Genomic DNA, 227,551 nt, shown 5'->3' on the forward strand with positions numbered 1-227,551 from the left:
GAATTCACCACTTCAATGCTGGGAGGGGAGGAAGTAGCTCATTCTTCCCTTCCTGTGGGAACCTGAGTCCTGAGTGGATCTTGGTTGCAGGCCCCATGCTGGGAAGAGCCTCTCTCTTATTTTGGTGTCCTTACCCCCCCCCACCGCCCCCTCCCCCACAACCCAAACACCCACTACAAGTGCAGCAGCAGACTCCACGCATCTCAGGTGCAAAAGTTTCCTGCAGTTCCTTTAGGTGGAGGCTGGGGAAAGGTAGGGATTGTGATTTGTACCTTTTCTCTAATCCTAGAAGAATCTAACACCTACTATTTGGTCAATAAATATTTAATGAATTGAACTCAAAGAGAATACACATCTCGGAATTTTTTCAACCTGCTAACACTATACCGAGATGATCTTTTTCTTTATCTCTTTCCTCAGTTTCTGCCATTCTTTCAAATAGAAAATGACGTATATTGAATTAATTGTCTTTACAGCCTTGGGCAAAACCACTGCCCAACACCCCTCCGAGAGTGCCAGTGTGGGATTCCTACGTACGATCTAGAATAGTCCATCACTTTGTGCCTACCCTGCACCTATGAAGCTGAACCCTGTAGGGCAGTGCCGTAATGGGAGTCTGTGTCCATCCACACTGTCTACACCTAAACAACACATTCCTCTTTCCTCTTCTCTTTACACACGATAGAATAGGGGGCACAATAGCCAAACTCTGCTTTGTGTTTACCTGTGTTCTCGTGATGCTGATGTATTGAGAAGGTGGTGAAGAATACATAGTCAGAAGGACATTGGAGGGCAACCTCATTCACAAAATAACATTTATAGGGGCTTCCCTGGTGGCACAGTGGTTAAGAATCCGCCTGCCAATGCAGGGGACACAGGTCCGATCTTCCCCTGGTCCGGGAAGATCCCACATGCCACGGAGCAGCTAAGCCCGTGCGCCACAACTAGTGAACCTGTGCTCTAGAGCCGCGAGCCACAGCTACTGAGCCCGCATGCTGCAACTACTGAAGCCTGCGTGCCTAGAGCCCGTACTCCACAACAAGAGAAGCCACTGCAATGAGAAGCCCATGCACCACAAGGAAGAGTAGCCCCTGCTGGCCGCAGCTAGAGAAAGCCCACGTGCAGCAACAAAGACCCAATGCAACCAAAAATAAGATAAATAAAATTAAATAAATTAAACAAAATAACATTTATAGAACCAAATATATTCTAGAACCTTCCAAGAGGAAAGGGGGCAAAAGGCATACCACTACCATCCATATCAAAAAAACAAAACAAAACAGGAAAAGGACATTTATGCAGATGTACAATTTCTGATGGCATTATTCCTGAGGTGCCTTATCCATGAGGCAGTACTAAAGTATTTTAAGTGGTAGTAAATGTGTAGTGGCAACATCATGTATTACCAGAGTCTGTTTTCTCCCCCAAAGTGTTTTCTGAAACACACCAACATAAGTCCCCTAAGAGACATTTCAGATATGTTAAGACAAAAAGTCTTCCCAAGGCTGATTTCTCAACTTGCCTCCACCTTGTGTCCCCTTGAATAAACTGGGCCACTAGGTGAGAGGGAGGGGAGAAAGCTGGGACATGGTGGAAAAACAGGAAATGTGCCAGGTCCTCCCAGCCCCTCATGATGGTGCTACCATCTTGCTCTCCTCATGATGGTGCTACCATCTTGCTCTCCAGCACATTCTGTTCTTGTGAATTCTGCACACACAGTATTTCAACCCCAGGCAATTCTGCAGGAGGGTCCATCCAAGACGATTGGTGCCCACCTCTACATTTTGCTGGTTAATTTGTAGAAAGGAATTTCATAGCATGGAGAGAGGAGTGTTTTGAGTTCTTCTTTCACAATTAAAATAGAGCTAATTCCTGAATATTATTGAACACTGATGTAAGAGTTTTAAAGCATGTACTACCTAGTCATTCTAACCTTAAGCCAGGGCAAAGTACAGAATCAACAATTAAAATCAAGACATTCTTTAAACTTAATTTTCCCACTCTTGCTTTATTTCATGAGGATGAGACTATAATGCAATGTGAATTCATTGGGGGAAAAGGTCGACATTTTATAACATCATCTATAATCATGGAAACCATATGAGTCCATTGGACATAAAATTTGATAATAATGAAATATTGTAACTTACATAGTGATTTCTACACTGGTACGATGTGGAGATGTTAATAGTGATGCTACCTAGTCATTCTAACCTTAAGCCAGGGCAAAGTACAGAATCAACAATTAAAATCAAGACATTCTTTAAACTTAATTTTCCCACTCTTGCTTTATTTCATGAGGATGAGACTATAATGCAATGTGAATTCATTGGGGGAAAAGGTCGACATTTTATAACATCATCTATAATCATGGAAACCATATGAGTCCATTGGACATAAAATTTGATAATAATGAAATATTGTAACTTACATAGTGATTTCTACACTGGTACGATGTGGAGATGTTAATAGTGATGCTCTAGCTTAAGTCTGTAACCTGAGGCCAAAAGATTTTGTCCATTGGCTTCATCCCTTGTGAGCTAAGTGACCTTGGGAAAGTTAAACTTTCTCAGCCTGAGTCGCCTCATCTGAAGTGGGGATGAGAATAATATTGTCTGTTTGGAAGGTTGGATGAAACTATGCGGAAGGTCTGGCATAGGAAAGTCCTCAGCAAATGTTAGCTATTGTTATAATTTTTTTTTGCACCCAAAAGAAAGAGAGTGAAAAGAGGGAAGGAAAGAAGAGTAAGTGGGAAAGATGATGGGCTGGGGGCAAGGAGGGAAGCAGGAGGCAGTGTGGGGCAGCCGAGGGGGCGGGCAGTCTCCACCACTTCCCAGCATCTATTGCAGACTCCGCTCTCAAACATTTTGTAAGATCCTCCAGTCAAGGTAATGTTTGAACACTTCAGAGCACAGTGGCAATGGGCCTCCAAGAGAATAATTAACTCCATGTGATTATCTTGTTTGTGGGTGCATTTCCTCTCCTGTAAGTCAATAACATCTTGGAATTGGGACACACTGTTTTCCGTACACTGCTGGCCAGTCCCAAGATGGAACATAAGAAGGTGGTCCTTCTACTTCTTTTATTTCTGAAATCAGGTAAGACATAGAGATTTTTTTCACTTTAATCAATATATTTTTTTCCTAGCAATGTATTAAAAATAGATCCATGATGGCTTCATGTGCAACTTGTTGAATTTAGCTTTTGACTTGTGAGATTCCCAGGTCACAATCTAAGAATGAGGAAATCTTCAAGAAATGTTTCGTTTCCCTCATGGGAATACTGGAGACAAGTGGGCAGAGAAAATAATGAATGACGTTTTCAGTCTAAAAGATGGAGCCCACGTGATGGTTATTTTAGTTAGAAAAAAAATAGCCCAGATAGCTAACAACCCCAAAAGTTGTTAGTCTCTTTGCCTGGTTCTCAGCTTGGTTAATGTAGACCATTTTTGTTAAGGTGTCATATTTTTCTGACTTTCAAATGTAAACAATGAAATATCTCTGACCATATTCTTTGACCAGTCTGTGGTTGTGTTGACCTGTTCTCTGTTTGTTATGACTTAAGGAAGGCTTTCCATACATATAAGTTTGCTTCTTATGCCTGGAGAAATCACAGGCATCGATTTGCAGGATGATGTCCATACAATAATTCAACAAATCTCCACTGAGTACCTGAGGTAGGCCGGGCACATTTTTATTCATACATGCATATGTGTGCGTCCTTTACTAAGTCCAGCTTATTTAGCTGATACCATAGGTATTGTAGTAGATTTATACCCATTTTATAGATGAGGAAATCTGTCCTTAGGAAAATCACGTTATTTGCCTATTGACCAAATTCCCAGAAACCAGGACTTTAGCCAGGGCTTTCCGAGAAGGAATCTGATGCTTCTTCTCACTTTTTCAACTTTGTTTAAACCTTTGTTAAAATATTCTAAGCATGTCTTCGTAGTTCTTTTTTTTTTTTTTGACAGCTTTATTGAGATATAATTCACATACTATAAAATTCATCCATTTAAAGCATACAATCCAAAGGTTTTCAGTATTCAGGGTTATGCAACTATCACAATACCTTTTAGAACATTTTTATTACCCCTCAAATAAACTCCACACCCCTTAGCTGTCACCTCCAACCCCTCTTCTCCCCTCTCCCCAACCTCCATCCCCACCCAGCCCCTGGCGATCACTAATCTACTTTCTGTCTCTGATTTGCCTGTTTTGGACATTTCTTATAAGCGGAATCATACAGTATGTTAGTGGTTCTTCATATAAACAATGCATAGATACTTGAAATTCAATTTATAAGTAGCCAGATAAAATTTTACGAGCTGTACTTTAAATTAGAGTCAAATACATTTGAATTTAGTGGAGCCATCTATGAAATATCAAAGAAAAAACAGCAGAAGGTTGCATAAAGAGGTTTTCATGGGAAATGGTTGTGGGGAGTGGCGCAGGGGTGCACACTCTATTTTATTATTATTTTATTTTTTATTTTTTTGTGCACACTCTATTTTAGTCCATGGGAAGCGGGACCTGGAACTCTGGATACAGTGGGACACACCCAAATGTTAGAACAGACTTCTCTGCAGCAGGATTAACATACGTCTTCCCCAACCTAGGGGGAAGAAGACATGCATAAGCTCTTTTTGAAAGGAAGGCATTTACTCTGTCTTTCCGTGGAAGTGTTTCATCTCTCCAGTGCACTGAAATGACCAGGGAGAGGAAAAAAAAAATCTCCTTTTACAGCCGTTCTCAGTGAGAGGCGGATAAGCAGTTTGCATTTCACAAACCACAAAGTCTTTTCTTTCAAACACACAAGCATGGGTGTACATATACACACTACCATGATTTAAAAAAAAACAAACCCACATTATTAATAAAATATACTTGTTTTGGTACCAATATACATCTACATTCAGCATAGAATATAAAAATACTTTTGTTACTAAAAGAATTTGTCTAATATTTCTTGGTCAGTAAATAAAGTGTATTACACCACATTGTCACATGATCCCTGGAATTAAAGAAAGAAATTATTGGGGGAAAACTTTTCAAAGTAAAAAGAAAAAAATTTATTCTCTTTTGGGATATTTCTTTGGTGTATCAGCTCCTAAGGTGGGTCTCAGCAGCTATATGCTATGAAACATACTAACATAACATAATTAAAGGGTGATAAAAATGGAAATTTTCTTGTTTTGATATCATTTACACCCCGGCCTGCTCTACTTTCTAAGAACTCTTCAAAAGATCTAATTTCAGTCTTTATACGATATACTTTATAGAGTTCTTGTGTTTGTTTTTAAAGTCACATCCTGATCTATAGAATTTACCAAAGCACAACTCTTCCTGGAAATGAGAGCGCAAATTGGGAGATAAATACAGGATGAAAACATGGGTATGGGTCTAACGTATCTATTTCTCTATAATCTCTTGATACATGTATCAGGTGTTTTTTTGGTGTATTAAACTACATCAGTCAACTTCCTATTCAAGGATGGAACCATCCATCCTTCCAGTTTGGAGAATCTCAGGTCGAGGAAGGAAGAGCAGAGGCAGGGCTCTGGAAATAGCTTTGTCTTAATCTAGAAAAGTGCATCACGCCCTTGTGGCGTGTGTGTTTTCAGGTGGTAAGGGATGGCCCTTCTGAGAATGAAGATCTGACCCTTCATGACCCTTCCTACTAGATAATTTTCATCAGTACCCAAACATGCTCTAGAATGTCTCATCTTCAAAAATTTCTGAGAGGACCTAGAGATGATCACACTAAGTAAGTCAGACAGAGACAAATATCCTATGATATCCCTTATATGTGGAATCTAAAAAAATGATACAAATGAACTTATTTACAAAACAGAAATAGACTTACAGACGTAGAAAACAAACCTCTGGTTACCAAAGGGGAAAGAGGGGGGAGGGATAAATTAGGAGGTTGGAAGTAACAAATACACACTACTATATATAAAATACATAACCAACAGGGACCTACTGTATAGCACAGGGAACTCTACTCAATATCTTGTAATAACCTATAATGGAAAAGAATCTAAAAAAGAATATATATGTATAACTGAATCACTTTGCTCTACACCTGAAAGTAACACAACATTGTAAATCAACTATATTTCAATAAAAAATTTTTAAAAATTTCTGAGATTTCATATGGCCTCTAGGAAATGCTCCTTTCACAGCCAGATTTCTGAAAAGACTTGTCTTCCCATGCTGTTCCCACCGCCTCTCTTGGTCACTCTTCAACCCGCTCACCCTGGCTTTGATCGCCACCCCTCCCCTCAAAGTGGTCAAAGTTGCCAGGTTGCCTAATCCCATTTAGGCAAACTTTAGGAAACTTGGCTGTCTCCACTAAATTAACCTCTTTTAGCCCCTCACCCTATGAAAACGGCTGCTGTTCCATCCCAAAAGGATAGAGACTGAGTCTCTAGGCTTGGAATAGAGCTGCCACAGCTGTCTCAGGTGCCACATGTCTCAGGAGTACTCTTTGTAGCCTTGCGGTGGGAACATGGCTGAGGCCCCCCTGGCCACCCTCTGCAGAAGCAAGGGGGCAGAGTGACCTTCAAACAGACTCTTTGCCTCAGATTTTATGTCCGAGGAAAATCAAGGCCATTGTTTGTCTCAGGCTCTGCTGTTGTACAGTTTCCTCAGAAATGCCAGAAAGCTGTCATCATCATGGCAAAAATGATTTCTCTTTAATAAATAGTGAGGTGTCACTCTACCAAGTCCAGTATAAAAATGACCATGTATTGTGGTCAAAATTTAGTCCAGCTCTTATTTATTCTCGACATCATCAACTCACCAAAGTTTTTGTATCTTGTGGTGGAGCCATTCAGAGAATGCTTATCCCATCAGTTTAAGTGACAGTGCCACAACTAAAGTTTGTACTGTAGGAAATCGAATAGTGGCCTCCAGTTTCTATTTATACCCAGGGATGGACAAATCAACATCAAAAGTTGCCCTTGGTTGTCTCTTACTGTTCCATCATGACATGCAATTACTAGCAAACAGATCAAAATTTTTCTTATTTAACGTTTCATACCCATTAACGTAGTAACATGGAAGTTGTTAAATAGTTCTAATCTATTAACCTAACAATCCAGTTGATCTTTTAACATAGTGCCATCTCTTCATGGAACTGTTTTCCTAATTAAACATTTTTATTCACAGCCACCCATTCTGCTTCCAATGGAGCAGCCAGTTTTACTTCGTTGATGCAAAGCGAACAGTTTACAAATTCATGATAATTAAACAATGGTGTTGATGCATTTATCAGTTGTCCCACTTTTATCTTCCATTTGTAGGTCTCGGAGACCCCCTGGATAACTATGTAAATACCCGGGGAGCTTCCCTGTTTAGTTTGACTCGGAAGCACCTGGTGACAGGAAGCATAGACGAATGTGCAGCAAACTGTGAGGAGGAAAGAGACTTCATTTGCAGGTATTTTCTTGGTCACTGAGCCTACACAGAAATCCTGCTGCTTGAGACGCTATTACATTGATCACGAGAAATTTGCTCAGGGATTTATCAACGAAAATAGGATTTAAGAGGAAAGAGGAATTTCGTGGGATTGGAGTTTGGAATCTGTATTTGCTCTCTGTATCTGAAACCATACGGTTTCTTGTTAATTAGTGTCCCCTTTAGAAAAATGCCCCCAAAGGAAGTTATTTATTTTTACACATGACATCGGCAGCTATTGTTCTGAGCTCTAGTTTTTAACATTATCGTCGATAAATATTTATTGAGGATCATGTGACTGGAAGTGTCCTAGACCCTAAGGAGCCACAAAGCATTGATACAATGATCAGTACATAGGGGAGATATATATATATATATATATATATATATATATATATATATATATATATATATATATATATATATATATATATCAGTATATATGATAGATTTTTGTGTAGATACAAAAGCCAGGGCTTGCCCTTTTAAATTTGTGGTGTAGTCACAGAAACTGGATAAAATATAAAAATTAAAAAAAACCCAGCCAATGCAAGACATTGATAAGTGACATAATCAATACGTGCTCTATGAAGATTCAGAGGAAAGAACAATCCTAAGAGTTGAGGTGACCAGGGAAGCCCTGGGGAGGAGGTGGGAACTGAGCTGGGCTTTGAAGGGTGAGATCTTGGTAAATACTGACCACGCGGGAGGGATTCTAGGCAGAGGGCAGCATGGCTGGGCACCTGTGAGAGGGACGATGAAAGGACCAAATCAGCTGAAGCAAAGGTTCACACAGGAGATGGGGCAGGAAAGGAAGCCACGGACGGCTTTGATGCCAGGCTCAACATCCACGCAGGACTGAGGTACAGGGCAGGGAGGTGTGCGGGGGAAGGAGGTAGAATGCAGGGACATAGGCAAGGGGAAGTTACAGGAGTCCACGTGGACCCTCTCAGGAACGGGTTTAAAGCACTCAGTTGCTTCTTTCCAGCACAAAGCAAATATTCTGGCACTTCATTAGGAAAACTAGTGAAGAAAGAATAAAGCAGTTGAAACAGAGGGGGGAAAAAAAAAAGAAAACTTGGAGGGGGAGAAGGTAAAGGTAGAAGAAAACAAGAGTAGCTACCATATTGCTGCATCCTTTGACGATACTTCATTGATACAGTGCCAAGTTGAATTGGAAGTAACAAATTCTGAGCTCCTTGATTCATCGAGAGAGTCATCTTCAGTCTCTTCCTTATTAATAAAACTTTGCTTTCCTTAAATAAAGGAACAGAGTTGTGCTTTCTGTTTCTCTTCCGCAGGGCATTCCAGTATCACAGTAAAGAGCAACAGTGTGTGATAATGGCTGAAAACAGCAAGTTTTCCCCAGTCCTTAGGATGAGGGATGTCGTTTTATTTGAGAAGAGAAGTACGTACAATGTTTTCTTCCTTCTCCCCATTCCCCTCCCCCTTCCCTCCCCCAGCCCGTTTAATATGTGTAATTTATCAGACCAGCGAATGGAGGCGCTATGGTGTAGTGAAATTGAATTTGGAGTCAGAAGATTTGGCCACTAACCCACTACGTCAACCTGCATATATGACTTCACCCTTTAAGTTTCATTTCTCTTGGCTTAAAAACGAAGGGATTGGATTTACAAAATCACTTCCACCTCTATGACCCTGAAAATAAGATACTGAAAATTTTATTTTATTTTTAAGGAGAAGAGGGAGAGTCTACAGGTTTCTTATGATCTTGGTTTTTTGTTCTGCAGGGACCACGGTCCTTGGTCTGAAGCCTGGAGAAATAGCAAAACTGAGGTGTTTTCAATCTGCAGTAACATTTGAATAGAGAAAATATCTTTATTTTTACTCTTACATGTTCCACTTTTTTTCAGTCATGGTCTGTATTTCCCTTAGACTCTGGAATGGTATCTTTTGAAAATGTGCAGAAGTTGCAGTTCCTTTTCCATAGTTTCCTTGAAAACTCTAGATCTTTCGTTGTTTAGGATCACGGGTGGCCTAGATTCCTACGGAAGTTGCATGACTTCTAAGATGTGTAAAAGTTCATTAAGTCTGTACGAAGATTTAAGTGAATAATGATGCTTTCAAAACTATTTCCTATTCTCTGTTGCTGGCGAGGTATTAAGACTATTTTGATAACAATTTTGCTCTCCAAATATTCTGTATCACAGGTATTGAGCTCAACCAGAAACATCCTATTTCACTGATTCTTGACAATGGCTTACAATGTTCTAGTTTCCCCACAAAACTCTAAATAAGATTTTGAGAAGTGTTTTTTTAGGTTAGGATTCTATCTACACGTTGGTTCATCTTCTTAGGTTTAATTATCTGTGCGTCTGCTATACACACTTCCAACCCACTGTTTAGCTCTAATCCTTGAGTCTAAAGTGCAGATTAAATCTAAAGTTTACCTGTTGACGTTACTAGTTCTTACAAATAGTAAAGGAAGAGATATATGGGATTACCCACTGTCCTTCAGATTTTTAAAAAGGCTGGTGGGATACTCTCTGCAAAATGCTAACATTTAAACATGTCCTTTGTAAATTGTTAACCAGAAGGACCATGGGGGTGACCGCTAGGCTTAGTTTGGATAGTTGAAGAGTTGGCTGTTTTCAAGGTGATGGAAAGGAGCAAAAGGTTATATAAACTCTGGCGGGTACATACAGATAAAAGAGAGGTAAAAAGTCAAAAGTCAGTCATTTTTTGGTGCTTGTTTCTTTACTGTGGAATATTGACCCACTGTTAAATTACCTGCCAGGGTTTTTCTGGGAGTGGTCAGTGTCAAATTAGTTACATCTCTACTTTTGCCACCGTGGCCACTGCTGCCACTTGGGTCTAAGCCGCCATCATCACTGGCTGTGCCACCGCAGCGGCTGGTCTGTAACCTCTCTGCTTCAAACCTTTAGTGCCCTAGAAGACAATCGAAATACCAATTGCTGCAGGGCCCTGCATTATTTAAGCCTACCTCATGTGCTGGGCTTATACCTGCCCCTCCTCCAGCAGGGCAAGCACACACCTCTTCGTCCTGGACCCTCCTCTGTTCTTCCGGCTCCTTCTCATCTCCCAAATTTCAGCTCAAGCATCACCTCCTTTGAAAAGTCTCCCCTGACCCCTGGCCTCCAAAGTACCTTGAGTTTACCTTTTTGATAAGTGTAATACATCTACTATAATAATATATCTCAATGAAGATAGATCTGCAATCCTTATATAGAGCGTTGGGTTTAAAGCAGTAGCTGCTATAGGCGTGTTAGAAGTCCTTTCCCCAGACAATTGATTGATTAATTTAAAAACTTGGCTAAAGTGGGAAATCATAAAAGATGACACAAATATACCTTAAATATTTTATATTTTCATCGAAAATGGAAGCTTACATTGGCACCTTTTGATGTAAAGCAGAGGCTTTTTTTCTTTGAACCTGGGGCCGCCAACAGGAGTTATCTGGTGCATTTCTTGCATAAACCACACTCTAGTGACTTGTCTATGATAATTAATGTCCTTCTCTTTGAAGTCGAGCAGGTCTAGAGACATCTACCAATCAATCTGTCTGTAAAATTCTTTTATATTTTTATGATTCCTCTCCCTTCAAACTCATATCAACTATATGAATGGATTGCTCTCAGTGGATTTGATGACAATTTTTAAAACTATTCAACTCGAGTCCTGCTACCTGCAGGACAGGCCAATAAATCAAGAGATGATTTGCTGGGACAAGGAATAGAGACTTTATTCAGAAAGCCAGCCAACCAAGAAGATGGTGGACTAGTGTCCCCAAGAACCATCTTCCCTGATTAGAATTCAGGCTTCTTTTATACTAAAAGGGGAGGGGGTGAGGTTGGTTGCTGCAGACTTCTTGGTATAGGAATCCTTTGCTCTTGCAGCTGGCCACATAAGTCCCGTCACAATGTACCTATAAACCTCCAACGAGATAAGTGTTATTCTCTGTTCTGCAACCTTTGGTCTCTATATGAATGGAAAAGTGTTATACCTTTAGAGGTCAGAGCCTTGAGAATGGGCTATCCTATATATTTCAGGCTATAGGCAACATTCTTAACTTGTAGCAAAAGCAACAGAATACAAAAGTTAAAGAAACAGATCCAAAATGGAGTCAGATTTGTTCTTCCCTACTACACCATGGGTTCCATTTCTCTTTTTTTGCCTGTTCCTCACTGCTCTTTCCTACTGAGAGTTTGTAATAGAACAAGAGGCAACAAAGCATTGTGCAGAGATGGGTGTTGGCCTTATTCCAGCCTTACAGATTTGTTGCAGGGATTATGATGAATAAATGTAAAGAAGCTGGCACCGAGCCCTGCACTTGGCAGGTGCTCAATCAACAATAGCTATTGTTTGGGATTGACATATATACATTAACATGTATGAAATAGATAACTAATAAGAACCTGCTGTATAAAAAAATAAATAAAATTAAATTAAAAAAAAACCTATTCAACTCTTTCAAGTCCTTGAAACCATTCAACTTAATTTTTAAAAAAGCTCCATTTTCCCCCAATTCATTTCTCAGTTTAGATCATCTGTAATCAAATAGAGCCGTATAAAACGTTTTGGAAATAAAAGCAACTGACTCTTGGTAAGCATATAACCCAACTGGTAGGAACAGAGTGGGTGGGCACACCCGAAAGTGGCCTACCAGCCACAGATGCCCACCCTGCCAGGTGGGCACCTGGCAGCGTGTTTTAAAGGCAGGATGGGGCCCACTGGGCAACCGGTGCGTTGGTTAAGTGGAGGCTGGTTGAGAGCATCTTCTGTAAACATTGAAAGTAGACCACAGTCATATCACACTGTTTGGCATTTTTTCATATTTAAAATACTACTGGGACCTTCCAAAAGTAGAAGTGGCTTGGATCGCTTTCAACATCTGAAAACCTGCTGCCCACCTTGTGAAGAAGCCCCCATCCCCTTTCCCATCCACTTTCTCATGATGCTATTAATTTTCTCTGTTACATGTGTCACCACAAGGTTGTCTATTTCACAGTCTGTGTTCTTGATTACTTTCTGTAACTGGCCCCCCTGACTCCACTGGAATGTAAGCTCCACGAGGGCAGAGCCTGTGCGGTTCCTACTCTTGGTGTTTCCAGCATCCCCAGCACCCAGCATCTGCCCGGCACATGGAGGGGCAGTAGTTTTGAGTAAAGGAATCAATGCCCCACATGGCTTAGTTAACTGTAACTCTTACACAGATGTAAAAGACTGTCCTTTTAGATAGTGGGCAATGGTGTCTTTTCTCTCAATGTGTTCAAGTAGTGCAGGACTTCTTCATGATTTTTCTTGTTGTGAAAGTGTTTGACCATTGTTTGGACTTCCTTGCAGTGTATCTTTCAGAGTGCAAGACTGGAAATGGGAAGAACTACAGGGGCACCATGGCCAAAACAAAAAGTGGTGTTGCCTGTCAAAAATGGAGTGACAATTCTCCACACACACCCAAGTAAGACTTTCTCTTTTGTCTCCGTGTTCACCTCTTATACTCAGAATGATTCCATTACTTCTGACTCAAACCATAACATGTGACTAGCAGGTATGGGGAGAACCTTCTTGATGCTGGGGCAGAACCGTTCGATTATTTATGGAATAAAAGCAGAAAATGGCTGCTTTCCATTCATTCTTGCGTATATGCTTTTCTGGAAGACTGAGAACAATAGAAAAGAACTATAAAAACCATGAATTCTAGGCTGATCTGAGAAAAGACCAAAGATGACTATGCTTAGAACTGAATTAGTCTAAATCAAACACACCATGTGTTCACCTCAACATTGTGAAAAACAGATTATCTTGCAACTTGCCTATTATTTATTTTAGTGTCTTCCTTTTTGTGCTTTGCCCAATATGGTATTAGGTGGATTAAGTTCTCATTAACAATGCTTATCAAGTGGGAATTTAGTGTCTATGACCCTTCCCCCTCCCCTACCCAAACAAATTGCCTTTATGCATCCCTATGAGATGGGCAGGTCTCATAATCCCAGCACATTAAGGCTTATTGAGGTTAAAATGATTAAACCAAATGGCCAAATCATGGAATGTCAAGGGCCTTAGAGATAATATAGGCCATCTCTACCCCAGCAGATGAGGAAACTGAGATCCTGGGGGTACCAAATCTACCAAAAACAGGTACATAGAAGAACCAGAAACAAGAGCTACCATTTCAGATTCTAAGTCTTAGGTTTTTGTTTTTGTTTTTTTTTTAAATTTATTTTTGGCTGTGTCGGGTCTTAGTCAAGGCACGCAGGATCTTTGTTGAGGCATGCGGGATCTTTTGTTGAGGTGCACGGGCTTCTCTCTGGTTGTAGCATGTGGGTTTTTTCTCTTCTCTAGTTGTGGCATGCAGGCTCCAGGGCTCTGTAGTTGTGGCACACGGGCTTAGTTGCCCCACAGCATGTGGGATCTTAGTTCCCTGACCAGGGATCGAACCTGCATCCACTGCATTGCAAGGCAGATTCTTTACCACTGGACCACCAGGGAAGTCCCAAGTCTTAGGTTTTTAATCTAATTTCTTATCGCTACATAGCAACTCATCTCTGAAAATGATCTTCACTCCATCCTCCCAGTTTCCCATTAATTCTGGATGCAACTCAGAGAGGATGTGGAATTTGGCATCAGACAGATCTGACTTTAACCCCTTGAGATACTACTTATTAACTGCTCAAACTTAGGCAAGATTTGATTTGTTTCACATGGCTGTGCCTCAGTTTTCTCATCTGTAAAATGGGAATAATAACACCTTCCTGATAGGGATTTTTGTTAAGACTACATTAGAGTATGTATAGACAAATTTCAGTGTAATACCTTGTGCAGAGTTCACACAGACAAAAGGATGTTAACTTCTATTACTTTTACAGAGAGAAGGGCAACTGACAAAAGCAGGTGTTAGGAATGCATCGTGAATTTGGCAGGCTTTTGAGGGCTTTGTACTTCTACTGTGCATAAAGACACTTTGGCTCTACTTCCAGGACTTGGCTGTCCACATAGTAATAATAGTAATAGTAGCTACTCTACTGAAGCAGGCTATCAGCAGAGACACTGAAAATTGGGTGACACAAATGCTATAGAACATAGCCGAAATGCATTTGGATGACACAACCTCGAATCACAGATGGGAAAGAGAGGGTGTCTTATCCTGCCTTGCTGATAACATGCTGATTTTAAAAATATAGTCAAAGGGGTTCTTTTTCATCCTCCACAGCTTTTCACCTGAAAAATATCCTTTCGCGGGATTGGAGGAGAACTACTGCAGGAACCCAGACAATGATAAGATGGGACCTTGGTGCTACACCACAGATCCAGGCACGAGATACGACTACTGCGACATTCCTGAATGTGAAGGTCAGGGGTGGCTCTAGAAAATGCTTTCTTATCTGCCCTTCGTCTGTGGAGTAATTTGCTGTAAATCAATTTTCTACAGGGATATTAATAATCAATCAGTGCTGTGTTTGACAGAATCAAGTAATACATGACCTCTTGGAAAGGACCAGTTTTGCATATTTTCCATTATTGATCTAAATTATTTTTATTAAAATGTACTTCCACAGGGACTAATATAAAACTAGATATAAACTCTAGATGCAAACTTCTTATGCTTAAAGTTCTGACACAGTCTAAAGCCAAAAACATATTTGCAATTAAATCATTAAAATAAAATCACAAAATCAATACAATTCAAATACACAATATTAATTTAACATGGTAGACGTTGTTGTTTCATTGAAACCAAGCAATGAACTAGTTTTTAAATCAGGATTCTATTGTTTTAATGGACCAATCAATTTAATAGTGCACCTCAAAAGTCAATGCTAAAGATTTAAAACATCCTATTGAAAAATGTTCATTTCACATTTCCTGCTACATTTATTGGTGCCATGGGGGAATGAACAAGGGTGAGATATGTGTAACCACATGGATAGTGTATGTACCACGTGAAGGCTCACTTCCCCATCACTTTGTCTATTCCAAACGTGGGGAACCTTTACTTGTACACTATGTTATGAGGTCATTTGGCCTTTCACTGACATGAGAGCATCATTTTTGCATCAAGTCTGCTTCTGTTTTCCTTATTACCCCATAAAAATTAAAGTCTTATATTACTTTGCTGCACCTTGTTCTTTCAAGTATTCCAAAGTTTCCATTTTTAAGTGATGTAAGAAAGCAAAACAGCCAGTCATGCTTCTCAATAATATGAAAACAGAAGCACTGTCCCTTTAGGTGAATATTGTTCCCGCGTGAGGTCATGAACACAAGCAAAAACCCTAGCACTAAAATCCTGAGAGGGTGCTGGCTTATTTGGCAGTTATCCATATGATCAGAATAATTTCATAGAAATTTTTAAAGACCGCTATTGGAATGGGGACCCCAAATATTAAAAAATTCTAGTAGAGAACTTACAGACTCCTGAGATTATGTGCAACCTCTCCCCCGCCCCCTTCCCACCCACCAAGGACCACACATCCCACTTTGAAGACATGGCATTATGGAGTTTCTGGATCTGGTCAAGACTATAATAGTTGAGAAGGTATTAACCAAAATATACTAATTTTACCATTTGAAAAAGAGAATGACGTTTTAGATTGTATTCGAAAATTAAGCCTTTATTGCCAATTTTGTTGCCAAGTGATTGTTGGAAAAGTACATCGAACAAGTGGCAAAGGTATCAGACATTTCTAGTGGGATTCTAGTTTTTACTCCGTTTTGCTTCATCCATTTCAGTTTCTTTCTTCCTTTCCTTCTTGTCCGTTCTGCCCAGATGAATGTATGCATTGCAGTGGAGAAAATTATGAGGGCAAAATTTCCAAGACCGTGTCTGGACTTGATTGCCAGGCCTGGGATTCTCAGAGCCCACATGCTCATGGATACATTCCTGCCAAGTAAGCCTCACTGGGAGTGGAATTAGATGTTTATGACTCTGCAGTGTTATGGGTAATTTAATGTTATTTAGATATTTTAGCATTCCTCAAATAGTGAACATACCTGATGTTTTTGAATTTCAAAGTTTGAATCTTCCCACATGACTGCAAATGAAGGATACATTCTTACTACTCAAAGTGTGGTCCATGGAAGAGAGATATCATCTGAGAGTTTGTTAGAAATGCAGAATCTCAGACCCACTGAATCTGAATTTGCCTTATAACCAGATTCCCGGCTAATTCGTAGGCGCATAAAAATTTAAGAAAAACAGATATATCTCGCTTGTGTATTTTCCAAATATTTCCCTCTTCTCTTTCTTCCTTTCCTTTTCCTTCACACTGATGAGATTCAAGGCTTCCTAGCCTACGATCTGTGGATGGGCTTTAGGGCTTTGTGAACCCCTCAACATTTTATGTGTACTTATATCAGTACATTTTTCTGGGGTTGAGGATTCCTAACTTTCACTAGCTTCTCAAAGGGGATCATGAATCTATAATAGAAATAAGAGTCCCTGATCTAGAAAGTAATGATTAGTTCTAGAGTACAATGTTCTACATCTTCTAATTAATTGTACTTAATTGTACACATTAATTGTACTTAAAACACCTCCCTCTCTGTAGCTGCTTCGGTCTTTCTCTTCTTTCCATGACGACTATAGCATTATAACGGGACTTACAAAAACTTATAGGCAAAGGGACTAAGTCACATATTTCAGTGTAGAAAACAGCTCCACTGAATTTCTGTACCTTCCATTCCAAATAGCTATCTTAAAACACAGCTGTTGCCATTTTCCTTTCCCTATTGTATTCCAAAGAAGAAATACAGTGAAGCCTCAAGGCTCAGAATTGGGTAAATTTACTTTCAGGAAACTGGGTAAATTTACTTTCAGGAAAGCAATCCTGCAAGAGGATTGCTTAAGCCACTGCTGGTTGCTCTGTCCATCCTGACTAAGCATTTACAGTCTCAGGAAGGGACGTGAAATGAGCCCAGAGGGGCACGAGGCGTGGCGTGCATCTCACAGTCTCAGTCACTGGGTCCCTGTTGTTGAGGGGACTCTCTGGCCTGCACACAGGAGCATAGCTTATCCGTCTCAGTTTCTACAAGCTCAAAGGCTAGCAGGACCAGAACCGGGTAGATCAGAAGGACCATTCCTTTAAACTATGAAGACACCAACTTCTAGACTGCACTGTTTACTAGACGACTATCTCTAGCCAGTAAGTACTTTGTGTTTTAAAAATTGCTATTATTTGCAGCTGAATAATTGGAGTTGTCTTACATCGGTTTTCCAGATGGCCAAAATGATAAAGTTGATCCCATTCTATGATTTTTGCACATGTAAACTGTTAGAAAAACAATCCTTAGAATACTCGGCTAATGTTTCTTATGAGGTTGTCATCCCACTGAGAATAACCTTCATCCAGTCACCTCCTTGGGTGCCTGACTGTGCCTAGCACACAGCAGGTGCTCAATATTTGCTCATTTGAAATGATTCTCATCCGTGGATGTAAATGTTCAGTGCTGTTAAAATCCTTCTTGCACATTCAGATTTCCAAACAAGAATCTGAAGATGAATTACTGTCGTAACCCTGATGGGGAGCCCCGCCCATGGTGTTTCACCACCGATCCCAGCAAACGCTGGGAATTCTGTGACATCCCGAGATGTAGTAAGTATGCTCATACCCAGTCCTCAGGGATCTTCACCTGTTCTTCTCTTGGAATCAAGAGTGCTGTGCCTGAGTGCGATGCCTGAAAATTGCCCTATAAATTCCGTGGGATGTGATTACTCTTTTAAAACAATTTATTAGTTACTGTAGGTAATTGATCAGAGTATCTAGTTACTATGGGGTTTTTTTGGTCCTGTGTCAGAGACTTCTGCCTTTTTGAGTACAGATGAATGTAGGCTTTTGGGAACCATCTCTGACCCTTATGGTTCTCTAGTGCTAAAGGCAAATAAGACCCATGCCTTCTGGTACATGGATTTCATTATCAACCAGAGTTCTTTTTAACTGTAAGCAAAGAGGTGTCTCTGGATGTCCAGTTTTTCAGTATGTTCAACTTGGGAGGGAGCAACAGGAGAAGGGAGGTCGGGGAGAAGATGAAATGGTAGACCTAGCAGGAATGAGTTGGAAAAAACAATTTTATAATATTTTCCTTCTATGAGAATCTGAAGCAAGGCACTGAACAAGGGCATCTGAGACCGTTAAATAGGACTTAGCAGGCCGTGAGGGCTGGCTTCCTGTTCTTCGCTCTGATGGTCATCCTTCGGGAGGCTGAAGTGCCTCGGTACTCTCCTTCCTTATGAACATCAGTTTCTCTTTCTGTCATCTTCTTTTATTTCTTGGGACTTTTTTTTTTTAATTGAAGTATAGTTGATTTACAATATTGTGTTAGTTTTGGGTGTACAGCAAAGTGATTTGGTTGTAGATATATATATACATGTATATATATTCTTTTTCACCCGATTCTTTTCCATTATAGTTTATTACAAGATATTGAATATAGTTCCATGTGCTATACAGTAAATTTTTGTTTACCTGTCTTATATATGGCAGTGTGTCTTAAGAATTTCTTGACTTCTCACTGCATACCCTTTTCCTTGGAGACACTATTTTCTTTCTTCCCATGGACTCTCTCTGTTGTTTGGCTTTGTGGAATATTGGGGGTCAGCCAGTTATGTTTACTTAATGAATAATTTATTCTTCATGAAGGAAGTTGGATTGTTGGTACACGTGCAGATTTGGGGTGGGATGTGACACATGTTGATGCTTACTGTGTGTGATGAGCTGAGAATATAGAGAAAACAGAATATAGAAAGAAGCATCTACTCCAAGGGTCTTATCGCTGGAGGAGTTCCTCATGAGATGGTCTTGGAAACATCGATTCTACCACATCAACTTCTTCTGAAAAACGATAAAAAATTTTCAAATGCCAATATCTGGGAGGATGAGTGGAAAAGAAGACAGGCTGATGTTCCCTGCATCTACCCATCCCCCATAATATCCATCTGTGAATCCTTTACTTAAAAAACATTCATTGTCATGTATTTTTCCCATTTAAGCAACACCGCCACCATCTTCTGGGCCAACATATCAGTGTCTGAAGGGAAGAGGCGAAAACTATCGAGGGACAGTGGCTGTCACCGTATCTGGGCACACCTGTCAACGCTGGGGTGATCAGACACCCCACAAGCACAACAGGACCCCAGAAAACTTTCCCTGCAGGTAAGTCTGCTCTGGTCTCTTCCCGGTCAGCTGGATGGAAAGTGAAATCCCATTGACTTTGCCTTGGTGTTAGTGACAATAGAAACCTAGGCTTACAGCATTTGGGAATGAAAACTGGTCAAGTCACATGCAAGGGAAGTGAAATTTAGCGCTGATTTTCCTAGAAGACTGGTTCTCAAAATGTGGTTTCCCAGGCCAGCGGCATCAGCATTATCAGGAAATTTGTTAGAAACGCAAATTCCTGGACCCTATTGTAGATCTACTAAATCAGTAACCTCAGAGTGGGTTTCAGCAACATTTTGACATTTGTACTAAACGTACAGTAAGGCTTGAGAACATTTAAATTCCAGGGCTATGATATACACTTTTGGAGACAAAGCAGTGTAGAAAATACCCATTGTGTTTCCAGCATACAGCACAGTGCCCAAAGCTGTGGGAAAAGACCTATTTTGCTTCATTAGACACAGCCAAGGAATATATTTCAATCATTCACCCAAGAGAAGCATCTGTGCCATAATTCTCTGGAATCCTACTCTGCTTAAGTTCCCACCCATTATTCAGTTTGTATAATTCTAGAGAATTAGCTGGATACATAGCCAACATCACTATTAACAAGCATGTGTGCACTTTGTTATTTCTTTAGCCTTTTTGGAAAACCGAACTCACAGTCACTTCTTTTTCAGAAATTTGGAAGAAAACTATTGTCGTAACCCTGATGGAGAAACAGGTCCATGGTGCTATACAACCAACAGTGAAGTGAGGTGGGAATACTGCACGATACCATCCTGTGAGTCCTCTCCATTATCCGCGGAACATTTGGATGCCCCGGGTAAGCAAGGGCAATGAGAGCTTACTGAGAGCTCCAATGCGCTCTGTATTTTTCTACTCCAGTAGTAGCACAATATACAGTAGCTTTGTTTACAGTTTCATTGTGTTGTGGTCAGAGAACATGCCTTACAATTTCATTTATTTTCAATGTGTTGAGGCTTGTTTTGTGGTTCAGAATAAAGTCCTCTTGGTGACTGTTTCACATGCAGAATCTGGCGTCTGCTATTGTTGGGTAGAGTGTTCTACAAAAGCCAATTAGGTCAAGTTGGTTAGTATTGTTTAGCTCTTCTGAATCCTTACTAATTTTCTGTCTCCTGTTCTATCGCTTACTGAGAAATGAATGGTGACGTTTCCAGCTTCAGCTGTTCATTTCAGTTTTGTGTTTGCTTTATATATTCTGGAGCTCTTTGTCAGGCACAGACACACTTAGGATTGTTGTCTTTTTGAAGAAATGATCCCTTTATCATTATGTAATATCTCTCCTTATCTCTAGAAATAGTCCTTGTTCTAAAGTCTACTTTTGCTGAAATGAATACAGCCATAAGAGCTCTATTTTTACTAGCGTTTAGATGATATATCTGTTTTTATTCCTCAGTCTTTTCATTGAGATGTTTAGACTGTTTGCATTTAATGTAATTGTTAACATGGTTGGTTTTAAATCTACCATCAAATTAGTTATTTCTACTTGTCCTATTTGAATTTTGTTCCTTTTTTTCATCTTTCTCCACCTTTGCATTAATTGAGTATTTTGTATTGCCTCATTACCACTGATTTTAGTATTTTTTAATGTTTACAATATACATCATTAACTTATCATATTCCACCTACAAATAATATTATTTTACTTGATGTATAATGTAAGAACCTTACAACATTGTACTATTTCCTCCCTCCCAAAATATTATGCTATTGTTCTCAAAGAGTTTACTTCTATTATGTTAGAAATCTCACAATAAATTGATACTATTTTTGCCCTGAACAGTCATGTTTTAAAGCAATTATAAATTAAAAAAAATCTTTTATATTTACTTTCATTTATTTATTTCTACCATTTCTGCTGTGCTTCATTTCTTTTTGTTGGTTCTCCAATTTCCATCTGATGTCATGTTCTTCCTGTAAAAAACTTAACCTTTACCATTTCTTGTAATACAAGTCTGTTGATGATGAAGTCTTTCAGCATTTGTATGTCAGAAAGAGTCTTTATATTGCCTTCAATTTTAAAAAATAATTTTTGTTGGGTATAGAATTCTGGGTGGACAATTGTTTTCCCCTTTTGCCACTTTAAAGATGTTACCCCATTACCTTCTGTTCTGAGTAGTTTCTGATGGAAATCTTATCTGTGTTCCTCTGTATCTAATATTTCTTTTTTCTCTGGTTGCCTTTAAGACTTTCTCTCATCTTCAGTTTTCAGCAGTTGATTATGGTGTATCTAAGTGAGTCTATTTGTTTGTTTGCTTATTTATTTATGGTATTTATCCTGCTTGAAGTTCTCTGAGCTTCTGGTGTTTGCTGATTGTTGATTTTCATTACTTTTGTAAAATTCTCAGCCATTACTGCTCAAATATTTCTTTCCCCTGCTCTCTCTCTCTGTGTTTTCCTTTTTGGGACTTCAATCACCCAAATATTAGACCATTTCATATTGCCTCATACCTCTTATATGCTTGTTCTACGTTTTTCCCCCACTGTTTTTTTCTCTTTCTCTTTGTATGTCAGTTGAATATTTATCAATCTATTTTCAAGTTCACTGATTCTTTCCTCAGTTGTGTTTAATCTCTTGATCAGCCCATTGAAGGAATTTTTCATCTCTGATAACATGGTTTTTATTTCTAGTGTTTGCATTTTATTCTTTTTTTTTTTTTAAAAAGAGTTTCCATCTCTGCTGAAATTCTTCACCTATCCATGCATATTGTAGTACAAGATCCTTCAACATATTATCACAGTTACCTTATAATCTCAGTCAGTTAGTCTCCACATCTCTGTCTGGCTCTGAGTCATCACTGGATCTGGAGCTGTTGATTGTTTACCACTCAACAGTGGCTTTTTTTTCCTTTTTTTTTTTTTGGTGTGTCTTGTAATTTTTAATCAAATGCTGGGTATATATGTAGAGGAACAATAACTATTGAAGCAAATATTATTTACACTTTGAAATGGGCACCCTTCTTCTTTTATCAGTATGTTATGTGGATAATTGAATTGATACAATTAGCAGATAAAAGGAATTTGGGTTTTGTTGTTGCTGCTTTTACCTTAAGTGAACCACAGGTTTCAAATCCCTGCAGTGATGGGGTGCAATCACTTTGTGCTTAGAGTAGGGTCTGGGGTGCTGAAGAGTTTTCTCAGTATTCCTAATCCCTTCTCAATTTTTAGCAATCACTGCATGCCTGCACCACAGAGGGAGGCCATGCCACACTTCTAACCTGACCCTTGTGGTAGACTACTGTTTCTTGTTACTCACTGCTAAGATTTTGGTGGAGGTAGGCATTCTCTATCTTCCTGGTTTACCCTCAGCCTTAGATAGACTCTGTGCACCTGGGTTTTGAAGGTAACGTTTCTCAGTATTCTTGTCCCTTCTTCCCATGGAGCTAAACTCTAACTTGTATGTGGGGTGAGTCTTGGGTGGAAGAGTAGCAGACTTCTGTTTTGGGTTGGTGAAGTATCCTGGCACAAGAGAATTTTCTGCCCCTCCTCCAGGGTAATAAGATTTTCGCCCTACACCTCCCCGAGAAGCAGTGGATCTTTGCCTTAGTCCTGGATGCAGGACCATTTCCTGCCCCACTCCCCAACAGCTTGAGGTTTTGGCTTTGTATAAGCAAAGAGTCTCAGGAAATGCCCAGGGTTTTCATGTCTTCCTCACTGTCACCCTGTCATCACCTGCAGCCTACACCAATGAATGTGTCTCTTTCTGGAGACCTGCCCAGTTGTTCTCATGATCTCCCAGTGGAGATCCATAGAAGAGAGCTTGCACACGAGTGCAATGTCCAGTTATAAGCCCTCTGCCCTGCTTATTTTTTTCTGAGTTTTAAATTAAATATTTACCAAAAAGTTAGGTCATTAAAGTTTTAGAATGTTATGGATCTATTGTTTTGTTTGCATGTCCATCTGCCTGCCAATATGTAAAAGAGAAGAGTGTTAGTTCCCAGAGATGAATATTCTGTTTGTTTAATAAATTATTTCACATATTTCTCTGTTCTAGTCATTATTTACTGATTTCTTCTATTTCCATTTCAGTACCACCTGAACAAACTCCTGTAGCCCAGGACTGCTACCAGGGTAATGGGCAGAGCTATCGAGGGACATCATCCACTACTGTCACAGGAAGGAAATGTCAATCTTGGTCATCGATGATACCACACCGGCACCAGAAAACCCCAGCAAACCACCCAAATGCGTACGTCTTTGATTTTTAACCATTAGAGGAGCAACAGCCAACTTAAATTCCTGTTAAAAGGGCCATGCTTTAAACAAACATCTTAGGACCAAATTTCCTTTGGCTCCAGACTATGAGACAAAATGTCTCAGGCAGCTTGCTTTTGAGCAAAATTTCTGAAAGAAGAGAAGCTAGAGGCTGGCTATCTTTCCTGAGTAGTTTTGCAGAAGCAGGGTGGGAGATATAGAGGGGCTGAGGTCATAGTCGTAAAAAGCTCAGAAGAACAAATGATCAAGAGCTTAGAAATAGCATCATTCCACAGCACCTGCTAAAGATCAGTGTGGTCTTTCAACTATGGAATTTTATCATTTCATCCTCCAGCTCCTGAAGGGGTTTTGTGTTTGTCATTGAGTAATAAATATAAATATTTATCACCACCAGGTGATAAATGTAAGTATTTTTCACCTGACCTGTGTAAATACATTGGGTCCTGAGCACTAGTGGTCTAAAGGGATATGAGTTACCAGAACATTAGGAGCAAAAGCAAGAAGGCAGATTAGAGTCAGAAAATATACAGATACTGATAGGCAAAAACTAGGTCTGGTCAGACCAGCTTTTCTGCGATAAATGGCTGTAAAACATATGGAAAAACTGTTTTCACATGACGGACAACAGACAGCACAGGACCGAGACTTTTCAGAAAAGAAAATAAATCAGAAGAAATTTACAAGTACCCTGGTTTTCTTCCTGGAGATACTTCCTGGACTGCGGTGCAAGGAGATGGAACCAAAGCAGACCACAACAGTCTTGCTAAACTGAGGAGGCAGAGATTGGAGTTGGGGATTAGTGAGGCAGCTTGGATTTAGTAGACTAGGTAATAATGAGGAAGGATCTGTGCAGAGAAGGAGCTCCAGAAATATGTATAGAGTTCTCCTTAAGTCTCTGGCTGAATATAAAGCTGCAAATGCACAGGGAGAGATTCCACAATGTTAGTGGGACGAAGAACAACTAACAGGGAACAGTGAGATAAACGGAGATTATAGAACTCACACAGCACTAGGAGATTCTGTGTTTGCAGAGTTGGGATTCTTACTAGCCAGAGAGGAGAGACTTCATGGGACACCTTGGGCATTCAGTAAGGAATCCAGAAAAGTCACACTTTAGGAGTAGGATTAGTGTATTCCTGGAATAAAGGTTACTCTAGAAAAACACCCTAGCAAAGCTTTAAAGCAATCCTAAAATGATCAAAATGATCTCCAAGTAAATTAACTGTCTGCCAGAAGAAAAGTCAACACTCTTGAGAGGAAAATAACAAAACCAAGCCACTCAGTAATGTGGTATCTATAATGTCTGGCAGAAATTTAAAAATTTCTAGACATGCAAAGATCATTAAATGTGATCCATAATGAGGAGAAAAATCAGTCAATAGAGACTCAGAAATGATAGAAATGATGGAATTGGCAGACAAAAAATTCTGAAAGATATTATAATTGTGTTTAAGGATTTAAAGAAGAATAGGAACATAAAAGAATCAAATGGATAATCTAAAGAGAAAGGAAACTATAAAAGAGGCAAATGGAAAAGACAGAACTAAATATATATGTATATTTAAGAACTAAATATACATATATATTTAAATATATATCTTAAATGAAAAATTCACTGGATGGCTTTACCACCAGGTAGACAATACAGAAGACATTACTGTTACAATTACATGACATGACATGACATGACATTACAGTAGACATTACTGTTCTAATTTTCTTACATTACCCATGATGCTGCATAATATTAATACACGTTTGAATGTGGTAAGTTAGAGAGGGATATTGTAAATCCTAGAGTAACCACTGAAAATGAAAACTCAGAGGAATAGATAATAATAAGGATATTCAATTAATCCAAAAGAAAGAAGAAAAGGAGAGAAAAAGAGTAAAGAAGGCATGGTACAAACGGAACATAAATAGAATGATGTTAGACTTAAACCCAGCCATATCAATACGTTTATTAAATATAAAAAGGATAAAACAATGCAATTAGAAGGCAGAGATTGTCAAGTTGAATAAAAACCAAAGCGCAGTTATGGTCTCTTTACAATACATGCTCTTTAAATATAAAGACATAAATAAGTTAAAAATCAAAATATGGAAAATTAATACCATAAAAACACTAATCAAAAGAAAGCTAGAATGGTTTTTAACATCAGACAGACAAAATAAATTTAGGATAAGAAATATACCAGAGATAAAAAGGCCATTTTTGAAGTAAAAAGCGTTAACGATGCTAAAAAGCGTTAACGATGCGTTGACCCGATGTTATTAAGGTCAACGATGTGTTGACCTTAATAACAGGGGTTCAGATGTATGAAGCAAAAACTGACAGAACTAAAGAGAGAAATAGATGCGTCCACAGTTACAGTTGGAGATTTTCTCACTTCTCTCTTGTATAGTTAAAAATTCTCCCAAAACAATACAGTAGGACAAGTAGATGGAAGATTCAGAGAAGATACAGAAGTTTTGGAGGAAAATGTGAACCAATATAACATATGCCCAACTGCAGAATACACATGCAAGTGCACATGGAACATTCACCAAGGTATAGCATATGCTTGGCCTTGAAATAAGTCCCAATAAATTTAAAAGGATTAAAATAATATATAGGTGTCTTCTGAGCCAACAGAATTAAATGAGATATAAATAATGAAAAGTTTAGGAAATTCTCAAATACTTGGAAATTAAAGAACACGTTTCTAAATAACCCATGAGTCAAAAAAGAAATCACAAAGGAATTCAGGAATCAGTGGTACTGGCAAAAAGATATACAAATGTAAAAAGGGAGAGTCCGGAAACAGACCCGCAACAAGTATGGTCAGTTGATTTTCAATATACGTGGTGAAGCAATTCAATAGGAAAAGGAAATTTTCCCCCAAATTGTTCTGGAACAACTGAGTGTCCATAAAGGAAAAAAACCCAAAACCTTGACTCCTACCTGCCATGTCAAATTCACTTGAGAAAACTCTTAGACCTGAAAGTAAAGGTTAAAACTAAAGCTGAAATTTAAAGCTTCTAGAAAAAAACATGAGATTATTTTCACAACCTTGGGGAAGGCAAACCATTTTTGGATAGGATCCAGAAAACTATAAAAAAATTATAATTTGGACTTTAATAAAATGAAAACTTTGCTCATCAAAAGTCATTGTTAAGAAAATAGACAAGTCATGGACTGGGAGAAAAATAGTCTCAATCCATATATCTGACAAACGGCTTGTATCTAGAATGTGTAAAGATCCCTTCCACCCACTACTAAGAAGACAAACAATGTAATAAAAAGGGGCAAAAGACTTTAATAGACATTCCACAGGGAAAGATATACAAATGGTCAATAAGCACCTGAAAAAATGTTCAACATTTTAGCCATTACAGAAATAAGAATTATAACCACAATGAGATACTACTAAATACCAAATGGCAATGGCTGTTATTAAAAAGACAGAAAATAAGAAGTGCGCCCAGGACAGGGAGCCGCTACAGCTCTCACACATGTTGGTAGGAATGTCAAATGGAACAACCACTTTGGAAACCAGTCCAACATTTTCTTATAAAGTTAAACGTGCATCTGCCTACAAACCTGCAATTCTATTTGTGAATACTCACCCAAGCGAAATGAAAACATAAGCCCCCAAAAAGATCTACCAGAAAGTTCTTAGCAGCTTTATTCATAAAATAGCCCCAAACTGGAAACCACTTCAGTGGCCATCAATAAGAACATGAATAATTGGTGGGATATTCATACCATGGAATACTATTCAGAAATAAAAAGGAACAAGCTACTGATACTCTCAAATAACATGGATAAAGCTCAAAAACACTATCCTAAGGAGAGAGTCCATGTATGAGTCCATTCATATGAAGTTCCACAAAAGGCAAAACTAATTTATGGTGAAAGAAATCAATAGTATTTGCGTCTGGGGGGCAGCTAAGACTGATTGAGCAGTGACCCAAGGGAGGTTTCTGGGGCTGATGGAAATATTCTCTAGCGCACTAGGAGTGTGGGTTATACAGGTGTGTGTGTTCATCAAAACTCGTCAAACTACCTTTAAAAAAAAGAGCTGGAGTCTGTTTCACATGACAAGCTTTTGAACACATCCAGGGGCTCAGAAACCTGCTAACGGGCTTCCTCAAATTGTGGGCCTGGGCGTGAGACTGTCCCTTGTCTGTAGTACCCACAGACACAGTGTTGTTGGATCTCCATAATACGTGGTATGTTTCAAACTATCTCATAAGCCTCAGGCCGTGGGTCTAAGCTGCAAAGGGGAGTCTAAGGCTGAGACTTCTGAGAGGCTGGGGCAAAGTTCTGGCCCTGGGGATCCAAGTTGCCCAGTGAGCCCCAGGCTTCTCGTCTGCTATGTCCTTATCCCATTGTTTCTGATTCAGTTCCCACAGACCCCGTGGTCTATCCAGACATCTCCCTTCATCCCTTTGGTCCCACTGTCCTTTAGTCACACCTGCTCCACTCAGTCCCCGAGTGGCTCCAGCTACAGGGGTCTGGGCTTTTTCCCCGTGTGCCCCAGAATGCACCCTCTGGAAACCTCATCCTGCCTGGGAGCTAGTTTTCCAGGAAGGCTTCCACAAGCCTTCCAAACCCCAAACCCACTTGATCTACCTATGATATTTACAGTAATATTACTGTCATGAGTTTTTGTTTCATTGTAAAATACAATATGAGTAAATAGACTAAGAGAGCTGGCCTGGGAATATCAATATCATCTTGTATGTCAATATCATCTTGTATGTCTTTTCTGCCTTGGATAAATATGTTTTGGTTCCAACTTCCGTAGCCCTATGTACTCACATAGAGAGAGAAAGCCAGAGATACAGATATATTTGTATGTGCCTTAAAAAAAATCTGAAATACATAAAAATCCATATTGGTTATCCCTGGGGAATGTATTTAACATTCCCAGGGAAAGGAAGACATTCTGATACTTTCTCTTATACATTTATATATGATCTGTTTTTATATGGAGCATATATTACTTCTGATTTTTTTAAAAACAAATTTATTTATTTATTTATTTTTGGCTGCATTGGTTCTTCACTGCTGCGTGCGGGCTTTCTCTAGTGCATCGAGCAGGGGCTACTGTTCGTTGTGGTGCGCGGGCTTCTCACTGCGGTGGCTTCTCTTGTTGAAGAGCATGGGCTCTAGGCATGTGGGCTTCAGTAGTTGTGGCATGTGGGCTCTAAAGCACAGGCTCAGTAGTTGTGGCGCACGCGCTTAGTTGCTCCACGGCATGTGGGATCTTCCCGGACCAGGGCTCGAACCCGTGTCCCCTGCACTGGCACGCGGATTCTTAACCGCTGCACCACCAGGGAAGTCCCTTGATTTTTTTAAAAATAAAAACTATAACCTATTTTTAAAAACTTACCCACTTTGTTAGAAGTTGAGGACCATCTGTGCTTGTGACATTATAATAATAATTGGTACCTTTGGTACCTTAATGGAAATATTTCAGTCACTTTGTTGTAACAAAATTCAGAGGGTGCTGGGGTGCCCCTGAAGATTCGCTCACCTCTCATGACCTGTACTGTTGTGGAATTTACAGTGGCTTGACAATGAACTACTGCAGAAATCCAGATGCTGATAAAAGCCCTTGGTGTTATACCACTGATCCGAGCGTCAGATGGGAGTTCTGTAACCTGAAGAAATGCTCAGAAACACAAGAGCAGGTCACAAAATTTCCGACTGTTGACCAGGTTCCAAGTATAGAGGATCCTTCTGAAGCAGGTAAGAAGTCTGTGGCCAGACATCTATGTAGTTGGGTATCGGGATGATAAGAGATGGAAAATCTTTGGGATGCAGAGGCTTCATTGCTACAGGGAGCTGGAGTGCTGGCTGAGTCTGCGATATGGAAGGAAGCCTCAGCGTATCACCTGGAGGAGCCAGAGCTGCTCTTGCTGGCATGATGGGGTAGGGCGTTTCTTTAGGATTTGAAAACTAGTTGGTTGTGAGGGATGGATACAATTTTGAGCCTGGGTGGACTGACAGGTTGATGATGGTGGCCGAGATGGGACAGTCTAGAAAAGCAAGTCTCTGCCTTTTGCATGGAGGAATAGAAATGACTGATTTGGTTTTGAATGTACAGAGTTAGGAGGGCTAGGAGGACCGTCAGTGATCATCTCCAACAAACACCTGGCGAAGCAGACATGTAGCTGCAAGGGTTTTGGGGCTTGAGGATAAGAATGCGGTTGTCATCTGAGTAGGGAGACATGAAAATATCACAGTCCTCTCTGTTTCCCTGGCCCTTTGCCTGCGTGTAGCTCTAAGTGCTTAGCCCCTGGTCCTGTGGTTGTCAGGTGGCAGGAAGTGCTCTGTACCCCTGCAGGGTAAGGAAACAGAGGGGGCTGATTCTCCCCCTGCCCCAGAATGAAAACTCAGGGGTCCCATGGCTTGTCTGACCACTTTCAGATAATCCAAAATCAGAGAGAAATGATTAAATGAGAACTTGGTTTCATGTTGAGACCCCCTCTCCTTCCGGAGGTGGACTTGCCTCCTCCAAGATGCTGGAGAAACCTCACCTACCGTACACCTGTACACCTGTACACCTGTACAGCTGCCATACACACAGGGCCAGCTCATCTCTCCCCACTCTTTCTTGGTGAGACTCTGGGTGCCGTGCTCCAGCTGGGGATCCCTCCTGATAAGACCTCTCATGGCCTCACGTGATGCCCCACACTTGGTGCGTGAGTAACTCACACACCCTGGTCCTGGCAGACACTGGAGGCTGCCTAGCCCAGCCCTGCTCTTTGACCGGGAAGCCAGCTGGCCCAGCTTTTGCTTTGTGGATTTTCCAAGTGGCCATCAGAGCACCGGGCACTGGGTCCCCATAGGTAACACACATCAAGTTCTCTGAGGAGTTCTGCCGAATCCCCCAACCCCGAGGCTTGAGGTGAGGGATGAGTTTGGGGAAGGTGTCTCTAGTCATCTCTTTATTACCTCTTTCATCCCAGAAGGTGGGAACTCACAGCACAGCTCTGGCCAAAATAATATTTTTTATAAAATCCTTTTCAATCCGCACTCTTTCTCTCCATCCTTGTTGAGGTGTTCAAGAATCATCTAACAGTTCATGGTGGCATCTGTGTTACCACTCAGCTTGTTATAAAATTGATTATCTTAGTGCCCTGGCCAAAGTTCCCATTCTAACATCTCGGCTTGTGATTATTTCTGAGCCAATAGCGTTTCTGGTAACTTGTCAAAATCAGCAGAGCTCACTGAAGTCTTCAGCGCTCCTGTGTTCTGAAGGATGTGACCACAGTCTGTCCTGAGAGAAACCTAGCACTGCTGCATTCGTTCCTTGTCACCCGGGTCTGTGTAATGACAGGAGACCACCATTCTCTCTTCCCTACAGACTGCATGTTCGGGACTGGTAAAGGATACCGGGGCAAGAAGGCGACCACAGTGGCTGGTGTCCCCTGCCAGGAGTGGGCTGCCCAGGAGCCCCACAAACACAACATTTTCACTCCAGAGGCAAACCCACGGGCAGGTTTGGAAAAAAATGTAAGCCATTTGGATTTGGACTCTATTTTGCCTTTTGTTGACCAGTCTTTGCAAACTGAATTGATCCTCTGTTACAGAAAGTCAGCCTGACTGAGCTTCGGTGTGGGGTGGAGAGGAAGATATGAGAGAGATTCCAGGGGACCAAGCGTAGGATCTGACCGGCCTCAGTGTGGGAGGGAGAGTTAGCACTGGCAAGCCAACCTCCCTGCTTCTTATCACTTCCACGTGTGACATTTCCCATTTGCTTTTGTTACTGGTTTATGGTTTCCAGTGATCAAAGATGACCTTCATGACATTGTAGTTGGATTTTTCTAGAAAAAACTTGGATGCATAATTAGGACTCCACTAGGATTTCCCCTAGTCCCACACATTCTCTGGGGTGGTTTCCTTTGGGGTATAGGTGTGTAGAGGGAAGGAAAAGGAAGACACAGTCTTTCCACAGCTGACCCACAGAGGGTGCCCATGCCAGGGGAATAAGCAACTCTGAAGCAACGGCAAACAGGCGCCATCAAGCAGAAGATTGACATGAGCAAGGGACAAGACGAGTCGTCCACGTCCACAGTTCCCTACTGCTCGGTCCCTACGGTCCCCACGGACACAGGCTGCTGAGGGGGGAGGCCCCTTTATACAGTCGCTACCTCAAGACCCCTCAGGGTCTTCACCCCTTCCCCAGGGGAGTGGCCTCAAGGTTGGAGCTCCTTTTGAACGAGGAAGAGTGACTGATGGCATTCTGTGAGTCAGAGGCTTGATAAGCATCCTGAAATGATAACTTTGCCTGCCTCCCCACCGAAGGAACACTAACCCTTCATCTTCTAAGGACAGCAGTGAAACCAGTGTCTGTGCCTCATGTGACATTCTCTGCCCTCTCCTGCCCCGGTGTGTGCCATCCCCTACATGCCTGCCTCTTTTTCCAGTACTGCCGTAATCCTGATGGGGATATCAATGGTCCCTGGTGCTACACGACAAATCCAAGGAAACTTTTTGACTACTGTGATGTCCCTCAGTGTGGTAAGCTTCTTTCTTTTTTGGAAGGAAATGACTTCTAAATAAATGCAGCATCACCTGGTCTTAGATCTGCAAGACAAGAGTTTGGGTTGAGCGCTTCTGGGCAAGAGAGGGTTCCCTCTCCTTGGGAGCCCTCTTTTCATCCTGGGCTTCTTGAATCTGTCCTACTCGTGGCCCCCTTTGTTAGGCACCGCCCCCTCCTCTGACTCCGTAAATAAAATAAATGCAAAATCCTCCAAAAGAGCAAATTCAGAGGTGATCTAATCAGCCTCCAGACAGCCCACTGAACTCTCCAGTGTCTGGGGTGGGAGGCACGAAGCACAAATTTAGAGTCACCCAGATAGGAAACTCTCTCTTTCAGCAGCTGAGAAGAAAGAAAGAAAGTACAAACAGCAGGAAACTGCTAAACATAAAACATACATTGTAAGCCTATAAACTGTCATCCTAAGAATTCAATGAAAAGTAACACAGCTCTTTACAAAGCCCCAACTTTCTTTACCCTAAGATGACTATGCATTAGCCGTGCATTAGCCAGATAACTTAGAGGAAGCTTGCTGGGTTCTTTCCTCATTTCTCTGAGACTTTTCTAGGGAGTGAGAAGCTTGGATCAGCGAAAGGGGAGTTGAAGTTAGTTCTGAAAAGTCTGGGGTCACAAATCCATAGATAGATAGATAGTTTGAGGTAACAAATCCATAGATAGGTCTGGAGAACAATGTAAACCACTTTGATTTGGACCCTATTTTACTTTCTGCTGACCCATCTTTGCAAACACCATCTGTCCTGGTTCCCGCTAATCAATCAGCCTGGACTTCTCCTTTGCACCGTTTGATGGCATCTGCTTGTGTCAGCCACATAGGGGGCAGGCTGGAGCAGAGAAGTTGCTGCTGCAAAGCCACTTAAGTCCATGTCCGGAGATGGTTTGGGAGGCAGTTTGGGGAAGGGGTTGAGAGCTCCGGAGCCACACTGTCGGGCTTCGCTTTTGGGCCACTGCTGGGTAGAGCAGGGGGAGGAGGGAGAGGTCAGGGTGACAGGAAAGATTCTACTTGGCTGCTGCCCTTGTGCTCTCTGGACTCAGGGGGAATTTGTAGCTGACTCATTCTCCGGTGTGTGTGTGCTCTGCACTAGCTCTCTCGGTGGCCCTCCATCGGAGAGTCCCTGGTGGGGTTAGCGCCTCCCTTTCCGCCCCTCCCTCCCACCCTTCAGCTTTCTGGTACCCCACTGCCTCTACCGCGTGGACTCGCTATCCTGGACAGGCTGCCTACGTGGCACGATTGCCTTTAACTTGTATAGCTTGACAGTCCCGCCCCGGCCTCTACAGCTGTGCCTGGGATTCATGCAACTCTCATTCCCACTGAAGGGAAGTACAGTAACATCCCAGGGGCAGCCCTCAGTCACCACCAGATGCTATGAGCTTCTCAAGTGTGAGGCAGGCCTGGGTATCCTTCCGCAGGAAATATGTCTGAAGATCAGACCTCGTGGTGTGATAACGTGCCCACATCATGAGGAAGCGGGGACCTCACAGGCCACTGGAACAGCCCTCTCTCCATCCTTTCTTCTTTCTTCCATGTCTAAGAACCTGATTCTTTTCCATCCTTGACTTGGGTAAGGGTACCAGCATTGTAGAAGAGGCTATTTGCCTTGAAGTCTGCAGATGGAGGTTTACCGTACACATCCCCGGGCATCTTTGGGACCTCTGTTGAATCTTCCAGTGTAACATCTTTTTACATACCCACACATCAGAAGGTAAAGATTACAAACCTCAGCTGTTTCCTTCTTTCTAGTGCTTAGAGCAATGCCTAGTACATGCCAGGCACTACGTATATATATTTGAATACATATTTGCTAAATGAGTAAATTCAGCAAATATGTATTCAAATAAATGAACAAAATCTCAAATCACAGTTCCTCCAACATGTCAGGTCGGTGCTTAAAAGGGTGACTATCCCAGGTTAAGGGTACTTTCTGTGTGTGTGCTTGTATGGCTTTTGATACATTTATTCAGATTTTTCAGAATATGAAATCTCTTTGAAGTACGACTTTTGTTTTTTTAGGTTATTTTCATTTTCTCTGTTTTTTAAAAAAAATTTCTATTGCTTATTCCTGGGAGATTTTGGATTTCCTTTATTTAAGTGAGAAATTTCCTAATAGCAATTTTCCTTAAAATTTCCAAACTTTACATTGTCTGTAATTCACATGGAAAAAACATCTTTAAAATGAAAAAGTAACACTGATTAACTTTTTAGGCTACACGTAAACTTCTTTAAGCAACTCACCTGAAAAATTTGTGTAAATATTCTGTGTTATTAAAACAATGGCACCATGCAAATTGGACATAAGTAATAGCATAAGTAAAACAATTTGAAATCAGAACTATATTCTATTCAGCCCAGTATTCTGCTTCTCAATTTTATCAAGGAATTGTGTTGTTTTTCTCTTTAATATTAACTTCCAAAATTGAAAGATGCCCATTTTAAACATAATTTTATTTATTTATATTCATTTATTTTAAATTGTAAGTTTTTGTTAATTGGTTTTAACAACTCATTTCAATTCCACCAACACTAACAGTACAAATAATAAGTAATTAAAAATAAATAGAACTTCAGTTTTGTTTTGAATACTAAGACCAGGGTACCATAATATCTGTAGTTATTCTTTTCTTAGTCCATTTCTGTAAGTCTATTCTGTGTAAGACACAGTAAGAGAAATTAAGGTCAGTGTTAGAGAGTAGGATTTCATTATGTTGCATGTTTCTTAAAAAAAAAAAAAAAAAAAGTCTGTATATAGATTCTCAGAATAGGCCAAGACAATTGGAAAGGTATTTGGAAAATTCAGATTCCAGATTCACTAGAGGATAGAATCTCTTGGTTGATTAAGAGCAAAAAATTTCTCCTTGTAATATTATTATTAACAATGATTTATGCTTCTATTTTTGAAGATCTTAAAGGGCTCCAGACAACGGAGAAGCCCTTTATGAATACCTTGTGTAGCCCCTGAACTGTTCTAGACATTAGTAAGTGGCACCAACCAGAGATGGAGCATTAACCCTGATCTCCAGGAACCCTGCAGGCCAGGTGGAGAGAGAAAGCAGGTGGGAGAATGAATAGAGAGAAAGGCAAGTGAGTGGAAGTCATCCCCGTGGCATTGGGTTAGTCTTGGGAGGCTCCCTGGAAGAGCCGTCCTGAAACTGGCTGAGAGAAGGCATTATTTCAGTTTAAGATTGTTAGTTATCCTTGCTACACACACGCACACACATACGTGCACACACAGAGATTCACATTTTAAAACTACTCTTAGTGCCTTTCAATGGGGATGACAATTATGGTTTTCAGTAAACTTTACATGGTTCAGATGATGATGGTGACGATGATTCACTCTCTAGATACATCACATCAAGTCAGAATAACAATTTGTGTCAGTCAATCTCCTCTCCAAAAAGCTCTCACTCTAATGCCTAACTCTTCCCAATTTATTTAATCACTTCCTTAAGAAAGCAGTAAAAAAAAAAAAAAAAAAAGTACTTATATTTTCTTGAAAGGAGAGGGTTCTATGTTGTCCCTTACCACTTTTGAAACTTAGAAAAAATACTCCAAAAGATGTTTATGATTTTACTATTTAGTTTGGGCTTTGGGATGTCAAAAATTCAGTGCTTCGGCCACGAGCCATGAATTTATCATGAGTTGCTCTCTTTCACGTCTTCAAATGCAAATTTTTCCCACTTTGTGCCACAGTTTCCTCTTCATTTGATTGTGGAAAGCCCCAGGTGGAGCCGAAGAAGTGTCCCGGAAGGGTTGTAGGTGGGTGCGTGGCCATCCCACACTCCTGGCCCTGGCAAGTCAGCCTTCGAAAAAGGTAACACCATTTCCAGAAACAGTGTATTCCATCCTCCTGTGTATTCCTTGCAAAACCTTTCTACATTCACACTAAGTCCACATACCCTCAGTATCAGTAACTGCCTCTAAGTTCTGCAAAGGAGTAAGGAAAACTATAAAAATTTTTTCTATGTTTTTTAATTGAGGTATAGTTGCTGTACAATGTAAGTTACAGTTGTACAATACAGTGATTCACCATTTTTAAAGGTTATACTCCATTTATAGTTATTATAAAATATTGACTATATTCCCCATGAAGTACAATATAAGTTACAGTTGTACAATATAGTGATTCACCATTTTTAAAGGTTATACTCCATTTATAGTTATTATAAAATATTGACTATATTCCCCATGTAGTACAATATATTCTTGTAGCTTATTTTATACCTAATAGTTTGAACCTCTTACTCCCCACCCCTATATAACCCCTCCTCCCTTCCTTCTCCCCACTGGTAACCACTAGTTTGTTCTCTGTATCTGTGAGTCTGCTTCTTTTTTTTGTTATATTCTTTCCTATGTTCTTCAGTTTGAAAATAGTCAGAATTAGAACCTTTTTCTTTTGATCTGGGCAGCTATCATCAAAATTGATAAATGTAGCAATTTACACTAAGTTCCAATATTGCTGAAAAAGTATGGAAGATACCTTGAGGGTTTAGATGGATACCCACTGGTACTTTGTAAAATGAAGAGAAAGGGATATTTTTAGAAATGCGACACCTGGAGGGGGAGGGTAAAGATTAAATTATCTATAATATATCACAGATACAGAGTCTCTTTTTTTTTTCTTTCTTTCTTTCCTTCCTTCCTGCCACAGTTTTGTGAACTACTGAATTTAATCAAAAGGTGCTCACCCATTTGCAAAACGCATCTTCTTCAGTGAAGGGTGGCTCGGGATCGCCATAATTTAAGAGTGATCAGTCCCCATCCTACATGACCCAGAAGGTTCAGGTTATCTTTCAGTGGCGCTCGCCTTTAATAAGTCCGTTTTGCTGGGTGTCTCTTCGAAGCACACGCGGGAAACAGGCTGATCTGCTTGTTGATGTTGCACCAGTGCGCATGTGCCCAACGGCTGTGCTCAGTGGTCTTCCTTCTTTTCGCTTGGGAGATGCTATCGATGAATGAAAATGGTCTATTTCATTCCCTGGTTGAGTTGGCTTTTCTTTTATTTGTTTCATCATTTAGTAACTGCTTGAGATACAGAGCCTTCACCTTTCACGTATCTCATATTCCCTCTTTCCCAAGATGCGCTGTGGTCTATTTCCAGATTGATAATTGCCTTGCTGGTTATTCACTTACTATTTGTGTCCCTTTCATTATGATGGGCTTCGGAGCGGCTCACACAAATTTTATGAGCAATCCCGTGCCTAAGCAGTCCTATAAAGTAAATGATTTAGGGGACATTCCCCCCAGAGCGAACTTTCTCAGGTAAAATTAGCAGATGCCCGTGAATCACGGCGACTCAGGATCCCATTTTGGTTCCCTGAAGAATGACTCATCGGGTCTTGCATAGATCTTGTCAAAAAGAAGTGAAAGAGACCTCAAGGAGCTGGAGTCCAGGGCCAAAGGGTCAAAGCCATGGGCGTGGACCTCCCGTTGGGGTCGTGTGGCTTTGCTGGGCCTCACCCGAGCGCCAGCCACTTTCCAGGGTGGTGTAGCGACCTCCTGAGAACCCACCACAGGAGCACAATTCAAAGCTCCCACCATCCTGATGACGGGCTGGTCACCTTGTCCTCTGGGAACGTCAGCGATATCGCAACAGACTGAGCACTACTTCCGGCTTTCTGTAGAATAAATCATCAGGTTTGAACTAAAATCCTGGCACGTTTTCCTTCCAGATTTCCTTCTAGAAACCACTTCTGTGGAGGCACTTTAATATCCCCAGAGTGGGTGTTGACTGCTGCCCACTGCTTGGACAGGTATGTTTAGGGGACCCCTGACCCAAAGCCTTACTTGTCTTAAAGACTTCCGCCTCCCCCTCTCTCCTCTCCTTCCTCTTCTCTCCTCCCCTCGCCCCTCCCCTGTCCCATCCCCTTCCTTCCCTCCTTCCTTTCATGGCAGTGACACTGGGGACCAGGGAGTGGATGAGAAGGGCCTGAGGCAGAATTGCCAGGGCCATTGGATGAGAGAGGAGGAGGTATTTCCAGAGAGAAACGAAGAAGACAGACCCATATCTGCCCTGCGCCGACTTCAGCGTTGGCGTCATTCTTCCTCTGTGGTCAGGCCAAAAGCAGCCCCGAGAACATTCCTTAACAGCCAGGTTCAGATAAACCGTGAACTTGTTTCTTGCCACTCAGAGGTCTCTGAGCGTAGGTAGCCTAGTGGGGAGAAGACGCAGTGTTTGTGGCTCAGGAGGGCACCGGATGAAGGGCTGGCCCAGATTTTGCTCCTAAGGTTGCTGTCTTTTCTAGCTTCTCAGGGCCGGCATCATACAAGGTCGTCCTGGGCGCACACCAAGAGACCGCCGTTGAAGACAGTGTCCAGGAAATACAAGTGGCCAAGCTGTTCCCGGGGCCCACTCGGGCAGACATCGCCTTGCTCAAGCTGAGCAGGTACTGGCTCGCCCGTGACTTTCACCCTGTGAGCAGTGAGAACATCTGCTCACCGCTGGGTTTATGAGCCGTAACAGAGTTGTATGTGGGCAGCCCCGTCTAGGATCCCAAAGGCACGGGGCTTTGGGACAGGCATTGACCTTCGAGTGAGAAAACCTGGGCTCAGCCCCGCCTGCCTCTTACTAGCCGTGGTCATGACAAAGGCACCAGGACTCAGTTTCCTCTTGCGGAAAAAGAGTGAGTTGAAACATGAGGTACAGGTTACCCCTCAAAGTCTCTCACTTACTGTTCCCCAGTCAGCTAATATACATTCATAACCAGAGAATTATTCAATTACTCCAGGTTGACACTCTCTTTTCAACATAATAATATATCTGGGGGATCAAATGGGATTATGTATATTTCGAAGCGATTTATAAAAGGCGATGTAAACACACACACACACTCACAATTCACAAGTGCAAATTCTCCTTCTTCCTATCTCTGGTTTTATGTTTCCTGTTGAAATGGTGTTTTATTAAGTGTGACAAAATGATCAATTTGTTAACGTCATTTAAAGTTAGCAGTATTTGGAAATAGGTCACAAGGGAGACAGCTAAATAAACAGACAGCTATTTTGAGAATAGGCACATTTGGGACAGTCAACAAGGCATGCAGAGCCCATCAGCTATGCATGATGGGTTCCAGATGACAGTGGGACGACGGTGACGGTGACGAGGATGGCCAGGCCAGAGGTCAAGAGTCTGAGTGGGGCTTGCTGGGTCTGGACAGAAACACTTCACAAGTTTTCTGGGTCAGTAAACTGAGGAGTGACTCCCTGGGATATTTGGACACTCTGGAAAGGAAAGAAAGGGCCTCATTGGCTTAGCCTAAAAAAGGAGCTGACTCTCTTTTCTCCATGGTCCCCTGGGGCCATCAGGAAAGCTTTGATCCTCGAACAAGTAATTTAGTAAACTTGGGGTTCTAGATGTGTTCTCTGACAGACTGATACGTTTGAGCTTTCGGGTACCCACTCCCAGGCCCCCCAAACCCCAAGAGTCTCAGGCACTGGCGTTCCACAAGGGGAACCTATACAGTGATGACTGTGGCCCACTCCAGGTGAGACGCTAGGTCTATTCTGGTGACTCTGAGAGGGTGTGTCTGCTTCAAAGTTGCAGGCAATGATGATTCTTAATCGGAATCAGGCACTTCTCATCTTCAATGGGTTTTCCTCTTGAATTTACTAAAATAGAATCAAGTCTAAAAATCAAAGTTCTAATATTTGATTCTCTGGAACTCTAATGTGAAAGTTTTTGGAAAACAGTACTACTTTGCTTATGCAAGGTGCTTACTTCTAATCCTCTTTTATTTGGTACCTTGCATTATATTGGATTCTTACAGCCATGGTGTTGTAACATTTATGGGTGAGGAATCTGAGGACCCCAGAGATGGAGCAGTTTGCTCCTAGTGGCACAAGGTACTTGCTATTATTAAAGCCCTGTGATTGTATTTCAGCTGAATGGTCCACCTACTGACTGAAGCCCTCTTAACTTCATCTAGAAGTGTACACCTGGTATAAAACTCCCATAGTGCAAGAATAGACATTAAAAGTCATTGTCATCTCTATTCCCACCTCTAGTTTCTTGTCCACAACTGGTGCCTTTAAAACAAAATGTTCTATTTTTTTTTTTGACTCATAAGATACTACAGGCAAATGTGAGGATGAAAAGTTGTCTTCTACATTGCGCTGTGTCAGTGAAGCAAGGAAGAAATACCAGCTCAGAGCGTTCTGGGGCTCTGGGGCAGGTGGGATCTTGTGACCAACAGATGAATAGCAGAAGTCTCCTAGCAGGGCAGTCAAATGTAACTTTTGATGTTTTCCTTTCAGCCCTGCCATCATCACCGAAAAGGTAATCCCAGCTTGTCTGCCATCCCCGAATTATGTGGTCGCGGACCGGACAGTATGTTACATCACTGGCTGGGGAGAAACCCAAGGTAAGGCAAATTCTGTGACTCACATGATGAACTGGTTCTGACCTGCAAACTACATGAGAAAATGAGCATGTGTACCGATTTCTATCAGTGAGTGAGGTCCACTCCCTTCCTGACTTTGTCTGGACACCTGCCTCTGTCTCTATAATCAGTCATCAAGGGACATGGATGAGGGGAAGGGTAGTGTTTCCTTGAGACTCTGACCCCAAAAATCCAAGGTTAATATTGTGTCCCCAGGTAAGTAGGGTTTTGACACAAGCTACAAATTAAGCGTGTTAGATTGTCGTTCATGTGAATTAAGCACACAGAGTTCCCAAACACGGTGCAAATCAACAACAAAAATTATAGTTAAGCTAGTCTCCCCAAATACCCACTTCCCTGGGTCTGTGTGGAGACGTTGTTGGAGGTAGGGCAGACTGCCAGCAGGGGAAAGAAAGAAAGGTCCCAATTCTAGGATGGTATTTGGTATTGGTTGACGGGGTGAGGATGAGAGAGGAAACGCTGATGCAGGATCCCGTATCAGCAGCTGTACTATATTTTGCGAATCCCGCCTTCTCTTTGCAGTATGCCCTGCATTACATTATAATAAAAATTATTATTATATCCTTCAGACTCGGGCCTAGGAACATTATAAGAATGTCCTAGGTCTCTGCCTCACTTTCTCAGAAGCATTGGTCGGAGCACCAGAGCGGGAGTCAGGAGCCCTGGAAAATAGTTCTGGTTCTGCCACCAGCTGGGCGAACGGGACAAGTCACCTTACCTCTTTGTACCATTTGGCATCTAAGCCCTCATCCATAAAACCCGTGTTTTCAAATTATGTTCTACATGGTAGCCTTAGTTTCCTCATCTATGCTACCCTATGAGGTCACTGTGAGGATTACGATAATGCATATGAAGAGCTCAGTGCTTTGGAGACGGTGTTTTAGCAGCTCCTGTGCCTATCATACGACCACCACCGCCATCACCACCATCATCATCACCACCATCACCATGGACACCGTCATCACCACCACCATCTTCATCATCACCCTCACCATCTCAGGATCATCATTATCATCACCATCGCCATCGTGGTCGGCCCCCAGCCCTCCCCGCCATCACCACTGTCACTGTCACCAATAAATACCACATAACCTGTGTGTAGCTGAGCCCTGATGGAACCCAGGCCTGCCAGGCGCCCCCCCACCCCAAGCCCATTCACTGTTTCTTCTGTCTCACCCAGCACCCACACTTTTCTAACTATCACCCTGCACTGGGTTCCCCTGTCTCTCCAGGCCTCGTCTGAATGTCTAACTGGAGAAAATGATTCTCAATGTATTCATTGGATCAGGAGTCACAAAACATGAGTCAGGTCTGTTTACCAATTTTCTATATGTCAGTAATGACATCAGATCAATCAGTGCTCTCAGCCTCTCTGTGTGAGGTCAGAATTCTCCCCTTTAGTCTCCAGACTTTCCCTGACTTCCGTATTCCAAAGCAAGGTAACGGTTGATGTCGAGGGGGTCATTCATGTCAGCCCCTCATCAGCAATGGCTGGGTACTTTCAGGGACCAGCTTCGACGTCCCCACTACCCCATCAGGTCCCTAGGTCACCCTCAGTCTCAGGCCCTCAGAAACGCCATCTCTCCTGTGACCACACGATGGCAGCACCTCTGCACAGCCCACAAAGGCGCCTCGTCAATTAGCGGTGGATTTGTCCCTAGCCTCAGGATGTCTGTCTTGCTCAGAAAGCAGATGTAAGAGCGGGACACTCGGTTAAATTAATTTTCAGCAAACATTTTTGAGAAGGCCGCACCCTCTGCATATCCACTCAATTCAGAAAATGCATCCGCTACCCAATGCTTCTGTGGTCAGGACTTTCGTCCTCGGTGGCTCTGCCTGCCCAGGGCTGGGACTCGCCTCTTCTTTCCAAATGGTGGTCCTCGTAGGTGCTCCTGTCAACTCCAGTGTAAGTTTTCTGAACTCAAGACAATTTTCCAATTTTATTAAAAGTCTTTGGAGAAGAAGTAGTACCTTATTTCTTGGCTGTTCCATGATGGCAACGCAAAGATTTTGCAAAACTCATCAAAGCTGGGCTTGCAAAATTGGAAAACTGGATTATTTGTGAAAATGCTGAGACGTACCTGGGTGTGTCCATCTGGAAAACATCATCTCTTCTTGTGATTGTGCACGGGTTCTATTTCCATTTGCCAAAGTAAAAAAAAAGCAGTTTTTCTCACAAAGAAAGAAATACAGTGAGGAAAACAAGCACACCAAAGAATCTTCACTGTCCCTAATTGGAAAAGAAATGTAAATTAGGAAATAAATTAAGACAATGTCCACTCATCACATTAGCAAATATTTGAAAATTATTAGACACCACACACTCAGAAGGGTGTTGTGCAGTGCTTTTTTTCTAGTGACATTTTACACTGTCACACCTGTTTAGAAAATATTTGGCAAAGATATTGGGAACCATAAATATGTCTATATAATCCCTCAGAACTTAGACTTAAGAAAATACTAAGGAATGTGAATAACCTGTAGGAACAAAGAAGTGATACGTTGAGAGCACTTAAGAAAATACTAAGGAATATGAATAACCTGTAGGAACAAAGAAGTGATACGTTGAGAGCAGCTGTTGTAGCCAATGGACGTGGTGGTGAAGAATTTGGGCAATGATACTGCAGACCCAAGTTCAAATCCCAGCTCCACCAGACTTGCTGGGTGATCTTGGGCAAACTACACACCCTTCCTAAGCCTCAGTTTCCTTAACTGTACAATAGGAATGACGAAAGTGCCTAGGTGATCGGACTGTTTTAAGGATTAAATGAGCTACACCACATAATGAGCTTGTGCCTGAAAAAGTTAATTCTCAGTAAATGACAGCTGTTCTTTTTTTAAAATATTGTGGTAAAATATACGTAACGTAAAATTTACTTTTTTAACTATTTTAAAGAGTACAATTCTGTGGCATTTAGCACCTTCACAACATTGTGCAACCATCCCCACTATTTACAGAATACTTGCCTCACCCCAAAAGGAAATCCCCAACCCATTCAGCAGTCACTCCCCACTAAAGTATTAATTATACAGATTGTAGGATTATGAAAGTCCTTATGATATAACTTTTTGTGGAAAAAATGGGCAATATGATATAAGTAGTAAAAGAAGCATATAAAAATCCTGGAAGGGAATATATGAAAATAGTAGCACTAGTATTTCTCAATCTCTCTTTATACATTAAAAGTAAATTTCTTTATAGTTTAAAAAAAAAAAGAAACCAAAAAATAACAACACAAACCAACCTCAAAATCCCATAAAGAAGCCCAGATTAATTAAGTCTAAGTCTTGGGAACATGAAATCTTATATAATGTTTATACTTTCAAGGGTCAAAAAGAAAGAAGAAAGAGTTCTAGTAGTACTGGGAACTGACTTCTTGTTTTATCCAGCCTCACGGATGAACATGAGATCTATCATTGCTGTTCTGTTGTTCTGGAAGCTTCCTTGCGGACATGTTTTCGATCCAGTCACCGTGTGTTTCATCTTTTTAAACACAGGCACTTACGGTGCTGGCTTGCTCAAGGAAGCCCGGCTGCCTGTGATTGAAAACAAGGTGTGCAATCGCTATGAGTATCTGAATGAGAGAGTCAGACCCACCGAGCTGTGTGCGGGGCATCTGGCTGGAGGTGCTGACAGTTGCCAGGTAAAAAAAGACTAAAGAGATCAAAGTTCATCTTGTGTTGGCCTGTTTTGGCCCCTTAGACATTTCAGCCCCAAAGCAGCAAATTTGAGAAGGATTTGTCAATCGAAGGCCACAGTCTAAATGTTGCCCAGAAACCTTTTAAGCGTGTCTCTGAAGGCTGATTCAGGTCATCTAGGGTGATTTCTTGGGCCTTGAGTTCCGCACTGGTTGTAAGGGAATAGTTAAGCACCATCACGGCAACAGCCCCTACGCCTCTGGGAGGGGGCTCTTGGGTGGGACTCGGGACGTGGCCTTTCTAGTAGGGAAGGGAGGTTGGTATAAGACAAAGACCCTCCCACACCTCCTTTAAGATTGTTCTTGGGGTCACCCTCCCTAAGAGAAACCCCAAGGCTTGAAGGGATGAATACAGTTTTCACAAGGGATTTCTTTTCCCCCCGGGAAACACTAAATGGTACGGTTTCGTTAAACGTACCTTGCCTAGTACTGGAGCACAGCAGATGTTCAAATAATATGTTACTACGTTCCTTTCTGATTGGAAAGGGATGTTCAAATACTGGGAAAAGCTTACATTTGGGTAATAGAAGGATAACATCCCATACTAAAAGGATGGAAGCTTCATCTTCTCATGGCTTTTTCCCTTCCTCTGTGTAGGGTGACAGCGGAGGGCCTCTGGTTTGCTTTGAGAAGGACAAATACATTTTACAAGGAGTCACTTCATGGGGTCTTGGCTGTGCACGCCCCAATAAGCCTGGTGTGTATGTTCGTGTTTCAAAGTTTGTTACCTGGATTGAAGAAATAATGAGAAAGAATTAATTAGATGGGAGACAGAGTGAAGCATCAACGGATCTGAAGCTGGAACATGGGTAGGGAATTCAGCACGCTCAGAAATAATTGACAGTAATCAAACTAAGTTTGACACTGTACTTAGCTACCAGCTACTGCCAAACCTCAACACTTTTTTGTATTGTTGTGGATAACTTGTTCCTGTCTGTGGACTGCTGGATTCTGTAATAATGAGGCAATACAGCTATGACATTTGTTGAAAATAAACTCTGTACTTCCTTTAATTTTTTGATTTTCACTGTTTTCATGTCCTTCGTTCATCCTACCAATTGTAAATGATGTAACTCTTACAGACCTGAGTGATTTTGTTCTTTCTCATAAGGAATAGAGGAACGAGAAGCCTGTAAGATCAATAGAGAAGTCCTAGTAAGTCACCTATATATTTACCTTGTCACACACATCTTTAATTTCTTTATTTTTGGCACTGGGATGAATGTTTTCAAAGCTGCAGCATATATGGGGAATCATGAGAGCGAATTCTGTTCTTGGGAATGAAATCTGTTACTGACAACTTGACTCTAGCCCAGCACGGGAGACCCTGGGCAGACAGCTGTATTCTGAGAAGGAAACCGGGCAATGGAAGTGTCATAACACAAGACCAGCTAAGAGTCTGAATGGTATTCTGGGTCACATATGAGTCTAGGAATGGTGCCAAGAGCCTGGAAAGGAGCAACGAACATATATTGAAGGTGGACCATTTAATTTCCATCAGTAATTGGCTGCCTGGATGTGTAGTATATTTTGTCACATGGGAAGAGTGTTTTACAGTGACACATGTTCAGAAGGAAGAGAAAGGATGACAATTGATTTTTCTTGACAATTTACATTTTTTTTATTGTTATCAGAACCCAAATGTCAACTCAAAATACAATTCCAAGGTGATAGTATCAAGGAGCGACAGTCATGTCACAGCAAAGAGAAATGCAAAAGAAACAAAAACGCAAGGGTGTATGAATAAAGGGTAAATGCAGCATTACATCCTTAAAGAACTGTGTTTATTTCATTGAAAAATAAAATGTTCATATTCAATTCTGATGTGCTTTAAGGATTAAAAACTTATTTTACAATTAGCACGTACACCGTACATATCGTCATGTGTTCACATAGAAATTTCCTTCCTCACTGGCAAGATTTCCCTTTGGCTCCCATTTTACCTGTCCACCCAAAATAATTCATTAAACAATTCTGCATAAGATCCATACTGAATCTGAAAATATAACAAACGTACCATATAAAGCAGAACATCATAAAGACAGCATATTTGTATTTAAACTCCACATTTCAAAAAGTCTCAGTAACAAGAAAGAAAGATCAAATCCCTTATTAGTATACCTGTAAAGTCACGTACAATATAAACTTCTGCTAATTGTTTTAAGCATGGATATAACTGACCTTTCTTTCAAACTAAAATGTAAGCTTCTTCCCAAGACAAGTCAAAAGTGTCAAGATTGAATGAGATTTGTCCATCTTTTTCACTCTTGACCATGGGCATCATCATAGAGCTGAACTCACACATATAAGATAAATATCCCTGTATGATTAAAATCTTAAGACCCATGAAATCATAGCCCATGGGTTTCATCAGTAAAAAACTGAATATGTGGCTGTAGGTGTCCACTAAAGGAGGACCACAATTATCCTGAATCATCTCAGGACCGAATCTGATTTTATAAATAATCGAGCCAAATCCTTGAATGGTACAGCAGATTTGTTCTTATTTCTGGAACAAGGCCTAAAAGTGCCTGCGACCCTAGATGCTCCAGGAGCTTAAGGAGCTCAAGGTGGGAAGAGAAAGCAAAGGCTCGGAGCCAGGTGGCCCGAGGTCCCTAGATTCAGTCTCTTCATTAACAAGATTCCCAAATCTTCATCTGCCCTGGAATCTCCAGAACCCTCAGTTCAGAGCCTCAATGTCTTGATCAGATTTGATGAACCCATTTCTGTACACTTTCCCCAGATCCTTGGTTTGCACATCTTGCATTCTTGATGGAACCGTCATGAGAACTGGGTGGGGCTTCTCTTGTCTCTCTGTAACCCAGTGGGTCAGAGGCACTGCCCCAGCGTGAGAAAAAACCTCAGAAGGAGCTGTGCACACAACAGGCTCTTGGCTAAACCGGTCACATATCACACGTTCCCAGAAACTTTGACAGCACGATGAGTCTTGATTCATCCGACGTTGTATAAAAATACTCTGGATAGTCTGAATGTCTTTGTAAAGTATTAAAAACACTTGGAGCTGCACAGCTGAAGTGGACACACACACGTCTCTGCAAGGCACGTCGGTTCCTTGGGGGGACCAGCCTGAATAGCTCTATCCTTGCATCTTTGGCAGGGGCCTCAAAGGTGAGATCTCGAAACTTGAGTTTTCTTTTTTCTGCCACATTTATAGGAATGTGGACTGACAAAACAAAGGAGAAAAGAGAAAGTCCTTGTAAAAGATTATACAACTAGTGAGAAGGAAGTCTTTTTGTTACTACTCAATTTCATAGTTGGTTTTGATCGAATACACTCATGCATAACTGCTCATAAAAACCCAACTCAAAGGGAACAAAATTAACTGTCTCCAGGTCAATTCTTACCTGCTCTCAGGCCCTAGGCAGGGGTTAATTAGCATTACAGGATATATAAATTCTTTATGAATTTCTACTCCGTAACAGATGGTTCGGAAATGAGCTGCTGATGTGAACAAAAGAAAGCAGAAATGAGAAAATGACTAAGTGCTGTTGTAGGAGGGAAAATGCTAAGAGGTTTCCGTAACTTGGGGCTAAGTAGTTTTTGTTCCTGAGTAAGTGATTCTAGAATGCAATCAATGTGCTTAACTTGTAAAACTATAGATCAGACTTTTATTAGATGTTTTTTCAAGGGTAGGGGCTAGGTATAATTAATTAATTTACCCAATTTTTTAATTATGAAAATTTACAAACACAGAAAAAAATTAGAAAAAAAATTCATGTAAGTTGAATTTTTGTTGGACTAATTCTTCTTGTGTATATACTGCCTGGATATTAATTTTCCCTGCACACCATTGAGATGGCCTTCTCACCTCCAAAACTCCATCTCTTCCAATTGTTTAATTCTATTTTTAATATGATTGAATTGGCAAAAGAGTCTTGATCTCAAGTCACTCCCTCTTCCTCCACTTTTTCCTGATGAGTTTGAAAATCTGACCTCTGACTGGTTTGGGGATCAAGAATGAATCTATCGCGCTCACTATGTAAATGAGCAGCAGCAAATAGAGTCGAGTCAAAGAGAAGAATGCAGTCCCTGTCGCTGGAGGGTTGGCACAGGGGCATTCACAAGAGAGGGCAGCAGATGTGCAGGAAAAGAACTCTGTCTGCACCACTGAGAGTTAGACGTCTTAAAACTCCAATGACACATTCCCAGGCTTGTGCCACCAACAGTCAGCACTGAACTTCTTACTTTTGACCCTATAATCCTGGCCGGGATGCTCTCCTGCGTGTCCCAGCCCTGAACAGATCCTGCAGGGCACATCAGCCCATGAGAAGTTGCCCTTAAAGTTTGGATATCTTATTTGAAGATAATCCTATTTCCTTTCCCACCATTTCCCCTGCTTTATCTAACCTTAAATAGTCTTCTTTCCTTTGGTCTTTTAGCATGGCTGCAACTGGGGTGACAGGGTTGGACACAGCCCACCCTGATCTGGCCCCCATACCCTCATACAAACCAAATAATTGTCTGTGATGACACAGCTAGCAGCATGTTTATCCTTTTTGGATGAAGCAAGTCTTTCCATGATGTAACACTCAAGAGGAGTTTTTTTTTTTTCTTTAAAAAGCCATCAGAAAAATTAAAACAAAATTGGAAAGTTTACAAGGGAGACTATACATTGTAGAAAAGACATTAAAGGATATAAAGGACAGATACAAGAAATGCAACCAAGATTAAATGAAATAAAATGGAATTAAAGGGGATTAGAAAGAAAATGATACCTACAACAGGCAAAGGAGATCCAACATATACAAAATCAGAGTCCATAGGGAAGAAAACAGAAAAGATGAAACCGAATAAATAAGACTCGACTCTGCGTATTAGAAGGGTACACCATGGACCAGGGAAAACTGAATGAGAACATCAGCCATGAGACATATCCCACAGGGTTGGAGGGTGAAAGAGAAAGAGGGAGCAGGAGAGACAGGAGGGCAGAAGGGGAAAGTGAGGGAGCAGGAGATGAAGGAAGGGAAAGAGGGAAGGAAACTTCTGGGCGTCCAGGCAAAGAGATCAGCCTTTAAATAGGGGTAAATTCAGGCATGTCTCAGATTTATCCAAAGCAACATTCAAAACAAGAAGATAATGTAGTTAATACATCTACAAGAAAGAGAAAGAGACTTGTGTGCCAAGGATTTTATACCCAGCAAAGAATGTCCTTCCAAAAGCAAACAAAACTAACAGTTTTGAAATTTTCAAACTTATGTAATATTGAAGAGGACAATTTTAATACCTTTTATAAATTTTTTTTTAAAAATATTTATTTATTTATTTATGGCTGCGTCGGGTCTTAGTTGCAGCACTCGAGATCTTTCACTGTGGCGCGTGGGCTTCTCTCTAGTTGTGGCACAGGGGCTCAGTAGTTGTGGCGTGTGGGCTTAGTTGCCCCGTGGCACGTGGGATCTTAGTTCCCCAACCAGGGATCGAACATGAGTCCCCTGCATTGGAAGGCAGATTCATAACTACTGGACCACCAAGGAAGTCCCCCCTTTTATAAATTTCTTAACTTAATTTTGGTTTATAAAATGGCGATGTCTTAAAGAGAATCTCCCACCTCACCTCAGACTTCACGTAGCATTGTTTTAGGGTAAAACATAGGTAGAGCTTTGGTTGAGGGATAAGCCATTACCTATCAGTTTAATTACAAACAAGCACAAGAATCTGATTGGGTTACTTCATGGGACGAATGTCTACCTGTCCTCTGATTGGCCAGTCCTGTTAGAAGTCAGCTGGTGGTTTGGTTTTGAGTACACTGATAAGCCTTTCTTAGGAAAGTTCTGAGATGATTCGTCAATCTTATTTTTCAAAATGGCATCAAGAAATAGGACGATGAAATCACTGTATAAGTTTTAAAGGTCTGGTTAAAATACTTCTGAGCAATGGTTGCCTATTTCTGGGGAGGGGGATGGGACCTCATTAAAAGAGGATATGAAGAGAGAAATTTACAATCCTACCAGGGGATTCTTGCTATTAAAATACTCATAATCAAGTAGGATACAGCATAAGATAATAAAACTACCCAAAACAACAGTCACACCTGTACACTGGACAATATCAATCCCAGTACTAGCACGTAAAAGTTGTGAAGTCTTTCTGAGCATAGATTTCCTAGTATACAAAAAAGTAAGGATAAGAACTTGTATTGCACACAATCACTTTGAGTATTAAATGAAATGACATATGTGAAACCATTGATCACGTATATAAGGACCTAAAAAAGGTCGGTTTCTACTCTCTTCCCAGTCTGTCAAGTGAAGAATAAAACTGCCATGAGGTTACTAACATCTCAGTCTTGTCATAAATACTTTTGATACACTTTTTAAAAATTTAGAGATCCATACTCTTAATTTCTAGGTCACTGTTTAGAAGAAGATTGATTTTTATTTTTAAAATTAGCTGTTAGGAACTTCTCTGGTGGTGCAGTGGTTAAGAATTTGCCTGCCAATGCAGGGGACACAGGTTCGATCCCTGGTCCAGGAACTAAGATCCCACATGCCGTGGAGCAACTAAACCTGTGCACCACAACTACTGAGCCTGTGCTCTAGAGCCTGCGAGCCACAACTACTGAGCCCACGTGCCTAGAGCCCGTGCTCCGCAAAAAGAGAAGCCACCGCAATGAGAAGCCCGGGCACCACAACAAAGAGTAGCCCCGCTCACTACAACTAGAGAAAGCCCTAGCCCAGCAATGAAGACCCAATGCAACCAAAAATAAATTAAAAATAAATAAATAAAATTAGCTGTTAAATTATTTTTTTTTAATTCACAAATGAGGACTTCCCTGGCAGTTCAGTGGTTAAGACTCCATGCTTCCAATGCAGGGGACACAGGTTTGATCCCTGGTCAGGGAACTAAGATCCCACATGCCACGCGGTGCAGCCAGAAAATTTTAAAAATTAAAAAAAAATAAAATTCACAAATGATACAAGACCATGAGGTGTAATTTAAAAAAAAATCAAATAATTCAGAAGTCTATGGGGTATAAAAGTAATGTCCTCCCTTCCACACCCCTCTTCCCGAACCATTTCTATCCCCAGAGGGTATATTTTATCATTTTAGATCTTTTCCTATGCATTCCCATATTCATATTCTCTCTTCCTATCTTATTATTATGAAAGATTTCAGAGGAGATTAGAATATGTGTACTGTGGATTTTTCTTGATATAACAAAAACATATTTCATATTCATATGTTGGTTGGATATTAACTTTCCCTGTACACCATTTAGACACCCTTTTCCCAAATTCAGTCTCTTTCTCACTGTCCTTCTCCTATCTTCTTTCTACCTGTCTATGTATCACTTATCATTCATCTATCTATCGATCGGTCGATCATTCTTCTATCATCATCTGACTATCATTTATTTTCCCATCTAACTATAGAGAGGGATTACTCTTGGTTTTATTTTTTAGTAAATACTATAACACATTGTTCTGTGACTTTTCACTTTGTAATCCATCTTGAAAATCTCTCCATGTCTTTCCATATAGATATATCTCAATTATTTTATAGATATATTATCATTTTCACCATCAGTTGCCTCCTGATGCACATTTAAATTATTTCTACTTTGTCCAATCATCAGTCTCTTTCCTTTAGATTCCTTCTGAGTTTTAACACCTTATTTGGAAATGTTTCCCTCTTCATAACCACATTTAAAAAATAAAACATATTCTTTTAGAGATTTGCTTTACATTAACCTTTTAAATCTACTTTGAATTTTTTGCTTAAGATGTAAGATAGGGATTTAATATTATATTTTCCCCCCTGGATATTCAATTTTCTTAGCACCGTCCTTTCCCAGTGGGTTTGAAATGCTGCTTTTAATTAGGATGTGCTGAATTTTGCACCGTACCTGCCAAGTTTTTCTACGTCATCCACTGTTTCTGGCAAGGCAATGCCCTTGGTTTCAGGCAAAAGCATCACAAGAGCACCACAGACAGATGCCAGGATACCTGTGGAACAGGAGAAAGGCGTTACGGTAACGGGAACGCACAGCCGCCCCCTCATGGCCCCCTGCTCATTCTGGAAGCCGCTGTGCTCACTACCTGGACTCACCCTGCCCCGCAGCAGCCCTCTGGTCACCCTGCCCAGCGTTCCTCTGTCATGATTTCACAGGTTCTCAGCCTTCCTCAAACTCTAGACAGTTCCATCGCTCCTGTGCTCTTGGCATCCATCCATTCATTCACTCGTTTCACAATTTATTGAGGACCTACTAAGTGCCAAACACTCTGAGAAGCCCTCACCTCCTACTTCACGGGGAACATAGACGCCACCAGTGAGAAGCCCCTCAGCATCCTTTCACTGCACCCTGCGCCTCCCCTTCCTCCTTCCATCACGTGACCCCGCAAGACTGGTGCCCACATCTGCCCACCAGCATCTCTTGGAGTCTTTTTGTGCTGCTCACTGTAGTGATTCATCTTCTCCCTCCGGCACCTTTAACCCATCAGTGGACGCCCTGAAACGTATTCAAATCTCTCCTCTTTAAAGAGCCTTCTATCGACCTCACCACCCTCCCTTCCTCCGTTCTTTAGAACTGCAATTCTTGAAACACCACCCTCTCCTATTTTCTACACATCTTCATATCCCAGCGCTGTGCTGGTAAATGTCTAACAACCAGCTCTCCAGAGAATAAAGTCCTGATTTGCAGCAGCATTTGCCTGTTCCCGTGGTGTAAATACGCCCATCGTGGATGCGCGTGATTCAAACCAGCAGCGTGACGTCGCGAGTGAGGCCCTGGGGAGACGGGCGGCAGCATCTCCACCATGGACTACAGTGGACGCGCCAGCCTCAGGGGCGGATGCAGTAAAACCCAGTGGATCAGGAACTGATGAGGCGTGCGTATTTATTACCTCTGTTTTTCATCTATTTTACGTATTCAATTTTTAATGATGGACGTGTTTAAACTGGCTCAACAATTCTTGAAAACTTGACAGTTGGCCTTGGTGGGCCGGAGCCGTCTCCCACCTCCACCTGCTCTAATCTGGTTCTGTTCAGTGTCCCCTCTGGCCTTGCTCCAGCCAGGCCGCCAGCTGCTGCCACCACCAGGTGCAGTGGCCCTGCTTCCCGTCCCTGCTGCCTGGCCTCGTGGCAGCTCTGGCGGCTGCTGACCTCACCCGCTGTCCCCCGGCTTCCCTGCCCCACGCGCTCCCGGCTTCCCTCCTGCTCCTCTTGCATCCCTTCTCATCCCCTGGCTGGCTCCACTCCCTCTGCTTACGCTGGATGCCTTGTCGCTCCTCAGGGCTCCGTCCTGGGCTCCCTTCTTTCCTCTCACTCTCTCCTGTGCCCTGTAGAGGGGGTTTCGGCCACTCCCATGGTTTCAGTGGTTATCTACCTCCAGATGGCTTCCAAACCTTCATCACAAGGCCACACATTGCTCCCGACTCAGCTCACCAAACCTACTGGCCTCTCACCATTTCAACTTGGATTTCTTAGAGGCACCTCATGCTACAAACAGCCCAAACAGTATCCCTCCACGTCCTCCTGTAGATGGGCCCCTCTGACATTCACTAAACTAGGGCTGGTCCCGCCACCTATGGTTCTGCCAGCCCGGAGGCCGGCTGCCCAGCTCCCTGGTCCCTCTGGCCCTCGCCCCGTCAATCACCCCCTTTTGCCAGTTCAACTTCCAATATGCTTTTTTGGATCCATCCACTCCTCAGCATTCTCAGTGCCATCACCCTAGACCCAGTCCTTATGAAATCTCTTACCTGATTACACCAACATTCTTTGAATCGTCTCACCACTAGCATTGTGCCCCTCTAACTCATTGGCATATCTGCCATCAGAGTCATGTCTCTAAAATGCAACCCTGACACTGTTAACCCCGGCTTGAAACTCTGCTCTCTGGATAAAGAGCAGACCCTTTGCACATCGGGGAAGACCCTCCATGGCCCGGCCCCAGCTCCCCCCCCCAGTTTCATCTCTCTTCAGGCCCCAACTTACGCACTGTACTCTGTCCTTTACCTTCCTCTTACTCTAGGCCTTCCCATTGCCTAGAGCACCAGTCCACACCTCTCACGTGGATAATTCCTATTCAACCTCCACATGGCCTCCTTGCTCCCTGACTTTCTCCCCCTGACTCCACGGGGCTAGGGATCCCTGTGATGTGCTCTCATGGCGCCCTTATTTATCACACTCTCTTGTGACGACCTGTTTGGAAAGGCGGCTCCCTCCCCAGCCAGACTCCACGAAGCAAGGGCCTGCCCTGCAGCACCAGCGCCCAGCTCAGCCAGCGCGGCTCGCAGGCAAGCCCCGACCTTGAGGGACTGGGCCGTCAGGAGGCTCTGTCTTGTTTGCACAGTGGCCTCTCTTTGCTCTTTCACGCTGGCCCAGAATCAATGCTGAGCTTGTTTATCGGGTCCCATGAAATAGTTTGAAATGATCTTTTACGGAATCACTGGTGTCAGTGATTAGAAGCCGACTTTATGGTCCCTAGCACAGCTGAAGGACTCCTGCATTCCTCCGGATGTATGCCCTCACGGATGCAATGTTTTCATTGGAGCTTAAACTGCTGAGCAATGGGTGAAAAACCTTCTCTACCGGGAGTAAGGAAGTGGAGGTGGAGGAAAGGTAGGTGAGCAAGGGGCCAGCTGGCATCCTCTCTTGCTGAGGAGGGTAGGAGATCTGGGCAGAAAGGTTGGAACAGCACAGGAGATGCACTGGCCTGAATTACCCTAAGGGCCCTCCCTATGCTATCGTTCTATCCCTTCATGAGTTTCATGAAGATTGAAGGTAGGAAGGAGGGTATGAACTTGAGGGGCATCAAAGAGGTTATGGTACGTGTGTGCAAGGGCTTCTGTGTCCCCTGATCTTTTGGCATGGCGTGCTTAGCATCAAAGCACATGCAGATACAATATTGAGAGACATGGAGCATTTAACAATGCAATTTGTTTTTAGGCTTGTTTTAAACACACAGAAGGTCCTATTATTTGGTCCTATTTGGAAAATTATTGGTTATGTCCCACAATATTATAAAAAAGTTTCATAATCTTTGATTTTAACTCAGAACCTCAACAAAGAAAGCTAAACTGAATACTTTTTTATAGGAACCCTTAATGTAAAGTAAATTTAAATGGTTTAGGGTCCACATTTCATTGTGGTTCCTCAAAACGGAAACAGCTGTTATAAAAAGAGCAAATGGTTATAATTGATATCAAGCCTGATGATCATTTTAGGTTCTATTAATGTGAAAAATGTGGATGAGAGCATTTAAGAATAGGATATAAAGTGAGAACTTACCGAAGATGATAAGAGGTAGTTCTAGCCAAACGGCCGCTAAGCGGAAGAGCAGAAACGGGGCTATGATCCCCCCAAAATCACATAAACCTGAACAGAGTGAAACTCCAAAGTTCCTGTGGAACAAAAAAATTGTTTTAAACAAAAAGTATTTAAATAAATGCAAGATACGTAACATTTTCAGATATCTAAGTAACAGAGAAATTGTAACAATATTTCCCACTTCTGTAGTTTTTAACTTTGAAAATTTCTACTCTCTCATACTCTAAGCAAATCATTTCCAACCTGCACCAGTTCACATCTGGGTAAAAGCTGAGTCACAGTGAGGCTAGTTGGGGGCGGGGGCGGGTCTACAGTATTGGTGGAAATCAATCTTCCAACAGCGGCTCACTACCCAGCCTGCTCTGTGGCACTTATGTGTCTCCTTGGCACCCCAGATTGGCAGTAAGGTGTGCTCATGCATATTCCCCCAAGAAAGCAGGCCAATTTGCACTAGCTATGCACATTGTTTCATTTTGTCCTTCAATAATCGGCTGTGGAGTGTGGTCAGAACAGAGGCTGTAGCCTTTACACAGAGCGCTGCTGATGAAAGAAGATGTAACCTGTGACGCAAGCACGCTACCCAGATTTTCTGATCTCAAGTCTAGTGCCTTTCCACAAACCCCCAACTGTGTATGAAGATATTGATGATAATAATGCAAAAAGCAGCTACCACTCAAAACTTAGCTTTTCCACTGGCTGAATCCAGCCCAGGCTAATATGTCGCCAAGCTAAGAAAACTATTTCATAGTTTTTAAGTCAACTTCAAACATGCGGCTGCAGAATTACTTAGGAGAAACCATGATACGGATGTTGGAATTACCGTAATGTTGTTGGGTACAGTTCTGAATTTACCAAATAAACAATTTCAAAGGCCATGGTTATGCCTAATCTTCCCAGGGTAGCAACAGTGGTCCTCAACCAGGGTACTCCTGCAAAAACAGAACATTTGGAAGGGTCTGCTTTCAATACAATTTTACAAAACAACAAAGGGCATTTGCTCAGTGTTCTCCCAGCCGTAAATCTGCTAATTTTAAGTGCAAATGATAGATACCTTCTAATATTGTAGCCAAAATTCAACAACAACAACAACCAGGAAGACAGCTAGTATTTAGTGCACTAGCTGCCCTCCTGAGCAGGGCTGGATTACAGAAATACAAGCCAAGGCATTTGTTGAGAAGCCACTACCTTGAAAACAATGTTCCAAGCAGTGCCTTCCTAGAGGGCCTGAGTACACTGGCTTTCTGTCTGGAAGGTAGTCTTTGCCTGTGCCCTTGAAAACCATCACAGCAGTCTGACGCCCATTTGTCCTCTTTCTGTTCATACCTCTTAGTGATGACACACAGAATCACTGTTCCCAACAGACCAGGAAAAATCTGGACCTGAAACTGACTTTGGTTTGTAAAGAGCAGCAAGGGTCCGAGGACTGAGATCTCCGGGAGGGGACATCTCGGCCGTGCGTCATCACCAGGGCGTATGTCTTTCCTTATTTCCCTCATCCCAAGTCTTTCTACTTTGCCTAAGAAATCATCCAGAAGGAGCCAGATTCTTTAATACTGGTTTGTTCATTCATTTAAAAATGAACTGTTTTAGGGCTGCTTTGGTTATATGAGGAAACACTCCTTTCCTCCATAGTAACTAGTGGGAAATGCCAAATGTTCTCTACTAAATATTTTCTTTCTTTTGTGCTTCAAGGGAAGAAGTCATAAACCATTTTTGCTCTAAAAAGTAAGTTCTCTAAATTTCTTAAAAGTTGTGCAGTTGATGCTATCCTTTTTTTTTTTAATTGAAGTATAGTTGGTTTACAATGTTGTGTTAGTTTCTTCAGTTATACATATATATACATTCTTTTTCATATTCTTTTCCATTATGGTTTATCACAGGATGTTGAATATAGTTCCCTGTGCTATACAGTAGGACCTTGTTGCTTATCCGTCATCTATATAATAGTTTGCACCTGCTAACCCCCAAATCCCACTCCATCCCTCCCCTTCCAACAAAAGTCTGTTCTCTATGTCTGTCTGTTTCTGTTTCATAGATAAGTTTGTTTGTGTTGTATTTTAGATTATACATATAAGTGATATCATATGGTATTTGTCTTTCTCTGTCTAACTTACTTCACTTAGTATGATAATCTCTAGGTCCATCCATGTTGCTGAAAATGGCATTACTTCATTCTTTTTTTATGTCTGAGTAATAGTCCATTGTATGTATATACCACATCTTTATCCATTCATCTGTTGATGGACATTTAGATTGTTTCCTCATCTTGACTATTGTGAATAGTGCTGCTGTGAACATAGGGGTGCATGTATCTTTTTGAACGAAAGTTTTGTCTGAATATATACCCAGGAGTGGGATTGCAGGATCATATGGCAAGTCTATTTTTATTTTGGGGGGGAACCTCATACTGTTTTCCATAGTGGCTGCATCAACTTACATTCCCACCAATAGTGTAGGAGGGTTCCCTTTTCTCCACACCTACTCCAGCATTTGTTATTTGTAGATGCTTTAATGATGGCCTTTCTGATGGGTGTGAGGTGGTATCTCATTGTATCAATAGTTTTGATTTTATGCCATCCTTTCTTAGTAGACTTGGGTGAGGACATATGACCGCGTGAACAGCAGCTTATCTGCTCTCCAAAGCAAAGCCAAGGGCGTTCAGCATATGCCTGACTTCCATCTTTGAAAAGGAAACCTTCTCCCTTTAGACTAACATTTATTTATGCTTGCTCAGCACTAAACAGTCCTCTTGTCTTCTAGAATTATCACGCTTTCCTGAATATATAATTTTTTAGTAGAAAAGTAGGCATGAATGAGGAGGATGAAAGAAGAGGATGAAACTCGGTAGATTTACGTGTTTTTTTTTTTTTTTTCTGCACCACACAGCATGCGGGATCTTAGTTTCCTAACCAGGGATCGAACCCGTGCCCCCTGCAGTGGAAACGAGGAGCCCTAACCACTGGACCGCCAGGGAATTCCCCTTATGTGTGTTCTCTTTAGAGAATATTCAACCAATAAAAAAGCTAAAACTCATTGAATAAAACAATTGCCTAGGAGGGCAAGCAGAGAAAAAGAGGGTTCCAGAATCCAGATCATTGCTGGGAGGCTCCAGTTTGTTACATGTTGATTGCAAACTGGCCGAGGAGGTCCTGGTGTCCTTGATGTTTTTCCCAGCTGAGGACACCTGCAGCGCTCACATTAACGTCACATCAGGGAGTGAAGAACGGCAGAGTCGCGCTGATGCACTGGGCTGCCGTCTGCCCCGGCCCAGTTGTAAACAAGTGTTTTATTTAGCCTTTACTTTTTCAGGAAGGCCAGGGAGGGGGACTAGGAAATGCATTCCACCCCTTCCTTCAGCGAGCAGGTGGTGCAGTGCCAGATGCTGGGGAACGGAAAGTGGCAACTGGTGCTCAGATTTCCTGGGTCCCGGCCTGGCCAGGCAACCTCTCGCTGCTCTCAGGCTGCTGAGAAGAACGCTGTTGGCTCCCGTGGAGATAACTTGATTATCCAGGTTAGGTTCTTAAGCTATAGTTTTTTCTACTGAATCAAGACAGCTCTACAAGTGAGTCCCACTGACAACGTCAATGACAATTTAAGTTTATAACTGACTGCGGAAAAACAAACATAAACAAAAACCAAGAAACCAAATTAAAACACACACACGCACCCCCTCCCCACTCGATGAGAAATGTATGTGGTTAGCTCAATGAATACAGATAAATAACTAGTCAATTCAGTAAAACGTTAAGAAAATGCTGTCAAGTTTTCTCAAGACTCTCAACTCTTTCTAAGAAGTAAAGGCCAGTATCTAACTGCACTGGACAGAGATTTTGTTGAAATGTGGAACAAAAGAGAAGTCCCAAAGGCACTGCACTGTTCATTTTAACTAAAGGGTAAAATGAAAACAATTTATAGGAGGTGTAAGTTATGTGTGACTATTACGTATGCACATAAAAACTTCTGATTATCCCTGTAATATGCTAAGTTCACCCTGGAGCGGCAATAGACATCTTTCGGTAGCAATGGCAAAAAACAACAAGACAAGTTAAGAATGAAGACTGAAACAGAAACTACCTCCCATGAACTCCTGAGAACACAGAGAAAGAAAGTCCCTCTGATGGGGATTTGGTCAAGCTGGTAGAGACTATTGAGAATAATACCTCAATTTTTGAAGAAAAGGATGCAAAATTTTAAACAAACACAATTTTACATCTCCTCTGAATGCACCAGCTGCTCTGAGTTCTGAAATAAAATGTAGTGAAAATTCCTAGTAAATAAGATAAACAGACTTACTTTTTACTTAGAAAAGTCCAAGACAACTTCGTCATTTCAAAAAGACTTACCCAAACTGTCAGGTTTGTAGCCATCTTGAATAAAGTCAAATTAAAGATGGCAGATGAGTATGGATTTAGAAAGCTCTTTATTTTTCAGGCTTTAATTAGAGTTAAAATATTTGGGTCAGAAACAGTGAGTCTTGGATGAGGATACAGCCTGAAAGACTTTCTTTTCCAGAATCTCATTCTTCAGACCATGAAAAGTCATGCTTAGTGGACGGAAAGTTGGTTAAACCGTTTTCTCTGAGATAATTTTAGAGCTGATTCCCCTAAAAGGCTACTCAGTATTCTCTTCAGGGGCAGTCATCCTGGTGATGATGTCAAGAAAGGCTGAGAGGAAAAGTCTTTCTAATGTTAATTCAACAGCCCAAGTAACCAAGTCCCGAAGTTCCCTTAAGTGGAAGTAAGGATGTCAACTCAAGCAAGGAACCTCTGCTAATATTTGGTATTCACACACAGCATTAGAGATTTGAACTTATTCTTAGCAGTCAATTATGACCAGCATGTGACTATAAAAGCAGCCGAATCTGCAGAATATACAAATAAAAATGCATCCAGAATAAGAGCAATTCATTTTCAATGTTGCTAAAAACAATTCTAAGGCTTAAATTGGGCAATTCTGTCTACAAAATAAAACTGATCGGACCAAACAGAAAAGTCTATCCTTTGCCTTATATTTTCTACTATATGAGAGTGTTCTCTATAAAATAGCTTGATTCTCACCCACTTAGTTACTTCAATATTGGTTTGGACATATGATCTTCAATGATTTCTAGGATCATGCTGAATGCAACACACATTGAAGTCATCCCAGTCAGTCTAGGGCCAGAGAAAATCTTCTGGGGAAAGTTACATGATGGAAAGATGGGCCACACTTAAGTCATTAATCTTTCTCTCCACTTTCCTAACTTCATATACAATGAATACGTAATTAATATTTGATGCCTGTTCCATATGCAGTGAGAACAGATGACGTTGTCTTAGGGAACTACATTTAAAAATTAAACCTAAAACTAAAAAGTGCCAAAGTAAAACAGAAAGAACAGTGAAGTCTCCAATGTTCCTGATTTGTCACCTTCTACTAAATTGTGCATAATTCCCGAGGGCAGAAATTATGTCTGTCTTGTTCACTGCACTATCTCTATTCCTAGTTTACTGGCAGAAATTAATAGACACTAAATAGATGTGCATTGGCCAATATCTTCCCCAGCTCTTATAATGTGTTAACTCAATGTGGTAGGTTGAATAGTGTTACCCAAAGTTCATGTCTACCCAGAACCTTAGAATGTGACCTTATTTCAAAATAGGGTCTTTGCAGATATAATGGTTAAGTTAAGGCACAGAGATGCAGAGAAGGTCATGTGAAGATGGAGGCAGAGATTGGAATGATGTCAAGGAATGCCAAGGATGGCTGGCAACCGCCAGAAGCTAGGAAGAGGCAGGGAAGGATCCTCACCTAGAGCCTTCAGAGAGAGCATGGCCCGGCCCACACCTGGATTTCAGACTTCCAGGCTCCAGGTGTGTGAGAGAATAAATTTCTGTGTTGCAAGCCACCCAGTTTGTGGTACTTTGTTACAGCGGCACTAGGAAACTAATACGCTCAAGAAAAATGAGGTAAATGTAAATAGTCAGTTCTGTTTATCATCAACCATTCCAGTATGACAGGACTTCACATCTTTTTTTCCACCCTTCTGTTCTGAAGATGGGCATTTCTGTAATTTTATTTAAATAGGGTCTATCTGATGTTTTGGGATTTCATAAATCCTTATTTAATTAGTAAACTCATCTGTAAATGTCTGACTGTTTCGACTTCCACAATATTATCAGTTCTTCCCTGATCCGCAGAGGATTCGCAAAAGAAAAGGCAGCTTCTCTTGTGCTGACACAAAGAACTACCAGCAACTCCAGCTCTGCCAGCCACCTCCCACCCCACACCTCCTGAAATGCTGAAATAATAAATCTGCTCTAAAACACACGTTCCCTGGGAGTTTGAAAGGCTTCCTCTGTCCAGTGCCCGCTGTGTTCTGAGGCAGAGATAACCGGCTTTCCATTAACAGTGTATTTGGAGGCACTGACAACCTCTGTACCATACACCGGTCATCAAGCCCCCCCTCCCCCCAATTTAACTCTGAAACATCTCTGAAATCACCGTCTCCCATTCAGGCCCGACTGCCACGACCTTGATTCCTGCTCTCAGCCTCTCTCCTCCCCATTGCCATTGTCCAAACTGCAACAGCCACTGGGAGGGCACCTGTCCTCCACCTGAAGCTCACAAGACCACGCCCAAGCTCTTAGCTTGGCCTTGGCTGTGAGGCCATCTCCACTGGTGACGGATGATCCCTCAGCCTCCTTGCCAGGAGATTCCTGTGATAACAAAGAACGTTTGGTTCCCGAACCATCAAAGGTGGTGCGTACTTCTGAGAACCATGCTTTCCTTTGTAAAATCACTCCTAGCCTTCTCTTCTGTAGGGCACATTTCTTTTCCTTCTTCATACATGCCTAGTTCTCACCTCTGGGAAGCTCCTCCTGACTATCCCCATGGATTAATCACTTCTTGTACCTTTTTTTTCCTATTTCTAAATCTTGTAACTCATTCTATTCGTTCATTTATCACAGTTTGTTGTGAGAGCATTAAAGTGTCTATATTCCTCACTAGGTTGTCAATCTTTTGAAGTCAAGACGTGTTTTCCTTCCCTTTGCAACCTCAGTGTTTCACATGGGATTGGCCACGTGGAAGAAATGTGAAACAGGGTCAATGATATCACAAAATTAAGTTGGATAAAGGTGATCAAAAATAAACTACAGGGCTTCCCTGGTGGCGCAGAGGTTGAGAATCTGCCTGCCAATGCAGGGGACACGGGTTCAAGCCCTGGTCTGGGAGGATCCCACATGCCGCGGAGCGGCTGGGCCCGTGAGCCACAACTACTGAGCCTGCGCGTCTGGAGCCTGTGCTCCCAACAAGAGAGGCCGCGATAGTGAGAGGCCCGTGCACCGCGATGAAGAGTGGCCCCCACTTGCCGCAACTAGAGAAAGCCCTCGCACAGAAACGAAGACCCAACACAGCCAAAAAAAATAAATTAATTAATTAATAAAGACACTAAGCTTCAAAAATTTAAAAAAAAAATAAATAAACTACATTAATTCCACTCCTGGATCTATAGCCAAGAAAAAACCAGAAGCACTGATTTGAAAGGATACATGTACCCCTATGTTCATAGCAGTGTTTTTACAATAGCCAAGAAGCAACCTAAGTGTCCATCAACAGATAAATGGATAAAGATGTGGTATATACATATACAATGGAATACTACTCAGCCATAAAAAAGAATGAAATTTTGCCATTTGCAGCAACATGCATGGACTTGGAGGGCATTATACTAAGTGAAATAAGTCAGACAGAGAAAGACAAATACTGTATGATATCACTTATCTGTGGAATCTAAAAAATACAAAAAACTAGTGAACATAACAAAAAAGAAGCAGACTCACAGATATAGAGAACAAACTAGTGGGTTACCACTGGGGAGAGGAAGCGGGGAGGGGCAACATAGGGGTAGGGGATTAAGAGGTACAAACTATTAGGTATAAAATAATCTACAAGGATATATTGTACAACATGGGGAATACAGCTAGTATTTTATAATAACTATAAATGGAGTATAACCTTTAAAAGTTATGAATCACTATATTGTACACCTGAAACTTATATGTATTGTACATCAACTATACTTCAATGAAAAATTTTTCAAAAAAGTAAACTACATCACTCCAAGCTAGATTTCACACATCTGTTTCATCCATAAATGAACTGAGAAATGGAGAAAACAGAAAAATCTATAGAACCAACCTTTTATACTCAAAGTAGTTAGGCTGGTCTGGCAGAAAATAGAGTGACATCACTAGAGCATGACTGGCACTACGATTTTGATGCTATGGTCCCTTTTCTAAAGATAAGTTCTCCATTCTTGATTATTTTAAGATTTTTTTCAAGTTCTTGGCTGCCAAACAGACTTAGGGGACAATTACCTTCTGGTAAGAATGCAGTGACAAGACATGCCACTCCTGCCACTATATTGCTTGCCGCAAAGGGTAGGCGCCGACCAAAACGCTCAATGGTTAGTAAGATCAAGAGGGCTCCTGGCAGTTCCACAACTCCCGAGATGAAGAAGTCGATATAGAGGTTGCCTCCTGTAATTCCCAGGCGCATGACAAGTCCTTGATAAACCACAGCACTTGTGAACCTGGAGCAACATCGAAAGACAAGGGCGAACAAGTAAGAGATAACTTCAACCTGATTTGAAGAACGGGATGCATTGTAAATTTGACACAAGCTTTTGAATCCGTCACAAGTCAAACTTACCAAGCAAACGTAAGTATAAGTGTGCACTTCCTCATCTGGGGAGTTCTCACCAGATCTAAAAAGGATGGATTACTAACTTCCTCATCTGTAACAGTGATCTATATGAGAGAAGCAGATTTCAGTAGCAATATACAGCAAGAAACATCTGCATATTATAGAGTTGTCATTGACCAGATTCAAAGCTACCATATGATCTTACTGAACAGACCAGGGTCTTTCACTATCACATCTTAAAACCTGAGAATAAGAAGTTTGATTCTCTAGCCTTTGTAATAGGTCAAATTCACAAAGATGTGCTTGCTGCATTGAGAATCTATTCTTAATGGTAATACCAGCAGTACTATATGCTCTGAGTAAACAAGGATAAAAGGTGTGTTCTAAAGTAAAATACATTTGTGCATTTATTAAACTGGAGAAAATAAGCATAAAACTGGTGAAAGCAGTTCCAAACAAGTTCCTTTATCCATTAAATCCTCAAACCTTAAGTTGCCAAATAAGCTAGACTAATGGTAAGTTCCCGAACAAGCATGGCACCAAGGGTATCTTTTTGCTTCTGTCCATTTACTGGAATCCAGCATCTTTTTGATCCAGGAAAATTCAGCTCATCTCTATCTGGCCATCCAAGAAGTTGGTCTTTTCTTTAATTCGATTAAACCAATATTGCTGTTTGCCTCCTATGTCTAAGGCACTGTAAAGGAAACAAAGCTGGACATACCCACTGCTTCTAGCCCTGTGTGCCAAAGAGATCATAACTCGGTCCCCTTGAAGTGACCACTGTTTCACGTTTCCATGCACTTGCATATTCTGTTACTTCTGCTTGAAGAGTCCCTTACACCTCCCCAGTCCGGATTTCCCTGCCACTGGGAGGTCTTCGGAACTGATGATCCCCAGTCTGTGCCTGTACTTACCAGACTTCTATCATAGCCCACACACAACTGCATGCCTTTACGGGTCTACTTATTTTTCTCCCTGCATGAGCTCTGGAGTTCTTGGAGGGCAGGGACTGCATTGTGGCACCAAGCAAAGTGCTTGGTGTTCAGCCAGTGTTTGGGTGATGACTGAACGTTGAGACAGGAAGTCAAGTGCCTTGGCCATGTCTGTTCCGTCAGAGTATAGCCCTCGGTCTTTGTCCTTCTGTTAAGTGAGAACCCTGGCTAGCAAAAACAGGACCCTCACTGTCTGTTTACTCAACCCCAGATCTGGTCCAGGATGAGTGAAAATCTAGGCAAATTTTCCCCAAGACTTTGAGTCAAAAGTCCCTCTACCAGCAGTCATAGGACTTTGACTTAAATTCACGCTGATAGTACAATACCTTGTCAATCACCTGTTCTAAACATTACGCTCAACAGGTCAACCAAAGCTGCATATCTGCTGCCTATGCTTGCTCCAAGGAAAGGCACACACACACATAAGAAGACTGCAAAATGGATGTCTTTAGATCACTTTCTTTTCCTAAGTCTTTCCAGTGCTGTATTTCTTCTATACCAAGACACACATTCTTCACAGTTTAAAAATCTCGAAATTAGGATGTGTCCTACACGCGTCCTTTCTTATCAACTCGGCTGATAAGAAAGCAATGTGCCCAGTTTCAATAGCATGGTTTTTCTTACTGAGTGGTGCATAAAATGATGATGTGTCTCAAAATTAACGGTATCTTGGGGTCAGTGAAACAATATTAGTAGTTACCATAGCAATGCCGGTGGAAAACTGCTAATTGATTCCATCTCCCTTTTGATAACAGAACCCATGGAATTTTAGTTGGGGGCATGGCAGCCTAGCTAAAGTCATATTTTCTAGCCTCTCTTTCAACCACGGGTGGCCCAGTGACTAAGATCTCAGCAGTGAGGTGGGAGCAGAAGCCATGTGTACAAGCTCTGTGTCCCATCCTTTAAAAAGGAAATGGCTTGCTCTTCATTCACTGTCTTCCCTTCCTGAAGGATGGAAGAAGACAATGCTGGTGAAATGGCTTTGATTATACAACCTATTGCAGGCGATGATGGAGAAACAAGGTAAATGGAACCTGGGTCCTAGAGGACCTCATGGAACAGAGCTGCCTTAAGCGCTGGGCTACTCAGCTCTGGGTGGGCATGTTAAAGAAAAAGAAACTTTTCTCCTTTTTGTCACTGTATTTTTGTGGTGTTTCAGCAGCAAGTCGACTTGTACTGTACTAATACAATCCTTATTAAAATGTTCCCTGAGCTAATCCTCGAAATTCCAAGACCCCTACCTTCACCTTTGCTGCTCCAAAAATAAAGCAGAAATACCGTAAGTGAAAGAACTTAGTATATCACAACAATACAGCTGGCTCTTCACATCCACAGGTTTTGCATCTGTGGATTCAACCAACTGTGGGACCTGTGATTGGTTAAAGCTGTGGATGCAGAACCTGTGGATACAGAGCATCAACTGAGACCCACTCTATATAAGGGTCTTGAGCATCCGAGGATTGTGGTATCTGCAGAGGGTTGTGGAACCAGTATTCCGCAGCTACCAAGGGATGACCGTATATTATTACATGGTTAGTTACCAAAATGTTTTTCACAATTAGTTTCTATATATTGCCCACATTAAAATGGCTAACATCTATGGAGTGTGCAATATTTGTTAGATTCTGGGCTAAGTACTTTACATGAATTATTCATTTAATTCTCATCAAGACTCTCTAAAGTTAGTACTTTTATTGATCCTATTTTATAGATAAGAAAAACAAGGCTTAAGACACTAAGGATTCAATAGAAGGAAGGTGGCTAAGCTAGGACTTGAAATCCAGGCAGTTGATGGAGAGCCTCTGTTCTTAATCCTCTCACTGCATTGCTGATTGTATAAAAAGCTTTTTATTCTAGAAAACTTCTTTGCAGTTGACGGTGACTTCTGTATAATTTTAAAGAAGGACATTATGCACTTGACCAAGTATTTAATCTTTAGTTAAAACACTGTTTTATGGAAAAGTTGGCCTTGATTAAAATAATTTAGATTTTGAGGACCTTTAAATTCAAGATTAAAACCACTCATCATATGAGAGCTGTTTTCCTCCATGAATGTATCACTTATTCCAGTGATCCTTATCTTTTCACTTAGGGTTTTTCCACAACTCAGACCCGGGTCATGTTCATCTCAGACTGTTCTCTTCTCTCCAGGGAGAGCTGACAGCTCTGCTCATGTACACATGTACATCACTGTTGACTCAGAGCACACAGATAGGGACAATCCTTTCTTTTCAAAAGCAATATTCAAAACAATTTATTATGGACGCTCTTTTATTTCCTCTTCAATCTTCTTATTTTCTGCCTATAGCCATGACTTGTATCTCTTAGGTAAGACTGAACAAATTACTTTCTTTCTGGTCCATCCAATGTCAACATCCCAGAGTTTAAGGGAAATCATACTTCACATATTTCAAAATCTCTAGTCAATTCAGATAGATAATTTGACGCTTAAACACCTTTGTAGATTTTTCAGCTATTCATGGTTTTTTTTTTTTTTTAAATAATGTTTTTTTTTTTTTAATTAATTAATTAATTTATTTATTTTTGGCTGTGTTGGGTCTTCGTTTCTGTGCAAGGGCTTTCTCTAGTTGCGGCAAGTGGGGGCCACTCTTCATCGCGGTGCGCGGGCCTCTCACTGTCGCAGCCTCTCTTGTTGTGGAGCACAGGCTCCAGACGCGCAGGCTCAGTAGTTGTGGCTCACGGGCCTGAGTTGTGGCTCATGTTGCTGCGCGGCATGTGGGATCTTCCCAGACCAGGGCTCGAACCCATGTCCCCTGCATCGGCAGGCAGATTCTCAACCACTGCGCCACCAAGGAAGCCCAATATTCATGGTTCTTAACTCTTTCTAACTCATAAAATAAATCTCTTGCTCTGCAGATGTCACTTTTTCCTGATCAGGTCTCCAGGCTAGTTAAGTTGCTACATGACCACAGAATTATGACATGTTAAATTTTGACAAGACAATAGAGATCTGATGGTCTAACCCAGCAAACTTTTTCTGCAAAGGGCCAGATAGTAAGTATTTTTGGTTGTGTGAGCTATCAGGTCTCTGCTGGAACTACTTAACTGTGCCACTGCTCTGTGAAAGCAGCCATAAGTGGATATATAAATGGATGGCTGTGGCTGGATTCCAATAAAATTTTATTTACAAAACAGGCAGCAAGCCAGGTCTGGCCTGCAGGCGGTAGACTGCCAACCTCTGAACTAGAGGGTTAGTGCTGGACGAACTTATACAGGCACTATTATTTCCATTATAGAGAGGAAGAAGTTTAGGCACAGGAAAGCTAAGTAGTTAACCCAACAAAGACAGACAAGAAGTAGTTGAACCAGGAAGTTGCTACCTGAGTCTGTGTTGCTCACCATTATGCTGTACTGTGTCTGCAGTGTGCAGAGTATAATATTTATTTTATTATTTAAAAGTATGCTTGTATCATATCATTAATGGTTCTCAGAGGTAGTGGGATTAAGGTGGCTTTTACTTTCTTCTTTTTGGCTATAAATATTCTCTTAAAATTAAAATATAAACCTACATTACTTTTGTAGCAAGAAAAGATAACTCACTTTTAAAGCGATGGATTTAAATTAGATATTATGTACCTTTTTTTTGCCGTTGACTCAGTATCACTCTCCCTTTCTTTTTCTTAGTAGAACCCCCCACTACACCATCCCCCTCTCCCCACACACACACATACTTCATCAATTGTGTTGTCAGGGAAGCTGACTCTGTTTCCAATTGTAGGCGGATGTCTGATCATCTAAGGGTAATTCTATCCTTTATGTCAGTGACTGGGCACATGACCCATTCTGAACCAATGAGGGATAGACATGTGACCGAATCTGAACCAATGAGGGATAGACATGTGACTGAATCTGAACCAATGAGGGATAGACATGTGACTGAATCTGAACCAATGAGGGATAGACATGTGACCGAATCTGAACCAATGAGGGATAGACATGTGACCGAATCTGAACCAATGAGAAAAAGGGCTTCTGGGAAAGTCCTTCATTGCCTTTAAGTCAGAGGCATCCGAGGAATCTTCTCTCTCTCCCCTCAGGGAATTAATGAGGAAAGGGTGGGCTCAAATAGATCTTAGCAGCCATCCTACCGCCAGGAGAGAAGCCCAGTGGAGAGTGGAGAAGGGGAGGAAACCATGGCTCAGTGTGGAGCCCCAGGTCTAAACAACCTTGGATGCTGTTCTATCTCTAGAATCCCAGATCCAGGAGCCTGGAACTGTGCTTACTGTCTAAGCCCATTTAGGCTGGTTTTCTGTTACTTGTTGCCAAAAGCAGAATTATCTGGAGAATTCAGTCCAGAGCAATGCTTTTGCATAATAACGGAATACTTTAGGCAAAATAATTTTGCATTAAAGAATGAAAATAATTGTTTCACTACTCAAATTTACTCCGTAAAAATATTTAGTATTAGTCTTAATTTCAAACTTTTAACATGTATTAGAATCAAGCAGTCACATGATATTTGCTTTTCCTAAGCACAAGTTTAATGCCTAGTATATATCCTACACCAACAGAATATGAAGTGCTGATAGCAACTGAAGGTAATCGAGACCATAAAACCAATTTTCCCCGTTCAGTAAATGGAAGGATTAATAGTGCTTCCAAGCAAGTATTTTGCCAGTTTAAGAACAGATCCAGCTGGTCTTTGATTTACTAACACGCTCTCCACAGTGACGCAGATATTCTGAAAGATGACCCACTTTCTGGGTGTCCAAAGACCTTGAGAGACTAAAAGCCGTATCTTGGATGGAATTCATCCAGGAAAGTCTTGGCAACTCATGTGTAGTGACTGTTGCAGCTCTTATTCTTTTACAACAACTTCTAGCTCTATATTTTTAAATTAAATCATGTTTATTTTCTATTGCCAAAGTGTAACCAGATTTTGCATAGTCTGAGTCAGATACAAAAGAATAGAGATGCTATGTCAGGTTATTATAGATAGATAGATAGATAGATTTTAAAATTTGCTGTATTGAAATATAATTTATGTCCAGTAGAATTCAGCAATCTTAAGTTACATTTCAATGAATTTTGACAAATGTGTAGAGTCATATAACCACCGCTGCCATCATGATGTGGAATATCTCCATCGCCCCCAGAAGTTTCCTCCTGTCTGTCTGCAGTCAATTCCCTGCCCCCAGCTTTGGCCCCTGGCAAACCCTCATCTCCGTTTTGTCATTACAGTTTGCCTTTCTAGAATTTCATATAAATGGAACCATACAGAATGCTATCTTTCGTATCTAACTTGGCATTGTATTTTATCATACATTTATCCATCTAAGTGGTGTCTGCCTGCTTTCATTAGGAGCAAAGGAAGATGGGAAATGCTCCTGGCAACATCTGTCTGTGTAGAGTCTTGTTACCTAGTAATGACACTCGTTGAAAAAGGGGTTGCTCACAGGTAAACTGTACACGCTGGTGTCCTGATACTCATTTACTGAGCTGATGGCTATTTGCTCTATTTGGCTCTTAAGTGTCTTTTAATTCTGCCAAGACTTTTGCTTTACATCAACAATGTTAAAAGCATAGCTTAGTCATCTTTCTTTGATTAAGCCAGCTCTATTTACAATTCTTTCTGGTGCCTTTCTGAAACACTTCTTGAAGTTGACATTTTAATTTAAATTGCCAAGGAAGAGAAAGACATTGTAAATAACAATCTGTTATAAATATGGTGTTCAGAGCTCTCCTGACATGGGATTGGTTTCTGGTCAAGAAACAAACTTCTTGTTACCCAAGGGGAAAGGCAGGGAGGGATAAATTAGGAGATTGGGATTAACATATATACACTACTATGTATAAAATAGATAACCAACAAGGACCTACTGTATAGCACAGGGAACTATACTCAATATTTTGTAATAACTTATAAGAGCAAAGAATCTGAAAAAAATAGGTATATGTGTATGTAAAACTGAATCACTTTGCTGTACACCTGAAACTAACACGACATTGTACATCAACTATACTTCAATACAAAATATTTTTTTAAAAAAAGAGAGAGACAACCAGCCAGGGTCAGGCTAGAGATGCTGTATTTTAGTCAGAACATTTTCTTACCAACGCATTATTTAAACTCTCATCAGTAGCATACGAATAGCACATACACCACACCTCAACTTACATAGCAGAGGAAGAAAGATTTCCACAATCCTCAGTATCAGCAAACTGCCTATCAACGCCACCAAGGTGAAACCGTTACAACCCCAAACTCTCATCCTCCAATGAACTTTTGTTCAAAACGACCCTCCCCAATTTCTTCCCAGAACCTAACAGAAGCTAACCTTCCCTTTGTCTCCTCAGACTGGGCTATGGATTGCCATACTTTGCATGTCCCAAATTGTAATTCCTCTGCTATTCTCGAATAAACTCATTTTTGCTAAATAACAATTGCTGTTAATTTTGTTTAAGGTCAGCAATACACATGCCTGGCACACAGTGAGTGCTCAAAAATGGAGGCAGTTGACATTAATATTATTTTTACAACATTTCAGAGATATTTTACTTCCAGGCAATAATTCACTTGGCACTTTCAAAAATCTTTTCGGTTAGTAAACCGTACCTTGTGCTACAATGCACTAGGTGGGGAGATTCTTTTCAAGGTAGTCCTACATGAATCCCCTTGTAAAGACAACTGTCATTGTGCCTTTTAAAAAAAAGGAATGGATTTCTTTTTTATTAGATTTTCTTAACTTTACCAGGTATATTTAATGTTCGTCTGGCACTGTTGATCTCCCAGGCCTTAGGCAGGGTAATTTTTCACAAATGTGAATACAAGTAAATGACGCTTGGAGAACCTTGTTGCTCAAAGTGTGGTCCATGAGTCCACAGTGTGGTCACCAGGGAGCTTGTTAAAGATGCCCTACCTCGGATCAGAATCTGCATTTTAACAACCTCCCTGGAGACTCGTGTGAGAAGCCCAGATGGTCCACGAAGTCCTGCCTCACCTGCTGACTCCTAGTATTTATTCTTCTTGGCCAAGACGGAACATGAGTCCCCCGGGTTTAGGTGGAAGAACCCAGCTGATCAGCAGGGTCTGGCGCCAGCAGCGGAGGGAATAGTGTCAGGTGGCTGCATTTCCAGCCTTGCAGTTTCACCTGCTTGATCTCAGTGGGTGGATTTTTCAACAGTTGTCATATTTCACAAGGGAAGGTGAAGCCACTGAGGAGAAGGGGAATTCATCTCTTCCTGAATCTAACACTGACTTAGTGTCATCAAAATTCCCAACATGCTCTGTTCTCTAGAACCTTTTACTCTCTAAGAAGTCTGTGTGAACAACATATTACTTGAGGATTCGGGGTTCACTGATTTGGAGGACCAGGAGTCACCCTTAAAGTTCAATGACCTATAGGTCTTTTCTAGAAGCATCAGGAGCTGGAGAGCTTGGGGGAGGCCAGGGGGAAGTACACAGTGACTGCTGCGGTACACCAATCCCCCCCGCCGCCACTGCCTCACGGACACCCCCATCAGTCAGATGAAGGCCAGAACCAGAAGGTCCAGGAGTAAATGTTTAACATCATAGAACACTGGCAGGCTTCTAGGTGGCAATAATGCTGCCTGGCGCCCATAAAAGAGAACTTGCGAAATTACCCACAGTGCTTTGAAAAATTTTAAAAACCTCATTATACTTTAAAACAAGAGTAGATAAAATATTTACCATACAGAGTTCATATGGTAAAGCAATGCTCATAATTAAAATGCTCATCAGTATTTGACGCTTATTAAAATAGTTAAAATCAAATTCCACACACTTAGACCAGCGCTGTCCAATAAAAATATAGGGTCACCCACGTCAGTTTAAATTTTCTAGTAGCAACATTAAAAAGGTAAAAAGAGGGTTTCCCTGGTGGCGCAGTGGTTGAGAATCTGCCTGCTAATGCAGGGGACACGGGTTCGAGCCCTGGTCTGGGAAGATCCCACATGCCGCGGAGCAACTGGGCCCGTGAGCAACAACTACTGAGCCTGCGCGTCTGGAGCCTGTGCTCCGCAACAAGAGAGGCCGCGATAGTGAGAGGCCCGCGCACCGCGATGAAGAGTGGCCCCCGCTTGCCGCAACTAGAGAAAGCCCTCGCACAGAAACGAAGACCCAACATAGCAATCAATCAATCAATCAATAAAAATAAATAAATTAAAAAAATAAAAATAAAAATAAAAAATAAAAAGGTAAAAAGAAACAGGCAAAATTAATTTTAAGACTATGTTGCATTTGATCCGATCTATCCCCAGTACAATCATTTCAACATGTAATCAACGTGAAATTACTGATGAGATAGTTGATGTGTTTACATCACACTAAATCTTTGAAATCCACGGTGCAGCTCTCACATCACGTCTCCGTGTAGACCAGCCACATTTCAGGGCTCCACTGCCACATACGGCTGGTGGTCCCTGTATTGGACCTAAGGCTCAGCCAGCTCTTTTGTGAGGATGCCCTGTAGAGGAGATATTTATTCCGAGAGTTTGCATCTGGCCCGAGAGGGAGTCCCCCTCCCATCCCACGACAGGACTCGCTCCCTGGAACAGCAAAAGTGCATCTTTCTAGAGTTCCCCAGGGATCCAAAGTGCAGCCTTAATATCAGCAAAGGTTGATGGCTTGCAGCTGTGGGTCACGTGGTGGAACACTTCTTCATTTCTTAAAAACAAATCTGCGAGGATTTGAGGGAGGAGAGGTGTTAAAGTACATGACGGAGAGAGGGAAAAACAGATTGCATTCTCAGTTCTAAAACTCTAACCCTAAAGACTCAGAACTTGGCAGGGGTCGGACACCAAAATTTGATGTGAGTGGATGGGATTAAACATGTCATTGAACTCCCCAATGGCACCAATAAATGTCACTGATTGCTGCTGAAACAGAAAAGTTCTAAATATCAAATGATAAAGAATGTCCAAAAAAAATAATCAAGGGGTTGTGATGTATAGTCTGATGACTGTAGTTAATTATACCGTACTGCATATTTGAAAGTTGCTATATGACCAAATCTTCAAAGTTCTCATCACAAGAAAAAAATTTATTAAGCATGTATGGTGATGGATGTTGACTACACTTATTGTGATCACTTTGCAATACACCAAACACCAAATTATTATGTTGTACACCTATAACTAATATTATGTCATTGTATCTCAATAAAAAACTCCAAGACTTATAAATTAAAAAAAAGAATGTCCAGTGTCTTAAACCATAGGAACATGTCTAGATACACAAATTTTTAGTTCTAAATAGGCAAATTGAGTATCTGTAAGTAACTAGTTAGCCAAGGATTTTTCTAGAGAGGAGAAAGCTAGTGTGAAATAAAACAAATCATCCGCTGTGTCACAAATAAAAGCCAGACCACATCTCCACCCATCCGCATTCTTATCATCATTTCTTTTCAGTCTCATGAATGCTTCAGCAACTATTTTAATAAGAACACAGATAATAATAGACTATAAATTCATACGATGGGCTTTCTCCTCACTAGCTGGGGGATATTTTCCACTAGGCTCTGTTAGCTCTTGCACACGCCCAGCTCTAGCTTTTCCAGGGCTTCAGGTGTTTGCAGGATTCCAGCCAAAGTGCAACTTCGCCCAGTAGGATTCCTGGCAGGTGTCTTTCTGCCTGGGCCCGGAGCGTAAGGCACTACCACCCCGTCTCTGGGTTGCCAGCCCTTTCCATACAGGCCAATGACAGCCAGGGCGACATCAGCTCCATCACACAAGTGCTCCCAGCCATGGTGATAGGGCGAGTCCAGGATGGTATTCTCAGAGCGCCCTCGGGTTGGGTCAGCTGCCTCCTGTATTCCTGCGGGTCTTCTTCTCCGGGACTGGCTCCCTCTCTTGTTTTCCTTCGTCCAGCTCTTACCAGCCTCTCAGCAAGCCGGCAGTGGTCCTGGCGTCCTCTCTGGTGTTCCCCATCCGCTAGGTTCACAGGCATCTTTTCAGGGTGTTTTCTCTAAATCCCTGTGCTGAGCTGGCCCTGCCTGCTGGCTGTGACTGACGAGAGGCCTGGCTACCCTGCCTTGTCCTCTATTTAACATGTGCTCCGAGGGTTTTCGCGCCTTGGGTACCATCTTCTTTCTGCTCTCACAATGCCCCGAAGTTGTGGTTCCTCTAAGAAATGGGTCGTCATAGTTCCTATTTTTCAGTAAGAACTCTTGAAATTGTGATTACACTTTGACCAAATTATTTTTTTTAACCAGTTGTGAAGGCGAAAGCTACTTTGTAGTCATCATTTGCATTCAAAAGCATGTATCTTCCTAAGTCAGTGTTTCTCAAACTGCATTCTGTATTCTTAATTTTTTTTTTCTTTTAAAAGAGATCTATGGTGGTACTCATCTCACGAGCGCTGTTTGCCAAAAATGTTTTGGTTTCCTCTCCTCCCTCCCCAGCCCATCACAGGGACGTGACAGGATTGCAGTGCTTGGTCCTGCGTGATTGAGTGGGGCCCCCTCCCCAGATTTGCCAAGGGGTTGTGAGCATTTAATTGCTGAAGCAGGACCCTCTAGAACTCCCCCTTTTCTGCGATGGTCCAGGCAGTGGCTGCTAGGACAGCCTGGATTAAAGGGCGAGGACCCTGTGACAAGGAGGGGAGCCCCCAGTGAATCCACGTGGCACAGACGGGAGTTAATCTTTTGTGGTTTTTATTTATTTTTAAAATTTTATTTCTTTATTAATTTTTTTGGCTGCATCGGGGCTTCATTGCTACCCCGGCTTTCTCTAGTTGCGGCCAGCGGGGGGCTACTCTTTGTTGCGGTGAGCGGGCTTCTCATTGCCGTGGCTTCTCTTGTTGCAGGGCACGGGCTCTAGGCACGTGGGCTTTAGTAGTTGTGGCACGTGGGCTCAGTAGTCGTGGCTCATGGGCTCTAGAGCGCAGGCTCAGTAGTTGTGGTGCCAGGGGTTAGCTGCACCGTGGCACGTGGGATCTTCCCGGACCAGGGCTTGAACCTGTGTCCCCTGCATTGGCAGGCGGATCCTTAACCACTGCGCCACCAGGGAAGTCCCTCTTTTGTGGTTTTAATCTAGAGAGATTTGGGGAGTGTTTGTTACATGCACACCTGGCTTATCCTGAATGATAAAGAGTCCATAGATTTCTCACGTTTACAAAAAAGCCCTCTGGTCTATACCCTCTTCTTCATAGGAATTTATTATGCTAAGTATTAAATTTCTATTTTGAAGTTATTAAACTAAGACTTCAGCTTAAATTTGGGAAAATTGCAATTTTCAGGAAATTTTGTTTGCTTCTTATAAATAATAAGTCCTTTTGATAAAATCACACCTTTAAAACTCCTAAAAAGAAATGAGGATTATTTCTACTGCTTTTTCAATTGACAGGCACTAATTAGTTTATCACTGAAATAAATCATAAAATTGTAACACAGAAGCAGAGGGAGCCCTGGGTAGACCTGCCATACCATTGAGAGCTTGTGACTAGGAGCTTACATTGCTGCCCAGGGAATGGAACAGTTAACACGTCCCATTTGAGCCCCCAAGTACACCTAATGAAGGTGTCGGTGGGTCTGAAAATCATGATCTTGTTCTACACTGATGAAGTACGTTCATACGCTGTCACCTCCTTTTGAGAGGCATGGAGAGCAGGCATTATTCTCCCAGAGACAATCCTCATTTTTTAAAGAAATACTTGAGTATCTTGGGGGGACATTCATATCCCTTCTGCTTTTGCATGACTGATGTTCCGGCTTTGAAGAGTATTTCTCCTTCATTTCGGTGATGGGCGGTTAGATAGCGACGTCCAGAATCAGAAAGTGTGTTTTAGAGGATAAGTATTGATATTTGGGCATTTGCTAACAAACGTGTATTTATCTTTTAAGGCCAAGAGCGTGAACATGATTGTCTGCTAGTTGTATACGAATCTGAGGTCTAAGTGATCTGGTTCATTATCTGGTTCATGTATCTCCAGCCACATGGAGCTTCATAGGTGTGGGACATTCATTGATAACAGTGGCGAGGCGCCTGCATTTTAGTCCCGATCTGAAGCCCAGGAGCACATATGTAAGTTACGAGTTATTGGGTTCCTTAAAAATAGTAGACAGGTTTTAGGTTGTAAACTAATTTAGACTCAGAAATGGGAACTTAAGAAATGATGCATCTGCTTATTAGCTGGTACTCAGAAAACTGGCTCAGTACTGAGACCAATAAAGGTGGATCCCTGCTTCACAGTGGCATCGAGGGAGCAGGGCAGATGGATTCAGGCCTGGATGTGACGGAGCCATAAGCTAATAGGAGAATGTCTGTGGCCTTTGGGTACAGAAGAAGATTTCTTAAACAAAACCCAGAAAACAATCAATAGGTGAAAACATACTGATCTGACCGTATCAAATCAATTAAGGCTTTAAGAATTTTTGGTCAATGAAACAAAAAATAGGCAAAGTTAATGGGTAGCTAAAACATTGAGGGAAACATACTTGCGATGTCCTAAAACCAACAACAGGGTAAAATTTAGAATATAAAAGGCAATCCTATAAATTGAAGGGGACAAATCCAATCCGATAAGTCCAACAAATCCAGAAAATTCAATACACGTGGGCAAGGATGTGGCAAGGCAATCCACAGAGGAGAAACACAAATAGCAAAGCGACACGCACGAAGATGTGCTGAGCCTCACTGGTACCCAGAGACGTGCAACCTAAAACACTCAGGAGGCTGGCCCAAATTAGAAAATTGGAAAGTACCAAATGTGTACATGGGCAAACAGGACATTCAGTGGGTGTACACAGAAAGCAATCTGGCATTATTTAGGGCACTAAACTTGCACGCATCCCGGGACCCGGCAGTTCCACTTCTAGGCATTATATTCCACGGGAAACCTCTCAAATGTGCAAAGGGGACGTGTATGAGGAAAGGGAACCCTCCTACACTGTTGGTGGGAATGTAAATTGATACAGCCACTATGGAGAACAGTATGGAGGTTCCTCAAAAACTAAAAACAGAGTTGCCATAAGATCCAGCAATCCCACTCCTGGATATAGATTCAGAGAAAACTCTAATTCAAAAAGATACATGCACCCCAATGTTCATAACAGCCCTATTTACAATAGCCAAGACATGGAAGCAACCTAAATGTCCATCGACAGATGAATGGATAAAGAAGATGTGGTATATATATGCAATGGAATACTACTCAGCCATAAAAAAAGAATGAAATAATGCCATTTTCAGCAACATGGATGGACCTAGAGATGATCATACTAAGTGAAGTAAGTCAGACAGAGAAAGACAAATACCATATGCTACCATTATATGTGGAATCTAAAATATGACACAAAAATAAACTTATCTACAAAACAGAAACAGACTCACAGACATAGAGAACAGAACTGTGGTTGCCAAGGGGCAGGGGTTAGGGGGGATGGGTTAGGAGTTTGGAACTAGCAGATGCAAACTATTATATAGAGAACGGATAAACAAAGAGGTCATGTATGGAAACATTTATCAGGATGATTGGAGGCAGCCCAGGTTTGGAGGATGGAGATGTGAAATACAGCAGAAGGTACTGACAAAAACCACGCAGCACTCACGTGTGGGCAGCACAGGGAGACCTTTAAAACATTGCTCCATGAAAAAGTAAGAAATGAAACAAGATCTAGAGCAGCACAATGCCATTTATGTCACCTAAACCCACACATACCACAAGCTCTGGTTTATAAGGACACATCAATATCAAAGGGCATAAATCAAGCACATTCAATTGGGGACCTGTTGAGGGCAGAGTGGGGAGAGTGGAGGAAGGGAAAATCAAATCAAACAAACATGAGAGGGGCCTGCACAGCCCAGCGATGGCTGTACCACGCGCAGAGAGACAGGCTTAACTCAACTCTGCGCTCAAAGAAAAATGACAGTCACCCAAACCACCTCCTACAGAGCTACTTAGAGGTCATCTTGGAATTTCCTCTGCTTTCAGTGCTTCCAGACTTGCCAACTATTCAAATTTTGCCTTACTTCTGCACCTCAGAAAGCCCTTAGTTTCATGTTTATTTACATGCATTGGGGAAAGCTGAGAAATTTTCCAAAGAAAGTCAAGTACAGCTGAACAGCTAAAAAGGCAGTTGACACGCACCCCAATAAATATCGTAGTCCTTGGTGAGTTCTGGAATTTGCAAGCTTCTCCCTTCTCTATTTCTTGATTTGCAAGATATTTTTCTGCAAACAGGTACTTATTGTTCATTGGCATGTACTTTATTGTTCAGGCAGAACCATCTTTAGAGAGGGATGAGATGCTTTTAAGTACAAGCCATGAGCGGGTGGTATACACCATCCCTGGAATTCTGACTCTGGAGGTTTTTGATAGTGAAGGCTGTTCAGTCTCATGGCTTCACTCTGGACCACAGTGATGTGTATTAATGTTATACTGCCTTCACTCTCTACTCTAACTTTGAAATGTGACTTGCTTTATTATATTCCAACAGATACATAGGCGAGTTTCCATCCTTAACAGATGTACTAACTGAGATCCAATTAGAATACCTTTCTGTAGACAAATGCCATCAAAATTAAAACACACTGATATGGTTTCCAAACTCTACACTTGAGATTTAAGCTGTTCTTCAGCTTTAAATGAGAGGAGAAATTTATATTTAGTTGTATTAAACTTATCTATATGATGAAACTGAGTATATTTGAATAGGTAAGGAACTATTAGTAGGGGGACCTGAAAACAGCTCAAAAACAAAAAGAAAGAAAACCAACCATACAGAATTAGAGAAAATGTAAGGCACCTTGAATGCATGTTGGGAGGCGTTTTTGAAAGTGACTATTGCACAGAGGTTGTTTAAAACTAGATGTTTTGAACCTAGTGCTCTGTAACTATCTGCTGAATAAATGGGTGAACAAATGAAGATGAATTCCTGCTGCGTTGTGTGTCAGTTTGTGGGACGACCTCATGTCAATTACATTTAAATGGTTTTTCTAAACATGTGGTGACCAAATAAAATATTCCATGATTCAGTGTGCAAGGTGAAAAATATTTTCAATGCAATAATTAATAATCAACTTGAACTTTACAGGCTGGTTGTTTTTAGAGAACCAAGTGTACCATAGAGTTTACAGAACTGTGGGAAGAACATTACATGGAGTGGAGCCCATGTTTCACTCAATTGCCATCAAATCTGTCCCCTGCTAATTTTAGATCAGCCTGTATAAATACAGCATGTTAACGGTTAGGAATTGCAGAGTGAATACTTGAATTGTCTTTGGTAAAATTTGTCAACGTCAGGTTTCAAAGAAGTATTTAAGCCTGGAGACTCCACTAGTGATCAACACATGCGGTAAGTACTTAATCTCTATCGTTCTTGGTGCCATAGAAATAATCGTGCTGAGCATTCATTCAGTAAGCCTTCCTCAGTCTTCCTCAAGATCTAAATTGTTAGTGGTGTGTTGGCTCTGAAACATAAACAGGAAAGAAAACTAGGATCCACCTTTGAGAGACAGTAAGACAATTGTACACCAAGTTGCTCAACTCCTACTACTTCACAGGAAGAACTTGTCCTTAAGGTCAGTGAAAGAGCAGAATATAATGAAGTTGAGTTTATTTTATTGAATTTAAAACAACTGAACGAATCTCTGAAGTTGTCAAGAATTCTGTTTATCAAGACTCTGTGGGGTCCTTCAGCTTTTTCTGAGAACTTCATGTAACTTGAACTCTGAGAGCTCAGGGAACGGTTGTCCAACTGATGGAAACTAATCCTGTTTGTACTTACTGATCAGTGACTCTTGTCCTAATTGAGTATGAGAACTTCTGGTTAATGTCAAAGAATTTAAAGGTTGCCCACATGATAGGAATTGTGCTTTTAATTCTGTTCATTGAGACCACAACATAACACAAATTTACTACGAACTTAACGCCTTTCAATTCATTAGTCATTATTCATCACAACGGCATCTACCTTCATCTGAAATAATAGATACTTATCCAAGATGTATTCATTCATTCTACAGACAAGACTGGCTGCAAATGGTTTGTGGACTTTTGCAGTAACTTGATGGTCCCCAAGGATCAGTGGCCCCCTGGGACAGACTCCCACATGATTCTTCCATCGACTCTGGGGCTGAGGTCACAGGTGCTGCGCGGCAGGAGTGTGTTAGCCAGAACGTTCCTCTTTGGTCACCCTCCATGCCCATTCCTAGGGATGGTAACAAAGGTCTGCTTTTCTAGCATAAGAGTGTCCTTGGTTCAGGCCATTTCCCCCAACGTTCCCTAAGTCCTTTTCCTGGGAAGGATATAAGGACTTCTTCACTCTTTAAAGCTTCCTTTATTCAGCCACCTTAAGAAAGGTACATTCACTATTTGAAGAAGGACGGCTTCCTCTCGATCAGGTCCCCTTTCTGTACATTAAATTATACTTCCCTCCAATAGCGCCAGATTCAAAGAAAAATGAAAACAGCACAGACCCACATTATTTGTTCTAAACCAAGAAATCTAGCCATCCCTGGATTGCATGGGCTTGGTCCCGTTTATATCTGTATCCACATGAAGAAGTGTTGCTATGGCAACACAACCTGGATGTTCTTCACCCAGCCATCTGTTAGATGGATCTTAATTTTTATTTTTTCCAGGGAAGGGAAGATTTAGCCCTTGAAAATCTAGCACCTGATACCTTTTATACCATCTACCTGGGGGGAACCTCTAGGGGTGGAAGCGAATAGATCCCAGTGTGTTTTCTCTGTTACTATTTAGCACAATTTTCTCATGTTTATCTACATCAAAGGAGCATGTCTGTATACTCCAACAATCAACCTAGCCCTGGAGACTTTAAATGATTTCACCCAGGCTGCATCTCTTTTCTTAGGATTATTTCTTGAAAAAAGGCAGTTTTCCTAATGGGTTGAAGATCTAGCAAGCAGCACTGTCATAGCAACAGCAGCTCTGGAGTAGGAATAATGCCCGGGAATTCCTGCCAGGGAGTTGGATGTGCAGGGTTCTGGAAGTTGTACACATCATGGTCTCCACAGCAAGGAACACTTTCACAAAGAGCTAGTATTTTCTCATTTATTCACAGTAAGGAAGCACAGCAATTTGGATTGCAGAGACTGCTTTTGCCAAAAACACAAGAGTGGGCCAAGTGGCACAGGAACAAAACACTGGAAAAAGCTGCCATCTTCCTCTCTCACACGATAGAATATGAAGATTTCAAAGACGGTGTTAGAGGGCCATTCTCTTGGCAAGTGTTCCAAAAAGCAAGAGCAAAAGCAAACTCACTTTTTATTCTATTAGAGAGACCCAGAATTAAAATAACTGAAGTAGGCATTTTCACAATTCTCACAAAAAAGAGCAATCAATATCAACAGAATAAAATAAGCCTGTGTGGCTTATTCATTTTGTTTTATATTTTAATTAGCTTTGTTTGTAATGCCACCGGGGCTTGGGCTAGGCCAGAAAAAGGCAAATGCTTCTCTGCATCACCACAGGGGTGCTGGGGCTCAAACGGGAGGGCTGATGTTCTGAAGGGCAAGGACCAGCCTTTGAGAGGGAAAAAGGGAGGAGTGCATTGTTCCCAGATTCTGTGACTAATGAATGAGGAGTTGACATGCCCCTAAATGTCACTATGTAGAGCTTGGAACTCTTCCCCTTGTGTCATAATCCAACATCATTTGCCTACGGTGTTTGCTGGAATCTCAGCTTTAGGTAGAGCAGGCCAGGTGAATGGAAGTGCTTTGGCTCTGTGTCTGGACCAAGAATGTACACCAAGAGAGGCCAGTGGGGGGAGGCGACACTTGGGTCTCCTGTGGGCCAGCACTGCTGTCCCGTGTGGGACCCACCTGGAGGACGGGTTCTCAGCAGCCGCAGTCTCCAGAAAGAGCAGGCAGCAGTTATCAGGAGGGGCAACATCTAACTCTATGACAACAGATGAGTAAAGACATCAGCAGTGGGACCCCACTTTTGAAAGAAAGAACAGGCAGAAAGTAAGCAGGGGGCCAGGGCCCCAGTCGAACAACTAGGGTTCAAGTCCAGATTAAGAACTATGGTAGAAACAGGGGACTGAGCAAGTTGTGTACATGAAATATGTACAACTTTCTGCATGTCAATCATACATCAGTAAAGTGCGTGTTTTTTTCAAAGGAATATCACTTCATGTTAGACCTTCAAATAAAGGCTGTAAAAGTCTTTTTTTTTTTTTTTTAAGGAATTAGGGATTGAGGAAGAAAGAGGAAGTCTGGCAGGCACCTGGGGGCCCCGGCAGCTTGCATCTGACATCGGGAAATCCCAGGTCCCATCCTCTAGTCACGCCAGGCATCCCACTGTCTTCTCATAGGGATCAGGGTCCGCAGTGGGCTGGGAGGGGCTTGTGAAGCCAGAAAATGTATATCTTTGGTATCCTCCTCTAAGCATAGCTGGGAAGGTGAGGACTGACCTAGTCACAGGGTGACCAGCTCACCCCCATTTGCCTGAGACTTTCTTTAGGTTTAGCTTTGAGACTTCACTATCCTAGAGATCCTCCCAGTCCTGGGCAAACAAGGACAACTGGTCACTCTCCTGGTAACCATCTGAGTCCATTAGTTGTCCTGGGTTCTGTAGATCCAATTACTTGTTAGAAAGATGTCACCAGACACCAGGACTGACTGCTATCACTATATTTACATATATATTTATTTATATTTATATAACACTGATGCTGAGTGCTTTTCTTTCACAGTTCTGATGTATACTTCTCAAGCTTAAGACCGTGGCAAGAGCATACAGCCCAGTTATTTCAAGAGGGACTCTGAAAGGTCAATTTGAAGGCGGGAGAGAGAAGGCCTGTCTCCCAGCGTTCCTCACTCAAAATGCTGCTCTTTGGGGAGCTGCCCTGAAAATCTGCCTTGCCCTCTCCAGGGCTGTAATCTCATTCTTTAAGGGATATGACACTTGGATTTCCAGCTCAATTAAAGTCATATGATGCTCTGGATCATTCTTCCTCAAGATTTGTACAGGTGAAATGAGAGCCCACTGACCTGGAAGGTTTTAGGCCAAATTTCCTTTAGTGGAAGAAACTTACTATTTAATCACCCAGCTTGGGAAAGGAACTCGCTCTGGATTCAACAGTCCTTCACTGCTGTTCTTATGGCTTTTTAAATTGCAGCATAAACATTTTTCTCTATTCATGCAATATTGTCTTATTTTCAAAAAGTTAAAGACATGGGAACTAATTAGAATTGAAATATAGCCCATTTATAGAACTCAGGCTATTTCCAAAAATGGATTTAACTAGAGTACTATTAAATTATTTCTCAGCTCCAAAGATCCATTTTATGTTTAGTATATGAAGTGTCCTGACATTTTTTTATGCAATCAAGAATATTCTAAATTAAAACTAATGTGGTGGCATGCATATTACAGTCATCATTTTAGCATGTCATGTTAAGGATGATGGCTTTGCTGGTAGAATTGGCATCATTTACTCTGCGTGAAGTCAAAGAATGAAGATTTACTTCTGTTAAGGGAAAGTAATGTACAAGTTTCCAGAGACTTTTTCCAACTGTCTTTTACTATTTTCTAAACTCACACCTTTCCCACTCTTGACACGGTCACTGCTTGGGCCTAAATTACTTTCTCTGGATCTTTTGAAATGAATTCTATGGGAGAGTTTTTAAGTTTCAAGTCTGAGAGAATAATTAAACACAAAAACTAACAAAGACAGCACAACTGGATGAAAATACCACACAACTCACATGGACTTCATGACAGCCAGAATCATGGTGTGGTTCCTCTTTTGGAAGAACAAAAATTATGTTTATAAAAATCCCCTTTGGAAAGGAAATGTCAGAAACAGACATTCCCAAAGCTGGAAAGTCCCTGTCTGGAGCAATATTGATACTTCTGTGACGGTTCATTAAAATATAGGAAATATGGCAGCTATTAAGTGTTGGAAGTCTCTCTGGTAACTAAGGTAATCTAAAAATTAGCCTGACACTTTTCAATGAGGTTTTAATATATTCGATTTTGGAAATATATCAGAGTGGGATCATTTATATTGATGATGTTCCTTTTGGGATCAGAAAGCTCAAGTATCAGTTCTTGATGTCACCCAAACATGTCACCATGGGAACTGCCCATGAGTGTGTTTATGCATGAATGATTATCAGTGTAACACCTGCTACTGACATTTCAATAAACTGTGATTAGCTGTGAACAGTGAACTCTACAGACATATCATAAAAGTAAGGAAATTACAATCAAGCCTTATAGGTTTTTGAGTCAACAGAGCATAACAATATCGCCAACAAATACGGACATATTCAGTTCTGTAGTATTAGAGCCTCTTTGTTAACTAGAGTCGTAGCCTACTATTTTCCATGAGCATATCCCACACGAAGACAAGAGGAGGAGGAGGAGGGGGAGAGAGAGATCTTTAGGATAAGGGCCTTTAAAATCCTTTTTTAAAAAAATGAAAGCAAAACTGCTGCCAGAGTTACTACCTATGTAGTTGTATAATCCAGGTCAGTAAGTGACAAGGGCTATTTAATCAGCATATCAGTTGACTTTTGATAAATAATGCTCTGTAACAAGCATAGTGGCATAAAATAATAAGCATTCATTGAGCTCACACATTTGTGGGCTGGCTGGGAGACTGCTGATCTAGGTTTGGGGAGACTTTGCTAGAGCAGCTTTCCTCCAAATGTCTCTTAGCCTTCTATGTGGTCAGTAGGAGAACCAGGAAATATTTTTCTCACAGTGATGGCTGAAGCCCAGAGATCAAGCCCAAGCACACAAGCACATTTCATGACTCTACCGCATCACATCTGGTCGCCTACCATTGGCCAAAGCAACCCGAACGGCCAAGCCTGAAGTCGAAGGGCAGGCCGTACACTTCAGCCATCATAAGGCCAAAGTAGGTTACACTGCTCTGCCCCGCAATCAACGGAGCCAGGAAGTATCTTCATTCATTGGAAACGAGGGGAAAGATGTGACTATTTCAAACAATAATCTAATCTACCACAATCCAGTGTCATCTAGATAGCAAAAAATGTGTTGGATCACCAAACCCTACTTTGGCAACTGAAATAGTACTATTACTATCAGCTACCTTAGCTTTGGCTGCAAAAACAAACACCCTCAAATCTCTGTAGCTTACTGAGACACATTTAGCAGACTGTAGTTTACAGGGGAAACAATGATTTCTTGGCCACGTTCCATGTCTCAGCTGTAGGTCAGCTGCTATAGCTCTGTTCCAAGTTGTAGCTCTTCTCATTCTGGACCCACGCTGAAGGAACGGCTCCAATTTGGGATGTGATGTTGTTGTAGCAGAAGGAAAGAGCAAAAGAGCTGTCAGAAACTCGTGATGCCTTTACAGCTTCTGCTCTGAACTGGTACCCCCCCACCACTTCTGCTTCTCGGGCCTAAAATAGACCAGGACCTCTGGTGTCAGTGATGGAACAGGCTGGTGTTGGGAGGTGGCTGAGGCTCTTGTGACGAGAGGAGGGTACAGCTGCCAGATCTCCTAGGGCTGCTCTGCTACCAAGCAGATTCTTTCTAACTCATTCTAGCTTCACTGCAACCTAGGATGTGCACCCCTAGGATGAGGTGGGAATTGGAGAGGTCTTGGGGGATGAGGTCATTTACATGGTAATAACTTCTTCCAAAAGTCAGGATTTACCAAAGAGAGGTTCCGTGAAAAGTGGAAGGAGAGCATTGGGCAACCAGCCTTGGGCATGGGTGCCTTGATGTTATTATATCCAGAGAGCAGGGATACCAGCTAAGGCAATGGAGGGTTTCTGAAGGTGTGAGGTGACTGTGTAACTGTAAGGTTTCCTGGTGGTCCTACTGTTGACATGGGCAATAGTTCCTTGAGTTGCCAAAATAGGAGTAATTGATAGCATTACCCCCAAAACTATAATAGGCTCCTGCCTTGGTGCTGGTGCTGGAGTTCAAGTCAAATGCCTGCACTACCTACCAGTATTTCTGAGTATTGAAAGAGGGATTTTGCACATTATCATGCTTCGTGGAAACATTAATATCTCTGAAATAGAAAATTATGGTTTGGCCTATAATTTGACTGAATTCAGCTATTAGCAAGGTGTTTTAAACGTCTTTACGTTTTAAAATTCTTTCTCTTTTTAAAGACAATACTTTGCCTTTCTGCTTAGGTTGTACAATTTTTAAAGGCTGGAGATGGACAGGGTCAGTTTGAAGACATTTATTTCAAAAATTGAAGGCCCCTTTGAGAAGCAGGTGATTACAAGCATGAGACTGGAACTTACAAGACAAGCCTGGAAAATCTTGTCATGCTAATGAGCAAGGAAGCATTCAGAAACTACTAGAGGTGTGGCAGAGGGACTCAGGAACCAGCAAAGATGAGCCTCGTCTGTCCAAAGACGGGGGCAATTTGAGCATCAGTAGGATAATAACAATAACTGCAAAAGACTGAAACATACACAGTATGTATAAATCCAGGAGGTCATAATGAGGCTTAAAAAACCATAGCCCACAATGCATTGATCACTTCGAGAATGCAGGCAACCGATTTGCTAATTTGAAAAGAAAGAATTATGCCTATATCCTGCCTTTCCTACAGGAACTGTATCTGAGAGTCATCTGAGTTGATGGGATAAGTTAGTCTTTATATAAGTATTCCAGTAACACATGAAGAAATAATGACAAAATGGGAATATTGTCAATTTGCAATCTCTGATGAATGAATAAATCCAGGCAATGATTATCAGTGGCAGCTAACATCACAAAAGAATAGAGAGGCACAGAGATACTAGGTGTCTCTTAATGGAAATGTACAAAGCCACTTTTGAAGTAGTCTTGCCCAAAATGACAAACCTGAACTTGCTTAACTCTAGATCTAACTACCAATTTAGTTATATTTAGTTGTATTCCATCACAGGGAATACAAGACAGAGGGTCATGTTAAAGGATCCGAAGAGATGTAATCAGTGAAATTTAGACTTCAGAAAACTCAACAGAAAGAAAACCCCGTAGCATTCTCCACCAAAGTTGCTAGAAAAAGAAAACCTATAGATTAAAAAAGACCGAAGAGGCTTATCAACCTATCACAACACCTATCACTAGGATCCTACGCCCACAGTGGTAGCTAAGATCCTAGAGTAACTGAAGTCCTAGAGAAACTGAAGTCTGATCAAACCTGACTTTCAAATGGAGATCATCTAACTGCTAAAAACTAGAGTTCAAGTGTCTTGGAACCCACCGGATCCATAGTTCCCGATCTTTTACAATCACAACCATGTAGAGCATTTAAGTACTTCCCTGCTGAAGTGATCTCTATCCTGCTCATGAATTCGAAGCGGGTTAGTGGATGTTGGACTGGACACTCACAGGATGTGGAATAGCAGCTATTTTGGGAATCATCCTCTGGCCTCTCAGCAACACTCATGATAACACACAACGTGCCCGGTTAATGCAGCATCTTCTTTCATAAGCCATCAGCACACACTATGTTTTCTATACTCTTAAAACCTTGATTTAGATCTCACACATGCTTAGCTCTGGGACTACGTGCAATGTCTTCAGGATACTGGTGAATGAATAGCAAAAATACTCATTTGGCCATTAAAACTGAGTACGAAGTATCATTCATTTGATCCAGCTGTGCAGACCAATGGCTCGTGTGACCAGAGCAAGCTGAGAGGGCAGTAGGATATTATTTTCCCTAGAAGCACAGCTCAAATGTTCTCAGTCAAAGAATGACAAGGATCGATGGGTCTTCATGGTTAGAACAGATCACGTTTTATCTTTACCATATATTTTATGACCTGTAAACCTCAAGGTAAATCATTAAATCTACTTCCAACAGTGACAATTGGTCAGTTGAAACCTTTGTAAACACAGAGCCTACTGCTTGTCGCTTAATGTAAGAGTGAAAGAAGAAGGTAGAAATCCGAATATATCCGACCAGGTTCTGGGGAGCTAGGAAGCTGGGGAGTTGACAATACAACCCACAAACCCATTTTTATCAGAACGTTTCTAGCAAAACAAACTGAATGCTACAAAAGAAAACAATGTTAGCGATATTAATATTAAACATTTAAAAATTCCTCTTATGGACTTCCCTGGTGTTGCTGTGGTTAAGAATCTGCCTGCCAATGCAGGGGACACAGGTTCGATCCCTGGTCTGGGAAGATCCCACAAGTCGCGGAGCAACTAAGCCCGTGCGCCACAACTACTGAGCCTGTGCTCTAGAGACCGCGAGTCACAACTACTGAGCCCACGTGTCACAACTACTGAAGCCTGTGTGCCTAGAGCCCGTGCTCCACAACAAGAGAAGCCACCGCAATGAGAAGCCCGGGCACCGCAACAAAGAGTAGCCCCCGCTCGCCGCAACTAGAGAAAGCCCGTGTGCAGCAATGAAGACCCAATGCAGCCAAAAATAAATAAATTAAATAAATTAAAAAAAAATTATTCTTAAGTATTCCTTTTATAATAATCCTCTGTTATTCTGCATTCACTTAGTCTTTGCAGCTAAAGCAAAAATCATATCTTTTTTATATGTTATTCTCTAATTATTCAGGCATTGCTTCAAATACATGTATATGTCTTCGGCTGCATATCGAATCTTTGAAAAGACAAGAATGAGCTTTTAATATACCACCCCCTTTTCTCTTAATGCAGTGATACAGAGGCACCCAAAAAGCCTTTGCTGGAGGAAGGAAGGAAAGAAGGGAGGAAGGGAGGGAGGAAGGGCAGACTATTCAGCATGTGTAAGTCTAAAGGCTGAAATATTACATTACTGCCCAAGCTCTGGTTGGCATAGATAATACTTCCAAGACTAAATTTAAAGACAAATCTTTAGACTTAAACTGAATGTCAAGAAAAGATTTATAGTTTGTCCAATTAAGATGAATGAATGATTAATTCCTATGGGGCCTATAGTAGGTGATTCAAGTATAGTAATTCAAGTAACTTGGTGCAACTATTAAAATATGGACTAAATGACCAATTCACCTCAATTATAATGCTATTACAACTTCGCAATTATTTCTTCTTTAATACACCTTATGATTCTTCCCAAGGTTTTTTTAAAGTCAAACTAAAAATGATTAGTCATATATTTGATAATATGTGCATAAGTGACAAATTAATACACCCACTTTAACAATACTTGTTACTAGTAATATGTAAGATTACCTCCGAGTAATTTGGCGAGAGATATTTCCCATTGCATTTCGCAACGCTCCTCAGAATTTTTAATGCTTTATCTCCTTTCTTCCGAGTAATCAGCCAGCGGGGAGATTCAGGAACCACCCTGGTGAGAAGAAGTCTTTTTTGAGTTATGCCTGCGAATCTCAAAACTTACAAGTTTATGACTTGAGTTTCTCTATCGAAATGGATCTTGAGATCAGATACATGTTTCGGAGATTCTGAGAGCTTAGAACTGGCTCTCTGAAACATAGATTATATTTGCAAGTTTATAACGGAACGGAAAAAATGCTCACTTGATAATTGAATCATTGCTCATGATAAAAATAATCAATATTACATTGCCCTTGCAAGAAGGCTGTCTTAGAATATACAGTCCTCAATTACAAAGATGAAAAAAACTGGGATTTAATGAACATTTAGGAAAAGGTTAAGAACCCAATTTACATAAACTGGTTTGCTCATATATTAAAATTAAATTAGAGGATGATTAAAATATGTTCATTCAAATAAGAATCAAATGCATACACCTGTAACTTTCCGATAACTTAATTTTCTGATGCTCTTAACATTTTCTTATTCCCCTGAGAATACCTGAGTCACATTAATTTGCTTAATAAAACATACAGAGAAGCAATCTTGTTCATTGCACTTAAACTGCATGTTGAAATACTGGCAGATATGGTTCGTTGCCTTGTAGTTTTCATAAAAATATTACAAAATAATAAAACATAATTAATGCTCTATTTTAAAGGTGTTTTTCAATTTTATTAATTTAATAATAACTATTAGTCAAAAACCAATAAATAATCTCTAGAAATTCGCAAAGCCCATAGCCATTCTGGAGATGTTAGAAAATCTCGCCTTCATTTTCATGTTGGTTTGGAAGCATAGATTCTACATTTCTGTGGAATACGAATAAATGTGATAATGACCAAAACCACATTACCAGTAATAAAGGAGGAAGAGAAAGTTGGGCAGCGTGATGGCTAGCTGGATCCCTTGCCAGTTGGGGATAAAGTAGGCAATTCCAGGGAGAATTATGATTCCAAGGGTGAAGAACATTTGAATCACTATTCCCACAATCCTCCTTTGTTTTGAACCTACTATTTCTGTCACTGAAGGAAAACAAACAGAGAGGTTAGGGAAGCTCAAGATCAGCTCCAAAACAAACAAACAAACAGAGACGTTACACCAGTGACATCCATCCATCAGCATCGCTAGAATACTATACAGGACTCTCAAAGATCCCGAAGCTTCCACAGGCACTGACCTGAGGGGGATGTGTTTCCCAGACAGCTCAGGTCCCTCCCTCTCCCCCTCTTCTCTGTGTTATCAACAAGCATGTGCCATCCTCCTACACACCCAGCCCAGCACCCTTCCGGGTATACAAAGAATATATGTGTTGGTTTTAGGCAAGCTTAGACGATGACTATTTTGAAAAGTAATTGTAATTATCAAAACATAAATATAATAAAGTGGCTAGATTTTATCACAGTCTTTAAAGATTTGCATATTACAGTCTCTTTAGGTGATTCATCATGAACATTAGATTCTACAGATAAATTTTTCACTATCACAAGATAGTTTCTATCAAATGATAATTCTCTCCACAGTGTTGGACCTTTCATTTGTGTGATACTTCTTTTAAAATCACATGAGGAATTTTACTGCTGGCATCCTTTCCTCCCCTCCCCTCCCGCTGATCTGTTTCTATCTGTCCCTAACTCCATTCTGATCATCCTGGCATATGTTACCTTATTGCTGCCCTAAGATCACAACTAGGAAAACTCACCTAGACTGGGGTCTCCCTAAAAACGCTTCATAGTCCAAAGTTATCCCTTCTGCCCCAGCCATCAACCATCAGTCCCCCCAGCTCTCTCTCTCCTTCCTCGCCCACAAAAAGATCTTCAAAGGGTCCCCAAAGTGGGCACCCCAAAGAGGGGCTGTCCAGCAGTAACAGAAGTGAGTGGAAGCCCACAGATCTGGGGTGATAATCAAAGAGGAGGCTTCACATTTCCCTGGTCACAAATCCACCACGACTTTGAGTGGGTGCCTATCCCAGACACTACTGGAAAGGTAGCAGCCAGGACCTTCCCCAGTGATAGGAGCAAAGAGAAGTTTTTCTTTCCTTCACACTCAGACATCCAACTTTCTAGGTATGGAAGATAGCAAAGGGTTACAAATGAACTTCTCATTTTCAGGTCATATCTCCTGCATGGCAAAAAGTTCTCCACTTGTGCGGAAGGAATAGAATTAAAGAAATAATATTTGAGAGCACAGCAATGTTACCTCAAACTGTATCACAGAAATACATGGAAAATGCTTTAAAAATGTTTCAAGGGGGAATTCCCTGGTGGTCCAGTGGTTAGGACTCTGTGCTTTCACTGCTGAGGGCCCGGATTCAATCCCTGTTCAGCGAACTAAGATCCCACAATCCACACGGCACAGCCAAAAAAAAAAAAAAAAAAAAAAGTTTCAAGGAACTACTGAAATTTTTCTAAAGATTAATCTCTAAGGAAACAAAGCAAGAAGCCATGTGATAACAGTATGGCCGTGCTAGAAAGTGGTTCATCACAGTATTTGGTGAGAGTCCACATTTGGTTCCCAAAACAAGATGGAACTTTAATTTCTAAAGAGTCAGCATCTTGCCCCTGCATCCTCCCATTTGCAGAAATAACGTTGCAGCAATGAGGCCTCACCGTACTTGCAGGAGGAAGGCTGACCAGCGGCACTTCTCAGCCGCCTAACCCTGGTTCTCAAACAGACAAGGAGGCGTAGCCAGGTCTTACCAATCACGTAGCAAGTCATCCATGTCCCCTTTCCAAACACGCCCTGTAGGAAGCGGAAGACCACAAACACAGGGAAATTGGGCGCAAATGCCACCACAACACCAGCGACGCCAACACCGAAACAGGATACTAAGTAAATGACTATTCGGCCGTACCTTTTTGAGAAAGAGAAAGGATGAGGTTACCTTAAACGTTTTCTTCAACACAACGAGGAGACTCTCACTGGAAGTGTTGTTAAAGGAGGTTTAAGTGCCGAATTTGTGTCCTGTCTAGGTTCATTATTACCATGTCAAGGATGGCTGAAAATGCTACGCTTTGTTTTATAGCAAAGCCAGGGCAAGTAAAAACCTATGCCTCTGAAATGACATTACAAAATTTAAAGCACGGAATGCATGCTTTGAGATTGCAGTTTCCAAAGAGATGACCCTCTCCATTACAACGTTTTTTTCCCATACAGTCACTCCAGTGGCACAGCTTAGATACTTCCTAGCATTTCTGTGGGTGGGGTCAGAGGAGAAAGGGACAGAAAGAAGCCAAAATGGTCATGACAGCCAGGAGGTCTGGCCTTCTGGCTTACCCATCTACCAGTCATGCGACTTTGGGTGAATTTCTTAAGCAATTCAAGACGCAGGTTTTGTTTGTTTGCTTGTGATTTTTTTTCTTTTACCTTTTCTACAGTGAGATTGTAGAGACCAAACTGAGATGCTAATGTGAAAGCTCTTTACAAACTATCAAGTTCACAATAAATGTGATTTGTTCTTAAGTTTTGTGTTTTACTTTCACCATTTACATAGCCATTATTAAAGCGCTTAGGCAAAAGACACAGGTGACCGCGGGCAATATTCTGAGAGTCTGATGTTAAGTGGTTCAGTATAGCTGTGCCAGATTATTGGCTGGTGAAGCCCTGTCATCAATGACCTTTGAGAGATTTGACTCAAAGACATTTTCCCATAGCAATTTCCATCAAATTCACACAGCATCTTGCTTCAGAGTGGAGACACAAGTAGTCTCGGTTTACCTAGGTTTTTAAATTCACTCTCTGCCCTTCCCACTCTCTTCTCACAGATATATGGCCTACTAAATTGCTTCTTGTCCTTTCCTTCAAGAATATAAGAGATTAAAGGAGCTGAAAGATGGTCAGCCCCGAGGTGAGACAGCATTATTCACGGCTCTGTCTTCCTCCCCGAAGTACCGAGTCACATCTGAGGACAGACGCTCAGCCCCTCCCGGAACACAGGTAGGAAAAGCCCCCTCCTTTAGTCAAGTTACTTCAGTCTGAAGATATGTTGATTGGTTGTGAAAGACAAACATGCCGAAGAAGCAAAACCTAATGCTTAAATTAGGAAGAGTAACAACAAAATGAAAGAAATACATATTGAAAATCTATAACTCAATTCCAAATGGCAGCCAGTTAGGAAAGAGAGGGTTGTGTGGGGAAGATTAAGGAAGGAAAAATGAATTGAAAAGGCTATAAGGAGAAACAGTAGGAAAGACACCGATAAAAGAGAGGGAAAGAGCACCAGACACAGAGGATTAAGGAGAAAGTCACATGCCGAGGAGGGCTGGGGGGACAACACAAGAAAAAGAAGACAGAGGAAGGGAGAGCAACCAAAGGTTCTACCCATTTTGAAGTCCTGGTCTGGTCAAATGCAGACCACCAACTGCCTACGGGATTGGGGGCATTTTGTCTTGAATTCTCCAATTAACTGCTGTTCTCAGCTCTGCAAGAGGCGCTCCCAGCCCTGCCCACTGGGAGCACGGTCATGACGACCCACTGAGGCTGGGCTGGAGTGCTGGGAGCAACAGTGAGCCAGACACGGAGGACAGAGAGAATTGTTAAATCACTGCAAGTATGTTCATCCTTAGAATTGGGATAAAGGAACAGTTAAACAGGAGTACAATAACCTACATCAATAATGTGTGAAACGGGGATATCTGAAGAGAGAGCACGGCTGTCTTGAATATATACACTCACTTTGTGTCTGCCATTAACTGGTGTATTTATGGATGTTCAAGAATAGATCAAATTCTTTTCATGGTTTTTGGAACACTTTTTTTTTTGCAGAGTTTTTAATTTGTAGAATAAATACAAAAATTTGTTTTAATTAAATGAAACAAATTTGTAAGGGGGCGACCTTATGACTAAATTAATCAAGCCGCGACCAGCGAGTTACTGAAGCCCATGGAATCACCTCCACAGCATGCAACCAGCCAGCCATGGGCCCCGCCATGAAGTCACGGCCTTGCTGCTCTGTGTTTCCTCTCAGATGCATTCAGACCCAAGGGGAGCAGCCCCAACCATTTGTACAGTTCAAGGGGTGAGGAGACGAAGTTTTACGAAGGAAGGACTTAGTGCAGCCAAACAGGTATGAATGTCATAAGTGGAGGAATTAAGATTTTTTTCCAAAATTAGCAAGAATAGTTTTCTAATGGTTAACGTGAAACATCTTCCTCTCCATAGGTACACATCATCTTCTAGATGTAAACTGGCTGCCATACCCATGCCTACCTGTCCGCTGCATAGCCCAAGGTGAATGCCCCAGCCAGGAAGCCCAGGTTTAGGATGGCTTGTGTGAAGTCCAGCATCCAAGCATTGACACACACGAGGTCAAACTGGGAAAACAAAGAAAACACATGGGAGACGGAGACATGTGGCAATGTTTACCCTCAAGACACCTGATCATCTGTCCAGACCAGTGATCCTTAAACATTTTTGCTCATATGCTCCTTAAATAAAAATTTTAAGCGTATCACATAGATATTTTTACAGTGATATATAAACTTCTCCTTTATCAGTTTCACTATCTGCCATGGAGGTAATTTTCAGTACACTACAAATGCTGACATTTTTAAATCGTTCTTTCAACTGTATCTGATAGAGTACTCTAGCCACGTGACACCTACCATCATCCAGTGAAAACAAGTTCTTCAATAGCCTAAAATTTGACACTAATCTGTTTTCTCTTTGAATTCTTATTTTCATTCCCACATACATATATCCTAATATTTTATGTAGAAAATATTGTGTTTTGTGTTAATGTGTATTATGTTAATGGACAGGTAAATAAATACTTCTGCATGTAATAAATTATGTACATAAATTAACATTTTTTTTCTGTGACAATGTCTCTAACTATTAGAATCCTTTCTGATTGGGTTATAATTACAGTTACTTTTAGAACACAATTGACAAAAACATAACATATGATGAATCTTGAAAAAGAATTATTTACTCAGGAGTAAAATTTTGTTGGAAATGCACTGCGCCTTTTCTAGAAGAATGTTAAAAAAGCCACTTAGTTCATGTAATCTGTGGTTGAAGATTGTTTATTACTAGAATGAGTTAGGGCTCAACATCAATTCTATTCCTGTTTTTCATTTTTATAAATTTATGTGCCAAGAGAACTTGTCTGTATAAATAAATTAATGGGAATGGAGAGAGTTTTGTTACAGTATTGTTACTCAATTCTTTTGCTTCCTTCTCAACGCCAAGGTTCACAGAACAATCTATCATCAAAATTATTTTTAACTTTTCTATTAACCAACATGCCATTTAAGACTCCTACAGTCTTGCTGTCAGGAAAGAAATGGAAACCACCAGACTTACAAAAAGTTGTTTAATCAAATCATTAGGGTCATTTACTTTCTTTCTTAGTTACTTTCTTACCAATATTCCAAACTGTCCCACTGTTTGGCTCCCCACAGGTTTTAAAACCCCAGGTCAATACATCATAGTAAGATGGAAGAGAGGTGGGAGTCCTTCCACAAAGGGGGAGAAGGATATTAGGAAAAGACCTATATCCTCATCATGTACATATCCTCAGACAGATCCATTTTGGACATATGTGCGTTGAGGCTCTGAAAACTGATTCCTTTCAAAGTAGCCAGGCCCTCTACCTTGTGATTTTCTCTGCACACCTCCAAATGGTATGCTTGCCCCAATGTGAAGACCACTACTCTAGACTGTAGCATGATGAGGAAATTAACGTTGTTGGAAAAGGAATTGTGAGTGGTCTTATAGATACATATTCGTAAGCAAACTGTAATAATATTTATTTATAGAACCTGACTTGTCTTGGTTCTACAGCTAATGACCTGTCGACTAACATAGCTGGAAAAAAAAAAACTGGGGTCAGTAGTAGCTGGCTCACTTCATAGACTTACTGAAAAGATTTATGGAGATTAAAGAAGTAGGAATATACACATATATGCATAGTAGTAGTAACTTAAAAGAGATTTATCGTCAATGTAGGTACTGGTTTTCCAAAGCACAACAATTTCATTTTAAGTAAACTTGCAGATGATTATCTGAAATAATTTCCCATTAGAATTAAACATATAAAGGATGCAGTTAAAGTATATAAAATCTCAGAGGTCAAACAGGTGATTTAACCGCCAGAGAAACCATTTTGACTCAGAAAAGTGTCAGCCAGTATCAAATATAACCTCTCAAAGAGTAGAATTTTCTTCCTCCAGCTGAGCTTCAGATAACTTGGTTAACTAAAGATAAAGGAATGCTTTTCATAGATGACACAGCAAGGCCCAGCAAGAGCTATCCTTTTATGAACGTATTTAGCTGCTTTTGAATTGTGTGAATTAAAATACCCCTAAATACTCTTTAAACACAAAGATATTCTCTAATATAAAACCAGTGATCTTGGATTTCCCTGGTGGCGCAGCAGTTAAGAATCCGCCTGCCAATGCAGGGGACACGAGTTTGATCCCTGGTCCGCAAAGATCCCACATGCCGTGGAGCAACTAAGCCCGTGCGCCACAACTACTGAGCCTGTGCTCTAGAGCCCGCGAGCCACAACTACTGAAGCCCACACGCCTAGGGCCCGTGCTCCGCAACAAGAGAAGCCACCGCAATGAGAAGCCCGCGCACCTCAAGGAGGAGTAGCCCCCGCTCTCCGCAACTAGAGAAAGTCCGCACAGCAACAAAGACCCAATGCAGCCAAAAATAAATAAATAAAAAAGAAAGAAATTTATATAAAAAAAAACCACAGTGATCTTTTTCACTCTCCCATAAAAGAAATTTTCAAAAAGGATTTTTTTGTATTTCGTATCACAATAAAATTAATTTAAAATAAATGTTTAAGTGGTTAAAGGGCTACGATAACTTAGTTTCTAAAGCACTATGATACCATCCAGACCACATATTGTCAGTCCTCTATACTTTGTTTTGCATCTCAGATGCTGGAGGAGTGGAAACTACAATTCTCAGAATCCTTGCCAGCAGGGGTTCTGTTTAGGTTCTGCCAGTAGGGGGCGCTGGTGCAAGATCAGAAGGCAGGAGGGAGGTAGTGGGGATTCTGCTTCTGGCTGTGGCAGCAGCACTGGCTCCAACTGTAGCAGTGACAAAAGTCAGTGCTTTTAACCACTCCCCGGCTACACAGGGCCAAATGGACAGGACCCACAGGCTCTGTAATGCTGTGGAACAGGGCAGGGGTTCTGCAGGAGCTGTCTTTCCTTGCTTTTCTAGCCTTTCCAAAACAGCTCAAATCCAAATCCTTTTATTCAATCCCTTCCCGCTTGAAATACCTAGCCTAGTTTCTCTTTTTATGCCTGGGAGCCTGCCATCTTTCAAAAGCACAAAAGAAATTAATATAAACAAATTACATACCTGTAAAGAAATGCACACACACACACACATTTAGGTTCCCAGTAGGGAACAGACACTGCAGTCACAAGGATGGAAGGGCTTGGTTTTGACTCTTGCGTGTACAGTCAGGAGTCAGAACCCTGCCTCCTGGACTGGTGCTTCCTAATCAGCTCTGAGCTCGCTGCCTGTTGCCAAAACAGCTCTGAGTCTGAGATATGTTTTTGTGTCTAGAGAGAGGTTGGCATGTACCAAAGCCAATGAACGTCATAGGCTGAAGACTTTTTCCTGAAATAAAGTACTAAAAGCTGTTTGTAGTTCCCAGGGAGACCTAAAACCCATCTCTTGTCAAATTTAACTAAGTTTGAATCAAAGACACAAGCATTTACGTCTGTCCTAAGGCAATCTACCAAGAACAAGTGAAGCATCTCCTTTTTTTTTCCTAAGTGTACATATTTAAAGTTATTTTTAAATGCTCATAAATCCAGGTGTACCCATCCTGTTAATTTTCTTTTAAAGTCACTTTTATTTAAATTTCAAGTCATTTTTACACAAAGAGAATTACTCCCCTTGGCATGAGCAGAAAGCCAATCTGATAAAAGATTCAAACAACTGTTCATGGAATGCTGGAAGGGATCACATTGCTTCATTTTGCAGAAAGCACAATCTAGCCTAATTAGATACTTTCGAAGAGCTTCCAACCAAGTGATTTTTTTAGCTTTTCCTAGTCATTAAAATCCAAACAGACATTATGTTAACTTGAGTTGTAATGATAAAATGCTGGAGCAGGTCATTATCAGATCTATGCTCAAGTTTTGATTTCTAAATTATCCTTAGAATCAGAGTAACAGAATATCTTCAATATACAAAGGCCAAAGGTAGGAAATAAGGTAAAAATAATGCAGGGATGCAGGAGACTTAGGACCTCAGGAGGGGGCTTGCCCACTCCTGAAACCACAGGGAATGGCCCCTGATGACCGGCAGCTGGCTTTTCCATAGATGTCTTGTTTAGCCTTCTTGAACAAATTCTCACGTGAGAGATTCTAAGTTTAGAGGACATCACAGTATTTGACTCCAGTGTGCCTTTGGTTTGACCACTGGGTGTAGGGTGCCTTTGGCTACATTTAGCACTGGCCGGACAATCACACGTTGACCCCCATGGATGGATTCCATTTCTAATCAACAAGCCGCCGTCACAGAGCCTAATAATGGTTAAAAATAGTGTACTCATAAAGAAAATCATTTGGGTTGGGTCTCCATGAGGGGGAAGGATGTCATTATTAATTCTAGTTTTAATGAAAATTTCTTTAACATGATCCGATAGCATTATTTGGGTATCTTAATACCAAAAAGTTAATGCTTTTCTGATCTGTATGAACCATCATGATGAGCTGCAGGTATGAAAACTAATCATCAGGTATCTACAGCTTCCAGTGGTGTGCCTGGCATCATGCAGATGAGGCTGGGAGCAATACCAGTGATGAACAGGCTTTGCTTCTGCCTCTGTGACGAGCTTATTACATGGCTTAGAGAGCCAGGATCAGTTCATGGGCAGCAAATGCAGAGGAACTGAGATCTAAATGGAATGGGATTGAGTATAAATGTGTGAGGGCCTCAGGGAAAGAAAGGACTGGTGGGACCCAGAGCAGTCAGATTAGTGAAGAACGTGGGACATAAACAGATCCTTCAACAATGAGTTGCATTTAGAAGGAAAAAAAAGGGGAAAGAAGGGTACTGAGCAGGGCGACGGGCAGCCTAGGCTCAAGGACAGAAGCGTGCGGGCCAATGAGGTTCAGATCTGCCTGCAGCAGTGGAGGTGCCAGGCTCAGGTTTGAAGCTGAAGAACCACTTGTGTCTGTGCCCCCAGTGGGGAAGGGAGCGCAGGTCCCGCAGGGACAGAATTTCTTATTCAGGAAACCAGAGGCATCAAGAGAGCTCACAACAGGGAGGAGGAAGTTCTAAAAGCTAGAGGAAGAGTCTGGAAGGTTGCAAATGGAGAGGTCCAGAGCAGAAGCCCTGGTCCCGGGACAGAACGAGATTCCAAGGAGATGATAGATGATAGATGATAGAGACGAGACAGGAAACCCAAGAGTCTGCAATGATCACCTAGGACAGGTGACTTCACCGGCATAAAGAGGCACCACTGTGTGATGCAAGGTTTATAGAGCATCACCTGTCATGTCAGCTGCTCTCCAAGGTGGATAATAAAAATAATGCCTCATCATTTATTAACTGAAGACCTTCATGACTCACCCTCACATCTTCAAAGTTCAAGCTGTTTTATTTCTTTGTAGTGAAGACAAGCAATTACTCATCTGAAAATGTTTACGATTTCTCTAAACAACTGAGACTATGTGAAGATGAGAGGAAAATGACAGGCTCTGAATCTGGACAGATCTAAGGGCAGAGAGGAGCCACGGCTCTGGAGTCAGCCCAGGTGTTGATCCAACACTCCTAGCTTTGTGTCCCTTGATGATTTTCTTAGTGTCTTTAACCCTCTGTGTCCCTATCTATAAAATGGGGGTAAGAACTGGACTGATGCTGTCACTCAGGTAATATATGTAAAGTACTTAGCCCAATGCCTGAGATATTAAATACCCAATAAACTTTCCCAATTGCATTATGATTACTGATCTAATGTTGATGATAATAAATAGCATAATGAATGGTTTTATTTATTTTTTTATAAATTTATTGTTTATTTATTTTTATTTTTGGCTGCATTGGGTCTTCATTGCTGCGTGCAGGCTTTCTCTAGTTGCGGCGAGTGGGGGCTACTCCTTGTTGTGGTGCGCGGGCTTCTCATTGTGGTGGCTTCTCTTGTTGTGGAGCATGGGCTCTAGGCACACAGGCTTCAGTAGTTGTGGCACTCGGGCTCAGTAGTTGCAGCTCACAGGCTCTACAGTGCAGGCTCAGCAGTTGTGGCACACAGGCTTAGTTGCTCCACCGCATGTGGGATCTTCCCAGACCAAGGATCGAACCCATTTCCCCTGCATTGGCAGGCGGATTCTCAACCACTGCGCCACCAGGGAAGTCCCAACGAGTGGTTTTAAAATGTGGTTTTCAACACTGACTGCTTGTTAAAATTACTTGGAGTAAGTGAAAACAAGCCTAAGCTCCGCTCCAGACCTATTAAATCACAATCTAGTCTAACAAGGTGAGTTTGGGGCTTCCCTGGTGGTGCAGTGGTTGAGAGTCTGCCTGCCAATGCAGGAGACACGGGTTCGAGCCCTGGTCTGGGAAGGTCCCACATGCCACGGAGCAACTGGGCCCGTGCACCACAACTACTGAGCCTGCGCGTCTGGAGCCTGTACTCCGCAACAAGAGAGGCCGCAATAGTGAGAGGCCCGTGCACCGCGATGAAGAGTGGCCCCCGCTTGCCACAACTAGAGAAAGCCTTCGCACAAAGACCCAACACAGCCATAAATAAATAAATTTTTTTAAAAAATGCAAAACCTTTAAAAAAAAAAAAAAAGAAGGTGAGTTTGAAAACCACTCATATGGAGGTTATCAGTGATTTACATGCCTGCTGGCAGGTAGTTAATTTTTGCATATTGTACTGGGTTGAATAGTGTTCTCCCCACCCCTCCCACAATTTATGTCTATCTGGAACCTCAGGAGATGATCTTATTCGGAAATAGGGTTTTTGCAGATATAATTAGTTAAGATGAGGTCACACTGGATCAGGGTGGGCCCTAATCCAGTGACTGGTGTCCTTATAAGAAGAGGAAGCAGAGGCACAGACACACACCTGGGGGGAACACCATGGGAAGACATAGGCAGAGATTGGAATGATGCATCTACAAAGCTAAGGACCACCAAGGATGGCCTGGTATTTGCTTGCTAGGGTTGCCATGATGCAGTGTGGCTTAAGCAACAGAAATTTATTTCCTCACAGTTCTGGAGGCTCGAAGTCTGAGATCAAGGTGTCAACAGAGTTGGTTTCTTCTGAGGCCTCTCTCCTTAGCTTGAAGACAGCTCTCTTCTCCCTCTGTCTTTACCTGGTCTTCCTCTGTGTGTGTCTATGTCCTAATCTCCTTCTAACAAGGTCATTAGCCATTTGGATTAGGGCCCACCTGAACAACCTCATTCCAACTTAATTTCCCCTTTAAAGAATCTGAAAAAGACTGGATATATGTATATGTATAACTGAATCACTTTGCTGTACACCTGAAACTAACACAACATTGTAAATCAACTATACTCCAATATAAAATAAAAATTAAATTAAAAAAATAAGGCTTAGGGAAGCCATTGAAGGATTAAAAAAAAAAGACTATCTCCAAATACAATCACGTTCTGAGGTGCATATGAATTTGGGGGGGTTATATCTTAGCCCATAACAGCCGTTAACCCTGGAAGTTACCAGAGAGGTATGGAGCAGATTCTCCCCTAGAGCCTTCAGAGGGAGCAGGCTTTGCTGACACCTTGCTGGATTTTTGTGTTTTCTAATGCAGGTCCCATATCTTTACTATTAAGACAGAGTGGGCTTTGCTGTTATTCTCTCTTTTTACCTTTTGTCTTTAGTAAATAACTGCAAGCAGGTAACATCTTTATTTTAATGATACTTATTCTGGTTGCAGATAATTGCTATTGATCTCTTAAGCTATATCTCAAAATAACATACCCACACTTTCTGATAAAGCTGATTTCTAAGAAAATAAGAATAATGAATAAGGAGGTTTACAGTCCTCAAAGGGAAAAATGGGTAAATTCAGAAGGACACTGTAGAGAAACAACTAAATGGGGGATTAAGCTCATAATGAAATGCATCTCTATGAGCATTTTACTAGAAAATGTTTTACTAGAAAAGAAGTAGAGATTTAGAAATACATAGGAGTTTGCTAAATCATTCTGTTCATAACGTTAAGCGACTTAACACAGTGCTTCTCAAACGCGCGGACCAGCAGCACAGAATCGTCTGGGAACTTGGGAGAAACGCAAGTTCTTGGGATCCATCTCCAACCCCCTGAATCAGAAACGCTGGGGTGGCACCCAGAAACCCGTGTTTGAACAGATCCTCCAGGGGATTCTGCTGCATGCTCAAGTTTGAGAACCACAGAATCGAACATACTACTTACATTAGTAATTTTTCAAATTGGACACTGCTGTGGACCCCACCTCACTCCCCCTATCCCCCTCCCCACCTGCGGGTTCTCCTCCTGGTAGAGACTGAACACCTAAGTTTTGCTTCTAGATCTGTTTTCTAGGGAATCTAAGCTGGAAAACAAGATATAGGACCACTTCATAAGATTTTGTTAGAAGAAGTAGAACGACTTAAAGAGATACCCTAAACGTAAAGGATTTCACTTGAAGAATGCAGTTGAGAATAAAGCCACAAAGCCCCATTGCGCCTGAGCCTTCTTCCTCCTGCATTCTCTTCTCTCTTTTCCTTTTTCCACAGCCCAGCCCACCCAGATGGAGGGGAAAGCAGAGGCTTCAGAAACAATGCAAAGAGGGATTAGAAAATAGAGAGTGAGATAAAGGGGCTGGACAAAGAGGAAGGCACCGGGAGGTGAAACCAACATGGTAACTGAGACGCATGCCCTGCAGGGCTGCTCTTCCCCACGTGACGGTGCAGCAGCTGCCTTGTAGGCTGGAGACTCTCACGACGCGACCGGTGGGGCTGTGTGTACCACCAAACGGCACAGCCGGCCATGGGTGGGCCGTGTCTATCTAAAGGGGGGGGGCGGTTCAAAGCTGAGAAAACTACGACCTTGGGCTTCCCTGGTGGCACAGTGGTTGAGAATCTGCCTGCCAATGCAGGGACAACGGGTTCGAGCCCTGGTCTGGGAAGATCCCACATGTCGCAGAGCAACTGGGCCCGTGAGCCACAACTACCGAGCCTGCGCGTCTGGAGCTTGTGCTCCACAAGAGAGGCCGCGACAGGGAGAGGCCCGCGCACCGCGATGAAGAGTGGCCCCCACTTGCCGCAACTAGAGAAAGCCCTCGCACAGAAATGAAGAACCCAACACAGCCATAAATAAATAAATAAATAAATAAATAAACAAACAAACAAAAACTACGACCTGCTCAGGAAATAAGACTTAAGAAATCCACATTGGCTTCCAACTCCCAAGGGCCACAGAGATCCACATATTTATGAATTCCTCTCTCTCCCAATTTCCAGCTAAAAGGGCCCAACCAATACAATCCTAAAAACTGCCAACCACAGACAGAAACTAGAGACGTGTCCTGCCCAGAGACCTAAAGCTCTGGGAGCTTCAGCAGAAAGCAAAGCGGGTCTGAGTCCAGCCGGGCGGGCACCACCTGCTGCCATAGAACCTGTCTAAGGGAAGCAAGCCTGTCGGGGAGCTGAGCAAAGAGACTCAACCCTCGTCCCCTCCCCTCTCCATGGCCCTCACTCACAGCTCCTGGGCTGGAGCCAAGCCTTGCGGAAGTGGGAGGATTCTGGGCATCCAGCTGGTGCGGGAGCCTGCGGTGTGGGCTGCCGGCGACCGGTTGGCAGGGCTGGCCCTGAGTTGCATGCGTGTCTAGAGGGGGTTTGCAGGACAGATACTCCAGGGTCAGCTGCTGAATGCCTGGAAGCAGAGGCGGGTCCTTCCTTGCCCGGCTGTCTTGTGCAGCCATGTCAACCCCCCACGAGGAGAAGCTGCTAGAACCCTCTGAACCCATGGAGGTCTCCTCCTGATCCCACGCAAACCAGAGAAAAATCACAGTCAGTGGGAACCGGCAGAACTGAACAGACACCGCGTACTCCTCACCAAGCTCCGAGCCAGCTCCGAGCCGGCCACGTGCCCATCTGCAAACACAAGCAGAGGAAAGCGCCCAGGCTGGGGCCAGACTCCGAAGTTCAACCGAGAACCATCTGAACGTTCGGAGCAAATGGTTCTCGGTAATAAGTGACTGCAAGAAACAGGAGCACTAAAAACCCTAATTCAGAGTTTCGGTGAGACGCCAGAGGCCATCACATTGATAAAGCAAGAGTGGTTAGTCGGGGGAAAAAGAGCAGTCTGCAAAAAGGAATTGTTGGAGATTGAAAGCATAACTGCTGAAATTAAAAACAAACGGAGGCAGCGAGCAGCACTGATGGAACGCTGGGGACGAGCGAGTCAGTGACTTCGAGCATCCGTTTGAAGAAGTTTTCCAGGAACCTGAGAAAAAAGGCAGAGCAGACACCTGAGAGGAAAGAAGAGAAGCACAGAGCAGTCCAAGGTGCTAACGCTGGTTTTTCCATAAATGGGAACCCATAAGGGAGGAGGAGAAGTTATGATAAGGTGCAGAGAGAAATTCTGTGAGTGGAAGGAAGATTTAAGCCCAGTGACCGGCAGGAGAGGTCCCACTGTATTGTAAATAGCTGCACTCCAATCCCCACACCCACCCTCGCTCCAGAGACCCCTGAGTATGAGTAGGGGGCCTGGAGATGAAAGACTTTCAGATGTTTCCTCTGTGCTCAGCACCACAGGCACCTGAGCTTTCTCCCTCCGTCCCTGCCCTTGTCCCATCGCACACCCTCCTGCCCCTAGCTTGGGATTCAGCTTTCTCTGGGGCGGTTAAGTCAGGCATTGGTCTATATTTATTGATATGGAAAGAGACCTACACTTTAGCAGATTTAAAAATCAGGTTACAAAACACAAGGCCTACGATTCCACAGGTGTACAACAATCTGTATTTAAGCACATACGTGGAAATATCAGAAGGGAAGGGCACCCACAAGTTTTTTGAAAAAGTTCTGACTGGATTCTAAGTGATTCTGTTTCCATACTTGTGTGTTTTCTGAATTTTCTTTGCATTGAGTATGTATTATTTTATGTATTTTATTAGAAAAATGTAAAATATCCACTTTGGAAAAACACGGAAATTCTATACTGAATGTAAAGCCATATTAGAAGGATGGGGAAAGAGTTTCATTGAGGGAAATAAGGTGAGGAATGCAAGGGGAAGGGGGAAAGGGCCTCCAGAGTCGGATGGTGAAAGGCTGGTATGTGCTGGAGTGAGGTGGGCCCTCTTCCTGACAATTATGTTTGAAATGATTGTTAGTGGGAAATCAGAGATAAGTGAGGGTGGGGTGGGGAGACTGTCCTCTTAAAAGTCTTTCAAATGACACTTAATTTCACATGAAATTTAGGAATTAATTAAAAAAGCAAAAACACAAATCAAGAACCTCTCTCTCCATGCAGTTAAGCCCTTTAATGTCTAAGGCAAGTCTGCTCTTACTCCTGGCAAATCCAGTTCTGATAAATGAGTTTTCATGGCAGAATGCAGCTCTCAGTCTTTGCCACTGCTGCCTGATCTGAAGTTAGTGCACAGGCAGAACTAAGATTTTGTGTGCTGGACCTCTGATATTGTCCTTCAAGTCTCTGAGGAACTGTTTGTTTTCAGTCTTTTTTTTTTCCCCTCTTCTTCTTTAGACTGGGTCATTTCTACTGATCTACCTTCAAGTTCACTTGTTCTTTCTTCTACCATCTCCAATCTGCTATTGAGACTAGTTAGTGAATTTGTCATCTCAGTTATTGTACTTTTCAGCTCTAGAATTTCTATTTCTTATATCATTTCCATTTCTCTGTTGAGATTCCCTATCTACTCATTCATCATTTTTCCTTTAATTCTTTGAACATCCCTTAATTGGTTGAACATATTTATAATAGCCGCTTTGAAGTCTGTGACTACTGAATCCAAGGTCTGGGCCCACTTGGAGTCCAGTTCTAATGGCAGCCATTCTCCACTGCCTCACTGTCTACCCCCCAGCATGATCACATTTCCTGTTTTTTACATGTCTTACTGGCTTCAGATGTCAAAGGACAGGGCTTAAAGTGGTCACTTCAGTCTCTCTGAGTCCTGCTGTGCTCTTCTAATGATTGTAGGCTTTTTGTTCTGGTAAAAAGTTAACAGACCTGGACTTAAACTACAAAGTCTGACTCCCCTGTGATGTATGGCAGCTGGTAACTCAGCTCAATTGTACAGCTTCTGACAGCTGCTTTTTTGGCCTGGCTCTCTGGTGGTCTGCCCCGGAATTTGGGAAGAGTTTATATTCAGATTTTGGGGTTCAGCTTTCTGTGGTCCTCCTGCTTTTGGGGAATCTCACTCCCCTAATTTCCAGCTGGTCTGTCAGTTTGGGGCTCTGCTCTCTCATGCCTTTAGCCAGTAGGGCTTTAGCTTTTTATTACCCAAGCTGTATATGGGCTGGGGAATGCACTCAGTTTATGGGTGAAAAAGTAAATCTGGGTTTTTATTTTATTTTTCTGAGAAAAATTAAGTTGGACTTTGGTTCTTATAATACCTACAGGACAAGACTGAACGTCCCACATTTAAAAATCGCATGAAATGAACTTTCAGACTATAAAATATTTTTTAAATGAATGTTCTATTTTATCAATAAGACTAAATAGCTTTTACTGGTATGAATATGTCCTTCAGAATTTTCAATTTAAAATTTATTCTCCATTTTACTGGACTCGTTGGAAATATAATTGAGTGAAGTGTTACCGTCATTACCTGTGATGTTGGAATCTCAGAAGTAAGATATTTCTGGTGCTCTCTTTGCTCCAAAACATCTCACTAACTAGCTTTTTGGTTCAGTTTTCCAGATTGGTAGAAAAATGATGTCTGAAAATAAACATCATAAAAATCTCTTTGATAATTTCTACTCTTGATCATTGCAAAACACATTATTTAAGAAAATAAGCAAGTTCACATTAAACTACTTCTTTCTCAAGCCTAATTATTGTAGGATTGCGGTAGGACCCTGTGGGGCCTTCCTCAGCACAGGCTGCCCCCGACATCTCCCACCTCTTGTTTGTAAAAAACCTTTAGCCTCCTAGGCCTTCCCCAAGTTCCAAGAGCAAATTTAATCAGGGAAGTGAGAAAATGAGGAAACAAAGGAAGGCAGTCAAGCGAGACAAAATAATAATAGTTTGGCCATAAAACGAAATCAAGGGCTACAGTTCCTCCTCAAGGGCTATAGATAATATCCTGAGCCATATCCTTGAGTTGTTTTGCAGATACTAAAACCTCCACCTGGTGGAAGAAGTTAACTATATACTGACCACCAGCACGTAGACCCCAGACCAGTTGGAAGCAGAAGGTTGATGATGATGATTCCAGAAATACCACCGTTACCTCACCACCAACCAATCGGAAGAACGTTCATGAGCTGATCACGCACCCTGAGACCCTCTCCCTCGCCTTGCCTTTAAAGACCCTTCTCTAAAAGCCATCAGGGAGTTTGGGTCTTTTGAGCATGAGCTACCTCTCCTGCTTTCTTGGCCCTGCAATAAACACTGTGCTTTCCTTCACCACAACTCCGTGTCAGTAGATTGGCTTTGCTGCACGTCAGGCAAGTGGACTCAAATCTGGTTCAGTAACAGGATAACTTTTAACTATTAGCGTTTGAGATAATATACTCATCTAAGTTCCCTAAAACAGTGTTCCCTAAAACAGTGTTCATTTAAAGTTGCATGTAATATCCGACTCATATTTTCGCCTATATTCTCTATCCCAGAGGCCAAGGTCAGCCTTGAGTGTTGGAGAGGAGTTGCCTTTTGTGGTACCCTGTTCCATGACATTAACCATACATAACACCTAACAGCTGATGTTCAAGCTTCATGGTGGAGACCTCCCAAATGGGTCTGCTAAGCATCTGTCTTTATGAGATATTAGTAAAGTAATAATCCACCTTAGAATAATAACATGTCCTACATGAAAAGCAAACAACTCAATTGAAAAATGGGCAGAAGATCTAAATAGACATTTCTCCAAAGAATACATACAGATGGCCAATAAGCACATGAAAAGATGCTCAGTATCACTAATTATGAGAGAAATGCAAATCAAAACTACAATGAGGTACCACCTCACACAGGTCAGAACGGCCATCATTAAAAAGTCTACAAATAACAAATGCTGGAGAGGGAGTGCCAAAAAGGGAACCCTCCTACACTGTTGGTGGGAATGTAAATTGGTGCAGCCACTATGGAGAACAGTATGGAGGTTCCCCAAAAAACTAAAAATAGAGTTGCCATATGATCCTGCAATCCCACTCCCGGGCATATATCAAGACAAAACTATAATTTGAAAAGATACATGCACCCCAATGTTCACAGCAGCACTATTCACAATAGCCAAGACATGGAGACAACCTAAATGTCCATCAAATGGGTAAAGAAGATGTGGTGTATATATACAATGGGATATTACTCAGCCATAAAAAAAGAATGAAATAACACCATTTGCAGCAACATGGATGGACCTAGATATTATCATACCAAGTGAAGTAAATCAGACAAAGACAAATACCATATGATATCTCTTAGATGTGGAATCTAAAATACGACACAAATGAACATATCTACGAAACAAAAACACGCTCACAGATATAGAGAACAGACTTGTGGTTGCCAAGGGGGAGGGGGGTAGTGGAGGGAAGGACTGGGAGTTCAGGGTTAGCAGATGTAAACTATTACATATAGGATGGATAAACAACAAGGTCCTACTGTATAGCACAGGGAACTATATTCAGTATCCTGTGATAAACCATAATGGAAAAGAATATATATATGTATAACTGAATCACTTTGTGTACAGTAGAAATTAACACCACTTTGTAAATCAATTATACTTCAATAAAATTAAAGTCTTTGTGCCAAAACTAAGCTTTCTCAGCAGCCTCTGCAGATGGCCTCTTCCTCCATTTGTGTCTTGTTTTCACTTTGTTTATTTTTTATTCTCTCGGTGGTTTGTATTTGAAAGCAGGAATAAGTGGGATTTGACAATAGAATTATTTTCATAACATTTCCAATTGATTAGAATCAGGAAAAGAGGCTTGAGAAAACAATCTCAGGAGAGTCTGGGCCAGGATTTTTGGTTAGAGCACTTCAAGAAAGTCTGGGACAATGGGATTATTGACTAAACTCCACCTGGAGAACACTGCTTTGCAAGTGTTTCCCTGTTGTGACTGCTGAGTTTATAATTATAATATTTGACCCGAAGCACAGAACAAACTTTGTAATCTATATTACTCTGAACACTATTTCTAGCACACACACACACACACAACAACAGTGTATTTCCCAAAGTCCTTAAGATGCCCGGAACTGCCCTTGTCCAGGGGTTGGGGGTGTTAGAAGGAAGGCCTGAAAGGCATGTCAGCTCCTTTCCCAGGACTGAGGTGCACTTTGGCTCTGTTGGTTCCAGGGCACAATTAGCGTATCATCCAGGATTGCCACTCTAGTTCCTCGTGGGACCCAAGACCACATTACCATTAGTTGTTCAAGGTCCCACATTGAAAATCTTTGCTTCTTACTACATTTTAAAAACAAATTGTTTTCCTTATGATTACTTGGAGTTATTGAAACAAACGAAAAAAAATGTAGATGGACTTCATGAAGACCCTGTTTTAAGGCTCCTTAAAGCAGATGTCAGCGAGGGTAGTGCCTTGAACACGCATTAACCAAATAAGCAGGACACAGCAATACAGCAGCTCAGCAACCTGGCCATTTGAGTCTACACATCCAGGTGTTCAGGTGAATAAATATAGAGATGATGTCTCATCGTAGGTACTCTGGCAGGCTTCACATCTGGAATCTAGTGGCTGAAACTTATTTTTACTGACCCCTAACATTTACTGAGTACCCTACAGTCAAGCTTTCAATTAGTCGTGTACACCATCTCATTTAATCCTCCCAGCAACCCTGTGAAGTAGACATGATTATTACCCTCATTTTACAGATGAGGAAACTGAGATTAGGAAGATGAGGAAACCAGTTGGAGGTTACATGCTCGTCAGCATGTGGGGAGGAGGCTGACCTGAAACGTCTAACTCCTGACTCTACCCCCTCTGACACTCCATATGCCCCGACCTGCCACCCTTTCAGCCTCATACAAAGAAATGCAGTTTTAAAAAGTTGCTGGAATATACGTCCCTCATATAAGCAGGTGCAAGAGATCATTCTTTAACTACTTTTACTTGGATAGATGTATACTGCCGCAAATATCCAAAACTCTCTTGTTCTGAGATTTTTTTTTAAACCCTTGGCATTTTTCTTTAAACAAATGTTGAATAATTACTTAGACTTCATTAAGCTCTCTCTTTTCAGTAAGTGAGCTATTTCCATCATATTTTTGCCAACTGAGTGTTGCGTCATGCTTGCAGTAAAATTTTCTGCTACTGGTATAACGGTAAAAAAAGGTTGGTATCACACCATACTTTTGCTTTCTCTTCAAGCATTACTCTAGCAGTTTTATATTGCTCTTAGAACCAATTGCTTGGCGGGGGGCAGGGTGGGGGGAGTACAAGCTCTTGAGTACAAGAGGTATGCATCTTGGTCCTAAAATTATGTTTGTTTTGCAAAGGAAGGAAGGTTCTAGAATAGAGTGTCACCTTGACTGTTTATGTCTTTTTATTGGCTCAGAGTAGGCTAAACAGCAGGAAAATAGATCATTGCTAAGACTGCACTTCTTATGTTGAAATGACAGGGCGTTTCCGAAGGGCGGTGGTACTGATTGGCCGCACTCACGTGGATCTGGCTGTCTGTGAGACCCCGCTTCGTGCCACGTCAAAGGTCCAGGTCTGGTCTGATACGTTTCTGGAGAGAGACGCTGCCACCAAGGTGTAAGGTGACCACGTGGTCTTTCTCACAGTGCTATCCACCTACCCACTTGGGGAAGCATTAGGTGCCAGACTTCCAAAGTGAGCCACTCAGGAAATAACGTGCGCCCACTTGGTCTGTCCCTCCCGGTGTCCCTGGGAGGCAGAGATGCTCCAGCCACTGTCACGGCAGTGCTTACAAGTGAAGCTGGAGACGAGACACACATTCATTTATTTTAATTACTTAATTCTTAAACCGGAGGTTGGCACCCATCCTAGAAAAGGCCTGAACGACCTTGCCGCTGCCAAGTCTTTTTCTCTTTCTTGTGTCTCTTCTTGATCCACATCTGCTCCAAACTGGATAGTGCAGCCCTCACCGACGAGCCCCATGGTCCCGGGACGGTGTGAGTCCCGGGAAACGCCCCTGTCAGAGGCCGGCGTCCTCTCGCTAACCTGGGGGGCTTTGGGTGACTTTGGGTAAGCCAGGGGAGAGTCCTCTGTCCTGTCAGATAAGGCCTCCCTGAAGGCACATCCGGATCTTGTACTCTGCTCAGCACAAGCAGCTAAGCACGGTGAAAAGACTTGTCCAGGAGGCTCCCGGTGCCAGGCATGTTGTTGTGCAGCGAGAAGGGAGCAGGGCTGGGCTCCGGTTTGCTCGAAGCTCCCAGCTGAGCACCGGTGATGCAGTATGTGAAACAGAATACAAGGTGGAATGTGTTGAAATCTCACAAGAGAAACACAGAATGCTACGCAAGCACAAAGCTGAGAGAGATGCGGTCCAGCTGGGAAGTACGTGCCAGGAAAGGCTTTTGGAGGAGACAGTGTTGGAGCTGGGCCGTGAAGATCTGGTTGTATTTTGACACACAGAGATGAGGTGGAAGCCAAGGGAACAGGGTCACCAACGAGATACAGGATTAGGCATGGGGCAGGATTGCAGTACGAAACTAGATCACAGAAAAATTGGACCGTGAGTCTTAATAGCAATGGGCATGTTGATGGCTCTATACGGTTTCTAAAGCATTTTATTATTGAGTATTCTATTTGATTCATACAAAATATGAACTTAAGATTCTTATCAGGTTTTATTTTCATGAAGCTTCAACTGAGGGAATAAATGCGAACGTATTTTGTAAGATGTGACATGAAGTAAGATGTGAGTACTTACTACTAATGATTAGAACGTTATTAGAGAGTATAGTATAACTAAGTCAAATGTACATGCTTTGATTAATTAATGCCAGCTCCCTTCTAACCTAGCTTGATAGATAATAATGTAAGAGCACTGACAACACCTGGTTCTGACGCTGCATCTCCACTGCTTCCTGTGATTAGTTTTTAGAAAGATAGGGTTACAAGGGGACATTCACATGGTTGCCCAGATATAGGACGACTGTGAAGAATGGACTAGAAAGCCTCTGAGCCTTCCTACCCAAGGCCACACATCATGGAGCAGAGACGAGCGCTCCCGCTGTGTGTGCTCTGAACCCCTGCCCCACGGAATCGGTGTAAGACCGAGTCACTTTGTTGTACAGCAGAGATCGGAACCACACTGTAAATCAACTATACTTCAATTGAGAAAAAAAAGTGGTGGTTTTTAAGTCACTAAGTTTTGGAGTAATTTCTTCTATAACAATAGGAAGTGGAATTTCAATTTGATCTGCAATGGTTCCTTTCTTTTTTTAAAAAAAATGAAGGGCTTCCCTGGTGGCGCAGTGGTTAGGAATCTGCCTGCCGGTGCAGGGGACACGGGTTCGAGCCCTGGTCTGGGAAGATTCCACATGCCGCAGAGCAACTAGGCCCGTGCGCCACAACTACTGAGCCTACACCCTAGAGCCCGTGAGCCACAACTACTGAGCCCGCATGCCACAACTACTGAAGTTCAGGCACCTAGAGCCCATGCTCTGCAACAAGAGAAGCCACCGCAATGAGAAGCCCGCGCACCACAACAAAGAGTAGCCCCACTCACTGCAACTAGAGAAAGCCTGTGTGCAGCAACGAAGACTCAACGCAGCCAAAAATAAAATAAAATCAAAAAAAAAAAAATCAAAAGTAACTATGACAAAATGCTAACATTCGTTCGCCTTGGGTGATGAGTGTATGGACATTTGTTATGTTTTTCTTTGAAAAATTTTATATTTTTTAATTGAAACGTTTACATGAAATACATTTGTGTTTCTAACGTAAAACACCATTGTTGAAATTTCCAGTAAATCTCTAAGTGCTAGTGTTAAAAAGAAGAGATAGAGGGAGTTCCCTGGTGGCCTAGTGGTTAGGATTCCGGGCTTTCACTGCCGTGGCCTGGGTTCAATCCCTGGTCGGGGAACTAAGATCCTGTAAGCCATGAGGGCATGGCCAAAAAAAAAGAAAAGAGATAGAAAGCATTCCAAGAGACTCACATGGAAAGCTACTGTATTTTACTTTGTTCATTTAAGGATTCAAAGATGGAGGTGAGAATATCATAAAGTAGTCAATGAACATCACAAGCACATCACGGGAATCGCTCTGATAATGGTCTACGCGGTAGTAAATTCTGATACTGTTTTCCATTACAGGCACACCTCGTCTTATTGCACTTCGCAGATATTGTGTTTTTTTACAGATTGAAGGTTTGTGGCCACCCTGCATCAAGCAAATCTATCGGCGCCATTTTTCCAACAGCATAATTTTTTAGGTAAGGTATGTACATTTTAGGTTTTTTTAGACATAATGCTATCACACACTTAATAAACTACGGTATAGTATAAACATAACTCTTATATGCACTGGGGAACCAAAGAAATTGTGTGACTCGCCTTATTGCAATATTTGCTTTATCGCGGTAGTCGTATGTGTGTACTTACAAATGAGTTAAAATTTTTCGTAATACTCTGGAAAATGTTAGCATGCTACAGCAGCATTATTTACATGATTTTTTTTGAAACATTAATGGATTCTGACCTGACTGGGAAGGTTTAACAAGTAAACACAGGCATTCAGGGGTAATTTATCAATACACTCTGTCATGCTTTGAAGATTGTGTTGTTTACAGATGGAGTGTCACTGCAAGAGTAAAGAACAAAGGCAAAATGAAGTCATCACGATGAAAATCTCCCAAGAGCGTCCGCTTTCCACATAGGCACTGGGTAATCATGGCAACGGTGGAGCTAATGAAATACGTGACAGTTAAGCTAAGTTACTTCAACATTTTACTAAATAGAGTATTTTCTGCAGACCGTCTGCAGATTTGGGATCCAGGGTTCCTGGAAGTGAGCAGGAACGAGCAGACGGGGGAACGCCCAGCAGCGCCCATCTGTCTAAATGTGCTTGGCTTCCGCAGACACTGGACAGGGCAGCTGAAGTGAAACGGGAGACGGATTGGGACGCACAAAACGAGCAGAACAGTGAAATGTGAACTGGCGGCTCTGGCAGCAGGGTCACTAGGGAGTGAGTCATGTTCTTCCCTGGAGCACAGGTGACACTTTGGGGTTCCACGCAAGAGCACGAGCGAGGGCGAGCGAGCAGCAGCCTGGGGTCTCCGGAGACCGTGGCGGGGTGGGGGGGGACCGCACCGGCCGAGGGGGAGAGTGAAAGGTGAGAATGCGGAGGCCGTGAGACTAGATAACCCTTTGAAGAAACGCGCCTATGAGGGGGAAATACGGGTCCTCAGCTGTGGGCAGATAACAGACATCAGGGAGGGGCTGTGTAGACCAGATACACTGAGCGCATTGCAAGGCGGGCAAAAATGCTCGTGGAGGGGACAGAGTGGGGCTGGGGGAGGTAGCACTGGCCTGAGACGTGGGCAGGACCCAGCACAGGGGCGGAGACACACCGTCTGTGGGAAGGGATGCTGTGACTTCCAGCATGATGTGTCGTCAGGAGGAAAGGGTGGGAGCGGGTACGGGTGCCCTTCTTGTTTTGGAGGCAGGACACGGAAGAAGCCTCTCGTCCCGGGTCTTCTGTTGTCGGGAAACGTAAAGGGAGGGGCTTTGCTGAGAGCGAGGGGCAAGGGGCAGGTCGTGGAGAACGAGAGGGAGAGAGGCTGAGGACCCGGCAGGAAGGCCAGGCGGTGCTGAGGTCCCGCGGCCGGGAGGACGGAGCCCCGAGCCGCGGGGTGAGGGTCCCGCACGGCGCCCCGCAGCCCCGGCTGCAGAACGGGACCTGGAATCTAAGCGGGACGGGGCTGGAGAGGAGGAAGGGGCCATAGCGGGGGGCGCAGGGGCCTGCGGAGGCTTGGGGAGGGGCCTGCGCACCTCGCTCACCTGGCGCCCCAGGGCCTACGACCCACCTGGCACACACCGGCCACTCCGTAGCCACCGCCTCTTGAAGGCAGGGCTGGGCATCCCCGGTGATGGCCGTGGCTTTCCGGGGGGACCGGTGGGCGGAGGACGGGGAGTAGCAGGAGGCCTGGTCGGGGCAGAGGAGCCTCCGTGCAGCAGAGGAAGGTTCGATGCCATCCGAACATCAGGCAGGGACGTGCGATCAACGCCGGGTCGAGGCACCTGAACTGTTTCATAGACAAGAGTCTTGATCGCTCTCTGAATAGAAAGTGCTGTGACCAAGATGACGTTTTCCTAAGACCCATTTAGAGCTGCGCAAGCTGGACCGGAAGGGGAAGCACGGCTGTGAAAGAAACGCCGCCAAGGAGCAAGGAACTGAGTTTCTGCGAAGAACCAGACTTCACGGGAACTTGACTTGAAGACGGCCCTGTGTGAGGCGAGCCAGTCGTCATCACAATGGAAAAGTCATTAGCTAAAGCGAACCTCCTTTTGGACCAGGGGCTCCTCACAGTGGGACCCCGGCAGCCCCAGCACCAGCAGCAACGGGGGAACCTGGAAATGCACATTCTCAGGCCTGACCCCAGACCTGTTGATTCAGAAGCACCGGGGTTGGGTCCAGCAAGCTGTTTTCACAAGGCCCCCTGGTGACTCTACACTTTGAGAGCCACTGCTCTGGAGGCAGATGGCAGGGACAGGACACTGGTTTGGGGTGAGGTTGGCCTCAGGACAAAGCCAACTCTCACACTGTCCTGTCCTGGGCACATCACACAGGTGTTCCCAGCCTCAGAGATTCCGTCCTTTGGAAAATGGGAAAATAACACTTCCCTCATAGGCTATTTTGATGCTGATGATAATATATTCAAAGCGCTGGAACATACCTAACTACTATGTTTTTATGATCGAAAATAAATTCGGTAATCAAAATGGCCCCCAAGAGTACATAATCTCAGACAGACACATAAATTAATGGTTCATGAATTAAGTAAATGTATCTTGTCACTTAGTAAAAAAAAAAAAAACCAAAACACTAATATAAAACAATATGAACTGGATAAAGCCAAATATAACGTGGTCACTAAGACATTTAAACAGACGCTAGCTATTAAAAGGGAGGTCAGATGAAATCTTAGTTCCTCTGAATGGAGCAATTGCCTTTTTGACGATTCGGGTCAAGGGAGGCAATTATAGGTTTCAGGAATCCACTTCACCCGCTTCGCTTTCTGATCCTGCGCTGAGCGAAGGGAAGTCCTTTTGTCATCTTATGACAGTTTCCAGGCTGGGTGAGTTTGATGCCAGAGGCTTTTATTCTCCCCCAAGCTGTCTTCTCTGAACAGGCCTCCTCTTTTCTGAGAGTCTTTTCATTCACATAAGCAACTAGTAAACAACTAGTAAAGCAACTTTGGGTAAGAGATCATCAATAAAGTTCTTTCACTAACTAGAAGCTTTCACAGCCTCTGTCTCTAGTGGGCCTTGCTGAGAAGGAATCTGGTGCCTCTTCCTTTGCTGAAAACCCACTGTCATTTGCATGCTTTAATTTCCAGGTTTGACTTGTTTCTCAGCAATCCCATCAAGCTGAACAAAATAACTATAGTTCCTTTGAACGCTCTGTGTGCATTCTCCTCGTCAGTTTTTAATGTAGCACGACCATAAGTTAATTCAGCTTTATTGCTACTTCAGCACCATCTTTGGCAAAAGAATATCTCGATTAGTTAAGAGAAAAGTGTAAGCAGCCGTAACTGCAAGCTCTCTCCTTCAAGACCTCTGTGTAGCAGTCCCTATTTTCAATCATCAATTTGCCATGCAGAGATTTTTAAGTATATGACTGAAATCATGCAATATGCACACACTGTTATCTCAGCCTCTTGTTTTAACTTATAATTGCATCATAAACATTTCTACATTATTATTTGTCAATTCAGTTTTATCATCCCTGTCATATTGTATCAAATGGGTACATTCTGTTTATTTAACCATATTATACATCTGCATTGTTCACAGCTCTTTATTATTATACATCTTGTGAATCATTCTTTCTACTTGTGGAGTGCTCGGGATGACCCACTGTCCTGGTCTACCGGGGTTTCTCCCAGGTTTAGCGTTGAAAGTCCTCAGTCACAGGGAACCCCCTCAATGCCAGGCAATCTGGGACAGCTGGTCACCCTAAGAGAGCCCCAAGCAGAAGAGGAAAGTGGCGGCTGGCAGGCAGAGCACGGTACCATAAGGGGGAAACTCCGCAGACAAAGGGGGGATGCAACGCAGCCCCCTTGCAAGGGCACAGGGAGGGGGTGGGCATAGGGAGTCTGACATAAGGGTGAACCAAAAGTGGGGGCATGCAGATGTCTGGAAACAGGGAGGCAAAAAGCCACTGGGCGTGGCCCTGCTAAGGTTTCGGGACAGAGTCTGTGCAGGAGCTAACGATCTGTTGGCACCACGTCGCACTCTCCCTGCCCCCTCCGGTCTTCTAGGCACCATCTGCCTCCTGAGCTGGCCCACGGGAGCTCTGATCACCTGACGCAGGCCCCTCCCAGCTCCTGGCCTCCTGCGCCTCTGGGCTCCACCTCTGGGCTCCACCTGAAAGCGTGAGGGAGTTAATGCCTGGGAGGGAACATCTGACCCCTAGGAGGCAGAACCCAGGGTACGTTCTTCCTCCCTTTTCCCTCCCCAGCTCTGTCCCCCACCCTCTACTCAGCTTCTCAGGGGTCAGTTGCACAGGGGCTTAGAGGACGCAGCGGTGAGGGGTCCATTCCCTTCTCCCCGACCTCACCTCCCTGCCCCCGCTTCTGCACCCTGGCTGCCCTGAGACGTAAACTAGCACATACGCCCTGTCTCAGGCTCTGCTGCGTGGGGAACTCAGATGAAGACAGTACCTCCCTGGAGAACCAAAGGACAGTGGGAAAAGGGCAAAGTAAAAAAGAAAGTGATGACGGATCAAAGCATCTCGTTTCAGGATGACTTGCAGATTTGTCTAGTCATGACTTCCAGAACCTAGTCCCCCAGAAAATTCTGAACAATATCTGCCACCTCGTCTTCCTAACTAGGAAGATTATGTGATCACTGAAGACAAAAGTGATGCCTGAAATTCTCTATCTGAGAACACATAAAAGCATAATAAAAACTATGGATTAACTAGAAGGCAATATTGGGAATGCACTACTGGACTTGATGATTGAATGATGACATTTTATATGAGACTTCTGAGATGGAAACTGAGAGACATCTTCCATGTGACACGCTCAGGAAAGGCCTCCATCCACGCCCCAGTCAGTGGTCTGCATCCGAGGACACAGCACCCCCAGGTGAAATCATCATGTCTACTGACCTTCAGCAGTGCTGCCTCTGATTCCCGCAGGCAGACAGCTCTGGGGAGGTCTCAGGTTAGCTGTCACAAGAGGAAAAAGAAATCTGCAGGCTCAGTACACATCAGACGCATTCAGTCTATAAAGTGCAAATCTACGCATAATGGTGACTTTCAAAGATGTTTGGTTGTGTACTGAAATTTAACACAAAGAAGCTGAACAAGCCTCAGGAAGGGACGCTCCCAACACCTTCCCAAGAAAATGTCTTATATACCATCATAAGGGAAGCTGACACTCCAACTTCTGAGTTTTAAAACATTTTTGTTGGGCTTCCCTGGTGGTGCAGTGGTTGAGAATCTGCCTGCCAATGCAGGGGACACGGGTTCGAGCCCTGGTCTGGGAAGATCCCACATGGCGCGGAGCAACTAGGCCCGTGAGCCACAACTACTGAGCCTGCGCGTCTGGAGCCTGTGCTCCGCAACAAGAGAGGCCGCGACAGTGAGAGGCCCGCGCACCGCGATGAAGAGTGGCCCCCGCTCGCCGCAACTAGAGAAAGCCCTCGCACAGAAACGAAGACCCAACACAGCCAAAATAAATTAATTAATTAATTAAAAAATATATATATATAGAATTTTGGATCTGGAAGGGATCCTGGGGAATATTGATCCTGTATCTTTTCAAACATTATTTTAGAAGCAGAACTCTATTCCCCCTCTTAAAAACAAAACAGAATCTTAACATCAAAATAAAACTGATAAAAGTAAGATTACTCTCCTGAAGGGGGCAGGTGTTGCAATGTCTAGGGTCACCAAAACAGTCTGAAATCCACTAACCTAGATCCTAACTACATTTCTAGGTTATTGGCCAATTCATTCAATAGGCCAGGGCCTGGGGTGATTTCTAAGGCATCTTACAAGACCCGTAAGTGTCTTGGGTAGAAAAATCCATTTCCTTCTTTTTACCCCTTTGTCTCTTTTGAACCTCAAGGGCAGAAGGTTGAGTTAATTATAATGTATTATAATCATTGGTTATAAAGGACCCCTATCTTATTTTATTTATTTATTCTATTTTGTCCCTATTCCTATTCCCATCCCATCCCCACAAAGGAACCATCCTGATGTGTTAAGGTATATCTTTTGTTTGCATTCTTGCAGAATCTACATATTTTTAATTTCATGTAAATGGCACAACTTTCCTGATGCTTGTTCAGCTTCTTTGTGTTAAATTTCAGTATACAGCGAAACACCTTTGAAAGTCAACGTATGCGTAGGTTTGTCTCCAACTCCTTGTTGCCCAAATAACGCTGCAGTGAACATACCTGCCTCCTGATAGATTTGAGATTTTCCTTTGGGACTCATGCATGGGAGTGGAATTGCTGTGTCACAGTATATGTTTGTGGACACCTAATTTGTATCAGTAGTTTCAGATTGTTCTTGAGAATAGCTCCACCTGCCCTCCAGCAGTAGACCTGAAATCTACCAACAGTTGGCACCACGGTGCTTTTTGGTTTCTAACCAGCCTAACAAGGGTAAAGTGCTATCATGTTGGTATCTGAATTTCTCTGATGATGAGTGAATCTGCATGGCTTCCTATGCTGAATGGCCTTTTGGGTTTCCTTTCATGAAAACTGTCTATATCCTTTGTCAGTTTTGCTACAAGGCTGGCTATCTTTTCCTTGATGATTTATGGAAGTCCCTTTCATATCCTAGAGCGATCAATTAATCTCTTGTTGGTTCCGACATCAAAAATATCTTTTCCAATTCTCCCATCCTGCAACGCCTGACTTGGGGCAAATTACTTAATCTCTCTGCACCTTCCTTTCCTTCTCTACAAAACAGGGATAACAGCCCACGCCTCACAGCGTGTGTGAGGATTAAATGAGTTCACTATGTTTTAAATAGTTTAAATAGTTAAAACATAAAACATTCTGTTTTGGGGCTTCCCTGGTGGCGCAGTGGTTGAGAATCTGCCTGCCACTGCAGGGGACACGGGTTCGAGCCCTGGTCTGGGAAGATCCCACATGCCGCAGAGCAACTAGGCCCGTGAGCCACAACTACTGAGCCTGCGCGTCTGGAGCCTGTGCTCCGCAACAAGAGACGCCGCGATAGTGAGAGGCCCGCGCGGCGCGATGAAGAGTGGCCCCCGCTTGCCGCAACTAGAGAAAGCCCTCGCACAGAAACGAAGACCCCAAACGAAGACCCTAGTCAAAAATTAATTAATTAATTAAAGGAAAAAACACATTATGTTTTAATGTTGTCAGGTAATTAAAGAGAAAATCAGGTTTCTAAGCAGGAAAGGTGTGTCAATAACTATAAAGTTACATGTAGTATATTATAGTATGGCTTTCTGTCCCTATTGGGTATTAAGCTACTTTCATGGATTACACTGTAGTGTCTATTCAGTGTCAGGAGAACTGGGTTGCTTAATGCATAGAACAACTAAGCCCAAATTTATCTCAACCCCAAACTGAATCTCAATATTCATAATTCCTGCCCCACCATCACTGCCCTGTGTTCATTTCATAGATTTCAGGGGCAGAGGGGAGTCTTTCGGTCTTTTCTCTAAGGCCAGATTCTCATGACAGGCCAAGCAAACTGTGACATGATATGGCCATTGCAAACTGCCCAAAAATGTGAAGCAAATTTGTGTAATTGACCCAACTAGAACATAGGCGTGAGCCACACCGGTGGTTTTCTAACCACAGCATCTTTAGAGAAACTTTTGCTGTCCAGATTTACTGAAGGATTTCTTGTGCTTGTGAATAAAACGTGCAATGGAGAGAGCTTCGTGTTAGAATGATGCTTTAGTTCTTTTCACAATCTCTCAATCAAACTGGGGCTGGAGAGGAGGCAGCGGGCAGAGCTGTCGGTCTGCCTCTGAGCGACCGTGGACCCTAACCCCGCCCAGATCCATAGGGGCCCGAGGGAGGTGAAGAAATGGAAGCTCGGGACGTCTTGCCAAAGCTTGTAGCTGTGGGAATCTATTCTGGGTCTTTTCTTAGTCTTTATTCCTGGGCTCCAGCTGTACCAGCTCTAGGGAGGTGATCCCTGCCATGTCTCTTGGAGCTGGAATCTCAGTGTTCTGCCCAACAAAAGCTTCTAGGGCTTTGCCCCTAATTCCCAGACCCAAGCTGCCTCTCTGAGTGGACTTCCACAATATCTAACCAACAACTGCAGTATCACCAGTCACGCAGCACTTAGGTTGGGCAGACACCTGGATGTGCACTTTGCATGTGTTACGTACATAAGCCTCCCATCAGCTCCACCCAGCAGCGATTATTCCCCTTTGGTAAGAACCTGAGCTCGGAACAGTCTCAAACTAAGAAATCTGCCCGTGTTCACACAACTAGTAATCCTGTGTTCTTAGCCACTTCCTTGCCTTACAGATAGGCACAATGAACCAGTTCTGATCTACAAGTTGATCATTTCTTCACAGTATTTTGCAACAATCAATGGTCATTATCTAATTATCTATATAGTGGATAAAGACATAGGTAGTTTTATTTTGTTTTCTAATGCACTTGGTTTGATTTAAAAACCAAAATTCTTCTGGAAGTGCCCTATAGACATACATACTGGATAGGGGAGCGTAGCCGTCTGACAGGATGCTGGCTGGCGGACAAATGGAGGCCTTAGGTAAATGTGTTATTACCATTATTACCAAGTAGCTGAGACACAGAAAGAGCAAGATTCTCTGTGGGAAAGGTTCTTGGAACAATTTCCTTTACAGAAACTCTGAAATTTATCTCTTTATTTGATTTTTTTAAAAGAAGTCGATGCCAAATTAATTTTCATTACTTTCCATTTAATTTTCTCCTCTGCCCTGGATATTTAATACTGTCAATTGTCCACGTGACTTCCCTATGAGGGTTTGCTTTGAAACCCTCATTTGAGGACAATGAAAGGGCACTCATTTCTCAATAAATGTCTCCAAAACATTGCTCTTCAAGAATTATCCATATTAAGGGCTTCCCTGGTGGCGCAGTGGTTGAGAGTCTGCCTGCCAATGCAGGGGACACGGGTTTGAGCCCTGGTCTGGGAAGATCCCACATGCCGCGGAGCAACTGGGCCCGTGAGCCACAACTACTGAGCCTGCGCGTCTGGAGCCTGTGGTCCGCAACAAGTGAGGCCGCGGTGGTGAGAGGCCCGCACGCCACGATGAAGAGTGGCCCCCGCTTGCCACAACTAGAGAAAGCCCTCGCACAGAAACGAAGACCCAACACAGCCATAAATAAATGAATAAAATAAATTTTTAAAAAGCTTGCTTCAATTTAAAAAAAAAACAAGAATTATCCATATTAACAGCCCACACTGCCTTCTCCACGGTCCTTGGATTCCTGTAAACGTGCTACCATCAATCTTCAGAATAGGAGGTTCTGGTGCCTAGGCCCCTCTGTTTATGTCTGAGAGGCATCAGCTTACAGCATCCCTCCCTGGGGGCAGGAGACACACATGTCGTCTTTCATCTTGTGCTGTCGGCGGCCACACGACGCTTCCAGCTGGCAGAAGCCCGTGAAATCAGAGCCACTCTGTGCGTCCGAGGGGCATAAGCCACCTCTGGGAAAGGCATCTGAGACGTGACGCTATCAGGCAGAGAGGATGATGAGAGGGTGTTTGCTGTTCTCCAGGAGGAAGCCTTCATCACACACCTGGGAGTGTGCCCACCCGCTTTACATGAGCGCCGTCCAGACAATGGATGCTCTGCCGTCTCTCAGGAGGGGCGCGGTACCCTCAGCCCCCCGAGGAGGTGGGCTCCAGAGACTTCACAACACCAACAGCGAAAGCTCTCAAAGCCCTCAGAAGTCACCAATGCCAAACTGTCTCACGGGTCCCCCTGTCCTAAGAATCAAGACAATGTTCTTTCCTCTGGGCAGCAGGGCCTGCTGCAGCCCTAGCTCCATCCAACTCTTATAAAGGCCTCACTTGGGTCTCTCACACTGGACACCGCTGTGCTGAAGGCATTTCATAGAAAATCACCATTTTACCAAAGCCGCCCCCGTGTTATACAAGCAGTAATAAAATTAACTTTTCATTCCATAAAAAATAAAATTGCATTCTAGACTATGATACACAAATTTGTCTGACATGTGAAACTCTCATGTCTGCATTATGAAGCCAAGAAAAATTAAACAATTATATTCCAACAACTGCTAAAATAGCTGACATCCACCCAAGAAGAAAAGGTCTCCCGTCATTTGGGGGAGGAGAGAAAGACGGCTGGTTTGCGGTTTCCTGCACAGGAACCGGAATCACCGGTGAGGAGGCACGTGTCTCACTTCTCACCTTATTTGAAGCCTCCAAATTTCATCCCTGAACTATTTTCTAAGAAACAAGAAAACACAGTCTCCCACACTTATCTGTAGGTTTTATGACCAATCAATACAACACAAGTTAACAACAAAACCCATAAAAGAAAGGTTATATACTCCCTAAACAGACACAGTCTTGTCAGAATCACTTTCAAATACTTAAATGTCTTAACACTTCAGTTAAATGTTAAGTTTAATGTTAAAGTGTTAATAATCAGATAACTGAGGCCAAAGCGGGTGAGTGCGGACAGGCTTGTGAAGCTCCGGTTTGTATTTCCTCATGAGTGTCTCAACTTTCTGGTCCCAGTGATGGTCATTAAAATGGAAATCCAGAGCCCCACCTGTCACTTGCTCATCTGTCCTGCTCTGGCCGGTAACTATCCAACAGGGAGGTCCCCTGTCTCAGAAGACTGGGTTTGACAGCAGAATAATCACCTTCGTTTCTGAAGTCCAAGCTTGTCCCCATCCTGCCTCCCTCGGGTGGTTTCCACTGTGTAGGTGGCCCAGGGCGTGTCCCCTCCTCACATTCCCCATGAAGCTCTAGGGTCTACAGCAGATGTTACAGAGGGCAGGACGGGCACCTGCTCCAGGATGTGGCCACACCCGCGCCATCACCCTCGCCTCTGTCCACACGGTTCACGGCACGCCCGCCAGGAAGTAAGGTGCCCTGGGGAAGAATCCATCCTGATTTCCGGAACTGAACACCTCCAGCTTTTAAGTTAGCTTCATCCCAAGCCACTTTCCCACTCTTGTATGGATATGGCAACCCCAAGTTCAGGGTCAGGAATTAAATACCTGAAAATGAAATTGGCTGCAGAATGACAGAGGTAGAGGAAACTTGGAAATCCATTGACAATTGACTACTCCACTCAGATAAGGAAACAGTGGTCCAGGGATGTTACCTGTCACCCCCAGTGACCCCCAGCCACTCACGGTGACCTGTGCCAGGATTCCCACGTCTTGGGTCAGCACCCTTTCCACTACAACGTCTGCTTCACTGATTAATCAGAGACTAGGATCCAAGCTTTTGGAAGATATTCAACAATAATCACCACACTCATTTTCTGACTTTCATTTTTAATTTCCCTGAACACAGTTTTTAAAGTTAAATTCTAAATCAGTCATACACTTTGAGGGACGTGCTTGGCGGGGCCCATACTAGCCATACAATTTAAACGCAGGATTTTTTTTTTTAAATCACATTTATTTATTCACCTTCGTATGAGCCCCTACACTGCATCCCTCATGGTTTTCCTCTACTGTTACACAAGCACCAGCCCCAAAGTTACTTTGTTTTATTACAAGCACAGAAAAGTTAGAGCACAGCAATCCTTTAAAAGCCATGTTACCGATCTCTCACCCAGATAAAAAGGCATTAACTATCATTGGCCATGCTTGTGTCATTGTCATTCTAGAAAGCTACACCAAGAACCTTAAGGAACTTTGCTATTTCCTCACAGAATAGAAATACACTTCCTTTCTTGGTTATAGTTTAAGAAAAAAAGTGAGGAAAAATTGGAGAGGTTTTATTTTGTTTTGAAATGTAGGCAGTGTCTCCCCACCCCGCCCCCAATGGCCTTGGAGGGCTCAGCACTGCACCCTTGAACTGCTGCCAGCCAGGCGCCCGTGTGCCCCTCGCTGACCTGTGCCCTGCACCTGTGCCCTGCTGCTCCTGGAGCCCAGCTCGGCTGATGACACAGACGTGCCCAAAAGTGCCAGGACAGCTGAGAAAGGCCTTTTCTGCACAATGGACGTCAGCACATAAAAATAATGGCCCCAAAGAGCCAGCCGACCTGCTCTCTCCTGTCGCTTTCATGTTCCAGGTCGCATCCCCCAATTAGGGTCTGAGGAGGACAGAGTCCCCGTGTAGACAGGGGTCGGCGGGTGGCGGCTGTTCCCCTGCTCCAGAGGCCTGGAGCCACTTTCTGCAGGGCCGTGGCCCCCCCCACCGCGGTGATTTGTCAGAGCCCGTTGGTGTGAAGGGGAGGAAGACAAGCCCTTGCTGGTTAAGTTATGAAGAAGCAGCTCTGTACAAGGTTATCAATAAAACAGACACCTACGAATAAAACCTGTGAAATTTCTGTAACACCTTCATACTGAAAACTACAAAACGTTGTGAGAGAGACTGAATCACGCCTAAGAAAATGCAGCAACACATCACGTTCAAATTACATCCAATACACCATGTTCAAAAAGTCAAAATTGTTAAAATGGCCATTTTCTCTAAATTAATATACAGAATTAATGCAAAAATAAAGCAGCACTGTTGAGGGGAAAAGAGCTTATTATAGTCTACGAAGGTCAATTTCAGGGTTGGCTGAGCCAAAGTTATAAAAGGGGTCAAATATTTCACTCAATCCCTTTCCCGTTCACTCATTAATTTAATCACGGGATTTATTAAATGCCATGTGATCTCATCACAAATATATGCTAAACAGTCTCTGCCCCCAAGAAAGCTGCAGTCTAGGTCCTGGGTGACCCTGGACGTCCACTCCTGCTCGGCGCGGAGGCTATTTAGTCTCAGGCCTTGCAGGTTTGTTTTTCTCTCCATTTGGACTCAAGGCCTCTGTCGCAACCATGCTCTGCCAGATCATCGGTCAGGCCAAGAAGCATTCTAGTTTGATCCCCCTCTTTGTATTGACTGGAGCAGGAGGTACTGGCACAGCACTGTACGCCTGCGCCTGGCATCGTTCAATCCAGATGTCACTTGGGACAGAAAGAATAACCCAGAACCCTGGAACCCACTGGGTCCCAATGATCAGTACAAGTTCTACTCAGTGAATGTAGATTACAGCAGATTGAAGAAAGAAGGTCCAGACTTCTAAATATAATGTTTCACTATAAAGCTGCTTAGAATGAAGGTCTTCCAGAAGCCATCTGCACAATTTTCCACTTAACCAGGAAACATTTCCCCTCTAAATGCACGAAATCATGTTGGTGTATTTGTGTTGGGGTTTACACTGATGAGTAAAACTTGAAAAAAACAAAAGAAAGCTGCAGTCTGATGAGGAAGGCAATACGTTCAGCACACACAGGGGGTGGCTGGTTAGAGGAAGGAAAGCAGACCCCCAGAGTCGGGGCAGGGAAGGTATTTCTGGAATAGGTAACTCTTAGCTGCATCTCTAGGGAAAAAAATGGAACATCCTCAAGAAGAAAGAGGAAAGGTATTTGGAGAAGAGGAAACAGCACGCTCACAGCCCAGGGAGGACAGCCAGGCGGGCCCTGGAGGGGCTGCAGCAGCGGTGCCTGCAGAGGAGAGGGGCCCGTAGGACCCTCAGGCAAGGTCATGGTGACCTTGTGTGCAGACCAAGGGGAGGACTGTCTCGAAGGAACCAGCTTCCCTACCATTTCATCAGGTGCCTGCAGCCTCCAGGAAATACACCAAAATGTGTATTTGTCAGGGTAGGCTCACAGTGAGAGCTGTAACAAAAACCCCCCAAATCTCAGTGGTTTAACACAAGAAAGTTTATTTTTCATTAACTTCACATTCCCATGCAGAGGAGGTGGAGGGGAGGAAGATGGGGGTCCCCTCCGTGCAGGCTTCAAGCACTGATCTCCTTCCAGCTAAGGGCTTTTCTGTCTTTGGGGTCTTCAGGACTCTCTGCCAGCAGATGAGGGAAGGAAGCAAGCAGGGGGATTGCGAGGAGGAAGGTTATTCTGGCTCCAGGTGTGTTGCTTCTCCCAACATCACTGACCAGAACACATCACAGGACCGCCCCCACCAGCTGCAAGGGACATTGGGAAATACAACCTAGCTGTGTGTCCCAGAGGAAAAGTACAGGTGCATGTGTCTTTTTGAATTATGGTTTTCTCTGGGTATAGGCCCAGTAGTGGGATTGCTGGGTCGTATGGTAGTTCTATTTTTAGTTTTTTAAGGAACCTCCATACTGTTCTCCACAGTGGCTGTATCAATTTACATTCCCACTAACAGGGCAAGAGGGTTCCCTTTTCTCCACACCCTCTCCAGCATTTGATGTTTGTAGATTTTCTGATGATGCCCATTCTAACCGGTGTGAGGTGATACCTCATTGTAGTTTTGATTTGCACTTCTCTAATAATTAGTGATGTTGAGCAGCTTTTCATGTGCCTCTTGGCCATCTGTATGTCTTCTTTGGAGAAATGTCTGTTTAGATCTTCTGCCCATTTTTGGATTGGGTTATTTGTTTTTTTAATATTGAGCTGCATGAGCTGTTTATATATTTTGGAGATTAATCCTTTGTCTGTTGATTCATTTGCAAATATTTTCTTCCATTCTGAGGGCTGTCTTTTCATCTTAAAAAAAAATGTGGGACTCCTGTCTTGGGTAAAGGAACAATGCTTCCATCCCAAGGTCTGCAGGGTGTGTTTGGGGGAGCTGGCACTTGCTTCACCCACACATAGGCTGTTCCACTTGTGATGATCTTGTCACACTCCTCATGTGTAGTCTAGGGACCACCTGCAGGGGCTTTACATGCTTGTGAACAACGAAGATTCCTGAACCCCACCCTGATCTTTTGATTCCATGTCTGTGTGGGTGGGTCAAAGGAACACACATCAACCACTGCTCCAGAGGGCAGTCGATAAATGGCTACAAATAAATGATGCTGAAGATGAGAGAATGTGGGAATAGAACATCCTTTTCCTCATATATTCCTCTTGGACTCCTCCTTCTCCTCTGGGGCTGAGGTCAAGGTCAGTGCACATTCTGCTTTGATTCACCCCCAGTCAATCATAAGAAGGCATCCCTTCACCACACCTGTCACCACTCTCAGTACATTACTGTCTCGGGGCAAGTCTCTCTGCCAGAACTCATCGGGCAATTTTATCTATCTTTGTATTACCAGCCTAGCCCAGCGCCTAGCATATAACAAATGCTAAATAAATTTCAATTGACCTGTAGCTGATAATCTAATAAATCAGTTGCCAGAAAGAAGCAGGAGATGATTTTTCATAGTCTCATTCCTTTTGGCTCTGGGGTTCATACACACATCACTGCGTGTATCTGCTGGTTCATCCTGCTGCCGACACCAAGTAGCAGACACCTACTGGGGTGACTGCTCACTCATTAAGGTCTTGCTTTCACCCCATTAAAAAAAATCTGTGAAACTATTAATACACTTTTGTCATCAGCAGAAAGGACGAGTTATTTTGAGGGACTCTTGTTGAAAAAATGAGATTCAGCATAAAACACAATTTTTGTTGAATTGCTGGTGTTTCAGAAAGTAAGGGGAAATCATACACCTCTAATAAAAACAAACAACAATGACAGATTCAGCAGTTGTAGATGCACCAGGAAGTCTGGAAGGAAGAAAATGATTCCAGATCATGGGTGTCCAAGCTCAGACAGAAGCAAGTGCAAATCCTCTCTGCAGGCAGCCAGGTTTCCCACAGAGACACTCAACCAGCTGGGAACTCACAACCAACACGTGACAAACAAGTGCCAAACACATAACAAATGACAAATGAGAGATTCAAAACACCAAGGGCTTCTATATAAAATATAGAGTAATCATACATAAAGCCCTTAAAGAAACTGAAAAATGGAAACACAAGAATGAGCAAAAAATAAGAGACTACCAATACATGACCAGGGATATCTGAAAGATAACAAATATAACTTTGATAAATGAAAAAGATAATTGCTGAAATAAAAACGTCAATGAATGGATTAAACAGCAGATTTGATACTGCTGAATAGAAACATTGTGATCTGGAAGATAGGTCTGAAAAAATATCTTAACCATCGTATAGATATTGAAATGAGAAATATGAGAGGGAGGTTAAGACTCATGAAGGACAGAAAAAGAAGGTCCAACTTATGTCCAAATCGAATCTCAGAAGGAAAGAATAGAGAGCAGAAAATGAAAAGGTAATGGCTGAGAATTTTCCAGAACCTACCAAAGAACCAAAATTCACAGTTGAAAGGAAACACAACTGGTTCATTCAACAGCTATTTATTGAGTGCCTACTATATGTCAGACACCCTTTAGAGGCAATGCACACCAAGCTGGATAAATAAAAGAAATACCCACAAAAAAAAAAGAAAGAAATACCCACCTAGACACAACCCAAGAGAAAAGGACAGTTAAACTGACAACAGATTTTTCAAAAGTAAAATGAGAGCTACAAGGCAGAACTAACATCTTCAAAGGGTTAAGGAAAAATAATTGGCAACATAGAACTATTTACCTAGCAAAGCTATCTTTCAAGAATAATAGCGGGGACTTCCCTGGCAGGCCAGTGGTTAAGACTTCACCTTCCAATGAAGGGGATGCAGGTTCAATCCCTGGTCAGGGAGCTAGGATCCCACATGCCTCGTGGCCAAAAAACCAAAACATAGAACAGCAGCACTACTGTAACAAATTCAGTAAAGACTTTAAAAATGGTCCACATCAAAAAAAATCTTAAAGAATATGGTGAAATAAAGACATTTCCATATAAACAAAAACTGAGAACATTTACCACCTAGAGATACACGCTAAAGAAAAAATGTTAAAGATCTATATGAAAAGGAAGGGGGGGAAAAGAGATAGGGTATGGAATAATGAGTAGATAAAGGGTAAGTATAAACCCAAGCATACATGATTTACACAAAACCCATAAATTAACAATAAAGGAACAGACCTAGAATATTGGCTATTAATGCCTATAATACAGGAGAAGTGACTGAATGAAAGTGTTTAAGATCTTAAATTGTTTAGGAGGAGGTTGGAGTATTAAATTTAGGTTTTGTTAAGTAAACTTAGCAAAATTTCAGGGGTAACCACTAAAAGAATTGAAATAAAGAATCTAAATTCCACAACAAGGACCTACTATATAGCACAGGGAACTATATTCAATATCTTGTAATAATCTATAATGGAAAAGAATCTGAAAAATATATATATAATGAATCACTTTGCTGTACACCTGAAACTAGCACAACATTGTAAATCGACTATACTTCCAAAAAAAAAAAAAAGTAGAAAAGCTGGGGAAAAAAAATCTAAATTCCAAACAAATAAAGGAAGGAGTAAATAGAATAAGAGAAACAAATTTAAAATCATTTTTTTAAAGGAAGGGAAAAAGCATAAAAGGAACAAGACAAAGAAAACAATGGTATAATAAGCCCCCATATACCAATTACCACAAGAAATGGTGAGTAGACTAAGCATAGTAGTTAAATGCAAAATCAAGTTATATGCATTTTATAAGAAACCCATCTAAATTATTAGAACATAGGAAGTTTGAAAGTAAAGGATAACAAAAGATATAGCAGGCAAATATTAACCAAAAGAAAGTTGGAGTAGCTAAATAGTATTATACAAAGTAGACCTCGGGACAATATATACATCATGGATTTTAGACAGAGTACCAACACTATAATAAAAGGTTCAATTCACTATGTAGATTTTTAAAATTCTAAATTTGTATGTACATGCATCCAATCTCATGTGTATAACTTTTAAAATCTGCTGGAAATATAGGGAGAAAATGACAAACCCCCAACACAATGGTTAATTTTAATACTCTCTATGCTTGCTAGACCAAGCAGATGGAAAGTTAATTAAAATACAGAATATTGTAACAACACAACTGACAAGCTTCAAATATTGGACATCTATAAAACCCTACACCCAGTAGCTAAAGACTGCACACTCTTCTCAAGCATGTATGGAATGTTTATAAAAATTGACCTCCTAGAAGGCCAAAAAGAAAGTTCCAATAAAATTCAAAGAATCAGTATCAGGGACTTCCCTGGTGGTACAGTGGATAAGAATCCACCTGCCAATGCAGGCGACACAGGTTCGATCCCTGGTCCGGGAAGATCCCACACGCCACGGAGCAACTAAGCCCGTGCACCACGACTACTGAGCCTGTGCTCTAGAGTCCGCGTGCCACAACTACTGAAGCCCACGTGCCGCAACTACTGAAGCCTGCACGCCACAACTACTGAAGCCCGCGCGCCTACAGCCCGTGCTCCGCAACGAGAAGCCACTGCAATGAGAGGCCCACGCACCACAACGAAGAGTAGCCCCTGCTCTCCACAACTAGAGAAAGCCTGCGAGCAGCAACGAAGACCCAACACAGCCAAAAATAAAATTAAAAAAAAGAGAGAGACTTAAAAAGTAAATGGTAAAAATAAAAAGGTCAATAGAATACTTAGAAAATAAAGCCAAATAATTATTAAAAAAAAATTAAAAAAGAATCAGTATCATTCAGACCACGTTCTCTTACCACTCCAAGGTTAAATTAGAAGTCAACAATTAAAAGATAAAAAAATCAATGTATGTTTAAAAATATTAAACAAATATCTAAATAAATAATGGGTCAAAGAGGAAATAATGGAGGTTAAAAATACCGAGAATGGAATAATAATTAAAACCTGCATTTCAAAACTTGCTGGGTGTAGTCAAAAAAAAGTACACAGAAGGAAATCTATAGCTTTAAACATTTATACTAGAAAAGAAGAAAGGCAGGAAAGAATTGAGCTAAGCAGCTAACTTAAATAGGAAAAAAAAGCACACCCATAGTAAATCCAAAAAACCAGAACAAATAATAAACAGGAAGATAAACAACAAGGTCCTACTGTATAGCACAGGGAACTATATTCAATATCCTGTGATAAACCATAACAGAAAAGAATATGAAAAAGAATGTATATATGTATAACTGAATCACTTTGTACAGCAGAAATTAACACAACATTGTAAATCAACTATACTTCAATAAAATAAATTTTTAAAAAAATAATGCAAACTAAAAAAAAAAGAGGACAAACTAATGAAATAGAAAATGAACAGTACCATAGTTGGTCCTTTGAAGTAATAATAAAACAGATGTTCTCTTGGTGAGGTTGATTCAGCAAAAACCAGGGAAAGCACAAATAATATTAAAAATAAAAACAATAGAAAAGTAAGATCTTTCTCAAGTGCTCAGAGCAAATCAGAGACTCAGCCCAGAATAAAACCTGGTCCTGGCTAAACTCCTTTCTCCAGTATCCATGGCACTGTGTTTCCACGCTTAGCAAATAGTAAGGACCAGAGGCTGATGACACTAATGTCTGGGGCTGGCCTCATGTTGGGGGCTGGATATGCAGGAAGCAAAGCAGAGACGTGAGAAGCAGTGCGACAGCCCCAGAGATCGAAGCAGCCTCCGTTTTCTTCAATGGGTCAGCCACTTCCCTCAAATGGACTTTCATTTCTTGTGTGTGGGAGAAAAATGATCTAGAAAGGGCAATTCGGTCTATTTTTAATGGTGCTCTGAGGCCTGGTTCCTAGTGAGAGAGGAGCTCTTTTTTCCCCCCATCCATGGTACACAAGCAAGCATTTCCAAGTCTTAACATTAATTTCAGAGTCTCACTCCCTGGGCAATGATTTGAAATATTTGGGTGGTAAGGGCTTGGACTTCTCCGCATCACATCATGCTTTCTTCTGCCCAATGTCTGACAACCAGATAGGGCTGAGATTCAGACGTTAGGAAAGTCTGTGCTGAGGTCATTAAATGTAGGTGAAAAATCCACTGCATCACCTTGAGCAGGAGAAAGCAGAGGGGGAGCTGGACTGAAACGGCCCTGCACTTCGCATTGACTTCTGACTTAACTCCTTGGCGCTGTTTCTCTTTGTAAGATGAAAAAAGGGTGGATGAGGTTTAAGTGCCCGTTCCGCAACACTCACACCGAGAGTACAGACTGCCGTTCCCACCTCCTCATCTGCAGCGGATCGTGTTCCGGACCGTGAAATGAAATAAAATGACACGCTGGCCAGAGGACCAGGATAGTAACTAAGTAAACAGGAAGGTTCAGCTAGATTTCTTGCAGGTTCTAAAGTGTGAGTGATCTGGTATCATGTTGTGTGGACCTGTTTCAAGGACTTAGAGCACTGTCTGGAGGAAAGGAGACGGATTCACAATCAAGACCCCCGGATCTGAACCCACCTTGGCTACATAAAAGGTCTGGGACGCTAGTGGGTCCCTTCACATCTCCTGCCTCAGGTTCCTCTTCTAAAAGCCGGGACAGTGCTGTCTCCCCCGCAATGGCGCAAGGATTAAATATAACAGCTGTATGTTGCCATTCTGGAATCTGGTCTCCCCTTCCGCGTTCTGAACTCTCCCAAGTCACCCCCTTTCCATGATTCATATGTTAGATTTCAAGTCTCTGAAAACACACTGGGTGTACAGTGTGAGCCAGAGATGGGTCACGCTGACAGGATATGAAAGAACAAACACTAATTGGATCATATGCAAAACCAGACAGTAATATGTTAGCTGTGCAGAACTCTGAGCGGGAAGGAGTTGTTCTGGATGCTGAACTTCCTGAACAGATGGAGGGTTTCCTCTCAAGAATCAAAACATTAAAACAACAAACCAGAAGAAGCAAACAATTTAGAACAACAGCAAAAAACTCTCTCTCCAATATACTTCCAAAACTTGTCAGAGGCCTTAAGGGAGCATTCTGAATAGCATTTTACTTTTCCTTGAAGATTTTTGTCATTGTTCTGAGCACACTGAGAACAGCCGTCCAGTGATGACACTGATGGCATTGGTAGGACTGTAAGGGGTTTAATCCAACCCCTGATACTACAGATGAGAAAGCTAAGCCCAGAAGGGTTAAGCTATCCACCCAAGCCACGCAGCTAGATGGAGACCGTGCCAGGACCAGGTCTCCTGAACTCCCACCTTCCACAGTGCCTGTTAGACCTTCATAAGACCAACTGTCCCTCCTTTGAAATAACCCTGGAATGCTTGAAACAACCCTGGAACCCCAGAATGCTTTTAAAGTACCTGTCTGGACACTTAGAGATTTTTATGTCTCCCTTCTCTGATGTCTAGGGGTCATGCCTGCTCATGGAAACCCCACTGGAGTGTGTGTTCATTTGATTCTTCATTTGAGATCTCTATGTCTTCAAAAATCAGGCGTCTACTCTCCGAGAAGCGTCTTCTGGTTTGCCTGGAAAGTAGCACTAAGCAGCCACCTAATGGATACAACTCTAAGGAAGTACCAGTGATAACACCCTCTCCCACCCGAGCCCACACCCTATCCATTTCAAGAGTGAAACCCCTAACAACAAGACCACCACAGTTTATAAAGCAGTCCCGATCATGACCCACGAATTAGGTAGAAATTAAAGTACCCCAAACACACATACACATGGCCTTCCTGGGCTGCCATGGGGTTTGATCTCTAAAGCACTTAGCAGAGGACCACACACCGTGTGCCAACACACAGAACATGCATAACCTCAAAGCCCTACAATCCCAGCTTCAGAGAGACTAGGTCACCACCAGACCAAAGAACACCAGTAACAGGCAGAAGAGGCACTGCGAACCCTGAAGCCAGTGTTTCCCCCATTATTCAAGTAGGTGCTTAAAAGTTCTTTATGACAATAAATTAAAGACAAACATTTTTCCTTCCCAATTTGCCTGAGCACATTCAATCACTTGTTAGAAATTAAATTGATCCATGCTTGCAGCAAAGTTCAGTAAAACTGCTCATACCTTCCCTGCAAGCTCAGTGGAGGCAGTCCCTAAAGTCAGAACTCACCAAGATGAAGATGCAAACTGCCAGCCCAGCGCAGCGCAGGAACAGCTCTGCCGCCAACGGTGAGGGCACCTAACCCCCAAGGCACTGCCAGCTCAAACGTGGCCAAAAAACCGTGGGGACTGTCCCCACCCGACACCAGCAGCTACCCCCCAATAAGTGGGGTGTCCACTATGTATGCCTTACAGCCTCTTCTGCTGCCTTCCTGTCTTTTATTAGCAGGAAAAAAAAATTTTTTTTTTTTTTTAAATTCAAAACCTTGGCTTTCCCAACTTCTCTCAAATGTTGCTCTTTGCCCCAAAGCAGTTTTGCCAAAATCATGCTCCCGGGAAAGCCTCGACCTTTGTCCTTTTGCATTTCAGATAATCATCTGGGCAACTAGAGACAGTTGGCGCTGCCTTCAAACGTTGGTTTCTCCTTTCCTTCGCCCCCTGGGGACCACGAGCCGGCGCGGACCTGCTCAGCGTCGCTCGCCCCAGACGCTGCGGTTCTCTACCCGCGTCCACCCGACATTTCCAACTACTGCGCACACACATCTCAGAGACAACGAGCACCGTGCAGTATGCTTCGATCCCTCAGGAGGCGTGTGCGAAGCATCTTAGCACTTGGCTTCCAGGGCGGTTTTCGTTCACACCTAAACCGAAGCACCACTCCGTTGCTTCACTAGCAGAGCGAGATAAAGCAAAGGCACTGCCCGGGCAGTTAGGACGCAGCACCACGCTTCCAAGCGCGGGATGAACCCGGTCGGTCCCCAGAGGTAACCGACAGCTCCCGGCCTCCGCGGATCTTGCCGGCGGCCGGCTTCACCGACTCCCGGCGTCCGCGGGGGCTCCGCGCGCCGTCCGCTCCCGGCCGGCTTTCGGCGGCGGGGCGGGCGCGCCCGGCGCGGACCCGGGCCCTTACCTCGCTGACGATGGTCGAGTGGGCCTGGGCGTACCGCCAGCCCCCCCGGCACGGCACGAGCGGCGCCGAGCGGTTGGGGAAGGCGGCGAGCGGGTCGGCGCAGCTGAGCGCGCCCGGGGCGGCGGCGCTGGCGTTGGCCGCCTCCAGGAGGTAGCGCTGGCAGCGGCCGTCGCCGCGGCGCTCGGAGGGCGCGGGGCCGAGGCGGGGGGGCGCCGTGCGGTTCCACTCCTCCTCGGGGCTCCAGCCGCAGCGCTCGGCCAGCGCGGCGGCGCTCGGCCCGCGGCACCAGTAGTGGTCGGGCCGGTTGCCCAGGAAGACCACGCCGACGAAGAGGAAGGCGAAGGTGACGCCCGTCAGGCACAGCAGCAGGAACACGCGCCGCTGGAAGCGGCCGAACTCGCCGGCCCGCTGCAGCGCCTCGTCGAAGGAGGGCATGGTGCGCGCCGCCCGCCCGCCCGCCCGACTCCCCGAGCGCGTCCTGCCGCCCGCCGCCCGGGCCTCCGAGTGACCCGCGGGCCGGCCGGCCGCCTCCTCCGCCCCGCCGCCTCCCCCGCGCTCCCGCCTCACGCCCCTGGGCGCCGCGCCAGCGGCCGCCGCTCCTCCGGCCCCGGGGCCCCCGCCCGCCGCACCCGCTTCCGGTCCGGGGGCGCCCGCGGAGGTCGGGGCCGCGCTCCCCGGGGGCGCCGCCGCGGGGTCGGGGTGGGCGCGCGGCGCGGCGCGGGCGGCGCGGCCTGGCGGAGCGCCACCGCGCGCCGCGGACCCGGCCCGGGACTGCGAGTGACGCGCACAGCCTCCGGCCTGGCGCGGAGCTCCATTCGGTCCTTGCCAGCAGCCTGTTCTGCGGGCGGTCCCGGATCGGGCTCCAGAGAAGAAAGTTCCAGGGCCACCCAGCGACTCCCAGGCTCCTGGGACGTGGTCTCTCGGTGGTCCCGGGTGCCGCCTGGGGGACCGACGACGCGCGCGCTCCGGGTCCCGCGCCCGTGCCGCGGGAGCCCCCCCCCCGCCAGTTCTCGTCCGTGGGGTGAGCAGAGCCGCGCGGCGCACCCCTGGGGACGAGCAGCCGGGTCCCAGAGCAGTGGACCGACTGCAGAGTCAGGACCACGCGGGGTTAGATTTTGGCGACATCTCAGAGAGCGTCCAACTTTTTCAGAAGAGCAGCCGGGCAACCCACAGGGGTGTTAGGCGTCTCGTTCAGAGTCCTGGAGTTCAAAGTGAGAACGGACCTCAGCCCCTTACAGGTTTCTTTAGCCAAGACCTTCGCTCTCGGCCTGAAATCGCCCAGAAAGGGTGTTTGTTGGTTGGTTTCCATCGTTGTTTTTAGCTCCCTTATTCGCTCCCAGAGATCCGCAGAGCTGTGTGCGATCTGGCGTCCTGGCCTCTGGTCCGCGTCCGGGCTGCTGTGTCCACGTCCACACTCGGATGCCCTCCCCGGGCCGGGTTAAAAGCCCCTTCGCGGCTGCAGCCTTCAGCTATAAGGTTCACCCTGCACTCCTAACAGCGCCCTCCCTGCCCTGGCCCAGCCTCCCCCTCTCAAGATGTATCTTCTGAGAATTTCTCCAGCTCTTCTCCCCAGAACCCCACCCCAGCCGTCCGAAAAGCGTTCTACCCTTAGCTCGCTTTTCTCGGAGGGTGGAGAGGCCGGTAGAGCGCAGACTGACTTTTCCTCCTTCCAGAGCAAGGACGGGAGCCAGGCTGCCTCGGTTCACCAGCTGTGACCTTGGGCACCTTACTGGGCCAGCCCAGTCTTCTCATCTGTCAAATGAGACTGATACCTTCCTGGGGTTGCTGTGAGGATTGAATGAATTATTACACATAAAGTGCCAGAAAAGTGCCTGACGACGCACAGTATGCCCTTTCACGTGTTAGCTCTTATTACTGTCGTTCTTACTTGTTGCTGAGTTAATACTGTCTTCCGTGCAGGGATGTCCTAAGGATCCCGGGTACTAGGAAGGATAAAACACCTGGTGGCAGGTGGGCACACATTAGGGGCTCACTGAATGAGAGTTCTTACTGTTCTATCATCCTTGTTCCCAGCTACTGAAGCTCATCTGTCACCTGGTGAGCAGCGACTTCTGTGTGTACATGTCTCACGCTCCAGGGTATAGTCCATATTATTGACTGCCCCCCTGGGACCCCAGACTCAATCTGTCCTCCTCCCACCCAGCTCCTCCTCTGCCCTCTCTTCTGGGGTAACCATGGCCCCACCCCAAGACTCAGACTCTCAATATCATCTCAACACCCGGCACTCCTCAGGCCTTTACTCAAAGGTGCCCTCAGCTCATCCCTCCTGGCTATCTCCCCACCACCCCGGCCCCAGTACACACCTACACACACACAGGCAAGCCCCCAGCTCCCTTCCCTGTTTTATCTGTCTCCAAAGTGCTTATCACCCTCTAACATATGCATATTTTTATTCCTTTGTTTACTAAATTTACTTATTTTTCTTACTTGTGCCCCCTCCTCCACTAGAAGGCAGGTTTCACGAGGACAGAAAGTTTCGTTTTGTTCATTTCTATATTGCCACCACCTAGAACAGTGCCTGGTGCATAGTAGGTGCTCCATAAATATTGGTGGAACAACTGGATGCTTCCAGACCCCTCCCTCCTCCCCTGCTCCCCACAGGCACGGCCTCCTCTCCTCCTCCACCAACTTTGTTCGCAGTGACCCTAGGGGCTCCTCACCTGTGGCCGCTGTCCTTCCATCCAGGCTGCACTCCTCCTTGTCTTCCCACAGAGCAGCTCGGAGGTGCTTCCTTCAAGGGCTTGCCTTGGTTTCCAAATTAAATACTCATTTCTCACCCTCCCTTTCAAGATCCCAACCTACGTCCCTCACCAAGTTGTCCCCCCATGTGACAGCCAAACACCACGACTTGCTAATCCTAAATCCTTCTTTAACTTTCCTAAACCTGTGCCTGTCCACACAAAGAAGTTTCCTCTTCCTGGCATTTCACTCTCCTGCCCTCCCAGCCACTGCCCAGCAAGGCCTGGGCCAAAAGTCCGCATCCCCTCCTCCGAGCCCTCCCCAACTGCCGAAACTGCCTTCTTCCCCAAGTCATGTCTGCCGTCCTTGTCTGCTCCTAACACATCTAAGAACCTTCTTAAGGAATTTCACTACATTTTTCTTTGTATTGCAGTTGTCAGGCTATTTTAACTTTAATTCCTTTTTTTTTTTAATTTAAATGAAGTAATCTGAGCATTTGGACAAGTAGACCTAGAGCAGTTGCTAAGATCATGGACTTTGGAGCCAGACCTGCTATGTTCAAATCCCCTTCTACTCTTTATGGTGAGTGACTTGGGCAAGTTATTCAGCCTTTTCCGTAAAACTGAGTAGCAATGACACCTTTTCATTTTTTATGCAAATCGCTTAAAACAGTACTTGAAACATGATTAAGTGCTATATGTAAGTTGGCTATTAATAAAGAGAGTAGTACAAAAATACCACCCTTCCCCAGAATTAGCAAATGTCATGTTATCGTGTTTTAGGTATATTGTTATAAAGAACTAACACTCCTAGACACAGCTGAAGTCTCCTTCATATGCCTTCAGGTCTTGTCCCCTGTCCCCTCCCTTCCTCCCCAGGGCAGCTACCAGGCCCTTTCTTCAGAAGGTGGGCCTGGGGAAAAGGCCACACAGGCTCAGGAAGAGGGCTCAGGACCATTGAGCAGGGAAACCTGGGATCTCAGGTCCCAGCGTGTTGGTGTGGGGCAGGAGGATGGGAAGGGGGATGGGCTTCAGGTGGGTACAAGCCCTTGGCTCTAGGGGAGAGGAAGGCGAAAGTGTGGCCCCCTCTGATGAAGATTCCGGCCGCCTCTTGCCCAGGTGTAGTTATCATGAAGTCGTTACTCATCTCCTCCATGTTTTAATCCTTTTTATACCTAGGTACTACATGCAAACACTATACAGGTGTCCCTTGCTCTTCAAAAGTTTGCCTTATGCCACTTTACTTTTATGAAAGACCTACATTAGCACCTGTTTTTCCTAACCGCAAGAAATCAAAGAGGATTTTCACTTTTATGATAAAAGATGAAATCGAAAATAGTGTTCACCTCTTGTTTTGCGGCAAGTCATTATAGAAGCAGTGCTCACCCCAGCAGCAGGAGTGGCCCTGCCAAGCTCCTTCTCCAGAAACTACATGCAGCATCTCAGCTGCAAGCTGGCATAGCTTTGAACTATCTGTGAGCATCTGTGCTTCATTTCAATTTCTTTTTCTGCATCTGTTAGCAAGGTGTGTCCTAAGGTAACTGCTTCTTCGCCTTTTGCTATTTTGGCTTAGGAAAGCTTTCATAGAAAACCTCTACTTTCGGAGAGCGAGGGAAACCTCTACAGTACTTGGGGTGCTTTGAAGTTTGCACAAATGGTATGATACTATTTTTCTGTCACTTTTCTTTTTTACTCCACATTATATATATATATATATTTTTTTTTAATGAATTTATTTATTTTTGGCTACGTTGGGTCTTTGTTGCAGTGCGCGGGCTTCTCATTGCGGTGGCTTCTCTTGTTGCAGAGCACAGGCTCTAGGCACGCGGGCTTCAGTAGCTGTAGCGTGTGGGCTCAGTAGTTGTGGCTCGCGGGCTCTAGAGCACAGGCTCAGTAGTTGTGGCGCACGAGCTTAGTTGCTCCGCGACATGTGGGATCTTCACGGACCAGGGCTCGAACCCATGTCCCCTGCATTGGCAGGCGGATTCTTAACCACTGCGCCACCAGGGAAGTCCCCACATTATATTTTTGAGACCTATTAGCCTTGATAAATATGGATCTAGCTCATTTCCTGTAACTGAGCACATTTGACATGTATTCATCTTTCAGATTCATCTCTTGCGAATCACCTCTCATATCCTCTGCCTATGTTCTCTTTGTTACTTGTTTTCTCTTACTGAAGTTTTGGGAAGTTATTTGTATATGTGTTTATTCTGCTCCTTTGTCAGCTGTATATGTTCTATCTCCTTAGTCTGTGGCTTGTCTTTTAACTGTATTTATGTTGTCTTGGTGACTACAAAAAGTTTAAATTCTGATAGTTAGTAAAATGTATCATTTTTCTTTATAGCTTCTGCTTTTTGCATCTTGCCAAAAAGAAAAAAAAAAATCCTGCACAAATAGGCTTCTGGACTGTTCGTTCTGTTCTACTGCTTATTTGTCTATCTCCATGACAATATTTTACTATTAATCATGATAGTTCTATGATGATTCTTAGTATTTGGTGGGACAAGTCTCACCTCTTCTCTCCCCTCACCTTCCTCCTGTTCAGAGTTATCTTGGCAATTTGGGGGCTTTTTTCTTCCATATAAATTTTATCTCATTATTAAGTTCCATATAAATTTGATCAGGATTTTTACGTAAAATTATGTATGCATTTTATTTTTCCCATTACTCTGTAGATTTTTGGGAGAAAAGCCAAATCATGTTCATCTTTCTATCTTAAAACATTGATATCTATTCTATATCTGCACTATCCAGTAAGGTACCATTAGCCACATGTGGCTATTTAAATTTAAATTAATTAAAATTAAGTGAAGTGAAAGATTGTGTTCCTCCTGAGCCACGTTTCAAGTGCTCAATAACCCCATGTGGCTGGTGGCTACCATATTGGACTATGTCCATTCAGAACATTTCCATCACCACAGGGATTTCTGTTGGACAGAGCTGGTCCAGACATAGTGACCAATAAATGATTGTTGAATAAGAACAATAAAAATCTATTGGCCTACAACTTTTAGCTTTTGTAAAGCATACTGACTTTAACTGTTTTTGAAAAGGTAATTGTTTGGGTTTATTCATCTAAAATTTTATAGTTAGTATTTTTTTTATCGCATTTAGGAATGGATATACCAGGTATTAGGGTTTATTCACCACAGACTGAGTTACCAAAAGACGTCATAATGACATTTGTGCTGTTTATAAAGCACAAAAAAAGATTAGTTTCCTTGGGAATACTGTAATAAATCTAGAAATAAAACTTCTGAAAACAATCTGCTGAGAGAAAATTTGGCAAGTGAATCGTGGCCTGTGCTCAGGTCTAAGGGGAAAAAGTAGGAATCATATTTTCTTTTTTGTTTTTTAACAAATGGGTAAGAGTATTTGAAACGCTCTCATTCTTACCTTATTAGGCACGGAGTAGCTATTTTTTACCTTAGTATGTGAACGTAGTAAAAAAAAACCATAGAGCACTTCCATTATTATATGGCAGAATGCTGGACCCTAACATTGATTTAGACTGACCAATGTTCATTTCTTTCTCTGACCCACTCTCTCGCTAGTTGATTACAATTTGGACTTCCCTAGAGAAAAGTTTCTGGTTTGGGGGACAAATATTACAGATACTATTATCCTTTGGAAATAGATGCTCTCTATATTTGAAGCATCTAGGATCTTAGACTTAAAGACATCTTCGGAGAAGATGGCAGCCATGAAGGAAAACGCTAAACAGCGCTAAAATATTCCAGAGTTGAATTTTGACAAAGTAGAAAAACCTAGTCAAGCCTAAGAGATTTGAGAGTTTGTATTTTACTCTCTGAACATATACAATAGCAAGTCCTTTGCCACTTTCCTTTCAGTGCTTGTGCCATTATAACAAGTGCAAGGTGAAGCACATTACCTCTCTTGAAAACCTTTTCATCACAAATGGTTTAGGGCAGGAATGGTAAATGGGTTTCTTCTTACGTCCCACTCCTGTCGTCTGTCAGGAGCCATCTAGAGCACCGTGTTGAGGGTAACTTTGAGGTGGAGTGGAAATTAGGCCACGACTGTTTAGGAATGTCAGGTAGAGGAAAGGGGACAGGAGTATAAGGGCAAAACAGTGGTCATCCTTCTATTGTCAATGTAGCCTGGGAAGTGCCAAATTGACACAGTATTCCCCGTGGGTCTCCAAAACTCTTAAAACATCTATTACTTTGGGGATTTGGGAAAGTCTCGGTGAAGAGGCCACTATGCTATTAATTGCTAAAATATTGCCCAGAAGTTTCTGCTGCTGGACCTCATTCTGGATGAAATTGTCTTTTAGTGAGGTACCTTCTATAGTGTGATAGTGGTCCCCCTGGGCAAAGCACTCAACAGCGATCCACTGTTTCTGACTCTTAGTACCATTGCACATAAATCACAGTAATGCCATCTTCAAATGGGAAAAGTCAGTCTTAGGAGATTTGCAGGCACCGATTAAAACTTGAGTGACCTCTCAATTAATCCAACTTAAAAACTGAAGGATAACACATTCGCTAAAAATAAGGTTTATTGACATAGTTACTGAAATGAGTGATACAACATGTTGTGTAAAAGAAACAGGTTTCAAAGACTACGTTTGATATCAACGCCTCTCAACCCATTAGTGGTAAAGGAGACGTTTATTTGTTTGTCTGTTTTGATCCATTGCAGATCAATATATGGTCTTACTGGGCACGAATAGTCTGCAGCTCACGACACGTACAACCCCAAGGTGAATTCAGCAACATCGGAACTGGTCTACATCCTATTCAAGGAGAGCTGTCCACCAGTCACACACTTGGATGTCATGGCGATGCCAGATCGGTATAAAAGTTTCTAAGTGCTTACTCCCGATTTCTGCACTTACCTGATTGCAGACAGGGGACAACAATTCACAGACCGGCTCTAATAGAGCCTTCTGTGCAATCCTGGTTTTTGTAAAATAACATACGTCTCCGTAAGAATTCTTTATTGTACCCCAGGCACAAACAGATGCTGTAACGCTGCCGGCAATGAATGATTTCCAGAGTCTGTCTATGCATGAAAGGTGGTCTGGAGAGATGAGCCCCGGGTTAGCAGAGTAACACCAAGGGGCTTTGAGTCCTTAGCTGATTTCATGGCTTAAAGGCATTCTACTTGTAGATTACTTTCCTTTCGGAATTAATTTTTGTTTGTATTTTTCACATTACAAATGACTACTTTCCCAGTCTATACTGGAGTCAAAGAGTAGTTTCTAGTTCTGGTTGAGCCAATAAATTATTTCTAAAAGTACAATGAAATTAAGATAATTCAGACCATTTCCTGGCTGTAAAATGCAATGAGTTCAAGTTCTCTTTTCCTTTAAATACAAAAATAAAATGTATAAATTACAGTAATCCAGATCAATTTTAGTGCAGTTTGTATATATATGTATATATTAACACTGGTTTTCTAACGCAGGTGGTAGAATGCTGGCAGACAGAATATTCGATGTTGTGAGATTTTAAAGCTATGTCTTAAACATGAAAAGGTGAAAGCTCTTTGAAAAATTCAAAATGAAAACTTTAAAAAATATGGCCCAAAGAAATAATATAAGGAGAACAAGAATACCCACTAGGAAATTTTCATGTACATAGCAATGGTATATGGCTGCTGGACAGCAGTACATACAAATATTTCTGTCTTTTTATTGAATTAATTAATTTTTTTCTATCTTTGTATTGAATTGATTGTGGTCTAGATGATTTTCCCATTTATCTTGAGTATCACAATTGGAAGGCTATGTTTGAGACATGGCTATAAATAGCAGGAGAAAAGGCCAGGCGGAAGAGAAGGCATTTGTAGATAAGAAACTAGTATGAGCAGCAAGATGGAGAGAGAATAATAAATCTTTGTTTCATTTTCATAGTAAGATGTCTTAGACTGAAATCCAGAGTCTAAATTCTAATCCCAAATTTACAGTGAGATACAAAGTATGTGGGACATATCTATTTTTCCTAAAAACAGAATAGAATGCTCTCTAATTAGTGTTCTTCATTTCTGCCGGTTCAGATCCCCCCACTGAGACCAGGGGTCTCTCATCCGCATCACAGGGGAAACCCTGTCCCCCTTCTCAGTTCACAAGTGCCCAGGGTGACAACCACATCTAAGCCCATCTAAGCACATCTAAGCACATCTAAGCACATCTAACTTGTCCTCCGGAAGTGGCGGCTCCCCGCTTAAGCTAAGCACACTGTCAGAGGCAGGCGGACCCGCACTCCATTCATACCATCTAACGCAACATCCGCTCCATTCCCACTCACACCTGACACTCAGGGGCTCTGGGAACGTTCATGGGACAAGACTCTGTCATGCGCTTTACCTGTCATATCCCTTTTCCTCCTCAGAGCCCCACCAACAGGGTCCATCATCCTTTTACAGATGCGGAAACTGAGGCTTGGGATGGTCCGAATGTCACACAAGTTTAAGTGGTTTGTGGGGAATTCAGACCATGTCTGCTCTTCAGGACCACCTGCGGGCAGGTGGCCCTCATCCTCCACAGGGATGCTGCCCTCAAATGTTCTTTTGTACTCTTCCCATAACTTTTAGGTGAATACAAGGTATTTTTCCCTTTTCGCTTTAACTCTAGGGTTTGGTCTTTGTTTTTGTTTTGTCTGTTTTTCATAAAACCATCTTATGCTTTCTATAACAATCTCTATATGATACTTTTGACATGGGGGTCCCATGGGGGTTTTTTTAGCTGAAAAAAATTTCAGAAGTCATGTAGTCTAATTTCCTTATTTTGCAATCAAGTAATTAAGAACCAAAGAGATCACGTAACTCATCTAAAATGAGGTCACTCAGTTTATAGCATCAGTAGGTCCAGGAGCCAGGCCCAAACACTGTTATCAAACAGTGACTCAGATTAATTTTTAAAGTTGTCATTTCATAAATTATTCTCTTGGCTACAAATATTGTATAGCCTAGAAATTTAAAATAAAATCTTTGCCTTTTAATATCAAAATTAAAGTGATTTGTATAAATATAAAACCTACTCAGTCTTCACTCAAATAATACCGTCAGTTAAATATTTTATAGTAAAGAATGGAAGATTTTGTTGCAAAAACTGAGACTTTTTAGCATTGTAACATTGGAAAAATAAAATGATCTAATAATTCCAAAGCATTATATTTGTTTAGGGAGAAAAAAAGATGAGTGGTCAAATCTGAGTAAGCTCTCTGAGTTAAGAGTATCTTGCCAATGTCAGTTTTTCTGGTTTTGACAATATACCATGATTATGTAAGAGATGATTATTAAGGCAACTGGGTGAAGGATACACAGAATCTGTACTATTTTTGCAACTTCTTGTGAGTCTTAAACTGTTTCGCAAAAAAGTTATTTAAGAAATAAAAGTAATGCTATATTGCTACGACAACCAGTCCTGGAAGACTTGTGCCCACAACGACCGTGACTTTGAGCTCTTCCTTTCAAGGGCATGACAGTTCCCGCCCTCCAAGTCCAGCCCCACCCCCCTGGCCCTGCTCTACCCTCAGTCTCACAGTTGCTCTGAGGCAGCTCTTGGAACCAGCTTCGGAACTCAGGGGGTTCAGAGAGTTTTCTGGGCTGGCCTGAGAGTCGACGGGGACGTGCTCCTGTGCTCCAGAGAACCAATTTATAAGTGTCCCCTCAGAGCCCCATCTACTTGCAAATTGGAGATCGTCTGTGTGTGTGCCGTCTTGAGTGTGACCTTGGGTTTAGCACAGAGGACGAGTGAACTGAAGCCATAAGCTATGGATTTCTTCTGCCTCGAAATAAATGTTTATCTTTAGATGGGCAAAAAAGAAGTTTTTGCTAAAACGGTGATCAATCATTTTTCACTGAAGTCTGATAAGAAGGCTATGACCGAAAAAAAAGGATTTGTGTTTCTTCTGCTCTTTTACTGCTTTTGTCATTGGTGTTAGTGATCTTGCTGCAAAATACTTGCTTTCTTTGTTTAATAAATACACATGGCCCATGGGGTTTTGTGTGCACGCTCCATAACACACCTAAAGACATGCTGGAACAGTTTGTATGTGATAACTGGCTCTCCTGGACATCACCCGTTTAAGCTCACAAATGCAGCCACTTCAAGATCCCTGTGTGCATCTCCGCAGCTCTGCCCCGGCTCTGCTCCTGCAGGAAGCCTTGTAACCCTTGCAGGCTTCTCACACCCAAGCTTCTCTGGAAATGCCCAGGACTGTCTTTTATGGGTTCCCCACATCCATTTGGACAGTTTCCTGCACTTCTCCTTCTTGTACCTTCCAAGAACATCTAAGATGATGGTGGGTGGGGCTCTCATGTGCACTGTGGAATCATATCTCATTCAAGGGTTAAGTTCTCAAGTCAGAGCACACAGAGAAAAGAGTATTTGGTCCAAAATCTTACTTAAAAGTCTTTTCAGTGGTCCAGAGCTATTACAGATCATTGTTTCTCTGGGCAGGGACCGGATGAAGTGATGGGCATGAACTGGAGCATCGTCTTGTTTGAAACTGTATGATGAGAATGGTGATGTGTACACGTGGGAGGCTTGCTAATGCCGGGGAAGAGTGGAGTCACCCTCACTGGGAACCTGTGTCTGTTGAGTGGGGGTCAAAGGGGATGGATGTGGCTTCCGTCATCCTCAGCCCTCAGGTTTCCGTTGCTCCACACCTTTGGGTCTGCATGTGTCTGACCCCCAAATATAGTCAGGGTTCAAGCTCTTTCCCATGGGTTTCTTGGGCTACAGTCACATCAGAAGACGTGCCTGGGCATTTGTCCTTAAATATTTTTTCTCTGCACCCAAAGCACAGAGACAAAGTATGGTGGTCAGTATTGGTCATTCAGTCCACACCTGAATCTCAGCTCCAGACCAGCCAGCCTCTCTGTTACATGCTAACCCCGACCTGCCCGCGGAGGTCTTCCATGACCCTCCTGAGGTAGGCGCTTCTTTCCAGATAGTCATGTATCTTCACCAACCCCCTCACATCCATGCCAGATCCTACTTTTATACTTAATCTTTCTCTCATCTCTGAAATGCGGTCCCCTGTGACCATCTTCTGCTTCCACCACATCTAATACATACGTGTACATTTATATCCATATTCATATCTATACCCGTGTCTTTGATGACAACAGAGCTAGCTATTGTAGCAAGGTGGCTAAGTGGTCTGCAAGCTGCTCTGGAATGCCCCCTCTGTCACTTATTTGCTGTGTGTCTTAGACACATCACTTACCCTGTTGCGTCTCAATGTCCACATTAGTAAAATGGGGATAAATAACAGTATTAAACTCACAGGATTGTAGGGGAAAATAAATGAAATACTGTAAGCTGATTGCCTAGCATAGTATTGGACAAAAAGAAGAGTTCAATCAACGTTGACTGTTTGCAAAATTCTTTCCATTTCCAAGTTGCACTCAATCATGCCTCCCCTATGCCTCTTTCCTAAACTCTACTTGCTTCTCTTCACTCCTGAGTACTTATGCCCATGTCAAATCACTCTGTGATCGGTAACACAGCACTTAACAGGAGGTACTCCTTTCCAGTTGTGTCATACAAGTTATTTCTGTCTTCTTAACCTTGTCATTGACGACCAGGACTACATTGTGTATTTCTCTTGTATGTATTTCCCAGTGTAACACTGGGCATTTTCTAGATAGTCTACAATATCTATCAACTCTCGGAGTCATTTTAGGGAAACTCAGTGACTCATGTGGTTATCAGTTTCGAATATTCATATATTCTGAACCTCTTTTTTTCTTAATGCTTTGGTCGAATACCTTACCCCAAATACAAGTGGGAAAACTCATTTAGGTGCTCTGTGGCTTCCAGAAACCATTATTTCCTGTTCATCCAAGAGCAAGAAAGCTATGATCTCTCTCACATTATCAAAATGGGCCCAGGCGCCTGATGCAGTTGCTAATTATTGCTCCACTGACGTTTTCTGATGTGCTCTGATGTGCTTGTCATGAGCTGGTGATACCAACACCACAAGTTTACAAAGGAAACTTGGCAGGGCAATGGGTGACTTATGCCTTCTTGCCCTTGCGGGTATTATATAGACACAATCTAAAAGATCCTCAGGTCGTGTTGTTGGCAGACATTTATTCTGTTTTATGCACCAGATACAGTGAGAGACAAACCGATGTTTTAAAAAGTCTTTCCACTCGGCTATCTTATGACTGAGAAATCTCCATTAGAGAACATCAAACAATGTTTTGCAGATGTGATGTCTGAAACTATTAGCATAATCCTCATCCAGACATGAAATGATGCAAATACCCCAGAATCATAATTCTAAGTACGATTTTTCAAATGGCAAGTCCCTTCTTCAGAGTATTAATTAATCCAAATATTTAGGAAATTTGGCTTGGAAAAAATGTGAAATTGAGCTTTTAAATACCAGCTCTGCAATAGGATTTGAGATTAGTATACATTATCCTTTCAGGAAAAGCAACTCTAATGAACGTGAGTAGCAGAAATTGTTGCAGGTGTCGCATGAATTAACTGCTGGGCGGTGTTCCCTGCTCACGCTACCGTCCCTTAAACTATCCATGCTGTTATAGAAAGAAATATCATTTCACTCTGTACAAGCTGAGCTATAGAAGTCAACTAGACAGATGGATTTTTTTTTCATGAAGTGTCTGTTCACTTTTAAACAAGAAGTTTGGATTTTAGTCTAGGATGTATGTAGAGATACACCCTAAGTTTCTGTCTCTGAAATCTCAAATTTAAAACCATGAAATCTTCAGGTTTGAACCTCACCATCCAGATCATGTTGGAAAATAGTGTTGCTCTCCCTTAAGGACCCTGGAGTGAAGCCTAAAACGAACCAAGACCTCACTCTAACTCACTTACGTTTCAATTAAGGAATCAAAAGAATAACTTTGGTATATCTTATTTTTAATCCTCAGGTGGAACAAAAAGTTTTCTACAAAAAAGCAAAAGCAAAAACAAAACAAAAAAAGTAAACCTCATAAGATACATGGAATCTTTCAGATAGGCATAGAATTTCTTAATTGAGGAAAAATCATTACTCTCTAAAACATGTCATAAACTCAAGATACATTGCTTATTTGGAAAACAGATATCGTTAAAACTGCCATATGCCATTTTGTCGGCAAAAGATGGCACCAAAAGTCACTGATTAGGAACCAAGTAGGATTCCAGTGTCACTTGTTACTAGAAGAACCCCACTGTGAGTAAATCGAAAGACTGCCACAGGCCAACTTTCAGAAATATTAAAGCTTCAAAGTGTGACTTGAAGAAAGAAAAGGTTCAGATAAGTTTGGGAAGCCTTGACAACCAAATTCAACGTTTTTTCTGTCAAACTTCTCAAAGCCCTTAAGCTACATGGTATATCCCCAAAAGGAGAATGTGGTTTGCACTGTGTCCAAAACTTACTGTGACCTTGGAATCCTTCTCTCCCAGAACATCTTGAAGGACTGACATTTCCTGGTGCCGTACTCTGGGAAACAGGTAACACGGCAAATTGCTGTATGAGGCTTGTGACAATATCCTGTGGGTAAATGAGAGGAGTGGGGTGGCCTGAACACGGATAATATGATTTGGTGGCTTATGACTCGTTAGAGGACTGAACCCAAAGAGTGTAATGAGGAATCGGTTCCATGAAATTGCATTTAGCCCTGTCTTTTTCATTGTCATTCATTCATTCAATCGGTTCCTGCAGTGGTACCGGAGACTAGAAGTACAGAGATTAATAAAATACTATCCCTGGCTTTAAAGAGCTTACTGTCTAGGGAGAGACTATGAAAACACATCAGAGGTGTCAGGCTGGAACACTGGAGACATCAGATCTGTCTGAGAGTCAGACAAGCCCTTGAGTTGGGTCTGAGACAAAGGAATAAGTGGCATTCCAGACTGAGGAGGATGAACGTACAAAGGTAAAGGCAAGGAAGCCACATATCACAGTTGGAAGACTGCAAGACTTTTCCTCCAGAATGAAAAGGATTCCTTTGAAGATGAGGTTGCTTAATGAGGAAAGATGCTTCAAAGATATGAGACTAGAGGCAAGGTGGCCATTCGGGAGACTCTCAGTGGTCCAGGGGAGAGAAGGTGGGCAGCTCCACTAAGAAGAGACAGTGGGGATGGAAGAGCCTGACGGATGTGAGGGATGTTGAGGATACAGCAGGACCGCACTGGGTGGGTGACAAGGCGAAGGTAGAATTGATGGTGACCCACAGGTCCCTGACCGGGGTGACTGGGAGGGTGGATGGTGGTGCCTGTCAAGAGGGTAAAAGAAGCAAACACTGGGAGGAAAGAAAGAAAAAGCAGTTGTAGACAATATTGAACTTCAAGCACCCAAGGGACATCCAGATGGAGGCGTTTGATGGGCAATTTATTGGTTCTATGAGAAAGCCATCTGGGCAGTAGATAAGAGTTTTGGAAGTTGTTTGCCTGTAGCTTCCATTTCCTTTTTCATTAGAATTTAAGCATGCTTATGTCTCTCTACTCAATGAAGGAAAAGAAGGGAGGGAGATAGGAAGGAATGAAGGGAATAGAATAAAAGGAAAAAGGAAAGGAGGAAGAAGAAAGAAAGACACCTTCCTGCAACCGCACTTCTCCTCCGGGCACTACCCACCCTGCTCAGAGAGCCCGTGTCCGCCCCCCTCCCTTTCCCTCCTCAACCTCTGCAGGAGAGCTCGTACCCACCACTCCTCTAAGACTATCCGGACAAGATCACTACAGACCTCCTTTGGGCTAAATCCAACTGGTAAGGCAGTTCTTCTTTGACTTTCCCTTCTTCTTGAAGCACTTTCTTCCCTTGGCTTCTGTGAGGCCCCAGCCCACTCTTCAGACCTCTTGGTGGGTTCTTTCCTTCTGACCACTCCCTCAAAGTGGGCATTCGACAAGGTTCTGCCCAAATCACTCTCTTCTTCTCATTCTACAGACTCTCCTTGGGCAACTATGAGAGTAGTTGTGGCTGCAGAAGCAAATGTACCCCAAGTGTATGCAGGCCTCAAAGTTAATAGCAAATGTACCCCCAGTATACACAATACATAATAGCAAATGTACCCCAAGAATATACAATATATGCCTCAAAGTTAATAGCAAATGTACCCCCAGTATGCACAATACATAATAGCAAATGTACCCCAAGAATATATAATATATGCCTCAAAGTTAATAGCAAATGTACCCCCAGTATACACAATACATAATAACAAATGTACCCCAAGAATATACAATATATGCCACCGTTTAGTAATGATTTCATTCTCCAAATGTACCCCCAGTATACACAATACATAATAACAAATGTACCCCAAGAATATACAATATATGCCTCAAAGTTAATAGCAAATGTACCCCCAGTATACACAATACATAGTAGCAAATGTACCCCAAGAATATACAATATATGCAAATAGATCCCAAGTCTATAGATGCCTCCAAGCTAACGGATGCTTGTTTCTGTCATTCAAGGAGCGACCAGAGCCTTCTCACTTCATGGTCCCAAACTTGCCATTGCTATTCTCAGTCCTCCCCACTTCCCTGCCTCTTTCTCCTGCCTCATTGTGGAAGGCAGAATTTCTTTCTAACTTCCTCATCTCTTACCTCTTTCAGTGGAATAGAAACTAGAATGTCCCAGACATTTTAACAGACGTCATCTCATTTAATCTGTCATGCCCATTTTTAATAGAGAAAACCAAGGCTGGGAGAGAGTTAACTCATACAAAATACAGCAAGGACGGAATCCAACTCCAAGTCTGTCAGATTCTAAAGCTGATGGTGTTCTCTTCTGGTCACGCTGCTTTTTTCTCTTTCAGGGAGACTGAAGTTCAGACATGAACAAATAGACCATCAGCAAGAGAATGACTTGGGATTCAGACTCCAGTTTCTGAAAACCAGGATTCTAAGTCCTTTCTGTATTTGCCTGTTCCGTGTCTTTATCAGCATTAGTGATGACTTTCCCAGGTTCCTGACTCTGTATTTGCAAATCAGTTAACATTGGCCCAAGAGACTTGGGCAGAACCCCGAGGAATGTCCGTGGGTCACTGTGGGCACCATCCACACTCCTTTTGGCTCCCACGTCTGTCATGCAAAAGGCCTTCCTTATTGCTCTAGATGGTAAATGGTTACTGCCTGAAATCGACATGGTCCAGATCATAGAAAATAGGATTCCCCCCCAAAACGTGTTGGATGACGGATCGCCCCTTGCATTTCTGAGCACAGGCTTCTCCAGTACCTAGTGAAAAGGCTCGCTAATTTCTGTCTGTGATAAGCACAGCTGCATAGCCCCCAAAGAATTCAAATTGCCTCCAAAATCCACCTTTGAAGTGAATTCTAAATGGAGGTGGGAGAGAGGGAGAGAAAACTGGATGGAACTGGATGGAATTGACTCCTTTATCCTGACTCTTTTCTGAATAAATTTTAAAGCCCTCCCAAGTCCAAAATTCTGGGTGACTTGCAACCCCATGAGTGCTGATAACATGCTCTGTTACTTGCCACAGATATTAGTGCTCATGGTACCCTCCACGTGAAATCAGGAGCACTGATACAACAACAGCATAGCTATTCCCGGAGGAAAAGCATCCCAGATGTGTTCAGTGCTGCTTTCGTCAATCTTTGAATTCCCCTGCTATTCCCTGTCTTCACAGATTTGTGACCCCAGCCCAGGCGTGGCACAGAGGCACCCTGGTGCTGCCAGAGTTGACTTCATGAAATGTGGGTGCTGGGACCTAAGTCCAACCAGGGCCTCCGTGACACTGCGACCTTCCAAGAACTCTGGAGCTCATTACGAGTTGTCCTTTTCTGGGGCACCTGATACCCAGGGTGGGAGAAAGGGCCACAGGGGACCCAACTTCATGATTACCCTGCCTCCTCTGTCCTCCTTTTTCACTGCTCCCAACTTCTACCTTGAAATACACTGCAAAGGGGAGAGAAGGTGGATTACTGGATTATTTTATTTAAAAAATCAATTTAAAATAATACATACACATGAAAAAAAAAAAAGATACAGAAGGGAATGTGGAAAAACAACAATCTCCCTATGAACCTCCCACGTCCCTGGGGCCACTTTCCGGAGTGAACCGTTTAGTAATGATTTCATTCTCAGGACTTCCCAGAGCTAACTGTTCTCCATCTTCAGTCCTACTGGATGTTACTTCCATTTCTCTCTTTTTTTTTTTTCAACTGCCTTTATTTTTTGGCCGTGCCACGCACCTTGCAGGATCTCAGTTCCCAGACCAGGGATCGAACCCAGGCCGTGGCAGTGAAAGCACGGAGTCCCAACCACTAGGCCACCAGGAAACTCCCTCCGTTTCTTGTTTAGCAACTCCTGATAGGGTCTAGTGACTCTTCTACAAAACGTAAGCATTCCTTTCCCATAATCCTCTACGTATTTTATGACTACAGAACAATTTTTAGTTCTTCTTTTTAAAAATGAAGTCATTAATCTTTATTTCTTATTCTAGCAACCTTGGAAAGTGTCTCCTGACTCAATCATAGCAGAATACTGGCATCCCTCATCCCTCATCCCTCATTTTCCACCCTTTTTACCTCCCCTGTCACAGGTGATAAGACCTCCGATGTAGACGATGAAACAGATCATTCCTAAGTCACGTGATAAATCTTGCAGACCCTCAGTGTCTCCCTTACAAGTCCACTGTCAATCAAGTCTTCCTAGCATTGGCTGCTAGCATTCAAAATAGTGAGCATTCTCACATCGTACTCCATACCTTCAGTCACTGCTATTTCAATGTTCAATTGTTGCATTGGTCTGCTTTAGAGGCAGTCACAAATAAAAACATCAGAAAGCTTTTTGCCGCCTCCTGACCAGAACCGAGAGTGACAGAAAAGGAAGGAGTGGAGAGTGTAGGCTAAAACGTAGACTTAATTCCTGTAACTGCATGTATCCGTTTCCTATAGCTACTGTGACAAATGACCACAAATTGAGGGGCTCAGAGCAGCAGAAATTTATTCTCTGGTGGTTCTGGAGACCAGAAGTCCAAAATCAAGATGTGGGCAGGGCTGGGCTCTCTCCTGAGGCTATAGGGGAGAATCCGTTCCTTACCTCTTCCATCTTCGGGGGCTGCAGGCATCCCTTGGCTGGTGGCAGCATCACTCCAATCTCTGTCTCTGTCTTCTCGTGGCCGTGTCCTCTGCTCCCCGTGGTTCGCCTCTGTGTGTCTCTTATAAGGACACTTGTCATCGCATTTAGGGATGACAATGCAGGATGATGTCATCTCGAGACGCTTTCCTTAATTACATCCGTAAAGACCTTTTTTGCACATAAGGTCACATTCACAACGTCCAGGGCTTAGGACATGTCTTTTGCAGGGGGCCACCATTCAACCCACTACCCTGTACCTGGAAAAACACATGTTGATATAAAAATGAAGGACAAGTCCTTCCCCCCACCCCCGCTTTGTGCTCTAAAAATAGGCCAGGGAAGGTAGCCTTCCCCTGGCAAACTCAGGATCTCTTGCCCAAACCAGGGCTCAACTGAGTTGTTGTTCTTGATTTTTTGTGTTTAGAATTTTTTGAGGTTGGGGCTTGGAGGGAGGCTGCGGGCATGGGGATTAGCCCTCATGGAACTCTGCTTTCTATGACCCAGGGGAGATTCCTGGGGCTTTTCAGGGACCGGAGGGAGGGCTGTTTAAAAGAAGCCCCTCTGCTCCACCTTGACACAGGTTTCTTTTGAGGTGCGTTCGGGATTTTTGCTTTTGTTGTTCAATGGAAATAGCTGTCTTCCATCTCGGCACAGACTCTTAAACGAGCCCACACTTGTGTTTTTGGCATGAGGGTACAGACTGAATATTCTTGGCCTCACCAGCCTTTGGGAGCAAATGACGTCACTTGGCATTTCTGCCTAAATGGGGAGGGCTTTGAGGCCATGTACCTTATCTGCTAAGTCAGGCCCCTGGTGCTGCCTGCCGCCCACCCCAGAGGCTGCCCCCACCCTCAGAAACGAGCCTGCGGACTGGTCCTGCTCTGGCTCACCGGGCGTTTCCCCATCACCCTTCTGCCGGCAGCCCCGTGAGCAGGTGTCTCCGCTGGCCGTCCTGCTGCCCGCTCTGTGCAGCTGGCCCTGGGGCTCTGGGGTGGAGGGGGGGCGAGGCTGGCACCCACGTTGCTGCGGGTTTTCTGGGCCGTGAAGCTTCTGCTCAGAGTCTCAGAGGCTTTCCAAGCAGAGGTCCTTCAGCCTTTGGTCTGCCCCTTTCTTCCCAGGGCTCCAAATCTCACGTTTATAGCAGGAGAAACGCCATCCCTAACCCTGGCTTTGGTCTCTTCCTCCTGCCCCTTTTGGAGCCACTAAAATACTGACTTTCTCACACTCCCCCTCTCGCAGCCCCATAAACTCCACAAACATAAATCCAGTCCGGGCTCTGCTGACCCATCAGCTGCAGGGGTGGGGAGCAGGAACGGCCGCGCCCTGATTCTTGGCCACAGCTGGGAGCCTGGGTCTAATATCCAAATCACTCCCCTGAGCCTTTCTCCCTCTTTTTCAAAGTGTTAAGCCTGAGATTGTATCCTCTCTCTCCCTTTCCAGCCCCAGGAAGATCAGCAAATTATTTCCTCTTGATAGCCTTTCCAGTTCCATGTGGGTCTGCATTTCTCATTTCTCACTGGGAATATAACTCCCAAAATATCCTGAGAAAGGTTGTTTTAATAGTATTGCCAACCTGCATGAGAGGAGGGTTAATTATAAGTTCCACGATTGGAGATTCCTAGCCCCGTGAATTAGGATGACCTTGACCTTCAGTTAAGGATATCAGTTACTTTATCATTCATTGTGATTTAAAAAACCTCATTAATGTGCACATACAGCCCACACCTACATGAAGAGGTCCCAAGGATAGACTGCAAGGCTTGACCTAAAGTTCTGTTTTTCCTTTTCTTTTTCCCTTTGTTTGATTTACAAGCAAGAGACCTGAACCAGATGATAGAGAGGATGACCTCTGGCCTTGGAGTGTGTTGGATTCCCGAGGTGGTGCTGATGTACCCCAGACGACAGTCATATTAGTTTTCTCTTCCTGTAGTAATATGTACCACAAACAGGGTAACTTAAAACAAGACCCATCTATTAGGTCACAGGGTCCGTGGGCCAGAAATCTGGGCACAGTGCGGCTCAACTGGGTCCTCTGCTTAGGGTCTCACTGGTGGACATCAAGGAGTCGGCTGGCCTGGCCTCTTATCTGGAGAATCCACTTCTAGGCTCATTTGGGTTGTTGGCCAAATTCAGTCCAATGAGGTTGTAGGACTAAGGTCCTTTCCTTGCTGGCTGTCAGCGGAGAGTCATTCTCACCTGCTGGAGGCTGCCCACATTCCTGGGCTTGTGGCCCCCTCCATCTTCAAAGCCAGAGATGGAGCATTGAGTCCTTCTTCTGCTTGGAATGTCTCTTTCCTTCCCCTACTGCCTTCCTCTTCTTCTTCTAAAGGACTCATGTGATTACACTGGGCCCACCTGGTAATGCAGGATAATCTTATCTACAAGTCAGGTGATGCCTAACCTTAACTGCACCGGCAAAGTTCTTATCTAGATGAGGGTCTGATTGAACAGCCAGGGGATGGGAAGCCTGGGGCATCTTTAGAATTCTGCTGACCAAAGCAACCGTGAACCTGAAGACTTCTTAGATTCCTGGCACAGCGACCTTCCAGCTCTGTCTGCATCACACCAGCTGGGTCTGTTGGTTTGTTTAATTTGTTGTTTTTGATGGGTTACAAGCAATTAAAATTAAGTACACATCATAAAATTGTCGGCTACAAATCTCAGATTATTATTGGTGATAAGTAATGGAAGCCAACTCAGAGATTATTGGTTCTAAGTAATAGATTATTTCATTTATAAAAACAGAAGTTCACTTAAATTAGCTGGAGCTGAAAGGAGACTTTATCAGAAGAAAGAGGAGTAGTTCATGGAGATCAAGGGCAGGTGAAACGCTGGGACCAAATGCAAAACTAGAACTGAACACTGTAAAGCCTGGAGCTGGACTCCGTAAAGCCATCAGCAACCAAAGCACCTCTTCATTCTGTCTCCCTTCCTGGAAGATGCAGAGTTTCTTGTGTGTCTGACCATTCTTCTCTCACTTTCTATAGACCTGGTTTGTTCCTTCTTTATCCGCACAGCAAATGTGTCTGCCTAAACTCTAAGGCCTACTAAACCAAGAAATCAAAGAAAGCTTGATAGCTCTAATTTCAAATTTGCAGAAAAGAGAATCTGTGAATCATGAGTCAAGTATCCACGCCTGGTCCAGTTAGCTGTGGCCAAGCGGGCAGGGCACCGTGAGGAGGTATGTAACCTCTAACTGGAGAGGGAAGATGGCAAGGTCAGTAACAAAAGCATTCTCCTGGCTGGATGTGCTCTTTGACCCCTGTCATCCTCTGGAGGAAGGTCAGGGTGTGTGCTTCTGCCTGAGACCAAGGCACGGGAGTGGGGCGGGGCAAGGCCAGTCTAGCACCCGTGTGGGTTGCCAAGAGTGTTCAGTCATTCCTTACTTTGGCCCAGAGACAATTATAGAAATTCAGGATTGGATTCTCTACACCATGCACCATCCTCTGCACTTGCCCTCAGTGCACAGACCACTCATGGAGGGAGAGATGCCTTAATTCTGGATTTGGGGGGACCCTCCCTCTTATACCGTCTTCCCTCAGCCCCTTGGATCTTTTTTTTTTTTTTTTGGAATTTTTGAATTTTATTTTATTTATTTTTTTATACAGCAGGTTCTTATTAGTTATCCATTTTATACATATTAGTGTATATATGTCAAAGCCCTCGGATCTTTAAGTCACTTCATTCTTTCCTGGTCCCCAAAGCCTCCCCTCTTTTTGTGTGGCCTCCAGCGTGGGTGGGCACTTGTTACTTCTCCATCACGCTCTGCTGCCGGGAGTGGGTGTGAGGTGCAGACCCCCGAGGCTGAGACACAGGAGAAAGCCCTCCCCCACACTGGCTCCACCTCCAGGAGGGACATCTACAAACCAGTCAGATTCCCAGCACTGTGGAGGTCAGCCTGCCGCCAGCATATCTCCTGTACTTTCACCAGGTGAAAAGATTGTCCATCTCCTTTCTGGCTTGGAGTTGTAAAAAGGCCCTTCTCTTATTTTAAATCTACAAGGTGCCAGGCTTCAGGAAGAAGAGAGAGAGGAAGGTAAACTCGTCTTTTCACAGGTATAATGATGAAACCCGGCCCAAGCAGACAGGCAGGAAAGAACTTGGAAGGAAATGCCCTGGGAGCTGAGAGCTCAGAGACGGATGAGCGGTGGGGGAGGAGGCAGGGCTGCTCCCTGGGGAGGGGAAGCTGAGCAACGTCTCTCCCACTGGGAGGCACACAGGCTTGAAGGAGCTGAAAGGAGCTGGTGAGGCTGGACTCTGGAGCATGAGGGGAGATTTCTCGGTTCAGCACGAGACTGAAGAGGCAGTGGGGTGCAGGGACCACCTAGGGCTTTGTAGCCTTTGCCTTGAGGACAGTGGGAAACCATCAGATGCTTTTAATCGGGGGAGTAAGAGGATCCAATTTTCTTTTGGAAAAGATGACAGCGGCTGCCATGTACTGCATGGATTGGAGAGGGCCAATCACGAAAGGAGGAAAAACAATTAATTAGGAGGGTATTCCAGGAGTCCTGGTGAGACAGGTGTTCTAGCTGGATAGACTAAGAGATGGATATGGAAAAAATGGATGACACCAGAGATACTTAGGAGGTTACAATCAACAGTAGTTGGTGATGGTAGGTAAGTGGGGGAAAGAGAGGAAAGCATAAAGATGGCTCCTGGGTCTCCGATTTGTTAAGCCCTGTACGACACATTCGGTCACAGCCCTAGAAGGAAGACAAACAAATGCTGAGGAACTGATCCACCGTAAAGGAGACCAGAGACGTGACAACTAAGGGAAGGGCATGGTCCTGGACCAATCCTGGACTGGAAAAAGTAGCTATGAAGGACATTATCGGGACAATTGATGACACTGGAATACGGACTTTGGGTTAGATAATAGTATTGCATCAATGCTGAACTTTCAGATTTTCATAATTGCACTGTGGTTGTATAAGAAAATATCCTTGTTATTAGGAAATACATGCAGAAGTATTTAAGGGATAGGAAGCACCATGTCTCCAACTTCCTTTCTGTGTGTGTGTGTGTGTGTGTGTGTGTGTGTGTGTGTGTGTGTACGGAGGGGGAGAGAAAATAGTGCAAAATATAAGTAGTTAGTAACTGTGAGAAATGGTACACAGACTTGTTTATTACTCTTGCAACTTTTCTATATGTCTGAAACTACATCAAAATTTAAAAATCCACAAAATTATTAAAGTGTTGAGTGGAAGAAGTCCAGTTTTCAAGTTGGGGACTTGATAGGAAGAGTGCAGTTTTACTGGGTGACATTTGGGCTCTCTGAGGAGAGGAAAAGTGCAGGGAGAAGCGTCAGTGAGACTGTGGAGGTTGGAAGTTACAGGGGTGAATTTAGAAAACGGAGCGTATTTTAACTGAAGTAGAGAAAGCAGAGGTGAAAAGAGATCAGCTCCAGAGCAAGAAGGGCTTGAATGCCAGGTTCATGGTGGAAGATTTCTCCTGCAGGCCACCGGCATCTGAAGAGCACGGTTCAGTTAGGACGGAGGAGGGCAGGGGTGGGGAGTCCAGTTAGGGGCCAGGGCAAGAGCACAGAGGAAAGTAACGAAGAGCCGAGCAAAGGGGGCTCTGGGCATGGGAGACGGCTCAGGTTTGGGTGATGTTGGGAGGTTAATACGGCAGGATGCGGAGCTGCCTGCATCTCTAAGGCAGGAGGAAATTCCACTGCAGCACTGTCCTTCTGTCCCTCTTTTCTTCGGCTATATCAGTGATTTGTGCCTTCTTTTATTCTTCTTCATTAATCTAACCCAAGTTTTGTCCATTTGTATTAGATTCTTCAAAGAATTTGTTTTAGCTTGGTTGATCATCTCTATATTATATGCATGTTTTATATCTAATTAATATTAATATCTTTTAAGTTTATTGAAGAATTACAATTTTATATTAATCTATCAATAGCTCCTAATAAATGAGGTGAATGAATGAAAAATTAAAATTCACAGTGAGTTCTAACAACTGGAGTAGTGACTGCATCCCTCAGCCTCCTCTGCAGGGATGTGCGGTCATGGACCCAGTTCCATCCAAGGAGATGCTAGTAGATTGGGTAGAACCTTGGGAAGTCTCCTTGAAAGAGAGTTGATGTTGATGTGCCTTTCTTCCTTGCTTTTCTTCTTCTTGCTGTCTGGAGTGCAGACATGGTGGCAGCAGCTGGGACAATGGAGTGACCATCTATGGTCAATTGATTTTTGTCAAGGGTGCCAACATGATTCAGTGGAGGATAGAATAGTCTTTCAGCAAATGGTGTGGGAACAACTGAATAGCCACTCGCAAAAAATAACTTTGGCTCCCTATTTCACACCATATACAAAATTTAACTCACAATGAATCAAAGACCTAAACATGAGAGCTAGGCTATAAAACTCTCAGAAGAAACAAAGGTGTAAGGCTTAGTGACCTGACACATGGATGACCTGGCATGGATGAACCTGTAAAACTTTATGTTACGTGACAGAAGCCAGATACAAAACACCACACTTTGTAAGATTCCATGTATATGAAATGTCCAGAATAGGCACACTGGTAGAGGCAGAAAGTAAATTAGTGATTTCCAGGGCATGGGAGGAAGAGGAAATTGGGAGGTACATGGTTTCTTTGGGGGATGATGGCAATATTCTGGAATTAGACAATGGTAATGGTTGCACGTTATTTTGAATATACTAAAAACCACTGAATTTCAGACTTTAAAATCATTGTGATGGTGAAATTTATCTTGAACATATTAAATATATATATATATTTGGAGGACCACTGACCCTGTTGACCCCATTGCATGAGTCCTGGTCATATTCTTTTCCATAAGGGCCCCAACTCTGGCATTACAACCTGCCTTCATTGGCATTTAACCTTCTTTGGAGCTTGACTACTCTGACCAATAAGTTTGGGTCATCCTCAGCTTTATTTTTCTTCCTGCTGTTGGAAAGGAGAGCATCTTTGTATGCTACCAAGGAGGCCTTCACTTGCTCGATCATCAATCTCAGGCTCTATTTTTCTCTTAAACACCTGATATATCACATCAGCTTTATCACATTACATCTCTTGGCCCTGTTAGGCCATCCCAGTTCACCATCAGAGAAAGTTTAAGCCATTAGGCTACTGCCTTGCACCAGGAGCTATCTCCACCTGTCACCAGTGGTGGGGTCCTCGTCACCAGCTAGACAAGTGCGTGTGCTGGCTCCCAAACTCCATCTTTTCACCTGCTTTCTCAGCACAGTCTTGCCACCAAGTGCTGCAGATTGGGTTCCCTAGGGAAGTCTCTGAGGTGGAATCAAGCATGCACAGTGCTAGGTCAGGACGTGGCCCTGAGAGCAAAGCTTGGGGAAGGGAGGAGAAAGGAGAATGGGGCAGGGGGAGAAGTTGACCTGCACTGTAGGTTCAACAATAGTCCCAGAAGACCCCACAGAAACCCCACAGGCCCCCTACAATGGTCCTTCAGGGTTGCCCTGAGTTGCCCAAGGAGGGATGGGCAAGATAGTTCTCTGCACCTGGCATAACCCGTGAAGGGTCTGCCAGTGGGAGACTGTCTGCCAAGGGCACTCCAGCAGCTGTGACAACCAGTCTTTTTTTGAAGGGGGATCTAAGAGGCACAACTCGGTGTCCATCAGTCTGAAAGACTGGCTTTTCAGCTCATCTCATTTCACTATTCTAATTGTTCCTATAGGGATTACAATACGAATCCTTAACTTAACACAATCTACGCAGAGTTAATGTGGTATCACTTCTCAGAAAATGTAAGGACCTTGTAACAATAGAGTTCTACTCCTCACGATACTTAGTTTTGTTGTTGTCATACATATTACATCTGCATACTTTATAAACCCCCAATACGGTGTTACACAGAATTGTGTCTTTTAAATAAATTAAGAGAACAAAAAAATATGTCATCTTTTATATTCGCCCACATATTTACTACTCCTGGTGCTCTTTTTTTTTTTTTTTTTCTTTTTTCCTTGTACGTCTAATTTTCCATTTGGAGTCAATTCTCTTCCACTTGAGGAACATCTTTTATTTCTTATAATGTGGATCTGCTGGTAATCGATTCTCCCAATTTTAAGACATCTGAAAAGGTCTTTCCCTTCATTTTTGAAGGATATTTTTGCTGGGTATAGAATTCTGGGTTTCCTCAATTTAAATTTTTTTAAATAAATAAATAAGAATTGGGTTGGCAGGCATTCTCTTTCTGTACGTTAAAGATGTTACTCCACTGCATTCTCACCTATTTATTTATTTATTTTCTGATATGAAGTCAGTTATTATTCTTCTTGTTGCTTCTCTATAGTCATTGTGGCGTTTTTGTTTTTGTTTTCCTGTTCCCAAGATTTTCTCTTTATCTTTGATTTTCAGCAGTTGAATTATGACATGCCAAGGTGTGGGTTTCTTTGTATTTGTCCTGCATATGTTTTCTGAACTATTTGGATCTATAAGGTTATGGTTTTTCATCAAATTTGGGAAGTCTTCTATCATTATTTTTTTAAGTAATACTTTTTGCCACATTTTCCTCTTTTTATTTCTTCTGGGACTCCAGTTACACATTTTTAGATTGCTTGATCTTGTCTTACCAGTCAATATCTTTTCATTCTGTTTCTCTTTGTTTTTCAGAATTTATCATTTTTATTAGTCAATCTGCAAGTTCACTGATCTTTTATTTTGTCATATGTAATCTGTATTGGCTCACTGTGGAGGTCAAATAAGAAGGCAGATGTGATGGTGTTTGGTATAGCGGAGGTACTTTCCAGGCATGAGGCATGACTGCTCTTTTTAAGCTTTCCTGTTTTAAAGGCAGGACTTCCTTTAGCAGCATGTGATGTGAGTCAGGATCGCCTGTCCGCGGAGCCCTGGAAAGATTGCTCCTGTGTCCTGTCTTAGTAGAAGCTGAACAGACCCAGCCTGGGGGCCTGGTGGAGCTGCCCTGCCTGCCACCCCTGCCTTTGCCCCTCTCCCCTCCGCAGGAACACACAGAGCAGGCAAGCCCCACCGAGGAGAGTCCAGGCTTCCCCACACGTCTCACCTTAATCCTCCGCCAACCCCGTTAGAAAGTGAGCACAGCATGTTGCTATTTCAGGAAGTTTTAGAGTTTCTTCCACAGATATCAATGTGCTTTGTCAACAATTTTAAATTCCGGGGGCGGGTTGGGGGGGGATGAACTGAGAGATTGGGGTTGACATATATGCACTAACATGTATAAAATAGATAACTAATAAGAACCTGCTGTATAGCACAGGAAACTCCACTTCGCTGTACAGTAGAAACTAACACAGCATTGTAAAACAACAATACCCCAATAAAAAAATAAAAATTTAAATTAAAAAGCTAGATAAACAACAAGGACTACTGTATAGCAGAGGGAACTATACTCAATATCTTGTAATAACCTATAATGGAAAAGAATCTGAAAAAAGAATATATATATATGTATGTATGTATATAAATGAATCATTTTGCTGTATACCTGAAACTAACACAACATTGTAAATCAACTAAACTTCAATAAAAAGTTGTTTGTTTGGGGAAAAAAATTTTAAATTATCCCCTATTTAACATGTTCCTGTTACCCTAAAACTCGAAAACTGGGTTTGCCTCTTGGTGGGTGTTCAGCCAAAAGACGCAAGCAAGCCAAACATCAGGAGAAGGAAGGATTTATTACTTGCAGCAAGTAAGGAGAACACGGGGGCTCTTTCCCGAAGTAGTGGGAAAGACAGCAAGATGGGGGAAATTTTAAGTGAAGGGCACATGCATATTCATGAGGGGGCTTGAGGAGGAGAATTCAGCATAGAATTGGAACCTAGGTCGACAGAGTCCAAGCTCTAGTTGATTGAAATCACGAAGATCAACATCATCATCCTTTAGATTCCAGTTGCTCTGGTAGGTGAGTGCTTGATGGTGGGGGGGGGCGGGTGTCGGGGGGGTTGGGGGTTGAATTCTGCAAAACAGCTGAAGATAGTGCTGCAGGCTAATCTTTACCATTAATACAGGACTGGGAGTTACAACTGATTTATTATCTTTGCTGTTGTTACTTCTCTTGCCTGATAACAGTCATTTGTTCCCTTGTTCGCTTAAGATCATTATTACTGAGACCTGTTCAAGGGCGAGGAGTGTGGCCTGCCTTAGACCACAAAATGGCCTAGATGGAATGTCTTCTCTTATGTCAAAAGTTTTATCTGATTCTTTTCCTCTGGGGATCCCCTACCTTATCTGCTTACATTTCTACAACAAATATTTATATAGAAAAGTTCCAATCAGATATGTGTCCCCTCCCCACAGTTATTAATGATAGTCCCACAATTTTTCAGCCTGACCACTTTAATGCCATCCTTCAACCTTGGTGGTCAACACATGGCTTCAGAGTTTCATTGTGGGCATACGTGTCCAGCTGCCTGTTAGGCACCAAGCTGAATCAGTCATATGTGGATCTCCATGGCTTCAGTTGACTCACCTGTTAAATGAGGAGACAGACTGTAGGGTAGGGGGGGTCCCCAGAGAAAGAGAACCAGGCATTGTTATAAAGCAGAAACTAACACACCATTGTAAAGCAATTATACTCCAATAAAGATGTCAAAAAAAAAAAAAAGAGAGAACCAGGCGTGGCTTTCTTGACATAAGAGAAGCCATTTTTGGCCTAAGCCATTTTGGGATCTAAGCTTGGCCACAATGCCTGCCCTTGAACAGGTCTCACTAATCAGTGATCTTAAGGGAAGTTAAGGAAGTGCAGGAACAAAGGAAAAGCAGTCAAGAAACAATCGTTCAGTGATAAAAGAGTCCTAGTTCCTTCTCAAGGGAAATACATAACAATCTGATACAGTTTTTGAGCTCTGCACCCAGGAGGAGGATAGAGAGACAATGTTGACCCTCGTGACTTCAATCAACTAAAGCTAGGACTCTGTCGACCTTGGCCCCAGTTCTATGCTGAATTCTGCTCTGCTCAAGCCCCTTCATGAATATGCTTGTACCCTTAGCTTAAAAATTCCCCAATATTGCTGTTCGGGGAGACCCTGCTTTGGGGAAGATCCCTGGGGTTCTCCTTACTTGCTGCAAGTATCAATAATAAATCCTTCCGTCTCCCAAACTTTGGCTTAGTTGTGTCTTTTGGCTTGACACCCACCAAGAGGCGAACCCAGTTTTCGGGGAACAAGACTAGATCTGTGAAGACTTCATATTTCCGTAATTCTACAATTTTAATTCTAAAGGTTCTAGAGCTTAGAGTATACTTCAGGAGTTAAATCTAGCAAGAAAGTATAAAACAAAGGTCTCCTGCTACCACCTCCCCCAACCCCAAAGCTCCCCCTGCAAATAAGAGCAAGACACGTTACCCGAAAAACTGGTTTGCCTCTTGGTGGGTGTCGAGCTGAAACCCAGCAGGACCCTGTTGGGCTCCTGGGCACAGAAGCCAGAAGCCTTTCTGTCCCCTGTTTCTTGACTCCAGCCTCCATGACCTTCCCTGAGTTCCAAAGGGCAGATTCAAACAGTTGCTAATCCCGGAAGGGAAAGGTGCAAAGACAAGGGAGGGGCAGCCAAGAAACAATAGTGCAGCCTTGGGGCAGAGTCCTGGTTCCACCTCAAGGGATACACATAACAATGTCTATAAGCTCTTTAAAATGTCAGCATTCTTCATACCAGAGAAAGACCACCTGAGGCTACATTAAAGTAACCAGAGAAGCTCATCAAGAAGATTACCTGAGGGACTTCCCTGGTGGTGCAGTGGTTAAGAATCCACCTGCCAATGCAGAGGACACGGGTTCGAGCCCTGGTCTGAGAAGATCCCACATGCCGTGAAGCAACTAAGCGCGGGTGCCACAACTACTGAGCCTGCGCTCTAGAGCTTGTGAGCCACGACTACTGAGCCCACGCGCCACGACTACTAAAGCCCAAGCACCTAGAACCCATGCTCCGCAACAAGAGAAGCCACTGCAATGAGAAGCCCGCGCACCGCAACGAAGAGCAGTCCCCACTCACCGCAACTAGAGAAAGCCTGTGTGCAGCAGTGAAGACCCAACACAGCCAAAAGTAAATAAAATAAATTTTTTAAAAAATCTATAAAAAAGAAGATTACCTGAGACCAGATTAGAGGAGTGCAGGCCCTGCACACACTCTAATCCTATCAGCCACCCCACCCTTGAACCATTGCTATAAAACTCCTCATCAAATCCTCCCCAGTTGGGACACATAGTTTTTCGAGGGCAGGAGCCAGCTGTGTCCCCCTTTGCCTGGCAAAGCAATAAAGCTATTCTTTTCTACTTCACCCAAAACTCTGTCTCTGAGACCTGATTCGGCACTGGTGCACAGAGGCTGAGCTTTTGGCATCAGAGCCAAGACACAACCAAGCTAAAGAGGAGGAGGAGGAGATGGAAGGATTTATTACTTGCAACAACTAAGGAGAACCCCAGGATCTTTCCCAAAGCAGTGTTTCTCTGAACAGCAAAACTGGGGGAGCTTTAAGCTAAGGGTACACGCATATTCATGAAGGAGCTTGGGTGGCTGACAAAGTCCAGGCTTCAGTTGATTGAAGTCATGAGTGTCAGAAAAGGTCAACATCACCATCCACTAGGTTCTAGTTGATCTGGTGGTTGAGTGCTTCAGGCTAATCTGTATCATTGAAGCAGAACTGGGAGCCTTTACAACTGATATGTTATCTTTGCTATTGTTACTTCTCTTGCCTGATGACAGTCGTACATTTCTGCATTCTTTTGTTCCCTCAAGATCACTGATAACTGAGACCTGTTCAAGGACAAGCATTGTGGCCATGCTTAGACCCCAAAATGGCTTGGGCCAAAAATGTCTTCTCTTATGTCAAGAAAGCCATGCTTGGTTCTCTTTCTCCAGAGACTCCGTACCCTATCTGCTTACACACAAATCATTTTATTTTCATAGATCTTGCTAAAGTGATCTGTTTACTGAAGAACCCGTGGAAGTTAACATATGTTGTGATTCTAGATTCTATCTCCCAGGGCTCAGTCTCTCTGTCTGTAAAATGGGTCAGTTAAATCATGGTGCAGGTACATGACAGCTTTTGCTGATTTGCGTCAAAATGGGGAAGGGATATGAGAACAATGCTATTCGATTCTTTTAAAGCTACCTTTGTTCTATGTCTAAATCCTGAGATGATTCCAACAATTTCTGGTAGCCATATCTTCCTTTTTTAAATCAGACTAATAGGAGATAATTTTGTTCTTGTTTCTTTGGTTTGTTTTTTGCTTTTGAGTATCTTGCTAGCTACACTATGTCAATCATCATAGTTCCAAAATTTATTTTCTTGGTCCATGAAGTACAACCAACTGGAACTGATAGGCAAGCAGATTTCTTGTTCAAGTCCACAGTTCTTGTTTCTGAAAAGTTTGCATGTGTCTATTTTAGCAAGTAAAGCATTTTTACCATGACCTTAGCTTCTTAGTCTTTCTCTGGTCACCCAAACCCCAGCACCCGCTCTTCATCCCACCCACCACTCCTCCAAGGCACCAGATAAGCTAATCCCTGCCTAGAACATCCCTCCCATTCCAGGTCAGGCTCCTCCTTTCCCTCTAAATTCAGGACTTGCCTATTTTACAAACATTTCCTGAATTGTTTACCCTGTTCCAGTCACTGTAATCTAAGTGATTACAGCCTGATAGCATGAACACAGAGAAATGATTCCAATGCATGTTAGAAAGCATGGACTGTTGAACATGCGTTTCTCTTTTTCTCACCAGCAAAGCCTCGCTCCACCTAATACCCTGTAACTACCTCCCCAAAGTTAATAAATCAGAGCATTTAGGACTGGAAGAAGTCTTGTCAGCTAAGTGACTTGCCCAAGGTCACAAAGCTGGTTCCAGGAAGAACAGCCTCCTGCCTCTTCCTGTCAGTGTCGGTGACATCGACCACACCACCATCCCATCAGGAATTCCTGGGAGAACCTCCGCTGGCTTTAATATCAACTTAACGCTTACTGGCTGATTTCAGAATCTAACCAGGAGACACTTGGCACTCAGATAAAGAGTTCTCTTAGAGATTGGCTACCGCAGTTTCCTAGAAATCGCTCTGCCCAGAATTAATCATATCTCTCTGAACTAGCTGTTTCCAAGGCATGGTCTTGGCTAGGACCTTGAAATCACCACCCTCCTGACTCCACAGCTGTTAATGGTCTGCCTTATAGATAGAACTTTGATGTCTAGTCATTTCAGAAAGCCATTAATCCATTTCAGCACACTTATTTTGAACCACAGTGCCTCAGGTGCACACACTTCTCACCGTAAACATCTTATTCCTTTATATGCTCTGACTTCCACCACCAAACATGGATTTTATTTTAGTTACTTCAATTTGAGATAAAGTGCAACTTTGTTTAGACTGTAAAATACACCAAAAAATGGCCTTTAGAGATTAGCTTTTTTTTTTTAACATCTTTATTGGAGTATAACTGCTTTACAATGGTGTGTTAGTTCCTGCTTTATAACAAACTGAATCAACTATACATATACATATATCCCCATACCTCCTCCCTCTTTCGTTTCTCTCCCACCCTCCCTATCCCACCCCTCTAGGTGGTCACAAAGCACCGAGCTGATCCAATAGAGATTAGCTTTAATGATGAATTTAGTAACTCTTTCAAAGAGAAGACCTCAAAAATGCCAGTGTGACTCTGTCTCTGCAGGGTGAGTGGGTCTCAGCTGTCCCCATCCATCGCTGGCTGGGGGGCGGGGGCGGAGTGTGGTGGTCAGCAGCTGGTCAGTTGCTGGAAGCTCGGCCACTGCCCTCACAGCACAGGGAAGGGGCTAGAACCCACAGGACCCCGGCAGTGAGGTTGCTCAGGACCCCTCTTTCCTCCAGTCACACGTCCGCACTCTGTGCGATTCCACCAGCAGTGTTTATTGCATGTCCCAGCTCCACCTGAGGGCTCCCTGAGCCACCTGCTTAAGCTAAATCCTTAGGAGCCCATGAGACATGGGGGTTACTCAGCTGGCCAACATTTAGTCACCCTCTGCCTTGATGGGAAGAGAAAACATGAAGAAAATCTCCTCCCCTCTTCCCATGGGTGCAATATTGCTCACCCCACCCCCTTGATGGGAAAGCTGGACACTGGATCACTTTGCAAATAACTGAAAATAGGAGGATTTTGCCTGTGCACCTAGATTCCCAGCAGAGCCCCCAGGATGGTGAGAAGGATTTTCAGGGAATGAGGCCTCTGTGATGTCTAAAGACAATGGAACAAAGCTACTCCTCTCTGTGCCCACCGGCTAAGCCCCATCTGCGTACAGCACACCTGACCCCTAGGGAGCTTCTCTCCAGCAGGGGGAGCGGGAAACTCCAAACCCACTTCCCAGGCTAAGATCAATTGCTGAGACACGCGCTAAGTTTCCGGCGCTCAGTGCTGCAGGGGTTTGACAAACACGAGGTGCCAGGCGCTAGGCACCTGGTTGTACCCAGGGCACGAGATAAGTGTGGCTGCAGCGGCCAGGGAACGCTGCACACACCAGGCATTTGGAAGGTGGCTTTTGCTCGGGAGAAGGGCGAGGGTGGTGCCGGCGGGAAAGCACGAGGCTGGAAGGCGCCTGCTGCGTTTGGGGGGCGGTGAGGAGCCGGGCGGGCGGAGTGAGCTGCTGGAGGAGGTGGGGTCCCTGCATCCCCGGTGGAGGGCGTGCGCTCTGACTGCCCATACGGGCCACACTCCCTGTCACCTGTTTCCTTTGTGGGACACGCCCTGCCTTTCCTTTGCCCGGCTGGGATCTACCTGATCTCTGAGACCAGGGTCATAGGTCACCCCTCTGGGAAGCCCTTGCCTCCCTCCCTGCCCACCCCCGCGTCTGAGCTGCCCCTGCCTGTGTCCCCAGGGCTCTCAGCATACGCGATGACAAGGACTGGCTTGCTGGTCGACCTCCCTACTAGGTCGTGAGCGCTGCCGGACGGCACCCCGGGGCCAGCAGAGAGTCAGCATTCAAGTCCGCTGAACATGGAGCCCGGTGAGGAGGGAGGAGGGGATGAATTCTGAAAGCTGAGGGGACGGGGTTCGCTCCGCCCCCTTATGGTGACCCACAGGGATTGAAAGGGACTTTCTTGGCTGGTATGGTTACTCGAGAAGAATACGCCTGCATTCCCTGGGTTCAGCTGAAACCCGCCAGGGCTCCAGGGCTACCAGGGATGTCACATGCCTCTCAGCACCTCGGTTTCCTCGTGTCAAGAAACAGTTTCTCAGAGATTGTCACGGGATTGCCGGACATTGTTAAAATCTTTACCTTTGACCCAGCCATCCCACCCCTGGGACTCTGTCCCATAGAAATAAACGTAAAACCCAGTCCACAGGCGTATACAAGGATGCTTGTTGCAGCTTCGTTTGTGACGGTAAAACACCGAAACAAAGGGACGCCAACGAGGGGCACATGGGCTGTTATGACTCACCTGTGCCGTGCAACGGGGAACGCCCACCTCCACGAAGTGACATGGAGTGATTTGCCCGGGATCCTGCCCAGTGAGGGTAGCAGACATGGCCCTCCCTTCCCTTGCCCTTCCCTTCCTTTCCAGAAGAACTCATCCGCCTTGTGTGTGCAGGGCAGGCAGCAACACCCGGGCTGCTGGGGCCAGTCAGGGTGAGAGCGCAGCTCGCAGGACAAGTCAGATCCTGAGCAGGGCGTGGAGGGGGGAGCCTAGAGGGAGGCTGGCCCAGGGGGAGTGTCAGGGCCTGGGTGAGTGAGGAGAGCATCTGCTGAGAGGGGCTGCCCGGTGAGGGGTATCAGAGGCCCAGCAGAGAGGAGGGTCCTATGGGGGCCTGGGCTGGGGCTCAGAGCCCTGGCAGGGTGAGGCGAGAAGTCCAGGAGGGCTGAGGGGGATTCTGCCTGGGGGAACAGCCCAGATGCCTCACTGTCAGAGGTGGGAGGTACAGATAAGGACAACTCGGAACTTGGATAAACCCTTTGGTGTTCAATGGGAAGGGGAGGTATCAGTGTGAATTCATGGCTGTCAATATACATAATAAGTATAGATTCAGATGTGTGTATGTATAGATGCATGTGTACACATATATACGTATGTGTGTGAATATATATACATAGGTGTAGCTACATATGTGTGTGCGTATGTGGGTACAGATGTGAGTGTGTGTATATGTCTGTATAATCTGTAACTCTGTTGACTGGGAACAGCCACCTTCTGCCCTTGCCATGCCCCGTAGCCATGAGTGCATCTAATGCCCGAATCTTGGCTTTTAAATACCATTCTCTGCAAAAGGAAGAGAAGCTCCTTAGAGAAATGGCCAATTCCAGTGCTGGGGCAGGGAAAGCACAGGTGAGCCTGTAACACCTGGTATCAGAAAGCAAGAAAGTGTTCAAATAATGAGGGGGACATGTCCAAAGGACACAGAAATGGACATCAAAGTAAATCATGATAGTTAACAAATTATAACCCATTACATACAAAAGGAATCTATGAGTCCGTCTAATATAAATAAATGAGTGAATTGAAAGTTTGATGAAGAACAAGATATTTACATAGTGTCAACTATTTATTAACTACAAAGAGAAAAAGAGAGACTGTGCTAAAACAGATACTGGCAGCACCACCTTAACCGGTCATCAAACTGCGTGTCATCAGCAATGATGAGTAGAGCCTGAGTACCACCGATAGGATCCCACGGGAAGAGCCCATCATTTCTGTACTATTCCTGCCAAAGATGACAAGGAAGCACTCTCCAAGGTGTTCAGAGCCGATGGCACGTCATGTTGGCAACTTTGTCTCAAATGGATCAAAGTTTCAAAAAAAAAAAAAAAATGAACAGGTATTTTGTATCGTACTTGCAACTTTTCCATAAGTTTTAACAAATAATGCAAAGCAAGATGTTGAAAACCCGTGAAATATGATCCTAATTGTGTAAAGCAATGATAGCCCCTCACCTCTGTACGTGTGTGTCTCTCTCTGACTACACGAGTACAGAGAGAAATAAGAACTCCCACGAGGTACGTTGTACACGGTGACCTTGGGTGGAGCCAGGGGCAGAGAGAGGGAGCCAAGCATAAGGAGAATAAGGAGAAGACTAACTTAAAAATTAAAAAAAACTTGCAATCACACACTTAATGTAAAATAATGTGTGTATTAATCTGCTGGGGCGGCCAAAGCAAAATTCCACAGACCGGGTGGCTTAAACCACAGACTTATTTTCTCACAATTCTGGGGGTCAGAAGTCCAAGGTCAAGGTGTGGGCAGGGTTGGTTTCACTCTGAGGCCTCTGCTGGACGTGCAGACGGCCGCCTTCTCGCTGGGTCCTCCCCCATATGGTCTTCCCTCGATGTGCACACATCCGCGTCCCTGGAGTCTCTTTAAGTGCCCAAATTTCCTCTTCTTCTGAGAACACCAGTCACACTGGATTAGGGACCACACTAACAGCCTCATTTTAACTTAATTGCTTTCTTAAAGGCTCCATCTCCAAGTATAGTCCCATCCTGAGCTACTAAGGGTTAGCAATTTGGGAGGGACTTGATCCAGCCCATGTCAGTGTGAACATATACGTGTGCACACATATGTATACGTATGTGTATGTGTGTATATGTTTGTGGACGTATATGTAAAAGCCTAGACTGATCGTCCTGTGTGTTCCCAGTCGTAGCAAACATCCACTGTGACTTGTTCTGGACTTCTTGTTGAAGGACATTTGGTGACTCTTGCTCTTTAAAAAAATATTTTTATAGGGTTGTGTGTTTCCTGAGTTTTCTTAATTCCAGTCAAAAGCAACAGCAATTCTGTTGCTTCGTTTTAGGTTAACCCAGTCTTGGGAAATGACATGGGTTCGGGTAATCCTCTCTGATAACAGGATGTTTATGAAAAGCTACCCAGAGTCCTCTTCTCTTTGGGGTCAAATGATCAGAGATCAAACTGTCTTTTCACGACAGCTCCACTTCTCATGAAGTATATATGTTTGTCCCTATCATTTCTTTGTCTCATATATTGTTCTGTGGCTTCATCAAGACATTTCATCTCCCCAACCCCAGTGAGGAAGTTCCCCACTTCCTTTTCTTTCCCTTACACTTTCTGGTTTCAGCTAATTCAGTCTATGCATTTGGAATTGTCTTCTCTCATAACGAAGTCCCACATACCCATATTGAATGAACAGTCCAACACCACCTCAAGAAGGAAAAGACACACCATCTCCAAAGCCTGATTTCGAAAAAGAACAACCTGCATTTTCTTTGGAACATCCATTGCACATTTGGTGCTGTGGCTTCTCAATTCCCGTGTTGTCAGGCCTACGGAGATGTGGGAAGTGTTTTGCTTGCTCTAGAAATGCCTCGAATAAACCTTCAGGTCTCTTCTTTTTCTTTTTTCCAATCAGACTAGATAGGCTGTCAAACCACAAAGTGGACAGAAATAAGCTCCCCTGCATGGTCTGCTAGATGGAGCGAGCTGTACCAGTCACACGTGATGTCATTCCTCAAATCAAACACTGGGGTTGCAAGGACATAGAACAGCAGGAACCGCTGGATTCTGGGTGTTCAGCCCCCATGCAGGGCGCAGAGCGTGCTGGCCTTGGGCTAGTGCCACTCCGCTGTTCACTCGCTAGTGACCTCACCTGTCTGCCTTCTCACCTGTGTCATGGACAAGGGCACTCCTCTTCCGTACTCACTGGACAGCCAGTTAGGTTCTAGGTCACATATGACTGAGCTCCGTAATGGCAGAGCCCCGTGTACGTGGGAGGTAAGAGGCAGCGTGCGTGTAGCAGAGATGAGAGGTTGGCTGGGAGGTGGGAGATCTGGGTGACATGTCTCCCTCAGAAGCTTCCTCTGAACCTCAGATGACTCGCTGGGAAAACGGGGGTTCACGAGCCAAACTCACAGCTGTCTGTTCCACAGTTGGACCATCCAGGGGCATTCAGACAGCATTTTCCCAGAACACTTTATTATCCTGTTTCAGGGAGTAATAAGGCCATCTGCCTAGGGATGTTGCTGTCTGGGGTGGGATCAGGGGAGCAGAGCCCACCGTGCCTGGAAGGTTCGGAGCCCAGCTTTTGGAGCCCACGGATGCTCTCTGGGGCTCATTCAAGCCCCAGCCCCTCCCTCCTTGGGAGTCTTCCTGCTCACGGGGTCCGAACCTGAATGGCCGGCGCTGGGCTGCCGGCTCCTCCCTGCTCCGCATCAGGTAGGTGAGTACTCTGCAGACACCACCAGGTGGAGTCAACGACTCAGTCTCCCTCAGGGAGCGGATCTTCGGGACCTCCGCCCCTAAGCTGAGTGCAATCTCCCTGCCAAGTGTGATTGTCTCGTTCAAGCACACTCCAGAAAGTGGGGGGCAGGGAGTCCTGTCCCACTGGCCCATCAGCCCAGATCAAGTTTGCAAAGCTATGGTAGCCAGCAGTGCATTGTCTTCACCGGCTCACAGTGGACGGTGCATGTGCTATGAATTTCTTCAATGTTCTTCTCATGCTAGGGATTCGCTCTCTCAATCATTCAAACTTTTACTGAAACCTACCCTACACCCAGCTCAGTGCTGGGGACTGAGCTCCCACAGACAAATAAGACACCGTCCTTGCCCTTAGAGAGTCCATGTTCTAGTGAGAGCTGAGCACACAGAAGGCATGGGTATCCAATAAATGCTTGATTGATGTGCAGATATAAGAGCACAGCCCACACTTTGCATGCCCCTTCCTGTTAATGTGGAATACTGACCTATTCATTAAAAAAAGTTACATTCTGTAACCTTTTAGAGATTACAGAATGTAGCTATGGAATAATCCAGTCCAACGGACCTAAATGAGGAGCCAATCCTTGACCTTGATCCCTTGAAGCCAGGTTTCTGATCCTCCATGAGACAAGTCACTAAAGTTTTAAAACTTGTAGGTAGAAGGGCTGAATACTGGCTGTGACTGAAAATCACATTTTGGGTTCTTTTTTCTCATTGGAAAATACTTTCTTTCCCCTCTGCTCAACAAGTGAAGCCAGTGATGGCACAGATGACCATATACCTATGTATCTTTCTGCAGCAGCTGTGTGCCTGAGCCTGATGCCTATGTAATAAATCCATCACCAGGACACCAACTTCACCTTGGAGGGCTGAGGGCTTGCTTCGCTACCCAAAAAGGAAACAGAAAGGCACCTGGTGAGAGTCTATGTCTCAGGGTTCCTACTGGCTCTGTCCCCTTTCAGCTACCCCTGAAACCACCTCTTCCAGCAAGTCTTCCTGGGTCTCCTTACATAACCCGTCAGGGCCTCTTGGATTGCATGAGCATGGTTTGTATGTGCCATGAGCGTTCAAAATCATATGCGTGGTAAGAGCAGAGATTCCAGCCTTGGTGTTCTGATATATCCCATTATTTTTTGCCTCTTTATAACTTCACGATATATATAAGGGCCCCTGTACTCATTACAATATACTCCCTTCAAACTATTCTACGTGCTTCGTATCCAGTGTGGTGCTTGACTCTTGTGGGTGAAAATAGCAAAGACTGTCTTGGACATGGGGGTCTCTCCCTACTTGCTACCCACACTTAGGTGATACTCTCCCTGATGCTGAGACCAGGTCTTCTGCAGCCTTTGTAACTCAAAGTCTTGGGCACACAACAAACTCCCTCTGTATTTGTTGTCTAAATTCATGAATGTTTTCTATGAAGCTGGAGATTTGGTTCCCATCCCCTTTGAAGTGAGCTTTGGAGGTGATGCTGCAAAAATGTGTTGTCCTCAGCTGCCTAGGGAACTTGGCTGCACATGACCTTGGCGTCAAGCTCATTTCTCCCCCCGGGGAATTGCTCTCAGAGGGCTTTCCAGCCACAACAGAAGCAGAGATGGCAGGAGGCAGGGCAGGATTATTCCAGACTGGTGACAAATGATGAGAAAGGTCTGTGTTGTCTCTGATCTCAGGGTTGCATCAGCCTCTTTGCAAGGCTGGCTCCCTCCAGGGGATTTGGATAATGGCCCATCTTCCAAGGCAAATAAGTGGTATGTGCTTGCAGAGCTCCTTAAAGCATTTTTTGGTGGCTTTAAGCACGCAAGTTCCCACCAGGGTCTATCTCCGTGGAGCTGCCCTGAGTTCCAGGCACCCCTGCGTCTCCCCAGACACACATGACTCTAAACTAGTGAGTTTCCACTTGGAGGTTCACAGTTGGTTTGCATTGGCCATTCACACTTCCTGAGATGCGGCCAGTGCACGCATCTTCCCACAACTTGCTGTGTGCTTAGAAACCAATTTAGAAAGACAGCCTGGGGGAGTGGGTGGAACCTTCTTTTCTGCCTCTGCTATGATATAAAATGTGCCATTTTGAGGCAAAAGGGGGCGATGCTGATACCACTTATGGGGAGAATGACAGGTAATGAAAGTGTAAAATTACCAGAATATTGAAATTGATGACTGCTCATTATAACATGGTCACTAATATTTCTTTCCCCTCTCCAACAGCATCTAACCTTACAACAGCGACATAGCAGAGACGGTTTTATTCTCTGTAAATGAAAGAATTAGATTTGTTATACCTAAAGTTCTACTCATCTCTAAGGAATTCTAGAATTTTATAGCAAAATACATTATATAGTAAGGATATTTTAGAAGTTTGGGGTTAGTATTCTTTCCTAGCCAACTCAGCATTTCATAGTGCTTCCTGGTATTCATTAAACAGAAGCATAATCAAGAGAATATTAAGAGTTTCAAGTGAAACTCTTTCTATTGATTTAAAAAAAGAAACCGTACAAACCAACTGAAAACTACAGGAAACATTTAAAGGAGACCAATAGAAAGTGTAGAGACATCAATATCTTTTCTATCAACTAACAAAACTCGGTTATAAAGTCCGGTGTTCCCACCACAACGTCAGTAACAACAAAAACAAATAACTTGGGGAAAAACTTATTAAAAATGCACAGGGAATATATGTCTATCTCAGTAAATATGTAGATATTTACATATTTACTGAGTGACATAATTGAGTTGCATAAATTGAGAGAGAAAATATTTCTGGATGGTAAGATTGAAGAGATTAAAGTACTGTAAAAATGGCAGTTCTTCTCCCAAAGAATTGAGATGTTCTATTTGATCTCAAAGGAAATTTTAATGGTGGTTTGTTTGTTTTTTTGAACTTGAAAAAGTTAACATAAAGTTTATCTGGAACATGGATTAAATAAATAAGGACAGTCAGTGAATAAGAATAATGTAGGTCTTATCTACAGAAGACCCTTTCTATGATTTAGAGTAGGCTTATAGAAGTCTAAACAGAAAAAATAAACAGAAGAGAGCTAAGAAGCCATCAACAGCTCTTAGTACACATAAGAACTATATATTTTATAAAAGTGGCATCACAAATCAATGGTGATGGATATTTTTTCAAGTAATGGTGCTGGCAAAATTTCTTGACATTTTGGAAAAAATAATGTTGGCTTCTTATCTCACATCCCTAATAAATTCCACATGAATTAAATAATAATACAGGGAAGATAACCCCATAAAAATCATATATGTTAAAACTTTATACCCTCTCAGTAATGAGAGTCAAGGCATAAAAGCAATGGAAGAAGTAAAAGAAAAAAATCTATTTGAGTTTTGAACACCTTTGTAGGTTAAAACTCCTTAAAATAAAAAGGCCAAAAATAAACTGGGAAAAAATTGTTGGCACAAATTTCCACCTTCCTAAAATGCACTGGCTTTGCCTTGGCTCTCCATTCCAAGAGAGAACAGGCTATTTCTGTGTTGGTGTGCGCTGTTCTGTTCTTATTTCTGCTTTCAAGACCTCTATGTCCATCCATCAGAGACGTGGGAACACCTCACGTGGAAATTCCACCATTTGCTTTCCGAACATCTATATAAAATAGCTAAATACTTCCATGCTTAAGAAACTCATCATGATAAGTGTATTCTTATAAGTGTATTACTTTAGATTTAGATTTTAAAACTAGAAATGTGATATGGTCCCTTTAAGAAAAGTTGGTTCATAAAATTCTCAGGAGGCAAAAACTGGGTTTTGAAGGAGTGAACTTCACCAAACTTCAAGTGGATACTTGATGGGAGCAAAGGACTTCACTGGGAAGGGGCTATGACTCCCTTGATAGGACAAGAGGTCCCTGAATGCACATCAGTGACAGGAAGATAAGTGAGGGCAGGATTCTCTTACTTCGTCAGTACCTGGCAGATATGACTTACTTAGCAAACAAAATCCATGGGTTATTCATCTGCTCAGCTCCAACATAAAACCAGGATCAATTTTACTTACAGCAAATACTTATTGCATGTATGCAATGTAAAATCATAGCCACACGCATACATGCTTGCTAAAAGGAAATAAAATCTAGTTAATTTGTAACTTCTGCTTCTGATCAAGATGGAGTAAGAGATTTACCCTCCTGCCTGAAACAATCATTAAAAACCCAATAAAACACATCAAACCGCCATTTTCAAGGTACTGGACATCAGGCAGTGAAGAACAGCAATCCTAAGAGATGGGAAATAGGCAATGTGTGCCCTCTGATGACCCCACCTTACTGCCATGAGAGGGTTTTCAGGCCATGGTGCAGGGACAGGGAATCCAGGTGGTGCCCAGTGGACTTCCTTAATCAACAGAGCTCTATTGAATCAACAGAGCTGAGAGTATGGGAGAACAGGGTGCCTAGAGTTTGCAGAATAAAATACTAGAGAGAAAAGTCGCATGGAGAGAGAATTCTTGAGGTCTATGGAAGGTCCTCTCAAGAATGCAGCAGAGTACTGCTAGGCGCATGCACATGAGGAAACTGTGAGGCTGGGTAAAGACCTGTCTGAAAGGATGAGTGGGAAGGGTGCCTGCTACTCACACAGGGCCAGAAAGAGTGCCTGCCCCCACAACAAGACAGGAAAGCATCATAATTAATGGGTCATTCTGTAGGGCACTCAAAGTCATATTTTGTCAGTAATGTGGAATAATTAGCCTGAGACTAAATGCTGCTCTGTTTCAACTAAATTCTTAAAGCAAGACCCAAAAGAATGAAACTTTTTCCAAGTAATTTAACTGCATCCCAAAACAAAGCTCAAGAATACTTAGATATGGAAAAATATTCAGCACCAAACAAAGTAAAATTCACCAAGCATGCAAAGAAACAGGAAAATATCTATGAGGAGAAAAATCAACCAATCAAAACCAACCCAGAACTGATTAAATGTTAGAATTAGCAAACAAGGACATAAAACAGTTATAACTGTACAATTGTACTTTATATGTTCAAGAAATATTATAACTGTATTCTAGATGTCCAAATCAAACATTTAGAGACAAAACTACAAATTATTAGATAGAAATATACTGGATGTGATTAACAACAGATTAGACATTGCAGAATAAAAGATAGTGACTTTGAAAACAGCGATAAAAGCTATCCAAAATAAAATACAAAAAAAAAAAACCTTAAAAAGATGACAAAATCACCAGCAAAATATAGGACAACTTCAAATGACTGAATATATGTATATTTAGAGTCTTGGAAGAAAAGTATAAAGGGGGACACCAGAAAAACTATTTTAAAGAAATAATGAATGATATTTTTCCAAATTTGGTGAAGAGTATAAACCCATAGATCCAAAATGCTTGATCGAAAATGCCTGAGCACAAAAAAATGAAAAAGATCACACCAGGTTACTTCATAATCAAATTTCACAAGCCACTGATAAAGAAAAAATCAGAAAAGCAGCTGAAGAAAAAAGACATGGTGTATATAGAGGGGAACAAAGATAAGGATGACAGCAGATTTCTTTTTGGAAACAGTGCAAGCAAGAAGATAGTGGAGCAACATCTTCAAAGTACAGGCACATCTAGGAGATGTTGCAGATTCTGTTCCAAACCACCACAATAAAGCAAATCACACGAATTTTTCCATTTCCTGATGCATATAAATGTTATGTTTACACTACATTGTAATCTCTTAAGTGAGCAATAGTCTAAAAGAACAATGTATATACCTTAGTTAAAAAACACTTTATTGCCAAAAAATGCTAACTGTCATCTAAGGCTTCAGCAAGTTGTAATCTTTTTTCAATAGCAACATTAAAGATCACTCATCACAGATCACTCTAAGAAATATAATAATAACGAAAATATTTAAAATATTGTGAGAATTACCAAAATATGACACACAGACATGAAGTGAGCAAAAGCTGTTGGAAAAATGGTGCCAATAGACTTGCTTGACATAGGATTGCCACAAACCTTCTATTTGTAGAAAACAGAAAACCAAAAACAAACAAACAACAACAACAACAAAAACCCTGCAGTATCTGCAAAGTACAATAAAGCAATAAAACGAGATATGCCTGGACTGAAAGAAAAAAAAAAGAAAACTCAAGGTAAAATTCTATTTCCCAAAAAATGCCTTTCAAAAATGAAGGCAAAATTAAAACAAAAACTCTAAATTCTAAGTTGAAAAAATTCACCTTCAGAGCCACACTACAAGAAATTTTAATGAAATCTCTTCAGGCAAAAGGAAAGTGAAAGCAAATGGAAATACAGATTCACACCAGTGTTTTTTCAAGCTTGGCCCTGTTGGCATTTAGAGCTGGATAATTCTTTGTTGTGGGGAAGCTGTCCTGTGCACTGTAGGATGTTTGTCAACATCACTGGCCTGTACCCTCTAGGTGCTTAATAGTAGCCTCCCTCAGTGATGATAACCAAAAAATGTGTCCAGACATTGCCAAATGTCCCAAGAGGCAAAAATCACACCCAGTAGAGAAAGGAATAAAGGGTACCAAGAATAATATTACATTGGTAAATATGTAAAACTGTTATTATTTAAATCTGTGTAAAATATTATTGACATTTTAAGCAAAAATAATTTATTCTTTAACTTTTAAAATAAAAAAACTTTTTAACTTTTAAAACTTTTAAACAAACAAACAAACAAAAAAATTGTTGATTTTACAAGATGTGGGGTTTAAGTAAAAATGTGTATTAACAATAGCAATGAAAGCAAGGGGTTCTAATATTGTGCATGCTTATGCCATATGGAAGTCATATAATAACACTTGACATATGTATACTATAAACCCTAAAGCAACCACCAAGTAGCAAAACAAAAAGTTTTAGCTAATAAGTCAACAAAAGAGACTAAATGGAATAATAGCAAGCAATTAATCCAAGAGAAGGGAGAACACAGGAAAAAGGGAATAAAAAACAGATGGGATAAACAGCAAAGTGACAGACTTAAATCTAGTCATATAAATTATCACATTAAATGTAAATTATCTAAAGATCTCAGTTAAAAGAGTTAAAAGGCACAAATTGCCAGGGTGCATAAATAAAGCAAAATCCAATTAAATGTTGCTTATAAGAAACACACCCTATATATAAAGAAACAAATAGGTTAAAAGGAAAAGTATGGGTGATTTGCTAACCCTAGTCAAAAAAAAGCTGGAGTGGATATTAATATCAAACAAAGTAAGTTATAGAGCATATATATTACCAGAGGTAAAAGGGTAATTTCAATAAGGTAAAGAGTTAACTTATCAAGAGAACGATCCTAAAAGTTTATGTACCTAACAATAGAACTTCAAAAAAAAAAATGAAGAAAAATGATAGATGTGGAAGGAGAAATACACAAATCTACAATAATAGAGATTTAAGTAGTACTTTCTCAATAATTGAACAAGTAAACAGAAACAAAATGATATTATTTAGGAACTATAGCCTTTCTTTATGAACATTATCAATGAAACTGACCTAATTGTCATTTATAGAACACGCTGCCCAACAATAGCAGACTACACATTCCTGTGTATACAAAGTGTATACAAAGCATTTACCAAGATAGTCACATTCTGTGCCATAAAATATGTCTTGATAAATTTAAAAGAATTCAAGTCAAAGTATTTTCTCTGATCACAATGAAATTAAATTAGAAATCAATAACAAAAAGATCACTGGAAAATACCCAAATATTTGGAAATTAAATAACACATTTCTAAGTATTCCATGATTCAATGAAGAAGAAACTGAAAGGAAAGTTAGGAATTATTTTGAACTGAATGAAAATGAAAGCATAATAGTCCAAATTCTGTGGAGTGCCACTAAAGCTGTATTTCTAGGAAAATTTGTAGCACTAAACACCTATATTTAAACGGACATAAGGTCTCAAATCAATAACCTCAGATTTCATCTCAAGAAACCAGAAAAACGGGCTTCCCTGGTGGCACAGTGGTTGAGAATCTGCCTGCCAATGCAGGGGACACGGGTTCGAGCCCTGGTCTGGGAAGATCCCACATGCCGCAGAGCAGCTGGGCCCGTGAGCCACAATTACTGAGCCTGCGCATCTGGAGCCTGTGCTCTGCAACAAGAGAGGCCGCGATAGTGAGAGGCCCATGCACTGCGATGAAGAGTGGCCCCCACTTGCCACAACTAGAGAAAGCCCTTGCACAGAAACGAAGACTCAATACAGAGAAAAATAAATAAAATACACACTTTAAAAAAAAAGAAATAAGAAACCAGAAAAAGAAGAGCAAATTAAACCCAAAGTAAGCAGTAAATAGAAAATAATTTAAAAATCAGAGCAAAATCAATGAAATAGAAAACAGTAAAAGAATAGAGAAAATTAATGAAAACAAAAGCTGATTCTCAGAGAAAATTAATAAAACTGATAAACCTCTAGCCAGACTGATAAACTGATAAACCTCTAGCCAGGCAAAAATAAAAGAAAAAACACAAAGTCCAATATCAGCAGTGAGAGAGGTGACAGCACTACAGAGTCAACAGGTATTAAAAAGATAATAAAAGACTACAGTATTATGAACAACTTCATGCTTATAAATTCTGCAACTTAGATGAAATGGACAAATTCTTTGAAAGACATATAAAACCAAAACTCATTCAAGAAGAAATAGATAACCTGAATAGCCTTATATCTGTTTTTTTTAAGGATTAAGCTATAGGTACAGACTCTTTTAATTTATTTTTTTTTTAATTTATTTTTGGCTGTGTTGGGGCTTCGTTGCTGTGCATGGGCTTTCTCTAGTTGCAGCAAGCGGGGGCCACTCTTCATTGCAATGTGTGGGCCTCTCACTATTGCGGCCTCTCTTGTTGCAGAACATAGGCTCCAGACGCGCAGGCTCAGTAGTTGTGGCTCACGGGCCTAGTTGCTCTGCGGCATGTGGGATCTTCCCAGACCAGGGCTCGAACCCGTGTTCCCTGCATTGGCAGGCAGATTCTCAACCACTGCGCACCAGGGAAGCCCTTCAGTGATCGCTTGGTTATTTAGTAGTGTGTTGTTTAGCCTACATGTGTTTGTAGTTTTTACAGACTTTTTCCTGTAATTGATATCTAGTCTCATAGCATTGTGGTCGGAAAAGATACTTGATACAATTTCAATTTTCTTAAATTTACCAAGGCTTGATTTGTGACCCAAGATATGATCTATCCTGGAGAATGTTCCATGAGCACTTGAGAAGAAAGTGTATTCTGTTGTTTTTGGATGGAATGTCCTATAAATATCAATTAAGTCCCTCTGGTCTAATGTGTCATTTAAAGCTTGTGTTTCCTTATTTATTTTCATTTTGGATGATCTGTCCATTGGTGAAAGTGGGGTGTTAAAGTCCCCTCCTACTATTGTGTTACTGTCGTTTTCCCCTTTTATGGCTGTTAGCATTTGCCTTATGTATTGAGGTGCTCCTATGTTTGGTGCATACATATTTACAATTGTTATATCTTCTTCTTGGATTGATCCCTTGATCATAATGTAGTGTCCTTCTTTGTCTCTTGTAATAGTCTTTATTTTAAAGTCTATTTTGTCTGGTATGAGAATTGCTACTCCAGCTTTCTTTTGATTTCCATTTGCATGGAATATCTTTTTCCATCCCCTCACTTTCAGTCTATATGTGTCCCTAGGTCTGAAGTGGGTCACTTGTAGACAGCATATATACGGGTCATGTTTTTGTATCCATTCAGCCAGTCTGTGTCTTTTGGTTGGAGCATTTAATCCATTTACATTTAAGGTAGTTATCGATATGTATGTTCCTATTACCATTTTCTTAATTGTTTTGGGTTTGTTATCGTAGGTCTTTTCCTTCTCTTGTGTTTCCTGCCTAGAGAAGTTCCTTTAGCATTTGTTGTAAAGCTGGTTTGGTGGTGCTGAATTCTCTTAACTTTTGCTCCTCTGTAAAGGTTTTAATTTCTCCATCAAATCTGAATGAGATTCTTGCTGGGTAGAGTAATCTTGGTTGTAGGTTTTTCCCTTTCATCACTTTAAATATGTCCTGCCACTCGCTTCTGGCTTGCAGAGTGTCTGCTGAAAGATCAGCTGTTAACTTTATGAGGATTCCCTTGTATGTTATTTGTTACTTTTCCCTTGCTGCTTTTAATATTTTTTCTTTGTATGTAATTTTTGATAGTGATTAATATGTGCCTTGGTGTGTTTCTCCTTGGATTTATCCTGTAAGGGACTTTCTGTGCTTCCTGGACTTGTTTGACTATTTCCTTTCCCATGTTAGGGAAGTTTTCAACTATAATCTCTTCAAATATTTTCTCAGACCCTTCCTTTTTCTCTTCTTCTTCTGGGACCCCTATTATTTGAACGTTGGTGCATTTAATATTGTCCCAGAGGTCTCTGAGACTGTCCTCAATTCTTTTCATTCTTTTATCTTTTTTCTGCTCTGTGGCAGTTATTTCCACTATTTTGTCTTCCAACTCACTTATTCTTTCTTTTGCCTAAGTTATTCTGCTATTGATTCCTGCTAGAGAATTTTTAATTTCATTTATTGTGTTGTTCATCATTGTTTGTTTGCTCTTTAGTTCTTTTAGGTCCTTGTTAAACATTTGTTGTATTTTCTCCATTCTATTTCCAAGATTTTGGATCATCTTTACTATCATTACTCTGAATTCTTTTTCAGGTAGACCACCTATTTCCTCTTCATTTGTTTGGTCTGGTGGAGTTTTACCTTGCTCTTCATCTGCTGCATATTTCTCTGTTTTTTCATTTTGTTTAACTTACTGTGTTTGGGGTCTCCTTTTTGCAGGCTGCAGGTTCATAGTTCCTGTTGTTTTTGGTGTCTGCCCCCAGAGGGTGAGTTTGGTTCAGTGGCTTGTGTAGGCTTCCTGGTGGAGGGGACTGGTGCCCATGTTCTGGTGGGTGGAGTTGGATCTTGTCCTTCTTGTGGGCAGGGCCACATCTGGTGGTGTGTTTTGGGGTTTCTGTGAACTTAGTATGACTTTAGGCAGCCTCTCTGGTAATGGGTGGGGTTGTATTCCTGTCTTGCTAGTTCTTTAGCATGAGAAGTCCAGCACTGGAGATTGCCGGCTGTTGGGTGGAGCTGGGTCTTAGCGTTCAGACAGAGATCTCTGGGAGAGCTCTCACTGATTGATATTACATGGGGCCAGGAGGTCTCTGGTGGTCTAATGTCCTGAACTCGGCTCTCCCACCTCAGAGACTCAGGCCTGACACCCGGCCAGAGCACCAAGACCCTGCCAGACACATGGCTCAGAAGAAAAGGAAGAAAAAAAAAGAAAAGGAAAAGAAATACTGAACAATTAGAGCCACATACCAAATGGTAAAAGCAAAACTAAACAGACAAAAATCACACAAAGAAACATACACATACACACTCACAAAAAGGAAAAAAGTAAAATAAATTTTAAAAATATATTAAAAAATAACAAAAATTTTAAAAAACAATAAAAAAATAAAAAGAGAAGAGAGCAACCAAACCAATAAACAAATCCACCAATGATAACAAGCACTAAAAACTAAACTAAGATAAACATAAAAACCAGAAACAAATCAGGTGCAGAAAGCAAACCCCCAAGTCAACAGTTGCTCCCAAAGTCCACTGCCTCAATTTTGGGAACGTTCGTTGTCTATTCAGGTATTCCACAGATGCAGGGTTCATCAAGTTGCTTGTGGGGATTTAATCTTCTGCTTCTGAGGCTGCTGGGAGAGATCTCCCTTTCTCTTCTTTGTTCGCACAGCTCCTGGGGTTCAGCTTTGGATTTGGTCCCGCCTCTGCATGTAGGTCGCCCTCAGGCATCTGTTCCCCACCCAGGCAGGAGGAGGTTAAAGCAGCGGCTGATTAGGGCTCTCTTGCTCACTCGGGCCGGGGAGAGGGAGGGGTACAGTAGTCAGAATTGGAATGCGGGGCGAGCCTGCGGCGGCAGGGGCTGGCTTGACGTTGCAACAGCCTGAGGCGCACCATGTGTCCTCCCGGGGAAGCTTTCCCTGGATCTCGGGACCCCGGCAGTGGGGGGCTGCACAGGCTCCTGGTGGGGGGGGGGTGGGTAGTGACCTGTGCTTGCACACAGGATTCTTGGTTGCAGTGGAAGCAGTGTTAGCATTTCATGCCCATCTCTGTGGTCCGATATGATAGCCGTGGTTCACGCCCGTCTCTGGAGCTCGTTTAGGCGGTGCTCTGAATCCCCTCTCCTTGCACACCCTGAAACAATGGTCTCTTGTCTCTTCCGCCGGTCCAGACTTTTTCACGGACTCCCTCCCGGCTAGCTGTGGTGCACTAGCCCCCTTCAGGCTGTGTTCACACAGCCAACCCCAGTCCTCTCCCTGGGATCCGACCGCCAAAGCCGGAACCTCAGCTCCCAGCCCCTGCCCGTCCTGGCAGGTGAGCAGACAAGCCTCTAGGGCTGGTGAGTGCTGGTTGGCACCAATCCTCTGTGCGGGAATCTCTCCGCTTTGCCCTCCGCACCCCTGTGGCTGCGCTCTCCTCCGTGGCTCCGAAGCTCCCCCTCTCCACCACCCACAGTCTCTGCCCACGAAGGGGCTCCCTAGTGTGTGGAAACCTTTCCTCCTTCACAGCTCCCTCCCAGAGGTGCAGGTCCCGTCCCTATTCTTTTGTCTCTGTTTTTTCTTTTTTCTTTTGCCCTACCCAGGTACGTGGGAGTTTCTTGCCTTTTGGGAAGTCTGAGTTCTTCTGCCAGCATTCAGTAGGTGTTCTGTAGGAGTTGTTCCACATGTAGATGTAATTTTTTTAATTTTTATTTATTATTTTATTTTATTTTTGACTGCATTGGGTCTTCGTTGTGTGAGCGGGCTTTCTCTAGTTGCAGAGAGAGGGGGCTACTCTTCATTGTGGTGCATGGACCTCTCAGTGCAGTGGCTTCTCTCGTTGCAGAGCACAGGCTCTATGTGCACGGTCTTCAGTAGTTGCGTCACGCAGGCTCAGAAGTTGTGGCATGTGGGCTTAGTTGCTCAGTGGCATGTGGGATCTTCCTAGACCAGGACTCAAAACCATGTCCCCTGCACTGGCAGGTGGATTCTTAACCACTGCACCACCAGGAAAGACCCAAAATGTAGATGTATTTTTGATGTATTTGTGGGGAGGAAGGTGATCTCCACGTCTTACTCTTCCGCCATCTTGAAGGTCCCTGACTCCTGATCTTTAGACCCACCTTGGTCAGTGCTCTTTCTGCTATCCCATGCTGCCACATCCAACATAGTGCTGTGCATGAAAAGGGACCAAGAGATAGTCCTTGCCTACTTGGACTTAATCACAGAAAGATTCAGTTCACAATGCAGAAGATGTAGTAATTCAGGGAAAAGAGATCAGTGGTCTGTGGGGCCTCCATACGTCCTGACCATGAAGCACTGACCCGATTTTTTTCCACCCCCAGTTTTCAATTTGACTGTGGCTATGTCTGGCTCCTGCACAAACCAGCTCAAAATTCGTCACCTGGTACAATGAGGACGTCTCCCAGTACAGAAACATATTTCCTCTTACCGACTGGCAGAGTGGTAGCGTAAGCGAGTAGAGGTGCTGAGCCCTCGGGTGGCGTCAGCAGCATTCCTGAGCCATCTCCCAGAGCTGTGGGCATTTCAACAACGAGCAAGAAGCAGCACCTGCTGTGGCCGCTGGCACTGGCTGTCGGCAAGGATTTGCCCCGTCAGATGCTCAGCAGTGCCGAGGGAGACTCGTGAATTTCGTCACTGGCACACTGACATAAATTGGAGTTGAGCTTGAATTTCACTGGCCGTTTTCTGGCTCGGGTGGTCTTTTCCAACCACAAGCTGCTAGACTTCAAAGACAACAGCTCTGCAGAGTCAGAATCCAAGCCAGGCCTGCCAGTGACCCCAAGCGACCTGTAATTAAGGGAGCATCTCACCAGCCAGGAAGGGCTGGGTCATGGTGGTACATTCCCCAAGGAAGAACATTCTGGGGCCTGGTTTCACTCACTCTCTGCTGTCTCACTTATTTGTCAACATGGTGAATAAGAGGCTAAAAAATAGGACCACAGGGTTTCAAAATGTGGATTATCTGGTTTTTCCCTTAGGTGTCTGAATGTACTGACCACGAGAAAAGATCCCAGATAAAACTGGATGTTTTCAAGAAGTGAACTTTAACTTTGCATATATTACACCCAATTATCAAATGAACAAAAGCTGTGTAAGGATTTGTTTACCATTTGGCAAGCATACGGTCATCCAATCACCAGCACCACAGAAAATGATCAAGTACACAATCCTCTGGGCTTGGCTCAAGGCATTTATTTTTTCACAGGTGAAGGAGATGGAGAGAGAAACAGATACTTTCTTTAAAAGAAAATGTGAGCTTGGAGGGAACATTTTGGTTACTTAGAATCAGCTCAATGAGTATCATTGAAATTTCACAAAAATCTTGGTTCTTAAGTGCATTGGAGAGGAACGACTCAAACAGTACAAGCTTGCCAAGCTGGAGTCAGTAGAAGCTACATTATTTTGAGGGTCTGAGCCCAGGCCTCTGTTGCAAATAGGACTGAGCAGTTAACTAATACTAGCCTGGAGGTTTTATTGCAGTTTCTGTGAAAGAGCCCGAGAAGAGGCAGCAGGAGACCAGGGATGCTATTGCAGGGACTGTCTCTAACTAGCTGTGTAGCATAACATCATTTACTCTCAGGGCTTCCACTTCTCATCTCTAAAAGACAGGATGTGGACCAGTAGTTCTCATCTGGGGACATTTAGCAACGTCTGGGACATTTGGTCATGACTTGGAGTGGGAGGGGTGTTACTGGCATCTAGGGAGTAGAGACCAGCGAAGCTGCTATGTGAGAAACCTGGTTTAGATTAGATCGGACTGGATTTCCAACAAGGCAATATATAGCTCAAACATCCTATGGGTCTATAAATAGTTTACTATATTTCATCCATTCCAGATCCCTTGTTTTTAAGTTGTCCCAGATTATTTATCTTCAATGTAAGTAATAATTTTCATATGTTACCAAAAATATGCAGATAAGTAGCACTTTTTTAATGCTTAAAAAAGCAACAATAGAACAAAGCCTCCCAGAACAGCCTCCTAATAAATATTTACAATGGCAGTTGGCAATGATTCCACATCTTTCCAGGGTATCATCTATGTCCCAGCAGTAAAATTAATCTTTTGAGAAGCTACCTTAATAGCTGTTTGGATGATGTTTGCTGAATAAATGATTCATCAAATAATGTCTCTGGTGTTGAAAGAAACATGAAGCTTGGGAAAGTCCTAAACTGTGGGAACCAGCGAGGCAAGGACTTCAGTGTGTATGACTGTCATTGTTGGGCTCACGCACAGATTTTTAAAATAAAATAAAACCAAAACCTTTTCCCTACAAAACCATCTTTTCCAATAGAGCCTTTGTTTAGAAGAACACACATTTCTTCACTGACTCCCAACCTTCCCTAAAGCCTGAGTCAGATGCCCCTTCCTTGGTGCTTCTATAGAATCCCATGTAGCATTGAACTTCTTGTATTTTATTATAAATGTTTCATTTGTCTCTCTGGCCCTCTGGACTCTAGGTTCCCTAAAGAAAAGGTCTGTGCCTTGCTCATTTGTCATCCTCAGCACCTAGCTACAGAAGGTATACAGTAGGCACATCATAAATATTAGTTGACACTGGTCAACATGGCAGACTTAGCAGATCTCCTCTGTGATATGCTATCCAGCTCCTCGCACAGGGATATGCTGGATAGAACCATTGACGGATAGAGAGCCAAGCTCCAAAGCAAGAAAGGGATCTCCCTAGAGGCTAGAGTCGTAGAAGGAACTCAAAACCAGAGAGGTGGTTCTTGAGATTCAACATGACTTGAGTCCACGGAATGCCATAAACCCCTTGGTGCTGGGGTTTAATGCTAAGGAAGAACAAAAGTCATGGATACAAGCCCTGGAGGTGATGAGCTGCTGAAACTGAGTTCCCCAAATAAAGCTAAGGGTTGGAGAAAATTCACTGCCAGAAACACAAAAATAAGGAAATCTAAAAAATATTTTTAAATGAGTACATTTTTAAAGTTTTAAAGGTTTTAAAAGTATGGAAAGGAAGTATTTGATTGTGTGGTGCAAGAATACAAAATTATGTAAAAAAAAAAAAGGAGATTGAAAAGGCACCAGATAGAAATTCAGCCATTTAAATAAAATGCCTTAGACAAATTAAACTGCAGGGTAAGCACAGCAGAGGAGAAATACATCTGGGAACATAACATAGACCTCAACACAGAGAAATAAAGAGATGGAAAATGTAGGCAAAAGTTAAAAGAAATGGAGGAAAGAATGAAAAACTCCAACTTATTTATGAAGAGTCCACTTGAGAGGCAGCCGAGAGAATGGAGAAATATATTTGAAGGAAAAATAGAGAATTTTCTTGAATAAGGACTCCTACGAGACTTCTCCCCTCACATTGGTGTAGCTGTTGTTCTCTGACCAGGTAAGTCTGCTTGCTGATGACATTACTACAATCTCAGAGACCTAGCCTAGGAGATTCTGGAAGAGAGTGGCCTAGAAGGCAAATTCTCCCTGCTCTGAGACCACACCCCCAAACGTGATGTCATGTCTTATCATTCTCTGGGACTGTTTCCCCCATCATGCTGTTATGTCTCCGACCAAGCCTGGTTTGGTTTCTCTGCAGAGAGTAGTTAAAGCTTCTTCAGACAAATGACTAGCTTGTGAGAGACGGAACATACACACAGTAATGGCCAGACTGTATAAAGACAGAACTTCTGCAGCCATCAGTTCAGGAAGCCAAATAACAGCCTGCAGCAACCGAACCAAAACAGCCAGAACTTGATTAATAACTGAGAGCATCTCTATTTAGGACCCGCCATAGAAAACGAAATATGCAGCCCTAACCAATCACACGGTTGCCCTGCTTCTGGTCAGCTGCCTCCAGCTTCCCCGTGCCTGCAGCCTCTATCAGGGCATGCCTGGAGCTGTGTCTTTCTCCACTAAGAAGGCTTCCCACTCCTCTGCCTGCCCTTGAGTCTCTGCCAAAATGCAAGGGGCTGACTCCCTTGGTACAGCAGGCTCTGAAGAGAGAGCCTTTTTTTGTCCTCAATTGCATTGTTTTTGTTCATTTCCACACTTGCTTATTTTAGCTTTTAGCACAAATGAATTTTTTCCTCTAAAAATGAATTATTTCACCCTCTAAAATTAATATGAAGAAAAGAGGTAAATTCTTCAATTTAATTCTCGGTTACACACGATTTTCTTCACACTGTGCTCCTTTCCTGCAGGATCTGGGTAAATGAATATGTCTTGTAGGTCCCCCAATTTACTTCCAGTCCTATGAAAACCACGACCTTAAGCTGTCTGTTCTTTCTATTCCTGAATCAAAGGAACCTAAACTCTGAGACTCGATCTTGAGGAAATCTCAAATATAAACAAGACACTTTGATCACTTGCCATCATCTTTCATTTCAACCAGAAGTCGATAAGCCTTTCCTTCATCTTCTACTTGAAGTTGTCTTTCTTGGGAAGATGAAGAATTTCTAGAGGAATTAATTCTATTGGTGATGTGCTTGATAATTTTTCTCTTAATAAATGAGGGGCGTAACCCAGAGAGATGAAAAGGACATAGGTAGTAGTTGATCCAGGAACCATATACCTCACACAACCCAGCTTGGCTCTACCTGTTTTAATGTGGAAGGTTGAGAGAAAGAGGGGAGAGTTTATACGTGTTTACGCTGTGGTGATAAATCTGTAGCATACAAAGTGTTATGAGGGTCTTTGTGTGTGACACAGAAGACTTTGGATTTACAGCTAGAAAATCACTAACTCCTTAAATTATGATGTTTAAAGGATCCCTAGAGGTTTAGTCTGTTCCCTTCTATTTATGGATGGGGAAATTTAGGTGGTGTCAGCCTGACCTCTCCAATATGGAATTCCTCATCATCATTTCACCTAACGAATTTAGAATGTATTAAAGATTGATGCCTAGATTATTTCATGAGATTTAAAAAAATATCATTATGAGCCAATAGATTTTTAAAATACACAAGTGTTTCAATGCATTGCAGTTATTGTTCTTGTTGGTGCCCAAATTGTCATGTTGTAGCCCAATGGGAGCATCTTTGTGGGGTTCCTTTGCCCTTTCGGCATGACCAGTACTCTCTTATTTTCCAGCCTGACAGGATGTCCCAGCTCGTCATGTTGATTTACTCCCCTGATCTGGAATCAGCAGTTTTTCCAAGGAGATGCCCCTCCCTTTCATCTGCTGCACCCCTGCTCTGAGCTGAAGTCACAAAAAAGTTAAGATGTCCTGGGCCCGTCCTCTCTAACCAGAGTTCTTTGAACCTCAGGCACGACACTTCCACTGACGAAGCTTATGGCTTTGCTGTGAATTAAAAGCTCTGTTTCTGACACCTTTTTTAAAAAATCAGCTTGGGATTAATTGACATTACCATTATTTATTCCCTTTGACTCTGGCACACATACCTGTGTGGAAATCCCCACCTCGTAAGCATATGAGAGGATTACAGGCAGTGTTACCCTCAGTGCTCTGGATAAATGGTCTTAAGAAATAATAACTCGGGGACTTCCCTAGTGGCACACTGGTTGGGAATCCGCCTGCCAATGCAGGGGACACGGGTTCGATCCCTGGTCCAGGAAGATCCCACATGCCGCAGAGCAACTAAGCCCGTGCGCCACAACTACTGAGCAGGTGCTCTAGAGCCCACGAGCCACAACTACTGAAGCCCGTGCACCTAGAGCCCGCGCTCAGCAACAAGAGAGGCCACAGCAATGAGAAGCCCGCACACCACAACAAAGAGTAGCTCCCGTTTGCCACAACTAGAGAAAGCCTGTGCACAGCAACAAAGACCCAATGTGACCAAAAAGAAAAAAGAAAAAAACAAATAATAAGTCAGTTGAGGGGGAAATCGATCACTAATCCAAACTTCAAAAAAAATAAAAGCTGAGAATTATGGAAATGAAAATCTTAAAGATTCTTCTCTTCTCATTCTCCAGTGGCACCCATGTAACATTAAAAGTTATGCCTTCTAGCCAGACCAGGTTCACTATCTCTTTGAAGAAAGCAGTCCAATCAAGTTGACTCGCTCCTGGGTCTTGGTTAAATGCCCACGAAAGTTCAATTGTATTGGGTTGGCCAAAAGGTTTGTTTGTTTCTTTCCATAAGATGGCTATAGTAGCACTTGGTTGTCTTTAACTTCATTCAAAACAATTTTGTTAGATTGTATGTGACAGCTGTCATATCAGCGTACATTTAAAAGAAGACATCAAAACTGGTGAATTTTTGTGTAGCCATTTTAACATTGAAGATGGAAGAAAAAAAGCAACATTTTTGGCATATTATGCTTTATTATTTCAAGAAAGGTAAAAACGCAACCAAAACGCAAAAAAAGATGTGTGCGGTGTATGGAGAAGGTGCTGTGACTGATCAAATGTGTCAAAAGTGATCTGCGAAGTTTTGTGCAGGAGATTTCTCACTGGACGATGCTTCACAGTTCGGTAGACCAGTTGAAGTTGATAGCAATCGAATCGAGACATTAATTGAGAACAATCAACGTTATACCACGAGGGAGATAGCCGACAGACTCAAAATATCCAAATCAAGAGCTGAAAATCATTTGCTCCAGCTTGGTTATGTTAATTGCCTTGATGTTTGGGTTCTACATAAGTTAAGCGAAAAAAACCTTCTTGACCGTATTTCTGCATGCGATTCTCTACTTAAATGTAATGAAAAGGCTCTGCTTTTAAAACAAATTGTGACGGACGATGAAAAGCAGATACTGTACAATAATGTGGAACGGAAGAGATGGTGGGGCAAGTGAAATGCACCACCACCAACCACACCAAGGGCAGGTCTTCATCCAAAGAAGGTGAAGTTGTATATATGGTGGGATTAGGAGTCCTCTATTATGAGCTCCTTCCGGAAAACCAAGCAATTAATTCCAACAAGTACTGCTCCCAGTTAGACCAACTGAAAGCAACACTCGAAGAAAAGTGTCCAGAATTAGTCAACAGAAAACACATAATCTTCCATCAGGACAACACAAGACCGCATGTTTCTTTGATGACCAGGCAAAAACTCTTACAGCTTAGCTGGGAAGTTCTGATTCATCTGCCGTATTCACCAGACATTGCACCTTCTGGTTTCCATTTGTTTAGGTCTTTACAAAATCCTCTTAATGGAAAAAATTTCAATTCCCTGGAAGACTATAAAAGGCACCTGGAACAGTTCTTTGCTCAAAAAGATAAAAGGTGTTAGGAAGATGGAATTATGAAGTTGCCTGAAAAGTGGCTGAAGGTAGTGGAACAAAATGGTGAATACATTGTTCAATAAAGTTCTTAGTGAAAATGAAAAATGTGCCTTTTATTTTTACTTAAAAAGTGAAGGCACTTTTTGGCCAACCAAATATTTGGACATTAATACGGCGTTTGCTTTGGCAAACAAAACCACATAAAAGTCGAGCTGCCAGATTAGAGAGCCCGGGGCCTGTATGAGCTGCAGGTTCACCCCGACTCAGAAACCAAAGGCCAAAACCAAATTCTCTGCACTATTTACATAAGAAATAATACAGTCTTTAAAGACAAGTGGTGTCTGTGAAGAAGGAAACTATAGTCATTAACTGCCTGAGTGTTTTAAACATTACTTTTCCCTGCAGGTCTTCAAATGAAGCCTATGGTCAGCCAGGCTGCCTTGTGGTTTGGTATCAGGCACGTGTCTTGTATTTTAACACGCAGCGTTCAGGCCTTTTGTGGCCCCCAGAGCTGCCCGCCCACCCCAGGTGTGGAGGCTGAGCTAAGAGGAGAGAGAAGGTGCTACAGGAAGGAGGGACCCCCAAAACCTCAGTCACCCCCCTCGTTCCTGCCCCTTCTAAGAAGCCACGTTGATGTCATGGCCAGTCTAACTTCACCTTTCTGGCTTAGAGGGAATAAGCACAGGATCACCATTTTGCGGGGAAAGCAGAACCAATAAGGATAAACAAGATAAGAGATTTCGTCGATGAAGGAAGCCCAGGGAGAGCCGATCAGCCCTTCCTCCGCGGGATGGCAACTGCAGCAGGTTGACGGAGCAGCTGCCTGTCTGCTGGTGTCAGCCCACCCCGGCTTGAGAGGGCAGCACCCAGCTCTCCAGCACCCAGGGGAACCCCACCTGGAGTGATGCTCTGGGACCCGGACTCTGCAAGTTAAGGGGAAACCAGAGCACACATCAGGATCATCCCTGGTGGTGAGGAGAATAGAACACCTGCCACATGCGGAGCTGGGGATGTTTACTCTGGAAAGAGAAGATTCTGAGGTCAGAGAAAGCCATCTTCCAATACAAGAATTTCTGTGTAAGAAGGTTTTAACCTAACCTAGCTGAACCCAAAAGAAAGAATAATGTCCAAGTGTGTGGAAGATTCTGGAAGCCGACTCTTGATGCGTGATGAGGAAGATCTTTCCAGCAATTGGTAATGCCTAACAGCGGAGTGGGATTCACCTGCACAGGACGTGTGTGTGAAACCATGTGGGACAGATGTTTCTGAGATATCAAAGTGTCAGTTCTGATGTCCTCTGAGGTCCCTCTATCCAGAGGTTCTACAAGTTCATGATTCTGGGTCAAAGCAGATCTCCTGCCGCTGTGGCCAATATATGCAGGTGGGCCGCAGGGCAGTGAGGAGGACAGAGGCCAGTGCAGGATGGGGCGGGGACAGAGAGGAGGGAGAAGGCAGAAGGGAGGGGGGTATAGAATGTCTTGTGGGTGAGGCTGGCAGCAGGGAGCCACGGCACTGGGGGGTCCTGAGCGTTCCCGCTCATCGGCTCTCTGACTCGAGAATAGGCAACAGCTTACAAGTTAGGAGCCAGCCCAGTGACACGCATGCTCTAGGGCAAGGCTGGGCGCAGTCTGGTTGTGTGGACTCTCCCTTCCTGATCCCGCCCGGTCTGCTGCCCTCACCCCTGTGACTTGCCTGGAGAACACACAGCCCTCACCACCCTGAGACAACCTGCTTCCAATCATCCTGGTCTCAGGTGGGCTCCAACTTACCTACGTACGGGGCGGCACTGACCGGAGGCCACAACGTACTTTTTCTCTATGTCATGTGTCTACTGCCTGAACGCTAGCTTGTTACTGGGTAGGACTCACGGTTCTTACTGCCCACCTGTCCTCTGGTGGGGAGAGCTCAGAAGTCAGCCTGGGCACAACTGGCCTTCCTTGGTGCTTCCAGAACATAGCATCTGGGGAACATATTTATTTACATTACAAAAGAACCTGATAAAAGATTGAGAAATACTTCCAACACTCATTACAATGAATCATCCGATTTTATGGATTAAGTGATCGTTCAGCATTGGGTCAGATTAGCCTCTCGCCACGCTCCTGAGTGTGTAAGCAACCCCACAAAGGAAGTGGTAGGTGCCCAGGAGACCAGACTCAGGCTGTAAGCCTGGAGGTACCCCACCGTTCCATTCCCTCCCTCTCTGGGGTTGCTCCCGTTCACTGCCTGTGTGGCTTTGCTGTAGGGTCTGTCCCCTCAGGAGGATGGGTTTTATTGTGGCCGTGCTGTGGGCTTTGCTTCTGTGCTGGTATTTCAATGGAAAAGGGTCAAATGACCAGGCAACCAATTGCTGTAAGTGATCTGAGGTCTTGCCTTCTCCTTATCTGATCATTTACTGTAAGTAATTCACGGTGAGTTTCAACATCACTTCTCCTTGGCAAACGACACTCTTCTTGCCTCTAACCTGGTGCTCTCTTGCTCATGGCATGAAGATCTGGTGTCTTGAAGTGGACCATGTCAATGAGTCAAATCCAGGGTGCAGGTGTTTATACAATTTCCTAGTAAGGGGCAGTGAGGACCACCTGGGTCCCTGGAATAGGTGCTGAGTTTTAGGACCTGGGTCACTTTTTAACTCGCCTCCTCCCACATCACTTCTGGCCAATGCCAGAAGGCAGGAGAGGTGTGGGGACACCCCTGCCTCGGGTCTGACTCCTCCTTAACTGGCTGGCTGACACTGAGGAAGTCCCTAAACCACTCTGACCCTCAGTGTCCTCTTCTGTAAATACGGGCACTCACACCTGCCCCACGGGGATGGTCTCTGGATTACAGGAGAGACACGGCTCCTCCAAGGCTCCTTGGAGCAGAATACACGCTCAGCAGACGTGAGTCGCCTTCTTTCCTCCCTTCCTCCCTGTCACGGTCTCTGCCACCTGCCGGTCCTCCTCTGGTTCCCGCCATAGGCACCTGGGGTCAGAGAAGAGGCTGGAGGTGGAGGTCGGGGAGTAAGACCAAAGCCCCAGCTGGCCATGCTGGACCCCTGGGAGGAACCACAGACCGCCCCAGTCTCCCCGCGTCAGCCACAGCAACGCACAGACCTCTATTGTGTGATGGGGTGTCACCTCGGGGAGCCAGGGGTCTTGTTCTGGTAGTTCTGGAGGCGAGAACTAGGCCATTAGGTTGAGCGCAGGTGGGCAGGCATATAGAAGATGAATTTGTCCGTCAATAGGGAATGTCGGGCAGTGAAGCTGGCAGCCTCCGAGGTCCAGTGGCTGTGCGTTGAAGATCCCGTCGAGGGATCCACGCCTTTGGCAGAGGCGGGATGAGGTGAAACCTGGTCCTGCCGATTGTTTCCACCTGGGAAATCACGCCCAGGGTGCTGAGCACGCTGGTTCAGAGGACAAAATCACACTGCGGAATCGCAGACAGCAACTCTTAAGGCACTGTTTCACCTTATGGAGCTATGGGATTATTTTAAGAGACAATGTGATGTGGGGCTAACAAGAGACTGATAACAAAGAAACAACCTTAAGAAAAGAGGAATGAGACATCCATTAGGGTCATTGAAAAGCTTCAGCTTATTCCTGGGAATCTAGAGAGAGCAGGCTTTTGTTGGGACTTTCGATGGTATTTTGTTGGGACCACTGGTATTTCTGCCTTGCTGCTTCTCCAGCACCCAGTCTGGGTTGTGAGGAGGAAAACCGCCCACTGTGTCACTCTCTGGGCCCGGAGGTCCCGGCCCAGCCTTCCTTCTCTCCACTGTTCAGTGTGTCCTGGCAATCGTTTTATATGCAGCATGCTGGGGTTTTAGTCGTGCTCAGCGGGAAGGAAAAGGAAAAGGCCATCTATTCCATTTTCCCGGAAATGGAAGTTAAAGGTATGTTTTTCTTGCTTGATATCACCATATCTTTTTGCTGGCTGGCATTATTTATCTGTCCTTTATGTTATTAATGGTTTTTCATCTTTATTTGAAAAATCTCTCTGCCTCTAGAGAGCTCCCGAGCAAAGAACCGGAGCTCGTCTCCAGATTCAGGCAACCGGCCGTGGTCTCATCTCTCTGGAAATCCTTCCTGTTATCTGTTACCCAAGACGGCTGTGGGACGAGCCACGGCTCTCAGGGGCTGGCGTTTTTAGTCTGTGACAGTTTATTACCTCAGAAGCCGAGACCCCTGCTCACCACGGCCCACCCTTGGCCTTGGCCAGTCCCGGTACAGTCAGCAATTTAATCCAGTTCTCATTTATTTTGTTTTGTTTTAGCCCACTGAATAGTCAGCAGGTAGAATTGCATGCATGAATCTGTGCCAGAAATACTCCCCCAGCTCTTGGTTCTATAGCGTCTGAACCCACGCACTCAAACTGGGGCCGGGGGCAGCAGGAGTCCCCCCCATCCTGCTACCACCAAGCAGAGAACCTCCAGGAGCCTGACAGAGCCCAGAAGAGGTTGACAAGGTCCCCAGAGGCACCCTGGTTCTTGCTTTTTTAAGAAAACAAAGTTTGCAGCTGCAATGGGGAGGAGGACTTCTGTGGGTCACTACTTTTCACCCCATGCTGTTCTACCCACAGGAAAACAGACCCCAACGGAAAAAAAAGAAGAACACAGGATTAAATTTCTGGTGTTTTAATATGCAGATATATCAGCAGGCCACCTTGCTGATGTGGTAGCTGCCCACCGCAGTGAGGATCCTTTCCCCACCAGGAAAGATGTTTGCCTGTTCCCCTTGCGTTTGGATGCACCAATACTATCCTAAAGAGCCGCTCCACCCCTGACCACAGGCAGAAATAACTAAGACCAAAAAACAGCAGAATGAGACCACTCCTGCCTGCATTACACTTGACCTACATGTGTGGAGAACATTTTATTCTTTCCTCACAAACAGGTCAAGGGGTTCCAGGGTTCAAAGGCAAGAATGCCAAATTGTCATTCTTCAAAGAGCAGAATTATAAAATCTTGGACAAATCAAAACAAACAGCCCCAGCAGGTACCCCGAGTGCCCCCGGCTGTTGTTTGTAGAAAAAGCCCAGCGATAGAATTTGCAAACCACCTTGAATCCAGACCAGAGCTCTGACCGGCAGACCATGATTCGCATCGTACCCAGCGAGCAAGGCCAAAATTGTGTGTGTTTCCCTGCAACACCTTAGCGAAAAGGTTGGCTGTGTCAGTGAGATATGAATGTATTAATTTCCTGGACACTCAGTTTACTACAGAAAGATCAACAGGGCTGTGATATGTGACAGTGCTAGGATTTCTCCCCGTGTGGTACAGAGGAAGGATTGTTTGCGGGGCCGGCATGAGGTAGGGACCCCCTCACCGGAGGGATGCTACGATAAACACAGCATCTTGCCCTGTGACTTGCTCGGGGAGTTTCGGGGGAGCGGCTGGACACACGTGGCCGGGGAGGTGCGTGGCTGCGAGTTGGTCCGACCGGTAAAGGTCTGGACCAAAGGCTGGTCGCTTTCTAAAATAAACTCACCCTTTGACTTTTGGTCGGGGTTGTGCTGAGCTGGGCCCAGCCTCGTTCAGTGGCGTCTGAGCAGCGCAGGAGGCAGCATTGGGACTTCTCTCCCCGGAACAATGCCGACGGTGGACGACATCCTAGAACACATAGGGGAATTCAACTTTTTCCAGAAACAAACATTTTTCCTCCTCGCTCTGCTCTCTGCCGCCTTCACCCCCATCTACGTGGGCATCGTCTTCCTGGGCTTCACCCCGGACCACCGCTGCCGGAGCCCCGGGGTGGCCGAGCTGAGCCGGCGATGCGGCTGGAGCCCGGCCGAGGAGCTCAACTACACGGTGCCGGGCCCGGGGCCCGAGGGCCAGGCCTTCCCCCGCCGGTGCCGCCGCTACGAGGTCGACTGGAACCAGAGCGCCCTCGGCTGCGTGGACCCGCTGGCCGGTCTGGCCGCCAACAGCAGCCTCCTGCCTCTGGGCCCCTGTCGGCACGGCTGGGTGTACGACACGCCCGGCTCCTCCATCGTGACCGAGGTAGGTGATCGTGGGACTTAGAAGGGATGGAGAAAGCAAATCGTGCAGTTTTTCTTAAGGAAGAACCCAGGGAGGGCCAGATGTGCTCTTTGGACTCTAAGTATCTTATAAAAAATAAACAAACAAACAAATTAATTAATAAAGTAAAATCAAATCCTAGTTTTCCAAAAAACATACAGCCTCTTATTTGTCTGGGGTGTGAGCAGGTGAGTTTAAGCTTCAAATTCTGACAATAATGATTCTAGTGTATGCAAGTCTCAGTGGTAAGAAGCAAGCAAAAACATCAGAATTCCTGGAAATCATGCCAGGAAAGGGAAAATTTTCAAGCCTCCTCTTTTTCTGGAAGCCCTGCCTTCCCCTCCACTCTGCCATGGTACAGATGGACACCTGACACCTCACAGAACTCACCTGAACGGTGCCTTACTGTGATACAGTGTACTTTTCTCTCGATGGCTAACTTTTTTCTCTTTAATTTGCTCGAAGTATCCATATCAAACCATTCGGGGTTGGAGCTTATGCTATGGTACTATTATTTTATTAAAAACCACACTTGGCATTAACATCTAATCATGAGGCCTCTTTTCAATAAATAGAAAGAAAAAATGGAGACTTGCTGTTTTAAAATTTTTTATTGGAATATAGTTGATCTGCAATGTTGTGTTAGTTTCAGGTGTACAGCAAAGTGAATCAGTTATACATATACATATATCCACTCTTTTTTTACATTCTTTTCCCATATAGGCCATTATTACCTGTGCTATACAGTAAGTCCTTATTAGTTGTCTATTTTATGTATAGTAGTGAGACTTGCTTTTATTGGAGACAAAGCAAAATGGGGGGATAAAATTATTCTGCAAATACAAAGAAAGCCAGGTGCCTGGCTTAACTTAAAAGGACTGCTCGGATGATGTGAAGATATTCTGTACAGGCGTTAATGTAGAAGAGCCATCTGAAGGATCTAAAATGGTCTGATAGTTACACGAAATGCGGAGGATTGAAGATTTAACACCATAAAACTTTTTTTTTTTCTTCTACACTGATTCTTTATTTCCAGCCTCCATTGGCTTAACATGTTTGTGATTTTTGATTAAACAAAATCATTAAGAAGTAGAAATAATGTTTAACCAAGTATCTGGGCATCCTGTGGTCCAGTCAAGTTGACACATGAAATTAACCATCACAGGAAGCTACCTGTTTCTGAAGGCCTGGACCCAGAAAATGACAAAGTATAACTTCCACCACATTCTGTTGGTCAAGTACCATAAAACTTTTAAGAGGCTTTTGCAGCGTGGTTCATCTCATTGTGCATACAGAGATGGGAGACTGAGGCCCAGAGCAGAGAAAAATTTTGCCCAAGGCCACAAAATGAGAAAGCTAGTCCTTAGCCCTAGAAAGGGGTTTCCTCCCGACCTCCAGGCCGGCACCTGTGGATCCCCAGCACCGCCTCCTGTTCCAAGTGAGGACAAAGGTAACAGCCATTAGCAAGATGCTAATTCCCCTAATTTAAAGAGACACTGAACAGCCCGGCTTCCTTAGGGCAACGCTTGAATGTGTCCACACACATATTTAATAAAATTACAAAGAGAAATGGTTTGTGCATAAGTAATTACCCAATTTCAGCTCATTTAGCCAAAACAGTTCAGCCTGATGACATACTGCCAGATGGAGTGCTAAACAGACTGCGGGACAAATCTTCGGGGTTGTGTGAAGAAAATTAACACGAGCAAGAAAAGAGTTGGTTTATTTTCATCCAGTCACATCAGTGCCATGCAAGGAATACCTCCTGAGTTCCGTGGGTTGAGCTGTGTCTAACAGAATTTTGTTTTCTTTCCCTCCCAACCCGGGACACCCCTGGCCCCTCACAGTTTAACCTAGTGTGTACCAACTCCTGGATGCTGGACCTGTTTCAGTCGGCTGTGAATGTAGGATTTTTTATCGGTTCTGTGGGTATCGGCTACACAGCAGACAGGTAGGTACAGTACAAAAGTGGTGGAAGGTAAGCAGTCCAAGGAGAGCGCTTGGATTCACCTGCCTCTGCTTGAATACCATCCATTCCCAGAGCACACAGACCACACTTTCCTGAATTGTCGCGACGGTCTTAGATTTCTTTTACAGCTTTGGTTAGCATGACGAATGTCTTTATTTTCTAATTCTCTTGGATCATACAGGGATGTTTCAACACTGGGCAGCAGTGTTTCCCTGTGGGCTATCCAGAAGCTTAGCGTTAGAAGGGAGAGTGATAGAGGATTTGATCCCTTTTGTAATCCCAATTCTTTCTTTGGCCTCATGCCATCCACCTGGTCATGCGTCTTCAGGGCCTCTGAGCTCTGTCCCGTCCTCTGCTTGCCTCTCCTGTGCTGGAACCAGGTAGACTCTCCCTTTTGTTCTTACCTGAGCCTGTGGCGTTGCAGGATTCCTGAACTGGGGCCCTGGGGCCAGATGTAATTATATGTATGGAACCTAAGATATAATCTGGTGAAAGGGAAACAGGGTCTCCACACTGGCAGAGGTAAATATCCACTTCCATACTGTCACGTCCCTGGAGAGAGATGAGGAGAGACCTCTCCACATGGAATGTACAGCAGGTGGTCCTCGCACATGGGTCCGTGTCTCCGGGAGCTAGTTTTCAGTGACTCATACTAATCGAGCCGTTCCTATGTCTTTTATCGATCCACTATTTTGTCATCCCAGGTTCACTGTGCTGGAACTTCCTCATAAGGTGCATCTTTACTCTGTTGATGATCAATTAGACATTATTAGGAGTCCCCCAAAGGGAAAGGAACAGAAAAGTTGGCTCTATACTTCATAAGCACCTTAGGTAATTTGGCCATCAGTGCTAATTATTTAATATTCCTGTTACTGACTGTTTATTGAGTATTTCCCATGTTCCAGGCACCGTGTGCAACATTCTGGACAGGATTATCCTCTTTAATCATTAGTCACCTAGTGAGATAGTGCCATATAACTATATAATAAATATACAATCTTTTATAATTTATTATAAGCTACAACTATATGTATCTAATTCTGAAATAAGTGGTAAAGTAAATACACTTTACGCTTGTTGCCTTCCCCAACTATATCTTTGATACAGATAAACCAAAAGCCGTGAGCTTAATATTCGATATAGATAGAACATTTTCTCTGATGATACTACAGTCTGGATTAAAACTTGCAAATGTGTTAAAGATTAATAAGGATGGCTGAATCAATCACACCCTCAGGGGCATCTGAACTGTCACAGCCGGGGGCCCCCTGTGGCAGCAGGAGGGAGGGAAGGTGACAGTGAAGGTGCTGGGTCACGAGGCAGCCCCGTGCTTCACACCACTCCTGTAACTGTCTTCTCAGCCTCCCTTCGAAGGCTCCTCCTGGGGCGCTGTGTGGCACAGAGGCTTGTGAGGTGCAGAGGAAGGTCATTCGCTTTTACTTTTATTGACACAGAACTGGCAATAAGGACGGTGGTCTGGAAATGACCCCTGAAGTCCTGAGAGGTACCCTGACGAGGGTGGTGGAGAGTCCGCCCTGCTCCCCGCGTGTGGCTCTCTGGACCCCTGAGTCCGGGCTCCCTCTCCACTCGCTCTTCCACGAAGGAAGAGAGTCTAACACTCAACTCGCCAGCACAGAAGTGAGCGAACAGGGAACTGAGCTTCACAGCTGGTTCAATAAATGAGTTAATTATTCCCATCCCACTCAGAGAGTAGGAGACCGGTTATCATTCTCTCCGGATGGTGCCTTCCTGACTTAAAATCCCCGGTCAGTTATCCACCTTCTTAGATGACCTCATTATTTTGTTCCCATTGTTGAAATCTCCCGTGTAAAGTTGACTACTCATTATTCTTCCCCCCAAAGCTGTGTACATCCCTCTATTTCGTTTTCTTAAACTGTCTGAAGTCTGGTTGGTTGGTTGGTTGCTGCCCTCTTCTCTTCTGTTTGTGTAGGCAGGTAAGGGTGCGTAATAAGACAACCACCCTACGGGTCCAAAAAGGACACTATCTATTGCACATTTAATGCCTATTACTGAATAATTGTCAGGTTTTATAGAATGGAACAAGAATCTCATGGAAACCCATCTGATGCTACAGATGAAACCAACACTGAATAAAATAGATTGTCAGCTATGAGGAATTTTTAAAATATTGTTACTGAGCCCAAGCTCACTCTGCTTGCCACTTGACAGGCCAATAAATCGGAGACGAAGTGTTGAGACAAGGAACACGACTTTATTCGGAAAGCCGGTGAGAAGATGGCAGGCTAGGGTCCCCAAAATAACCATCTTATCGGGGTTTGGATGCCAGTTTCTTTTATAGAACAGAGAGGGGGAGGAGATGGGGAAGTAAAGTAAAAACACCATAAGTTTTGCAAATATCCCCTGGAATGGCCAGCCTCAGGGAGGGGATGTGTTAATTTCTTCTTCCTTGCAGCCATCAGCAGGTGGGTCCGGATGTTTCCCTGAACAAAGGCACTTTGGTTTAACATTCAGGCAGAGGGGCGGGGTTCCCCGAGGCAGGCCATTATGTATAGACAGTATCCCTTTAGTGAACAAAAGCAACGGGAAGCAAAGGTTAAAGTAAAAGAAACAGATCCAACATGTAGTCAGACTTGGTTCTCTCCTGTAACAATATGACCTAACAGCTGATGAACGTGTCTTTTAGAAGAAAGACAGGAGCACCTTATGAACAGGTTATAATAAGAATACTGAGCCTTACACCAAGTCAACTTTCTGAAGGTCACCTTTGCAAGTAGAAGGAGGGAGGGACAGGGGATATATGCTAGAGATTTTGAAAGTAAACCTTTTGTAAGATGTCTGATTTGTTTCATCATTCAAACCTCCTAAAGAATGATTTTCAGAATCACCTGACACCAAAAAAGTAATCTCTCACCAATTCAAAGTTTTTTTACTCTAATGGTCAGTAATTTAGTGTCAGGCTTGTAAATGTTTAACAACTGACTCTGAAGGAAAAAGTCCCAATTTGTAGGGTTTGTTGATCTCCGTGTTGTCAAGGCTCCCAGGATGGTCCATTTCAAGCTACCAAAGTGAGGTCACTGAACGCAGAGTTGCCTAGAAATGTGCACCATTCTATGGTATTTCCACCATACAACTACAACAGATAGACATAAAAAACTTCCTGAGCATAGATAATGGTCAAACACAGTAAAATAATTAGGAAGAGATAAGTTTTGCATATTTATTACACATGTTTTTAACATAATTTACTTTATTGTAAGTGTGTACTTTCATTTTTAATAACGGCTGTGTTTAACAGTCAGCTCACAAATTTTCTGAAAGTCTGTCAATCAGCTCTCGAAAGCCAGCACTGCACTGTCCAGATTTCACAGCGGAACGAGATCAAGGCAGAATCAAAGTCCCAGTGGGTCGCAGTCAAACTTACTCAACTCTGTGGAATCTTTCAAAACTAGCTCTCCCCTACGTACTATGTGGCAGTCACTGTACTGGGTATCACTGTGTGTTACATTTCACTTAGGATCATAACAGCCTTTGAAAGGAGAGTTTATTAGCCTGTTTGCAGATGAGGAGACTGAGGCTCAGTGAAATGAAAGCAATGCTTCCCAAATGTTAACGTCCGTATTAACCACCTGGGGTTTTTGTTAGCATTATGATTCTGATCCAGTGGGTCTGGAGTGGGCCTGAGAATCTGCATTTCTAACCACTCGCCAGTGATGCTGATAGCTCCAGACTACAGTCTGAGTAGCAAATAGCTAAAGGACTTTTGAAGCCAGCAGTCCTGGAGTTCACCCCATTCTCTTTTATTTGCTCTTCATTTTTCATTTAACCACTTAAGTGGTTCTGTTGTGGGAGGGTAGGAAGCGGGGGAAGGTTCTCAAACCACTCTCCCAAATCTCCAAAATTTCTTCCAGCCCTGCCTCATTGTGTTTTTTTTTTTAATTTTTATTTATTTATTTATTTTTGTCTGTGTTGGGTCTTCGTTGCTGCGCACAGGCTTTCTCTAGTTGCGGCGAGCGGGGGCTATTCTTTGTTGTGGTGCGCGGGCATCTCATTGCAGTGGCTTCTCTTGTTGCGGAGTGCGGGCTCTAGGCGCGCGGGCTTCAGTAGTTGTGGCGCACAGGCTCAGTAGTTGTGGCTTGCGGGCTCTAGAGTGCAGGCTCAGTAGTTGTGGCGCACGGGCTTAGTTGCTCTGCACATGTGGGATCTTCCCGGACCAGGGTTCGGACCCGTGTCCCCTGCATTGGCAGGCGAATTCTTAACCCCTGCGCCACCAGGGAAGTCCCTGCCTTATTGTTTTAATAGCATTGTGTCTTTATGTGAACATGTCCCCTAGTGAAGCTGTTCTGCATTGGTCGATTTGATTCTCTGAAGGCTTCCACGCGCTGAGTTTCAGATGGTGAATGTTCCCTCTCATCAACCATGGGATTTTGTCCACATACAGGAGCATGATTATGGTGCTTGGTGATTTGGCTGAGTCAACTTTGGAACTTGAAGAATTATCACTTCAGCACATACTTATAAATTCTTTGAGGGTAAAGGGAGAGGTTCAGGAAGAAAGGCTAAAACATTGTGTTGATATGACTTTGCAAGGCTATGGATAGAAGTCCAGGGGGGTATATGTTTACAGTGAGGAAACACTGACTGAGAATTTTAAAATGATGTGGTCAAAACAGGGTTTTAAGAAGTTTAGCAGTTTACATTAATTACTAATGAGACTGCTTGATCTTTAAATTTCAGATTTAAAGCATTAATAATCCCAAGTAATTGTTAACAATGTTGTAGATTCTTTTCAAATGGTCAGTTAGTATTGAAATGGTCACTAGAGCACAAATTGCCTAAAAGAAGAGCAGCAATTAAAAAATGTCCAGCCACATCAAATGTGCACTGCTAATGACGTGGCAGCACTACTGACATTCAGTTTGAAGTGGATAAACAAACAAAAATTAAATAAAACATCGCTTTGCGTGAAGAATTTTTAAAATATCCACTAACAGCTAATTAGGGCGTCTTTTAGAACAAAACCAAGAGGACATGATGAAATGTGAAAAAAAGAGACTGAACCTCAAGTCAGCTTCCTGAGAGGCAGCTTTGCAAAGGGAGGGAGGGAGGGAGGGATGAGGGCTGGGTGCGAAGCTCTTTTTAATCCCCTGGTCAGGCTGGGTCAGATAGCTCTTCTCCAGGTGAAGAAACTGAGAAAGGCCACATAACTCACCCGACATCCCAGTCAGCGGTAAGGCCAAGGTTAAACCCAGGTTCCCACGTTTCCGTCTACCCTGCACTGAGACACTCTCCAGGTCCCTAAACCGATGGGACCCAAGTCTCTCAAATAAAATGTGCAGGAGCAATCTTGCTAAGGTACTCCACGGCAAAGGCCTATGGGATGGCAACAGGTGAGATGATGACAGCACCACACAAAAGACCGTTTCCATGGAGACACACAAATACCATGAAGTCCAAAGGCAGTGTTGGAAATGGATGGGGAAATACATTGAACACGGAATTTTGTTTTTTCTAAAGCAAAAGCTCCTCAGTGGGCAACTAGTTGAGACTGTTGGTGCAAAGGCCCAGCTCATGTGATGACAGAAGACCTAGACGGGCCCTTGGGGCATTCAGCACTGGGTGGCCTGAAGAATCACCCCCTCCCCATGTACCCTCCACAGTATGGGGCTGAGAGGTGCTCCAGCCCAGGGTGAATGGGCCTCACTGGGCTTCAGGTTTATACATAGAGCCCTGGTGCAAAGTCCTGATGGAACTGACCTGAAGTCAGGGATTCTCTTGGTGCGTATCAGTCTGTACCTCCTGAATTTCCATAATTCAGAGATAACCTCCACTTTAGTTTAGAGTTCCATAACTTCCATGAATTTTCTACAACCCTCATGAATCTAATCTAATTCCATTCCCTGTCTTCGTTTTCTCCTTGCAGGTTTGGCCGTAAGCTCTGCCTCTTGATTACAATCCTCATAAATGCTTCATCTGGAGTTCTCGTGGCTATTTCCCCAACCTATACATGGATGCTAATTTTTCGCTTGATCCAAGGACTGGTCAGCAAGGCAGGCTGGTTAATAGGCTACATCCTGAGTAAGAACGCTTGTGATTGTAGCTATGGGGGACATTGCTGGCAAAATATAGTCAGTCACCTGAGGGTAGCTGCACAGGAAAACGGACTCAGCTTCAAGACAATGTTGAAAGATTTTTTTTCTGTATCAAAAGAATTTCTGAAATCTTTTCAGTAAGCTCATTCTGCATTCCTCCTAGAAAGAAAACAATGAAGCAGGAATGAGAGTAAACATCATGCCATCCAAACTCTTATATAACTCTTAAGGAATTTTTGTTTTCTGTGCCCATAGAGAGGAAATCTAGCCTACCAGGCTTTACAGAGAGACAATTCATTGATGAGAATATATTAGATTTATAAGGGGCTTTATTAATTTGACTACACCCATTCTAGCAAACCACATTTATCCTCAATGTATATGCAAGGAAACCAAGGATAGAAGTACTGTGGTCGATCTCGGTTCCTCAGCGAGCCATTTGTAGGACCAGGAATATCATTTACATCTTACTCATTAGGAGTCAGGGTTATGCTTAAGCTCCATGGATTATAAGAGAATATTTGAATGATAACAGCAGAGCATCTGTAAAATAATATTAAGGAGAATTACCACCATAATTAGATCTTGGGAATTCACTCCATCATTGCTTGCCCTTCTGCTACATTCAAATAGCATCCACACAAAGGGAAATGGACACTGAAATTAAAATAATATTAATCAATCTTTCATTTCGCACAAGAGAACTAGAATATGTGTGCTTAAAATTTGACCCAGTAAAGTTAATTTGGGGGATTCTGTGAGATGAAGAGGAGATGGTGCCTAATACTCTCAGGTGCCTGTCATGGTCGTCACCTGATCTATGTCTGGGCAACAAAGGAACTAGTGTACGCAGTTATTCGATGAGAAATTTGGTTTCTCATACACATGACATGTAGAAATATGTAGAATTTGAATTTAAATTTCATCCTTCTCCCATTAATTTCTTCTCCAGTCCCTCTGGATGTCCTTAAGGTGCACCTGTCATTCACCCTCTTTTTACCTGCTACCCCAAGACCTCATCCATGACCCCAACCACTTTGAAAGACAGACATTTCTATTTATTAAGCATGTACATAATTTTGTCCATCTTTTTAAAATGCTTTTGGATAATTCACAGTGATTTATAGAAATAATTTCAGAGTGCATTTCTATTTGGTTTACAAATAGTTGAAGTCTTTAACATGATTACCAAACATTTAAAGCAAAACTCTGGGGTTCATGGAATATCTAGAATCTCAATTCTAGAATGTCTGTAATATAAAAATGACTATTTCTTAAATCCACGTACCACAGACTTCATACTTCTGTCATGATGTAGTCATGGGATTGGATAAGGCTGATTATTATACCATGTGCATTGTTATGCTTGTAAACCAGCTCTTGGAGAATAAAAAGCCTGATTCATAGTGTTTTCCAATACTAAGTTGTAAATACTCCCACCATGCCTGCTTTTAAGATACCAATGGGTTAAAAACCAGCTTGCAAAATTCCTGAAAATTTAAAAATCAGTTCCTGCAAGCCAGTACTAGCCGACTCCAGTCAGCTTGGAACGCCACCACCAGGTTTCCAAGCCATTTAAACACATTAACAAGATTGCCAAGAAAATGTTTAACTCATGTAAGAGGACAAGTTACATTGAGCTATTCATTTACATGAAAATCATCTATGCTCTAAAGTCAATGTTTACTCCATGTAATGTGGGATTATAAGATTTCACATTAATTAACACAACAGCAGTAATCATAACAAAATAGGTCCCAAAGAACATTTAAAAATTTTCAGAGAGCTGTATAGAAAATTCTAGAACTTGGACTACTTTCTGAGTTGGCATTCTAGTTTCCCCATGGTTAGACAGCCAACTCACTGTTGTACTGACTTGAGTTGACCATTTGGGTTCTCTCTGCAGTTACAGAATTTGTTGGGCTGAGCTATCGGAGAACAGTGGGGATTTTTTACCAAGTGGCCTTTACGGTTGGGCTCCTGGTGCTTGCTGGGGTGGCATACGCACTTCCGCACTGGAGGTGGCTGCAGTTCACAGTGACTCTGCCCAACTTCTGCTTCTTGCTCTATTACTGGTAAGTCCATGTGGAACCAAGAGGAGACAGACTGAAATATTTTATTTAGCTAAAAAGACTGTCTTCCCCAATGCACACCATCCTTCCAACCTAAGATATCCTTCACTCTTCTGTTTCACAGGAAACCCAGGTCCATGTTTCAGGGATAAAAATCATAAGCTTTAACCTGTCTTCCCCTCTGGAAATCAGATGTTCTTTCACTTTGAACTTAAGAGCTTTATGACTTGGATCTCACATTTTTCACGTTATTTTTGTGGTGTTTAAAGTAGCTTCCAGTAGCCATGATACCCTTTAAAGAGACTGACAATATTACTGTTCTTATGCTGCCCCTCCTCAGAAGAAACTTCAGGATAGAGAAGGGGAAGTATGGCACTTTTGTCACCACTTCCCATACAATGCCAAAAGCAGACATCCCCAATCAATCACAGCAGTCTTTATCCCAGATAAGGCCAACATGGCACCGCAGAGAGACCATACCAAGCAATCAGAGTTACCAGGGCAAGTGAAATAATGTTTGTCACCCCTGCCCAAGGGAAACATGGAAAACAGTAAAAACAGAAGAAACTATCAGAAACTCCTAATGCAAGGTTACCTGAGATAAAGCAAGAGGGATGCTAGATTATCAAACAAATCTCTCTCCTATGAGAAAACTCACTTACTTAGCTCCTGGACATATCTACCTGTTCTTCCCATAGCTGTCTTGTCTAAGAATTAAACATCTCAACCCTTCCCAGGAAGCCTATTTCTCCTCCAAAAGCCAGTAAAACTCTGAGAGTGATCCTTCACTTCATCCCTATATCCTTTCTACCCCCTTTATATCTCTGAAACCATCCCTTTTTTCCCCTGTTCTCATTAGGAATCCATTATGTCTTGCCTGGATTTCTGGGTAGACTCATAACTGGTCTCTTTGGCATCAGCTTTCCCATCTTCTAATCCATGTTTCATGCCGCATTGTAAAAATCCAGGCCCACCCCGTTACTCTCCTGCTTAAACGTCTTTCAGTAGCTTGATTCCCTTCAGAATAAAGACCTAATGCTTTAGCATGACAGAAAAGGCCCACCTATTATCCAAGTTCTGACTATTTCTGAAGCATGTCTTGCCACTTTCACTCAATAGAGTCAATTTAATGTTCTTACAATTCTACAAGCTCCACAGAAGAGTAGAAAATAGGTATTTGGGGTGTTTTGTTTTCTTCAGATAAATATTCAGAAGTGGAATTTCTGGATCATACAGTAGTTCTAATTTTTTTAAGGAACCTCCATACTGTTCTCCATAGTGGCCGCACCCATCTACATTCCCACCAATAGTGCACCAGGATTCTCTTTTCTCTACATCCTTGCCAACACTTGTTACTTCTTGTCTTTTTGATAACAGCCATTCTGACAGGTGTGAGGTGATACCTCATTGTAGTTTTGATTTGCTTTTCCCTGGTGATTAGTGATGTTGAGCATCTTTTCATGTAGTTGTTGGCCATCTGTATGTCTTCTTTGGAAAAATGTCTATTCAGATACTCTGCCCATTTTTAAATTGAATTGCTTGGTTTTCTGCTATTGGATTGCATGAGTTCTTTATATATTTTGGATATTAACCCTCTATCAGATACATGGTTTGCAAATATTCTCCCCCATTCAGTAGGCTGCTTTTTCATTTTGTTGATGGTTCCCTTTTCCGTGTAGCCCTTGCACACTTTTATTTCCTTTGTAGATCCAACCAAACCTCACTGTGTAAGATCCCTCACAGAAATCTGCTTATGTCCCCTGGGGGTGGGTGTTCAGTAAGATTTTCCCCTCCACTTAACAGCATTGATGACACTTTTTCTATGCCCTAGGTGTGTACCTGAGTCTCCTAGGTGGCTGATCTCCCAGAACAAAGATGCTAAAGCCATGAAAATCATTAAGCACATAGCAAAGAAAAATGGAAAATCTCTGCCTGCCTCTCTTCAGGTGAGCCAGCAGCTGACGTATCAAATCAGGGAACAGTGGAAAGGAAGATTTGGGAAAACCGTGCATTGTCTCAATGGGGAGTGGCAGAAGGGGCCCACCCACCATGTGCAACAGGATATTTCTGTTGTTCTAAGGTTTGTGGTTCCCTGGTAGAATATTTTAAGCAGATGGAAAACATAAAACTAAAGGAAGCCAAAAGTCTTTTAAAAGTCAAATGAGGAGCTTCTATCTTGTTTACCTCTTGACCATGTTGCCCCTTAGGCTCCGGTACTCGGTACTCGTACTTGAAGTCTTGTTTGCCTGTGTGTCCATCAACATCCTCAGGGAGGGAGGTTTTCCCCAGAGGGAAGATTCTTCAAACACAAATAATTTCTTAGAATTTTTAAAATTTTGGATAGAAATTATCCCAAAATATTTTAAGCAACCCCTGCCTTCCTGAATAGAACAAATTACTGAAGTGTTCATTTTCTCTGCATTTAGTGTTTTGCCGTTAGCAGACCTCATCACCTTTAATTTAAACCTTTTCATCTGACAAGGCTTGGAAAAGAGAATATCAAGCTTATTAGGAATTTATATTGAAATAAGAGTAAGTTATTTCTGATGAGGCTCTAAGATGAGTGACCTGTAAGAATTTGAGATTGACGTGGCATTTAGAGTGAGGATTTGGGGGCTCAGAGCTCTTTTTTCTTCACTTCCTCTCTGGTTTCTGGGTGTTTGGAATATGTATTTTTCCCCACGAATGACAGGCATAGCACTGATTCTTGGATTTCAGATCCTCTCAGAAACTGGCCAGGGAATAAGGCATATGTGGGTCACTGTCTCGCTCAAGGTCAGAGTTCACGTGAGGGTGGTAAGTCTGGTCACTGCTGGTCTCCTGGAGACTTCTTCCCCTCGTTCCTGGGCCTTTCACACAACATCACGCGCTGCTCCAGGAAGGAGACAGAGGGGAGTGGGTCTCACAAGGGTTCTGCTTCCTGAACCCTGGAGATGAAATGTTCCCTCCACCACCTACTGTGTCATCTAGAGTAGGGCTTCTCAATTCTGTGCACAGGATCACCTGGGGACCTTGTGAACGTGCAGATTCGGGTTCCATCTGTCTGGGCTGGGGCCTGAGATCTTTCATTCTAATGAGCTCCAGGCGATTCCGTTGCTGGACTGAGTGCCAGGGTCCCAGATCACTCTCCTGACCTTTGGGCCACACACCGGTCCAGGTGTGCAGAGAGGGCGTGTCAATGCCCTCAGCCCTCAGGGCCACTGGGCTGGGCCTTGATTTTACCCCACCCGCTTTACCAGCAGTATCCCTTTATATACGTGCATGAGTTACCTCACTTCTCTGTAGCCCAGCTTCCTCTTCTGTGAAATGGGGTGAAAAACGTAGACCTAACTTGTAGGGTAGTTGTAATGATTAAACAAGCTAATGTGTGTGAAGGGCTTAGCTAGTCCTGGGCACATTAAAAGCACTCAGCAAGTGTAAGGCATTAGGTTCCCTGGATGACCCTGGGACGCCATCATGAAATATACAAAGCTGTTCCTATTTTTTCTATTCTTAGAGCCTCGGACCTGATGAGGAAGTTGGCGAGAAGTTGAATCCTTCATTTCTTGACTTGGTCAGAACCCCTCAGATAAGGAAACACACTTTGATCTTGATGTACAACTGGTAAAGATTATTTTTCACTTTAAAATCCCTCCAAATTCTTTTACTCTGAAGCATCCACATAAAGGGAGGGACCAAGAGTACCTTCAAAACGTAGCCTGGGTCCAGTTAGCGTCAACAGTGGGTTGCAAGGAGGCTCATTTATAGGTGGTTTTCCTGAAATCATTCTTCTCAGGCAGATGTTGGAATCAGCTTACAGTCCCAACGCATAGATCACTACATTCTCAACCTTGGCTTTCCCTTAAGAATCACCTGGGAGGTAGTAAAATGCCAAGGCCAGACCCCTCCCTGACAAGGATATGGATTTAATTGGTCGAGGGAAGGGCCCAGGAACCAATACTTTCAAAATCCTCCAGGTGATTCTAATATATAGCCAAACTGAGAACTATTGGTATAGATTAACTTTTTTCAATTGAAGTATAATTGATTTACAATATCATGTTAGTTTCAGGTATACAGCACAGCAATTCAGTTACATATATGTGTATATATATACATGTACGTGTATATATTCTTCTTCAGATTCTCCTCCCTTATAGGTTATTACAAAATATTGAGTACAGTTCCCTGTGCTACACAGTAGGTCCTTGTGGTATAGATTAATTGATGATGAGTGTACATCTCTCCTGATTGTACAAGGCTTTTTATTTTTCTTTTCTACCTGGAGAAAATAAATAAGTAAACTTCCCGAACAAGAATAAGCCACAGGAACAGATGAACCAGTTTGCAGGGCAGAAATAGAGGCACAGATGTAGAGAACAAACGTATGGATATCAAGGGGGGAAAGTGGCAGGGGGTGGTGGTGGTGTGATGAATTGGGAGATTGGGATTGACATGTATACACTAATATGTATTAAATGGATAACTAATAAGAACCTGCTGTATAAAAAAAAAACAAAATTCAAAGATTCAAAAAAAAACAGAAGAAACCACAGGAATAATCCACTGGCTCCACAATCCAATAGCAAGCCTGACCGTCCTCACCACCTGCAGGCTGCTCCGGAGCCCTGTGCTGTGGGCCCTGCAACAGCCTCCTTGGCTGCAGCATGCTTCCCTTCACGGGGCGGCATCGCCGGGACGGCTCACGTCAGCCAAAGGAAGCTTCGCGGTCGCTGACAAAAGCAAAGCTCATCAGGAATTAATTTAGCAACCTTCACAATATTGCATGTAAAAGGCATCGGGGGAATTTGGCTTCATTATCCTTTCTTTTTCTGAGTAATTGTGATTCTTGCTAATCATCCTCACATTTTCCATTACAGACAATGAACATTTTTAGTCAACAAAACTAGATCAAAATGTTGTTGTATCACGTCAGAAGATAAATCATCAAAAGTGGGCCTGTACCCATTTGGGAATTTGGTACCCATTTGGTCTCCTGGGTTCCTAATGTTTGGATTAAGTAGTCAATCCTTGTGATTTCGACTGCATTTGAAGGCCACAAAGAGAAAAACAATTAACAACCACTAACAGCTTGATACAGTTTACTAAATAAATCACTCTAGTAAGATTTCTTCTTGCCTTTCAATTTGGTCAAGGAATGTTAGCCTAATTCTTCCCCTTTCCTGGTGCTGGGGTCACAGCCAGCCCCCGCAGTGGGTCAGATGGTGTTAAAGCAATGGAATAGAGGGAAAAGCAATACTAAGAGGACCAAAAAAGGTGACCTACAATCAACCTTTCAGTGACTTGCTCCCGGTGCCTGGCTTGACCTGAGCTCTCCTCTTTGCTCAGGTTCACGAGCTCTGTTCTCTACCAGGGCCTCATCATGCACATGGGCCTTGCCGGGAGCAGCATCTACCTGGACTTCCTCTACTCTGCCCTGGTCGAGTTCCCGGCCGCCTTCATCATCCTCGTCACAATTGACCGCGTGGGTCGCCGTCATCCTTGGGCTGCATCGAATACGGTGGCAGGGGCAGCCTGTTTAGCCTCGGTTTTTATCCCTGAGGGTAAGTGTCAGGCCAAGCCGGGGTCTTGTCTTCCAAGGCCCTGAGGAGAGGGGGTATTACAACCCTTTGATAGAAAGACCATGTCATTTAACATCCAAGTCAATCTGGAAAGAATGAACAAAATATCTGGGACCTTCCTGAGTGAACCCATATGGCAACTCTGCCTTTAAGAACAGTGGCACCTAGTGGTTGCCTGACGTAATATAATAACACCCACTGGTTCTTTGATGTAATATAACAAGAGAGGCTAGGATGACCCATGCCACAGGCCATCGAGCTGGCCCAGGGCAGGGAGTATGCTATTTCTTTCGGGTGACCTCTATAGACTAAAGCTGGTGCAACTTTGGAAGCTGGTATAATTGTGTTGTCATTAACGACTGGGGTCTAAAGTGAAGAGAGTATCAGAATTGTGTCTGAGGCTAAAACAAACAGACATGGGGAATTTGGCTGAATTGTCCTGGGTCTATAGAAGAACCGATTGTGCATTCTTGTCCCATTCTGGAGGGTGCACTTTCTCCTTGCAAACGCCCCTGGGGCACTGCTGGGACACCAGGGAGTGAGCGCAGCACGTGTCAGCGGTGTGTTTTCCCCTTCAGATCTACACTGGCTAAGAGTTACAGTCGCATGCTTGGGTAGAATGGGGATTACAATGGCCTATGAAATGGTCTGCCTGGTCAATGCGGAACTGTACCCCACATTCATCAGGTGAGCACATTTCCTTCAGCATGAAGAGAGCAGCTGGGACGTTTGTTTACTGGTGAGAAAGACCACAGGTGCCAGCAGAGGACACCGTACTTTTTTCTTCAATTTATTTTATTGAAGTATGGTTGATTTACAACGTTGTGTTAATTTCTGCTGTACAACAAAGTGATTCAGTCATATATATATATATATATATATATATATATATATACACATTCTTTTTCATATTCTTTTCCTTTATGGTTTATCACAGGATATTGAATCTAGTTCCCTGTGTCCCTGTGCTATATAGTAGGACCTTGTTTTTTATCCATCCTATATATACTAGCTTGCATCTGCTAATCCCAAACTCCCAATCCAGCCCTCTCCTGCCACCCCCTCCCCCTTGGCAACTACAAGTCTGATCTCTATGTCTGTGAGTCTTTTTCTGTTTTGTAGATAAGTTGATTTGTGTCACATTTTAGATTCCACGTATAAGTGATATCTTATGGTATTTATCTTCCTCTTTCTGACTTAGTATGATCATCTCTAGGGAGGAGAGCTTACCTTTCAAAATGCAGGGTAAGAGAGGCTGAGACCGTTTCAAGGCAGTATGCAGGTCACACCTCACACTTACAGGATAGGGTAAAACACAGAAACCATGCGATGAGAACAGAAGCTATTGAATTGCCAGAGAGGGATGACCAAATGTCAACATGAGGGAGAGTAGCCCAAGCAGGACCATAGAACAGAGCAGGGGAGACAGTGATGAAAGTAAAAAATGAAAATTGTCCCCAACACCAGTTAAAAATCTTCAAGAAAGTTAATGTAAAACAAGTACAACAGAATATGAATGGAATTATGTACCATGTATCATTTATGTGCATTGACAATAATGTGTACACTTTCAGTTCACACACACATTTTAATGATTTGGGGAAGTATTTATCTGGGGGGTGTGGGAGATAACCACTGTCCTTTGATAAGCAAAGGATACATCAGTGTCCTGTGTTTCAGGAACCTTGGGGTCCTCGTCTGCTCCTCCATGTGTGACATCGGGGGCATCATCACGCCGTTCCTGGTCTACCGGCTCACCAACATCTGGCATGAGCTTCCCCTGGTGGTTTTTGGTAAGATATCCTCAGAGATGTCTTTGAATGAAAACCTATTTTTTAGATGCCTCCATGTTTCTACCTCAAAAGAAGTGCTATGTTTGCAAGTAACTACTAAGTATGACTAGTAATTGGTACTACCAGTAGTGTAGTAACAGTAGTATTACTAATAGTTTTAGCAGCTGCCAACACTCAAGTCTGGGAGCCCACGAGGACTTATGCCCATAGAGGTGCAAAGTCAAGGGAGAGTGAGGTGGAGTTGCCCCTGAAGAAGACCCTTCTCTCCTCACTGATTTCCACCCCTTTGTCCAAGAGCTGACTCTTTCTGCCTCCTCTATGCCCAGATGTAGAAAAATACAAACGCTTTTACTTCGTTACTTCAAAAGAGGCGGTTAAAATTTTGCAAAGGGCAATTTCAAAACCCAGGGGAAACGAAGACCAAGGAAATGCGTTAGAATAACAGGAACACCTGTGTGCGTGCTGGGCGCCCCGGCCTTCAGATTCCTCGGCCGTTCGATCTCAGGAGCGCGGGCACAGCACTTCCCTCTGACCCTGAAGGATGTACAGACACTGAGCCGGCCTCTCCCTGACCAGCCCACAGGAGAGAAGGGGCGGGACAAACCTAATCATCAGCACATGCTGAACGCGAAGTCTGCAGACTGTGAAAGGGGCTGGGAATCCTGGGCATTTCCATTCACTCAACATCCATTGTCTTTTCCCACAGCGGTAGACGGAGGCACAGGTCCTCTCCTTCTGTGCGTCCACGCAGACACAGCTCCAGAGCCATACATGTAACACTCACCTTGTCAGTGTTAGCCCCAAGGTCTCGATGGACACATTTCAATCTTCTTTCAGATGCATTCTGAGTCTTTATTTATTTATTTACTTATTTTTGGCTGCGTTGGGTCTTCGTTGCTGCAGGCAGGCTTTCTCTAGTTGCGGCGAGCAGGGGCTACTCTTCGTTGCGGTGCGCGGGCTTCTCATTGTGGTGGCTTCTCTTGTTGCAGAGCACGGGATCTAGGCGCACGGCCTTCAGTAGTTGTGGCTCGCGGGCTCTAGAGTGCAGGCTCAGTAGTTGTGGCACACGGGCTTAGTTGCTCCGCGGCATGTGGGATCTTCTCAGACCAGGGCTCGAACCCGTGTCCCCTGCATTGGCAGGCAGAGTCTTAACCACTGCGCCACCAGGGAAGTCCCTGAGTCTTTCTTTTAATTTGACAGAAATGTAACACTTTTCCCCATGGGCATACAAGACTTAATCTGGGGGGAGGAAGGGAAAGACCAGCTCAGATGCACAGCAGGGGGATAGCAAATGGTTCTCCTCTTGGTGCCACACGTTGTCACACACAAGTGTCTCTGCTCATTCCCTTCTTCTCAAGGGATTTTTGAAGCGGAAATTTTCTACTGCCATAGATCTGCCGGCAAAAGCTCCAAACCTTTGCTAGCGCTCACCCTTGAAAGAGACCCAGTGAATGTCTTCGCGTTCCAACTTAATAACAGGATGACCCAGGTTGATAGAACACGAGCTCTTTATCCTGAGATGACCAGCGTGGCTGGCCCTGCTGGGAGGCACGTGCCCCAGATTCTTTCCTCCCCCAGCTCTGGCCAAGGGACCTGACCCCAGAGCCCCCTTTCCATCTTGGGGAAGCTCCCTCACACGCTCTGCATCCTTCCTTCCATCCCAATCTTGCCCACTCCCCAGGTGGGCAGTGAGTGATGCATGGGTCAGCGGTACATTTCTGGGTAGAAAATAGATACTTCATTAGTATCTATTTTGTTTCTCTTAGTACAATTTAACCAAAAAATTGCAAAGTCCAGACCCAGAGGATCCCCCCATACCCAGACCCTCCCTCGGACCTTGCCTTTCCATCGAAAAGATAAAGGATTTTAACTGCATTTCACCATTGAAGTAAACTCAAAGACAATTCTCAGTTTTATTTTGCTGGTAGTTTCCTTCTCTCACCAACCTTTAATAGCTAGCAGGAAGCAAAGCTAACAGTTTTACACTTTTTCTTTCTCTTTTCACACAATAATGGTGTGTCACTTGTGCTCTTGAAATAGCCAGAAATGGTCATCTAGAAGCCTGAAAACCAGCAAATAAACACATTGGAAAATCCTGGTTGAAAGAGCACTGGAAAAATTGATAAGGGATATCCTAGTTAATTAGGCCTATCTTTGCAAATATAAAGTACTAAATGGATGATAATTTGATTATCTAATATATTCTTCACAGTTCACTCACTTCAGAGAATCGAAGCTAGCTGAATATGTCTCTTGTTTGCATGAGTTACAACCAAGTGAATCTCTCGAGGTTTGGGGAGATCTTGAGAGGTTAACTATTTAGTTCATGCCATGTGCCAGGCACTCTTCTAAGCACTTAACAAATATGAATTCATTTCAGCCTCAAAACAAACCTTTGTGGTGGAGATACCACCCCACTTTCTGTCGGGGAGTCTAGAGTATCAGGGGGATCAGAGAACTTCTCAGGGCTCTGAGACCAGTATTCGGGGTGTCAGTACCAGACCCAGGTGCCCAGAGCTACAGCCGGTGCCCTGAACCACTGCACACTGGAGGCCCGTATTTCTGCCAGTTTTAAGCATGCAAAAAATGGAGTCCAGCAGGCATTTTTTGAAACCCCCCAGCTAGCGAAGAACCCACATCCTACTTCCTGCATTCAATGATGGAAAAACATATAAAGATGTAACCTTAAATCCTAAACTCTTAGTGGGAATTTAGAGAAACAAAAACACCAACATCTGCAAAAGATTACAGCTGGAGACAAAGGAAAAAAGGAATAAGAGAAATTTATCCAATACCTGAATCAGAACAGAAAGACCTGGCTATCTGAAAAAGACTATATATAGCCATATATATATATATATATATGAATCACTTTGCTGTACACCTGAAACTAACAGAACATTGTACATCAACTATACTTCAATTAAGAAAAATAAAAAGCAAAAATAAATAAATAAAAATCCAATAAAAGGCCTGGCTATACTATTTAATGCTGTTATGAAATAATGCGTGATTCATTACTTTTATTTGCTAGTAATGATCCAAGTTTCTGACTCATTTTCATTACTGTGTGCTTTATATTGGCAGGGCTATATTCCTTCTTTTCTTAGCATTGGTTCTTTTTCAGAGTTATTTTCTGACTCCAAAGTATCTTAATATCACGGCAATGTCCTCTAGCCTAGAATAACCTTGACTCAAAATGTTAAGTATTTCATTTCCCTATAAGGAATTGTAATCCAGCAGAGTGTGGAATGGGCAAAATATTTATGATGGGGAATAGGGCAGTCAGAGACAGCAAAGGAATCTGTAAGTATAGGAAATCAGCAAAAAAAAAAAAATTTTTTTTTTAAGAAATAAGGAGAGCTTTAATTATAGAACCATCATGGTTCAGTTCTGAATGTGATTTGCGTCTGTTGGTTTTCAGCTGTAGTTGGCCTGATTGCTGGAGGACTGGTGTTATTGCTCCCAGAGACCAAAGGGAAGACTTTGCCTGAGACCATTGAAGAAGCTGAAAACATGCAGAGGTAGGGAGCTGGGATTCCTAAATGAACTATTCAATACACGTTTTGGGAAAACTCTGGAGCCAGTTGTAAAGAAAGATGAGGTTGAATCTATACCTCACACCATACACTGAGATCAATTCAAATGAAATCAAAGACTAAAACGCACCAAAAAGGAAACACTAAAAGAATGAAGATACTATAGGAGAATACCTTTAGCCTTTCATAGTGAGGAAGGTCTTTAAAATTTGACCACAAATATCCAGGACCCATTAAAAAAAGTTTGCCTTCGAAAAATTTAAAATTCTATGTTGAAAAACTACCATAAACTTAAAAAAAATAGCAATCTTAGAGAAAATATTCACTCCTCCATAAAGGGCTAATTTTCCGAATATATAAAGAGGTCTAACAAATCCGTAAGAGCAACCCCTCAACAGAAAAAATGGGCAAAGGACTTGAACAGACAATTCAGTGAAAGAAAGAAAAAAACAGTTCCAAAATATATTAAAATGTGCCAAATCTCTTTCATAATAAGAGAAGTGCAAAGTAACACCGCAGTAATAGCCACTGGGATTGTTAAAGATCAAACTGCTTGGTAACATACAGGTGACCCTTGAACAATGCAGCGGTTAGGGGTGCCAACACCCTGTGCAGTCAAAATCCACATGTAACTTTCAACTCCCCCAAACCTTAACTGCTAATAACCTGCTGTTGACCAGAAGCTTATGGATAACATAAATAGTTGATCAACAAATATTTTGTATGTTATATGTATTACATACTGTATTCTTACAATAAAGTAAGCTAGAGAAAAGAAAATATTATGAAGAAAATCAAAAGGAAGAGAAAATACATTTACAGTACTATACTGTATTTATCGATACTGTAAGCTTACATCGTCTGTTTATAGACAAATTATCATTACCTACATTAACATTGTCTTATATGATACAAAACACTGTAGATGTTATATGTATTACTAACACAAGACATCAAAAATGAAAAGATAATGTAAAAAACGTCCATATTTATTAACAGATATAGTGATTCAAGCATTGAAAATGAAGAAGCAGCAATATGATTGCTTTAAGGTCGCCTAGTGTAATTGATAATACAATTGCTTCATGGCAGCCTAGCCTATACACAAATGAATGAATTGATATAAAATGTTTATGTCATACAGTATACAGTCATATTCATAATACAGTATTGGAAATATTGTTACATTTTTTAAAACACCACTTACCTGTGACGATAGGCTGATACGCAGTTTCTCCAATACGAGCGAGAAAGGCGTATTGTACGATAATGTAATTCTTTGAAAGCAAAATTATAAAACAGAAGATGAACACTTTAATTTTGTATTAAATATCACTCAGCTTATGCCTATGTAAGGATAGACTAATGTCTACATATACTTTATGCATTCATGACATGCTTAACTTTGTCTTAATTTTTTCAATATTTCTAGGCTACCTGGTTCATCTGAGAGTTTTTTCAAATCATCACAAAATGCCAAAACATTTTCCAATGTATTTATTGAAAGTGGACCACATAAGCGGACCCGTGCAGTTCAAACTCGTGTTGTTCAAGGGTCAGCTGTACAATGTTGGGAAAGGATGTGGGGAAATAGGCAGTGTCCTACATCGCCAGTAGGAGTCAGATTTAAAACCTCTATGATGGGCAATATAACAATAGTATCAAAATTACAAATGTGCTTATCTTTTTACCAGCAATTCCACACTTCTAGGAATTTACATGTGCAAAACGGTGTATGTACAGGATTATTCATTCAAACAATATTTTTTATGTAATGAAAGATTGGGAACTTTCAATGCCCATCAACTGGGAGACCAGTTAGATAAATTATGGTATGTTGTTCAATAAATACTCCCTAGTCATCAAGAAGAATGAGGCAGCTTGATATACACTGATAAGGAAATTCTCCTAGGGGTATTATTAATGAAAAAAAAGTAAAACATAGAAATGTATAGAGTCTATCATTTGTGTACAAAGAGCAAAAAACATATATATTAAATATATATACAATTTACTTGTATCTCTAGAAGAATATGCATAACATTGATTGTCTCTGGAATTGGGAGGCTATGGGATATCAGTAGGAGGGAGACTTTTCAGTGTATTACTTTTTGTACTTTCTGAATACATATGAATCTATTTAAAAAGTAACCTTAAAAAATCTAAATAAAGAGAATCACATATGACACATTCCCCATAAATTTGTTTATGTGATATGCTTAGATATTACTGTTTATTTTAACCATATTCCATTTTTGGCACCATGAACTGAACTGAATTGTATCCATGCTACAAACCCTTCACGTTTCGCATATTAAGCACTTGGGAAAGGTCACAGCAGAAGAATCACAGTGGTCTGAGGCTTTCCCTAGAACTTGGAAGAGGCTTTGAATTCAGCCAGATGTCACGCACTGGCAACCCACAGGATACAAGGGTCTCAAGAGCTTTGCTTGACCCCCATATTTTTTAAAGTGGGAAATCCACATAAACTGAATTTCCAGGATCTGTTTTTTAAAAATCAGAGGATTGGGTAACACTGAACAGGCATTTCCTCCTGTTGACAGTTTGCAGGAGCTGAGTGGTGACGGCTCAGCTCATAGAAGGGCATGCTTGCTGGAGTCGGCCACAGACCCGCATTCCCTACATCCTGTGCCTAGGACACTTCTGTTTTCTGCCTGGCAAGTGTAGATATTTGAGTTTGAGATCCTTGACCTTGATCAACCAGCCCCCATAGACCCCATCTCAGTGCAGCTTGCCACGCACATGAGTGCCTCCCTTGAGGACAGAGACTCTACCCCATTTACGGTCGTGTCCCTAGAGGTAAGCACAGAACCTGGCACACACAGAGCAGGTGCTCACCAAATATGTGTGGAATAAATGGAGAGCTCCTTCTACAACATCCCTAAGTGACGTTCCCCCAGGCTTTTCCCAGCCAGCTCCGCTGTCAGGAAGGCAGTAACATGTGATGGCGAGGAACAGGCCAGGTCTGATGCCGAAACCTGGCCTCTGTGCACCGACACCAAACTGAATCTCAGAGACAGAGTTTTGGGTGAAGTAGAAAAAAATAGCTTTATTGCAGGTGCCAAGCTAGGAGTCCAGGGCAGCTGGTGCTTAAAAGACCCGAACTCCCCGAAGGCTTTCAGGGAAAAGTTTATAAAGACAGGGTGAGGGTGGGGGGTTTATGGGGTGTGTGCTCAGCTCATGGAATGATATGTCATTCAACAAAAGACTCCAACCATTCTGATTGGTTGATGGTGGTGTAATCGGGAGTCTGCATCCAACCGGTCTGTGGTCTACGAGCTTGTGGGCAGCATACAGTTAAATTCTTCCACCTGGTGGAGGTTTCAGTATCTGCAAAACAGCTCAAAGGACACAGCTCAGAATATTATCTATAGTCCTTAGGGAAGAAATAAATGTCCTTGACTTTGGTTACTGGCTAACGTATTATTAGTTTTTCTTGCTTGACTGTGTTCCTTTCTTTCTGCATTTTCTCACTTGTCTGATTAAATTTATTCTTTGACTAAAGTTCTTCTACAGACAAAAGGCAGGCAGAGGACATGGGTGGGAGTCTATTCTGGGAAGGCCTCATAAGGTCCTGCTGGGTTATAGGTCCTCACATTTCCTATCATGTGGCCTTAACTCCTCTAGGCCTGAATTTTTCTTCTGTAAATGGGGACAACTGTTCCTACTCGTTGGATTTTTGTAATGATTAAATGAGGTAATACCTGTAAAGTGCCTGGCCCTTAGTAAA

The 227,551-nt window shown here is 43.1% G+C and overlaps 3 protein-coding genes, 2 long non-coding RNA genes and 1 pseudogene across 13 annotated transcripts in view; 5 read left to right on the forward strand and 1 right to left on the reverse strand.

Moving 5' to 3' along the window:
* Positions 1 to 2,899: 2,899 nt before the first annotated feature.
* Positions 2,900 to 45,496, forward strand: PLG (plasminogen). Its single transcript, XM_082475549.1, has 19 exons — positions 2,900 to 3,098; positions 7,310 to 7,445; positions 8,765 to 8,871; positions 12,789 to 12,903; positions 14,656 to 14,795; positions 16,210 to 16,330; positions 17,916 to 18,034; positions 19,429 to 19,591; positions 20,275 to 20,420; positions 23,648 to 23,807; positions 29,392 to 29,573; positions 31,195 to 31,343; positions 32,258 to 32,351; positions 36,080 to 36,200; positions 38,059 to 38,139; positions 38,632 to 38,772; positions 40,640 to 40,746; positions 44,284 to 44,429; positions 45,081 to 45,496. Exons 1-19 carry the CDS (start codon positions 3,050 to 3,052, stop codon positions 45,240 to 45,242), a joined length of 2,439 nt encoding a protein of 812 aa, XP_082331675.1. The 5' UTR covers positions 2,900 to 3,049; the 3' UTR covers positions 45,243 to 45,496.
* A 583-nt stretch (positions 45,497 to 46,079) lies between these two features.
* SLC22A3 (solute carrier family 22 member 3) lies at positions 46,080 to 138,299 on the reverse strand. Of its 2 annotated transcripts, XM_082475596.1 has the most exons (11): positions 137,734 to 138,299; positions 95,838 to 95,941; positions 93,329 to 93,483; positions 91,486 to 91,654; positions 90,525 to 90,642; positions 64,464 to 64,561; positions 64,130 to 64,344; positions 56,590 to 56,698; positions 55,731 to 55,843; positions 52,348 to 52,447; positions 46,080 to 47,667 (listed from the first exon to the last, which is right to left on the reverse strand). In XM_082475596.1, the coding sequence occupies exons 1-11, from the start codon at positions 138,166 to 138,168 to the stop codon at positions 47,607 to 47,609; spliced, it is 1,677 nt and encodes a 558-aa protein (XP_082331722.1). In that variant the 5' UTR covers positions 138,169 to 138,299; the 3' UTR covers positions 46,080 to 47,606. The 2 variants fall into 2 exon arrangements, with proteins under 2 accessions (XP_082331722.1, XP_082331723.1); XM_082475597.1 differs by lacking the exons at positions 91,486 to 91,654; positions 93,329 to 93,483.
* Positions 68,279 to 95,875, forward strand: LOC309667316. 2 transcript variants are annotated; one of them, XR_014267697.1, is made up of 5 exons: positions 68,279 to 73,290; positions 73,628 to 80,724; positions 94,435 to 94,565; positions 95,596 to 95,694; positions 95,790 to 95,875. It is a non-coding gene; the product is annotated as an uncharacterized lncRNA (long non-coding RNA). The 2 variants fall into 2 exon arrangements; XR_014267696.1 differs by having other exon boundaries at positions 94,435 to 95,694.
* LOC309667303 (cytochrome c oxidase subunit NDUFA4 pseudogene) lies at positions 120,655 to 130,205 on the forward strand (annotated as a pseudogene). Its single transcript has one exon. The product of its transcript is annotated as a cytochrome c oxidase subunit NDUFA4 pseudogene (transcript).
* Positions 135,245 to 146,555, forward strand: LOC309667304. Of its 5 annotated transcripts, none has more exons than XR_014267680.1 (4): positions 135,245 to 137,587; positions 139,654 to 139,791; positions 140,918 to 141,015; positions 145,101 to 146,555. It is a non-coding gene; the product is annotated as an uncharacterized lncRNA (long non-coding RNA). The 5 variants fall into 5 exon arrangements; XR_014267681.1 differs by having other exon boundaries at positions 139,654 to 139,704; XR_014267682.1 differs by lacking the exon at positions 139,654 to 139,791.
* A 54,626-nt stretch (positions 146,556 to 201,181) lies between these two features.
* SLC22A2 (solute carrier family 22 member 2) overlaps positions 201,182 to 227,551 on the forward strand; it is a 29,552-nt gene continuing 3,182 nt past the window's right edge. The window contains exons 1-10 of one of the 2 annotated variants that reach the window (XM_082475599.1): positions 201,188 to 202,777; positions 204,643 to 204,746; positions 210,667 to 210,821; positions 212,742 to 212,910; positions 214,739 to 214,853; positions 216,404 to 216,510; positions 218,236 to 218,450; positions 219,047 to 219,155; positions 220,149 to 220,261; positions 223,686 to 223,785. In XM_082475599.1, the coding sequence (XP_082331725.1) occupies positions 202,367 to 202,777; positions 204,643 to 204,746; positions 210,667 to 210,821; positions 212,742 to 212,910; positions 214,739 to 214,853; positions 216,404 to 216,510; positions 218,236 to 218,450; positions 219,047 to 219,155; positions 220,149 to 220,261; positions 223,686 to 223,785 (1,598 nt within the window). In that variant the 5' untranslated portion in view covers positions 201,188 to 202,366. Of the gene's footprint in view, positions 202,778 to 204,642; positions 204,747 to 210,666; positions 210,822 to 212,741; positions 212,911 to 214,738; positions 214,854 to 216,403; positions 216,511 to 218,235; positions 218,451 to 219,046; positions 219,156 to 220,148; positions 220,262 to 223,685; positions 223,786 to 227,551 lie in introns of both variants that reach the window. The other variant, XM_082475600.1, reaches the window with a different exon arrangement.

The sequence above is a fragment of the Balaenoptera physalus genome, assembly GCF_965194825.1.
Source record: "Balaenoptera physalus genome assembly, chromosome: 9".
NCBI classification, from domain to species: domain Eukaryota; kingdom Metazoa; phylum Chordata; class Mammalia; order Artiodactyla; family Balaenopteridae; genus Balaenoptera; species Balaenoptera physalus.

Excerpts from the sequence above, each read along its gene's own strand:
- PLG (XM_082475549.1), top strand. The coding sequence starts at position 3,050 with ATGGAACATAAGAAGGTGGTCCTTCTACTTCTTTTATTTCTGAAATCA. Across the intron at positions 8,872-12,788 it reads CGTTTTATTTGAGAAGAGAA|TGTATCTTTCAGAGTGCAAG; the intron begins GTACGTACAATG and ends ACTTCCTTGCAG. Across the intron at positions 20,421-23,647 it reads GGAACATTTGGATGCCCCGG|TACCACCTGAACAAACTCCT; the intron begins GTAAGCAAGGGC and ends TTTCCATTTCAG.
- SLC22A3 (XM_082475596.1), bottom strand. The coding sequence starts at position 138,168 with ATGCCCTCCTTCGACGAGGCGCTGCAGCGGGCCGGCGAGTTCGGCCGC. Across the intron at positions 95,942-137,733 it reads ACTCGACCATCGTCAGCGAG|TTTGACCTCGTGTGTGTCAA; the intron begins GTAAGGGCCCGG and ends TTGTTTTCCCAG. Across the intron at positions 91,655-93,328 it reads GATGACTTGCTACGTGATTG|TGACAGAAATAGTAGGTTCA; the intron begins GTAAGACCTGGC and ends GTTTTCCTTCAG.